The following is a 285,626-nucleotide window of genomic DNA, read 5'->3' as shown; positions in this document are numbered from 1 at the left end:
GAGCGGGGAGGAGGGGGAGGAGGAGGAGGAGGGGGAGGAGGAGGAGGAGGAGAAGCATCTGGAGCCAGCTGTATATGCTCTCTCAATTATAAGCTGAACTATCTTAAACAGCCACCAGCTGCCACTGCCCCCGCCTACAGAGCAGGGTCTCCAACATCTGTGAGTAGCAGCACACCAGGTGTGGTCAGAAGAGATGTCAGAGGCTGTTGGGGGGAAACCCTGGGGAGTAACACATGAGAATGGGCTGCTTGCCATTTCTCTCCTAGAGCAGGAAAGGAGCTTAGGGACCTGCTGCTCTGAGCCCTCTTTTCCAAGGCACTGAAATAGAACTGGAAAGAAACCAACACTTAATATTGGGGATTGAGACGTTAAGGAGAAAATGCTGCGTGTTGGCTACAGTTAGAAATGTTCTCAACATTGCACTGTCTCTAACTCAAAATACTCTCGTTCCTGTTTGACTTTTCTGCAGGCATGTCTGCACAGGTAGCAGCTCCAGCTCACGCTTACGTCACACACGCCTATGAGGAATGGGTCGTCACAGTTCTGCTTGAAAAGAAACACAGGCTTCTTCTGAGCCAAGAATCCCTGACATAAAGCCGTCGGTGCTGCCCCTAAAGATGCGGGAAATTCAACTCAGGAAATAATTGCTGTAGAAGTTCCGTTGAGGTGAACACTAGAGAAAGATTACTCTCTCCTCCTGCAACATGATTCTACATGCATCACTTTCTTGGAGAGAGAGAGAGAGAGAGAGAGAGAGAGAGAGAGAGAGAGAGAGAGAAAGGAAGGAAGGAGGAAGGGGGGGGTGGAAGAGGAGAAGGAAGGAAGGAAGGAAGGAAGGAAGGAAGGAAGGAAGGAAGGAAGGGAGGGAGGGAGGGAGGGAGGGAGGGAGGGAGGGAGGGAGGGAGGGAAGATTTCTTGCATTCTCTATTCCCTGTTTACTTCACTTGATAGAAATTACACTTAGTTCAATCAACTGAGCCCCTTTCTTCCACTTCTTGAAAACGGCTTGAATTCTGATTTACGCCTACAAAGTCAGAAGTGAAATGATATAGGTCAGCATTGCTGGTGCCCCTGGTCTAAGAAGTAAAGCATTGAGTGATAACGGATGAAGTGCAGGGCCATTCTTAAAACAGAGGAGTCTTTCACCGGAACTCGCAATGACCACTGTGCCCACCACTCCAGCTGGCGCCTGCACTCTGCACTCCACCTCAGCAGCACCATCCTGCCTACCTTACGCCGCCGCCACCACCTCCACCCCTCACCACCCCTCACCACCACGCACAACAGCCAACCAGCAACTGTGAACAGGCCGGTGACCATCAGCCAACAGAAAGACGATTATAGAGAGCAGCTACACTACATACTTTCAAAACGGGGATTAGAGAAACAACGTGAGTTCTCAATGCTTTCCACAGGCTCAAAGTCAATTTATACTATTTCCGGTAGTTCGATGAATTAAATGGTGCCTTCAGTTTTCAAAGTCACTGGAAAAACTGATCAGTTTTAGAAGTGGTCGAGGGATGCAACACACCCAGCGTCAGCAATGCAGGACAAGAAATAGGTCAGTACTTTAACGTTTAAGGTGACAATACCAGGTTGCTTGTCCTTCACAATCTCTGGTAGGCTGCAGCAAAACAAGATCAGAAAAATGGAAATATGCTACTCGTTATGCAGAAAGGGCATCTGGTCCATCTCAGAGAGATAAACTGCACTATCAACAGAAATTTTATGCAAAGTCCGCTCTTTTTTTTTGTTTGGTTCACTGAACTAAGTGCGAACCATCTGTTACCTATGATTAGCAGGAAAAATAAAAATGCAAACAGCCTTTTAAAGAAGACAGCACAGCAGCATTCCCAACACAGCCTACTTGTTTCAAGCACCACATCTGAGGTTTAAATCTAATGACTTCATGTGGCTTAGAACCTGTAGGTAGAGTCTTCATTTTTAGGTTAAGATGACAGCTTTCTTTTTGGTTTAGTTTTTCTGGTCAGAGTATGCTTAGACATCATAAGAATGCCACTATCCTAAAATGTCTTATTCAAATGTTAATTTCCAAGAGGGTTTTAAAAATCTAACAACTTTGAAGTTAAAATTTTGCTTTGATGCCCGTTTATAAAACGCCTGCCACAGAAGTAGTGGATTATAGTGACTATGCTATGCTTCCACAAAAGCAGAATGGCCAGGGGTGAACTCAGTGCTCCTGTCAAGTCAAAATGCTTGAAATCAAGTCTTCAACTCTGGCCCCAGCTGTCTGACCTTGTAAGATCTGTTTCCTTATCTATAAAAAGAGAGCTCTGAAATGTCCTTCTCAGAAGCCCACTTCCATTCCAAATCTAAGCACTGTGCTTGGCATATGCATCGTTCCAGGAACTCGGTAACTATCCCGGCCAGAGAAGCTGGAGAGGAACCCTTCAAAGACTTCAGAAATTGCCCACAAGACAGGTTTCCATCCCCTGTCAAGGTCAGAGTACAGGCTACAAAACCAGCGACCTCAACAGTGCCGCGCCATGTCCACGGCGGTGCTGACCTTATTCGTGTATTGCCATCATGAAAATGAAAAGGCAATTTCGTTTTCAAGGTGAAATTCTAAGTTTCAGGGAGAGTTTAAGACAGGGTCAGCCCAGGATATGCTGCCAAAGCTCTAAGAGTACAAAAGTTACCGACACCCACGAGGGTTTCTCAGCGGCATGCAAATGTGTTCTGTGCTGTTTCCTTGATGAACACAGCACACACAAGTCCTACTCCACCTACACAGCCGCAGTGCCACAAATGTAATGCATTTCAAGAGGGCTTTTTTGCAACAAAGCATTACAAATCTTAACCACGTGTAAGGCAAGTTTTGCAAAAGATAAGAATTTCAATGGGGAATTCAACTTTTAAACTGCTCGCTTTGCCTCGCTGTTATTCACTGGGCACATTATTAAGTGAGCATGACCCGTAACAAAGAAAAGCTTGCCGTTAGTTTATACTTTAAAAACTGACCAGGCTCTGCACTGATGCTTACCTTGCTCTTTAAAACATATAACCTCTTCAGTTCTACTACACAGTAAGTTTATAAAAAAACGGACATTTCTACAAGAAGATCCACATCAGACTGATACTGAGCTATAAGGTTGGATTTCAAATGTCATTCTAAAGACGCTCCAATTTTAGGTAAGAAAAGAGGGCATTGGCTAGTCTTATCCATTCTTTTTCTTCCTTCCCTTTTATGTATATACTAGAGGCCCGATGCACAAAATTCGTGCAAGAGTAGGCCTTCCTTCCCCCGGCTGCCAGCACCAGCTTCCCTCTGGCACCAGAGACCAGGGCTTCCCTCCGGAAGGACATCCAGTCTAATTAGCATATTATGCATTTATTATTATAGATTTGCTACTACTCAATTAGAATGATCTCGGCTACACTTAGAATCAAACTTATTTCCTGGCCCGTTGGTAGGCACAGAAATCTGTGAATCTGAGAATTTGGAAGAAAGAAGGGTGGTGATGCCAGAGACAATTAAAGTCCAGAGTGTTCCTCTGAGGCCAGGGAACTACTCCCAACACAGCACAAAGGAGAATGGTCTTCATTGTGTCCTGGTCACAGCTCTTTAACTTGGGCCCCCCAGAGCCACGCCTAATTCTGAGCCAGTTCTCAGCTTCTCCTTGGAGGCCATGAGCGGTCTGACATCAACAAGAGGAAAGGAGAAATGGCCAAGAAGGCCTCATGCTGCCCCAAAGGGTTCTCTCCTCAGATACTTTCCCCAGGAGGTGAAATGGCTTCTGAATTACAGCGTTCTCATCCTGGGTTCCTGAAACACACGTGCCCACCCGTTGGAATTCAGAGAGTTTGACGTCCCAAAAATCTTACCCAAATTATTGGGGCAGGAGCGTCTTACATGCAAATGTACGGGTCTTCTCCCTTCCACTGAAGTATAAATCAGAACGGAGAGGCTATTAGACTAAAAGAGGAAGAGCTCCCTCTATGTATGTCAAAGAACTATAAGTACCATTCGTTCAAATATAGTTGATGAAAACTGTATGAAACACAGCATAAGAAAAGACAGCAAGTCAATGTAATCTCTTCTTTTCAACCTGAATCTGTTAATGTGCTTTACCTTTCCTCTCTAAGGTCTTTCAGAATAGTCTGAATAGGCAGTTAAATGTCACAATTTTCTAGAAGCTCAGGGTAGTAAGCAATGAGCAATTCTGCCAAGTTATTAGTAAGTATTGTTGCTCTCCAAAATGCTCAGCCAGAACTCAAGTCCAAGATACCCAAGCTTTACCACAGAGAGACTATTGGAGGAAAAAGCAGTGATAGAAACCGTATGGTGATGACAGGACCCAAACTGACTGACCATTTGGTTTATGTTGGGAACACATCACATATGTGACAAAGAGAAAACTCTAGGATAGATTGCCCTCTCCTCCTGATCCCTTCAGCTCTTTGCGTCACTCAACGGCAGCTTTATCGCGCTCTCCTCGCTGTGTGTGCACTTGTTAACTCCTTCACTGGGTGGTCACACCCGGAGAAGAGGGGCCAAGTTATACATTCTTTGCTTCTCTACGGGCCATAGCTAGATCTGGGCCATAGCGATACACAGCACTTATTCATCCAAAATGGATCAACTAACTGCTGATCACAGAAGACTCCAAATAGCATGCCTCATAGGATATTCTTAGAATCAAAGTGACAAAGTCCAATTCCCTATTCCAAGGGAATCCCAATGTATCAAACAGTATTTGTTAATCTGGATGCTCACACAATTGCTAAATACTATCAATTTTGCATATTAGTTTCACAAAAGTCAAATCCAGTTACTTCCACCAAATTGATACCTTCTTTCAGACACCAGACAGCATGAATGTGGAAAGGAAGGGTTATGACACAGGCGCTGGGAAAATACACTTTATGTGTGATACAGGGATGATGTCCCACCTCCAGCACTCAAATATATTTCAAGTTCTGGAGAATGTAGTGTGATTTTTAAAAGCACACATTGAATTGCATGTGGAAAATCTGCCCCGAGTTCACAGTAAGACAGTAAAGCAATGAGGCTGAACATGTAAAGGGTCCTCATTTAGTTCGATATGCTCTAACTGTGAATTCCACTAGTGGCCATCACCATGACCTTCACCATCACCATTTACCACGAGGCCAGCTGGATACCCAGAGCCAAGGCAAGAAAAGACCCTAACAGAACAGCCTTTATTTCCTAACCATGATCAACTTACCAACTCACATAACAGCTTTGTGCCCACACAGAAGAATAAATAAAAATTGAGCTTTCAGGTTTATTACTTGCCTTTTTTAAATGAATAAGCATCTTTTTTTAAAAAAAAAAAAATGATGATCACGAAAGACTCCATGATCCATAGATCCAAAGATCTTAAAATCTGACCAAAAAAAAAAAAAAAAGAAAGAAAGAAAAGATGGGCAATAATAAAATGAGAGCATCTTAACTAAATTGCAGTATTGTTCAGGCTTCTGGTGACATCAAGCTCTACCCAGTGGGCTCACTGGGTCTCCACTGGAAGAAAGTGGGCTTTGACCACATGAGCAGCATTCCATGGGTTATGATTGTACGAAGACTTAGGGAGCCCAGAGGAAGCCAGAGTGGGTTAAGGAAAGAGAAGAATTTTCCCCACAACTGTGGGGAAAACTAGCCAGAAACAAAAGGGACATAAGAATTCTTTGTTGTGTATTGTTCACAAAATATGCGAAAAATGACTACAAAACAGTCAGGGCTCTTTTTTTCCCACAGTTCCTGGAAGAAAGGTTATGAAATGTTCTTACATCATCGGCCCACTGCCCCATCCCAGATGAGGCTCAGGTTGTAAAGAGCGGTGTGAGCGTGCAGCACGGGAATGGGTGTGTGGTGGGGGTTCTCGTTTTTAACTTGGTTTCTTTTTGCAGTGGGGCAGGGAGGAGGCATACAATTAAATACATGACACTGGCAGCACTAAAGCATCACGTAGGACACTCCAGCTTGATGATGCAATCTTGGATGCAAGAAACCCCAACATTTTCAACAATATATCCTGACCATGCACACCCAGAAAAACAGAGAACCATGGACTCCCAGAAGGAGACAGATCCAAAGTAAACCTTGAAATAAGAACAGGCAGGGGAGGGTAGGTGGGTGGGAAGAGACCAACCAAAGAACTTATATACATATATGCATAACTCATGGACACAGACAAAAGGGTGGTGAAGGCCTAGGGTGGGGGGTGGGGGCGGGCTAGGAGAGATCAATGGGGGAGAAAGAGGATATATGAAATACTTTCACAATAAAGATTTCAAAAATCCTATATAATAAGAGACTAATATGCAAATTGAAAGAATGGCAGAACAATTGGTTGCTATGATGCACACTGACCACCAGGGGGCAAATGCTCAACGCAGGAGCTTCCCCCTAGTGGTCAGTGTGTGGGAGCACCACTCAGCCAGAAGCCCTGAGCCAGGCTCACCGCTGGCGAGAGCAGTGGCGGTGGCAGGAGCCTCTCCCACCTCTGCAGCAACACTAAGGATGTCCGACTGCTGGCTTAGGCTCACTCTCCATGGGGAGCGGGCCTAAGCTGTCAGTCGGACATCCCCCGAGGGCTCCTGGACTGCGAGAGGGCGCAGGCTGGGCTGAGAGACACCCTGCTTCCCAGTACACAAATTTCGAGCACCAGGCCTCTAGTATATATATAATCATGAGCCCTCCTAAAAGAATAATAAAAAAAGAACAGAATATATGGAACACAGCCTTTTAAATAGAAACCACATTAACTAACATCTTAAAGTCAATACTAATTGTACTTACCAATGAGGAAGTTAACTAGTGGCAGTGGAGGCCATTCTCAGAAATATTTAAAGTCAAAAAGAGTCCCAGAATCACTGACAATCCTTCTGAAATAATGGCCAGAAAGGCAATTAAGGGAAAATGAGAGAAGCATCAGGACAAATCTGTGACTACCATTTAAACAGAAACACCAAGCATGTGAGCTTTTGATGACGGGCTACTAAGTGGCATCATCTTCATCTAGTCACGTGCTGCTTAGCGATGTTTCGGTCAGCGACGGGCCGCATATACCACAGTGGTCCCGTGAGACTGTAATGGAGCTGAAAGATTCCTCTCCCCTGGTGATGGTGCAGCCATCATACAGTCATAGCACAATCCATCTCTCACGTGTTTGTGGTGGGGCTGGTACTGTGCTGAATTATGTGCAGTACATAATACTTGATAGTGGTAATAAACGACTGTGTTACTGGTTTATATATTTACTATATTATACTTTTACCATTGTTTTAGGATGTACTCTTTCTACTTACAAAAAATTGTTTGCTGCCAACAGTAGACCTTGCCACACTGGCAGCAGCCTCACACTTCTTGTGTCTGCCATGCCCCTGATTTGATCTCGTGTTGTTTTGTACAGTAACATGCTGTACAGGCTTGCAGCCTAGGAGTGATACACTATCCCATGTGAGTTAGGTGCGTAGTAGGCTGTGCCATCCAGGACTGGGCAAGTGCACTCTGTGAGGTTCACACAACAGTGAAATCACCTAACATCGCACCTCTCAAAACGTATTTCAATCATTGTCATGTAAGGCTGCATGAGAGAGTGTGTTCTTACTTCTTTTCTGATATAGATGATACGAAGTCATTTGTGTATAGGTGTTGTTACTCTATGTAAAATTACAACAAAATAAAAAACTTCCCTTAAAATCCCTCAAAGGAGGGTTTACAGAATGTAAAAATAGGTGCAGAATCCCTCGAAAGCTGGAGCTACACATTACTTTTGGTGGTTCGGTGTCTGGTACAGAGTAGGGACTCACTAATTTTCAGAGAAGAAATACATATTTGAAGACAGGCACAACACCCTTTCTCGAATTATTGAAATCAGTGGCGTTCACTCAACAACAAAAACATATGGAGCATGTATTATGTGCCACACACTGTGTTAGACAATAGCATGAAAAGTTATTAAAACAGATGACAATGAAAAAAACAATGTCATTAGTTTTTTTTAATCAAGGCTATAAACTATGTGGTCTTGAATATTCAGATTAAAGGTGTAGAAATGAGTTGACCACTTAGATTTTCAAAACCACTAGACAAGTGGCATCACATAATTGAAATCTGAAGGCTAACTGAGATTTTTACTACAGGCATGCCTCATAAATATTGCACATTTGATTTCAGACCACTGCAATAAAAAGACTATTGCAATAAAGTGAGTCTTGATGTTTTTGCTGGTGGAGGGTCTTGCCTTCCATTTGTAGAAAACACAACATCTGTGCAGCCCAATAAAGTGATACGGTGAGATGAGGTATGCCTGTATGCAGTTGGATGACAAAACATTCAAATGAGGCACAGAGCACTAAACATGTGAATAGGCAGAAACATGTTCCCTTCCAAGCGTTGCTCATTTTCTAAATGCCTGACACCCAGCAAGTAGTGTAAAAGAAGCTGGTCCTTAAAAATCAATGTGTGCATATCCTGTTTGGGGAAACAGACCGCAGCCTCAGGGTGTTTTCAGGGTTCTGTTCTGAAAGTTGGCCGCTGAAGGGCACCGGAATAAAACCGGCAGGTGGTTCTAAACACTTCGAACAGTACATACCTTTCTGAATAGGTAGACATGCAGCAGCAGGCGGAGATAAAACAGCAGGGAAGACAGAAACGAGGCTAAATAGAGACGTCCCCAAAGGAAAACTCAAAGGGAAAGCTCCTGTGAAAAAGTGGGCTGAAAAGAGACGCAGTGGCCACGGATGAGGCTCCCGGTCTGGCCAGAAGAGCCGGGAGGCGCAGTGATAACGTCAGCCAGGAAGCACCAGCAGAGGACAAACGCGGGGCCATCCAGCAAGGGGCCCAGGCACGCCTGCCCTGCAAGAGTGAGCAGGTTCGTCGAGGAAAGCGAGAACCATGAGCGTCACACTTCTTCAGGCACGTATGTTAAAGACAGAACTAGAGGAGAATACAAGGTGAAACGCTCCACAGTATTCTGGATGATTTTTTTTTCTAGTCCAACAGCCACCAGGTCTCCCCTCCCAGCCTCCCTTCTCCTTTGCTAAGTCCAGTGATAATGATTAGATACTTTGGAATCAAAAGGGCTGTGCTGACGTGGGAGGAGGCCAAGGAGGCTGCAAGCGGAGTCCTTGCAGATACCACCCAGATTTCACTCTGGTCTCCAAGGGCGTGACAAATCCTAAGAGATTAAAATGACTTAAGAGACACGGCATTCCCTAACCAAGGCACAGTGGAAACCAAGTGAGGGGCGAGGGAGAAAATGTGAAAATCCTAACAAGTGTGGCCTCCCAGAGTAGACCACTAGCAACTTTGTAGTAAAAGGAGAAATTAAAAGCGCCTATGATCTTCTGCAGTGAGAAGTCATTTATTTCATGTTAAGCTTTAGTGCAATTAAAAGGGGGTAAAAAGGATTTAATATTACAAAAGGGAAAAAGCAACCATAAGAGAGTATATGATGGATATTCTTACCCTTTATATTCCCTAGAAAAAGACCACAAACACAAATGTTTGCAATTTGCTGAGGAGATCATTATTATTAATCCTGAGGAGGGGGGGGGGGGGAAGGCCATTGAAGTTGGGGCAAGAATGTTAAAGTACCAACCGAGGCACATTCACTCTAACTTCATATGCCAGGTCCCCAGCCACGATTCAGAGAGCTCTTTTGGAATAACATCTGATCCTATCCCCTCGTTAAAAGGAGTGTTTCTGTACAAATGAGTAGAGAAATCTTAGGATCAGTCCTGAAAGTCTTGTCACCTAAACGCTGGGTAGGCAGTTCTGCATAAATACTTGCAAGTTTGAACATTTTTTTCCTTCTGGGGTCTAGGTACTGTGTCCATTTAGATGACCTGCGAGCTGTTTCTTGTCAATATCTCTAAGACACAATCTCTGCGGACATTACTCTATGGATTGGGCGTCGCGTCCATAGAAGTTGTCAAGTTCCCAGGTGGAAGGCTATTGTGGCTGATGGGCCCCGTCATTCCAGAAGGATCAGGAATGGCATTTGGAGTTCAAGGTTGAAAACTGCATGAAATAGGCTTAAAAAGTAGAGCCCATCTCCAACGGGTCTAAGACGGCACCCTCTTACTTTAAAACACCCCCGAGCACCACCGCGGGCCGCTTTACCTGTGCAGCCAGTCCAGGGCAGGTCTAGGAGGCGAAAACTCCAAGCGATGTTTTATATGTAAATCAAGAACCCCCAGGGAGCGGAAGGCGACTTCAGGGACTCCCCGGCGGGGTGCAGAAAGGAGGGGGCGGTCTGCCCTCTCGGAGAGGGGTTCCCGGGGACCCTCTGGACAAGAGTGGCTAACGGGCTCCCCCGTGCCAGGTCGTCTCCCAGCTCCCACTGCCCACGCCCTTCGCGGACCCCGATGCCTCGGGGCTAGACGGGGAGACGCGCAGCCCTAAGGATGGGGGTTCGCGGCGGCAGCCCCATCCCGCACCCTGGAGCTCCGGTCTCAGCGCGGCTGGAGCGCGCACTCCGGGCAGCTGCGCGCAGCTGGACGCAGCCCTCGGCGCCCCCGCCCCAGCCCTTCCGCTCGGCCGGGGCGCCCCGGGCCCGCCATCGCCTGCGGCCCCTCCGCGAGGCCGGAGGGAGACTTGGCAACTTACTGGGCAGCGCTCGGGCCGCGCCTGCAGCGGGTGGAAGGTGCGCGGCTGGAGCGGGTCGGGTCCGTGGCTCGGGGACTGGAGACCAACCGACGCAGGACGGGTCCACGCACAGAGCAGCGCGGCCGCAGGGCTGCAGAAAGCGGGCTGGGCACGTGGGCGCCCTGCTCAGTAGCCACGCGGGAGGCGGGGCGCGGGGCTGGGCGGCACCGCCCCCTCCACCCACCCCCACTCCCCCCCCCCCCCCGCCTCCGCCCTGCGCTCCCCACCCCCACGCCCGCCAATCCCCGCGGTGGGCGGCCCCTCGGGCGACGGGCCTGGGCAGCTGGGCCTGCGGGGCGGGGAGCGGCGAGTCCCCGAATTCTCGCTTTCCCGGGATGACCCCAATTCAGGGGCATTTCCGAGCAGTGCTCTTCCCAGTGGGGTTTTTGTGCTGCGTTTACTTTTCATTTTCAGAAGGTTTTGTACATACGGATAGAAAGATGATAAAATAGAATCGTGATCATGATAAGTAGATGCCCGATGAGTGTGTTTTGTCGAGTAGTACTACTTTAGCAATAAACACCATGAAGGCTTATAAACATGTGCGGTTGCTATTTTTGAAAACTCCAATAATGGGACTAGGGTAGTCCTGACCATGTGGGGCTGCGCTATAAGAAAATGACGTTTGCTATTTCCAAGAGAGCAAGAGACGTTACACAATGGAGGTTTCTCCTGCTGTTTGCTTTAGGAGTCTCTGATGAGATGAAAGTCACAATGTGCAACTATGTTAATTTTCATCCGAAAGGAGGCAAAACACTGACTTGAACAGTGAATGTGTGTTATTTTTTGTTGGAAAGTTCTACCTTATTTTGTTTAAAAATGCGGTAAACTTCTTTTTATGGATATACTAGTAATATTATTAACGTTGGCAAGGTGCCAAAATCATACTGATGCATCACACACACACACATATATTTAATATTTTTATTGATTTTTAAAGAGAGAGAGGAAGGGAGAGAGAAACATGGATCTGGCTGCCTTCGACACGCCCCCTACCAGGGATTGCTCCTGCAACCCTGGGCATGTGCCCTGATGGGGAATCAAACCGGTAACCTTCAGGTGTACAGGATGATGCCCAACCAAATGAGCCACACCAGCCAGGGCGCATTACAGGTATATTTTTAATGTCATATTCTAAATCATTCTTAACTCCTTTAAGACATGTGTTCCCAACAGAACCTAATGAAAGGTTTGAGGCTTCGCTACTTGCACAAACTTTCAGTGAGTGTTTCTGAAGCTCACGCACATGGAGAAGCCATCATCCACCACGTTAAAGAACTGGAAGTCGAAATAGCACCATGGCTACAAGGGCATTATTATCTATTCCAGCGAGTGTCCTAAGGAATAGAGACTCTGTCAATATGAACTTATTTTTACAGCATAAAACAGATTCCTTGTGCAAATACTCATTAACGACGACAGGCACATTAATACTGTTGAGTCGGACGCCAGATTCACTCACTCCCACAACGGTTAGGAAGCGTTGCACGAGAGTGCGAACGCTCCCCACCTCTCAGCAAACGCTGTCTCATTCCTAAGGGTGAAGGGATCCGATCTCAAATGTTTCACCTGTGTTTTTCAAATAGCAGTTGCTGTTATTAAAGTTAAGAGATTAGATTCCCTCACATGTTTTTACTTAACCACCCTGACGGGACAGTTTATGATTAGGCCGCAACACAATGGTTGGAGATAAACTATTTGACATTTAGAAACTGGCAATGTAGTCAGAATACCAATCTGTGAGTTTATCTAGTAATCTGCCCATCGGAATTGGGTACTTCTGAAACAAAAACACATTGTGTCCCTGTGTGGTGAATCATAAAAGCTACTTCATCGCTAAGCAAAAATGAGTAAGTCCTTCCTCACAAGCTCCATGGTTGATGAGTATCTTGACTTGCTAGTCTTGGACCTACATATTCCTTTTCCTGTTTGAAACTATTGACTAGCGGAACCCCTCACCGGATCCTTAGTTATTTCTCAGCTTTTAAAATGTCTCGATGTAGGAAGAATGGCATGTCCACAGATCTATGTGAGTCTCTAAAACAGATTATGGCAGCTGAGGGAAATTAGAATAGACTATTTAGAGACAAAATACAGTATTTGAAATGCATTAAGCTATTTTGACTTCATCTTCACCCACATTTCCTTTTGCACTACTCTACTCCTGCTGCTTAGAATGGAGTTAGAAACTTCTTCCTATCTGAGTAACGCTCTCAACCCCCTTTTTTCCACCTCCCTTCTCTGGAATACCTCAATCACTTTTTTTTTTTTTTTGAGAGAGAGAGAGAGAAAAGAGAGAGAGAGATTTGTTATTCCACGTATTTACGCATTCATTGGTTGATTCTTGTCTGTGCCCTGACTGGGGATCAAACCTGAAACCTTGGCATATGGCGCCAACGCTTTAACCAGCGGAGCTACCTGCCCAGTGATCCCTTTTCGCTGTCATCTGTCAAGATTCTGGAATCCTCAGGCATGAAACAGAAATTCCAACTTAGTCATTTCAGCAGGAGTAATTTAGGTTGTCCTCCTCCAAAGATTTCAGACGCACTTATGTTTGTCTGAACTCCTAAGGAAATTCCAGGGAATTTCAAACACTTTCGTAGCTGAATCAATGGAATACCCGGCACTCCTACACTTACCAAATACATACAGCCCCAAGTAAACCCCGTGTTCACACATAAGGGGTTCACTTTAACTGGCAAGGCTGAATGAGTTGATTCTTACTAGTTCTAATTTTGACTCCATAATCCCCAAGCTATTTCAGCAAAGACGAAGCTAAAATCCCCCAACTTTCCCCCCCTAGATTGTTGGATACTGGATACTGATGCTTGCGTTATTACTGAGTAGGCTTGAAAGAGAAAAAGGATTGGATTGGAGTTCAGGCCCCTAGAGTTTCAAGGGCTTTTAGGCCACCGCTGTTCTCCACTCCCTTTCAAAAATATGTAAAATTTAAAGGCAACTTTCCACTGGACACATTTCATATTTGCCCATCCTTTAAGGTAAGCGATAAAATATTGAAAAAGTGGTTGGAAAAATACAGAAAGACCTTATAATGACAAATGATCTTTTATATGCCTTCCCCCCAACCCCCACTTGTCTTTTAACTAAGACCAAATAATGGTTTTGCAATGGTTTTCAGTCCTGAACCCTATGAAATTCCCTGCACCCTTCACTTGGCTTGTCTCTAGTTTTCTTTACCTTGGCCATTAATCAAGCATCACCCAGAGCTCCACCCACCCTTGCTAGTCTCTATTGTCTTCTGCCAGGATTCCTGCTGGGCCTGTATCTGCTCCAAATACTTGGCTTCTCAATCCAAACATCTTCCACCAGTCTGTTGCTCTAAGGACTGGAGACTGGGGGGCTTAGAAAGAGAGTGCAGCTCATGGAAGTCCTTCTTTTTTCTCATTCAGCCCGGACAAAAGTTCTAACTGCCCTACAGATGGCTTCCTAAAAGGCCAGTGGACTTTTCTCAGTTCTCATCTGCCTCCAACTTTCTCCTGCTTTCTGTCCATTTCCGTCTTGCAATTGTCTCCCCATCCCTCCAGGGCTCTCCTGATCTCTTTGCTTTCTTCCTACCATCCTAGTAACTTTAAAAATATATATACATTTATTGATTTCAGAGAGGAAGGGAGAGAGAGATTGAAACATCAATGATGAAAGGGAATCACTGATCATCTGCCTTCTGCATGCCCCCTCCTACTGGGAATCGAGCCTGCAACCCAGGCATGTGCCCTTGACCGGAATCGAACCTGGGAGCCTTCAGTCCACAGGCCAATGCTCTATCCACTGAGTCAAACCAGCCAGGGCCTGATAACTTTTTGTCCTGCTTGTCAACTAGGGAACTCATAAATTTAAATTCTTGAATCTTTCTTATCTCCATTCACCTTCACGACCTCAGTTGCTACCCATTTCTAAGGCTCACTCTATTTAGTAGTATCCATTCCCAAAGCTGCTTTGCCAGGCTTCCTTGTTCATCCTTGCTCCACATTGCGTCTGTTGCCAGCACCTGAAATTATATGGTTGAAAACAAATCCACCTCTTTCTTCGACTGGTATCTCTCTCCCACTTCCTTCCTGTTCTCCTGGGACTCCAGGTACCTTGGGGTGCTGTTTGCTCCTTTCTCTCTCTTACTTGTTTACATTCCATCAGTCACAGAGCTCTGCCACTCCTCCTCCTTCTATTCTTTAGCACAGAAACAAGCCTTCCTCCTGATTTCTATGAATTTACCGCCCTAACCTCTAGCCCAGTGGTCGGCAAACCGCGGCTCGCGAGCCACATGCGGCTCTTTGGCCCCTTGAGTGTGGCTCTTCCACAAAATACCACGTGCTGGCGCGCACATACAGTGCGATTGAAGCTTCGTTGCCCATGTGCAGAAGTCGGTTTTCGGCCTGGGCGAGTCTATTTAGAAGAAGTGGGGGCGGGGGGGGGGTGGACATATAGAGAGGATGAATGAAAGGAGATAGACGAAACAAGTATACAAGACGAGTGTGGATGGGAGAGTTGGAAGGGGTCGACCTCAGCGAATGTACCTCAATCAGATTGAGGACGTTTTTAGCAAAGGCCAGCTTAGGAGTACCCTAATTAAGTTAATAACAGTGTACCTACCTATATAGTTTAAGTTTAAAAAATTTGGCTCTCAAAAGAAATTTCAATTGTTGTACTATTGATATTTGGCTCTGTTGACTAATGAGTTTGCCGACCACTGCTCTAGCCTCATCATGTTGACAACTTATTGCAGTCTTCTAAACAACTCATGGTATCTTCTCATTGATTGTAGAAACTAAACCCCTTCTACGGTGTAAATTCTCCATCAACTGCCTTAATACATCTTCTCAACTTATCTTTTAGACCTGAGCTGTCCAATATGGTAGCCACTAGCTACATGAGGCTCCTGAGCACTTGCTTTGGGTCTAGTCCAAATTGTGAAGTGCTGGAGTGAAATACACCCTGAATTCAAAGACTTAGTACAATTGAAGTTAAGTGAAAATGTCTCATTAATAATCTTTTTATAGTGATTCCATGTTGAAATAATGTTTGGGATAGATTGGGCTAATTATTCTCAGCCATTTCTTTTGACTTCTTTTCAGAGAGACTGCTAGAAAATTTTAAATGGCATGGGTGGTTCACCTTATATTTCTATTAGACAGTGCTCCTTTAGACAACTGATATGACCGTTGTGGACTGGGCACACTGCATCAGATCAGAGGCATTTTTTAAAAGAAAAGAGTGGGCCAGCCTCAGCCACCCCTCCACAACCCAGCTGGGGAGATAAGACGTTAAAAGTCAATTATTGATACAACCAGAGGGCAGATACTAAATGGCTGAAGTTTAGCCCCGCGGAAGCTTAAAGGAGAGATGTTCACAGATGCCTTTTCCGAGAAGTGGAATTTTCAAAGACCCTTGAAAAACAGATAGCATTTCCTTTTTGCAGCTGTGGAAGGAGAAGAACAGCATTCTGGGTCAGAGGAGGCGGGAAAGCACCGAGCCGGCTTGGGGTAACATGTGTAGACCAATTGGTCTGGGGTGAGGGCCATGCCCTGGCAGGCTCTAGAACAGTGATGGCGACCCTTTTGAGCTCGGCTTGTCAGCATTCTGAAAAACCCTAATTTAACTCTGGTGCCGTGTCACGTATAGAAATTTTTTGATATTTGCAACCATAGTAAAACAAAGACTTATATTTTTGATATTTATTTTATATATTTAAATGCCATTTAACAAAGAAAAATCAACCAAAAAAAATGAGTTCGCGTGTCACCTCTGACACGCGTGTCATAGGTTCACCATCACTGATCTAGGGTCTACCCATCTCCTGACCTCTCTGCACCCAGTCACCTCCCGGGGACTTCTTCCTGCTTTTCATCAGTCTCTGCCCCCTTGCCTTTTTCCAGACTGTACCATGCTCAGGGCCTGAAGCTAGAAAACAAAGGCACAGGCATGGTGCCAGCCAGATCTCTGCCCTGCCTCTGACCCAGCTTCCAGGGAACGTGCTCCAAATGTACGCTCCCGGACAATGGTACTGCCTGGTGTCTCACCAAGGAAACGTTTGTAAACCTTTGAATGAAGAGTCCAACCCGCCCAAAGAACAGAACGCGGTGTTTATTTAGCTTGCCACCAGCCTAGGTTGACCAACTTTTCTGATTTTCCCAGGACCATCCCTGTTTGAGCACGAAAAGTCCCAGATCCTAGGAAACCATGAGGTCACAGGGAAACGGAACGACTGGCTCACCTCCCTTACTCACATCCTAGGCTCTGACTGTTTTCATTTCTAGTCACTGGCCTCCTGCTAATTTCATTTCTATGACAAAGCAACAGTGACCGTGTAATTATACTGAAAAGGACCGTGGTTGCTTTCTCTGGCCACCACGGTGCTGATTGGACAACTTTTTTTTTCTTAGCCTCAGTTTTGAGATGTCCTAGGGGATCACACTTTTTGACATTAAATCCATTCATCTTCCATCTATAAAAATGTCACTGGATACTGTAAAGAGGAAGCGTACATACCCTCAGTAAAGAAGGAATAGGGGACTACAAAGTGGGACTAGAAGAAGTCCTCCCTAAAAGTAAACTTATCTCTTCATCGGAATCAAAGCTCCCTGTAGCTTCCTTCTGAGACCGCCCCCTGTCCCCGCTGAATACATGCTCCTCTTGTAAGTCCCACTCTTGTTCTCCAGGGCTGTCAGCTAAGAGGCAGCATCAAAATGAAGTGAAGCTCGGCCGGTGTGGCTCAGTGGTTGAGTATCAACCTATGAACCAGGAGGTCGGTTTGATTCTGCCCGGGGTTGTGGTCTTGGGTCAGCAGGAGGCAGCTGATCATTGATTATCTCTCATCACTGATGTTTCTATCTCTCTCTCCCTCTCCTTTCCTTTTAGCACAAGTCTTAAAGAGTATTAAAATGCGCATTCCCACTTAGCAGTAACTTCTTGCACAGTGCTGTGAATTCCAAGTTGCAAAACTTGGGTCTCAAAATACTCACGTGGAAAGTGTTTCTGTCTGGCACCTTCAGACAGGAACAAAAATTAAATTCTTTGAGATGAAACAAGGGAAAGTAAATTCACCGCTGGGGGAGAGGGGAAGGGAGAAGGAAGGAGAGGTGTTTTCTTGCTCATCATGACTTTGATGTCTTTAACTGTCTGGCTTAGGCTCCCAAGATCCAGTCCTTAGAAAGCTCTCTGAGTCATTATGTGTCCTAAGGGCCTCCGGGAGGAGTGCCTCGGAGGGTGTATCTTACACGCTCTCACCTGTGTTAGTTTTATACTTGTTGGCCCGGACTGATGCCTCTCAGCAAGCAGGCAGCCTGTCCTCCTGTTGTGTCCTAGACAGAAAGGTGGAGTCCAAGTTCAGGCTGAGCAGTCTGGTCCAACTCGCTTCTTCCGAGCACGTCAGTGCTGGCGGCCCAGTCCCGGTGAGAACCCCGGGGGCTCCCTCCGTCCACAGGGGAGGTGGAGCTGCTGGCTCTTGTGTGGCTTGTTCTCTGGTCTCAGCCATCAACCCAGACCGCACTGCTCAGGGCAGCGGCGCCTGTTCTCCGGGAGATTTAGCGGCCACTTGCCCTTCGGTGCGCTCAGTGAACTGTAGGGAGTTTTTATAGCCAGGCGAACCCTGAGTCAGGTCCTGGCCTCATCCGGAAGGCACCCCAGTTCTGCTGGCGTTTTCATTTTGATCTCCCCTGAAGTTTAATCCTGAGGCGGGGATCATGAAATAAAAAGATGATGTGCAGTAAAAAGCACAAATTAATCCATTTAGTTATATTGCTAAAGCAAAAAAGTCATCAGTTGCAGGTTTTTCCCGGCGGGATGATAATACTTTGACTTCTCCAAAAGGTCGTGAGGAGCTACACATGCAAGCAAAAATAAGCACAAGCGCCCTGAGCAAGTCAAGCCACTGAGTAAGGCTTTGCAATCGTTCATACCTTCCTCGGTCTAAAATTCTGCTCCATGTACAATTTATAGTTGAAAACCTCCCTCTTCATTCTCAGGTTATAGAGGTACATCATGTAATAGAGCATTGTCGTTCATGTTACACGGAAACAAATCAACTGGGGTTTTAAGAAACAGATTGTTTTAAACCAGCTTGATTCAACAGTGGCTCCACCTTCGATGCTACCTCCATGGATCAACAGCAGTGAGGCCACCGAGTGGCCCGCCCAAAGATACTGCACGCTGGTCCTGCTGCTTCCCCTTCTGCAGGCCCTGTGTCCCCCTCTTTCTGGCATTCGTACAGCTCAGGGATCCTTAGTGCAAACAGTAGAAGAGGAGAGAGAAATCTTGAAATGACAACATTTTGATTTTAAACTCTCACTCTTTTTATGTAGGTATGTGATAATTTTTAAAAGTATATAAAATTGTTTTGCATGTGTCACTAAATGCTTCTAAGAATGGGTCTCAGGAAAATCCACTGGGATGCAATCTCAGCTTCCTGCGAGGCCAGGCAGGTTACACCAAATTTTGAATTTAGTTGGGCATCAGACAGTAGTAAGGTAGGGAGAGGGAGGCTGTGAAGTTGAGAAAGTGTTCAAATACAAAAATTTAAAAACCCTGAGCCAGATAGGCAGTGCAAAAAATACAAGCCGAATTGGGTCGCAGGGCTGCAAATTTTCACCATCTGTTGTAAAGGCCACTCATAGAATTATGCCATCAATTAAAATCATTTATTAAAATTATTTTTAGACCCCCTACGATACAGGCTTAGTAGGCATTTAAATATTCTGTACTATTCTAGCATGGTATTCCCTCTAAGGTACTGTTATGTCTATTGTTTTTTTTTAACAAATACATAATTCAGTATACATGTGTTTCAAAAAGTTACATATTTCCCATGAGAAACCCTACTTGTTTGCGTGGGAACTTGGGCAAAAGAGTTTATTGGCAATAAGATTGTGCATGACCATCAGACTAGCAGAGTAATCTTTTCAACTGAGTGCCTGGTCTAATCCTCCTGTATGAATTATGTGAATAAAATCTTTGAAGCATTGTTGAGGAGGTAATCTTAGTGAAATCAAACTTGACAGTGCCCCTTTATCTAGTTCCAATGTGATTAGACTCTGCAGCGCACGTAGAATCATAAAGAAAACTGGTTGAGACTACGACTCAGTGAGTGCGTGAGATAAGCAACCCGGGACAGTAAAGACTGCATTGAATAAAAGTGGCTTCAACAGCCACGGCGTAACATTTCCTTTTTTATTGGGGGGGGGGGGTTCAGTTTGACTGAATGTTTCATATCATTTTATATTTAAGGTTTGCCAGTAATATTGAAGGGAGTAGACATTCATTTCACAACTGTGTGTCGTAGACCCGTAGGTCTGGCGGATTGTGCCGTGCCTGAGCCCAGAAGGGGCCATTTGTGTGGATGACAAAACTGCTGCCATACGATCCAGCAGTTCTACTTCTGGGTATTTACCCAAAGAAAACAAAAACATTATTTTGAAAGATTATGCACCCTTATGTTCACTGCAGCATTACTAGTGATACCCAAGTCATTGAAGTAACCTAGATGTCCATCAACAGATGAGTGGATAAGGAAGATGGATATAGATACCATTGGATGCATATACATATATTGAGCAATAAAAAAGAGTGAAATCTTGCAATTTATGACAACATGGGTGGTCCTAAAGGATATCATGCTAAGTGAAATAAGTTAGAAATAAAAAAGTCAAATACCGTGTGATCTCACTTATATGTGGAATCTAAAGAAATAAAATAAATGAATAACGAAAACAAAACAGAAATAGACCCAAAGATATAGAGAACAAGCCATTACCAAAGGAGAGGGGTTGGGGGATGGGAATAAAAATAGAGTAAATGAAACACTCCTTAGTTTTTCCTCCTAAGTAAACAAATAAAAAACCAGGATGTGGGCCTGTGGAAATACATATGTAAGTGTAAGTGCTAATTTTATGATTTTTCATAATAAGGTCCTAAAGTTACATGTAGGTATTGAGGAAAAAGTGAAGAGTGGGAACATATGAAATTGAGTCACTTTACAAGCTGCTAAAATTATCAACATTGTGAAGGTTGAGGCATGAGGAAACGATGCTATTTTTGTTCTAACTGGCCTGGGAACTTAAACTTTTTAACTTTCTAGTCTTGCATCAATTCCTGGATATACATCAATTCATTGTGCGGCAATTTCTAGACACACACTAGACTTCCAGATAATCCTCTGATTACCCCTGAAGGACTCACATGTCCAGGCCATCTCATCCTTTATCCCCACTGACGGGCCATCTGACTCATAGCCATCTTGGACCAATCCTGGGACTAAGAATGCAGGACCAATTATTCTCAAGAACATGATTTTTACTATGAAAACTCTTCACTTTCCTTTCTTCTTCAGAACACTCTGGGTTTTTGCTTAGCTGTGTTTCTAGTTTGTACACTTCAAGACCCCTGAATGAGTCTTTATAATTTATTCTAGCCAAAGCTCTTAGATTCTTTTTGAGTTGCTTGACAGTATCGAAAGGTGTTTAAATATAAATAAATAGCAATAAATGAGCAATAAATAAGTTACCTAAAGGTTCTCTGAATATTAATAATATTGTAATGTTAAATATTATTCCAATTTTTAAAATATTTTAATTTTGGAGAGATTATTAAGGGATCTATTTCCCCAATAAGGATATATTATTTTCAAATTTACTGATCCTGTCAGTTTTACTTTGGTAACTCTTTCTTTGGTTGAATTAAAGTTATTCTGAATACATTGCCAGGACCCTGGCAGTACCGGGAACAAAGGGTTGGACTCATGAGAGCAGCTCAATATGAAGTCACCAGCTGGTTGGAAGCTATGACCAGCTCTTGAAAGGGGCTACCAATGACTGAGAAAGGTGCTCCAGAAAGGCCTCTCTTCAACCACATAGACCGAGACATGAGCTAGAACAGCAGTTGTAGTCACCTACGGAAAAGGACTGCAGCCTTGCAGCGTTCAGGAATGAGACACTTGCTCATCCTGCAGATTCTCCGAGGGTAAAGGTGCCAGTCATCTCAAGCCTCTCTCTGCTCCGCAGGCTGTCGGGTCCATGTTGGGGTGAAGACAGGGGACTAGCTTTGTATTAGATATGAGTTTAAGTTTGAAAATGAACTGGACTAGGAATTATAGCCAAGATAGACTCATAGGGTCAAATTTATATTCTCTCCTGAAACTACCAAAAATAAACAAATAAACCAGACAAAATATATGAAACGATGTTTTTCAAGGCCTGCAAACAAGCACATGAAAAGAAGCTCAACATCGTTAGTCATTAGGTTAGTACAAATTAAAAACAAAATGGGATATCATTTCACTCCTATTAGAATGACTAAGATTAAAAAGATCGCCGAAACCGGTTTGGCTCGGTGGATAGAGCGTCGGCCTGCGGACTGGGGGGTCCCGGGTTCGATTCCGGTCAAGGGCATGTGCCTGGGTTGCGGGCACATCCCCAGTGGGGGATGTGCAGGAGGCAGCTGACCGATGTTTCTCTCTCATCGATGTTTCTAACTCTCTATCTCTCTCCCTTCCTCTCTGTGAAAAATCAATAAAATATATTTAAAAAAAAAAGATTGACTATATCGTGTGTTGGCAAGGAGGAACTGCTTGGAGGAACTGCTTTTGATGGGACTGTACGACTACTTTGGGAGTTTCTTAAAACATTAAGCATACCCCTACCATATTTCCCACCATCTCGCTCCTAGGTATGTATCCAAAAGAAACAAAAGCATGCACCCAAACAAAAACTTGTAGGCAACTTTTCATAGCAGTTTTATGTGTCATAACCCAAACTGGAAACAGCTCGAATGTCCATCCACAGGTGGATGTACACCTTGTGCTGTAACCATATAACTGAATGCAATGCAACAAGGAAAAGAAAGTAACTATTGATACATGCAACAACATGGATAAATCTCAAAATATTTATGGTGAGTGAAAGAAGCCAGACACACAAAAATGGCTGCATGTTATATAGGGAAGGAGGAAGTGGGAAGGGGTGGGAGTGAGGGACTCAGGGCAAGAGGAAACTTTGGGGAGTGATGGATGTGCTCATTACCGTGATTACAGTGATAGTTTCATGGATGTTTATGTGTCAGAACTTACCCAATTACACACTGTAAACATGTGCAGTTCAGTGTATGCCGATTATACCTCAATGAAGCTGATAAAGAAATGAAGACCTGGACTATGGCTACAAGGACTGAAATGGGACCAGTCTAATAATCAAAGCTCTTGAAAAATTAGAGAATTGAATTGAGAGAAAACTGCATTACTCAGGCAGAAATGAGGCAGGTTAACAAATACAGCGACTTGAGACTTTGCAATATATTAGTTACAAAACCAGCCATTCACTAGTAGTCATCAAATGCTACACAGCCAACCCAAGAGCCTCATTATCCTATAAAATCTTGATAACCCCATGTTAGTTCTGCTAGTGCATTTCTAAGGTCTCTTGGTCAACACATCATGTGCTCGGGCTTCAGAATTAACCTCATTTCTCTTTCCTCTGCGTTCTAGATAATGCAGATGTAGATACAGAAGTTGGGATCAAACAGCTCTGATTTACTGTAACTGAATTGATGAATACAGCTTGGCCCTAAGGCCCTAATCTTCCCTCGTGATTCGAACTTAGCCTACCAACATCTGGACAGCTGTGTTTCCTCCCTGCCTCTTTTTCCCACCCCTCCCCACCCCCAAGGCAAGGACGATCATAGGAGATTCACATCAAGAAGCAGGTGCAGAGGAAAAGAGAGACTCTATCTGCTCAGGGACTAAACATGTCACCAGGATAAGCTACTTGAGAAAATGAGTTTATTATCATTGCAAGTATCAAGCTGATCAAGATTAGAAGGCATATTTTAAAATCACCCAGTATCCTCTGTAAATAAACCAGTGGATAGCATCCAGGCATTTTTTTTTTAATTTGCTGCACACATTCCTAGTATCAACAGAAATCTCAGTACATTTTTTTTTCCAGTTGATACCTAGTTTATAAAATGGTTTTTAGCTGCAATGTATCGTCTTCTATAGCCAAGTTGTGAAGCACATTTTCCTTAAGTGTATGTCAGGAACTCCACATCAGTTGTTTAAGTAGAAAGTAAATATGATAGATATGAAGAAATGCAGAGTTGCTCTTTCATTTTGAAACGCATCGATGCCAAATTGTTGCATCCTTTGCTCATTTGATTTAGGTGTATTCAACTGTATGCGCAGAAAGAAAGTGAGAGAGACCTGGAGAGACACTGAGAGAGAATAGAAAAGCTCCACCTGCTCTTCTACTTAGTGGGTTTATGCCCCAAGTTCAGCATGAGAATCTGTTCTTCATTCCTCAGTTCTCAGATCCCACACCTCGCTCATCTCACGGCACCAAGTATGACCCTGTGGTTTAAAGGTATACATATAGGGAGGGTGTCCCCAAAAGTCTGCACACACACTTTGAATAATTATAAAGTCAGTGTGTATTAAAATACATTTCATTTTCAGAGTTGAGCTATCAGCTGTTAAAGTGTGTATACATTTGGGGGAGGGCAGACCCTCTATATTTCGTACATCATGGTCCCTAACTCATCTAGTGTCAACCAGAGAAGTACTGATCTGTTCCAACACTGGAAGAAAACCCAATCCTGTTTTAATAAGTAAGAGAGTTTGTCTCTCATGTGGTGGCTGTTGGCCTCCCAACCCCATCATCCTGAGCTTTTCGAGCGGGATGCTTTTCCTGTGCCCTCCCTGCTATCTATTTAACCCAACCCCTGGATAAGACACGGGGCCTTTGTAATATGTGCCCATTCACCGGTGTCATTTAGTAAAATGAGTTTGGGAGGAGCGAATTCTGTTTTCTCTTTGAGCATAATATTTGCCTTTGACTTTGTAGTTGCATTGCCAAGCTTGTTGACATATCTGTGTTATTTTTTTCTCTTTAAGGAGCACAATCTTGAATATCTTTGTATTTTGTTCTCTTCTCCATGTTTAGCAATGATGCTAATTAATTTTATGCCAGAAGGTATCATTTTGTGCTTGTTCTGTAAATAGGTTCACCGGAGGGGGTCATTGCACTTGTTCTGTTCACGATGAGAGCTTCGATGGCTTCCTGCCATTCTTTGACAATGTTTCATAATAAAGAGTGTCCTGGGGACGAGGGTGACAGGATCCTCAGTCTGATGAAAAAGTTGTCAGATATTCTTCACTATCTCTCTTACTTACTTCTGTATTTTAGCTGCTTATATAAAACCATCCTTCAGATTCATTTGTCCTAACACACACTGGTTGATATTCTAGATTCATGCTGGTGTGTGGTGCTCCCTATTTACACTTATAACTTGAAATTAGATCTTTAAATATTATTTTATTATTAAATAAATCGTTCTTGGGCAGTCAATCCATTTTCATGATTGGTGATAAAACGGAAATGTAATCATCAAAGAGAGAGAAAACTCAGCACACTTTTCTGTGGCCCATACTTTCCCACTGAATTTCACTGGTGATAAACAAATGAAATCCTCAACATTTTCAACAGCCTTCCAAGAATGTGCCTCTGTGATCGGATAATTGGCTTGGATTAGATAATTTACTAAGGCTATTTTTATGCTATGGCTCTACTATTACTTCCAAAAACTGAGGCAAGCGGTCGCCTCTGGTGTCACAGGACCGTGCAGAACCTGGGCCTTGTGTTCTTGCTGTGCAGTCATCCTGTCCATCGGTAATCCATGCTGTTGTCGTAGAGAAATTGAAAGCTAGCACTGAAGTGGGTTTCTGGCATGAACTAGTGCAGCTATTTCATTCTGAACAGAAGGAAATTGAGACCTGGGTTATTTGAATGTCTTCCCTCAAGGCCATCAGAATAGTTAGTGGTAGAGCTAAGGACAAACACAGACTGGAGGTCATGATTTTCCACTATTCCTCTCAAAGCAAGTCCCATGACATCGCCTGTATGTGATGGAGGAAAGATCTCTGGAATCTCCCCAGTCAACTGGATGCTGGACTCCGGGGAAGAATGTGAAATCAGGAGAGATCCCTCACCAACGCATCACTGCTTGTGTAATGAAGGTGACAGGTGTCCAGTGGGTCAAGGCTGAAGCAGTTGGCAGGAGCACAGCACCTGCCTCGAACATGCTTCACCGCTGGACAAATATAGGATTTCAGGACTTAGGACAACTTGTTCTATAACCTTGTGATTTCAAACAGAGACGTGAGTGGAAATGTAGGTAGAGAGACAAACCAGACAATGACTAGGCACTTGTCAAAGAGCCTTATCAGGGGAAGAGATCAACCAAAGGACTTATATATAAGCATATAGGCCTAACCAATGGACACAGACAACAGCAGGTGAGGGCATGAGTGGGGGGAATAAGGGGTAACATGGGGATGAGGACACATATGTAATAACTTAATCAATAAAAAAATTTTAAAAAAGCCTTGTCAACAAGATGAAATGTGTCCCAAGTCTGCACAATTAAAAGATCAAGAACGTGGGGTGCGTTACTAGAAATGTCAAGCTTCCTAACGTTGCTTTATCCATCTCTAATTCACTGCTTCGTTGTTTCCTGAGAGATTGAAAAGGCATCTTTTGATGGTTAGGAGAACATAGGTTATGTCTGTACGGTTATGAGGTTAAAAGAGAATGTGATACAAAAGGCCAAGCTCTAAACAAAACTTAGGGGAGGTAAGGCAAGGCTGAACTGTTTGATCCTGCGTCCCCGCTGGCTGCCCTATGATTAGTGACATCAGGGGGGGTGTGTGCGGGGGTGTGGCTGAGAGCTGCAATCATTGCTTTTTTCTGGTGTTGACGCAGGTGTCAAAAAAACAGTTGACAAGCTTCATAGGTTGGGCAATTTTTGTGATAACTTAGTTCAAGTTTCTGCTCTTAGGCAAATGCCTACGTGAAAAGCGGACTGTCAGGGTCCACTAGCTGGAATGCTCAGAGATTCATCAGGTTTGCTCCTTGTACAGTACACCCTGCATCCCCGCGGACGGCCAGGATGGGTGGTGCAGGGTGATACATTCATTATTCAGACATCCTCCATTCAGACACGTTCCCTGCTTTCTACTGTTAACTAGAGCTTGAGGTGACACTGAAAACAAGTGTTGAGCTAATATAAAATAATGTTGTTGGGGAAATATATAAGGGGCTAAACAAATTTCCTTAAATTAAATCTTAATAGTGGTACCCTGACTTTATGAGTGTAAAGGGGACCACTATGACACCCATGTAGGGGTTTGAATATAAAAATTATGTTTGATCTGTTGTGTCCACAGAGTGAGCTGTAAACATAATTTCAAGAACATTGTGTTTTTATGCTGCCCTTGGAAAAAAGTAAATCTTTTGAGAAAAAACAGAGGATACATACATAAGCAATTTTTTTTTCCTTTTGAAAACAAATAACATTTTACTTAATAAAAAGGAAATGCTATCCAACTCTGAAGGACAGATAATTTTATGTCTGTCATTTAATAAAAATTAAACTTTAAAATAAAGGAAATGATGAGTTATTGGGTCTTTGAGCTTTTAAAAAATAAGTGTGAGGCCTTATAATGCTTTAAAAATTATCTCTTTAATTTAATTTTATTATTTTTAAAATATATTTTTATTTATTTCAGAGAGGAAGGGAGGGGAAGAGAGATAGAAACATCAATGATGAGAGAGAATCATTGATGGGCTATCTCTTGCACACCCCCCACTGGGGATTGAGCCCACAATCTGGGTATGTTAGATTCCTGACCGGGATGCAAACCCACAACCCTTCAGTCCACAGGCTGAAGTTCTATCCACTGAACCAAACCAGCTAGTGCTATTTTATTTTTAATTACAGTTCACATTTAATATTATTTTGTATTAGTTTCAGGTGTACAGCATAGTGGCTAGACAATCATGTACTTTATAAAGTGTTCCCCCTGATAGTTCCAGTACTCACCTGGCACCATACTTAGTTATTACAGTGTTATTGACTGTATTCCCTGTGCTGTATTTTACACCGCCATGACTATTGTGTAACTACCAAGCCCTTCACTTTTTTCACCCAGTCCCTCCCCTCTGGCAACCATCAGTCTGTCTCTGTATCTATGAATCTGTCTCTGTTTTGTTTGTTCATTTATTTTGTTCATTAGATTCCACATATAAATGAAATCATATGGTATTTGTCTTTCTCTGACTGACTTATTAATGCTTTAAAAATTTTCTTAATGTAATTGCATTGATCATCATCCAGTTCAGAGAGAAATATGGGGCTTTTTAAGCACCATACAAGCAGATAAAACCTACACAGCCCACTTCCCAAGTGTTTTCAATAGGAAATCATCAAATTAATGTATAGAAAAAATTCGGATATGAAACTCTACAGTTGACCTAGGGATAATATGCAAGATCCACGTTCTTGAACCTCCTTCTTTCAAACACCATTGTTGATTTCACATAAATAAATCTTTATTTTCCTCTTCATTTATACCCCAAAAGGAAACAGATATGGTCAACTTTACCTCCACTTAAATTAGTAAGTGTGAACATAAGATGTTTTGTTTTAGTTTTATGTATTCAATAAAAAATTATAAACAATGCAAAGGTCATCCATAAAGCCTGAGGTTATTAAATAAGGGGTGTCCTCAAAGAGACATTAAAATAGGGAAAAGTAAAATTCATCACTGTGCCAAGTTCTTACTACAATTCACTAGGATACAAATGAAAGGAATGTCATTGGGTTTGGTTGAAAGAAAAACTGTACCAAGTTTTCCCAGAACACATCTGACCACCACTGTTCCACTTGATTGTTAAGCTCACGCGGATTACAGAGCAAATGAAATCCATATGCTTCAGATTCATTTACACTCAACTCATCAAAGTGTAGTTGCAGGAGCCTCTTGAAGTCTGAGCAGTTTCTAAACCACATGTATCCTTAAGAAATAAACTCAAAGAAAGAACTGGATTGTACTTAACTCTATAATTATCTTTAAACTATCCAAGGAATCTCACTGAACGGGTGCGGCTTAATACATATTAGTATGCAATCTCTTTGACATGGGCAAGCAGTACAAAAGGTTGAGCCAAATAAATCTTCACTCTTCCTTCTGCCCATTGCCTTTGGGCTTCCATTGTTTTTTGAGGGAAGCAGAAGGAATTTGGCTGGCAAAGAGGAATCTGTTCTTTCCTCAAGGAACATGATGTATTCAATTACTTTTCTCTCTAATTCTTCATGCAAAGATAACACTTGGTAGCTCTGGAATTAGGTACTTCTCATTCCTGGTTGTTTGACTCTTATTTAGTGAATTTTGGTCTGGGTTGGGTTATTGTTGATAATTACTTCAAGGGTTAGCTGCATGAAGACAGAAACTGTGCTCTTCAGCCTTGCATTCCCACGTCGGCACAACACTTGGCACAAAAGACTCTTAGTTTAAAAAATCAGCATGGCTGGTCTGGCCCAGGTGCCTGGCACCCACCCCTTTGTTTCTATTCCTCAACACAGTACAAGTGGCCCTTCAGTCAATTTACTTTAAGTAGAAATGCTTGGGGATAACGGAGATATTAAACCTAACATTGGGTTTTGCAGGAGATTTAAAATATTTTTTGTGTTCAGATCATTGGAGCATCAAAAATTCTTCCAAATGGGATCCAGGAGAGTTACCAAAAACATCCAATGGACATTTTTACTGTGGCATCAGTAACATTCTATGCCAGCCTGGGAGAAGTTTCTCCCTCAAAGGCATGCTTCTAGGACTAGGGACTTCTCTATCACTTCTTCTTTTTTTAAAAAATAAATGTTTTTATTGATTTTTGGAGAGAGAGAAAGGGAGAGGGAGAGAGAGATAGAAACATGGATAAGGGAGAAACATCAACATCGATCGGCTGCCTCCTGCACGCCCCCTGCTGGGGATGAGCCCACAACCCCAGGCATTCCTGGCCCTGACCAGGAATCAAACCTATGACCTCTAGGTGCACAGGTCAATGCTCAGCTACTGTGCAACGCTGGCTGGGTTCTCTGCCACTTCTTTATCCACCTGATGGTGGCTGGGATTCAGCCCCAACTCAGCCAGCAGTATGTGGACCATTCGGGCAAGGACTTCATCAAATATCTATTTACTGGTTGGTCTGTTTTTCTCCATTAAGCTTATTTCATAGGTGACCCCACAATTACTTTCCAAACCCTTCTAAAGGGGATCTATCATTAAATCCTTTCCTCTCAGCAGGGGTTAAGGTGGTGGTGAGAAGTAGAAAGAAACAAAGTACTGCCCGGCTAGTGTGGCTCAGTGGTTGAGCATTAACCTATGAACCAGGAGGTCACGGTTTGATTCCTGGTCAGTGCACATGCCCAGGTTGCAGGCTCCATCCCCAGTGTGGGGCGTGCAGAATGCAGTCGATCGATCAATGATTCTCTCTCATCATTGATGTTTCTACCTCTCTCTCCCTCTCTCTTCCCCTCTGAAATCAATAAAAATAAAAAATAAAATGATTAAAACAACAACAACAACAACACACACACGAAGTATTTAAGGTCAGATAGACCTGGGTCCCAAAATGAACTGTGTAACCTTGGGTCAACCTCTCTGAAGTTTAATTTGGTTATTTCAAATGCAATTATACAGCTCACTTGAGAAAACACACATAGTTCCTGACACATAATTGATTCTCATAAATATTAACTTTATCCTCCCTACTCAACAGCCTGAAGAATGTCATATCTACCTGTACCACCACATTTGTTATTTATTTCAGAGGTACCAACTCTGAGCTAGGCTGTCCGTTAGGTAACTTGGACACAGGAGTGAAGAAAGGGACATGACCACATTCCCTTGGGATTTCAGGTCTAATAGGAGCGTGACATTAAACAATCACACACATGAACATGTATTTATGAATTACAACATACTGTGAGGGAAGAGTGGAATACTGTAAGTCCCGTTACTAACAGACACCCATCTCCTGGTCGTCTGGCTTATTTCCAGGCAAATACTGGGATTCATTACCCAATGAATTTTCATGGTCTCCGCTGCAGTCACATGTGATACTTCCAAATCATATTTGTCTTTTTAAAAATATGTTTATTGATTTCAGAGAGGAAGGGAGAGGGAGAAAGAGATAGAAACATCAATGATGAGAGATAATCACTGATCAGCTGCCTCCTGCTGGTCCCCTACTGGAGATCAAGCATGCAACCTGGGAATGTACCCTGACCAGGAATCGAACTGTGACCTCCTGGATCATAGGTCAACACTCAACCACTGAGCCACACCGGTTGGCCTCAAAACATATTTGAATTTTATGAAGTGGGGAGATATCAATACTTGTGTTTATCAGACATATAAAAATAGGAATGTCTATTCAGTTTTCCACAGTGGCCATAGCATTTCACATTCTCAACAGTGGGCAAGACTGCTTTTCAATTCTGTTGTCAGTGACTTAGATTTCAGAAACAATGTAATGAGTGATGATCAGGGGCCCAGACCAACTCACATGGCATAGATTAGCCATAGCATGGCTGAGTCATGATTGTTAATAGCGCTAAACTGAGTCTGGGCCTTGTGAAATAGAAAGTAGAAGGCAGAGAACATCTTGCCCCTGGTACAAGCTGGTCTCAGATCACATTTAAAAGCATGACCTGGTACCAGCTCTACCCCTCCCACCAAGCACCCAGAGCCAAGGCATTGTCCAAAAGCTATGCACTTGAACTGGCTCAACATTCTAGAAATTTGGAGGGTGGGAAATTTTGTTTAAGTTAAAAAGTAAAATTATATTTTAAAAGCATGGAAACTAGAGAGAAGCAAAAGTCCCAAATTGTCATCATATTGACATGTTATCTACACTAATAAAAGAGAAACATACAAATTGGTGTCACTCCACTACACCCACCAGCCAATCAGAGCGACGATGCAAATTAACCCAACAAAGATGGCAGTTAAGTTGCATATGCAGGTGCACAGCAAAGACTGAAGGCTCTGGCCGGAGAGAAGACTGAAGACTGAAGAGGCAGAGAAGCCAAGCCTCGCTGTAGCCAGAGGGGAGAAGCCTAGCCTCGAGGCTTGTCTTCTCCACTGCGGCCAGACCAAAGGCCTGGGTCCCAGATGGCGGAGGAAAATGGGTACTGGCAGCCAGGGGAAGGAAGGCCTATTGTGCGAATCTTCATGCAACGGGCTTCTAGTTCTTATATGTTTCCATATCCTCCTTTTTTTGCATAAATAGAATGCATACACTCTGACACCCTGATTTTGTTGTTTTTTATTAAGTTATATGCATTTTTTCCTTTTGCTACTTTGTATTTTTAACCATCACCCTTTGTAGTTGTTGTTGTTAATTCTCACCCGAGGATATTTTTCCACTGCTATTTAGAGAGTGGAAGGGAGGGGAAGAGACACAGAGAGAAACATCAATGTGAGAGAGACACATCAATTGGTTGCCTCCTTTATGCACCCCAACCAGGGCCAGGGATGAAGCCTGCAACCAAGATATGTGCCCTTGATCAGAATCAAACCTGGAACTCTTCAGTCAGCAGGCTGATGCTCTATCTACTGAGCCAAAACAGCTAGGCTAACCATCACATTTAATGACAGCTGGCATTTTGCTGGATAGACACACATCTTGATGTCATTAACCCTTCTACTTGTATTGAAAAATCAGATTGCATCCAAAATGTTTGTTTCTAAAAATAATATCATGAAAAATTTCCTCTTGATATTTATTTTCCTTACTGAAGATGATCCTTAGAGTTCCTAAAAGGGAGACCTTCAGGTAAAAGGTTTGGAAAATATGTGGGCCAAATTGTTTTCCGAAAACACTATTTATATATTCTCAATATAAGTCCTCTGTTGGACATATGATTTGCAAACATTTTCTTCCCATTGGTAATTTTTGTTTTTCATTTTTAACAGGGTCTTTCACAGAGAAGACGTTTTAATTTTGATAAGGTCCAACTTGTCAATTTTCCTCTTATCAATTACACATTTATTATCAAGTCTAGAACTCTTTGTCTAGTCTTTACTCCCAAAGACAGTACCCTACTTTTTTCCTAGTAGTTTTGTAGTTTTATGCCTTACGTTTAATTCTATGATACATATTGGCTTAAATTTTGTATAAGGTGTGAGGTTTAGGTTATAGTTTTTGTTTTGTTGATTTTTGTCTATGGATGTCCAACTGCTCCTATACCATTTACTAGTATTTCCTTCATTGAGTTGCTTTTGCTCTTTTTTCAAAAATAAATTGAATCCATATTTGTGTGGATCTATTTCTGGGTTTCTGTTCTGTTCCACTGATCTATGTGTCTGTGCCTTGGCCAGTACCACAGTCTTGGTTACTGTAACTATGTAGAAAGCCTAAATTTGGGGCACAGTGATTCCTCCCAATGTATTCCTCTGCCTCAAAACTGTTTGGGTTGTTCTAAGGCTTTCCCCTCACTCCTTAAATTTTAGAATAGATTGTCTATGTCTACAAAAGATTTTGCTGAGATTTTGACAGGAATTGTGTTAAATGTATAGGTCAATTTAGAAAGACTTGACATTTTTTATTATGTCGAGGTTTTCATCTATGAACACAGTATGTCTCTCCAAGTATTAAAATATTTTTTCATTTCTTTAATCAACATTTTGTCATTTTCAATACCTCGATCTAGTACCTGTTTTGTTAGATTTATACCTAAGTATTTCATTTTCTTTAGAATTGTAAACAGTATTGAATTTTTTTAGTTTGGTTTCATTTGTTGTCAATATCATATAGAAATTTAATTAATCTGCGTGTTGATTTGTAGCATGTGACCCTACTGAACTCACTTTTAGGTTCTAGGGTCTTTTTGTACATTCCTAGGTATTTTCTATGTAGACAATCCCATTGTGTGCAAATAGAGACATTGATGTGATCACATGACTTTTTCTTTTTAGCCATTATATAGATTGATTTTTTAATATTGAACCAACTTTGTACAACCTAGAATTAATTCTTCTTAGTCATTGTGTATTATTATTTTCATACATTTTGGGTTAGTAACATTTTGTTGAAAATGTTTACATCTAAGTTTGTGGGAACTATGGTCTGCAGTGTGTGTGTGTGTGTGTGTGTGTGTGTGTGTGTGTGTTGTCTTTGTCTGGTTTTGGGATCAGGGTAATAATGACTTTGTAACAGGAATTGAGAACTATTCCCTGACCTATATTTAAAAATTGCATAAAATTGCATTAATTATTTGAAGGTTTGGTAAAATTTACCAATGAAAACATCTGGGCCTGGATACTTCTTTCTCAAGTTGTCTATTTCCTCTTGTCTGAATCTTGGTAGTTTGTGGGCTACAGAGAAGGAGGGAAGGAAAAAGAATTTAGTAAAGGCCGTATTACCATGGTGGTGGGCAAACTAGGCCTGGACGTCTGCCCAAGCTAAACACTCCCTAACAGAGACCACTTGTTACTTTTCTCATTCATAGAACTTCCAAACTCACACTTTTGAAAGGACCCATTTTGGTTTACCTGTTTGCTTATTTTTTCCCCCAATAACCCACCACCACTTTAGCTGCATTATCCACCCAAGTACTCATGCGCAGACACTGGACGGTGACGGAATACCCAAGCATCTGCCACAGGATGAGCTGAGGCGGAGCAAACCAAAGGCCTTAGAAACAAACAAACGCCTTACAAACCAACTCTAAAAACCATGCTATTTATTTTCAGCTTGAGAATATCGACTGCAAAAAGAAAATTTAAAAAAGGCTGAACTTCAATTCTCAGAGAAACTGATCCAAGTGTTAACGAAACTGTTGTTGATTAGTGTTGATTATGGGGAGGAGCAGGTCCATCCCATTTCCTCCTTTCAGCAGCCTCAGAGCAGCGCGGCCAAGAGTTCCTTAGCACCACGCCCTTGGAAGCCAGGCTGGAGGCTTTCCCAGTGTCTCCAGCCTCTATGGCACCCTCCTTCCATAAACAGAGTTTACTCACTCAGCCCTTTGGCTTTTTCATCAGATAGTTGGCGAGGTTGCTAGTTGCTGCTCACAAAGAATTCTGTCTTTTCGAAAAGCAGAATTGTTGACTTAGAATGTGGTCTTTTCATGGTGTGTTTTCATGTTTATCGCTTAACAAATATTCACAGCATGGGTAACCCCCTCCAGAAATGGATCTGAACATTCACGAGGAATCGATTTTGTTAAGTCGGCTGGAAGAACACAAAATCTGAAAATGTCAACCAAATCTCCAGGCCTGGCTACGAGTGGTCATTAGACCATCACATAACCATGGCTTGTCACAAATTCCAGCCAGGAACATCGAAAAGTTGTTCTGAGTCATATTACAACCATCTAACCATGCCCAGCTCTTGGCCAGAATACCTTTAAGAATAGAATCTAACTTTCATAAGTCATCATAATGGAGAGTGTTTTGTTTTTGTTTTTAATATATTTTCATTTATTTTAGAGAAGAAAGGAGAGGGTGAGAAAGATAGGAATATCAAGGATGAGAGAGAATCATTGGTCAGCTGCCTCCTGCATGGCTGCCACTGGAGATCGAATCCCTAACCCAGGCATGTGCCCTGATTGGGAATCGAACTGTGACCTCTTGGTTCATAGGTTGACACTCAACCACTGAGCCATGCTTGTTGGGCTGTTTTGTTTTTTACTTCTTGAAGAATAAGACCCTGATGAGTATTCTAACACCCCAAAGCTGCCTGTTATAGGTATTTGGTCATCATTTAAAAATTACCAGACTTCTTAAAGCACATATTTTATTCACATTTCTGCTGTGTGTTATTTTTAAGTGATATTTAAGAAATAAGAATAATTAAATAAGAGGTCCACTTGTAACATTTTTATTCAGACAATCTCTGTCCTTCCCTGGACAGATTATTTTGGTATTGTTTAAAAAATGAAAGGGAAAATACTGAGGCATATGTTCTTCAATTTTACAAACAAATTTTCTTATCAAATAAACTTATGATGTAAAGTGTTAAAAAATATGTAGGGGTGATGACATGAAAATGCTGACTTCATCTCATCTATAACCTTGCAGAGTATGACAATTTGGAGGAGACATTGTGGGTGAAAACCCCGTAATTACAGCTGCTTAGGCCTAAAACTGCAAGGAAATGCTCCCCATTTCTTCTTCCGTGAAAGCAGGTAGCTTGTTCCAGGTTACCACTCTTCCCTGCATTGGACCTTCCTGAACATTTTTCAAGTCCTCCATCCACATCACTATGCCTTTCTGTTCCACTCTGAGAAGCTGTGAGATCTGGACTGAAAAGATGCCTCCTGTGTCTCCAGGGGAGAGAGCACCCTTAGAACAGAGGTTTTACCTTCCCTCAAATCAGCGCTCCCCTCACTTCTCTGAGGGTCAGCATGACCGAGGCACTTTTAAAAATACTAATTGCAGCCCTGGCTGCTTTGGCTCAGTGGATAAGGCACTGGCCTGCAGACTGAAGGGTCCTGGGTTCAATTCCAGTCAAGTGCACATGGCCAGGTTGCAGGTGGATCCTCAGTGGGGTGCATGCGGGTGGGGGGCATGTGGGAGGCGGCCCATCGATGATTCTCTCTCATCATTGATGTTTCTATCTCTCCCTCTCCCTTCCTCTCTGACGTCGATAAAAATATATTTAAAAAGAAATACCAATCACAGTCAGTCAACAGGCTCTGGTGGGGCCCAAAGATTTCTCATTTTCATAAGTTACCAGGGCATTGTTATCATCAAGGCAGTTCGGGAAATGTTGAATGGAAGTAGGTTTTTGCACACTGTGCGTCAAGGGCCACCTTTAAAGAAGCAGGGCCTCTGAAGGAGGCTGTGGAGATTGTACTCTGCCCAGCCAAGTGGCAGGAGCCAGGGATGAAATGCCGCCAGCCTGGGCGTCTGGGCAGTGCTGGCTGGCCGGACTGTATGGGACCTGCGCAAGGAGAGCTGCTTAAATTGGTCCACTCAGCGGAGGAGGCACCTTCTTCTAACGGGCACCACAGTTTAGTTCTGTGTCTTGGCTACTGTTGCATTTCACAAGGCAAATGAGACACAGGAAAAGGGCAAAATTGAGTCACCACAAAACTTGACCACCTTTACCCAATTCTCCCCCCATTCAGCCTCCCCCACCCCATTTCTTGTAACCACAAATCCAATCTCTTTTTTTTAACAAGTTGCTAAGAGAGTAGCTTCTAAAAGTTTCATAACAAAGAAAAAAGTTTTTTGGTAACTCTATGAGGTGACTGATGTTACTTCAACATATTGCGGTAATCATTTCACAATATATGTATGTCGTTATACCATATACCTTAATCTGATAAGGTGTTGTATGTGGATTATCTATACTAATAATAGAGGAATATGCAAATTAGTCAGGATGCCCTCACACAACAACTGGACAGTGGGGCGACCAGGCCGGCAGGGGGGGCAGTGAGGGGAGACCAGGCTGGCGGGGGCGGGGGGCAGCGAGGGGTGACCAGGTCAGCAGAAGGGAGCTGTAAGGAGCAACAAGGCCAGCAGGTAGAAGCCATTAGGGGCGATCAGGCAGGTAGGCAGGTGGGTGGTTAGAAACCAGTGGTCCTGGATTGTGAGAGGGATGTCCAACTGCCAGGGATCGGGCCTAAACCGGCAGTCAGACATCCCCTGAGGGGTCCCGGATTGGAGAGGGTGCAGGCTGCACTGAGGGCCCCCCCACCCCGCGTGCACGAACTTTGTGCACTGGGCCTCTAGTATCACAATAAAACTGAAAAAAAAAAAAAAAACAAAAACACTTAGGTAACTTCACTTCATCTTTGCCTGTAAACCTTACATAGTGATTTAAACACTGCTTCCCTTTTCTGAGAATATTTTCTAATTGTAGAATTTCCTTTTGAAACAATATCTGAACTTTTCTCCTGAGCCCTGCCCTCCAAAGCCGTAAGTTTACCTACTGCGACAGTGAGGGATGGCTTTCCTACTCTCAGACCCCTCCTCTGTACTATCGTTACCGCTGCTACTTCCGCTGGTGGTAAGCCGCTCCTCCCACCCCAGAGTTCAGGTGATACTATTACACATGTCTGGAGAGGAGGACATTTCACTCATGAAAGGGGATGGTCTTTAACGTGGTTCTTCTCAACCTCACATAACAAGAGTCATAAAGACTACATAACGAGATAAAAAAATAATTGACAGTATTTAAAAATAGATCTCCAAGGGGTAAAAGAACCTTGATTGTTGGGAAATCTTTGATTGGGACACAAAAAATATAGTTGCTGTCAGCAGATTCTTCCTTGAACTATTATCTTGCCGCCAAGATTGGATCAGGCTATGACTTGTTATTAGTCAATGATCATGATTAAAAAATGACACTGTCTGAAAAGAAAAAATTACACATTTTATTGAATAAATATTATTTACACTGGTAAGTTACACCAGTTTTCTTCCATAATAAAGTGAGGTTTCAGTCTTCTAAAGTAATTCTTTTTCCCCTGGAATTTGCCCCCCAGAAAACTGGGTTATGGGTGGAAGGCTGCTGATTTCCCTATAATTTAACTGGGCTTGAGTCACATTGCTGACTCTGCTGAACAGTGCCAAGCACCGTGTGACACTGATGTCCAGAAAGAGTGGCTCACTGATGCACTGTCAGTGGCCCTGGGTACAGAAATCAGTGAGTGGGAACAAATTTAGATTGAAAGTGCATCTCCTCTTGGAACCGAACCACCTGACCGAGGACACGTCCCCACCCGTGGCTAACTTCCCAGAGGAAGAGAAGGCCCCGTCCAGGCACCGTATGTGACCGTCATCAAAGGAAGGGGACAAAGTCATGCAAATTGCCAAGTGCTGTTCCAGTCCGGCATCGTGGTCCTACAGGCCAGCCTTTCCTTGTATGTAAAGCGACCCAGAGAATAGCGCCCATAGGAAAAAAACACTTTCTCTTTTATTTGCAAGACCCATCTATGTCTATGTCTATGTCTATGTCTATGTCTATGTCTATGTCTATGTCTATGTCTATGTCTATGTCTATATCTATATCTATATCTATATCTATATCTATCTATATCTATCTTTCTATGTCTGTATCTCTATCTCTATATCTATATATCTATGTCTATCTCTATATCTATGGGAATATATATTTGGAAAATATTTCATTGCTATTCCACATTGAGGCAATTTTGGTTAGGGGATGGGGAGCAGCAGAAGGCTGGGGATCCATGTGGAATTTACAGAGTCTGGTTCCTGGTGTTCTAACTCGGGAGATAAAGCACATCTAATCATAAAATCAATTCCCCAGAGAGCTGGATTCATAGCAACATAATATTTGAAAACTAGGACTTACATTTTTGGAAACTTTAGAGGGTAATCTGGTGCTTTTGTTGGTTTAAGGAGACAGTGAGGACATAGATGGGAGGGTTTTGGTTAAGAGTGTTACCAGCCCCCGCTTCCCCCTTTAAGGCTAAAGACATATCACCTCAAATCTTTGGGCGGGGGCAGGGGAGGAATGAAATAATGGCAAGTGTCAGGGTTCAGCTAACAATTCAAAGTTTATAATAAGCTCAAAACATCTGGAATCTACCAAGCTGGCCTGGCTGGGTGTCAAGAAAGGCTCTCATGAGATTTTTTGGTTACTTCCTGCTCTGACCAGGAATGCATATAGAAATATCTTTTCCCAGTAAATACCACCCCTTTTGTTTCCAGGTGAAATGGAAAGTATAGGTTAAGATTGAGATGCAAAATGAGAGAACATGCTTCACATGTTATTATTTGATGATTATTTCCATAGCTTCTAGTGTAGGACTTAGTAGTCAATAAGAGCTATTTGGTTAAAATGTAATTTTAATAGATCTGCCTCTTCATAGTTGTACATATATAGAAATGTGTATACATACACACACAAATATATATGTATATATGTATATATATATATACACACACACAATACAGAGATACACACATATATGTTTGTTTATGAAAAATAAGGAAAGGGGGTCCAGAGGTAGGGATATACAAGTGTTATAATCTCTTTGGAGTTGAGGGGGGGGCGATGGGGTAGCACTATATATGGGGAGACATGACTTTACCTTTTGTGAAAATCTATAGGAAATTATCAGGCAAATTTTAAAGACTGTATTTTAAATATCTAAAAAAAAGCAACAACTGGCTTACTGGAGGAAAAATAGATAAGAATAACATTGAGAATGCTTGTGTTTCTCTCTAGGGAACAACCACGTGGTGCCATAATAAACGGCAAATACTAATATTTTCAGTGTTCAGGGAAAGCTGGAAACTTGCACCAGAAGTTTCAAAGCCTAGCTTCTGAGCCCTGAGCCTTTGCCAATACACAACATTTATTTCTGGCTCCATGCGTGTTTACAGAGTTTGCTTAGATCAAGTTTTACATAGCCTTTGATTTTTATCCAAAAGTTTTGTTCAACACTCCTCATGAGCTCCCCTTCCGATAGGGCAGTGGCCTTTCCTTCGGGGCTGAAACGTGTACACCCACGTGGCTCATTTTCAATACACCTACAAACTGGGGATCGATAGCAAGAGAGAGAACACACGGGACCCGCGATGGGGCCTCATGTCACGGCAGCCGTGACTCATCAGTAAAGCAGTCCCAGTTCCCAGAGTAAATAATTTCCACTTTATCACTGGATGGGAAGATGAGAGCTGACTTCAAAAAATCAAATTTAAAATTTTTGACATTTATACTTGCCAATATTTTAGCAATATATATGAATGTTTTCTCTATCCTTCTTTGTTCCTAAAATACTTGGAGAGAGACCCTACAAGTGAAGGAAAAACTCTGCAGGGCCATGTGGGAGGATAAGAGATTCAAAAACCTTGGTTATGAAGCCAAATCATATCTAGCGAATAAAGGACACAGAAAGTTCTTAGGAAACGCAAAAATATATCAAACTTTTATTTTCAATTGGCTCAATCCAGTGACTGATTTTTTTGTAGGGTGAAGTCTTAATGACCCAATAGTAGGTTGTGGTTAACAGTTTATCCAATAAAACTATCAAAGAAACTTTAAAACAAGCAGCCATGCTGATTGAGTTTACTATCCAAAGAGTGTGGGGCTTGGAATCATTATTCACATAATGATATCAGTGTAGGTGAGAAACTGATCGGAGGACATGTCACAATCTACCGGAGGTGAGGAGAGCTGCACCAGCTTCCGGCTGACCATTCAATCATCAGCTCTTATCTTTTCCTGGGGCAAGGACTAGGCTAGGCAGTGGGCATGGAAAAATTAAGAGTTGAAACTGAGTCACTCATGGTTTGGCGAGAGTCTGAACATATAACAGATTATTTTAACGCCCCTTGACAAGTGCCACGACAGAGGTGTCAACAGGGAGCTCTGGGAAAACACAGGGGTCAGAAGACAGCACTTGCCTCAGACTAATGAGGACGGCTCCGTAGATGTGGCGGCCTTTGAACCGGGTCTTGGAGGAAGAGAAGATAATGTTCCTGGTGAGGAAGGAGCTGGTCATTCCGGGCAAGGGGAACTGCTTGTGCCAAGACATGGAGTCCTGTAACCACCTGATCTGTAGACAAGCTTAATGCCACCGAGTGCCAGGAGCTCGCAGGGGAGGACTGTTTCCCTGCATTACCCTCGTCTGTTCATTTATTGAATAAAGTGAGACTGAATGATGTCTAACTTTCAAATTTCTATGGTCTTATGAAAGGGAAAAAAAATCTGTTCTTAGTTGGAAGAAAATAACTCTTTGGGGTGAACAAGGGTGTGGGATTGTTTCCATAAAAGTGAAGATTTGCAGCTGCCTCCTACAAGCTACATTAACAGTAAAAATATAAAAAAATAAGAAGAGACCTTTTTTTCTATTCATTGTATGCTTTGACATGTGGCTATGGTGCTATTTGGGGGGGGGGGGAGATGATCATTTTTCCTCCAATCACAAATTCGCTTCTTTTCATTTTGTTTTATTTGACTCCCTCAGCAAATGAAAAGTGTTCCTTCTGATCTCATTCTTAGACATGAAGTGTATATTTCAAAATCAGGCAATTACTTCCAAGAAACAATTTCATGCCATTTACAGATAGACACATAGGCAGGAAACTTAGCTTCCAAGTTCAGGGTGGGACTGCTTTATAAAAAGATTCTTTGCAAACTTCAGAAACCAAACTGAGCCTCAAGTTACTGAATGAAAGAAATGACCTATACATCTGATATGCTGCTAATGAATGAAAGAGAAATAAAGAGAAAACTATTTCCCACATAGCACATAATCTCAGTTAAAATGTAGAAGTTGAAAAAATTATGTGGTTTATAAAAGACAAAAACAATTGGGATTTTAATAAAACACATCATTGAACTTTAACTATGAGCAATCATATTCACGGGAAAAAATAAAAATTCATTATTTAAATAGTTTAACTTTAACTCAAAAACATCAAGACTGTAGCTAAACTTTAAATTTAAACTCCAAGACAATTACTTTTCCAAATTATATTTCTTTATAGTTTCAAAAGTAGCTAAAGAAAAAATAGAACAGAGCAGTTATCTGTTCTTTTAAAACTTACATTTTAGTTAATTTTTTTATTTTAGTCTCCAAAGTCCTAGAGAGAATTTGAGACACTTTGCTTCTTTGGGATCAATAATTGAAGTCTACCAATTGCTCTGACATGAATATCTTTACTCCAACACCCTTGTACTCTACCTTTTTTTTCTTTGAAGTTTCCCTTGCGCTCCATCTTTAATGGAAAAACAGGCTTTTAGATAAAAAAAATCTTTGATTTTCCCTGTTCTGTCTTTCATAGCAGCCTTTTCAATACCTTTATCCACCAAAAGTGTAGTCACACTTAAAATGGAATTCAAACCATCGCTCATGTAAAACACCCACTTGACCATTTATCCTTGAGTAATTTTTTCTGCTCAGAAAATCTCCACTATCCCTCTATCAGTAAGTGATTGCATGCTCGCTCTTTCCTTATTATTCTGAACTCTTGTGTTGTTGACTCTCAGTATGAGCAGGTGTTTATGCCTCGTTTCCTCAACAAGGTCATTGCTCCTTGAGGACAGAGACCTTTTCTTCTTGGAGCCTCCATGGAGTTTAGTTCAGTAAATATTTGGGGATTTGAATAATTGGCCAATTCAACAAACATTTACCAGGCAGCTACCCTGTGAAATGAACTAAGATAGACCCTGAGTCTTTTCCAGGTTTGTTATGAAGGCTGAGCATAAACCCACAGTCAGTTACATGTAAAATTTTTCAGCCCTTATTGATGAGTTGATTATTTCTATAAATTAATAATTTGAACATTTTTATTTGGCCAAATGAAGAAGAAGGAAGAGGAGACATTGAAATATTTGTTGGGCTTAAAAAAAAAACAACCAAAAACCTAAATGTCTATATTTTCCATCTCTTTAACAGCATGCCCACTTATGTCATTGATTTATGGCTAATGGTGTGATGATAAAAGGGACATGTGTTATTGCTCTGGACTCAGGACTCAGGTACCGCCCACAGCTCTCTTGAACCAGACACGAGCCTCTGTCTGCAAGAGCCCAATGACCTATGTGATGTCACTATGACATTTTTCCTCATTAACGTGATGACCTTATCAATAACCTAGCAGAAAGGACAGAGCATGGGAGTTTGAGTTAGATAACCTAGGTTGAATCTAGCTTAGCGTTGGCCCACAGACTCAGGAGTTCCCGGGTGAAGTTTGAAACTGGCCGCTGTACATGGAGAGGCAGGAAAGAAGGAAGAAAGAGGCGGACCCCTCCAGGTTGGCAGATGGCAGGTTTAATAAACAAGGGAACTTGCATGTTAGGCTGGCCTTGGGTGGCCACGCGATGAGCGGATCACCACACCTATGGTGAGACCTTAAGAGTTGATATGTAGGCCTTAACTGAGTGCAGGCACATAGCCAGTCCAGATGGACTCAACAACACACTGCTCTCCCAAGGTTGCATCCTTGAAATAGTTCCTCGTGGACGGAATGTCCATCTCAAGGACAGGTGAGGGGAAAGGAGCCTGCATTTGCCCAGATCCAGCTTGAGGGTTACTGGAGGTCATATCCCCTCAAGCACCTCCTCCAACACTTACTTAAGTCACTCAGCTGTAGTTCTCCTTGGGAAGCTGGGTATAATGATCATGAGAATTAATGAATGTTTGTCTTCACAGTATTGGTGTAAAATAATAAAGAACATCAGTGTAGGTGAAAAGGTATTTGCAAACTATAGAGTGCTGTTAGTGATGATTACGGATGTCACGGTGGCCCAACAAGCCTCCACTATTCATCCAACAAATATTAGTCAGACCATGGGCCAGTAACCACATATTTTCCCATTGTATATATTACTTGAAACTCAAGTAATCACGACAGTAAATGGGTGACATTACCACATAATTTGGTTCCTTTTTGATGGGTATGGGTTTTTTTTAAAGCTGTATGGAGGCTCTTTTATTTCCTCATTTTTAAGTAAGGTTGCAAGGATTTAATCATGGATTTAGGATCCTTATAATAGATTTCAAACATCAGCACAAAGTGTATTGCAAAAAAAAATGCACAGTATAAAATAGAGAAAATTTACTATATGTTTTTAAGTAAGGGTTTATAATACCTATAAATTATGCTAAAAGAGATTAAGGTATCAGGCCAGCCAATTCAAACCGCATAATAAAAAACAGAAATATATTTAACTGGTAATGAAAGGCTAGAAAAAAATCCTGTGCCTAAACATTATTCCCAAGTTGGTAAATTTATTTCTAATGGGGGTGAAAATCAGCAATTCTGAAACTACTTTACATATGGATTAGGACTGAATGAATAAGTAAATAAATTGTAGGTAGCGGGAACCAGATTTCTCACTGTCAAATAAAAAATTAAAAAGAAGTAATAGGGGAAACCAGAATGAACCCTGTGGTTCTGCATTAGAGTCAGAGCCGTCAGTATGAACTCATGTTTACTTTGGCATATATGTAAATAGATACTAGTAGAACTAGAAATAATTTTAGGTATATGTATATACATTAATTGGTATATATACAGAAGCGGGCAAGAGTAGGCTTACAGTTGCTTGTATGGAAAAATAATATAATAATTAATAAATGATAATACAAAAATAAATTGTGTTTCATGTATTCACAACTGTAAATCGTGTGTGTGTGTGTGTGTGTGTGTGTGTGTGCGCGCGCGCGCGTGTGCTAGGACAGGGATGTGAATGGGGTGGAGGGGTTTGGGTGGTGTTGGTAGTTACTCAAAAACACAAACCAACCATTGTTCTATTACCAGGACAAAAGTGAGTGGATACTGAGTAGCAAAATGACATATGTCTGCTATAACTTTCTTGCTCACTACATAGAAATTGATAGAAACTAACATTTAAATTAATAAAATTAATGGGTTTCCTTAAAAAAAAAAAGAAATGATGCTGTTCTGTTTAAATTTCACTGTTAGTATTTACTAAAAAACACAATAGGAAGAAGAAAAAAGGTGCCAGTTTTGAGATGCTCTCAGAATACAAAAGTACAGGTTCGTTTTCTTTGTATCAGTTTAACTAGTTTCTTAAACTTCCTTCAAACAGGGCAACATTATACACCACCAACTAAAATCCAAAATTTCGGAACAGGTCATAACTGTTCAACATTGTAGCCATTAGCCACATACCACTATTCAAATACAAATTAAAACGAAGTTTAAAATTTCAGAAACTAATGACCATTCATCACATTTCAAGTGCTCAGTGCACATGAGTGGCTAACAGGCTGGACAGTGCATGTTATGTCCATTGGGTAGGACCTTCCATCGGGCTAAAATGGTTTAAACTATAAATTTTTTTCTAAAGTTTTGTCATAGAGATTTCTGAAGACATCTCATATAAGACAACTTAAAAGCAAATTCTGAGGAGGTTACAAAGATAAACTCATGATTCTTTACCTTTCTCTTCTTTTAAAAAAAAATAGAATTTGTTATATATAAAGTTTTATTTCAGGACAATATATACATATATAACAATATATATATATATATACATATATAACTATATATATATATATATAACTATATATATATATACATATATAACTATATATATATATATATAACTATATATATATATATATGTATATATATATATATATATATATATATATATATATATTGTTTTATTTCAGAGAGGAAGGGAAAGGAAGAAAGAGATAGAAACATCAGTGATGGGAGAGAATCATTGATCAGCTGCCTCCTGCACACCCCCTACTGGGGATGGAGCCTGAAACACAGGCATGTGCCCTGACCGGGAATTGAACAGTGGCCTCCTGGTTCATAGGTCGACACTCAACCACTGAACCACACCGGCTGGGATTTACCTTTCTCTTCTTAATATCTGGATGACTCCGAGTTTCATGAGGTTAGCTGGATGCCCTTCAGTGGCAAGTGTCAAATGTCCCATCCCAGTGGGACATTTGAGTCCTTCCTGGCTAGACCCCAGAGTCTCTCTCCAGCAATTGGCCAGTATTCAGTCAGCTCGCTCTCCTGCTGGAGTGGAGTGGTCCCTGGTAACATCATCTTGGTCCCTGGCCTGGCACTGCTTGCTGCAACCGTCCCCCTTGTGCGTGTCTGGTTGGAGCCAAAGTAATTCGCTCCTGGTCACTGCTGCCGGGACCACAGTGGCCCTTCCCACTGCCGCCATGGCCAGTGCAACTGCCACACTGAGTCTCTTGAGGTAGAACTGCCATATGACATTGTGTAAGTTCAAGGTGTGCGACATGTTGATTTGTTCCACTTACATATTGCAATACGATGACCACCATAGCTTTAGCTAACACCTTGATCGTGTGACATAATTATCACGTCTTTTTTGTGGTGAGAACAACTAAGATCTAGTCTCTCAGCAACTCTGAAGTTAGTTTATCACACAGTATTACTGACCACAGTACATGGAATCTTTTTGGAAATTGGCAGAAACACAAAAATTGGGCCTAGAGCAGTGGTCGGCAAACTGCGAATCACGAGCCACCTGCGGCTCTTCGGCCCCTTGAGTGTGGCTCTTCCACAAAATACCGACTTCTGGGCATGGGCCACGAAGTTTCAATTGCACTGAACGTGCGCGCCCGCACGTGGTATTTTGTGGAAGAGCCACACTCAAGGGGCCAAAGAGCCGCAGGTGGCTCGCGAGCCACAGTTTGCCGACCACTGGCCCAGAGCATACATCTTGGTCCCCTTTGCTCGGCTTGTCTTCTCAGGGGATGGCCAGCAGGCGAGATCTCTGAACCATGGCCTTTTCACTCCCCAGAATGGGCTTATGGTTGCCTTCCCAGTTAGAAAGGAGAGCCAAGCAAACGCAGGCTTCGCCGGACAGTCCCCCTCCCTGTGCAGATACCACGGAGGCACATTCCTACTGTCAGCCCTGTGCCTGCATGGCCCCCATCCCCATGGCCCAAGCTACCAGCCCCAGGTGCTCCTGAATCGGCTTTTCCTCAGGGTTCCAGCCTCTCTGGCCCGGACAAAGCTGAGTCCCTGGCGCCAAGGCCTGCAGCACCCTGCATAACACGGTTACCCTCAAAGACATCAGGTCGCGTGCCTTTCCTTCCAGAGAACTCACTGGGTAGTGTTGCTTCTTGGGCAAACGGTTCAAGCATGGAAGTGTTCTTAGAAAACCACTGCTTGAAACACTTATTTTTATTTTAACTTGATTTTTATTTTAAAATATAGGAGATAGAAATCATTCATATTTCCCTTAATGGATTAACTAAAATCACTAAAAAGGTTTTGTATAGGAGCTTTACCGAAGTGTGATTGACACATGTCACTTCCATGTTTCAAGTGGACCATTTGGAGAGGTTTTGGCAGACATGAAACCTTCTCCACAATCAAGATGATGAGTCACCACCAAAAGCTTTCGTGTAATCCTTTACTCTGTTCCTCTCTACTCCTCCCCCAAATAACCCCCACTCCCGCCCAATCCCAGGCGACCCCTGCTCTGCTTCCTATCATTACCAATGAGTTTATATTTTCTAGAATTTTACATAAATAATATTATACAGTATGCACTGTTCTGTGTGAGGAGGGAGGAGGGTCTGACTTCTTTCATTCAACATAAGTATTTCTACATTCACCCACATTGCATAAGTTAATGCATCTTTTACATTGCTGAGTAATAAAACAAAAATTAAAAAAAAATGCTGAGTAATAATCCATTGTATGGATACACCACAATTTGTATATCCCTTTATCTAGTAAGGGGGATTTCGGTGGTTTCCAGTTTGGGGTTATTACAAATAGGTCAGCATTCATGTACGCACATATGTTTTTGTTTCTATTGGATAAATACTTAAGAGTAGAATGGCTGAGTGACACAGAAACTATGCTTAACTATTTAAGAAATTGCCAAGCTATTCTTCCAAAGTGTTTGTCCCATCTTACATTCCCATCAGCAGTAAATGAGAGTTCCAATTGCTCAGCAACTTTGCTAGCACGTGATATGGTTAATTGTTTTAATTTTGTCCATCCCTAATTTTTATTACCCGTTTGATCATATGCTCATGTGCTTATGTGCCATTCATTCATCTTCTTTTGTGAAGCGCCTGTCCAAATTTTTGCCCACTTTTAATTTGTAAATTTTTTTCCAGCTTTATTGAAATAAATAATTTAAGGAGTTCAATGGATGATCTGATACACATATATTTCTAAATGTTTACTGCAGTAAGGCAAGTTACTCATCCTTCACCTCACATGGTTACTATTTTGTTGTTGTTATGTTGAGAATATTAAAGCTCTACTCTCACAGCAACTTTTGCCTGTACAGTACAGTATTGCGAGCCATCATTACCCTGTTCTACATTAGACCCCAGAACTTATTCATTGTACAACCGGAAGTTTGTAGCCTTTAACCACCTTCGCCACATTTCTTCCACCCCTCAGGGGTGGGCAAACTTTTTGACCCGAGGGCCACAATGGGTTCTTAAACTGGACCGGAGGGCCGGAACAAAAGCATGGATGGAGTGTTTGTGTGAACTAATATAAATTCAAAGTAAACATCATTACATAAAAGGGTACGACGATCTTTTTTTTTTTTTAGTTTTATTCATTTCAAATGGGCCGGATCCGGCCCGCGGGCCGTAGTTTGCCCACGGCTGCCTTAGATCCTGAAAACTACTCTCTATTTCTATGAGTACAATGTTTTTGGTCCCAAATATACTAGTAAGTGAGATCATATAGTATTTGTCTTTCTCGCTCTGACTTATTTCACGATTCACAGATGTTCCACCCATGCTGTCGCAAATGGGAGAACGTCCTCTTTTATGGCTGAATATTTTACTCTGTATATACATCTTCTTCATCCATTTACCTATCAATGGACATTTAGATTGTTTCCAAGTCTTGTTTGCCCATTAAAAAAATTGTGTGGTTTGTTTTCATATGACCAAGTTTCAAGAGTACTTAATATTCAAGTCCTGGATACAAGTTTTTTTTGTTGTTTGTTTGTTTGTTTTTTATCAGATATGTGATTTTTAAATATTTTCTTTCTGTCAGCAGCTTGTCTTTTCACTCTCTTAGTATTTCTTTCAAAGAGCAGAAGTTTCTTGATTTTAATAAGCCTAATTTATGCTTTTTTAATGGATTGTGCCTTTGGTGTTATAGATAAGAAAACTGAGCTGAAGGTCACAAAGATTTTCTCCTATGTTTTTTCCTAGAAGCTTTATAGTTTAGGTATTATGTTTAGATCTGGGATCCATTTTGAGTTGAATGGTGTGAAGTATGGATCATAGTTTATGATTTGCACATGGATACCCGATTTTTTTTTTTTGCCCGATTTTTTTCTATTTATTAGAGGCTATCCCTTCTCCACGGAGTTGCTTCTGTACTTCCGTTGAAAATCTATTGACCGTATGTGTGTGTCTATTTCTGGACTCTGTATTTTGTTTAGTTTTACTCTATTTTTCTATTCATAAGCCAATCCAAGATTGTCTTGATTACTGCAGTTTAACAATTTTGAAGTTAGACACTGTGAGCCCTCCGAACTGGTTCTTATTTTTCAAAATTGTTTCAACTATTCTAGGTTCTTTGCATTTCTGGATAGATTATTGTCAATTATACAAAAATCTGCTAGAATTTTTACTGGGATTGTACTAAATATAAAAATAGTAAGTTCTCCAATACATGCAGACAGTATAACTTTCCATTCACATAGGTCTTCTTTAAATTTCTCTTAGTAATATTTGTATTTTGCAGTGTACAGGGGTTGCACATTTTTTGTTAGATTTATGCTTACTTCACATCTTTAGTTGCTAGTATATAGAAATAAAATTGATTTTTTGTACTAATCATTTATCCTGTATTCTTACCAAGATTACTTGCTGGCTCTGATAGCTTTTTTTATTTTTATTTTTTGTAACTTCTATAGGATTTTCTGTATATAGAATCATATTAGTTGCAAATAAAGACAGGTTTACTTCTTCCTTTTCAATCTGGACATCTCCGAATTCTTGTCCTTGCCTTATTGCGCTGCTAGAACCTCTCGTACAATGCTGAGAAACAGTGGTAAGAGTGAACATCCTTGACTTGCTTCATATTAGGGGAAAAGTTTTCAGTTTTTCATCGAGTATGATGTTAGCTATAGTGTGTGTAATGCCCTTTATTAGATGGAGTAAGTCCCTTCTATTCTTAGTTTGCTGAGAGTTATTGTTTTGTTTTGTTTTTAAATCAAGAGTGGATGTTGGATTTTGTCAAATTATTTTTTTTGCAGCAATTGAGATAACAGATTTTTTCAGTCTGATAATATGGTAAATTATATTGATTTATTGATTTTTTCAATTGTTAAAGCAACTTGCACACCTAGGATAGACTTTTCTTTCTTCTTTCCTCCCTCCCTCCCTCCCTCCCTCCCTTCCTTCCTTCCTTCCAGAAAACATAGGCAGTAAACTGTTATTATTATCTATATATATAAAAAGCCAGCTACAATAACAACCATACGACCGGTCGTTATGACACCCACTGTGGCCAGTGAACCAGCCGATAAGGGGAGTGGGGCCAGCCAGCCAACCTCACGGCCCCTCCCCCCTGGCCAGCCCACCCCTAATTGCACCCCCTACCCCAATAGGGGGTGGGGGTGGCCAGCCAACCTCCTGCAGCCCTTCCCCCTGGCTGCCCCACCCCTGATCACACCCTCCACTCCAGTAGAGGGTGGGGCTGACCCACCAATCTCCTGCAGCCTCGCTCGGGCCCACCCCAGTTCAGACCCCTCTACTCGATCAGGGGCAGGGCCAGCTGGCCAACCATCCATGGCCCCCGATCACGCCCCCTACCCCATTCAGTGGTGGGGCCGGCCAGCCCACCACCCACAGCCCCTCCCCATGGCAGGCTCTGCCCCCAATCAGCACCCCAACCTCAATCGGGGGCGGAGCCCACCGGCCAATCACCTGTGGCCCCTTCCCCCAGCCTGCCCGGCCCTGATCGGGGCGGGTTGGCTGGCCAACCTCCCACCATCTCCTTCTCCTGACAGGCCAGCCCAGATCTGCCCCGATTGGGGTCGGGCCAGCCGGACCCCACCCATGCACGAATTCATTCGCTGGGCCTCTAGTCTATATCATAAAAGGCCTGTGGTTGTGACACCCTAACGGCCTCATGACCAAATGAGCAGCGGCTCTCACAGTGGGTAGGGGGGGATGTGAGCTACTAGCAGCGATGCGTGGGACAGCCAACTGAGGCAAGCAGAAGCAAGCTACTTGTGCACCATTTCGTGCGCACTGGGCCTCTAGTTTAATATATTTTTATTGATTTTAGAGAGGAATGGAGAGGGAGAGAGAGATAGAAACATCAATGATGAAAGAGAATCATTGATTGGCTGCCTCCTGCACACCCCCTACTGGGGACCAAGCCCGCAACCTAGGCATGTGCCCTTGACCAGAATTGAACCTGGGACCCTTAAGTCCACAGGCAGACGCTCTATCCATTGAGCCAAACCAGTTAGGGCATGGAATAGATTTTTCAAAATAAAAATTCATCAAGTTAATTTTGAGTTTAATCTAGTTTTCTGCTTAGTTATTTTAGCACAGTCTATCAACTCATGAATGGTTGTTTTTCTAACTATAATTGTTTTCAATAAATCTTAAAGATTGTTAATTTTTATGGGTGAAATAATCTTAAAATAGATAAAATTCATAGTGATAATTGGTTTGCCAAGGTTTAATAAAAACATGTTCTTTTCAGTCTTTATAGAAATAAAAAATATCTGAATTGTCTACTTTTCATGAGCTGCTAAGTATTTCAAAATACACAATTTTCCAGTCTAGGGCAAAGTTTTTTGTCTGGTTTTACCTGTTTACACAACTCTCTTTTCCCCCTTCTATTTGGGTGGGATGTGCATAAAAGTATTCAACAAGAATACTATTAGCTTCCGCTCCCAGAGAAATGTACAGGAAATGCTCATGATCAAATTTCAGTTGAAACTTGGGGCAGGAAGTGACTCTTCTCATCAAAGGGGAATTAAAAGATTCCCTCGGGATTGCACTATTGAGAAAGTTGCCAAAGTGAGAAGACAGATAATGAGTTCTTCAGTTGGAGAGACAGAGCCAATCAGCCATCTGCCGTTTCATTAACCAGTAAGTCAGGCAAAGCCGACTGGAAGAAATCCAAGTCTTTGGAAGAAATGGCATCAAGACTTAATCCTCAAGGGTGTTAAGCAAGTGCATAAGCAAAGACTAGAAGTTTCTGCAATAAAGTGGCTGATCGTGTAGGATCAGGGGATAAGAAGACCAGGGGCTGAGGATGGCCCGTGCAATTTCTGACCCTGTCTCCTCCTATTTTCTCTCGAGACCCTATCAGTTTTCTTTGTGTGTGTGTGATTGTGTAGCGAGTTACATAAAGCAGCTGGCACATTGCTGGTATATGGTTGTGAAAGGAGAGGCCATTCATAACCCTAAGAGACTTCTCAGGACAGATTCTGTTCAATGGAAAGGTGCTCTGGGTTGGCACAAACTTCACTGGTTGATTTGCGATGCAAATCGGAGCTGGGGAGTGTTGACTTGCCCTGCTCATTACAGAAACAGAATCTGGGGTTCCCAAGGCGATTTTGCTGAAAAGGAGCAGAGCAGTGCATGTGAATAGAGTCAGGAACAAGAAGGAAGGCCGGGTGAAAGGCCAGCAGGGATGACAGCTGCTTTGAGTGAAAATTTTATAGACCTTTCCCGGGTATTGCACAAGTACACAGAATTAGAACTTCCTCCATCTCTCGGTAATTGAACTAAAATCTGAGTCCCCCCTTTAAATGGCAGTGACCAACGTAATCTTCCGATTCAAGGTTAACTCAGGTACTCAGAGTTTGAAATGGTAGACTGTGGCTGTCTCCTTAGTCATTTCCTCTTCTCCCTCAAGTCTTTCCTCCTTTCTGCCCAGGAGAGGACATGCATTCCCGAATGAAAAGAATTTATCATCCAGATCAGGGGAAGAGACGGCCTGGTCCTCCATTACTCTGTGTCTGTCCCTGGCAGCCACTGAACTGCCACGCATCCCACTGTCCTCTGCGTGCGCGTCCTGCTGCGTGTGCTGAAATGCCCACTGTCCTCCTGACAACCTCCCTGATCATCTGTTCCGTGCAGGCCACTCCGGGTCCTGCTCCCTGAGGCACCGATCCCAGCGTCCTCCACATCCAATGGCCTGGGTGCCGTCCCCACCCCCTCTCAGAGCCACAGGAACTTTCTGCTGCTGTCCCCATATCACCCTGGGCTGCCCTTAGGCCAGATGTCTGGGAATCTCTCTCAGATTTTGCTGGTGCCAGATGTATACAGAGTTCCTCTAAGAGAATCCAGTCTTCCCAGGCTGCCGTTCTGAGAAGCAAGGCCCAGTCCTTTCCTTGGGTCCCCTAAGCCCACCTGGGATTTCCAGTTGCCTCCCCACGTAGGCCAGGAGAAGAGCCAGGGGCCAGAAACACGAACACCCTCTTGCTTTCTTCTCCCCTTTGAAGCTCTTTGGCTGGGTAACCATGCTAAGTCTTTTATCCTCCTCTTGTGTGGCTGAAAATAGGCTCTTTGTTTTTCTCCTCCCCAGATATTGTTTAAGGGTAAACGTTATGTCTTCTTCCTTGAGGCTTTGGCTCTTGAGAATTAAAGCTAAGTGTGTGGAATTCAGAAAACTTTTTTTTTTCAGGTGTTGTGCCTCTCACACCAATTTTCTGCTACTCAAAGGCTTTTTGTTGTTGTTGTTGTTCTAGCTTATATCTGAGCTCCTCTTAAGACCACATGAAAGATGTTATGGCTACTTCAAGTCGTAGGAGGAAAGAAGATGGTAAAAAGAAATGTAAAGAAAGGGAACTTCAATTACTATTTCAAGTATTATTCACTACACTAATATGTGTTTTTAGATGGGTCATACTGTGTTGGGTTATGTGACATAAACAATCCTAAAAGTTATTTTTAAAACTCTCTGTATTGCCTGGCTGGCATGGCTCAGTGGCTGAGCGTCAACCTATGAACCAATAGGTCACAGTTCAATTCCTGGTGGGGGCACAAGCTCGGGTTGTAGGCCCAGTCCTCAGTGTGGGGCAAGCAGGAGGCAGCCGATCAATGATTCTCTCTCATCATTGATGTTTCTCTCTCTCCATCTCCCTTCCTCTCTGAAATCAATAAAAAAAAATACATAAAAAAGAGAGAGAGAAAATCCTCAATACTGTCTACATAGTCTCAAATACTTAGCATGAGTTATTTTAAATAGAACTAGAAAAAACAGCTGAGTGGTAAGTCTAAGATGACATGGAAGAGAGGCAACAGAGCAGTGGATCCTGTTCTGAGTTTTCTTCTCATCTAAAAATCTGCAGAACTTGGACTTTTGTGGGGCATGGACTGTGGATTCAAGCTAATTTTACCTCAGAGAGGGAGTACACCCCAGCTGACAGACATCTGGGTTAAAGAAGAAATGGCCAATAAATATTAGCTAATTATAGTAGTAGTAGAAATAGAAAGCTTGGTGGTGGTAGGAATGTTCTTGAAGAAGCAGATATCCGAGTGCCAACTGGCTGGGGAAAGAACAACACGAGACAAGTCCAGCCCAGTGTGGGTTTGCAATAGCGCTTGTTTAGAGCCCTAGATGAGAGCAACTGAGACTGATATCCTAAACCACCTTGAATCTCCTATAAATCATTACCTACATCATAAAATGAGGCTCCAGAGGACTTCAAAACAGTAATCGATCAATGTCTGGTTGCTGACCTTGCAAGCAGGTGATGTCTCCGGGCATCTGTTTACTTGAGTTGCTATAACTGAGGACTTTTGGGTTGTCTGAAAGAGAATAGGATAAGATTACTGTCAGGATTCTACAGAGAAACCAAACCAATAATATATATATGAAGAGCCAGGGGCCGTCACATCCAAAACAACTGAATGAACGACCGAACAGACTGAGTGGGCCAACAAGGCCAGCAGTGGGGTTAGTGAGGGACAACCAAACGACTGAGCAGCAGTCTGCGTGGGGCAACCAGGTCGGCGGGGTTGGGGGGGGGGGGCAGTTAGGGGCAACTAGGCCAGCAGAGGGTGGCAATTAGAGGTGACCAGGATGGCAAAGGGGGGCAGTTGGGGGTGACCAGGCCTGCAGGAGGGGCAGTAAGGGGTGACCAGGATGGGGGGGGGCAGTTAGGGGCAACCAGGTTGATGTGCGCACTGACCACCAGGGGGCAGATGCTCCAACTGGTAGGTTAGCTTGCTGCTGGGGTCCTGCCAATCTGGACTGAGTGAGATGGGCCAGACACACCCTGGAGCCCTCCCACGTCCCTCCCCGGCCTGATCATGCACCAGTGGGGTCCTTTAGCCTGGCCTGTGCCCTCTTGCAATTTGGGGACCCCTCGGGAGATGTCGGAGAGCCAGTTTCAGCCTGATCCCACAGGCCACTCCCCTTGGGAGGGCACCAGATGCAGGGCTCATGGCTGGTGAGCACTGTTGCAGCAGCACGAGCCTCTCCCAATCAGGACTGATTGAGCGCGAGCCTGCTGCAGGCACGGTGGGGCCGGGATGAGCGGGAGCGGCGGCGTTGGACTGCGGGTTTCAGCCCGATCCCTGCAGGCCACCCAGAGGGACCTCACCCGTGCACAAATTCATGCACCAGGCCTCTTGTGTGTGTGTGTGTGTGTGTGTGTATGTGTATGTGTGTGTGTGTGTGTGATTATAAGATATATATTTATATTTATATAATATTTTTACCCTATATATTCTATTATCATGTATCCTATTAGGATATCCTATATATCTGTCCTATATATCTACATATCCATCTACTCTTTTTAAAGAAAATATATTTTCATTAATTTTTAGAGAGCGAGGAAGGGAGAGGGAGAGAAAAACATCTATGTGAGAGGGAAACATCAGTTGGCTGCCTCCTGCACGCCCCCTACTGGGGAATCTGGCCCGAAACCCCGGCCTGTGCCCTGATGGGGAATCTGACCAACAACCTCCTGGTGCACAAGGTGATACCCAACCCGCTGAGCCACAATGGCCAGGGCACTGTCTGCTCTTTTGATTAAGATCTAGGCTGAGGATTTTAAGGAGTTGGCTTCTGCAGTTGTAGGGCTGGCAAATCTAAAACCTGCAGGGCAGTTCCAGCAGAAGCTGATGCTGCAGTCTTGGGTCCAAAGATCGTCTGGAGGCAGATTCCTTCCTTCAGGGACCTCAGTCTTTCCTCTTAAGGCCTTCCATTGCTTGGACAGGGCCCACCCACCTCATGGAGGGCAATCTGCTTTACTCAAAGTCTACTGATTTAAATGTCAATCAGATCTAAAAAATAATAATAATACTTCACAGCGACATCTAGACGAGTGCGATACCCAACACCTGGGCAGCTTAGCCTAGTCAAGCTGACACATGAAGTTAACCACCAAAATCAGGGGTTTTGTTTTCTTTAGAGACGAGGAGAGTGGGAAGCATGACTGACAAACGGATTGCTCCGTGTCTGGTTAATCGGACAGGTTTGAGCCCCAGTGGAAAGATGGGTGAGCCCCAAACGCTAGGAGCTTCGTGAGAAGTTCTGTGGGCCCAGGGCTCCTGCAGAGCTGGTCTGTGTGCTCAGAAATATGTGAGCCAGACGTGGGCAGACAGACATCCTGCCGCTGCTGTGGGAAACCCAGCCCGGCTCTGGCCCTTCGAAATGGTCAGCCTGGACGAGCCAGGAAACCACGCTAACATCGAGTCAGGAGAAATGCTGTGTTTTCACTTCTGCCTATTTTGAGCTAGAAAAGAAATGAAATGGAGGAGGAGCTGGGGCCAGGAGAAGGGTATGTGAGGGCTTCCATGGGACAGGCCCTGGACTAATGGCTTTGAATTCACTACTTTTGCATTTAAGTCTATCAAGTGTGTATTCAATTGTGAGGGAAAAGAAAAAAAACAACAACCCAAAATGCTAGAACTAGATTGTTGAAGATCATGACTGGGACTGGGGAATGGAAAAGTCTTTAAGGATTGGGAATTATCACTGAAAACCCTCCAGAGACCTGAAGGCTCGGGGAGGTTCCCAGAGATATGCTCACAGCAGCTTCTCTGCTCAAAGCACAAAGGGGTCAGGTGTTCAATTCTCACTCGATGAATATGTCAATACAGTCACTGAGCACTGCCACAGTCTCCTGCTCAATCCCAAGCAAACTTCCTCTCTTAACGTTAAAACAAGCTGCTTTTGTGTCATGAGAATGCCACTGCAAGTGACCTGAGCAAAACAGAATTGAGATAAAAAAAATTACTTTCAAAAATCTCTGTCTCTACGTATTTGCCCTATTTTTTTGGCGTTTATTGCATGCATTATGTATCTGGCAAAGAGACAAGTAATATCCCTTTGTACCACACTTAGGGATTTTGTAATATTTTTAAATTTTCTCGCAATGGGAGCTCTATTGTCTAGTCTACTGTGAGTCTATTATCCTACTTCGGTTTTCAGGGATCCTGGGCATACAAAGGTGGGTCACAGAATAGAAGGTCTTTGTTTAGTCAGCCTCTACCCTCCCTCCTCTCTTTGTTCTCTACTTCCAAACTTTTAGTTTAGATAATGCTATCAAAAGCTGCACCAGGATACTACCAGTTAAAATAGAATGCAGTTTTTCTCAGTTATCAGAAAAAGTTAACAGAATTATCTCTATTTAGCTTTTTTTTTTTCCCTCCTAGACATTTTCTTAAAATTGTTTGCGTTTGCCATTCCCAATTGAAAACGAATGAACAAATTGCTACAAAAATATTAGCATAAAATTCAGGGGCAGCTTATATAACGGATCTCCCATCAACACATTATTGTGATTGAGATATATTCTATGTATGACTGCAAAAATAGTCACATAAAGAATTATATTTGGTAATTCTATATCTTGGTAGAATATTGTTTCATAGTCTGCAAAGACCATGGAATCTGAAGATCTTTCCGACTACCAGGTGCTCTTTAACCGGGCATCCTAAAGAAGAAAGAGTTGAGATACTGGTCTTCTAGAGAAGCTACCCACCTCTGTTGGCATCCCTATCACTTTAGGCTGCCCTGGCCACACTGCCTTCTGCTTCAAAGGTGGGGGTAGGAGGTCTGTTCCTAAAAAGGCGAAGTCAAGAAAGACCCCATGATTTTGATGTAGACAGAAATAGCAGACACAATTATACTAATGGCATAACTTTGATATAGCATAAGCAATAGCACAATTTTAAAAAAAAATATTTTTATTGCTTTCAGAGAGGAAGAGAGAGGGAGAAAGAGATAGAAACACCAATGATGAGAGAGAATCACTGATTGGCTGCCTCCTGGGGTTGAGGGAGCAACCGGGGCCTGTGTTCTGACTGCGAATCAAATCGTGACTTCCTGGTCTGGTATTTGTATAGCACAAATAGTACTATAGTTTGCAAGGCTTTCTGAGGAATGGCCCAGAAATTTAGTCATCATTTGTGAAACCTGAGCACTAAACAACCTGCTGACAATATAATTTTTAGACTAAAATTCCTTCATAAATGTGTGATTATCCATGGAGATTCCTTGCAAAATGGTAGAATGACCAGAAACATAACACCGAAAATAAACTTGATTTGTTCTGCCTGCAAATAATGGGATTGCTATTATGGACTGTGTACAAGCTCTCTGAGTGTGTCTTTGCAGTGACAAGCCAGTCAAGAGTGACTGCCAAATGCCAACGCAAACACAGGTGGTTCTCGACAAGTTAGATCCAGATCAGATCCTTGTTCGCGCCCCATTTTGAACAAATCTTGTTCACTGCTTTTGTTTACAAAAATAGATTCTCTGCCAAAGAAAAGAAGGAAGAATTTTCTTGCAGAGCCAGCACTCAAAATTACTCATTATCTCCACAAGAAACCCAAATGTAACCCAAATACAACTCTTAACTTCTGTTTACTAGAAATCTCAAATTGTCCTGGCTACGAGATCCATGATCTTGTTCATTTTGCCAATATTTAGCATCTATGTATAAATAAAAAAGAGGAGGGGGATTAAGGTAATGTTTTATCAATTATATGCATTCTATTTTGTCATTCTATTACCCAAGTGCCGAAGATACATTTTACTAGAAGTTAAAGATAAATTAATTTTTGTAGATCGTTGGCTTTAAAGCACCACAGTACATTCCTCCAAACTGACTGAACTTCACAGAAAAGTCTTTGGGATTACAAAAAATTTGTTTTTTTTTTGTAAAAACAGCACTGCCAAGATCCTGACAACTCAAGAGGGAGTGCCCTCCTCTTATCTTTTTCCAGCTATTGTTATACATTTGGAATACTTGTTTTTATGGTTTCCTCCTGGAAAGTAAGCCTGATTTTATCCTTGAAAAAGGATTACTTTTCAGAAATATTATTTTTGAATTAAAATTTTAGAAAGTACACACTTTAAGGTCTCTCAACTAGTCAATATACAATAAATGTTTTGCTTTAAAAAATAAAATTTATCCTCCACAAATGTGCCTGCTTTGTTTGATGCATGACACTATGTCATGATTATAGATTATGGCTTGTTTTTATTAAAAATACCTTTTAAAATACACATTCTTTATAATTGTTAAAATATGCAACACAACTATTTGTAAAAAATTTAAAAATCTTAAAGAAAGTGACAATTTCCCACAAACGCACCACCCAGATGAAGTTGTTATATCAGTATATTTCTTTCTTCTATTTTCTGTCTCTTTACATTCACGTATATACAGAGGTGCACACACTCATTTTGAACACAATTTAGATGGTATTGTATATAGTTATGTATCTGGCTTTTTGGCTTAAAATTTGTGTGAGAACTACTGAACTATCATCTAAAATGATTAAAATGGTAAATTTTATGTTATGTTTATTTTACCGCAATTAAATTTTTTTAAAATATATTTTTATTGATTTCAGAGAAGAAGGGAGAGGGAGAGAGAGCTAGAAACATCAATGATGAGAGAGAATCACTGATGGGTTGCCTCCTGCACGCCCCCTACTGAGGATCAAGCCTGCAACCTGGGCATGTGCATTTGACTGGAATCATACCTGGGACCTTTTAGTCCACAGGCTGACGCTCTACCCACTGAGCCAAATCGGCCAGGGCCACAATTAAATAAAATAAAACAACTTTTAAAGAAATGAGCACATAGGTGGTGTTTGGCTAGTGGTGGGCCATGCCAGTAACCAGTTTTGCTTCTTCAGTGGCAGCTTGCTGGAGGCTCCATACCGCATCCCTGTCTGCTGCAGGAACCTGGGCGTATTTGGATCTGCTGGGGTCAAAAGGTCACTGTAGCTAATCTGTTTCCCTACAACTCAGACCAGATGGAGAGCCTTTTCTTGCTTAAACTCACTCAGAGCTGGTAGCCCTGTGGCTAGCTTAGTAATAGGTTAGAGCACAAAGTGTTGGAGTGCAAAGAAAGAAACTTGCCTTTCAAGTTTGAGACCCCACTTCAACATGTCCCAGACTACCGGCGATCCCTGTCAACGTCACCGCAATGGCAGGACCCTGAATTTTCCCAGAATGCATCTCCCACCCTATGATGTGTGTGCCTTAGTTGGGCATCTCGGGCACCTGCTACGTTCTGCTAATCAGGTCTAATCGGCACGATGTTGTCAGTGTAGTGGCCCAGCCTGGGACTGTGGTCTGATCAAGGCCCCAGTGGACAAGTTGTGACAGCGATGCATAAAATTACACTTCCAGATGAAAATAAACTGCCTGTGATGATCTCTGCTTGTTGGAATGAACAGACATGAGTTATTTTGGAAGAATGCCATCTGGAGGGAATGTCGAAGCAAATTTTGAAATGAGCCTCAAAGGATTTGATAGATGGGAATGGTGTGAGCAAAGACAGAGATGAGCAAATGCAGGCTATAGCAAGTGATTGGTGGACTAATTGATACATTTAACAAGTATTTATTGAGCACCGAGGAAGTGCCAGTCACTTACTTTGCCGAGTTTGTGAAAGAGTGGTAGGATGTGGCCGGTCCATAAAGGACAGAATAAGGAAATGGTACTTCATTCCAAAGGCAACTGGAAAGCACAGAAGGTTTTCAGGTTGGAGAGTGAAATGAATAGAGTTGCTCTTTATGGAGATTACTCTGGCCGCGGAGGCTAACATTCCAGGCGGGAGGAAGCACTGAGGACCTGAGCTCGAGTGATGACCGTGAGGAAGGAAGAGGAAGGGCCAGGTGAACAAATATGGAGGAGTCAGAGACAAATGCCAAGGTTTTGAGACTGAGTGACTAAGATCCACAAAAAATGATGAAGCCAAGAGGAGCATTCAGTATTAGGCAGAAGGTAACAACCATAATAGCGGGTATGATTGGACGGAAGCACTCTGAGGGCAGGGGCTGGGATTGCTTTGGTTCACACATTTATGCCCAGTGCTTGGCACAAGGTGAATACTCAATAACGATTTGTCACAACACATGTCAAACGCTCGATCTGACCGAATTTTCACATCCACCCAAAAACGACGGTGTAATTATCTCCCGTCTGCTATCAATTCTATTTTTTAACTACCTCAGGCATATACAAAAATATAGGGAACAATATAATGAACACTCCTATTAGAAATACCTACTTTTCAGCTCGAGAAGCTAAGCAATCCAGGTGTTGTCATTATCTCCACTTTACAGGTGAGAAACCTGAGGCTGAGAGTGGGTTAGGTCACGTGCTCAAGGTCACACAGCTAACCCATGCAAGAGCTGCGATGTGAATGTAGGCCTGTCTGCCTGCAGAGCCCATGTTCTCAACTAACTGTGTGTGCGCGCGCACACGTGTACATGTGTACGTGTGTGTGTGTGTGTGTGTGTGTGTGTGTGACATCAATGGGACATCCAGGTGGAGGTACTCAGCAGGTAGACAAAAATAAACTATGTGAGACAGAGAGAGAATTCAGGACTAGAAATACCAATGTGGGAATTATGTGCATAAAATGATGGCTGAAGGGATGGCAGCCAAAAGGCAATACACAGAATAAGCAGTCTGAGGACAGAGACTTGGGCTTGAGTGACATGCCTTCTCAGAGGGCGAACAAAATGTAAGAGACTGTTTGAAAACCGTGCGTGTTCCCAGAGTAAGTGCTCTATTTATGCCGGCCTAGAGCTTCCCTCTCTGTTCCTAGAATAAGGGCAGAGCTGCCTCTTGCCCAGGGAGTTCCTGCTCGGCATATCTGGCATAGGGCTAGGCCAAAGACAACATCAATATTTCGCATCATCGAGCTTACAAAAGTCCTGAAGGTGAGGATGCTCTTTTTTCTCCAGGCGGAATCCCAAGAGCAGCTCTCACCGTATCATCCTGGGCATCGACTATGCTGCCAGCTGAGACGGGGCTTGGTCAGAGATCATGCCCTCCACCACACGGAACATGGGCCCGTGAGGTTTATTAGTGCTGACCAGGGTTTTATTGAGTTTGTAATCGTTAGCAATGCTACCCATTGAGGAAGCTTTTCTTGGCCAGGCCAGAAGTTTTAGTTGCCTTGGGAGAGATGTAAGTATTCCGAAAAAGTCTTGCAAGTGTTTTGACAAGTATCCAAATCTCCTCAGGCCACGAAGATCACAGGATTTTGGGAAAGTTCCCAGTAAGTATCAAGTTTTTATTTAAAAATTGCTATAGCGATTTATATACAACTCGAATATGTGTGTGATAAACAATTTCCTAAGAAGATGTTTTCCAAAAGAAGTCTGGCAACATAAATAAAGTAGATTAGGACTTGGCAGGTGACATGTGTACTCAGAGCTTTTTGGTGACATTATGAACCCCTTAAAAAGGTCAGAAACACAGAAGTAGAGACTAGATTATTTTGACTCTCTCGGTTACCCCTTCTCTATAAAGTCAGGATAGGCTAGGTGAGGTACAAAACCTAACCTTGAAATCTCAGTGACTTTCATGCAACAAACACCACAAAGGGTGTTCTTTTCACTCTAAGGATTCTGCTATAACTCTTTAGAGTCGCTCCCTTCCCAGGAACAACTCAGGGAAACAGTTTATTTCTCTCTCATCATTGATTTTGACCTAATGCTGAATCGTTTGGGGCCACAGTCATGTCATGTATTGAGAGTGGATTTATCATCATTATTCCCTTTATAACCTCAGTAGATGTCCTCCACATAGCAAGGCCAGGGAGAAGAAAGCTGAAGGGCCACACACAGATTTTGCAGAACTCTGGCCCCAAAGTAACGCATCAATTGTTCCGAACTGGTCACTTGGCACCACCCAAGAGTAACAGGATGGAAGAGTGTCGTCTCCTGCATGCCTGTGAAGGACAGCATTAAACGCTGGCGTGTAGAGTCATAGCTACTATGTTCACAAAGGCGAAAGGCACTGAAACCTCACGCTGATGGAAGAAGGGGCGCTTATGGTATTCCGTGGCGTGGGGAATCCTTTGATGAATGTGCCGTCATTGGTCTTACCCCTAGTGGGTAATGTTTCGCTTGACGGTGAAATAGTTTTGTTGAAATATACTTATTCTCCACCCAAGATTCACAAATGCTAAAGAAAAATGGCCATTTTCCAACCCACTGGGCCAAGGCTGGTGTCGTGTCAACCTGGGTGTGTATCCATCTGCCAGCTATGTGGTGTTAGAGGCAAAGTTTTCTCTCCTTCTCGCTTCTTGGTTCTGAGAGATTTCTGCTGCGTGAAGGCTCAAGATGCAACATCCATTCGAACGACTTGTGGTTCACACCAGACATACCACATATCAAACTTCAGGAACTAATGATCTCCAGTCCATCGATCATTTTCTGAATGGTTAACACAGAAAATGGAGGCAGGAGATTAATCTCCCCAGGGCTTCTTTTGGGATTTCCACATGCTCTGCTGCCCTCTTAGTTAGTTCACGTCTCCTTTCCTTGGTGTTATCCTTATCACCTGCATTGGACATAATATTCTTCTCCTCTAGGTCTTCCTTCAATCCCCCAGCATCTGCCATTGTATCTTGGGCACGACCATTAGTCACTTAATATCAATGTTTCTTACACAAATGAATGGCTAGTTTCACTTTTTGCCCAGCGTAGGACCAGCATAGTCAGACAAGTCAGTGTATCCTGGGTCCTCTCACTTCCCTGCTCTCCAACTCTTGCTGTTTTGTTCAATCTCTCCTGACGCACTGGGTAGTGGTTTGGAGCAGCAGTGCAACTTGGGGATGTGAGGCAGAAAGTGCAGAATGGCTGCCAGAGGTCCTCACAGTTTGGGATCTAATAACCTGGATGGTGACGGGCTGAGGGACAAGTCCAACAGGGGTCCTGAGAAGACCGTTAGTTCAAAATAAAACGTTTACGTATAGAGACTTCTTTCCCTCTTGTTATTGTTATTTCTAGTTTGCTGTACCTTAATTTATCCTAATCATTTGAATGGAATTCTTTACCCATTTTAAGCTAATATTGATTTTATCACTACGATTTACAAAAGCTGTATTTTGAACTAATCAGGAAATTTTTTTTCTTTGCATTAAGCTATTTAAATTTTCTGGATTTACATCTTGTCACCTACCAATTCATATTTGGGATGCTTAAAAAACACACACACAAATATATGCTAATATGAAACAGGTCAGAAGTATTTGTATGCAAAAATTACTCACCCAGTAAACTCTTGATTAGTCATGAGTAGAGGGATTGAGAGCCCTGAAAGCACATAATTCCAAGATCAGTAAACCACTCAAATGCTCCCCCCACCCCAACAGATAGAGGGTTGCTAGTACTGTTGGAATTTTGAGACAGAAGCTACCTTTGAGCTCATCTTCATTATAAATGCAAAGACTGAAGTCAGTGTTGACTGGGTACCGAAGCCCTGCCCACTCTATTCCAGGTGTTCTTTAGTGAGGGAGAAATTATAGCCCCGGGTCAGTTTTGTCAGATGCAAATAGCAATTGATCGTGCTTCTCCGAATTGCCTCCCAGAGCGGTAGGATGACATGATTAAAAAAATATGTGAAGGAGATTTGTAAATTTAAAAATAAATGATTAAAGAGACATGTATTTGGAAGGCTGCAATGTACCTACCAGGCATGGGACAAGGGTTTAAAAAGTCTCTACAGTCAAAGAATTTACAATCCAGTTGGAAAGAGAGGTGAGAGCGAGGATAAAATTGGGTATTATCCTAAGGACTATGTACAGTTTTATGAAATTTTAGTGATGGTGGAGCAGTGTACAGGCAAGGTTGCAAGGAAGGTGGTGTGTGTGGTGGGGGGGGGGGGCGGGGGGGGAAGGTCATGCATTCTCTTTGGCTTTTCCCAATGGATTAATCCCAACAATGGCAACAACTACTGTTTAACATAAATGAAAAAAAAAATGATAACTTACACCCTAGCTGGTTTGGCTCAGTGGATAGAGTGTCCGCCTGCGGAGTGAAGTGTCCCAGGCTCCATTCCAGTCAAGGGCACATGCCGGGGTTGCAGGCTCCACCCCCAGTGTGGGGCGTGCAGGAGGCAGCCGATCCATGATTCTCTCTCATCATTGATGTTTCTATCTCTCTCTCCTTCTCCTTTCCTCTCTGAAATCAATAAAAATATACCTTAAGAAAAACGACAACTTATCATGGATGGTTTTTCTGTTCAGTGAAGATGGCAGACGAGCAGCCAGCCAACACTGTGCCAGGGAAGAGCGTCTCTCCCAACAGTGTTGTCGCAAGTTGAGGAGAGATGCTCGACCTGCTAGGTCACCTCCTCGGGCTCCCACACTGTTGCCGTTATTTCCGCGCTCACTCCCAATGCGGTGCGGACTGCGGGCTGCTGATCTATACAGAGTCCGCCAGGCCGGCTGGACCCGGAGCGCACGGGCAGCCTTTTGGGGCTCTGCCCTGAGGTCCCACTCTCTTGGGACGCCCTGGAAGGACGCCCGTGGGCCTGTGGAGCAGCTAATCCCCATCTCTCCTCCCAGAGGCCACACCCAAACAAGGTCCCCATTGTGTCTGGGGGAACAGCAGCCCCGCAGCCTGACGCTGGCTGCCCTTCTTCCAAGGGAGCGAGTGGCAACCTTGTAAGCCGGAGGCGGGGCGGGGCGGGGCGGGCGGGCAGGTGGCCGCGGGCAGGTGGCGGGAGCCGCACGCTCTAGGGCCGCGCGGGCGCCTCGTGCTCCGCCGCCCGCCCCGCGCCGCAGCCGCCGCACCTGGAGGCGGAGCCAGCCCCGCAGCCGCCGCTCCCGCGCGCGCCCCCCGCCCCGCGCCCCTCCCTGCGCTGGGCGCGCGCGGCGGGGCGTGAGCCCGCGTCCTCCCAGGACCTCGCCGACGCGGGCCCGCCATGGAGCACATCCGCACGCCCAAGGTTGGTGGCGCGGCGCGGGCGGAGGAGGGCGCGGGCGGAGGATGCTGAGCCGGCGGGAGGCCTGGCTTCCCTGCCGGGCGCGGGCCGAGGCCGCCCCGCATCCCGGGAGGAGGGGCGCCGAGCATCCCCCGGTTCCCTGGGAGCTGCAGCTTTCTCTCGCCGCCTCTCAGGCCTGGCCTGGGCGGGGGCTGCACCCCAACCTCAGGGCGTGGAGGTGCTCCGTGGACACGGGGGTGGGCGGGAGGGAACCCCGCTTGTCTGTTGAGCAGTGAGGCTGCTGATCTGCTGATAAACGCTCCGTTCGGAAATCTCACTGTTTTGCTGCTGTCTTTTTTATTTTTTTATTTCCTGTTGGCTGCTCTGAGCAGTCGAAAGAGACACGAGCCTCCTAATGGCAGGTGCAGGGCATCTGCTTAGTGCAGGTGGACGGAAGGCATTCGGAAGCTTGTGGAATCTCAGGGTTCAGACCCCCCCCCCCAACTCGCCCTCCTCCGCGGCATCATCAGGGCCCCGCAGCAGCGGGCCTTACAACAGGGCGGATGATCAATATTCACTGCAGGTTCGATGTTATCGATCCTTTCCTCTTCTTACCCTTTCCAGCCTGTCTCCTTCCCTGGGGAGAAGAGCGCAGCTTGGGGGTTCGTCCACTGGTGTGTTTTGAACACCAGTTTTTGTACCCTGATCATTCCAGCTAAATAACTGCTGTGCCGAACCTTCCTACTCACAGTGTACTAGTAACATAAGTTAGAGTGGAAGCTGATCCGCTCTCATGAAAACTCTCAACTAGTCAAAGAATTTATTTGAAAAGCCTATTGGCTGTCTCTCGTTACTACCACTGCAGCTGCTTTCATTTCCAGCATGATCTCTTGTTCAAGATCTAGGTTCTGGACAGTTAAGTCGAAGCTGGGTCTGAGTGTTCAGAACTTGGGTAGCCCCAGGGATCCCACACATCTCATGGGGACAAGGGAGCCATTATACTGGACTTTGTTAACCGAGGAAGAAGAGTTCCCTTTTAAATTCTGGAATGGCTCCTAAGTACCCCTTTGTAAAAGCGGCTTTATGATTATCTCGCATCAGTGGAAGGATCAATCTTTTGGTTTGCTAAAGATGTCAGTTGCAACAATAAATTTCAGTTGTATTTATCTTGCACGTTGGAGTGAAATTGTTGCTTCGCAGTCAGGAAGTTGTAAACGTAGAAGAGAGTGCCATCAAACCACAAGGTGGGTGGCTCAGAGCTTTCAGAGTTTAAGTGCTGCTAAATTATTTATCCCAGGATGATGAAATTAACTCATGGATTCTCTCTGCCCTTGCCAAGGGCATCCTTTCTTTGTCGTTTTCCGATAGAATATGAATTTGGGGAGTAAAGGCCTTCTCTTGTCCGTTTTCAACATCACCCAGTACAAAGCCAGTGTGTAAACCTGAGCGGCAAGCAATATTCTTCCTTATTCTTAAAACTGGTTTTCATAAACACCTTCTAAGCAGTGTAGAAATCCCCTTCAATCAGGAAATGCAAAGAAAAGGGAGGAAATGGAAAACTGTCCGAAAGGTCATTGAATTGAAGGTCATTAACTTTTAGGATGATGCAGGTGGAAAAAACCCCCAAAACTATAGGGTGGGTGGATCCGATGCATTTACCCATTCATTTCATTCCACAAGTTATTTTGAGCCTTTCCTGTGCCGGGCTCTGTGTTAGGTCCAAGAGCATGAAGCATCACGGAGTTCCCAGGCTGGAAGAGGAAGCAGTTGTAAATCTGGACAAACCTATGCACAAAGGACAGTGGGCAGGGAGGGGAGAATGGAGGGAAGATGAGCTCTACCATAAAGGGCTGAGGGGTGCTTTGTAGAAGAGCTGAGTCTTAACATGCAAGGAGTCAAGGAGGACCAGGCGCAGTGGAGGCAGCTGTCATTCATTGTGTGAAGATGATGCATTGTCAGCAATCAATTACAACCTCAGAGAAGCTGAGACCCCTGACAGGGATAAAGGCAGAAATGACGACGTGACTCCTCAAGGCTAAACAGCATCTCTTTGCATTTTCCATTTTTAAGTGCAAAATGCATTTCCACGGACTAAATGAAAAAGAGAACAAGACAACTTGCAGAGTGTTTATTGCAAAATATGTAATTATTGATGGTCATATATTCCTCTTTATCACATGCTTCTGTTATACTCTGGGGTGCTGAACAGGTAGCTTGCCTGAAACATCATGATTTCATGTCTTGGGTGGCTTACAAGGAGCGAACACAGAGTTGTTTATCACAACTCTGGGCTTGAAGGGATATTGACCATGTGGGTAGCAGGGGTCTATTTTAAGAGGAAAAGAAATGCATGTACAATGTACAGTTGCTTTCCTGCTATAGTGAAAGTCGTTCGTTTGCTCTTTGTAAATTCTGTGATCTCCATCACAACCTCTGTGTCTGCTTCCGTGTCGCAGTTCAGCTTAAGGAGACAGATGCGAGTGAATAATCTGGAGAGCTTTGTGACAGTTCTTCTTGGGTGTGTGTGTAACTGAAGGCTCTAACAGAGCATATGCTAAGCAGAGTATTTTTCTCCCAGAATGGTTCCTTTATAGCAGTGATTGTCAACCTTTTTTAAAATCTCATGGCACATATAAGCTAATTATAAAATACTACAGGCCCAGTACACCAATTTGTACTGGCTGGCCCGGCCCTGATCTGCTGATCCGGGGCCTTTGGGAGGAGGAGACAATGGGAGGTCCGGCCCACCCCATAGGTACAGATCAGGGCTGGGCCAGTTCGGGGGAGGGGCCATGGGCAATTGGCCAGTGGGCCCTGCCCCCAATTGGGGTGGGGGGGGCCAGTTGGGGGTGGGGTCGGCTGTGGGGAGGGGCTGTCGGTGGTGGGCTGGCTGGCCCCACCCCTGAATGGTGTGGGGAGGCTGATCAGGTGCGGAGCTGGTTGGGGGGATGGGCCGTGGGCAGTTGGCTGCCGGCCCTGCCCCTGATTGGGGTGGTGGGGACCCATCAGGGGTGGGGCCGGCTGGGGGGAGGGGCTGCAAGAAGTTGGGTGGCCGGTCCTGCCCCCTATTGGGGTGAGGGGGGGTGACCATGGATGGGGCTGGCTGGGGGGAGGGGCTGGGGGCTGATCAGGGTGGGGCAGGCCCATTGGGGGTAGAGCCAGCTGGGAGGAGGGGCTACGGGAAGTTGGTCTGCCCTGCCCCTGATTAGGCCGTTTGCTGGCTGCAGTGGGCATCATAGTGACTGGTCGTTCCAGTTGTTCCGGTGTTCCGGTCCCTGGCTTTTATATATATATATATAGGTAGATATTTTGTATTATATATAAAAATATTTTTGCTGATCTGACAAATAATAGATATAATTTTGACCCATTCACACCCGACAGCTATTGTTGCGTTGACTGTTGTCATTATTTTCTTTGACAATCTAAGGGAAAATTGCTGATCTATAGAATAAATGTTCCGGAGACAAACCAGTTGGCAGTTAGGTTGAAGTGAGGACACCAAACATTGCCTAGACTCATCGCCGTGAACTTTTGGGTTTCTACTTCACTGTCTGGCTCTCTTTACCGCTGGGAGAACTTGCTGATAAGAAAATCCTCTGCTGGGACAATTTGGGTTCAAGTATTACTGAGTTGTTGAAAGTTTCGGGGCTCCTGGAAGTAGCCTGCCATGTTTGTAGGTTTGGCTTGGTGCTGGGTACAATGCTAGTGGGTCCTAGCATCCTGTTAAACAATCTCTACTTTTTGTGCTTTGGACTTTCCGGCAGACATTTTTCCCCAAAGGTGTAAATCTAAGTTGTAAAATGGAATGTGATGACCTGTCAAAGCAGATTTTGAAAAGATCTTCCCTTCCTTTCCACTCAAACCCCCTAGTCCGAGCCACTATGCTCATAGCCTCCTAATAGGTGCCCTCATTTCTTCTTTGCTCTTCTCTAACCCCTTATCCATGGAGGGAGCCTGGGTGATGCCTTCTGGACCCGTTACTTTCCTGCTCAAATTCTTGGGTGGCTTCCCCTTGTACCAGGATATATAAAGAGAGAATCCCCAGAGTGGCCCGTGAGGCCTTGCATGGATGGACTTCTTTTTACATCCTCGCCCTCAACCTGTGCGTCTTCTCATTATTCACTACCCACTGATCACCACTGGCCCCGTGGGTTTCCCGAATGTGCCAGGTCTTTCCGGCCTCAGGACTTTTGCACTGCCCGTTCGTCATGGGGATACTCTGGCCTCACTCTTCACCTGGCTAACTCTCTCACCTTTGAGATTAGATATAATTTCCTCTGAGAGGCTCTTGCCCAGTTCCCCATCTATGTCAGATCTGCCTGTTATAGTCCCTCGCAGATCCCAGTATTTCACCTCCTGCCCCTGGTTACACGTTTTCTATTTACTTGAGTGATGATTTGTTTCATGTCAAGTTTCCCCTGCTAATGCAGGAGCCCTGTGAGGGTGAGGATCGTATGTTGTTCACCCCTCAACCCAACCCAGTTTCTGGCAGCAAGTAAGCCCACACCAAGTAAATTAACATTCAAATAATAGAAAGAATGAAAAAGTCTTGATTTCAGCACTTAGGTTTTTAGTGTTTCCTGTAGTAATCCAGGCCTCTTTTACGCATGACTAATGACCGTACTGTGAGTCTTCTAATAAAACTAGTGCTAAGTATTAGAGAATATCAATATATTATGTACAATATATAACACATATATATAGTGATATGTATTTTGTGATGATATATAGTTTGAATGAGGTAGAATTCAAATAACATTCACCATTTCAGTAATTTAAAGTGTACAATTCAGTGCTTTTCCGTCCATTTCCCATGTTGTGCAACTATCACCACTGGCTAATTTAGAGCATTTTCACCACTCCCCAAAGAAACCCAAGACCTATTTGTAGGCCATCCTCATTGCGTCCTCCAGTTCATGACAGGCACTAGTCTACCTTCAGTCTCTGTTAGATTAGCCTAGTCTGGACATTTTATATAAATAAAATAATACAATATGTGGCCTTTTGTGACTTCTTTCATTTTGTATGATCTTGTCTAGGTTTACCCAAGTTGTAGCATGAACTGGTATTTCATTCCTTTATATTGCAGAATCATATTCCATTCTGCGGATATACAACCTTCTGTTCACTCATCACCTGATGGGCACTGAAGTTGTTTGCAGTTTTTTATTGTTATGAACAGTGCTGTTATGAACACTCACATCAATTCCCTTGGGTATATCCATAGAAGTGGAATTACTGGGTCATATAATAGCTCTATGTTTAATTTTTTAGGAAATTGTGACTACATCATGTATATATAGGGTGTCCCCCAATATATATATACACACACTTGGAATAATTATAAAGGCAGAATTTGTTAAAATACATTTCATTTTCAAAATTGAGCTATAAGCTGTTAAAGTGTGTATATATTTTTTGGGACAACCTGTATCATACAACTATATAAATCCTTCCTCTTCATATGCATCCAACAATATAGAATGATTTATATAGAATACAGGACCTAGGTACTTTGGAAACACTTGTTTAAAGGCCACGAATACATAGGTTTACATCAAAAGGGAATATAGATTTCTATTGTTATATAGTTAAACAGTTTTTGAGAAAACGCAAAAAGCATGAAGTTATATCACTCCAAATTCGCTTCTAATTTGTAATAACATGCCTCTTTTACAGTCATAGTGTGTTTTTCCTTTATAGAACTTTTGCCCACCATTGCTTTGCATATATGTATTTTATATTCAGAAGTCATCCACCTATTCACTGTTTTAACACTTACATATTATTCATTTGACTATAGTTTGCTTAACCTGTCTCTACAGTAGGGATTTGGGTTTTGTGCCCTTATGAACGTCCCTGGTACAGTTTTCTTAATGTACAGTATATTGCTCAGAGTAGAATGACTGACAGTAGGAACAGTCTTATAAGGGTTCTTATTACGTGATATTTTTCAGTACTTTAAATCCTCTCATATGGTCCAAGGTTTAGTCCCAGAGAGCAGAGGAGAAGGTCTTGGCTCGATACAGAGAAATTCTTTCCCACAATTATACGTGTTTGTATAAGAGAAATGAGTTTGTCTCTTGAAGGACAGGAGGTGTCTAAGCAGGGTCCAGATAACTCATCAGAGAAAACATGGAGGCATCCAGAGGGAGAATGGATCCGAACTATGTTTGACTTTCTTCTGAGCCAAGTGCCCAGCTGCCCTGAGATTCATACTTCTGGTACAGGGCACGCACTGTGTCCCTTGGCAGTCCATAATGACCATGGACAGCTCTCACGATTAAGACGTTTTCCTTATATTTGGTCAAAATCTGTCTCACTTTACTAATTCTGTTTGATGTCATCTACCATTTAATGAACTTGACCTCCATCACCTCCTCAAAATCGGTAGTTTTTCGTAGTTGGACTTAGCTCGGTCCCTTGGGATATTGCCCAATACATCAACCCTCCTTCCAGAAAGTGGCCCTTCAAGTATTTCATTCGATGCTGCCATCTCCCTAGCCTTTGCATCCTACCTAAATCGTTAGCTCAGTACCACCTGTTCTGGCAACCACCCAGTGCCTTGGTTTTAAGTCCCTTTACCTTTCTGCTTGCTTTACTCAGTGAGTTACAAAAGCATTTGATGACTTTAGGTTTGGTTGCATTGGGGGAGAGTAATGTTTGGTAACTATTTTCCAATTGTATATATCATTGAGTTCCAGCTCAGGAAGAGAGCCCCTAAGTTGTCTCCACACATTGTGTGTGAGGTCAGGTCTGCCCTACTGTTTCCTTGAATGATAGTGTCTTACACTTGTCTTCGTTGAATATTATCTCATTGGATTTTGCTTATTGCTTAATCCCGTACCCTGTTTTTAGATCCTGATACACATCTGCTATTCCTCTCAGTTTGGGACCATTTACTAATGGACTTGCCCTGGATTCCCTCATCTGTGATTTTATCCAGGAAGAAACTAGACAGGCAGATGTGACTTCTTGGTGACTAAAGCCACTTGCCCCCGTCTCCCAGGATCTTGATCCTGATAACAGATATACTAATTCTTTCAGTTTGATGTCATCTACCACTTAGTGAACTGACCTCCATCACCTCTTCAACAAGCTCATTCAAAGAAACAGCGTAGTCTGCGATGATGACTGAGTGGATGTTCCTGCCAATCGGTGGCTTCTTTTTCTAGGTTCTTGCAAAATCCCATTAAAGAACCCATTTTAGAATCTTGCCTAGAATTAATGTCAGACTCACCAACTTATACAAAATTCCATATCATCCATTTGAAAATAGGGATCTCATCTGCAGGTTCTCTCTGTGATGGAGAGATCTCAATGGAGTCATGAGAAGAGGAGCTTTCTCGGTGTCATTCACCACCATGATGCCATCATACTGTTCTCTCCTTTTAACCGTTCATTTTTAGATTATAAAAGTATGTTACTTTTGATTCTATTTGGAATCAACAAAGAAACTAACCACTGTTAATAGTTTACTATATTTTATTCTCTCATTATCTTCATTGTATGAATACTCAAACTTCTTATTTGTTGGTTTAGAAACTTAGGATCACCCCATTCAATTTTGGGGTATGCTACTTTTAACCTACTGTATGTAATCTTTGAAAACATGCTTTTAGAAGGATATGTGATTTTTTTAAAATCCTATGGAAATGTCATTACCAAATTAACCATTTTCACAGAAGGCTATTATAACAATGTTATGATGAACATCTTGTTTATTAATTATTAATCTGCATATGTGATTACTCCCTTAGGATAGATCCTGTAATGGAATAACTGGGTCACAGAGATGAACAATTTTATGATTGATCTTTGTTGCCAAATGATTTTTTTTTTAAGTTTTACCAATTTTCAGAAACATGGTATAGTGTCTTTCTCACTGTGCCATTGCTTTATTATTTAAAAAAACATTTGCTAATATAAGGTGGGAAATAACATCTTGTTATTTCATTGTATTTTTTTTTATTACTAGTGAGGTTGATGTGTTTTCAAAAATAGTTTTTTGACCATCTTGTTGTTTTTCTGAATTATCTCTTTATATCTTTTTCCATTTTAATAAATGGTAATATGTGTGCCTCAATGGATGAAAGTAGCATGGCGGCATTTGTGCCACCATCCAAGCTTTCAAAAGTGATCCAATGAAGGGATTCTACACCTAGAGACATTGGTGAAGAAAGAGAAAGGCATACATCTGTAACCTCCTGTATGTGTCCACTTTATTTACTTACTAGTTAGTGTCAACGTTTCCCATTGAACAACTGATTTGGTTTGGTCATCACTTCTGTCACATCTCCACAGGCAAAACTGTGTCCGGAGTGCTTGTTTGCACAGCACAGATGGGCATATATTTTCTCATCCCGATTTTTTATTCGTTTTTCCATTCTGAACAGGACAAGCTGTGAAGTATGCATGAAATTAATAAACCTCTTGACAAAACACTCAGGATTCCGTGACTGTGTCCCAAGTGGTGGTTTAGTTTTGCATTCTTATATTACGCGCAGCGGGAGTCCAAAAGCTCATTTTGTCCCCTATTTCTTAGGCCAGGAACAGTTAAAACTATTTTTTTCCTAGTGCCCTTTCCCCTGGTGGACAGCTAGTTGAAGCCTTTGGGAGTAGAAGTACTTCCCAGGACATAAGCCCAACCCTTCCTCCCACAGCCATTTAAACTGGTTTAAAAATAACCCCCACTTAAAATTTTGTGGCAGGCTATGACAACTTTATAAGAATTGTATGTTTACTTTTCTCCTCTCTTTCATTTATTAAAAACGTTGTTTATCAGAGATTCCCGGAGAAATAAATTTATTGCCACGCTATTATAGAAAGCTGCATTCCTTAGGGCCCACAGCAAAGCACAAGGTATTGGGAATGCTGCAGGTACAGCTACTTGCACACTGGGGGAAACTGTTCAGTCAGTCTGGTAGTGAAGGTGTAAGAAAGGAATCCTGTCTTCTCGAGCTACGTGCGTAGGTTCAAAGTCACCGTTCATGCGGTTATTCATTCACTTGTACTTTCAACAGATGTTCCTTGAGTGCTTCCGATATGCCAGGCACTGTTGTAGGCTCTGGAGAGCCAATGGTGAACAAGAACGACAGGGTTTCTGGTTTCATGGAACTTACATGGTAGAAAAGAATTAAATAACAAACAAATAATACTACAATTGTTTAGAACACTATATATATTTTTTTCACTGTAAGCCACGACCTTAGAAAAGCCCCCATTTCTAGAAGCTGTCCTTGCCAGATCCTGCTACCCTTCCCCTGTCAACCTTGCCCTTGCCTCCTACCTTATGCAGAGAGAAAGCCGAAGTCCGAACATTGTCCTGGAAGACTCTACAGGTCATTGTGGCTCCCTGTGGCACCTCAGCTTCCGTTCTATGCCCCTCACAGACTCTCATCAGGCATCCCACCTCCTTCTCCAGCCGTGGGCAAACTACGGCCCGCGGGCCGGCCCGTTTGAAATGAATAAAACTATTGAAAAAAAGAGACCGTACCCTTTTATGTAATGATGTTTACTTTGGATTTATATTAGTTCACACAAACACTCCATCCATGCTTTTGTTCCGGCCCTCCGGTCCAGTTTAAGAACCCATTGTGGCCCTCGAGTCAAAAAGTTTGCCCACCCCTGTTCTAGACCCTTGAACTTGTCAAAGCAGACCTGGCCCAGGACCTTCCATGTGTTGCACCCTTTACCGCAAACACTCCACTCCCAGAGTTCCTCGTGGCTGACTCTCTTGTCTATGAAAAGACCCAGTCATTGTGTTAGAGAGGACTTTCCTGGGCATGTTAATGCCCCTCCACCTCCAACTGCTTCTCCTGCTTTCATTTCCTTCCTAGCACCTTCTGGCATGTGTGTGTGTGTTTGTTTGTTTGTAAACTTGTGTATTTGGTGCCTGTTCCCCTGCCCAGCCATCCCCAGGCAGAGCACGTGTGAGCAGTGACATTGTCTTGTCCGCAGCTGTATCTCCAGCATCCAGAGCACTCTGGGCCTGGCCCCAAGTAGAGATGCACAACGAATATTCCTTGAGCCGAATGAACCAAGAACATGGTTTAGTTAAGTGACTGTGTGTCCAAGCTTCAGTATCTTCAACCTTGGTTCTTCTTCTTCTTCTTTTTCCTCTTATGTTTAACATAATTATGCTAATGCCTGCATTTTATTCATTCAAAAGCACTTTACAAGAAACTATAAGTATGGCTTTCAATAGGAATGTTATACGTGGACTTGATCCGAGCTCACAATTTAAGTTTTTGCTTTAAAGTTAAAAACCTTGTCACCAAAGCTTGAATCTGAAGGATTCTCCCAAAACCTCTTACAACTGACAGCATGCAGAGACATTCCTCACAGTCACCGAGTTCCACTCCGCAGTTCGCCCTTCCACTGGCAGGACACTGGTGTCTTGAAGAGTCTTAAATTTCCAAATAAAGAATTTTAGGAAGAGCTCCGTATTCATATGTAGCAACCACACAAGGAACTTCTGACCTACAGCAAAGATAAACTAACTTTCTCCAAACTTCTCAGATTCTGCACCACTTGGGAAACCTCTACCCAGTATGAAGACTAATTAGATTTTTAAAACAAACACACTTTAAAAACCCCTTGAATCTAGTTAATCTGGATTAATGGTGCAGCTTTTATTTTTACCTGCTGGCTGTGTTCACATCAGCTTTTCAAGACTGTTTGTTCAACTGCAGCTGTGTACATTTTTCCCAGCTACAGAAAAAAAGTAAAAGTCTCAGCTCCGTTTTAGTTACATGGCATTTAGATTCCACATTTGCTGATGAAATCCCTTTTTTTTCCATCTCTGTTTCTTGTACTTGCAACATCTTCCACAGTTGAATATTTCTAACCTTCTTGTCTGAAAACTCAAATTCAATAATAAAGTGTTCCCGGTTCATCGTCTCTGACCCACCTAAAAGCCCTCACATGCTTTGTTTTTGCCATGGTCGTCTTCATTTTCATTCACTGGACAGATATCTCAGCACATGCACGTGCTAGGCATTAGGGTACAAAGGTGAAATGTAGTGTCTGTCCTTAAAGATCCTACAGATAAAGGTTGTTCTTTTGCTCTGAAGTCACTGTACAAGTCCATTATTTCAGGAAGCCAACAAGCCAAGGACTCTGTATCCTATCTCCTTCTTTTAATGTAAATTCTAATCTAAGTGAGGGCCTGGCATTCTTCATGGTGCTGCAGGGAATATTAGAAAGAAAAGAACTGCTGCCATCTTTGAGAATATACAGGGTGGGGCAAAAGTAGGTTTACAAGGGTTCCGATGGAAAATAATACAATCATTAATAAATAATAATACAAGAATAAACCCTGTTTTGAGTACTGGAAACTATAGACCTACTTTTGCCCCGCCCTGAATGTCCTTGGAGACAATTAGAGTGGTACAATAAAAGTAGCGTGGAATAGGCAGTGTAGGGTAAACGGGAAATAGATCGTAACGATAGAGGTGTCACAACAATTCAAAGGATAGAGAGTGATCCCTGTGGACTGGGGTGGTGAGGAAAGGTGGGCTTGAGGAGGCGGGTCCTGGGATTAGGCTGGAGGGAACGTGTGGTGCTGGGCGAGTGGAGTCCTCAGTGTTCTTGGTAACTCAGGCCTCATGGCCACAGAGCAGTGGTGCAGCCTTTCTTACTGGGTCTCAGGAGATGCCTTCCATCCTCATGTCTGCTTTATGCTCATTTCCCAGAACAGGAATGATGGGCTCCAGAGGGCTGTCCTGCAAGAGGAGAAGGAGAAAAATGTGGTGCCAATTACAAAGTCTGTCCTTGGGGACTTGGAGCCCGGGGGTGAGGCATGGGAATGTGTAAATGAGCTGGAACCTGGCCTTGCCTTGTGTGGACGGGCTGTACCCCTCCGTCCTCGGGCACCGGCCGAGACTTGCCAGAGGCTGGTGGGACGGATGTGTAGGCGACTTGGCTCTCTGTGCCCAAGGCTGCCTCCTCTCTCTGGACCAGCAGTCAGTTCCATTTGGCACGACCTGGCCTTAGACAAATGTTTTCTTATCGTTCCCAAAGGAGCTGTATCAGTAGACGATGTAGACTTTGTCGTTAGTGCCTTTGTCAAAAATATGTCAACTGCAGAAGCATTTTAGAATTGTAGACATATTTTCACAGGGAAATCATCATCACAGTAAAGTTAGCCTCTGACTTTCTATATTGCTTCATAGTGAGGTCTTAGTCTTCCACACGAGTTTATTATCTTTTTAGATGACTATTGTTTTTTTGCTAGTAAACCGGCTATTCTTTACGAGGTCACTCTATACATCTGTTCTCTAGGTTCTCTAGGTTATGGTGGGCCCAGCATCTGCTCTTCATTTGCTATCCTCTTAGCATCTTTCGTCCTCTTTTTCTTTTATTTGTGCTCGTTGGAGATGGTATTTTTGGTTGAGGTTATTTTAAGGTGGTGTTGAAATAAATCCCGGGACTGTCCGCTTGTTCAAGAGTGCATGTTCTTTGAAGCCTACACATCCAGGGTCAACCTACCAAAATAAATGACATGGGCCCTGTGCAGAACTCTCAAGTGCCCGACTCTTTATTTATGACTGTTGGCTGCTGGCATGATGTTTATAGAGTCTTCCGAGCACCAATGGGCTCCCTTTCTCTTCTCTGCCTTTTCCAAGAATCCTTAGCACTCCCGTTTCTGAAGTAGCTACGGCACTGTGTCACTAGCTATTTTAGCTTTATTATCCTTCTCGGGGAATTTTTTAACTTCGGTTAAATGTCAGTCAGAGCTCCTGTTTTGACAACTGTACAGGTAGATGGAACTCAACAACCTGCCCACTTGTAGGCATTCATGCCTAACTGAGATCATCCAGATATTTTCTTCACCTTGACCTAAGCTGGATAAAAATATCCTTGTCTGTTTAGGAAATGGGACTGATTTTTTTTCTTCTTTCTGAAGCCAGTTTTGCAAAGCTTACTTTTTCACAGAGTATGACCTTCTTTAATGGAATCATTTGGAGATTAGGAGATGGCTCAGAAATTTATAGAAATTTGTGCATCAAATGCCTATTTTCTGTGTGAAGAAAAGACTTAAATTTTCCAGCAAATTGGGAAACATGTAGATTCTTCACTTTAGAAGTGGACACACTAAATACCCTTCTCACATGCATACAATCCCAGAATCTTTATCCATTTTCCACATGTTCTTGTGCAGCCAGCATAAACAAATAGTCTGGTCGAGCCCCTCCTTCCTTTCCACCTTCCCTGTAAAAATTAGACCAAGATTACTAGGATGTACTTTTCTACCAATATCTACTCCTGGTCTGTCCTAACCCCTTGGATTATGAGTCTGTTTCACACTTCAGTTTAGTCTCTCTGAATCTCAGTCCTCCTCCTTCTGTTACCCAGGCTGAAACTGGTGCTGTCCAGAGAAAAGATGGTGCTTGAGATGAGGTTGAAGATGTGGGTTCTCTAGGCTAAGTAGATGCTGATAGAGAAAGAAACAGAATGCAGGATTACCTTCCATGCATGCATTCTGGTAGATTGGGGGCAGGGTGGTGGTGGGGAACATGTGCTGGGGTTGGACGGCCATCATTTGTTCTTCTGAGGGGTTGTACCTGCGCTGCTCTTGGTCCTGCATTTTAACTGTGGCGTGCACCTCAGTCCACCCACTCATCATGTCATTCCCGTGACCACACCAACTGCTTTAAGGATAAGCATGTGACCCAGTGAAATGCATTGGGCTTTTGCTTGGTCGTGGTGGAATCAGCGGGTGCTACATCTATCCCCTGGCCATGGATGTGGTGGGAGAGGAGGCTGGGTTGCTGGAACCATGGTGAGCAGAGAGCTGGGAGCCAGCGAAGAGGGGACCTGAGAGATGAGGGTGAGGAACTGGCTGAGTTGAACCTCTGGCCAGTGTGAAGCCAGCCTTACCACTGATCTTCATGGGTATATATTCCAATAAAACCCCTTTGAGTTAGAGCACAGGAGGTTGAGATTTCTCTCTCTTGCTCCTAGAAGAATCCTAGCAGGTAGCAGTGGAGTCAGGTAATCTGTAGGCACGGTTACTAGTTAGGAGCCTTTTGATAAATAGTGTGGGTGCCTGACACAGAGTAGACAACAAATTAATAATGTTAACGGATAAATTAATTAAAAGGCTTGAACTGATGGATGGTAGCTATTTAATTTTCGTAGGGTTCTGTCATAGGTACCTTGTGTTTTAAAAAATAATTTAGCTGCAAAGCAGGATACATTTGAAAAGAGTGAGTTTTTAAGGCAGCTTGAAAATAGGATACTTTTCCTGCAGTCTCACTGTGTGTAGCCCACGGACATTGGTTTCTGTGTTATATCAAAGATTCTTTATGGATTTTAGGAAGGGCAGAATCTTGTATTTCTTTTGGTTGCATGTCATATATTTTATTGGAGTACACTTTGTGATTTTCACCCTTCCCTCAATATCTGACCTCGGAATAAGCGGTCCTGGGAAAATACTTTCATTGGTTTTATAGTTTTAAACAGATTAAATCTGCCTTTTGGGAGGATTGGTGTTCCTTCCAAATAGCAGGAGTAGAAAATTCCTGAAGCTTCATGACTACATCCTTTTATTTGTTTAAGCAGTTTTATGCAAGCAGGAAAAAAAGTATTTAATTATTTTATTTTTTAGAAAGCAACTTTAATATGTAACATTTTACATTGTGATTTTACTTTTCCAGTTTTATTGAGATATGTAAGTTTAATATCTGTACAACGTAATGATTTGATATGTTGTGAAATAATTACCACAATAAGTTCAGCTAACCTCTATCACTTCACACAGTAAAATTTTCCCTCTTGACATGAGAACTTTTAATGTCTACTCTCTTAGCAACTTTCAGTCCAGAACTGAAAGCACTTCTTTTTAAATTGGAAAATCTAATGGTTCTTTTCTTCTGCTAGTGTAAAAGATTATAACAGTTCTAATATTCTGAAGAATTGTTTATTGTTTCACTGTTCCTTCCATGTCAAGGTATTTTGCTACTATCACTGGGTAGCCCATCATCGTTGAATCCCCTGTCGTTTTCACTACTCTAACAGGAAATGAAGTCACAGACGTGAGGTGTTGGTTTGGTGGCAGCAAGAATTAAATCTCTGAAGTCTTTGCTGTGGATTTCCCAGCGATGACTGTTCATTGGTCACTCCTGAGATGGACGTGTTTTCTCTGACACATGCAGCTCCTCCTGGGTGGAATCAGTCATTGTCCGGGAGCTGTGGATTCAAACTTAAAACATCTTAGCAACACGGGGCACCTGCCATAATAAAACCATTCCAAATCTCTAACAGGATGGCCGTTTCTATAAGCAATACACGGCTGGTGAGAAGTGAAACTCGATTAACGAAGTGGTTCTCCCCGCGCTGTAGGTCATTCATTGCACCCTCTGGCCTGACCCTCACCCGTGTGCATTTCAAGGCAGGCCTGGGCCCAGGCTCTCCAGGCCGACCTCAGTTCCCCCTTCCAGATCAGATGAGTGAACAAGCAGGGGGTTCAGATGCCCCACCGAGTTGCTGTATAACCAATTATCAACGCTTCTCTAGCCAGAGCTTTTCCTTGCCCACCACATTCCTCTGTAATTGAAAGTTTAGGGGAAAAGGAGGGTAGGCTTTTGAGCCATGATGCTTTTTCTTACTCTACCGTATACCACGTGCAGGCGCACATGTACAGTGCGATTGAAACTTCGTGGCCCATGCGCAGAAGTCGTTATTTTGTGGAAGAGCCACACTCAAGGGGCCAAAGAGCCGCATGTGGCTCGCGAGCCGCAGTTTGTCAACCACTGGATAGGAATCTGCCACAATTGTGCTTCCTTCTTCACCATCAGCATTTCTGGAAAGTTAGTCCTGGGTTGGCCTGAGTGATTCTCAGCACTTAGCTGGTGGGGGTGAGGGAGTGGGCACTGCTCACAGCCAGAACAGCCTCCGCCCCCAAGGCCGTGGGGACCCAAGCCCGGCTGTGCTGCCCTCCCCCAGTCTCCTCATCACTGTGCTGACGTCACCCACACTGTGACGGACCCACGTTTATTATCGTGAATTCTAAGCTGCCGCGTTCACGCACATTGTCTGTGTTGTATACACGTTGTGGCTCATGCTGTGTTCTGCTTACAGTGGAACATTTTAGGAAAAATGGCCTCTGCCTGTACTTTTAGCTTCGTATCATTGTAATGGTCTCAGGTTTGGTTTCTGCACAGGTCCTCCTTGTCACATAGCCACTTTCTGGCCAGTGGTGTGGGAATCTGATGAGTGGGCACTGAGAAGCCAGACTGGTCTGTATGCCATGGAGCATGAATAGCATCATTAGACTGTAAAAAAAAAAGGGGGGGGGGTGGCTAGGTAGATAGTTTTTAAAATATGGTTTCAGAAATCAGGTTGGTGTTCTGAGGTATACATACATTTTACATAATTCTTTATCTTAAAGACTTTTAGGAGCATGAAGGTTAAATATGACTTTTAAAAAGATGCAATCGATGTCCTTTGTTAAAAAAAAGGCAACTTTCTTTCGAGCACCGCAGTGAGATAGTTCATTAGCGGTGTGCTAGGGCGGGCTCATCTTTCCCCTTTGGGCCTCGAACCCGGGCTGTCAGTGCGGCCTCGGAGCCACGTCCAGAGACTTTGCCAGCGTCTGTTCTTGCAGAGGCTGGTGCCTCTTTTCCTGGGGAAATCACAAGAGTTTTCTTGGCCAACCCCGTTACTGAGTGGCTGGGTTTGCGGAGGGTTTAGCATTGAGTCATCACTGCATCTTCACAGCGGCTGTTCTGTGTGCTTCTAGCTTCTCTACGTGGTGCCACGGAGTTAGAACTGGGGCCGGCTGGAGGGGAGAAAGCCGGTAAAAGTACCCGTCGGGGCCTCATGGACGTCAAAACCCAGAGACAGTAACTCAGCCGCCAGCGCCCAGCCGTTTGGTTTCCAAATCAGAGCCAGAACCAGAACCAGGAGGCTCGGGCCTCCTGACTCACAGACAAGTTCTTGACTCTTCGTGTTGGTGGAGTCAGGAAATGTCAGGATACCAAATTTAGTATGACACACTATTTATCTAGCTGCTTTTCTTAGATTAGAACATAAATTTCTCTCAGGTTTTGGCCGCTGGAGACATTTTGATTTTCCCCTGTTCAACAACCTCTGGCCCTCTCCCCGCAAAAGGCAATGACCTCCAGCCTCATTTATATGGTGCTGAGCGTCCTCCGCCCCCGGGAAGCCGGTGGCCGGTGCCATCGGTCCTTCTCCAGACAAGGAAACCCTACCCTGCACCTTGGGCTTCCTGTCCTGCAGGAGATGCTGTAACTTTTCCAGGTGGTCCCCGGTGATTCTGGAGCCCACGATGTCCAGCAGTCCAGTGTCCGGCCTGCCGGGGACAGAGGAAAGGCCTATCCCGTGAAGGCTGTGATGAGTCGGTGGCGCGATGGGCATGGCTCAGAGGCTCCATGATTCGCGGGGGCCTCCTGATGCCAGGCGGCGAGCAAGGAGCAGCTGGGCCTGTGTCCCGCAGCAGGTGTCCCGTTTCAGGCCTGGCGCGGCCGTGTGGGGCCTGGTGTGCACACTAAAGCTTTTCAGCCCTGGCCTAGAAAAGCCAACGGAATCTTTCTCCCCACCCCACCCCCGATCTAACCTCAACCGAGCAGGGATGGCAATGAAAAGGCTGTGAAACTGGGGCACAGTGTTTGCCTCGGAGTCTGAACGATTCTTGACGAGAGACAACTTGATCAGCTCACCCTTTTGTTCCCCATGGAACCTAACACGGTGCCGCTCATCGGCGTTTGTTGAATGGAATTGGAGGCTTGGGGTCCTCCCTGGTCTCAGCCCTGAAAATCCTGACCATCTCCCTCGCCAGCATTGGGGCTCCGGTACCCCATTCCCAGGCTTTCTGTCTTTGGGTTTGTCTCAGAGCATATTCTGATAGTGGTTTGTGCATGTAGTTTTGCAGAATAGTTTTGTTCAAAAGCACTCGATTTGCAAATACTCCTTTCGTGTGTAAAATTGCTTAAAATAATTGTTCACTGGTCATCCTAAACATGTTGATTTTGAAGGGCTAACATGACCTCAGAGGCACTCACCAGTGCCCACTGCCTTGGTGAACTTGGGCTGTGGGGTTAGACAGATGTTAGTCCCAGGCTATGCAAGGACCTAACTCCTGGGGTTGCTGGGATTCCCTGAGGTCAGATGTGCAAAGTGGTACCGTAGTGCATGGCGTAGAGGCAGTACTCTACAGCTATTCGTGATTGCTTCTATTATTATTTTGGTAACTTTTACATAAGCCAAATGACAGGATTGGCCCTCTCCAGGAGATAGTGGTAAAGTTATTTCAACACCCCATTCCATTCCCTTTGGAAGTCCAGATCTCGCCCCAGGATTTCTGCCACCTCCTCTGGAGGTTTGCATCTTCACAGTCACCCCAGGCAGATCTTCTGCTTCCAATGAATTTGTTCAGGTTAGGGATTGTCTCAGCACACACGTGTGCAGCTCTGTTATGACACAGCTATGAGAAATCAGAACCCGCCCCTTGCTTACTGCACAGCCGTCTCCAGCTCATCAAGGCATTAGGTGTAAAGCCCAGTCCGCTGAGGATCTGGGGCAAAGGAGAGGCTCATGAAACAAAAAGACTGGGATTAGACTCTTCCTCCCCACCCCTGGGATTCTCACCTCCTCCAACAACCCCTAAAATGAGGTAGAAATAGTTTCTAAAACACACCAAAAGATTAACAGTGCTTGTGTTTGAATTATGGGACTAAGGGTGATTTTCTTTCCTTCCTTCTCTATTTCTGAATCTTACAACATTACGTAAATAAGTATATGTTTCCACATTTTTTAAAAGACCAGTTGTTTAAGCTGGGGAGAGAGAGCTTCTTAGGACTGGGGAGACTTCGGCATCGGCAGGATAAACTCTTGCCCAGTGGTCCTCATCTTCTCTTTCTCATCCTTTAAAACCCATTTTCCACAAATTCCTTCTAATGGGAGTTATTTTTCCCTTGTGTGTATCTCAACTTGAGATCCCCCTCGTTGGCAACATTACTAAGCTCCTTTCTTGAAAACGTCTTGACATGCCAGTTGCTTCTGGAAAGCTCCTTGTATGCTTTGGCCGTTGGCTGCTTTGGGATGGAGTCTGAGTGGCCAGTCTGCCCCCCTCTGGCTTCTGTCCTGTCCCACCCTCACTCGAACAAGGAGACGAGGGCCTCTACTCTCCCAGCTCCCGGAAGCTCACTCCTCCAGCCACTGTGTTATGGCTTCTGATGCCGATGGTCCCGGGTCCACTTCCAAGGTGACCAGCATCTTTCCTGTTACTGAACTCCATGGGCATATCACAGTTCTTGTCTTGTTTGATCTCTCATCGGCGTTTGACATACTAGTAAACACTCCTTCTCACCCTGCTGGCGTGGCTCAGTGGTTGAGCATCGACCCATGAACCAGGAGGTCACGGTTTGATTCCAGGTCAGAGCACATGTCTGGGTTGCAGGCTCAATCCCCAGCGTGGGACAGGAGGCAGCTGGTCAGTGATTCTCTCTCATCATTAATGTTTCTATCTCTTTCTCCCTCTCCCTTCCTCTCTGAAATCCATAAAAAATACATTAAAAAAACCACAAAACAAACAAACAAAAACACTCCTTCTCTCTGAGACCTCTGCCTCTGCACAGCCTCCCTTGGCGTCTGATTGTTCTCCTAACGGGCCATTCCTTCCTACTTTGCTTTTCTCATCCTTTCGCTCTTGTCCATCCTTTAAATGTTGGATTTCTTCGGATCTCCTTTCTCTCCCTCGACATGCTCTCTCTAGGTAACTTCTTTTGGTCTCATGGTTTCAGGTGCCATTTGTATGCCAATGACTACAAACTCCACTGCATTTCAGCAAATCTGGGACATCAGTGATTGTAAGATGCACCAAGATTTATGTTCCATAAAGAACAAAAGCACTGCCAAGGAAATGACACCACGGCTTCTTACCACATTAATCACAAGATGCATTGCATTTTCAGGAATGTCAGAATGTGGAAAATGTCCACCCAGGAATTGGTGACCTATTGTAATGTTTTGCACCGATGAGCTGCCGTTTGCAGAGCAGGAACACCTAGGGGTTCCTAGGAAAATGTAGAGGAATTGCAGTAACTTTTTCTGGAGAAGCTGGTAGCTCCTGAGGGTCATCTCTCTCCCAGGATGCAAGAGGCGTTATTATCACAGAGCTCATTGTAACTGTTGATGAGTTAGCATTAAATTCCCTGAACAACGAGGCAGAGTAATTGAGCCAGTGGGTCTTCAAGATGGTGGCAAAGTTCTCAAGATTTATTTCATTTTATCTCAAGTTGACTGGCTCTAGAATCACAGTCAAGAAGGTTCTGGCTACCTTAGTGAAAGCCACATGGTGGAACTGAGCAGGGTCCTGACCTTCACAGAATTTCTCAGACACCTGAATTTTAGTTCTGTTTTAATTTTATTTTACTTATTTTTTAAAAAAATCTTGATTGTTGAAAATATTACATATGTCCCCTTTTCCCCTCATTGACCCCTTCTAGCCCACCTCACCCCGTCTCCAAACCTTCACCACCCCACCCTATTATCTGTGTCCATGGATTTTGCATATATGCATACAAGTTCTTAGGTTGGTCTCTTCCCACCCACCATGAATTTTAATTCTTATTACCTTTAAACGGCATGACATGCCAGTTGTTCTCTTTCGTTGTGACACAGCACTGGGAAATCAGGCTGTGGGTGTTTTCCTAATGGTGTCTTGTCTCTTTTTCCGTTCTTCTACTTCAAAATACTTTGGACAGCTGTGGGATGGGTAAGAACTTTTGCCAAATTTTGAAATGTAACTCTCCTGCAGCGGCCTCCACAGGTAACAGGAAGACATTAACTATTCTAATCTACCACCATCTGTGATCCTTGTTCAGCTCAACTGAGGTTTTCTACAGATAATCTAAGTGGTGTAGCTTCCTTCACTTCCATAGGGAGAATAATTCATACTAGATCTCCTTGTCTCAAAATATTACCATATGTTCAGTATGATGATCTCAATAAAGTTTTGTTTCGTTTCTATATATTGTTAACTGGCACATCACCCTGGACAGCTGCTTAATTTAGTTAGGCCCATTTTAGCATGCAAATTAGTTTTTTCCCATAGAAATGTTCCAAAAATAATATATCCCCTTGCTCCTCTCTTCCCACAACTCTCTTTCATAATATCTTTGTTGGAGTTAGTTTAAAATAGAATGTTTAATGACAAAAGTTTGAATAAAGTAATCCAATCATGTGGGAATTGAAAAATATTCTCCTTAAAAACTCTTGGGTCAAAGAAGAAATAAAAATTCCAGTTATAGTCTATCTGGGAAGCAAGAATGCTAATACTGCAAGCAAAACTCATAACATGCAGCCAAAAATTTACTTTGGAGGAAAATTATTGGACTTGAAATTTTGTTACTAAACAAGAAGAATAAAACTTAATGAGCTGATTATTAAACCTGAGCTTTTGGAAATGAACAGAGGAACAAAAGCCACATATATACCCGAAGAAAGCAAGTTAAAACATTTACTAAGAAGCACAAGCATAATTAACAATTCGAAAGAGAAAAATTATTAAATTAGTAAGTCCAAGATCTGTTACTTTGAAGAAAAACCTTTGTGCTTGGCTGGCAAGGCCCAGTGGTGGAGCCTGGACCTATGAACAAGGAGGTCATGATTCCATTCCCCGTCAGGGCACATGCCTGGGTTGCGGGCTCAATCTCCAGTGTGGGGCATGCAGGAAGCAACTGATCAATGATTCTCTCTCAGCGTTGATGTTTCTATTTCTCTCTCCCTCTCCCTTCCTCTCTGAAGTCAATAAAAAAATATATATTTTAAAATAAAGAAAACAGAAAAACTTTTGCATATCTAACCATAGGAAAGGAAGAACATAATTTACAATATTAGGAGTGAGAGAAGAATTAAAACGTAAGAATTGAAAATCAGCAATTAGGAGATAATTTGTAAGTAAAATAGATGTCAAATGAGATTTAGTAAGAAATGGAAATATTGAAGGTTTTATAACCACTTAAGACATTGAAATAATTATTTAAGAGTCATTTCTGAATATAAAAGTGTTTCAAGTAATAAATTATTTGTATATTGAAATCTTCCTAATCAATTGATATAATCATGGCCATGATGAATTCACCTAATGAAAGTAGCACAAATAGCCAGTCTCTCTTAAAAGCATAGATGAAAAAAATAAAACCCAAAACAAAACAAACAACAAAAATACTGCAAACAAAACAAAATAATTAGCACAGATAAAATGTAAGCAATATTAAAACATTAATACACCAGTTCCAGGTTGGTCATACACCAACAACCTGACTTCTTTAATAACTAAGAAATTTATTACTATGGATAACACAGGATTAACGCTAGAAAGCAAATAATTCATCCAAGTATTATTAAAATGGCATACTGTTTATTTCTGATTTTCAAAATTAAAACTCAGTAAACTAAGAATGGATCACTTCCACAATGTGATAAAAAATACCAAACTCAATGGTGAGATATTGGGAGTGCTCCTGTTAAAAACAGGACTGCACAGGAAAAGATGCTCAACATCATTAATCATCAATCATCAGAGAAATGCCAATCAAAATTACAGTGAGATACCATCTTACCCCTAGCAGAATGGCTGTAATAAAAAAGAGATTTCAACAAGCATTGTGTGGAAAAGTTGGAACCCTCATACTGGGTAGGAATATAAAATGAAACAGCCCCTCTGGAAAACAGTCTGAGAGTTCCTGTAGAGGTTAAACAAAGAGTTACCGTCTGATCCAGCAATTCCATTCCTAGGTTTGTGTGTATATATATATATCCAAGAGAAATGAAAACATATGCCCTCACCAACACTTGTATAAGAACATGCATAGAAGCAATATTCATGACAGCCAGAAAGTGGAAACAATCCAAAGGACTATCAACTGACAAATGGATATATAAAGTGTGGTATCTATATAGATAAAATCCCAGCAACCCAACGGCAAAACGACCAGAGCGACCAGTCGACCAGTCGCTATGATGCACTGACCACCAAGAGCAGGCGTTCAACGCAGGAGCTGCCCCCTGGTGGTCAGTGCACTCCCACAGTGGGAGCGCCGCTCAGCTGAAAAGGATGGGCGGAGCTCCCACAGCAGGCTGATCCTCGAAGGCCACGCCCCCACCAGTGCACAAATCCATGTACCGGGCCTCTAGTATCCACGTAATGGATTGTTACTTGCCAATAAAACAAAATGAATATGATGCTAAGTTAGAGCAACCAGTCACAAAGTATAACATATTCCATTCATATGAAATGTCCAGAATAAGCAAATGCACAGGGACAGAAAGCAGGTTGATGATCGCCTAGTGCTGAGGTGATTTGGAGGGAATGCTAATGGGTACAGGGTTGTTTTTCTTGGGGTGGGGGTGATGAAGATGTTTTAAAATTGATTGTGGTAATGTTTGCACAATGATGATATGTACAATGCTGTGAATATATTTAACACCATTGAATAGTCTACTTTCAATGGGTGAATTGTATGAAATGTGAGTTATATCTCAATAACGCTGTTATTAAAAAACGGAAAAAAACCCACAAGAGTGGCTGCTGTCACCACTGTCATTGTTATTTTTAATGGTCTAGTAGTTCGTGTCATTACACAAGGGGGAAAAGAGGTATAAATACTGGAAAGAAAGAGACAAATTATTATAGAAAATATTCCTCTCTACTCAAGTAACTTTTTGAAGATCCAAGTGACTTTATTGAAAAAAGCTTTAGAACCAATAAAAGATCTTGGTAAGGAATCAGTTATAAAACATATAATTAGGCCATAGGTTATTGTCCTTACTGTATGAACTGTTCTGATGAATATGTAAGGAGTGATGGCCACCTAGTAGGAAAGTAAACCAATGCTATGAAGACCATTGACGAAAGAGACAGAGGGATGGAGACCCATTGAAAGAATGTGGAGCATATCAGTAACAACAGAAGTACTTTTTCAAATCCGGAAGCTGTTAGGTTCTTAAATGAACATCTTTAGGAAACAACCATTCACCAAGTCTCAAGAAGTATGCAGCCACCCTGGAGTAAATGGTCTGACTAAAGAAAATATTTGAAGTACCTAATGCTTTATTTACCTCATTAGATCCCTGGAAATTGGGAAGAAATGGGATGGGACCTGGAAGACTGGTTTGGTTCTAAGGGCTCAGAGGAGACTGGACGATGGGTGTCTTGAGTGCTGCTTGCCCTTGGAGTTGTCCTTGCAGTGTTCGTTAGGTTGGATACCCACCTAGGTCTTCCCTGGAGCAGTTGGGAAGTCTTGGGCTCTCCAGTCACATCAGGACCACAGCTTCTCCTTTTGGCTAAAGAACGGGGCACATACAACCCACTAGGCCCTAAGCTGCCTCATGGAGGGCAAGTAACCATCCTGACTTGAGGGATGAGGGTTGAGCCATTGTCCGTCTTCAGGTTTTCACTTGCCCTGGAGAGATTGTCTTGTCATTTCCATTACAGTTCGTATTGGAATGATCCCAGTGCACACATCCTTGAAATTGCTCTGCATGTAAGAAATATCTTCTTGATAAAAAATTGTTTCCAAGAAATCTCTCCTAACAGTTCAAATGAGCTCAGTGGTGAGAATTCCATTTGTTAGAGAGATTTTACTATAAGTGAATGTGAGCATCTTAATTTGAGAGGTTTTCCTTGGAAAATGCAGAACACTTCCCTGATACTTTTTGCTCCCAGATATATATTTCTATTTCCTGCTCATTTATGTGGAAGCAAACAGCCTTGAGACAATTTCTACAACCATGAAACACATAGGAAAGTATATTTTCTTTTTAATAGAAAATAATTCATACGTAGTTATTGTGTGAATGCTGAACTTTGATACACACACTACCTGCCTTAAATTAGAATTACATAATTACAGTGAAATGAAAACACTGACCTATTTAAGATATAGAAAGGGTAATCTTAAAGAAGAGGTTTTATAAATCTTTTGTGGTACATTAAAGGTCATATTTAAGTAATTGGGGAAATTTTATCTTTTGGTATACAGATTCATATTCTGAGAGCTAATTAATTTAAGGGGGAAATTTTGGTTTTTTCTTATTGGGGAAATTCTCAAATTGCATTTTGGATTAAGAACAAGATTACCTACTTGTTTTTCACTTTCCTGACTAGCTCCGGTGCTGTAACTATAACTGTGTCAAATGCTTTTCCTAGGTCGAAAATGTCCGCTTGCTAGATCGAATATCTTCCAAAAAAGCAGCCCTAGGAACTTTGTATTTGACGGCTACTCATGTCATATTCGTGGAAAATGCACCTGACACAAGAAAGGAAACATGGGTATGCATTCCTTATTTCCGTTGTTTGAAGTAAAGAGCTGGATCCTCCATTCTTTCGTTTGTCCCCAGGGTGAGGTGGGCGGGCTCTTGGTGTGTGGGTATTCAGGGGACTGTTTGGGGAATGTGACCTTCGCCTTTTCCTGTAGAGTCCACTCTACTTCATCTACATCAGCGGTTCTCAACCTGTGGGTCCCGACCCCTTTGGGGGTCGAACAACCCTTTCACAGGGGTCGCCTAAGACCATCCTGCATATCAGATATTTACATTATGATTCATAACAGTAGCAACATTACAGTTATGAAGTAGCAACGAAAATAATTTTATGGTTGGGTCACATGAGAAACTGTATTTAAAGGGCCAGAAAGAAGGTTGAGAACCACTGATCTACATATTCATTTTAAACACTAATTGTTTGACTAGAAAGCCACAGATACAAGTGGTTCATGACACAGCTTTTGAGTAGAGATTCTGTAATGTCAGTATCTCAGATATAGTCATTTTATTCTGTTGTCTCCACTTTTCTGATAATTAAAAGGAAGGGAGGGAGGGAAGGAGGGAGGGAGGGAGGGATGGAGGGAGGGAGGGAGGGAGGGAGGGAGGAAGGAAGGAAGGAAAGAAGGGAGGGAAAAGCAAAGCTAGGGAAGTGTCCTATCATCAGGCATGTCCGGTATGCAATCATGAGACTGGATATTCCTTATTTTGTATAGCCCGCTCACCATGACATTGTGACAGAACCGCTGAATTGTAGATTGGCCTTTCTCTAGTCCATAGACATTGCTCTGTTTGTAGCTGAAGGTGGCAGGCACTACTTACTGGAGAGGAATTGAAAGGATGAAATGCTTGCCATGGAGGACTGAGCAGAGACCCTCCTGAGACAACGGACATGCCCTTCAGCATGATTTCCCTTAAAAGAAATCTCCTCTGCAGCCAGCCTGACCCCCAACAACTTAGCAAACAAGTGCAAGTTGCTATTGAGCTTGAGCATTCCATGTGGAATTCGGGAGCACGGTGGCCCCTCCCGGCGGAGTCATCTCTGACTTTTGTTGATTGCAAGATTTATTTTACTAACTTCTCATGACCTTCTTTCATTTGAGCTATTAACCGCAATCAGCAGTTGACTACCAAAATGTTCCCTTGCCCGGACTTGTGCAAAAGAGTATGCTGAATCATTGGCTCCAAATCATGAGCCTGGGTATCCGAAAGCTTGACACAGAAAAAACAAAACGGGAAATCTAGTTGGTTCTTTCCCAAAACATCTCAGTTCTTGTTATCTGAGTGCAGGTGTTGAGCTAGCTGAAGGCTGGGGAGTGTTGCCGGTCTGTCTGTGTGGCTCCGAGATCTGTGTCACTCCTTGCCCTGTGTATCCGTTGTTTGCGCTTAGCTTATCCACGTTCACTTTCGGTTGCAGATTCTTCACAGCCAGATTTCCACCATCGAGAAACAGGCAACAACGGCTACTGGGTGCCATCTGCTTATTCGTTGCAAGAACTTCCAGCTCTTACAACTCATCATCCCCCAGGAGAGAGACTGCCACGACGTATACATCTCTCTGATACGCCTCACGAGGCCAGGTAGGCCAGGGGAGCTCGGCATGGCACGGGGCCCCACCCTTCGGAAATTCACAGGTCACACCCGGCCAGTGCACGTGGCGCCCGAGCATGTCCAGTGTTTTAGGCCTCAGATGCTCTCCCAGGCCTCCGAAGAGGCCAAGAAATCGGAATCATAGCTTTCCTCATCTCTGAGGAGCTCTCCCTGAGTTGCCTCCTATAGGGACCTGTCATTATTCTCAGCATTCACTTTATCTCTGGGGGTTATAAGCGTGTTTGTTTTCCCTTCAGGGTAAAATCATCTGAAGATTACGCCCTTCTGATACTGTGAGAATCACGTGACCTGGATGGAGGTCTAAGCCCAAACTGACAAATTGTTTCCTATGGAAAACATTGCTGTCACACAATTCCAATGCAGTCTTGCCCACCTTGGGGCTTTTAAGGCTTGGTGTCTGCTGCTTTTTGATAGCAACGTATGTGTCCCAAGGTTGGTATAACAGACCGTGTTAGCATCATTGAATATTCAAAGTGCGGATCTGTTGCATCTCCTAAACAGAAGCTCTTTAAGTGTCCTTGGAAGGCAGTTTGGTTGATTTGAGAAGTATTGTGATATATCCCTCATCTTGGGTCTTCCGATGTGTAGCCCATTACCCACTTCTGCAGAAGTGTGTCTTGTCTCCCTGTGTGGCCTCTGTGAGCTGTGGGTTCTTATTGCTTAAAAGAAATACATGTCGCCCGGCCGGCGTGGCTCAGTGGTTGAGCATCAACCTATGAACCAGGAGGTCACGGTTCAATTCCCAGTCAGGGCACCTGCCCGGGCTGCAGGCTTGGTTCCCAGTGTGGAGCGTGCAGGAGGCAGCCGACCCATGAATCTCTCTCATCATTGATGTTTCTGTCTCTCTCTCTCTCCCTCGTCCTTCCTCTCTGAAATCAATACATTGAAATACATGCCTGAGTTTCTGAGGAGAACACAGTGAAAAGAGGTCCTTGATGTAAAGGTCATAGTCATGGTAGTGCTACCCAGAAGTCATGAGTAAGGGAATGGGGTATGGGCGTGTAGCTACTTTGCTGAATGCCTTGCGATGCAGGACCAGCAGTTTGATGATGCTCCCCAAGGCAGTGGGTCGGGTCCTCGGTTTCTTGGGCTCTGACCACATCATCGGTAGACAGCTAAGAGCTAAAGTTAGGTCATGAAAACGGTGCCAGGGGCTGTCAGAACCTGACGATTCTGTGTGCTCCTCTTGGAAGGCAGCTGGTTGGAGCGTTCTCCTCTTGCTGTGTTGAAAAGAACTGCAGAGTTAGCCAGGAAAGCGGTTGAACTTTTGGGAGGCGGCACTATAATTGGAACAGAGGTCTGGGAAGAGGGACATGGGGCTGCATGCAGCCGAGAATGCGAGGACAACTGTGGGCCAGCGGTGTCGGTGTCACTGATTAATGGGCGGGCTGGATAACAAATGTGCTCCGACCGGGTTAATGGGGTTAGGAATAGCCTGGAGACCTGGGAAAGGGCTCAGCAGCTGGAAGATCCCAGGCCGGTGAGGGCTCCGGCCCAAGGATGGTGAGCCCCAGGACCCACAGTGGGAGGGTCCCCCACAGGGGCAAAATCACAGTGTTCCCCTGGTTTTAAAAATGCACACTTTTTCTTAAAAGTGAACATTTGAGAGTTAGTTATTAGACAGCCACAGATCAAAAAAGGAAACCTTAGTAATTCATTGAATTAAAGCCGTTATCTTAAAAGGTTTTAAAAAGCCACCAGCATTTTGAAACATTGGAATGAGCAGTGACAGTTTACGTAAACCACAGTACTTTACTAAGTGTGGGAAGATGAAGTAGGGCCCAAGCAGTTTCACAGTTGAATGTTCAAGGCCGTGCTAAAAGTAGGACAGATTCCAGTCTATAGCCGTGGGAGTAGGGTTTTGAATCTGGGTGGAGGTGGGGAATGGGGGTGGAGGGGGTCCCAGCTGGGGCCAGGGGTGGCTTATCAGAACCATCCAAGGATCTTTCACAAAATACCTTCCCCCTCCTCCAGGGACATCAGAAAAGAGGCGTGTGTGTGTGTGTGTGTGTGTGTGGTATGCTTTGAGTTCTAGTGGTACAATATAGCTCTGTGCTTAGTGGCTGACACAAATGACGTACTTTCTTTTTCCTTTATGGACATAGCTAACCACAAGGTCCTATAGAGGACTTTTTTTTTTTTTTTTAACAAAAGAAGAAATGTTGGGGGGTCCATTGAAGTCAAGGCCTGTGAAGGAGGTATTTCCAAAGCTCTTGAGATTTTCTTTTCCCTGAATTAGGATTTCTGGGGAAAGGGTAAGCCAAATGACTAGCACATTTGGTGACATTTTATTGGTTTGCCTTTTTAATGAACTAAGATTGGTCAGAATTTGCCCTGGCTGGTGTTGTTCAGTGGCTAGAGGGTTGGCCTTCAAATGGAAGGGTCATGGGTTCGATTCCAGTCAAGGGTACATACCTGGGCTGCAGGTTCCCCACCACCTGGTTGGGGCTCACGGAGGGGTGGGGGTGGGGCGGAGGGACAGGGCAACCAATTGATGTGAAGTTGAGGATTAACAACAACAGCAAAAAAGATTGGTAAGAATTTGGTCATGGACTATAAAGATCGCAGTAAAAAAAATAATGTAGCCAAATTCAGTGAGTTCCTTAATTCTTAGTAAAGAAATAACTTAGGTTAAAATAGTGGCGTGGCCCTAGTGAGAAAATAAGTTAGATTCAAAGTGCCAATCAGGTTATACAGCTTTCAGATTAAAGGAAGACCCCTATTTCTCAGAGGACCTCCATTTCCCCATGTTCTTTATGTTCTCCTTCCTCTAATTTGCTGCCTACTGTTTATTTTTGTAACAGTTGTCTTTCCCTCTGTAGTGTTGGTGGGCCCTTTAGCATTTAAAACATCTCTTTTATTTCCCCATTTTTACTAAACTATTTTTTCATTTTATCTTAGTCCCCAATTCTTAAAATCTCATAATGCTCAGCTGGTGTGGCTCAGTGGTTGAGCGTCAGCCTATGAACCAGCAGGTCATGGTTCCATTCCCAGTCAGGGCACGTGCCCAGGTGACTCAATCCCTGTAGGGGGCCTGCAGGAGGCAGCCGATCAGTGGTTCTCTCTCATCTTTGATGTTTCTCTCTCTTCCTCTCTGAAATCAAGAAAAATATATATTCAAAACATAAAATATCATAGTTGATGTAGTGTCATTTGCTGAACATAATTTTTTATAGTCTTTGTCTAGTCCTTGCAGCGTCAGTGGATTTTACAGTGGCCATTTCCTCTCTATTGATTATACTGACCTCTGAGTCCACAGCTCTTTTCCCCTAAGTGTGAGCTTCCACAATCCTGATGTTTAATTTGAACACTTGTTTGTTGAAAATACACAGGAAAAGTCTCATTTTCATTTTAAGTGCAAAATCCAGTAATAGCTGTGTTATCTTCTCACCCCTCTTTAAATGGCTTTCAGGTTCATTTATTTTAAGTTGCCCAATTTAAGCAGACCATTTGGAGCAGTTTAGCTTTCAGTTGTTACTTTCGAATCCAAAATGCCCACATTTCTGTGTCTCTCTGGTGACTTTTCCCTTCCCTCGCCCACCCTTCCCATTCAGCTGCTGCTGATTCATGTTTGTTTTTCCTTTCAACTAAAAAAAAAAAATGTGTAAGGGAAACAATCAATATTATTATTATATCGTTCAGTTTTTACATTGGTTGTTACATGTTTCCTTTCGATTTGTAAAGTACTTTTTTTTTAATACTAAAAAAATATATTTTATTGATTTTCTTACAGAGAGGAAGGGAGAGGGATAGAGAGTTAGAAACATCAATGAGAGAGAAACATCGATCAGCCGCCTCCTGCACACCCCCTACTGGGGATATGCCCGCAACCCAGGTACATGCCCTTGACTGGAATCGAACCTGGGACCCTTCAGTCCGCAGGCCGATGCTCTATCCACTGAGCCAAACCAGTCAGGGCTGGAAAGTACTGTTTCTTTTCATATTAAATTACTTCCCCTCGTAGGTAGTCTATAATAAGAGGAGATTGTCCCCATGTTTTTTCCCCTAAATATTCTGTTTGCATAACCTTTATCCTGATTCATGGGAAACAAGCGAGGTTATTTTTTTTTCTTCGCCAAGTGCTTTGTTTTACCCACAGCTCCCTCACTGGGTGGAATGCACACCCGTCCCTTTTTATGGGAGGGAAGCAGCAGAGGTTGGGTGCCCAGGCAGGACCTTCTGCGGGCCTGGTGGTTCCAACTCGGAGGAGTTTCCGCTGATGGCGTGCATCTTCTCTGGGAGGCAGGAAGTGGGATGGTCTGAGAGTGATGGAGCTGCTGAGAGCCACAGGCCCTGAAGCCATGGCGGTGACACATGCTGAGTTAATGATGGGCGACGGGGCTAAAATCGAGCCATGTCCGTGAAACACGCATCCGCCTCTCTGGGCTCCGGTCGAGCGGATGCTGTCCGCTTAGACCCCGAGACACTGATTTGGCTTTTCTGGGAACATAGGCAAAGTGCTGTTCCCTCCGAATTTAATGTGATGTTTTCAGATATTATCCTTTTTCTTTCTGAATAGATAGAAACACCTTCAAGCCTGTCTTTGTTGAGCAATTACATGATTTACGTAGGTCAATAAATACTAGAATAATTTACACTTAACTTCTTCTGAAAGGAAGTTTTAATGAGAGGCGCACATTCCGTTTACCTCCCCAGTCCGAGGCGTGGGGCGTGTTTGCTTCTCGTGGGAGGAGCTCCTGTGTCCCCTCGTGACGGCCCCTAGCGATGGGGCCCTGGGGTGAGGCACCTCCTGTGCAACCTGCCGCCACCGGCAGCTGAAGACGTTCCACGTGGGCCGTGGCGGCCCAGGCTCGGGGATGTGAAAAGCCAGCGGCGTATTGAACACGTCTGTTCCAGGAGGGGTGACCCATCAGGGGTTTGCCCTTCCTCCAGGGGACAGGTACATGTTTTCTCAGTTCAGATTCTGTAGAGACTAGACCAGCCGTGGGCAAACTACGGCCCGCGGGCCAGATCCGGGCCATTTGAAATGAATAAAACTAAAAAAAAAAAAAAAAGACCGTACCCTTTTGTGTAATGATGTTTACTTTGAATTTATATTAGTTCACACAAACACTCCATCCATGCTTTTGTTCCGGCCCTCCGGTCCAGTTTACGAACACACTGTGGCCCTCGAGTCAAAGAGTTTGCCCACCCCTGGACTAGACTCTATAGACTAGACTCAACCTGTGGGTCGTGACCCCTGAAAATATACCCTGCATATCAGATATTTACATTACGATGCATAACAGTAGCAAAATTACAGTTATGAAGTAGCAACGAAAATAATTTTACAGTTGGGGCTCACCACAACATGAGGAACTGTATTAAAGGGTTGCGGCATTAGGAAGGTTGAGAACCACTGCACTAGAGATTTCTCTAGCCCTCCCCTTGTTTTTAACTTACTTCCCTGCCACTCACTGAACAATCTGTGAGGTATTTTGCAGGAGCTGGAGGGGAGGGGAAGAGAATATTGCGAATGGGAACTCTTCAGTGACATTTGTCACTGCGTCAATGACACTCTTTCATTTTTCCAAGCAGACTTCTCCTGGGCTGGCCTCCGGGTGGGTAGTTTGCCCGCATTAGCAAGACTGGGCTCTGACTGACAGAAATGTAGGTTTCTCTGCCCTTATATAGGCCTTGACTTAAAGTGGGATGGACAGGTGGTGGATCACCCTTTTTTCTTGAACTGAAAGCAGAAATCTCGTAACTCCAGTAGAAACCCGTTCTCCTGTCTCCCAGTTGGAGAGCCATCTTCCGAACGCCCGTCACAGGTTATTCTTGCTTTCATTTATGCGCAGTGTCCTCGCCTCTTGCCAGTGAGGACAAGCGTGAGCCCATGCACAGAACACTCAATAATTGTGGATAATAATCCTTCTACCCGTAAACCTATTTGTAAATACTTAACGAGGGGACTTAACGTCCACGATTACTCCTCGCTCCTTAGCTCTTCTTTCGCTCAGGGAACTGGCTTTCTCAAGGGACTTTTTTTGGCATCTTCAGCCGATCGCACTTGCGGTTAGCGGGATGCTGTCAGAGCCTGACTCATGAAAATGGTACTTAGCGATGGGAAGGATGTGTCAGGGTCAAGCCGGCTGTTCCCAGAACAGAATCTCACTTTTCTATGCCGTCGGCTCAGTCAGCTAAGACTGTGAGCAACGCTGCGTACTGACGGCAGCTGCTTCGTGTTGGTGTGTGCAGGAGCCTGGGTGTGTGCATTTTCTTATCTGCTGACATCACCGGAATTCTAAATTCTGACGTTTAGAAACACGACATCAAGAGAGACGGAGGCAGAACGTAGCCTATCTCACTGGTACCCCCCAGTCTTTGAACTTTGCTCTTACAAGACAGGGTGCGTGCCTAATGGGAAAGTATGGTAGTTCAATATGACCCTTATCTTTCTTCCTCCTCGTAAATGAGCTACCTCGGTCGTGATCGCACTGGGAGCTGAGTTTTGATCGCAGGCTGCTTGTGTGTCACGGAGACCGTGTGCAGGGCCTCCGGATGCACATGTTCAGGGGCACTGCCCTGTCCACACCGCGTACTTCAACAGATTAAGGAATCAAGGTGGGACCTAAGCAAACGGTGAGGGGCAAGACATCTATTGGAGAAAAACGGGATGATTAAGGATATGGAACAAGGAAAGACAAGACACACAGGTGGTCGATCAGGGCAGAAGAGAGAAGGATCTGCCTTGGGGAGGGGGGTGGGCGGGAGGGGGGATAGGAACATGTACTGAACGGCCAGATTGCCCAATTCAAGTTCACACTCCCCAGTTGCTAGCTGTGTGACCCTGGGAACATTCTTCAACCTCCCTTTGCTCAGATTTCTCCTCTGTAAGATGAGGCCCACATGGTGCCTGCTAGGTGGGTTCATACATTTGACTAGAACAAATCCGGGATGAAGCAAGGGTTTGGTGAGTTATCAGCCACGAATCACTGTCACCGGAAGTGCTTAGATCTGTACCATCCAGTGTGGTAGCCGCTGGCCGAATGCAGCTGCTAGAGTTTGACACGTGGCTGGAATGAGCTAAGATGTGCTGGTAAGGCCCTAGCCCAGCGGTTCTCAGCCTGTGGGTCACGACCCCTTTGGCGGTCGAACGACCCTTTCACAGGGGTCGCCTAAGACCATCCTGCATATCAGATATTTACATTACAATTCATAACAGTAGCAACATTACAGTTATGAAGTAGCAACGAAAATAATTTTATGGTTGGGCCACAACATGAGGAACTGTATTTAAAGGGCCAGAAGGTTTGAGAACCACTGCCCTAGCCGATTTGGCTTAGTGGATAGAGGTCAGCTTGCGGACTGAAATGTCTCGGGTTCAATTTTGGTCAAGAGCACATGCCCAGGTTGCAGGCTCAATCCCCAATAGGGGGCGTGCCAGAGGCAGCTGATCAGTGTTTCTCTCTGATCATTGATGTTTTTTTCTCTCTCTCCGCCTCTCCCTTCCTCTCTGAAATCAATTTAAAAAAAATAGATGTGCTGGCAAGTGTGAAATATACACAGAATTTCAAAGACAGTACAATCCAAAATATATAAGCTATCAATGAATAAGTTTTACATTATGTACATGTTGAAATGGCAATATTTTAGGTATATTGGGTTAAATACATTATATTAGTAAAATGGATGTCATTGTTTCTTTTCAGCTGTTTAACAGAGCCACAAGGACACTGGCCAGGACGTACACGGCTTGTCTAGATTTCTGTTGGACAGCACTGGCCTCAATACTGCCCGCAGAGAAAAGCAGAGCCCCCCAAAACCAAATCCTAGCTATTACTGAGGGAGAGGAGAATGAGTCTGGCCTCATAGGCATAAAAGGCAGAGATATCCTGGCCGAACTGAAAGAAGAACTTCATTACATATTCCTCAACTTGCCCCTCTTGACCAGGGTGCCATGCACTCTGAACTGATATTTTTTTAGGGATCCTATAAATATTGTCTGAGCAGTACAATCATGACATTTATGTGGTCGTAAAAAGTTCAGATGTTTTCAGTGCAAACATATAAATATATCCTACAGCTTTTCCAACTGTTTTCTTTTTTAATACCATCGAGCATCAAAATGTGGCAGCAGCCTGGGCACTGGCCCATCTCCCAGAGGCCCTCCCAAATCCAAGCTCAGTAGACATAACCTTGACCTCTAATGAATGCAATCGTTCTTAATTAATATTTATGCTTTACATTTTATGTGGTCCAGAAAATATATTTGCTTTCAAAAGCAGCTAAAAAAAAAAAAGAAAGAAAGAAAGAAAGAAAAAATGCAGCCCAGTCAGTGTAGCTCAGCGGTTGAGCATCATACTATGAACCAGGAGGTCATAGTTTCGATTCCCAGTCAGGGCACATGCCTGGGTTGCAGGCTTGATCCCCAGTGCAGGGCATGCAGGAGGCAGCCAATCAATGATTCTCTCTGATCATTGGTGTTTGTATCTCTCCCTTTCCCTTCCTCTCTGAAATCAATAAAAATACATTTTAAAAAAAGAAAGCACAAAATGGAGAAGACCTTGTTTCTAAGATGAAAGCAGCTCTTGCAGAGTTGAGTCCGGTTGTCCCAGGTCTCCCTGTCCCTGCTGGGAGGAGGTGGGTGGCCCTGCCCACAGGACAGGGCGCTGCTGGGTTCCCAGGGGTGAGGGCTGGGCTGGCCTCTCTGTGTGCTCCAGCCGGACAGAGATGCTTTGAAGAGCTTTGGTTCTGCAGTGACTGAGCTTGATTAGGCTTTATTCTCCCTTCCCTTGCAGTTAAATACGAGGAGTTATACTGCTTTTCATTCAACCCCAAGCTGGATAAAGAAGAGAGAGAGCAAGGCTGGCGGCTGCTGGACCTCAGTGAAGAGTACCAGCGCATGGGCCTCCCTGACGACCACTGGCAGCTCAGCGATGTGAACAGAGACTACAGAGTAAGTGGAGGGAGGCATTTAGCGAAAGCCGGTCCTCAGTGCAAATGCCGTGGTGATGACACACAGCGTAGCGTGGCGCCTGCTCGCCCGCCTTTCGTTTTTGTCGCTCTTGATCGATGCGAATGTGTGGCTTTCTATGTCTGTCTTGGTGATTGCTGGGTGTATGTCCTACCGGTTCCTAGAATCAGAAAGTCTGCACGAGGGAACCATGGGGACCATCCCCTCCGCACCCTTCCTCTAACGGTTGAGGGAATGGGAACCCCGACAGGCCCAAGGTGGACCTCCTGGCTGAGCCCGTGGTGGGAGCGCCGGCGGGACCTCATCTCCCACCGAGTCTTTTTATAGCGCAGCAAGTGCTGAGTGGGGCGGCCACAGAGACGCTGATGGCAGTTTGGCACCAGCTCTGCTCTGTACTCACTGAACTCTTGATTGGTACACAAGGTCACCAAGAGGCTTCCCTGGAGAAATGTGGAGAAATGTGTCTCCACTCGCAGAAAGGAGAATGGAGAGGAAGGGAAGCAGGCGTGGCAGGCTAATCCCATGTTCTTCCTAATGGTGGGCTCACAGGTCGGCACTGGTTTCCCCATTCATTTTTGCTTTTTATTATTATTTTATTTTTTCCACCACCATTATTCCCTCCATGCTCTCTTCCACCTCTTCCCCCACCCTTGCAATCACCACACTGTTGTTCCCATTCATTAAAAAGAAATCTATAATAATAAAAGCATAATATGCTAATTAGACCGGACAGCCGGTTAGGAGCCAGTGGTCCCAGATTGCGAGAGGGTGCAGGCCAGGCTAGGGACCCCCACCCCACCCTGCACAAATTTCGTGTACCAGGCCTCTAGTTTTAAATAATAAAAGTAATGTAAGAACATTGCAGAGAATTTACAAAAAAGAGAGAAAAGAGAAAACACACCCACCACCCCTTTGCCCTAACACTCTTCTGTTAAGATTTATCATTTTCCTTCAGATGTTTTTCTCATCTGCATAGTTTAATAACTTTTTTATATCAGTAATGCATTTCATTGTTTAAAATTGGAAAATGCAGCGGAAAGGAACCATTCAAATACGTATAACAAACATGGAATCATACTACGTGTGTTCTGCCTTTCTTCACATGGCATATGTATTTTTTCTGCCAGTAAATATATTTTATATTGTTTAAAACATTATATACTACTAGAGGCCTGGTGCATGAAAAATCATGCACTTGGGGGGGGGGGGCCCGTACCTCAGCCCGGCCTGCACCCTCTCGCAGTCCAGGACCCCTCAGGGGATGTCCACCTGCCAGCTTAGGCCCGCTCCCTGGGGGAATGGGCCTAAACTGGAAGTCAGACATCCCTTTGGCAGCCTGGGAGCCCTCAGGGGGTGTCCGAATGATGTCTTAGGCCCGCTCCCCTTGGGGACATCCTTAGTGCTGCCGAGGAGGCAGGAGAGGCTCCCGCCACCACCACTGCACTCACAGCCATCAGCCCTGCTTGTGGCTGAATGGAACTCCCCCTGTGGGAGTGCACTGACCAGCGGGCAGCTACTGCATTGAGCGTCTGCCCCTTGGTGCTCAGTGCGCATCATAGCGACTGGTCGTTCCACTGTTAGGGTCAATTTGCATATTATCCTTTTATTATATAGGATTACATCATAGGTCTATATCATAGTTGGTCTGCGTAGTTCCTCTTTTTAGACATTTAGATTATTGTTATTTACCATTATTTTAAATAACATAGTGAAAATATTCTGGTAACTATACCTTTGCCACATTGAAAATCCTTTTTTAAAGAAAGCTTCCTATCTGTGGAATTTCTAAGTCCAAAGGTTTACACAAGTTTTTGGACATATTGTCAACAGAACTGCAAAAAAATTGTGCCATTTTCTATAAATTTCCAGGAGTTGTGTATGAGAATGCTTGATTCTTGGCACCCTCCCCAGTAAAGAGTTTATTTCTTTAAAAATCTTTGGACAACTTGATGGTGAGACAGGTAATTTCTCATTTTAATTTCATATGCATGCTTTGTATGTGCTGACTGACCATTTATACCTTATCTCCTGTTAAGTGAGAACATTTCTGGTTACATATTTTGAATCTTGATTATTTTCTTCATCCTGTTATAAGGATTTTCTGTATTGCTACACAGGATGTGTATCAGTCAGTTAAATGATCATATAACATTTTATCAAATGAATTACCATAATATACTTCAGTATTCCCATTATTAGAGACTTAGATTACTCATTTTTAAAACCGTGTGAATTTATTAACTAATCATACTGTTAAATTTGAACAAATGCCCATCTGGCTGGTGTGAAATGGGTCTCAGTGTGATTTTATTTCCATCCCCTTCATCACTAGCAAGTCTGAGCATGTGTTTATTGACAATTCAAGTTGACTCTTCTGTGAATTGCCTATTCATATTTTTGGTCCTTTTTTCCCCCTCTAAGGTTGTCCCTTTTTATTGATTTGTAGAAATTTTTATGTATTCTAGAGAATAATCTGTTATCATGTTGCAATTATCTCCTCTCCAAAGATATTTCTATGCTGTTTCCAGGGTATCCCTTGATCCTCGGAAGTTTTGAGTTGTCAATCTTTACGAATTTGGTTCATGTTTTAGTATATTGTTTTTTCAGTATTTCTGGTCTTTTTACTAACAATACAGTTTGACACTGTACAATTTCAGTAATTACATTTCATTAATTATGGTTGTTATAGCTTTGTAATAAATCTTGATATCCTACAGGCCAGGGCCTTTGACGTTGCTCTTCTGAATATCTCAAGTTCATAGATTAGTTGGAATAGGATGGATGATTTCATGACGCTGAATTTTCTTCATAATGACACATAAATCTAACAACCATAACCCTACACTGTAAGTAGACATTGGGGCCTTCTTGTCTCAACCATTATGAAGTATCTGGCTAATGTAACCAGAGAGCCGGTTCTCACCCTGAAGCCAACCTCTGCAGTGCATGGTTAGCCTGGAAACGAAAGGAAGGAAAACCCAAGGTTAGCAAAGAAAAATTTTTAACAGGACACACCCTTGGGTCAGGAAGACAACTTGGTGGCATAATATTTTCTCGGGAACTCAGGTTCTTCCTATTTTTAATGAGATTTTCATCTGGAATTAGCACCACAAACATGACTCAGATTTAGTCACTTTAAGTCCTACACGGTAGAGGCTGCAAAACATGAGTCCCTTAGCTTGCCTTTCAAACGTAACGCACAGCAAACCAAAACTAACAACACACCGATTGTGTTGAAACAGAAAAGGTGAAAACCCAGGGAATTTTCTGGTTTTACAAATATTGAAATAGGGGAAAAGATGATGTGCCCTTATTTATTACCAATTTAGAAATATAAAAAAAGTTGGTACTTTAAAAAATTTTGGATGAATACTGCACTGAGAAGGTTATGTCTTCATCCATTACTTTGGTTTTTAACCTCTTGGTTGAGAAGATGTTTAATTTTTCTTCCTTCTTTTACATGAGTTATTTCTTCTCACAAATTGTTTGACGTAAGTGGAGCTGGAGGTGCCATCTGATGGGGAGGAAGCTATTGTCCAGGGTAGAATGACACCACCCAGAGAGTGCAAAGACAGTCCTGCCATTTTCTATTCACTGCTCTTGGGCAGGCTAATTATTATTATTATTGCCATCATCATCTCTGTCATCGTTACTATTATCCCTATTTATAAGACACTGTGCATGGTAGTCTAACTCTCTAAAGTAAGATTTTCTTTTGTACCTAACTCCTGAAATTAATTTTTATTATATATATATATATATATATATATATATATATATATATATATATATATATATATATGGCTAATATGCAGAGTGTCCCCTCAGGAGTTCAACTGGGAGACCAGGAGTTCAATCGCTCGCTATGACATGTGCTGACCACCAGGGGACATGTGGAACGAAGGAAGGCCCCGGCCGGCAGCCTGAAGGCCCTGGTCGGGCCTGATCGCTGGCCGGGCCTAGGGACCCTACCCGTGCACAAATTTTGTGCACCAGGCCTCTAATATAACATAATTGACATTCATTAGTAGGCTAACATTTTAATCTATTTCTCTTGGAGTAAAATTTAAAGTATAATCCAAACCAGTAATTTTTTAAAATTTTGTTTATTTTTGTTCTCCACAGCTATGTTTTATGTATTATTTTGATTTATATATAAATCACTTTATGCTACTCATACTCTTTTTTTCCTCCCCATTACACCATAAATTCCTTGAAATAAATTTTAGGTCCTAAAAGTTGAAAAAGAAAGTTATCTATGTAGATATATCTCCGTTCTTGACAACCAGCTCTTATTTCAAAGTGCTCAATTGAGTGATTCGTCCTCAGGAAATACAGAGATCTGAGTAAGATGCCTTGGATGGTACCTCAGATGGATCTTATCTTGCAATTCAAAATACATTCACTGGAAGATTGTAATCAGGCCAACAAAGATCAGTAATAAAGACAAAAAGATCTTTTGTCTTTACTACTGCCCTAGCACCTAACATAATGCCTAGCGCATAGTAAGTATTCAGTAAACCTTGTCTAGTGAGTGAAAGAATTCCCAAAACGATTCCTCTTGGCAAGACCAACCAAGACACGCAAGCACTCCAGGCAGGCTAATTCATTTAGTGGAGGACAAAGAAAATTGTTTCCTTATTAATAAAAAATGATGCAGAAAGCATTTTAACCTAATCTACTTTCATTGGCTGTGACAGTCAGTGTAAAGAAAACTCAGCAGAAAAGCTTGGGGTGGTGAACACAGTACGGTGTATAGATGATGTGGTACAGAATTGTGCACTTGAAATCTGTGTAACTTTGTTAACCAGTGCCAGCCCAATAAAGTCAATAAAAAGGACTTGGGTGGGGGAAGAAAAGCATTTGCTACTTTTCTGAACTTCTCATATTCTCTCTGAACTTTTGTATGTGATTTTCCAAACCAGGCAACAGTTTGGGAACTGCACTGAGTGGTTTGAGAATTTGGTGGCATACACTGTGCTGTGCTGTGCATCAGTCATTGTCAGGATTTTGGCTGTAACTGCGTGAGCCTGTTGCAGAAAAGGCGGCAGCCAGTGCTACCTAGGCTTGTTGTTTTTATTTCCGACTGAAAGTGCTGTCGACTTTCATGAAAGCAGGATGAATTTACTTTTTCCAAATTGGTGAAGTAGTTGTACCTCTAAACCCAAGTTAACTGGCATCGTGAGTCTGACTTTAGAGCTTTTCATGCAAGTGCTTATCAGAATGCCCCCAATTCCAGCTCTGACCCTCAGAGTCTTTCCCTGGAGACCCCACGGGAGAGCAGGAGGCCCTGTGACTGGCATTGCTGTGCTCCTGGTGGGGTGGCCTCGAGGCTGGTACAGGCCTGACCACGATTGCCTGGGCTCGGGTTGGTGAGCTCCCAGTCCTTGCACCTGCCAGCCACCAAGCTCTGCCTTTTCCTCCTCTGTGTAGAGCGAGCCCAGGGACTAGGATAGGGCAGGAGAGTCTTCCTCCCCTTGTGGAGAGAGAGGACCTGGGTGGGGAGACAACACCCGGGTCCCTGAGCAGGGCGGGGCTGAGTACCAAGGAGAGTGGGCTCTGGGTGTCTACCTTCTCTCTGGGTGCCCTCCCAGTTATGGTCCCCATCAGGGCCATGACCTGGGCCAAGCTGGGCATCTTTCGACCCTGGGAGGCCATCAGAGGACCTGGCAGAAGCTCCCGAGTTCCTAGCTCAGCTCTTGCTCCTTAAAAAGGCTGTATGTAGCCCTGGCCGGCATGACTCAGTGGTTAGGGCCTCAGCCTGTGCACCAGAGGGTCATGGGTTCAATTCCCGCTCAACAGCATGTACCTGGGTTGTAGGTTTGCTCCCTGCTCCCAGTCGGGGCACAGGCAGGAGGCAACCAGTCAGTGTATCTCTGTCACATCTATGTTCTCTCTCTCTCTCTCTCTCTCTCTCTCTCTCTCTCTCTCTCTCTCTCTCTCTCCCTTCCACTCTTTCTGAAAAAGCAATGTAAAAAATATCCTTAGGTGATGTTTAACAAAAAGAAAGAAAGAAAGAAAAGCTGTATGTCATAAGCATGCTAAAGCATCTCACCCATTACTTTCTTATTTCATTTAATCATAAATAACTTTGCCATTCCATGGTGCTGTTGTAAGAAGAAAGTGGATAATCCCCAACTTACTGAAAACGTACCAATTTCCCTTCTAAAACTGTTATTTTAAGAAAATTTTACTAGTCGGATGCAATGACTCCGTGTCTCTTGACCCTCAGACAAGCAGGTGTGGCCTGTGTTGCAATGTCCTCGCTCACTGACTAAGGGAGGTGAGACACGGGGAGAAGCCTGGTGTCTGTGGCCGAGATTCCAGGAAAAGCTCTCCCTCCGGTCCTCGTGGGCTGGGCCCTGTGTTGTAGGAACGGATTTTCCTCCAGAGCAGTGATGGCGAACCTTTTGAGCTCGGCGTGTCCGCATTTTGAAAAACCCTAACTTAACTCTGGTGCCATGTCACATATAGAAATTTTTTGATATTTGTGACCATAGTAAAACAAAGACTTATATTTTTGATATTTATTTTATATATTTAAATTCCATTTAACAAAGAAAAATCAACCAAAAAAATGAGTTCGCGTGTCACCTCTGACACGCATGTCATAGGTTCGCCATCACTGCTCTAGAGCGTCAGTACCAGAGCCCACGTTCAGGTCTGGTGATCTTCCCTAAAATGTCTTTGACAAAAATGCTGAACTTACATTTGGGGCCCTTTTTTCTTCTCCTGCTCAATGTTCTCCAAGCTGGTGACAAAGGCAGCGCAGGCAGGCGAGGGAAGGGTCATCAGGGAGCGGGGTGTGAGCTTCGCGGGCTCGGGTCTCACTTCAGCCCCATCTTTCCAGTGTGGAAGGTGGGGTGTTGGGGGGGCAACGGACAGAGGACATGCAGATAGAGCACTTGCACTGCTGCTGTCCTGGCTCGAGGGGTCCTCTCGAAACGCCAGTCAGGTGCTTGGCTTCCAGGAAGTAGCCAAACGGCCTCCGGAGCCGTCTTCACTTTGGCTAGAGATTGACTGGCTGGCGTCGAAGCACAGGGTGTCCAGCAGCAGACACACCGGCCGCTGCTACCGCCGCCGCCTCTGACACTTGGTCAGACCCGGTAGCTTCTGGTCCTTTGTCAGGGTGCTACCTGGTTTCATCCTTATACCAACCCCGTGGGGCACTATTTCTGTCTCAGTCAGTTTTAGAGATCAGAAACCAGAGCGCTCAGTGTAGGGGGGCTTCCAGAGGTCGTGAGGTCGGCAAGTCAGAGCCAGGTCCCAGAGCGCGGATTTCCGACGGCACCGCGGGATCCTTCCAAGGTGCCAGTCTCCACCGTGGGAATCACTGCCGGGCTGCACAGAGCGAGCAAATCGTTTCTTATAAAGTGGGCACATGAGAAACAGAAATAAAGCTGCTATATTGTGCGGGAGCCAGAAGTCCTCATGAGCTGGAAGCTGGGGGGGTGGGGAGTGAAGGATGGGGAGGATTCTTGAAGGAGGTGGCATGAGGTTGGCCCTTGAAGAATGGATGAGATGTGGGAAGGTCGAAGGAAGGAGTATTGAGGGAGGCCTCGGGGGCAAGACTGCACGCAGTGTGTGCTGGGGACAGCGACGGGACAGCACTGTTGGACTTGCATTTCCCACAGTCAGACTGTCTTTCTATTTATTGATTGATTTTAGAGAGAGAGGAAGGGAAAGAGAGAGAGGACGAGAGAAACATCGATTCGTGGTTCCGCTTATTTACGCATTCATTGGTCGATTCTTGTATGTGCCCTGACCAGGGATTGAACTCACAACCTTGTTGCATTGGGCTGCTGCCCTAACCAACTGCACTCCCCGGCCAGGGCCGGGCGAGGCTGTCTTTCAAGCAGGGCAGGCAGCTAAGGTGTTCTCAGCTGCCAGGATGCAGAATTGCCATGCGTCCCTTTCGATGGAAGAACTGCTTGCTTGCCACTGCCTCGCCTCCCACCAAGAGCTCTGGGAAGGGACCGTGCACAAGGCGGGGTGCTTCCCTTCGCTCTGCTGTCGTAGCCGCAGCAGCCCTTCGTCTCTCTGCAGTGGCTTTGGGTTTCCTCACAATAGCCTCCCCTGTGACTTTTCCGTAGACCCCCCACCTGTAAGTCTGGCGAACAGAACTTGAACTTCTCATGGCGGTTTGCAGAGTGTGACTCGGTGGCTTAAAAACCCGCTGTGTTTTCTGTGACAGGTTTGTGACTCCTACCCGACAGAGCTGTACGTTCCCAAATCGGCCACAGCACACATCATCGTGGGGAGTTCCAAGTTCCGGAGCAGACGGCGGTTTCCTGCCCTTTCCTACTACAGTAAAGAGAACCACGTAAGTCCCCGGCCATGCCTTTGTTCTGCGCCCTGCCTTGCCTGTGTTATCAGTGGGCATTCCTCGCGGCCTTCGGCTGTGCCTGTGTTTGAATTCTTCTCAGAGGCATGAGGGTGTGGCTGTGTGTGGTGCGACACAACACAGCTATGCTGGGACCCTGAGCTCATTGCGATTATTTGACAATAAAATAATGGGACAGAGTCAGAAAATGCCTAAACTTAACCGTCCGAGTGAGTGGTGGGGAGGCGCTAGGCTTGCTCTCACAGACCCTTGGCAAGGCCTCTCTTTGAAAAGCCCCCCAAACCCACTGCCCCTTCTTCTTCTTTTTAATGGCGCATTTTTGGAATGTCTCCCACATAAGAAATATTTGTTTATGGAGAGTGGGTTTATTTTTTAATTAATTAATTTTATTTTAATCCTCACCCGGGGATATTTTTCCATTGATTTTTAGAGAGAATGGAAGAGAGAGGGAAAGACGGAGAGAAACATCAATGTGAGAGAAACTCATCAATTGGTTGCCTCCTGCATGCGCCCCAACCAGGGCCTGGGCCGGGAAGGAGCCTGCAACCGAGGTACATGCCCTTGACCAGAATCAAACCCAGGACCCTTTGGTCCTCAGGCCGATGCTTTATGCACTGAGCCAAACCAGCTAGGGCAAGAGTGGGTTTATTTTTTGACGTTATTTGTAAGTGCTGAATTAGGTGTGTCTGCCACCAACAGAACCACATGACAGTGGCTTAAACAGGATAGAATTTTGTTTTTTCTCACCTAAAACTCCGAAGGTGAGCAGTCCAGGCCTGATGGTGTGGCTCTCCACCACTTATCTGTCAGGGACCCAAGCCCCTGGCACCTGTCTGGGCTGCCATGGGGGGCTTGGCCTCACCGTATTGTATGAGATGACTTTAGTACCAGCCGTCACCTTCTCGTGGTGCCTTCACAGCTTTTGGGGGACGGTTTCTGAAATGGTCACGTGACACTTCTGCTCACATCCGTTGGCCAGAACTGCCCAGGACAGGTGAGAAAATACCGTCTATGGGTAACCATATGAACATCCAAAAACTGTGGTTCCATTTCTGCGGAGGACAAGAGAACAAATTTGGGAAGACGAGAATGGCCTTTGCCACCCACTTGAGAAGCTGTTTGACTGTAGCCAGGTGCAAAAGGTGGATTTTCCAGCTAGATAATATGTCTGTGGGTTCAAAGCCAAGTGAGTCTGTAGACCAAGCATGTCAAACTCGCGGCCCGTGGGCCACATGCCTCATTTATTTGGCCCATGTTAGCCTTTGAGTTTGACATGCTTGCTGTAGACAGTTGCAGCAGGTGTGTGTGTGAGAGAGAGAGAAGGAGAGAGAGAGAGAGAGAGAGAGAGAGAGAGAGAGAGAGAGAGAGAGAGAGTGTGTGTGTGTGTGTGTGTGAGAGAGAGAGAGAGAGAGTGTGTGTGTGTGTGTGTATGTGTGTGTGTGTGTGTATGTGAGAGAGAGAGAGAGAGAGAGAGAGAGAGAGAGAGAGAGAGAGAGACATGCGCGTACCTGCAGGCAGGGAGGAGGGTAGAGTCCCAGAGGTTCTGAAGGGAGGCTTTTCCAAAGTTGCCTCGAGCTGTTTCCAGAGCGAGCAGCAGCCTCCTGTGTTGCTGCTTTAAAGGAAAACATTCGCTTAGCGGTGTAAGTCCTCTTAGTTGAAAGGACGTATGTGATCGTATTTTTAGTTACACTCACTGCTCTGAACTGGGGTCTAAAGATGGCAAGTATTTTATTAATGTCCCTCTTATTTCACTCCAAATATAGTTCAGCCTTTACAGAACTGGAGCAATGGTGAGAGGCAAAGGAAAATATGAATCCTTTTTGTAAAACAAAAAAATGGAACGAATAGGGAAGTTTACGATGTTGTACTTGAAATTAGGATGCCAGCAGCATTTACCTGTTTGTTTGTTTGTTTGTTTGTTTGTAGCATCCATTGATAGAGAAACAAGAGGGAGGTCTTCTGTTCTTTCATTGTGAGGGGGTAGGGATGCTCTGGGTACTTAAAAAGTGAGCGTAGTGCTGTCCGACTGCTTTTTTTTCTGTCCTGAGATTCTTGGGAAGGGTGAGCATTATGAAGGGCAAGTGTGGAATGTCTCAGAATAGGATCGAATTGCTCACAGCTAGACTGCAGAGCCCGGCTTCCCCTGCCGCCCAGACCCTCACCGCTCCCCGGACCCTCACCAATCCCCGGACCCTCACCTCTCCCTGGACCCTCACCAATCCCCGGACCCTCACCAATCCCCGGACCCTCACCAATCCCCGGACCCTCACCTCTCCCCGGACCCTCACCAATCCCCGGACCCTCACCAATCCCCGGACCCTCACCTCTCCCCGGACCCTCACCTCTCCCTGGACCCTCACCGCTCCCCAGACCCTCACCAATCCCCAGACCCTCACCAATCCCCGGACCCTCACCGCTCCCCGGAACCTCACCTCTCCCCGGACCCTCACCTCTCCCCGGACCCTCACCACTCCCCAGACCCTCACCAATCCCCAGACCCTCACCAATCCCCGGACCGTCACCAATCCCCGGACCCTCACCGCTCCCCGGTGCCTCCGGGTGCTGCCCTGTAGGTGCGGTGCGTGCATCCTCGGACAGATTCTCGCCATGTAAATGTTCCCCTCACCATCGAACTCCTCTGCGAGAACCTAAGAAACTGCCCGGTGGCAGCTGCCCTAAATGCTTTCGCCCAGAGCAAGTATCGGGTAAAGGCCCCTCAGAGGCGCTCCCTGCAGCCAGCATTCCCTGCGCCCGACCCTCCGAAGGTGGGAGAAACAGCCCCCAGACAGGCTCCGTGAAAGCCAGGTGTGGGGACTGCCTCCCACCCATTGGACGTACCTGCCCGTCCACCCCCTTTGGTTCCTCCCTCAGTTCCCCTTCCCGCTGGCCCTCCCCCAAGCTGGCTATCCTCATCCATGTTCAGACCCTCCCTCCCTTCCTCCTCCTCACGGCCATTGGACTTGTGCTGCCAGTGACTCAAGCTGAGGGGCCATGCAGTTTGCTTAGAGTCACACAGCTAGGAATGTTAGGGCAGAGGCAACAAACACAGACAGCCCGGGACTGTGTGAAGGGGGCTGGTCTAGGGCCCCCGGGTCAGGCCGGCAGGGAAACACGACGGTGGGGTGGAGGCGGGGGACGGGTGGGTGGCACACGGAGAAGTGTGAGTCTTGGAGGACTTTCTAAAGGAGACAGCCACCACCTGCAGGAGGGGCCACACGAAGACTACAGCATGACCTCAGAGCTCGGCCGTCTCTCCTCCCAGCATCCCCAGTCCTCCAGCAGCTGCTAGAAAAATGCACGGTCCAGGTTTGGCACCCCAACCTGGAGGGTGAGATCCTCTGTTTCCACAGCAACCGTATCCTTAACAGCATCCAATAAAGACATCATTTGGCTGCAGTGGAAAAAACAAAAAGATTGAAGCTGGAGCAGCCCGGCCGGCCTTTCGCTCTCCCCGCTCTCCCTCCCTGGCTGCAGGCCGGAGTTCCTGGAGCCACCTCGGCTCCGTGTCTGTTACAGAAGGCGCCCAGCCTGAGACCGCTGCCCCGCTACGTGTCTGGCTGCTCTGCGCTGTGGTCGTGCCACGGTCCGCGCCGGAGGCTGGCAGAGTTAGCGAGAAGCATGCGCCTTCCCGCGGAGGAGTGCCAAGCTCCCGTTTTATGGAGAAACCGAACCCCTGGCTGAGGCGCCCTGGGCTGAGCTTCGGGACAGTTAAGCCGCGTCTGGACTCAGAGCTGGATGCCTTTTCCTGGAGAGCCTGCGGCGTGGCGCTCTGAGCGGGCTCCTCCGGGCTGTTCTGTCACCGTTTCCCACAGACTCCACGCTCTACCCTCCGCACAGGGGTGCACGCCCTCGGCGTAGATTATTTGAGCCATTCCTGTATTGATTGTACCTGGTGATTCCAGCTTTATTTATTTATTTATTTTAAATATATTTTATTGATTTTTTACAGAGAGGAAGGGAGAGAGATAGTTAGAAACATCGATGTGAGAGAAACATTGACCAGCTGCCTCCTGCACATCTCCCACTGGGGATGTGCCCGCAACCCAGGTACATGCCCTTGACCGGAATCGAACCTGGGACCTTTTAGTCCGCAGGCCGATGCTCTATCCACTGAGCCAAACCGGTTTCGGCTCCAGCTTAATTTAAATATTAAAATAGAATCTAAATCCATAAAAGGAACTTTGCCACAAAAACACAAGTTTTTTTTTTTAGCGGTGAGGCTGTACCTATCCTGGCCTATTGATAACATGGGAAATGTTTATGCTGTTACACATTTTATCGAACAATACAATATGCTCTGTTGGAATTGAGGACTAGGAAGGTTGCAGAAGGGAAGGCAGGTTGAGTCCAAAGACACGCCTTGCTTCCATCTCACCTCAGCTGGGTGAGCCTCTGTGTGTGCCCGCTGCCTGCCGGGGCCCACGCCAGCGGCAGCCTGGGCTCGCCTCACACTCAGAGGCCCCTCAACAGGATCAAACGTGGCCTTGAGTATGTGTGAAGTTTCTAAACGGGCTAGGAGAAAATGATGGCACGCATGTAAAAACGTTTGTTACTAGTCTTGCCGTGAGCAGGGTCCTGTGCGTTGTCGGGGCAGAGGTATTTCTTTTCTATTTCTGCTTCAGCAGGAAAAGGAAAGGTTATTTCAGTGGCTTTCCGTGCCCTCATTAGGGTCCCACCCAGGCATCCATACCCACTCTGATTTCCCACAGACACCCTTGCAGGCCTGCCATGTCGGGGGCACAGGGAGCCGGGGGCGCCTTGTCGGGCAGCCCGCCCGGCGGGTCTCTGCTGCGTCCCGTTGCACAGTTGTCTGACGCCGCTGTGTCGCCCGGCCCTCCCCGCAGGCCTCCATCTGCCGGAGCAGCCAGCCCCTGTCCGGCTTCAGCGCCCGGTGCCTGGAAGACGAGCAGATGCTCCAGGCCATCAGGAAAGCCAACCCAGGCAGCGACTTCATTTACGTGGTGGACACGCGGCCTAAAGTAAGTGTCGCCGTTTCGCCATTCGGATGCGCGCCTTTGCAGCTCTCATTCGGGGGACTGGACCGAGGCAGAGCGAGGGGCTGCCTTCCCGCTGAGGTTCCTTCGCTGCCAAGGGGCTCCTCCTCTTTGCACAGGCAGCACCCCGCCGCTCGGAGGGCTGCTGCCCGGGTTCCCAGGCTCCTGTGTGCGTGCCTCAGGTTCCTCTGACATCCCCCGCTTGTGCTGGGTACACAGGGCACGCACCACATGTGTGTTGTTTAGTTTTATAGATCACGCTCCTAAAATTTCTAAAAATGACCTTCCTTTGGTGAAGGGATGAAGCAACCTCCCCGCCCGCCCCCCCCCCCACACCCCCCCAAACCCTCATAGACACAAACAGTATGGCGATTACCAGAGGGGAAGGGGGCGGAGGGCGGTAGAAGAGGGTAAGGAGGATAAAGCCGATGGGAGGAGACTTGACTTGGGGTGGTGAACACGCACTACAATATACAGACGATGTTGTATAGAATTGTGCACCCGAAACCTGTGGACTTTTATTAACCAAAGTATTGCAGACATAGTCTGTACTCATGGGTGATGTGAGAAATCATGAGAACTGGACACTGTCCAGTGCGTAGACACCTAGACCCTGGCAGTTTTCCCTGCCTCCCTGAGTCTCATTTCATCAGGGCTGTGACCCGTGGTCTGGGTCACGCAATTTGATGTTTTCCTAGTGAGAGGCCCGTGTCTCACACATAGCCTTGTGTTTCTGGCGGGAGTGCGACTGCAGGACAGGTGTGGTGGAGCAGAGGGATGCTCGGGTATAAGACGGGTGTCCCAGCCAGACCACGTTCCAGCAGATGACATGGAAGGGTTCCTCCTTTTCAGATACATCCTCAAAGCACTACATGCGGACGAGCTTCAGACGGGAGGGCCGGGGCATGGGGGGCGAAGGCGGGGGGGCACGGGGAGAACAGGTTCTGCCTGAAGGCTTTCACCTACCGATGCCAGAAACGCTCTGACCTGTTCTTGTCCGATTCGTGCTTTTCCTCTGGCTCGTTGCACTCTACCCTCTTCTTTCTCACTGCCTTCCCTCCTCTTCATTGTGCCTTTTGTGAAGGTCAGGTACAACTATTATTGACTTCAGAGAGGAAGGGAGAGAGAGCTAGAACATCAACGGTGAGAGAGAATCATTGATTGGCTGCCTCCTGCGCACCCCCTCCTGGGGATTGAACCCGCAACCCAGGCATGTGCCCTGACCGGGAATTGAACCATAACCTCCTGGTTCATAAGTTGATGCTCAACCACTGAGCCACACCAGCCAGGCAAGGACAGCTGTTCTGCTCTCCCAAACCATCAGGAGAGACCTCATGGATGTCTGCTTCTCAGACACGTACGCTGAAGACAAGATAGAAAAGGCAGGAAAGACAGGGGCTTTAGTGAGTTGGGGTGCTCTTCTCCTACGCTGTTTTCCCAGGTTTAAATAAAGGCAAACAGATTTGCCTGCTCATGTAAGGGCCAGTGAGCCAAGTGTATAGACTGTGTTATGTAAACCTTCCAGGAAATGTGGCAGCTGTTGAGCGAGGCCAGATTTAAAACAAATTAATCCACAGGATCTGATTGGAAGGGTATATTAAGCACCAAGTATGTTTACTCTCCGCAACAAGACATTTCATGCTGATCCATTAAAGAAAATCGGTGTCGCTAAAGGTGTGCCCTCGGCATGTTTCCCCGCGCGCACACACGCTTCACAGGAGGCGTACACTGCTTGCTGAGAGCTTTCAGACTTTTCAAGACCATGTCTGCCAATCTTGGTTTAGAGTGTCACCCTTGGTAGCCCGGAGACTGAGTCCACGTCTGTTACAGGTGGTGGGCAGTGGCAAATGGGATGCTGGAATGGACTCAAGTCAGCGTGGATCTCCCGTGTTAGCGAACTGTGCGCCTCCTACCCCAGGATCCCACATACGTGAACGTGCCCTAGGAGACTCAGCCCTTGGCCTCTTATGCCGGGGAGGGCAGTGATGGGTAGTAAGTGATAACCAGAAAAGCAGTGACTACCAACAGAGAGAGAATTGGTCTTGTCCAGCTTTATAAAGACACTAGAGACCCGGTGCATGAAATTTGTGCACTTGGGGCGGGGGGAGGGGGAGGTCCCTCAGCCCAGATTGCGAGAGGCACAGGCCAGGCCAGGGGACCCCACCAGTGCACGATCCAGGCCAGAGAGGGATGCGGGAGGTTGGCCGGCCGGGGCAGGACTGTGGGAGGGCTCCAGGGTGTGTCCAGCCTGACTCGCTCAGTCCCGATTGGATGGTCCCCTGCAGCAAGTTAAGCTACCAGTCAGAGCATCTGCCCTCTGGTGGTCAGTGCACGTCATAGCGAGCAGTTGAGTGGCCTTAGCATATCATTAGCATATTACACTTTGGTTGGTTGAATGGCTGACTGGACGACCGGACACTTAGCACATTTGACTTTTATTATATAGGATGCTTACCTCTTATCACTCCTCCACAATCCCCCTTTCCCCAGACACAGGCTGAGCTGTAGAAGAAAGAAGAAAAGGCAGGGGGATTGAGGGCACCAGGGCACACACTGTCCCCCGTCCAAATGGCCTGTAATGAGGGGAAGATCATTGTGCATCATGTATGGGATGGGCGTTTTCGGTTGAGTTGGACAGAGGTTTCCTGTCTGAGTGTAATTCAAAAGCTCCTCATTCTGCTGGGCTGTCCTCAGGGGTGAGAAGGGAGGATTTCCACTCACACAGTTGCGGACGGTAGTGGCAAGAGGTAAAATCATCCCATGTTTTCATGTCTGTGGCACAGTGTACGGCTCTTCACCTCCGCGGTTACGGAGGGAGGGGGAGAAAAGGACAATCCCCTGATAGCCTGTGCGGGGACGTGGCCCAGCCTTCTGCCAAGGTCAGCGTCTGTTCTCCATTCCCAGCCGCGGAGGACCAGCTCCTGTTAGGATTCAGGTGTCGCATGTGCTCAGCTGAAACCTGAGACTCCGAGACGAAGACAGTGACCAGGCTGACCTTTAACTCGATAGCAGGACGCTCGTTGACAAAGCGTTTATGGTTTTGGTATGTTTGACAGGCTGGTTGAAGATTAGGGGACGAATCGGGTTCTTTTTCTTTACATGTTTAGACTGTTCACCTGCCAGGGTCATTCCACTGTTGATATTTATTTGGGGGGTGAGCCAGTCCTTAGCTCTTCACTGAGTGCCTGTCCTGTGCCGGGGGGCGGACATGGACAGGCCAACAGCTCCCGGAGCTCGTGCCCCCCACCCCATTCCAGTGGGTCTTGGTGTCATGGACACCCGCTTAGAAGCCCTCCGTTGCTCTCCAGGGCCACAGGTAAAGGCTGAGCATCTTCATCGGGCCTGTTCGGAAGGCTCTCCAAAGATTCTCCAGCTTCTTCCCTTGCTGGTGCCGCCGTACCTGCGCCTCCCACCTCGCTGCCATCGGTTGGCTCACAATACCCACCTGCTCCTCTGGTTTTGATTCCCCAGCTCCTGTCGTCCTCCATGTTTTGTCTGGAATGCCCATCCCTTTCTCTCCATCCTTCCAGATTATTACCGCCCGTCTCAGGACACATTCCCCCTGATCCCACAGGCCACGTGGGGCGGGTCCCGATTCGAGCTCCTGCTGCCGCCACGGCCTCCAGTCACTCAGCCCCTGCCCAGCCCTGCTGTGTGGGGCTCTGAGCTTTCCCTTCCACCCAGCGATGAGCTTATGGCGGTAGAACAGCTTCTTGCTCATCTTCTTACTGTGCTCATTGCCTGGCACACAGCAGGTGTTCATTAAGTGTTTGTTGAGGAATGAGTAGGTTCCTTTTGTTTCATTTAGGAGCTTTTCTGAATGTAAAGATGCTGAGATTATCAAACAGCCGGGTGGTCTTAGGTTAGGAACAGGGTACCTTTCTCCAGTTCCACTTTTCATTTGTCCGCCGTGTTTCTTAAGCATAAATTGAAACTGGAATGTAGTTACCTTCATTGTTTTATCTACTTGGGAATTTTTAGGAGCTGAAATAAGTAGGTTTTCCTTTGAGTTTTTTGTTGTTTTTAAAAAAATCCTCACCGGAGGATATTTTTTTCCATTGATTTTTGGTGCGAGTGAGAGGGGGATAGAGGAGGAGGAGAAGAGGGAAAGAGAGAGAAAGAGAGAGGTGAAGTGAAGTTCTCACCCAAAGGGATGGGAGACCAAATTAGATTTACTCATAGTGTTTTGTTATATAAAGGACATTTTATCTGAATGTATATAATATATAATTACGTAATTATACGTATAATCGGTCCAGGGGTCCAGGATAGCTTCCTGAACTTTTATTAATTTTAAAGCTGTATTTCCTGCTTTGAGGGTTCAGCTGTTGCCACATTATCGTATTAGGTCCCGTGAAATATGTAGAAACCTTGAGAAAGTACACTTTGGATGGGAGGCTAAATAGCGCCACCTTCTGTTCACTGTGAGAAGCACCATTGACTTTCAAGAGGCCATCTGTGTTGCTTCTTTGCTTCTAAAAGAAGGCTACCGATAAATTCTCCCAGGTTATAGGTGATCAACTACGTAAAATGTGAGCAGACTCCTAATCACAGGTTATCATAATAATAACTGTATAATAGTATTGGGGGTGTATTCCTTGCACTGTTTACAGAGTGCCTCTGCGGCGTGAGGTGAGCAGGCTTAACCTGAATTATTCCAGAAGGGGAATAGCCCTGGGGTTCAGGTAGCAGGCGGATGCTCACATGACCCTGGGAGTCGGTTTATTTCATGAGGCTCGCTGTAAAGGCCAAGCCAGTGGCTTTGGAAAATAATTATACGAAGAAACTCCCCCCCCTTAAAATACTTAAACATTTTAAAGCATGAATGTACGTAGTCTTAAAAATAACATTATTTTAATTTTTTTTTCTTGATTAAGGCCAAACCCTGTATTCCTGTAGCATGCCTGGGAGAAAGGGGACAGACAGCCTTTAGTGCATTGGAAGAGGGTGGCTGAGGGGCTGACGTGGTCCAGCTGATGTCACTCACATGAGCTACATCACGGAGCAGGACCTACTGTGGAAAGGGGACGTTCTGCCACCGGCTTACGTTTCACTTCTAAACGCTTGACTTCTGTTATTTAAATTACGAACCTCATGCAGCTTCTTAGTAACAGGAGCCTCTGAGGTATTGATTTTTTTTTCACTGAAACAAGAAATTATTTCCAGGACTGTTATTTCAGTGTAGGTTGAAATTTAATATAATTTAGTCCACATAGAAAGATGATCCTGGAGACGATGTGGGTAGGGACCGGCAGGGGAGGCCCCCATCACTTGCCACCTCTATCTTTCTGCTGTAACTTTTGCCCAGTTGGATACAGTCTTTCATTCACTTTAATTCTGCTGACTCAAACCTGCATAAACATTAACACTTCTCTGTACGTTGGTTTATTTTTCAAAAGATGGGATAATTGTGGAATATTATTTTGTAGTTTACCCTTTTCACTTAACATGTTAACATGTCACGGGCCAATTCCAAGTCTGTCCGTCTGTCTCTGTGGATAGATGATAGATACGTAGGTAGATAGATAGATAACCTATGTTTCTCTTAGTACTCTTAGTAGTCATTGTTCTATTGAGATATTCACAGATTTTCAGCTTTTTGTTATTATATAAAAAGCTGCAATAAATATTCTTGGACGTGCATCTTTATGTGCTGATACTTTTAATTGTGTCAGATTCTCGTAAACAGGAGACCTCGGTCAAAGAATATGTATGTTTTTGACTTGGCTTTTTAAACTTAGCTTTTTGAAAAGTATGTATTGATATCCTCTCAGTATAGCTTTGTGGCCCTGAAAACGGGTATTGTTTCTGGTGGTGAGTCCCTGGTGTGAGTTCCTTGCCGGGAACAGCCCCCTGTCCTCGGGGCAGAGGAAGACAATGGCCAGTGAACATGTTTTCTAGGATGGGATTACTCAGCCAGACAGCAGGTATTCTAGAAATCTGCACATTTCCGAGCTCAGGCAAGACCTGTCCCCTTCTTGACTTTAGTTAGGACGAGGGCAGAGTCTGTACTTAATAAATCTGAGAGACCATGGTCATTACACTGTTTGCACTGGGAAATCCTCACTTCTCAGATACAGAATTATGCTCATAAAAGTGGTCACAGCCCTTTAACAGGCCCCCAGGTTGCAGTAAGGTGGCCGGAGGACATGCCTCTGCAGACAGCGTCTGCACCCCCTCTCTTCGTTGTACTCAGTGGTTCCTGCTCGAGGCTTAACTGGCCGTCTCGGGGATTCTTGTGGGCCAATTAGAACGGTGCAGCCGTTCCTATTTGAGGTGTGCTTGCTGCAGCGTGAGGCTGGAGGATGTAATCATTTAACCCGCAGGGCCTCACACGGACAGCCGTGTCTGCCGGGACCCCCCTGCCGATCACAGGTGATAATGTTCGGGATTAGATCGGGGCAGGGAACTGCCAGAGGCAGTTTATCCGTAGAATGTGTATCCATAGAACGCTTCTTCCCAGCTCAGAAAATGTTCCCCATGTCGACACACGTATGTTGTCAGGCACAAGCTCAGCATGCGTGTCTGAACCGACACAGCTCAGTACAGTGTCCTGTGATCTAAAACCTGTCCCGTCTCCGCGCCTCATTGTGAATGTTGCTTGGGAGAGCCATGACACGCTCTGGCGGTTCCTGTCCTGGGTATTGCGGGTGACTGTTCTGTGTTGCCTACCGCTGCAGCTTAACGCCATGGCAAACCGCGCTGCCGGGAAAGGCTACGAGAATGAAGACAATTATTCCAACATCAAGTTCCAGTTCATCGGGATCGAGAACATCCACGTCATGAGGAACAGTCTGCAGAAGATGCTGGAAGGTAAGCCACCGCCTGCGCACAGCGTTGGGGGAAAAAAAAAATGCAGTTGAATGTTTCTGTGCCAAAACGGAACAAGGTAGTCTTTGCATGTTAAAATTGGGCCTCTACAAGGATGCTGTTTACACCGGTGGGTTACGTTGGGAAGCATATCCTGTTGCAGGGACTTTGTTTTAGCTTTTGTGTCGCGGGGACTTGGTTAGCAGGCAGGTACTCTCCCTCCTGGTAGTGGCTGATTCACATAAAGCAGCCCTGCGGTTAAAGCAGCAGCCCACGGCTCAGGAACAGGGAAGCGGGCCACACGCCGAATCCGACTGGCTGGCTGGCTGACGGGCCCGGAGATGGGAGGGTGCTGGGGGGCCCCCATCCCCGTTCTAAACAGCGGCAGCCCCGGCAGCGTCCCACAGCTAAACGACACCCACTCACCCCACGGTCACGGGCACCAGGAGACACACGCAGACGACCTACAGTAAAGCACATTACGGCGACAGATGATGTAACACCGAGGAACCATTCACGTGGCCAAACAAGCCGTAAGCTGATTAGCAGAAATTCTGCATTTCAAGCAAAACCAGCTGCGTTTACTGCCCGGGCTCCCTGTGAGCGCCAAGGCCCGAGGAGGAATCTGTTGGCACAGTCAGCACTCCTGGTTCTCGTGGGAACCGGAGCCGAGCGCCAAGGGAGGGTGTGTGTCCTGGGGACCCGGCAAGGCCGTGCGGGCCGTGCGGGGAAGCCCGGGACGTGGCGCTGAGCGCTGGGCCGCGGCTGTCTGAGCAGGACATGTGGTGTCCGGGACGAAGAAAGTGCTGAACGGTTTTGTCCAGGATGCATTTGCTCTTGGTGACTTAGGCGGCTCTCTGCTTAATTGGGACAAGCGGGTGTAGTGAGGCCGAAGGGTAGGGCTGGAGAGACGTGGGTGGCGCACAGGCCTGACTTCCATCCTCTCTCCTGGATTCCTCGGGTCATCTCGGTCACGGTGAGACCGTGAGCCATCTCTGGGGCTGTGTTGCCTGCTGGGAAAGGAGAGGGTTGGGCTGATTTCCAGGGGCCCTGCCAGCCGTGACTCCTGTGAATCTCCAGTGGGATGCCCCTGTTTGCAGACATTTTAACACTGAGCGTTTGAATGGTTAGAACTTCCTTCCTGCATCGGGAAACATCCCTGCCCCAGAGCCATCTCATCCGACCCCCAGGGAATTCGGGGAATCCCCATGTCAGGGCACGGTGACCTGGGCACGGCCCTCTGAGCTTCTCAGACCTCTGGGCAGCTTGGCTGTCCCTGTGCTTTTAAGGTTCAAAAATTGGACTTGGTTGGCCCTGCCATCGAAAGGGTGGTCTAACTGTAGTATGAAGAGTGTTCGTCATTATCAGATCATTGCTATTCTTTATATGTTTCTTGTTAAAAATTTTCATTTATTGACTTTTTAGAGAGAGAGTGGTAGGGAGGGAATGAGGGAGGGAAGGAGCGAGAGAGAGAGAGAGAGAGAGAGAGAGAGAGAGAGAGAGACATTGATTTGTTGTCCTGCTCACGTGTGCATTCATTGGTTGGTTCAGGTGTGTGCCCTGACCGGGGATGGAACCTGCAGCCTTGGGTTGTCAGGACGACCCTCTAACCACTGAGCCACCAGGGCCTCCTTTATGTTCTTCCTCTAGTGGTTCCATAAGCTGCCTTTTGAGAACTGACATTCTCTTTACAGAAAGTCGCTCCTAAGCGTGCATGACATACCACGTTGGCTTTCCCTTTGAAACGAGCGTTTTTTGGTTTCTTATTAGGAGCCTTTTCTCTAATGCCCAGGGCCCGGCTCGCTCAAGGACGTGCGCACTGAGCGGGTCCAGAGGGCAGCCTGCCCTCCGTTTCGTCAGGGACCGCGGCCCTGCATCACCTCCGCCCCGTGTCACTGCAGGGAGCAAGGACAGCTCTCTGGATGCCTGTCAGGACTCCACCAGTGTTTGTCCATCTGTTTCCCCGAGTAAATGATAAACCGCCGTGGAGCCTCAGCGCCGACGTGGTGCAATCCGCCACCTCGGGAGGCTCCCGCCTTCAGACAGCGGCCTTGGCCTCCGGGCCCCACAGCTGGTCCCGGTGGGAAGAGAAGTAGCATTTCACTCCTGGTCAGCCCCCTCCCCCCCCCCCCCCACCCACTGTTACTGGTGTTAGGACAGATTCTGAGGAGCCGAGGGCTGTTTGCATCCTGGCTGCAAGCCAGCTGTCTGTGAGCAAGAGCTGCAGGCTGTTTCACCAGAATCTGAAACCTGGACCAAGTGTGTGTCCTGTGTAAGGCCCTCCTAGCGCTGCTTGAACTTTGACGTTTGACCTATGAGTTCTATGCGCACCTCCCAACGCAACAGTAATGATGCCGCCTGTGTGTGCACAGAGTTTGTAACTTACTACGTGCTTTCCACAGGAGCTTCCCTTTCGATCAGATAGATCATGGTTTCTCCCTCAAATAAGAAAAGGATAGAGAACAGCCAGTAGAAGAGCCTGGGACAGGCCCTTCCCAAGGCTGAGGAAATTGTCATCCGACGGGACTGGATTAAAATCTCCTGGGCATCCTTGGCGTTGGGAGGAAATCAGCGGGGAGGCAGGGAGGGCTGCACATAGAACAACTTCACATCGGGGCTCCTGGAGGTCGGGCTACGCTGAACACCTCTGTGTAAACCGTGTTCAAGGCCGGCAGGTGTTTCTGGGGACGACAATGGCATCAACTTCGTTTTTCAGTCAACACGCTCGTGTTTTGGGTGTTGCCTAGAAAATTGCACTTCTCCCCCCAACAGTTTCATGCCTGGACTCTAGAATGTCGGGTAATCTTGGTGGCCATTGTGTTGTTCTGTGTAACTGACCGCTTATTCTTTGATTTACTCATTTAGCTAAAACTTGAGCCACTGGTATGCCCTCAGTTTTTCATGGAAACGCTCGTATTTGGTTTTCACTGCAATCGTGTGCAGTATATGGCGTTGTCTGCTGTTCATACATGAGGAGCCCGAGTCTCAGAAACGTGAGACAACTCAGGTGAAGGTAATTTTAAAGAGAGGCATGAGTAAGTTGAAACAAACAAACGTATAGGAAAACATTTAAACTGGCTCTGGTAATTTAAAAGACGGAACTTAAAACTTCCAGTTACCATTTTTTACTTAGTTTGTAAAAACGAAAATATGTGATAAAACTGGTACTTCACATATTTCTGGTGTCATTCAATTGGCTTAAAGAAACATATACAGAGACATACTGTATTTTTACCAGATTGCCTCCCCTTGGGGACTAATCCAAAATAATGGTTTTAAAAAAAGAAAGCCATCACATGCCTATTTTTATAATAGTGTTTTGTTTATAATAGTAGTTTGGAGGCCACAGGAATGTCTAATAATAGTAAACAGATTAAATAATTTTGCTCCATCTCTTGATAGAAAATTTTACATCCATTACAAATGATAAATGTTAAGAATATATGTGTACCTTGTAACATGGGAGAATGTGGATACTGTAAGTGAAAAATTCAGGCTGTAAAATTGTACGACTACTCTGATTTACTCCATGGTAAATCAGAAAGACTGGGAGAGAATGTCCAACAAAATAACTGTATCAGCATGGAAGGATGACAGGCCAATTTTTAATTTTTCCTTCTTTACTTACAAAACACTCTCTGTGGTTGGCTTATGACATTAAAAAACAAACAAACACAGTACACGTTATCTCCCAGGTTCTGTGAGTGAGGAGTCTGGCTTGTCTCATACAGGTTTTCCACTTCAAATGCACCCTTTGGCAAATCGGATTCACCCTTTTGCAAAGCAGATTTGCCTGCCAGAGGGTGCACTTGAAGAGGAAAACCTGTATGTAAAAGGGAACCGGGTCCCCCGCCCAGGTCCTGACAGGCTGCAGGTAAGGTGTCGGCCAGGCTGCGTCGTCATCTGGACACGTGGATGAGGAAGGGTCTGCTTCCAGGCTCATGCAGGATGTTGGCAGGGTTCCACTGAGGGTCCGGAGCTTGGTGGCTGTCGGGGGTGGGGGTGGGGGGGCACCCTTAGGTCCCAGGCTGCTGTTCCCTGCCTGTGCACTGCCAGAGCTGTCCACAGCACGCAGGCTGTCTTCAAGGCCTGCTTCTCTCGGGTTAGAGTTTGGTATACGACATTTAAAAAGATGTTTATATTCAGTTTTTTAGGAACACATCCTCCCCAGGATGACATCACAAAGCAGAACTCGAGCCTCGTACTTTCCATCACGTTACGGTGATCTTGGCTGATGTGTTGCTTCGATATTGCACAGGCTCACAAATACCCACCCTTCCTGGTCATGTTACGTTTATGGAGTGATTTACTGATTGATCTGTTTGATATTTTAAGGTATATCTACTCAAGTAATCTATATTGCAATCTTCTTAATATTCCCATTTTACGGATGAGGAAATTGAGGCCAAGAGGCTAAGGGACTTGTGAAGCTCACGACAGTAAGTGGTAGAACCAAGGTTTTCACCTGATTGGTGTGAATCCAGACGCCACACTCTTCACCGTTTGGCTTTATGGCCTCCCCAGGTAGTGGGCTGGGTAGGAGGGACCCTGACCCACCTGTTTAAGATCTGCGTTTGGGTTCTGCCCTCGTCTCACGTGGTCACGCCTCATTTCCTGTATTTGGAAAACAATGTAAGGAGTATAGCAAGCTGTCTAACTCACAGACTTATTAAAAAGTTTCCTCGCAAACCAAAAAGTGCTCTCCTATGGAAGGCGCGTTATGCTTTCTCTTGGGAAGCCATACTGCACTTTAAAACAAGCCCTGCACGCAGTGGGTGAGGGAATGGCTGTAGATTAGTTCGGCCAGGCATGCATCTGGTAGGTCTGTGCTTTCCTGCGGGCGACTCTCCTTAATTCCTTCATTCAAGAGACGTGGGGGAAGCAGCACGTTTCCCAGGCATGGAAGTGCTTGCCTTGTGACATGGCCCGTCTCCACTCAGCACAAGTTCATAAAAGAAAATGTAATAAACCACATGTCGGCCGTGTGGGCGGTTCCTCGGCAAGTTGTTCGGCAGAGAGGCCAGCCTCAGCCTGCTGACCATCGGTGGGAGTGGGTCCTGAGCCAGGAACAGAGGCCCAGTGTCCACTCGGCAATGGGGGCCGTCCCACAGGGGAGGCGCCAGGCAGCTCCGACGGAAGGACAAGCAGATCCGATGGAGAGATTGAGCTGCTTTTGTCCTGTGCCCTGGCGTGGTGGGCGCTGACTGTGGAGAGGTTTTGTGGCCCCGCGATCGTATCGGATCTGTGCTTCTGTGGGACGGTTCTGAGGCCTGATTGTTCCGAAAGCCATTGGATGTAGACGCGGTGGGTGAAGGCAGAGAACTTCCAGTTCGTCATGGGAGGCACCCTGCAGTGGGTGCTAGTCATGCCCCACCTCGCTCTGGGCTCCCTGCCAGCCTGTGGGTGCACCAAGGTCTGGAAGGGGGTCCCTGACATACCCAGCTTCAAGGTTTCCATGACACATTTCTCTCTGCGCAGAGAGTCAGGGTTGTGGCTGTCAGTTCGGATGGCCATTGTGTTTGATACTTTCTTCATCTCTTGACTTTGTGTGAGGTGATGCCTCGTTCTACCTGGAAGAAATGGAGGAGTTCAACCCACTGTAGATCATTCATATTTAAGTTTTTCATTTTAAAGTGTTTCTGGTACGTTACTACAAGTTTATACCATGAAACTCTACCAGAGATGAGCTCATGAAAGGTTATAGAAGGGTTCATCTTTTTTTTAAGTTCTCTGTTTTTCGACTTTTGACCATTGTTAATTTCCTCAGATTACTGACCTATTAGATGAGACAGTCAATAGGACCTGGCTGAACCTCTGGTCGTTACCTTACAGACTTAGCAACATGGCGTGGGCTGCCACGCAGAAAACCCACCTTCCCATGAGAGTGGAACTAGAGAGCTTCACATAGCAGTAACAGCTGTAAGACTTTTTAATGAGTGTTCTGCTAGCCAGGGGTGGGGAACCTTTTCTCTGCCAAGGGCCATTTGGATATTTATAACATCATCCACTTAATATAATTCACTTAACACATTGCGAGAATTCCCGCTCCATGTTACATACTGTTTTACAAAGTATCATACTTTACAAAGATATTAGCTTGTAAGAACATGTAATAAGTAACTTCAAAATGCAACGGGTAATTTTAAAGCGTACCTTTAACATTTACGTAAAACGTTTTTTGTACCCGTTCAATAGAAACTTATCTGGCCACTGGGTAAAGTTAGCAATAAAACTACTGGACCGCAATGTGTTAATATAAATGTATGAATTTATGTTGCTATGAAAAAAGCTTCTAGATTTATTGAATTTCCAGTCCCACCTGCGGTTGCCTTGGCAGGGCCAGACCTAATGATTTTGAGGGCCTTATAAGGCCCACAGGCTGGATGTCCCCCGCCCGTGCTAGACCAACAGTTCTGTCCTATCAGGATTCACTTCGGCCTGGAATCGAACCGTGACCTCCTGGTTCATAGGTCGATGCTCACCCACTGAGCCACACAGGCCAGGCCATCAATAATCTCGTAAGCACTGAGGGACAGAGGAGAGAGCGTGCCCGTTTGGATGTATGTGCTGCGGAATGGATTCCAGCGCAGTTATTTACTGGCTGTGTAACCATGGATGACTTAGTGACTCTTTTAAGCCACCCTTTCCAATTGGAAAATTGGGAGTACATAATACCCTGTGGTAGATAATTCATGAGACTACCAGGCACAATGCCTGCTTACAGTGAGCACTTCGTAAGTAGGAGCTGCCATAGTAACGTCAGACATCCGCCTGCTCATCAGACAGTGACTGAGTCTATGTGCTAAGTCTGTCATTAGGTAGTAGAATGCTTCATTCAGTAATACAAAGTGAAGTACTGGTTTTGCTAGAGCAACAGTCAGGCAGGAAGAGAAGGTGGCGTTCGCTAATAGTGAGGCCACCGGGGGCCATCCCTGGTCAGTCGGGTGGTTGAACGTTTTCACTGTGAGTCAGAGCCGCAGACTTCATCTCCCGGTGACACTATCCAAGGAGAGGATGGCAACAAACAGCGCGATCTAATGAGAACAGTGGCTGTTTTTATCCTGATTCTGCTTTATCTTGATGTTCACTGGGGCCATCCAAAGATGCATTTAAAAATGTACCCCCTCGGAATGAATGATTGCTTTGTGTTTTGTTCATTGGGACAGCTAGTTTGGGATACCTGGGACATTGACGAAAGGGGTGCTTAGAAGAAAGTGTCTCCTGTGAGACTAAAGATAGACGCGATTAATCGTGGTGACAAGGTGAGCTGTGCTTCCCTGAGGCAGGGGTTGGGATTTAGCAGTTTCGTACTTGCTTGCCGGTGACAATAGTCTGCGCTTTGAGGAGCGTGTGGGTCTGGCAGCGGTCCAGCTGATGAGCTAGCATGGAGTGATCCCTCCTGCTCCGTCCCTGCGCGTGCTGCTGTTCCACTTGGGTTAGCTGCTGCCAACATCTTAATCCTCCGTTGCCGGGAGCCGGTCCGTCCTTGCTGTTTCAAGGGACCTGGAATATATGGCATACTGTTCTTAATATGTTTGCTCACCTTCTTGGCACTATGTGTTTTAACCAAGGTCACCTCTCTGAGAAAGGTTGTTTCCCCAGGTAGGGATTTTCCCCTGAAGTTAGGGAGGGAATAAAACCCCTTAACTAAGTGCCAGGAGGGTAATTAATCACTTTAACTACGAACAATCATGCTTAAGCTACATAATCTTTACTCCCTGGAATGGAGATAAGAAACGCCCTAACATTTGGAATAGAGATAGATAGGATTGGAATCAACTGGTATAAATACAGATGTAACAAGACAACAGGACAGAGAACCTAGACATGGCAAAAGATCCTGGACAGAAACTAGAGACAGAACCTAGAGACAGAACCTAGACTCAGAACCTAGACACAGAACCTAGAGACAGAAGAACTTCGCTGGAGAGAAAATGGCAAAAGATCCTGGACTGAACCTGACTACAGAAATTGGCAAGAGAACCTGACTAGAACCTGGTGACTGAACCTGGCTGGAGAACCTAGCAAGAGAACATGAACACACAACCTGGCTGGAGATCCTAACCAGAACTTCGCTGGAGATCCTGACCAGAACTTGGCTAGAGATCCTGGCTAGGCTGCTGATCAACTGAATGCTATCTCCGTGTCCTTCCTTCTTCGCTGACTCCGTCTACGCCTTGGGGAACCCCTGGACCTGCTGGGGTTGGACCCCAGCATATGGCACCCAAACAGGGACCCCTAGGTAAGTGCCCCGCACTCGGGACGGATAGGACTCCACCATAGGAAGAGGGTGGATAGTCTTCGCCGACTCCGTCCACACCTTTGGGAATCCCTGGAACAGGATTCCCCTAGGTAAGCCCCCCCCCCCTTGAAAACCGCCACGCTCGGCACGGATAGGACTCCACCAGGGTACTGCAGACCCCCCTATAGAGGATAAGTAGGGTAAGAAGGTGGATAGTACAGAACTTAGATTGAGAAGATGTGCCATACTGAGTCCAAAGAAAGAAGACTCTGTATTGATTCTTAGATTGAGAAGATGTGCCATACTGAGTTCAAAGAAAAAAGACTCTGTATTGATCTTTAGATTAAGAAGATGTGCCATACTGAGTCTAAAGAAAAAAGACTCTGTATTGATCTTTTAACATATATGCTTGCTAGCAGAGGAATTAAGGTTACTCCCAGTCAGACAATGTTTTATACAAGAAGTATGTCCATGCTTTTCTGAGGAAGGAAAGGTAAATGTAGAGGCATGGGAGAAGGTAGGCCCAAGGAGCCTTATGCTTAACCCCACTGCAGCCTTTCCACCCCGGGAAAGTGCAGGATTGGCAAGCTCTCCCTGGGGTGATAGATCAGGACTCAGGTAATAGCAGAAAGCGCCAATCCTACTCTTAAAATGGATACAAGAGAGCATTTGAGGTTTTTCTTTTTAATGCCTGCTTTTAAAAAATAAAAAAGGGGGAATTTGCCGGGAGCCGGTCCATCCTTGCTATTTCAAGGGACCTGGCATATATGGCAGACTGTTCTTAATATGTTTGCTCCCCTTAGCGCTGTGTGTTTTAACCAAGGTCACCTCTCCGAGAAAGGTTGTTTCCCCAGGTAGGGATTTTTCCCTGAAGTCAGGGAGGGGATAAAACCCCTTAACTAAGTGCCAGGCGGGTAATTAATCACTTTAACTATGAACAATCATGCTTAAGCTACATAATCTTTACTCCCTGGAATGGAGATAAGAAACGCCCTAACCTTTGTAATAGAGATTGATAGGATTGAATCAACTGGTATAAATACAGATGTAACAAAACAGCAAGACACAGAACTTAGAACACAGAACTTAGAACACAGAACTTAGAACACAGAACTTAGAAGTCAGAACTCAGAAGACAGAACCTACACAGAACCTAGAGACAGAAGAACTTCGCTGGAGAGAACATGGCAAAAGATCCTGGACTGAACCTGACTACAGAAATTGGCAAGAGAACCTGACTAGAACCTGGTGACTGAACCTGCCTGGAGAACCTGGCTGGAGAACCTAGCGAGGGAACATGGCTACAGAACCTGGCTGGAGCTCCGAAGCAGAACTTCTCTGGAGATCCAGACCAGAACTTGGCTGGAGATCCTGGCTGGAGATCCTGGCTAGGCTGCTGATCAACTGAACGCTGTCTCCGTGCCATTCCTTCTTCGCCGACTCCGTCCACACCTTTGGGGATCCCTGGACCTGTTGGGGCTGGACCCCAGCACTCCGTGATTCCGGGCCTTCCTCCCAGAGGCTACCACTGGTATTTTATATCCACCCAACTCCCTAGCCTCTCAACGTGCTCTCCCAGTCCAGACGTCCCTGTTCCATCTGCTTCAAGTTTCCCATTCAGACTCCATCATTCCTTACGCCCTGCCTGCAACTCAGCTCCTGGTCATCCTCGCTCAGTTTGTGTACTGACTTATTCTGTTTGTGGTGAAAATACTATGGGAATCAGAGTCAGGGGAACTCGATCGCTACCACAGTGCCCCTGCGGGGCCCCGTGTCTGAGCCCTTGCCGCCTCTGTACCCTGCGATAACCATTTGCACTGTAGGTGGGAGGGTGTGGGGGGTCACTCAGAGGAAACCAGCAAGACCCAAGCCTTCCCTATGGCAAATGTAATGTAAATGGACACGTGTATTTTTTTATTTATTTGCCGCAAACCGTGTCTTTAGATTCAGAATTCATGTGCAAAACGAATCCATGCTGATAGAGCATTGTTCTGTGAACCTGCTGCTTTCAGTGGTTCTCAACCTTCCTAACGCCGCGGCCCTTTAATACAGTCCCTCATGTTGTGGTGACCCCCCACCATAAAATTATTTTCGTTGCTACTTCATAACTGTAATGTTGCTGCTGTTATGAATCGTAATGCAAATTATCTGATAGGCAGGATGTATTTTCAGGGGTCGTGACCCACAGGTGGAGAACCGCTTCAGGCCAGTGGTAATTAGCATTAGAACGTGTGTGTGTGTGTGTGTGTGTGTGTGTGTGTGTGTGTGTATGCATGCATTTACACACAGATGTGTTTATTAGTAGCCATTACACTCTGTGCACTTATGTGTGTGTGTATTTTCTATGCTACTGATTCAGGCAGTGCTAGCAAACGAATAAGAATGTAGGCTTGATTGAACCTTACCATTCTATGTTATTGTCAAGTTCTTTAAAAGAAAACAAAGTTATACAAAAATGGCCTCATGGCATTCTTGTATTCAGATTCCAGAAAACAGCAGCATGAACAAAGCTGGTGTTGTTTTAAAGAATAATCACTGAAAGGTCTCTAAACAGGGGGCCCATGTGGGCTGAGAAGGGCAGGGACAAGAACACCACTCACATCAATCACAGTTGCTGCTAACATCTTAATCCTCTGAGATCCCCAGCCAATTCACTGCAGGGCTCAGGCGTTTCTTCTGTCGCCATGTGGGCGAGTAAAATATGGGGCAGGGGGGCTGTGAACCAGGCTAACCACGCATTGCCATTTTTCAAGGCCATAATTAAGTCCTCTTTGCGTGGTTCCACCTGCGGGGATGGTCAGGGAAGGGAGATGGCTATCGTTTTGCTGGTGCTTTGAAGACCATTTCACTTGATTCTAAAATGTGAAGGGGACAAACCTCACTTCAGCAGAAGCCCTGGCAGTGTGCCACGCCTGGGAATGAAGGGAGGGCCAGGTACATGCCAGCTCTGACCTTAGGAGACAAGACAGACATCCCCAGGGTTCGAATAGGGACTGTCCCTCCCCGACCCCCAACACCTGTAGAGGAAGGGACGCGATTGGTGCAGGAAATGCCTAAGGACGATCGTCAGGCTTATTTCCTTCCAAGTAAGTTTCACATTTCCTCGGTTTCCTGAATAACACACGTATATTTTAGTGTTGCCTGTACATGTGTACGGAATAAGTTGCCCTGTTTTGTAAAACAAATATTGGGCCTGGGCACGAAGCACAGCTCTCTAATCGGTGGCATATGCCTGTGATGTCAGCTGAAATGGACTTCGTTCAGCAAAATGGTTTGTAAATATTGGTTTGGGTTTGGCAACAAGAGTGAACAAATCAGTATTTCTGCCTTATCCTGAGTTTATCCAAACAAACCCACCAGCTTTATATTTAAACACTGAAGCACTAATTGTTCCAGTCTCAAGTGTACCCCATCTGTCCCTGCGTATTAGTCACCTGCAGAGCTGTTTGCTGTTAACGCTCACTCAGCGTTTCGGACACACACTCCCCCTCCGTGGTGACCTCGCTTGAAAACCTGGCGAGGTTATTTTACTTCTCGTGCACAGTTTCCGTGTTCCTGAAAGCAGAAATGTTGAACCAGGAGCCGCTCGCGGTGTGGGAAGAGAGGGGGGGCTGTGGGCCCCGCAGCCGGCCTGGGACATTGTCTCCGGCAGGAAGTGTTAGGCCAGTGATGGCGAACCTATGACACCCGTGTCAGAGGTGACACGCGAACTCATTTTTTGGGTTGATTTTTCTTGTTAAATGGTATTTAAATATATAAAATAAATATCAAAAACATAAATCTCTGTTTTACTATGGTTGCAAAGATCAAAAAATGTCTATATGTGACACGGCACCAGAGTTAAGTTAGGGTTTTTCAAAATGCTGACACGCCGAGCTCAAAAGGTTCGCCGTCACGGTGTTAGGGCCTTGTTCTGCGAGCTGACACCCAGACTTACTTTAGGCAGGGCCGGCTCCAGGTTAGGCGGGAAGCCTGGTGTCTTTATGTCTAACTTGCCGTCATTTCCCTGCCTTGTGGGGAAGCAAAGGTGAACAGGATCATTTGTTCTTGGGCTGAGCTAAGAGCTTAGCTGCCAGATATCCCTCAGGCTCCCCGGTTGAGTTTTAAGAGGCGAGAATGCCAACTCACCGCCCTGTCCTAACAACCATAACAACCGGGAAGTTTGTCCTGCTGGGTGTTTGCCAGAGAAGGTTCCTGTGGGCGATGGGCGGGACCAGTGGAGCCCTGAGGCTGCCTGTGGTGGAATGTGTATGCTTAGGATTAAGCACGGGTCATGGCCTGGGGTTAGCCAGGGGTGGGCAAACTTTTTGACTCGAGGGCCACAATGAGTTCTTAAACTGGACCAGAGGGCCGGAACAAAAGCATGGATGGAGTGTTTGTGTGAACTAATATAAAATCAAAGTAAACATCATTACATAAAAGGGTACAGTCTTTTTTTTCCCAATAGTTTTATTCATTTCAAACGGGCCCACGGCTGGAGTTAGGCAGAAAGACCAACAGCAGGCGCCCAGGGAGTGGGGCTCGCAGAGGAGCTGGTTTTGTGCCTCCCGCTGGGTGGCGTGGGCAGGCAGAGGGGGCCCTGGCAGGACTGCTGCGCTGCCCCCAGGCCAGATCGCTGCTCCCAGGCCAGATCTCTGCAGGGCCGGCTGGGAGGGCAGGGTTGTCTGCTTTCACGGGGCAGCAGATCCAGCGGTCTGTCTTCAGACTGGGCACCCCCACCCTGAGCTCAGGGGCAGATCAGAGGCAGGTCTGCCCCATGGCTTTCTGGGAATCTGCTCCCGGAGCATCACCGACGTAGACTCCTCCCGGAACTACGACGCCAGCCTGGCATGCTGCTCCGTCCAGGAGCCTGCTGGCCTTTGCCACCTCTCCTTCCTGATCTCGCCTTTGCCACCTTACACAAGACCAGCGCGCCCTTTCCCACACCTTCCATCCTATTACCGCCCATTACCCGTGTGCATGAGCTGTTACCGCCCCCACGTTACAGCTGAGGAAACAGGTCCAGGGAGACTAACTTGTCCGAGCGCACACACAGGCATGGAAGTAGGGGAGGCACAGAAACCGGCTTGGGAATGTTATCAAACCTGAGGGAAGAGGCAGGATGGCACGGAAACAGGCCATTTAGTTGGAACATTCTTTTCTTTTCTTTTTTCTTTCATCGGAAGCAACTGTGGCCAGTCTGTGTCTGTTACACTGCTTTCTCCTTTTTTGTGTTTATTTCAAAACAACACATGTAAACGACAGACCCCATAACCTTGGAAACGGCCTGCTGAGTGCCTGGGCCACAGGCTGACCCAGAGCAGTAGGTCCTGTGCACGTCTGTCTGTCTGTCAGGGGCTGCAGCCGGGCACCTCTGCCTGCACCGGTATGCTTGCTGTATACGCTGGCCCTCATTACCATGGTTATCCTCAGGTACCTTTATATTGTTTGTGTATGCATTAAAATTTACATACATATTCTAAGTAGCCTTTCACAACATTTTTATTCCACATTTTCTCTTTGCGACATCCATATGATGTAATCTCACTCCTCTGACAGCTGTGTAATATTCCACTCCATGAACGTATCTCATCGTTTACCCCATCCTGCCGGCGATGGTGGGGAGGGGCAGCACCCACACCTCAGACAAAGGGGCCGTGCTCCCAGCCAGAGGGCACTCCGGTAGCCAGCGCGCAGTGGGTCTCTGGAGCGGTGCTTCCGCTCCAGGCGGGCGTTTGGAAGGGAGATGGGAATCTTGCCTAAAGGAGATGTAGGCAGCATGGTTTTCTTAAGTAGGGCCTTCTGCTGGGAATCTCCGTTATTTCCTTCATCACTGCTGGCGTCTGACTCGGAACTTACTGCCTGTCCTTTATTGGTGGCTATTGTGTTGGGGGAAGTACGAGTGAACCTCATATCTGGCATATTTTAGGGAAGGATATCTGATAAACATGGTCATTAATGTTTACTGTGTATTCCAGATGCACACAGTTGACTCTGGGAGTTAAAGTTGGAAGGGTACTTAGACATCATTTCGTACACCTTCCCCGTTTGTAACATGAAGAAATCGGGGCTGGGAGAGCTGAGTGCCGTGTGCAAGATTAAACAGCAAGTCACTGACAGGGTTGCGAGTAGGAACAGGGTCCCTGCTGCCTGCATCACAGAAGACAATACACTCAACCAAATCCGATGGAACATTATTTAATTTTCAGTGGCTGGTTGATAGGGTTTCTCAAAGGGCTTTATAAAACCCATAAATATGTCACTGGAATGTAATATTTGTGGTATGTAGTCAAAACACTAGCTCTACAGCTTTTTCCTGCTTTATGTTAATGAAAAGATTAGCTTGTGCTGATATCTTGAAGTGCTTATACACCTTAGCTATGTAATATAGACATCACTGGGATCCTGGGTTTTCTTCATTTTCAAAGGGAAAAGCCCTAACTGAGGTTCTTGAAGCAGTTCCAAAGTCCACTCACTGTCTCATTTTTAAGTCCACACGCTTTACTCCCACTGGGTAGGGGTTGTTGGCAAAAGTTGTCCGATCACGTCCATGGAAGACTTTCAGGACAGCTGCTGTTTCTACAGTGGTCCCAGCTGCAGTCGTTGGCGGGTGCGTTCTAACTGGAAAGTGCTGGGGCCCGTCATGGGACTGTTTCCTCCATCGCCCTCTTGCCGCATGCTGTGGAGGGACCCGTTTTCAGTGCTAAGAGGGTAAATAGATCCCGGCTGGACCTTCACTATGGTAATATTCCAGGATTTTCATTGTCAGGGTCTAATCTCTACTTATAATACTTTTAAACTTGCACAACATCCCCCAGGGCCAAAAGAAATAGAAGCCTGACTTGAAATGGTTTCATAGAATCAAGGAAGTCTGGGCATTTACCTGGACGTAAGTCTTCTGGAAAATACTACAGTGAAGGAATTGTTAAACTCCCGACAACATGATCACCTGTAAACGGGAGTGCCTTTATTTGGCTTTTATAACATACTTTATCTTGCAGTGTGTGAACTGAAGTCTCCCTCCATGAGCGACTTTCTGTGGGGACTGGAGAACTCTGGCTGGTTAAGGCACATCAAGGCCATCATGGACGCAGGAACTTTCATTGCCAAGGTACGTGAGGGCAGAGAAAGGAAGCGAAGGGGCAGACCAGCCAGCACGCTCCGCTGCCCTGCACGTGGCTATGATGCCGGAGAGGGGGGCTGCTGTGCACGCCTCCAAGTTCACCGGCCGGAGATGGGATTTTGTGAGAGAGGTCAGTGCTCAGGTAGTTTATGTCAGCACGACAGTCAAGTGGTAAAAGATTTGCAGAATATCCTCTGCAGTCAGGCCTTGTCCTGGGTGGAGGAAATAATTCTTTGTACAGGCGAGTGCGTCCACTGCAGGGACGCAGGCCCTTTGTTGGATAATGCATTTATTCGGCAGATGTTCACTTGGCGCCCGCACTGCACTTGCCTAGGTGCCGAGCAGGCAGTGTGCAATAAACCAATCTCCTCACGGAGCTGACCTTCTGGGGTGCGAGACCAAAAATGAGCAAAGGGAGAGTTTCAGGCAGTGATGAGTGCCGTGACAAAACCTCCCTTTCCCAGTCTGCTTCCTGTCAAGATGCTCAGCTAAAATTCTGCGTGTGTATTTGTGATAGCAAATAGAAATTCTTTCCGTAGCAAACTTGCTATTATTTTTACCTTTGTTTCTCCCTTCCCCCAACCCTGGATCCATTACTGGATCCATTGCTTGGCTCTTATCCTCTTATCTCTGATTTCATAGTTTTACCATTTTTTTATTTTTGTCTTTTCCTTTTGAAAAAAGGCAAAGGCCAATAGGAAACCCATAATTTCAATAAGGGAAAGGCTTAAGGTGGAAACCCAGAGAGGAAGGGGGCGGGGTGTCAAAGGTGGGCTGGGCGGTGTCTCAGAGGTGTTTGTCCAGCACGTGGTATGGGCTGTGTAGTGCACATGCTCAGCCGAGGTGGCCTCGTGGTCGCTTCTGGATCGAGTGTCCTGGGAAGGGAAGCTTTGGCCACCAGCCTCATCCGTCCAATGAGGGTGTGAACACTCAATGAATGAAGTCACTGGCACTTCCGTCCGTGTCTGCGAGTACGAAACTGAACCTCGTCCTGATGCGATGTCCCGTGTTTACGGCCATTCCCTGTGGGCTCTGCTGACCCTGTTTTCCAGGCAGTCGCAGAGGAAGGGGCGAGCGTGCTTGTGCACTGCTCCGACGGCTGGGACAGGACCGCGCAGGTGTGCTCCGTGGCCAGCCTCCTGCTGGACCCGCACTACCGGACCCTGAAGGGCTTCATGGTGAGTCGGCCGCCGGGCCCCTTTCCCACGCAGGGTCCTGAATGTAACCATGAGCAATTTTTTTTTTCCTCATCAACATTATTTTTCTCTTAGATCAGCAAGATGAATTAAAGGAGAAATAGGCTTAAAGGGGTAAATGTCCAAGATGTTGGAACAAAAACCACCAATGCTATTCAATGTGAATTTAGGGGCTAATATGAAATACATTCAGTAGTTTGTAAAATAGTATACACAGCATTTGCTCATAGGAATTTCAAGTTTGAAGTAGTGTGAATATAACAAAAATTCAAATTTTTAAAAATTGGAGATAATCTATATAGAGCAGCGGTTCTCAACCTGTGGGTCGCAACCCCTTTGGCGGTCAAACAACCCTTTCACAGGGGTCACCTAAGACCATCCTGCATATCAGATATTTACATTACGATTCATAACAGTAGCAACATTACAAAAATAATTTTATGGTTGAGTCACAACATGAGGAACTGTATTGAAAGGGCCAGAAGGTTGAGAACCACTGATACAGAGCATGCACAAAAGTCCTTGAGAGGAAAAACTGTTTTGTTTTCACTTACTGCTTTTGTTTAAGCATTCCTTTACAGCTCTGGATGACAGTATTGAAAACCTGTTTACGTGGCCTCTGCTGAAACTGCGCACGTCCTCTTAGATTCTGCACGCTTTGGGTATCAGAATGTGACACGCTGCTTTCAACTGCAGAATGTGTGTATAGTTGCCTGCAGTGGAGTCGCTTTGACCACACTGGACCATTCTCTTAAAATGACTGCAGAGACCTGCTAGCGACTGAGTCTGCTTCCTGCCTCCTGCCCGTGGTTTGGTGGGAAGTGCCCTGAATCCGTGGCAGGGACAGATGCTGACAGACGAGCCATGTGGGTGTCTTTATGAGGATATTAGTTGACACTCGGGGACAAAAGAGGCAGGTTTCCTTTCTCGGGCTTTTTCTTTTTCAAAGTGTCAGCGAACACACCTCCCATCTCAGCTCCTCCCTGCGCTGAGCTCAGAGGGCTGGACCCCTTCGTTTACACTTGGACAGTGGAGGGATTCTGAAACACAACCCCCAGAGGGCCTCTCCTTCACACCATCCTTCGTCACCACCGGCCTTTCCGATTGTCCCACTGCATTTGCGCGCTGTCAAGGACAAACTTCAACCACTCCATACTTTTTAAGGGGAACCTCTGGCCAGCTTAGAGCATTGGTGATATTGATGGGATTCTTCTGTATCATTTACAATTTTTAAAAAAATATCAAGAAAATTTGAAACTCCTATTACCCCCTCACTGCAAAGCAGGGCTGAAGCTCCTACCGTGCCCCCATTATTTTAGAATGCTTCTAATCCACAGGCAAGATCTCTGGATTTTACAGTCTTCCTAAGCAGAGTAAAGTCCACTGGAAAACATTCCAGGTTGTTCCTTGTAAGAAGGTTGGTTCTGGTTGAGATGGGCTTTGGTGTAGAGCTAGGTTATGAGGTGGAAGCACCAATTCCTAGTAGTGTGATCTTAGGTGAGGATCTAACCCCCAATCAGTTCCCCTTTCTGCAGAGAGAGGCTGATAATACCTACCCTACAGTGAAATGAGATCATGTAAGCAGCAGTATGAGCTGTGACTCATAGCACTCAGTGGGTGGTGACACTAACATTTTCATATACCGATTCCCATTTGTTTTTCCTATGGATGACCTTCAGCTTTGCCCTTCCGATACGCACCTCTGTACTGGTGGGCAATGAGAGCTCACTCATTTGCAGGTTACCCAAGTAGAGTGACTTCTACTCCAAGAACCTCTGAATCCTGGTGACCTCTTATTTTTCCTGGTTTGCTTCCCTCCATGATATTTATGTTCTTTCTTGTGTAGGTATTAATTGAAAAGGACTGGATCTCCTTTGGCCATAAGTTTAATCACAGGTAAGAAATATTTTAAAATCTGTTTTAAATGCTTAGGATTAAAAAATTATGTTTAAGTTCTCAATTAACTGGGGGAAATAGCCTTATATGTTTAAGTGTCTTTGTGTATCTTCATCAAAAAGTTAAAATTTCATTGTGCACCTTGTATCACAGATAAATGAAGTTCTGAGTCCTGATGAGAACGAATGCTGACTATTCCATTTCTCAAGTGCAGACATGCACTCTAAGTTGCAAGCTGTGAAAGGTGGTGGAAGTCTTCTTTGATCTTTCACTGAGGGAGGCCATTTGGGTTGTCCTGAGGCACTTGTGTCCTGGGTGACGTCTCTGGGGAGGAACTGCACGTACAGTGGCCGAGGCTTTGCAGCCAGATGCAGACTGTGGCATTTACCAGCTGCGTGGCCTTGGGTGTCTGTCCCCTGAGCGCTGGCATCCCATCCGTGAAACGGGGCTACCCTCCCTATTCCACAGCTGATAGCAAGGGTTTTTAGAAAGTTTACATAACTAGCCTAACTCCTTCCTGGCCCGTATATGAGGCTTTCAGATACACAGAAGCTACTGTTTTTGGAGACCCCAGCCGCATTTTGTTAGTGTGGATGATAATGCCTGACTTGTGTTCTCTAACCTCCAAAATGTTCAATGTTATAGCTGGTGCACGCTAGCCCTTTGTGTTAAAGTTTAAATTTAGGCAGCGTGCTAATAATTTAATTAGGTACTTACTTTTCCAGGAAAGCAAAATGATTCCATTTTACAAATGAATTAAAGCCTCCAAACAATTAAGTAACCTTCTTAAGATCATTATCATCATCAGTTTTGGGGTTCTGACTATATGTGCTAAGCAGTTAAAATCTCTGAGATAGAGGACATACGGACAGAAGGAACTGGGAAATGCTGAAGACTAGATGGATCACTGTTTTATGAGGAAAGAGTATATTCGGCAATCCTATTTAAAGCTATCATTTTTTTTTAGGTGAGTAGAACTGAAACTCTTAAGAAGTTTCCAGACAATTTCTAATGTTTCCATTCTCGAAAAAAACTAAACCAATCCTTACTCATTTCTATTCCTCAAGTGGATCACTCATTTTGAGATGAGGTTCTAAGTTATTTTATACCTGATGGCAGTCAAATTACCCTTTTGTATTCTTTCTGAAATTCATACAGCACTGTAAGAGACTAGTCTTTATTTAGATTCTGATCTCTTGAAAGTTTCAAGATTCTCTGATATACTCTTGAAAAACAAAGATATGATAGAAAGGTATATTAGAATCTGTGGTCACGTGGAAATTATATGCTGTTTTAGTACTGTTCTAGAAACAGAAATATCCCTAGAGCAGTGGTTCTCAACCTTCTGGCCCTTTAAATACAGTTCCTCATGTTGTGACCCAAACATAAAATTATTTTCGTGGCTACTTCATAACTGTCATGTTGCTACTGTTATGAATCGTAATGTAAATATCTGATATGCAGGATGGTCTTAGGCGACCCCTGTGAAAGGGTCGTTCGATCGCCAAAGGGGTCGCGACCCACAGGTTGAGAACCGATGCCCTAGAGACTTGGGAAACCACAATTTTTTAAAAAGTTGCCTTTACTTATTCCTTCCCCCCGAAACAACGCAAAAGTGCAAAACTCTAAAGTTGCTTAGATAATTCTTCACTAATTGAAACAAAGTGAAGGTTTATTCAAAAGTTCTAACGTGCCCTTCCCCCCCCCCAATATATTTTTATTGATTTCAGAGAGGAAGGGAGAGAGAGAAACAACGATGAGAGAGAATCACTGATCAGCTGCCTCCTGCACGCCCCTTACTGGGGATTGAGCCCACAACCCAGGCATGTGCCCTGACTGGGATCGAACAGTGGTTCATAAATTGAGGCTCAACCATTGAGCCACACCAGCCAGTCTTTAGTGTATTTTAAAATTTAATGTACTTTTAACGTGTTTCCCTTCTTTACCCAAATCTTCACTACTAAGTTTCTCCTGAAATTGAAATTTTAATTTATTTTTCCCCCACTTCTTTGCATTTTGGATTTATAAGCTAAGATTTACTTAGGAACTAGGGTTGCTTTTGTTGGTTGTTTTTGTATTTATAACTTTCTAATTAAAAAAGCAAACAAAATAACTGGCTATAAAACTTTCCTAATACTTTATTTTATAGATATGGCAACCTAGACGGTGATCCAAAAGAAATCTCTCCAGTTATTGACCAGTTCATCGAGTGTGTCTGGCAGTTAATGGAACAATTTCCCTGTGCGTTTGAGTTCAATGAGCGGTTTCTGATTCACATTCAACATCACATATATTCCTGCCAGTTTGGAAACTTCCTATGTAACAGTCAGAAGGAGAGACGAGAACTCAAGTAAGTGTTTTGGTACTTAGTTTTGTGACTGAGAATTTCAGATGCCCTTTCATAATGTGGAAGACTATTTTAGCGACACACCTACACTGACAGGTTCAAGCTCTTTCCTTTTTCCTGACATAACGCTTCATATGAATCATCCGACACAGGTAGGTCTACAAGTTCATTTCCCCAGCTTCTTCCTGATATCCACACAGGCTGGCGGACCTGGCACACTAACATTGAAAGGAGACTTCCTAGAGTCAGAGAAAGTGATTTTTGCATTTAGAAGGAAACACGCCCCTTTGGTAGATATAATCACATGCAGATTGTAAATAGAACTTGGAAAGCAAATTTGAAACCCTCTTATTTAGGCTAAAACTGTATTGTCCTATCCACAGGGAAAAAGTAGATGAAATTTAAACTTTAAATCAATTGTAAAGCAGAAACTTAAAAACAGCAAAGGGGTTTATGAACTGCAAGTGAGAGAAAATGTTTGAAATTCTCATAAAGTTAAAGTGATTTTAACTGTGGTCTATATAATATCAGGTTTAATTTGGGAAATGGGCTGAACAGAAGGAAAATGACATTTTCTTGCGGATGCTAGTTTGCTTCTGCAAGAAACTTCCAGTGTGCTTCCCGATAGATGGTAATGATTTGGAAGCAGCGGACTGCGCCCTTCAAGCTTGCTGTGTTCCGACGTTTTGTGCTCCGCTCTGATAGACTAGCCACTTTAGTGGTATTTGTTTGAGTTTGAATCCCAGCTGTTCTACTCACTAGCTATGTGACTTTGGGAAACTATTTAATCTCTTTCAGCCCCAGTTTTCTTATCTGTAAAACAGACACATCTTACAGGAATTCAGTGAGGATTAAAGAGAGAAAACATAGAAGCATTTAAATAATACCTGGCAAAGAATAAAAGTTTATGATTATTTAGGGCAGCGGTTCTCAACCTGTGGGTCGCAACCCCTTTGGCGGTCGAACGACCCTTTCACAGGGGTCGCCTAAGACCATCCTGCATATCAGATATTTACATTACGATTCATAACAGTAGCAACATGACAGTTATGAAGTAGCAACGAAAATAATTTTATGGTTGGGTCACAACATGAGGAACTGTATTTAAAGGGCCAGAAGGTTGAGAACCACTGATTTAGGGTGAAAAAAAATTACATAACAGTTTTATTTTACACTCAGTACAGAGAGCAGAGGAGCTGAGATTAGTGCTCTGCTATGCCATGAAAACGAAGTGTAAATTTCCCTGCTACAGAACACGGACACGTGATACTCAGATAATTACTGATTCCTTTCTAGCTTTAATATTACATAGTCTACTATTTATAAGCATCAAGATAGCCCTGGCCAGGTAGCTCAGTTGGTTAGAGCATCGTCTCGATATGCCACGGTTGTAGGTTTGACACCCAGTCTGGGCACATACAAGAAGCAACCACTGAATGCATGAATGGATGGAACAACAAACTGATGTTTCTCTCTCTCAAATAAAAAAGAACCAAGATAGGTCATTTTCAAGCTTATTTCCTTTACAACAGAATTCAAGAAAGAACATACTCTTTATGGGCTCACCTGTGGAAGAATCGGGCCGACTACATGAATCCTCTCTTTAGAGCTGATCACAGTCAGACCCAGGGAATCCTTCGTCTCCCCACAACGCCATGCAACTTCATGTACAAGTAGGTGAACCTCTAGGACCTTACTAGGAAGGGTTATGAGCTCAGAGCTGGCACTGTTTAATATTGCAGGCCAAAGGGTATGAAACACTGAGCTTCAAGGCTTTTTTGGACACAAAATACAACAAAGGAGGATGTTTTAATATCTAACCTGATTTTTTGCCAGTGTCTCCTCTCCCTCGACTTTCCCCTAAATAAGAAATTATCTTAGAAGTTCATGTTCTGTAATAATGATATCTTAAAAATGCAAGTTCCAATTATTTAAAAGTGAAAGGTGGGGTGTGAGGGAGAAAGAAAAGATGGATGGAATAAGCCAAGTGTCTTGTCAGTTAAATGTAGACCAAGCCGTTCCAGGAACCGTGTATAAAACAATGAACGACCCTGTCTCTGCCCTGTAAGTACTTTTCTAAGTAAAGAGTGGACCCACGATATCCCCGATTCTCACTTGCATTCCAGTTTGCATTGTTGTGTAGGATAAAAAGGGGGACCATTCATTGCAAATGCAAATGTAAATTTTTGGTGATTATGATAAAAACAAGCTAAATCCTCAAATTTAAAAGGTTCTACATTTTCCAAATTTACCTCAAAACAAAGAGCCATTTTCTTAACCAAAAAATAGAAAAAAGAAAGAAAATAGTAACATGTGGTACTTCAATCTACTTTAGAAAATTATATACCTTCTAACTCAATACCATATATAAAATTCATGAATTTATTCTGTCAAAAAAAAATTACTAATCCCCCACAAGGAAAACATTAACATGAAATTAATTAAGTGGCTTCTTGAGCCCAGCAGTTGCACTTGGTGATGATGAGGACGGTGGGACTGAGGGATGGGAGATACCCGAGCGCCCTTGCGCCTGTGAATTCACAGTAGGGCATGATTGCATCATGGAGCTCTGCTGTCCCTTCCAGGTTCTGGAGTGGCATGTACAACCGCTTTGAGAAGGGGCTGCAGCCCCGACAGTCGGTCACCGACTACCTCATGGCAGTGAAGGAGGAAACACAGCAGCTGGAGGAAGAGCTGGAGGCCCTAGGAGAGGTAAGACACTTTCCTGACCATTGCTGCTCCATGGACGCCTGTCAGGACTCAGGATAGGTGAAATGCAGCAACACAGACTTTCGTATTTTTAGCCAGTGGATAACCTGAATCACAACCCCTCCCGACCCCCCAGGGGAGCACCCAGAAAACTGGAGCCCAAACCTAAGCAGCACTGAATACATTTCAGACATTCAGACATCTGGTTTGAGGCTCACTTCCACAGTGCGCCGAACTACTCAGCTGTTCCTACAATAGGTCAGGATTTGTTGTTACTGTTATTTGGGAGCACTAAAATGAATTCTTTCTGGAGAATTAATTACTAGTACACAATGACATAAAAAACCCTGATGCCAGGGCTCCGAGCCTAGAGATTCCGATGGAGAATGTTTAGAGTGCCCTGAGACTGTCATAGGGCGGAGAGACCTTGAATCAAAGAACGTGTAGCATTAACAATGAGGCATAAGTTAGGTGTTTAGAATTTCGGAGTTGTGCTAAAAGACTTGCCATTCAAAGTCCACTCATGTCATCATTGGGTCAGTTTTATCTACTCTTCCCAAAGATATCCAAGCTTTATGAAAAGCTGATGACTGTATTAATCTATTCCAGTATTCTTACTAAAATACTAAAAAAAATTACTTAACTCCCTAAAAGCACTGTAATTAAAAACTCTTTTTTCTTTATAACAAACTTCCTTAGCCTTACACGAGATTTTTCCCACACTCGTCTAACCTACCTTTTACACTTCATTCTCCACTACGCCCCTTGATCAAATTTAACCATTCTCTGCTTGTTATGCATAACTGACACCTTCCTTCTTCTACTCACTGTCCCTGCTGCCAGAATGCTCTAACCATCATGTCCAAGTTGAATTCCTTGTCCTATGCATGCTCCCTCCTCTCTGCAGCTTCCTCTGATCTCTTCCCTCTAACCTCAGCACCCCGCCCTCTGAAATAATTCCTGCCTCTTCTAAATTCCTCCATTACAGGAACTCTGCCTCTACACAAAATTCCCTATAGCTGGATCTGTACCGCCTAGCACAGCACTTTTACACATAACTTAATATGAATGCTTTTTGAATGAATAATGTCTTCCTCACTGACATCAAAGGATGAAAACTGGCAAAACGCATTCCGAACAATCCAAATGTCCATCGTCTGATCAACGGGTAAACAAAATGTGGCATATAGGTATAGAAGGAAGGATGACTACTGACTACCAGGTGCTTTCCTGTTACTGTTTTTGCATTTTATAGAAAACAATGCTGAGGCAGGTATTACCATCCTTATATTACAGATGAAGAAACCAAGCCTCACAGGACCTAATTATTTTTTCCAAAGTCATAGTGTACCTTTGAACCCAAGTCCTTCTAAATCCCGTTCTTAACATTATACTCAGCTGGAAGGTAATGGTTACTAAAGGCATGCATATGTAAAAAAGATAAATTATTTATGATTTCCCCTGAGATTATTTCCTTTTTAGAGGCTGGAAAAAATCCAAAAAGTCCGGTTAAATTGCTTCCAAGTGAAGAGCAAGCCAACTGAGCCCAGCAAACACTCGGGGTTCTCCACCTCGGACAACAGCGCAGCCAACACTCCCCAGGACTACAGTGGGCACGTGAAGTCATTCCCATCCAGGAGCCCCTCCCAAGGCGATGAAGACTCCGCTCTGATCCTCACCCAGGACAACTTGAAAAGCTCAGACCCAGACCTGTCAGCCAACAGCGACCAGGAGTCTGGCGTGGAGGATCTAAGCTGCCGCTCTCCAAGCGGAGGGGAGTGTGCGCCCAGCGAGGACAGCGCCAAGGACCGGGACTCTGACGAAGCCGTGTTTCTAATGGCCTGAAGCTTCCCTCGAGTTCCAACATAAAGGACATGCAAGAAACGCCTTCCAAAATAAGGGAACAGTGCAATTTAAGATAAAAAGTAACTCAAGAAATGGTATGTGTAATCGATAATTATAAACTATAGCAATGAAAAGGGGGGGAAAGTCCAACTCTTAGTTTCCTTAGGTGTTGAAGAACAGGAAGTATACATTTTTTTTGTCAAATAAATATTAAGGGTATTATCCCATTTCGAAAATTAGTCTATGAAAGTTTTATTCACTACAGAACAATGAATGACGACCTCTAGCATCACCTAAGGTTATCTACATAAACCTTCCTGGTCACAGCATGTACCTGATCAGCTCAAAAAATGCTCTGACCCTTTGCCTGCACACCTGCTATCTTCATTTCCCCCCACTTATTTCATTTCCTGATGCATATTTTATTTCCTAAAACATCTGACATTATCATCCTTCCTGCCTGTCATTAATACCTCTAACAACAGAGGGCAGTGTTGAGATGTAACCTTTTGATTAATAGGTCTATTTCTGTAACTGAAGAGCTTTGTAATTGCTTCAGCTTATCTTTTAGGTTTCATGATCACTTATTAACTTTTCCTTAGATAATATTTTTTGAATTGTTATAATAATCTTGTTGTCTTATTTTGGAATATCTTATTTCTCCTCACGTTTTAAAAAATGCTAACACTTATAACTCACTTTTTCCTCTAACACGGGTCAAATACCTAATAAAGTAGAAGCAACATTTCCTCTCTGGTTAGTATATATGAATTCAGAACCTATTAGCTTTCTTATTAACAAGCTCTGATTACTAGTCCACAGACAATATTACCAAGAGTGTGGGTCAACCACCACTGAAGTGTAACAGTGTAAAGTTAGTAATTTTTTTTTTTTTTTAATATATAGTGTTATTGACTTCAGAGAGGACGAGAGAGGGAGTGATAGAAACATCAATGATGAGAATCATGGATCGGCTGCCTCCTGCATGCCCCACACTGGGGATCGAGCCTGCAACCCGGGCATGTGCCCTGACCGGGAATCGAACCATGACGTCCTGGTTCATAGGCTGACACTCAACCACTGAGCCATGCCGGCCGGGCAGTAGGCAATATTTCAATGAGGGAAAATCCCAATTAAGAACTAGAGAATTTGGTTGTTTCTACTTAACCAGTGGAATAAGTTCTGCCACTTCGGAAACTGTACGTGGTTAACATGTTTTAAATTACACTGTTCCATCTCTGACTGCTGGAATTAGTTCTGCAAAGCTTGTTTTACTAAAATGCACATTTGAAACAGAATTATTCCCCTGCCCGTTGAAATGGGACTTTACTGGGTGACCTTAACTTCTGAAGAGACATCTAGTGAAACAAAAGTTGCCTTGCTGGAGAGAGATAAATAACATATAAGAAGAAAATAGTATAGCCATAAAGTTACAAAAAGAGTCACTTAATTCCTGTTGCAGTAACAGAACCAAAATTCACACAGGCAGACTCAAATGCAGACTTTTTCTATCCTGGATGACTTATATAACCTATCTCTGAACTAATGTGTCTGTGTTTTAAATGCTGACAGTGACGATTAAACTCCTCTTTTTAGTGACTGGGTTTTAAGGAGATTATCCAATACATTAATTTTGGAAGGAGAAACCAAGCTATGTTAACTGGTATAGAAAAAAACTGGAATAGTTTAACAAACATATACGCCCTAGCTGGTTTGGCTCAGTGGATAGAGTTGGCCTGCGGACCAAAGGGTCCCGAGTTTGATTCCGGTCAAGGGCCTGTACCTTGGTTGCAGGCTTCTCCCTGTCAAGGCCCTGGTCAGGGTACATGAAGGAGGCAACCAATCGATGTTTCTGTCTTTCCCTCTCTCTTCCATTCTCTAAAATATCAATGGAAAATGTCCTAGGGTGAGGAATAACAACAAATAACAAAAAAGAACAAATGTATTATGATGAATTACTTATGTGGCTGAAGAGACTATGTAAAACATTTTTTTTGCTTTAGATAAGCACCTAAAACCAGTGGTTCTCAACCTTCTGGCCCTTTAAATACAGTTCCTCATGTTGTGACCCAAACATAAAATTATTTTCGTTGCTACTTCATAACTGTCATGTTGCTACTGTTATGAATCGTAATGTAAATATCTGATATGCAGGATGGTCTTAGGCGACCCCTGTGAAAGGGTTGTTCGATCGCCAAAGGGGTCGCGACCCACAGGTTGACAACCGCTGACCTAAACCATGTCTTACCTATATTTGTATAGTATTTCCACAATGCCTCATTCTTAGTAGGTGTTAAATGATATTACTGGATCAAATGAACTGACATCCTTGAAGAACGGCTGTGGTCTGCTGGTGTCTTATTCTGGGATCTACCTGGTATATAAGAAAACTACCTGTTGGCAAAAGATTGGGACCACTATGCCCTCCACTGCAGTGACTGCAGGGAAAACTGAAGCTCTACTAACTAGAATAAGGAAAGGTTTCTGAATACCCCGAAGACTCTGCCATAACCTTAGAAGTGACCTCACCTATCTATAAATCCGGAGTAGTTATTATACCTTCCTCCTCTGGTCATTTTGAAGATCAAACGGCACACCCTAGCACAGTGTGAGGAAGACAGGCAATTAATAAAAGATCATTTCTTTATCCAAAGTCCATCTTTAAAGTCCATGTGAACACTAGCCCTAAACACAAACCAAATATTAAAAATATTTCAAGTCTAAGAACATAATTTTGTTTTTCCTAAAACTCTATTGCCAAAAATATTTTCTGGGTGAACAGAAAAATGAAGAAAAGACAAACTGTACTGTATGCTGGTGTTTGAAATGACAAGCACATTGGGATGAATTTTAAACAAAGTATACATCAGGTTGTTTTGTGATTCAGGTACTATCTACCAAGCCTCGGGTATACATTTTCTCATTAGCTTTTACAGCTATCCATTAAATGTGTTCATTCTGTAATAGGGAATAGAGACAAACTGCTGAACATAGTACCAGGTAAATGAAAAATTCAATTAAATTAACTATAAATTCAACCTCCTAAAATTAAATATTAATTTCATTTATTATTATAGTTTTTCTCTTATGAAAAGCTAACTCATAGTAAAGGTCAGAAAATTTCACTGACTTTCTAATTAGGTACAGATTTACTATTTATTAACAAAAGTTTTTAACTTTAACATTAGTAATTTAGACAGCCTATTCTTATCCAACCACATCACATACTTCTATTAAAAATTTGCATGAAAGTTTATGTTGGACCAGTTTAAATAAAAGACAATTTTCTTCTATTAGGTGAAATATTTACCTGTATTGCTTCTTAAATGCATCTTTAGTTTTAAAAATAAAACAACAATATATAAACAGCTGGTTTATTCTTTTGGTTTATTATACGTATTAAAAGTTACTTTCTTGAGATGGCACATTGGCAGGTTTAATGTTTACTGACACCTGGAATATTTAAAAGAAATTGTTTTTGAAAGTTTGATTATCCAGAAAGAAAGAAGAAAAATAAGTCTGTCTACTGTTGAAAATAGTAATTTTTCATAAAAGGCTGAGAGGGGAAAAAATCTAAACCAACCATTTTTGATAAAGAAACGAGGCATTTCAAATTAAAAATACAAATTTAAATGAAGTAATTTTATAAAATATTGAAACTAGCCAAAATTACATGCATAAGTAACCAATAAGAGAGGAGCAGTGGAACTTAAATATGATAGGATTTATCAATAATAAATAAACATTTTTAGTGCAAATAGTGCAGAAAAATTTCTCAAAGTCAAGATCAGAGCTATCATTCTGATGTGTACAAAATCAGTCTTAGTTCTGTATACAATCTATACAGTATACTGTGAAGTCAGCTGCTGTGATGAAGTGCCAATCTGCAAATCATAAATATAAATGTGCTTAGTTATGTGTCCCATTCCTCTTGCAGCAGTTCATGTATTCAGGAAAATCTAGAAAGAAAAGAAATTTTAAAAAACCTAAGAAATTTTCATCCCAGTAAGATCTACCTATAAAGATAACTTGACCACAAGGGAAAGAGGTGGGAAAGGATTCTAGCATGTTCATCTAAGTAAGCAACTGCTCAGTGCCTGTCATTTTCTCAAGCTGTGAGAAAGGCACACTTGATATTAATACTCAACCTTTGCCCTGGCCGGTGTGGCTCAGTTGGTTGGGAGTTGTCTAGTGCAGCGGTCGCCAACCGGTGGTCTGTGAGGTCCAAAAGGTTGGCAACCGCTGGTCTAGTGCACCAAAAGGCTGCTGGTTCAATTCCTGATCAGGGCACATGATGGGGTTGTGGGCTCGGTCCCTGGTAGGGAGCCTGCATGAGGTAGCAGATCAATATTTTATATCTATGTTTTTCTCTCTCTCTCCCTCGTCCTGCCTCTCTCTCTAAAAATCAGCATAATTTGTAAAATAAGGTGTAAAACAATACAATGCTGGCCCTAATCTTAAACACAACCTCGTTGAGAGAAGGGAGTCCTGAAGATCAGAAATGCCTGTGATTTCCCTCCCTGTAGTCTGTTCCCTCTTTTAGGGGCTCTCCTATGCTCCCTTCCTCAAAGTCCACTCCTTCAGCCCAGCTGAGTGGGCAGAGGACCACACGACACCAATCTCCACGCCAGACTGCTGAGGTCAGGATGGACACCACCCATCCCAGCCAATTTCTTTCCCAGGAATTTGTAGTGAGTCCCCTGTCAGTCTCCACTGGCTGCCTGAACTGTTGATGGAAGGGTGTGAGGAAGAGGAGCTGCTTTGGTTATTGTGGCCTTGAGTCATGTTTTCACTCTCTGGTGACTGAGCTGTACTTTCTTGTACTTAGTTCTACAATGTATCCCAGTATTACCCAATAACACAGCCTTTTAATTGTCAGGGTGGGAATTAATTCTTACAACCAAATCATTCCCTGCCAAGACAGATGGAAAAGAAAAGGAAGGGTGTCCTGAGATCAAGTGAGAGCATGAACAAAGACATGGTGTAGACAAAAGAACATGACACATGAGATAGCATAAGGGAAAAATGGAAAATTAGAATGGATAATCTCAAATATGTGGCAGATTATAGAAGGTTTAAACCAGAGAAAAATTTGGCACTGATACTGTCATTGCTAGGGGCCCACTGTAGGTTCTAGCGTAGAGAAATTACATCATGAAGTGGTATTTTAAGAAGATTAGTCTGTCAGTACTGTGCAGGAAGGAGAAACCCTGGCCAGGGGATTGGCCAGAATGTTATTGGGAAAATCCTCCTGAGATGGAAAGGAGACAGAAGTTCATCTTAAAGGAAGCAAAGACAAAGGAAACTAATGAGGATATGGTATACTCACACACCAGCTGAGAGAAAGGAACCAATTATAGTTTACAATACATCAGTATTATCAGATGTTGAAAAAAAACTTTTCATTTAAGCCGACATCATAGTGAGAAAATATCCAAAAGATTTTTATTGGCTATATGCTTATGTATATAACATTATGCTTAACACTAGATTGCCCAAGGAAGTCATTTTGACTGCTTTTTGATTTCAATTAGAAAAACAATTATGTATATAAGGACACAATGTCTTAGAATTTTGTGACTTCTTGTACAACATATAAATGCGTTTATTAATAATTGTAGTTACCTCCCCCTCCTTCATTTCCGGTATATATATATGTGTTATACCTATATTGCCCAAAAGCAGTCATTTTGACTGCTTAGGGAAATTTTAACTCTTACTATTGAATTGAGTAAATTTCTTATATGACCAGTTCGGCTCTGTATTGAAATAACAGTTTTCTGCCAAAACCGGTTTGGCTCAGTGGATAGAGCATCGGCCTGCGGACTGAAGGGTCCCAGGTTCGATTCCGGTCAGGGGCATGTACCTGGGTTGCGGGCACATCCCCAGTAGGAGATGTGCCGGAGGCAGCTGATCGATGTTTCTCTCTCATCGATGTTTCTGGCTCTCTATCTCTCTCCCTTCCTCTCTGTAAAAAGTCAATAAAATATATTTAAAAATAAATAAATAAATAACAGTTTTCACTTTTTTTCGATTACAGTCACATGATAACATATAAGTACTTGATAAATTGTCGATACTTGATAAGTTGCAGTTGCTCAATAAGCTAAGCTAGTACTTGTTATTCGAATCTTTATGCAGTGATACTTGTTCTAAGAAGTTGTTTATTTCTTTTGCGCCCTAAATTCATGAAAGAAATGTCGAATACAAGTGAGTTATTGGAAAAGCTAAGGAACATAAGTTAAGAGTGCTCCGATATTATTCTTTCACAATGCAGTCATTTTGACTGCTTTTGGGCAATATAGGTATATACTAAATTTCAGTCTTTCTAGTGCTAATATGTAATGCAAAATATTCTATATGTTACATAGCATAAGAGCTATAATGATGGTGGCATGCTTAAAGCTGACTCAATAGGCAGTGGTACGCACACTTCAGTCAGGCAATAGGCTTGAGACAAGCCTTCTGGAATGCAACTTACCTATGAAGCATGAAACTGGCTGTGCATTGCTATCACCTGCTGAAGTTTCTCTTCCTTGGCTCTTCTACAGTGGCAAATCTAGAAGATAAATTATTTAAAATACCAGTCACTTCTCCAACTATGTGCCTACTCCTTCCTACATTATGACAGAATTCTATGTAGGATTCTTTTAACCTGTTGACACTTACATTTTGATACTTAAGGCAGTTCAGAATTTAAGAATTAAAAATTAATTTTGTTTGGCAGATAACCTTTACCTATAAACTTCCAGAATGTAAAACAACTGAACCTTTGTCAGTTCTGATTATATATCAATATCTGTGTTTTTAAAATATGAAAATAAATCCTACCATTGTTAACCAGGGAGGTTAACAAACAAATACTTCAAGGTGCAGTTATATAGTACCAACGAACAACAGATGAAAAATCAATGCCTTACTAATGCTACAGCCATAGTTGTTAATGTCCCTGAATTTCAATTTTCTCTCATGGGAAATGGGGTAATAAAACCTGCCCCACCCTCCTTAACAGAATAGGCATAAATATAGAACATGTTTTACAAAGTTTAGTAACAAAGGTTATTTTTAAAATGTGATGTTTCAGAGAAATTAGGTAAATATAAAGGACTTTATCAAAGGGCAAGATACTGCCAAGCAGACTCTGATTTTTCTTTAAATATAATGGAAATACTAGTAACATCAAATAGGAAGTTATTCCACAATGTTCTTAATAACATTTAAAAAATTAATCTCTATAGCTCATTCTCCTACAATAACTGGAAACAAGTTATTACAGGAGAATATTGCAACCATTAAGCACAAACTTAAAGCTAATTTACTAGCTTTATTTCAGAATGACACACTATCAGTTCTAAAAAAGAACCACTGTTTGATTTACCTGCTGAGTACTCACAAGCAGAAGGTTTGAAGTGATAGAAGGATGCTGCTATCTTTCTCAAAGAGGCTCCTTCAGTTTTCTTTCATGGCACTCAAAACCCCAGCTCAGTAATGTGCTAACATTTTTTTACTTATGAATATACTTAATTTGATATTACACTGTCACTTGTCCTAACCAAAGAATATTACATACTGTTCTCTTTTCCATGAAGTTACTGAGAAAATCATCTATTTCAGTTTTTCCCTCCAAGAAATCTTCAGCAACATTATCAGATTCTTCCTCAGCTTCATGTGCAGCTACTTTTAATCTTGCCTGTAGGGCACTTGCACTACAGCTCTGAAAAAGAAAATCATGTATTGTTAGTTCATAATGACCAGAACTCCTTAGAGAGAGAGAAAACAAGGCAGAGGGAGGAAGAAGCAATTTGTTATATGCCTTACATAGGCTCTTTCTGAGGAAATCTGCTACCACCCAGGTCCTCAGTTTGGATATAGGGGTGGATACCTAACACAAGAGAGACCAAGCCATTGTCTGCAAACTCTTAAATGAAAGAACCTGGGCAAATCACTGTCCTCTCTTAGAGAGTCAGCAATCAGATCATTGTGGTAGGCATCCTCTAAGATGATCCCCAATGAACCCCAACTCCTGATTTCCCTGCCCTGTGTAATCCTCTTTCCCATCAATGTGGGCTGGACCTAGTGACTCACTTCTAATGAACAAAACATGAAAAGTGATGGGATTAAATTTAACCAAAGACGTGAAAGACTTGTACACTGAAAACTGCAAAACACTGCTGACAGAAATTGAAGATGACATAAAAAAGTGGAAAGATATTCCGTATTCATGGATGGGAAGATTTGATTATTGTCAAGAAGACAATTATTACCCAAAATGATCTAGTTTTAATGCAATCCTTACCAAAATTTCCACGGTTTTTTTGTAATTTTTTTGCAGAAATAGAGTAAGTTATGCTAAAATTCATTTAAGCTCAGGAGACCTCAAATAGCCAAAACAATCTTGAAAATGAACAAAGTTGGAGGATCCATACTTCCTGATTTCAAAATTTACTACAAAGCTATAGTAATCCAAACGGTGTTATACTGACAAGAAGAGACATATAGACCAATATGCAACAGCAAGCCCAGAAATACACCCTCACATATATGGCCAAGTATTTTCTAAAGGTGCCAAGACCACTCAATAGAGAAAGGACAGTTCTTTAACCACTGATGCTGGGTAAACTGGAGATCCACATGCAGAATCAATGAACCCTTACCGTACTGCATGTAAAATTCACTCAAAATGGAACTAAATGAAGGAACTAAAGCTATTCAGTAATAAAACATCCCTCAGAGGACGGGGGAGTAATGGGCAATACTGCTATATGTCAGTAGCTTAGTGCAATGTAAAACACATAATGATTGCTCAATGGTAGTTGTTTCTTTTATTCTAAAGAATGACCATTTCTGAAATCCATTATAAATTTATATTCTCCTTTACCATCTTTTTTTTTTTTTTTTTGCTGTTGTTTTATTTCTTTTTTATGTTTTATTACATTGGCTTTACCTTCCCAGAACTCGTGATTTTAAAAACACCAGAATATTGTTAATTATGATGTTAGTTACTAATATGAGATATAAAGATTATGAACTCTATTTTCTTTTACTTTTAGAGATTTTTTAAAAATGAGTTTACTTTTATAAAATGCTTTTCATTTTTCATATAACCAGATTTCTAGCATAAAATTTATTTGTGGTGAATTATACTTTATACTTTTATATATTTTTCTATTTGCTCACTTTTCATTTAAGGCATCCTATATAATAAAAGGGTAATATGCAAATTAACCATCACTCTGTCACAAAGATGGTGGTGCCCATAACCACAAGATGGCAGCGCCCAGTCCACTCAGCCCTGCCGGAGTCCCCCAGTCCCGGTGGGGGACGTGGGGGGGGGGGGCACGGCCACTGAGAGTGGGCAGTGTGAGCGGCCTGGCGGAATGCTTGCTTCGTCGCCACAGCGACGAGGCAAGCGTTCCACCCCAGCCACGGAGGGCCTCTGGGCAGCGGGCATGGAACAGCCAGGGGGGGCAAGTGAGGGTGCAGAGGGGAACGAGGCAGCAAGCACTCCGTGCCCAGCTGCAGAATGCCTCTGGCCAGGCTGGGCACAGAACACTTGCGTTGTTGCAGGCCGGGCTGAGGAGACCACCCCCGCCCCCGCGCCCCCCAGAAGCTTACAAGTGAGTCTATAGTTAAAGTTTATTGCAAGAGTTAAACTGGCTTTATAATAACTTTCCCAGAAAAGTTATTTATGGGGATGTTAATATTTTTCTGTTTTGGAGCCAAATATGCTCTTGCATGAGCACAAATGACTTATAATGTTGCATAACTGAGGGCTGTTCATCAGCATCTAAAGGCCTCGTAAAGTCAGACACCTAATAAATGCTTTCTGATAAAAACGAAAGTAACAATGTGGCTGACATACATTAAGATAAAAATTTCTTATGGTAAATAAAAAGAGCTAAACAATCTTACCTCACTAAGTTCATGCTGTCTTTGCATCTTCTTTTCAAAAGTAGATTTCATTTGTGTAAGTAATTCATACTAAAAGAGAAAATAAAAATGCTGTTTTCTTGTATTTATAAATTACATGAATTTCTTCACAATGAGCACCAACTCACCTTCTCTAAAACAGTTTGTCTTTTGGCTTCCAAGCTGGGCTCCAAAAGCAGATTTTTTCCTGTAAGATAAAAATCTGGTTTATTTCTAGGTAAAGGTCACATTTTTCTCAGGAAATTTAACAAGTAAAGGAAGACATACTTGCAAGCTCCTCAATACTTTTTACTAAGTCGTCCTTGTCAGTAATAATTTGTTTTAGTTGAGGCAAAGTAAGAAACTGTTCTAGTAATATCTCCTCTTGTTCATTCATATTTGTAAGTTGTGACACACTAGAAACAGAATAGACAGTGTGTTAATGACTATCAATAATCTAGTTTTTCTCCGTTATGATAAAATTCACTATTTTTCAGTTATCCAGCTGAAGGGTTCTAAATAATTTTGGATGCACACACATGGCAAACTATAACCTTCAAAACAAATAAAACATCAACCACATGGATAATAAAGTAGTCTGAATGTAGTGTCAAATCACTGTAGGACTATATAAAGAGTAGGCTGTATGAACAATCACAACCTCCCAATTTTAGCCTCAGTGCCTTATCTAGCTAACAGATATGTGGCTATCACAATAAAAAAATGCGTCTATTTGTGTGTATGTGAGCAGGCATAGAAGGTTAAGCCAAAATAAAAACTCAATATCCATAGGGTGAAAAAGGCAACTGGATAGGGATGGCACCTAAACCTTTCTGAACATATCTTTTACTTTTGACTACAGATCCATATAAAAGCAAGGCATGATTAAAAATCTAAATTCAATATTAAAGAAAAAAGTTGTCTCTTAAAATTCAAAGCAAACTTTTTCTAAGTTACATAATCATCCAGAAAAAATATTATTTGAAGCCCTAACCAGTTTGGGTCAGTGGATAGAGCGTCGGCCTGCGGACTCAAGGGTCCCAGGTTCGATTCCAGTCAAGGGCATGTACCTTGGTTGCGGGCACATCCCCAGTGGGGAGTGTGCAGGAAGCAGCTGATCGATGTTTCTCTCTCATCGATGTTTCTAACACTCTATCCCTCTCCCTTCCTCTCTGTAAAAAATCAATAAAATATATTAAAAAATATATATTATTTGAAGAGAAAAAAATAGTATTTGGCTGTACATTTCTGGTGTAGTATATCCTGAAGAAAAAAAAAAGTGTAAAACACCCCACAAAATCTTATCCTACATTAAGTATTCATATTAATAATATTGGTATTATTTTTTTTTTACATTCAGTAAATATTTATTGAACATATAAATGAAATAATTTTCACAAGAATGTAAATCACGTAAGAGAAAGGACATTGTTATCCTGGTAACTAATGATCATTCCCAGCATCTAGAAAAATCCCTGGTACATACTAGTCATTCAATAAACACAACCTACAAAACATAAAAACTGATTTATAAAATTTCCCAATTAAGACAACCACAATTTAGAAATAGTGAGGATTAAAAAATATTTTAATTTAATATGGATATGACAGTGATGATCTGTTTTGTATTTACAAATACAACAGACAACAAATACCAATGTTATTCTCCAAGTCATTTACCTTAGTTCGGAGAGTTCGGGAAATTCATCAGGGACATCTGGCATCCTGTAACCAAAACCATTCTGGCTTATCTAAAGAGAGTTTGAAATAGTATTATATTTCAGCCATCTTTCCAACTGCTCCTGTTCTCATTATCACATCTTTATCTTTGCACTTTACACTGTCCTTACTCTCCCTGCTTTCTTTTCTGTATTCTTTTCAGTTACTGTTTTTGATTTTGTTTTTGTTTTTTTGTGGGGGAGGGAGGTGGTCATGTGAGTACCTTCTTAGCTCTCTTTCTTGGGCAAAGTACAGGCTATAAAATAAATCTCCTAAGTATATCTGTGACAAGTGTGGAGAATTATATGTGAATTTCATTGAAATATATGAATAAAGTTACCTCAAATGAAAGGAATTAAGTATAGGAGAACATTAATAAGTTGACAAAAGTCTGAATAGTTACATGACTAAGTTCAGTGAGACAGTAGGGCAGATAAGAAACAGAGTATCCATCATTTGAATATCGATGACTTTAAAATTGAAGACTCATGAAAAGTTATAATTTTGTTTTACTATTAATTGTGGCTTGTTCATAATATTCATTAATACAATGATAAAAGATTTTGGAAAACAAAGTCCACTTGGGTCTATATTCTAATTATTACAAACACTACAACTAGTAAAGCTAGATATAATGTTTTATAACATTTGAGTATTACTATGGGTGACATTCACTAAAGGTTAAAAGTGAAGGTTTTAAATCCCTTTATATGTTGTATGCACAAATATTAGTCTCTTATCTCAGCAAACTCCCAAATGGCAACAGTTACTAGCTTAATTAAGGAACATAATTTTTAAACCAATGGACACTTGAAGCCCTTAGTATGCTATGGCAGACCCTCCACAATCTGCTTCTCCTACATGGTCATTTCTTGTGCCTTTGCCTAAGTCCTATATGACAGCCAGAGAGATCTTTTACAGGCAGCTTCACAAATACACCATCTGGTAATGCCTCCATGCCTCTGCTAATGCTGCTGCCTCTTCAGAGAATGCTTTATATAACCACTTGTCATCCAGACAAATTCATTACCATGTATCAAAATCTAGCCTCAGGCATAAATTCATTCACTCATTTATCTGCCTCATTTTAACTGAGCACCTAATATCTGTATCGGGGTTTAAGTCACTTAAGAATAAAGTTATGAAAAAACAGATTCATATTTTCCTTCTAAGCTCTACCTTGGTCCCTAGCAGCACTGACCATTCCCTCATTTGTGTCTTCAACATAACTTCCGACTTTGTCTTCTACTCTATTGGAAGTTCCTTATTTACAATTATTTGATATGTTGGTGACCTCTCTGAATTTGTTAACTGAGTTGAAAATGTGATCTAATCTTTTTTATCTTTTGTGCCTACCTTAGTGGCTGGCACAAGGAGACATATAAATAATTAATTTAATAAATGTTCATTAAATTAATGTTTCAAGGGTACAAAATATCGGTTACTGAAGATACCAACCTGTACTGAAGTGTCTGCTGTGGGAACAGGTAATGGCAGATTTGAAAGGACGCCAAATGAAGGAGCAGCAGGTTTGGCTGTTGTATAACTTGTTGTTGATGAAGAAACAGTGTCAGTAACAGATAAAGAACTGACAGTCCTGTTAGCTTCTTGTGGGGGAAATGGAGGAAGAAATGGAAAGCCCTGAGAAGCATACGAAGGCATCCCACCTGGGTTACTGTATAGGCTAAAGAGAAAGAGAAATACTAGATTAGAAGTTAGGGTTAATTGTAAAATTATTCCTAAATTTTCAAGTAACAATTGTCATATGTTACAGATGGAATCCGTTTATGGCAGATGACACTTGTTATAACTGAATTAAATATTATATAATTTGATAAAATATAAATATCCCCTGCCCCAAAAAAAGAAAATGTTGGTTTCCATGAAGAAGAAAAATGTTTTAGAAACCATACAAGTTCAACTTCTCAATAGAAGCGAATAGATAAGCCATATTTAAGTTTTAAGCATTCCACTGGCAACAGTCAATATCTTCATAGAGAGAAGGGTAAATAACATTTAAGTCAGAAAATTTATTCAAGTGAAGGTTGCTTAGTAACTTTCACTGTATTAGAACAAATATGATTTAAAGTCAAGACTGATTTTCTAGGGAGGTGAGGAAATGTTCTAAGGGGTGGGAGTGGCTGGGGAGAGGTCAATGGGGGGGGGAGGAGACACATGTAATACTTAAAACAATAAAGAATTAAAAAACAAACTGATTTTCTAGAAAATTTTAAAGAAAAATTAAATGTATAGATGAGTTGCTAAAAATGTTAATATATAGAGATATAATGTGGGTTCTTATTCAAGATGGTGATGTAGGAAGATCCTGAACTCACTTCCTCTCATGAACACACAGAATCTGTAAGCTGCATATGAATAATTTCTTCTGAAAGAAATCCTAAAAACTAACTGACTTCTACACATCAAGCAAATAAGAAGAAAAAAAAGACATCAAAATGGGTATGAGAGGATGAGATACAATCCTGCCATAAATCACACCCGTGGCTAGGCAACCATAATTGGGAGGGAACTCAAAACCCAAAGTTTCTCTCCACGGAGCAGTGTTTGAGCTCCACAACTTTTAAAACCAGCCCCATGAAGATGAGCCCTCTAAACATCTAACTTTGCGAACCAATGGGACTGGCATCCACCAGCTCCCCAAAGCTACAGCAAACTGAGAATCAGTTCTTGAAGCATCTGGTGCACCGGCTTTTTCTGTCTGCTATTCAGGAGATGCCACTGATCACCTGGCTCGGAGGCCAGGGAGCTGGAGTTCCTGGGGCCAATAGGATTGTAATAGTTACAGAGACCACTACCCACAGGGCCCTGCACAGACAGCAGGAACACCCTATTTGCTTGTGCAGGAACTTCGGCATGAGGGGCCGGTTTCAGGTTTGGCATATATCTAGAGGCTAACAAAGGTGCTCTCAGGGAACATGGGTGGTAGACGCCATCTTGCACTTTCCCTTTGCCTCTCTACAGCTTGCTGGTATTTCCCAGAAAGGAGATTATACACTTACCTAGAGCCAGACTTTTGAGACTGTCTCCAACAGGACACTTCTAAATTGCCTGGATGTTGTGGCCAGTGGGACTTAAGCTTGTGTCCCACAGGACAGTATATATCTGCATATTTTAAAAGCTGCTACCACCCACAGCCTGGGAAGCAGCAGGAACTGGCACACCCTGAACTACTGTTAGCTCTTAAAAATATAATAGACTGCTTGAATAATCACAAAGGTTTGAGTCATTCAAGAGATAGGGCAAGGTTCATCTCCTAGTCCAATCCTCAAGACTGGGGGAGGCAACTGTTTTATCTCATGATAGAAACCAACACAAAGAGTCAGGCAAAAATAAAGAAACAAAGTCTATGCTCCAAACAAAAGAAATTATCTCAATAATGGAGATAATTTACCTGATAAACAGTTCAAAGTAATGGTTAAGAAGTTGCTCAAAAGAATGGTGGACCAGAGTGAGAACTTTAACAAAGAACTAAGAAATGTAAGAAAGTACCAAACAGAAGTCATAGAGCAGTGGTTCTCAACCTTCCTAATGCCGCAACCCTTTAATACAGTTCCTCATGTTGTGGTGACCCCCAACCATAAAATTATTTTCGTTGCTACTTCATAACTGTAATTTTGCTACTGTTATGAATCGTAATGTAAATATCTGATATGCAGGATGTATTTTGTTACAAATTGAACATAATTAAAGCATAGTGACTAACTACAAAAACAATTATATATGTGTTTTCCGATGGTCTTAGGCGACCCCTGTGAAAGGGTCGTTCGACCCCCAAAGGGGTCGCGACCCACAGGTTGAGAACCGCTGTCATAGAGCTAAAGAATATGATAACTGAAGGGGAAAGTAAACTGGAGGGGTCCAACAACAGGCTGGGCGAAGCAGAAGAAACAATCAGAACTCAAAGATTGAGCAGTTGAACTAAGCCAATATGAAAAGAAAAAAGAATGAAAGAAAGTTGTAAATGAAAATGGGGCTCTGGAATAAATTTGACAAGTTCAGTGACTAAAAGCAATCTCCAGGGTAAACTGGTCATAAATTCCTAACTGGGCAAGAAGTGTTGGTGGAGAAATGAGAATCCTATGCAGTGTTGGTAATACAAAGTGGTGCAGCCACTTTCTATCACCAAAGCATGGAGGTTCCTCAAAAAATTAAAAATTGAACTACCAAATTCGTAAGTCATAAGAAAAAATAATGACAAATTCTATGATATTAAAAAAACACCACAACAAACAAATCTCTCCACAACAAAGCCCATTATAAGAAAAGACAAATAACAAACTGGGGAAATTTTTTAAACTCATCACAGACACAGGGATAACTGACCTAATATATAAAGAGTTCCTACAAACTGATAAAGGATTAACAACCTAACAGCAGAATGGAGACTAGGAAACAATACACAAGTTGGGGGAGAGGGGGTAGCAAAATGGAGAATAGGACAGAATACACAAGTTGGGGGGGGGATATCTAAATCATAGAAAAAGGTGGTCAACTTTACTGGAATAAGATAAATACAACTAAAATTATACAAACATATTTTCTTCTTATAAATTGGCAAAGATTGATTCTGGTAATATACTACACTGACAAAGGATATATGTATAGGAGTAGAAGTTACTACACTACTCTGTAGGGCAATTTTGCAGTGTTTGTCAAAATTACGAATATGAATACCACTTTGAGAATATATCCAACAAATATACTCACATTTGGGTAAATAATATTTTTAAAGTTATTCCCTGCAACACTGAGGACAAAGAGGGTGGGCCTTTTAAGAAAGACTGGAAACAACAAAAATATCCATCAGTAAGAATCTTATATAGCTCTGGCTGGTTTGCTCAATGGTTAGAGCATTGGTCCGCAGACTGAAGGGTCATGGGTTCAATTCCGGTCAAGGGCATGTACCTTGGTTGCAGGCTTGATCCCCAGCCCGGTCAGGGAGTGTGTGGGAGGCAACCAATTGATGTGTCTCTCTCACACTGATATTTCTCTCTCTGTCTCTCCCCCTCCCTTCTACTCTCTCTAAAAAAAATCAATAGAAAAAATATCATTGGGTGAGAATTAACAACAACAACAAAAGGAATCTTGTATAAATAAATTATAGTACATCCATAAGCCAAACACTTTGCAGCCATAAGGAAGAATGAGTAAATGCTTTATATACCAACATGGGACGCTCTCTCCAAATCATATTATTTGAAGGAAAAAAAAGAGTAAGCTAATAGCATGCTACCATTTGTATAAAAAGAAGGAAATAAAATACTACATGCACATACTTCCTTGTATATGCATAAAATCTTACTGTATTTTGAATTCTATACATGTTTGTATGAATTCTATACATACACAGCCAAATGAACAGCTCTGAGAAGAAAAACTAAGTTTCCAGGGAAACAGAAATGGCAGGGTGACTTTTTAAAAATATGTTTTTATTGATTTTAAAGAGAGGAAAGAGAGGGAGAGATAGAAACATCTATAAGAGAAAAACATCAACATCGATGGGCTGCCTCCTGCACACCACCCATGCTGGGGATCAAGCCAGCAACCCAGGAATCGAACCAGCAACCTCCTCGTGCATTGGGTAAACACTCAACTACTGAGTGAGCCATACCAGCCAGGCGGCAGGGTGACTTTTCACTTCTTATTCTTTTATACTTTCTGAATTTTAAGCCAAGTGACTATATTATTGATTGAAAAAAATGAAGTTAAAAACATTTTGAAATAAACTTATTTACTTCAAAGGATCTCTCATCTTAATCTTAAAACTTACTTTTATCTGTAGGTATATTAGTGAGTTATATATAGATACGTTCTTTAGAACCAATATGATCAACATGACATAATATTTGTACTATTCTTGAATGAATCTTAATAATTCTGAACCATTTTGCTTTATTTTGACCCCTTTGATAGACACAACCTATAAAATAATCTAGGAGATGCATCAAACTTCCTTTTTAATAATGTGCACTTTAGCATATGGCAGGGGGCAGGGCGGGTTGGAGGGGGAAAATGAGGGATAAGGGGGAACAACTATAATGTAATACTTTCAACAATAAAGAATTAATTTTTAAAAATCTGAAATAGAGTATGCCAGCTCAAATTAAAAAATAATAATAATGTGCACTTTATCATAGAACTTATGTAACAGGAGAGCAAGTAAACTTGTTGGCTTCTATTTTCAGATAAGATGAATGATGAGTTAACATCTAGCCCTATCCTAACAGAAGACAGGAAATACTGTTTTTAGATAAAGAATATCAGTGAGGCTCATGACTCCAGGACATAGACCAGAGGCAAAGATGAGAGCTAGGGCTGATGGACATAATGAACCTGATAATCTAGCTACGCAGATGTCCGAGCACAAGATGTCACTGCTACTTGACTTATGAACAAAATGACGTTCTTTAAAATTAAACAGAAGGACTGGGCGATAAATACAATAACTATTCTGAAAAGTAAAAAAAAAAAAAAAAAAAGCAACAGGAAGTTGTACCATCATGCAGTTTCAGAATATCAAAGATATAAAAAAAGTTATGTAAATCAGAAATCAAAATGGCATTGGACATCTTAGCACCAATAGCCTATATTTAGACAATAGAGAAATGCTTTCAAAGTGGAAAAAACACTTCAACTTAGAATTTGAACTGCACCAATTATTATTATTATTTTTAAATATATTTTATTGATTTTTTACAGAGAGGAAGGGAGAGAGATAGAGAGTTAGAACATCGATGAGAGAGAAACATCGATCAGCTGCCTCCTGCACATCTCCTACTGGGGATGTGCCCGCAACCAAGGTACATGCCCTTGACCGGAATCAAACCTGGGACCTTTCAGTCCGCAGGCCGACGCTCTATCCACTGAGCCAAACCGGTTCCGGCAACTGCACCAATTATTAAGTGTAAGTGTATATTAAAGACATTTGTAGGTTTAAAAAAAAAGTCTCAAAATTTATCTTCCAAGCATCCACGTTGTAATTTACAAAAATGTTCACAGCATTATTTCTGGTCCTATATGGCCTTGCAGAACCAGGCCACTCCATTGTCTAGAAGAAAAGGCGATTTTTCTCCTCTTGTATTTTCCTCCCCTGGTCAAGATTTTTGCAACTGCCTCAACAAATCAAATGTAGCAAAAGTGAAGGACTTCAGCAACCAAGTCATTATGGCTTTCTCATAGCTCGCTCTCAGGGTGTTCACGCTAGAACACCACCATTATGTTGTGAGGGAGCCCAGCACACATAAAGGTAACATCTAGGTATACCAGCTGACACCTCCAGGTAAGGCCTCTGAGGAGAGCCTCCTTATGATCAACAAAGCAGATAAGAGCTCACTCTGATGAACTCTTTCTGAGCTGAATACAATAAATGTGCTCGTTGTTTTAAACCACAATTTTGTGGCTACTATGTTATGAAGCCTTAATAACCAGAAAAGATTTTTAGCACGTGGAAGTGGAATGCTGCTATGACAAAAAAAATCTAAACCATGAGAGAGGCTTTGGGATCAACCAGAGTTTGTGAAAGCTAGACGTACCCTCAGGAGAGTGTAAAAGACTGCAGGGCCTCAAAAAAGACTGTTAGCAGGAAAACTAAAAAGATCTAAGAAAACAAAACCAATGAAAAACTGGAAGTAATTAACTCCAGAAAAAAGCAAAAAAGTTATAACAAGAAAATGTAATTAGGGTAAAGCACTTAGTTAAGTGACAGGATATGTGTAGTCAAAGTAATAAAAATTTATTTAAATAAAAATTATGATATAATTTCACTGAATGAGAGTAGGTTTGTGAAAGATAACTAAAATCCTTATTAACCATAATAGGGACCCAATAGGTAATATTTAAATGATAGGATAAAAATATAGCAGTATATACATATTATTGATTAAGATGAAGGTAGCCCTGGCTGGGCAGCTTTGTTGGTTAGAGCAGTACACCAAGGTTGCAGGTTCTATCGCCAGACAGGGCACATACAAGAAACAACCAATGAATGCATAAGCACATGAACAACAAATCAATGTTTCTCTCTCTTTACACTCCCTTTTCCACCCCCCTTCCTCTCTCTCTCTCTCTCTCTCTCTCTCTCTCTCTCTCTCTCTCAAATCAATCAATAATTTTTTTAAAAAAAGATGAAAGTAAATATTAGAGAAGCAGCTAAAAGAACAGTTGTCTCCGAAAAGTATGAATGTATTTTTGTGAAGATGGGGATGCAAAAACAAAGGAGTGCTTTTTAGCATCATCTGAATTTTTAAACTATATTTTGATTACATTGATTAAAATAAATATATACAAACATTTGTTATAAATATACTTACTATGGAAATGCTGTTGAAGTAGGAGCTAAAACTGGAGGATTCTTCCAAAACTCATCCAACAGACTCTGAATAATTTTTCCAAGATCTGAGTGCATTGTAAACTGAAAATAACAGTAATACAGAATGATTAAAATCACTTTCAGAAAAAGAATGTAAGTTCTCATTAGGATAACTTCACTCTAAAACTTAAATATTAAAACCAATTTTTGCAAGTCAAGAATTAAATGGAAAGCAAAGGACATTGTGTCAAACATATCAGCAATCCACAACTTACAGTATTTTCTAGTAGAATCAATACCATAAATCAAATTAAAAGCCTATTTAATCAATGATGCATCTAAAATATTTCCACATTTCACTATTTATAAAGATTGGAAGGTTCAAAGGTAAATACTGAGAGTACATTATTCACGTTAATCAATGTTATACATAGCTTGAGAACTTTAAGGCATATGTGAATTTTATTTCTACTAAAAACTACGGAATATCTACTGTGAACCTCAGCAGGTCCTTGCCACTAAAAAGCAGCCTTTGAATCGGTACTATCATAGACAGTGGAAAAGATTTTTGAAACTTACTGATTCCAAAATGAGATTTTAAGTGCATTTTTAGATTTCTAAAGTATTTAGTAAAAAAGTAATACACCTGTTTTATTACTCTGAAATAAATATACCATAAACATACATTGTTTACTAATGGAGAGGTAACATATACTCCTTGTTTATCCATTAAATGATGTCGTATTGGTGGATAAACACTGATCACTGGTTTTTCCTGAGGAAATTGTGGAGGAAGCAATCTGGTAAAGGTAGAACAGATGAAAAACAAAGACAACAAATGTTACATTACATAGTAATAATCCTAAAACAAAGTTAGTTTAAAACACGTTAAATTTTCATACTTTCATTTGGATTCATTATTCAGTAATAAGTGCTCCTTTATAGCTGCTGAGATGAGTGAAAATATACAAAAGGATACACTTTGGAAATAAGATTATTAAGTAATTCCATACAGCAAGCATGTCAAACTCGGCTGCATGCGGCCCACAATGAACATTTTTGCAGCCCAGCCAACATAACAGTATGTAAGAAATGTTTTAATAAAAATTTCATAACGTAATTTTTACAACATCCTGTTATGCATAATTATTAATAACTACAACGTTCGCTAATGACTGATTATTATAATCGTGTTGCATTCATTTCCCTTACGCATCTTACACACAGGCACACCATTTCTCTCCACTGATACTAGCAGTGAATATTTTAGCAGCCGACTGCCACATCATTAGTCTTGGACTGACTTGTTTGGTGTGCGTAACAGGAAATATTTCGCTTTCGGAGAAGAAGAAAAATAGGTTTATTTGTGTTACGCTTATTAATTTGTGCAGTTATTCAGTGTCTGCTAAGTTAATGTTCAAGAAAAAATGTTAATTTTTATTAAAATGTCTTATTTTATGTTAACGATGGCTCATTTATTTCAGCCCTTTATATTCAGCACATCACTATCAAAATAAACCTACGTTTCTATGAAAATTGGAGCTTTTGTTTTTTTTGTGGCCCACATACACTTAAACCTTATTTATTTGGCCTGTGTTAGCCTTTGAGTTTGACATGCTTGCCTTACAGTAAAACCTACTTAATGTGGAACATGGATACCATGGATTTAGAATAGTCTTCACACTGTATCAATTAATTGCTTTCTAATACAATATACCAATACAAATCTCAGCTAAAAATTAGATCAAGCATTTGTAGCATGTGAGTCACACTAACCCAGCCTGGTTACTTACTGGACCACAGGTCTGGTCATGTCATTTTTTTACACGTGGTTTTCTTACTTTTAAAATGCTGCCAAGAATTATTTCACTATCTACTGAATTTTTAAAGAGAAAATGGAAAGTGATAGAAATGAAACATTAAAGCTGCCTTAATGCCTCAGTTCATATGGCTCTTTTCTAAATGTCCCAATTAACACATCTCTCCCAATTCTGAGGTGAATCACATGGTTTCAAATAAAAAAACAGTACATTCTCAATATAAGAGAGTGAAAACTTCAACCTTTTTTTTGACCTATTACAAATTTAAGATTAGGGAGTGAATCTTAAAAAATGGGATTTTACTGGATATGAGACTATTTTCCAAATTTCCTCTAAAACTCAAAAGAATATGTCCTTTTAAATTGCTTCTCTGTTCCCGTTGGCTCAGAAAACTCTTTGTTGGCAGCAATGTCAAGAAGAAAACTGGGTCCTTGTTGGCTTCTCCTACTTAGCTGTACATAGGACACTTGGAGAGAAATAAAGCTACTTAATTTATATAGTTGAAGATGTTAAACTCGTTTGGTAAAAAGGCAACACGTGGCCTTTGGAGCCGTCCTAATCTGGGTTTGTATCCCGACTATGCTGTCACTACTTATGTGTCTGTAATTTGCCCCAATTTGCTACTGTGAGGAATCAAAAAACGGCTGTACACCAAGATAACACAGCATAATACTTGAATTCACTCCTTCCACTAGGATGTAGTAACGCCTCCTCTGTGCAGGCACTACGCTGGGCAATGAGGATTTGAAGGTGAATCAGCCCTGGTTCCTGTCTTCCAGTTAGGTACCTTTTTACCTCACCCACACACTGCCTCTAGAAGCCAGCCACCTAACATAACCTGAGGTAAGAACTTAATTTGTCCAACTTTCCTCTTTATAAGTTAATAACCTCATGTTTACATTTCTTCCTTTAAAAATAATCAGTAGATCAAATCAGTCTTGAACTTTCAACTTCTTTCGGATGTAAAGGTGACTATATCTCTAATGGTTTTCCATACATGATCTCTTTGATTGTTTGTTATTATCATTCTCCTCTTTCAATCTACTTCCAGCTAAGACTTTAGCACAAATCAATGAAACTGAATACAGTATTCATGATTTTTATATCTTTTTATTGCATTTCCTCTTTTATGGTTTTCTTATGGCAATATACATTGATTTCTTTACAAAATATTTATTCACAAAATTGTGCAACTTTGATAAATTATAGTTACTGGAAAGGGAATATTTAAAATAAGTTCACTTTAAACAATTTACTTCTAATAATAAATAGTCATATTATATAGAAAAATAGGATACAATTTCTACTCACATATTAATGTTAATTGTCAGGTTGTTTACGCTGAATGGCAACCTGTATTCCACATCTTTCTGTATTTCAGCTATACTGTAGGAGAAAATTTGAGAAAAAAATTGTTCCTAAAGTTATAAAACCATTAATATTAAAGACAAATGTTAAATGTTTTTAGAGCCTACTAAAATTATTTTAAGTATTAATCACAGAATCTAGATGGCCAATATAAGTTGTATCTTGAAGGAAAAGTGATCACAGAAAGGTTTATCAAAAAAGAGGCAATAATATTCTGAAATACTTAAGTGTGTGAGAGTATGTGTGTGTGTGGGGGGGAAGGGGGTAGATGTTGAGGTAAAGAGGCAAAGAATTACACTTGTAATAATGTTAGATTGACTTACTATCACTTTATCTAATTCACTGTTAGTAAAAGCGATTGTGAACATGCTTAGTTAATACAGATTGGCAAGACATCGGGGTTCTAACTACAACTATGCCACTAACCACCTGTATTTAAACTTAAAAAGTCTGGATGAGATGTCTCCTACAGTCTTATGCTGGAGACTGCTGGCTGTTTTCCAAAAAAACAAATACTCCCCTTCTTCCTAAGAGAAGCCTAATTTTATTCTGAATTAGCAACGTTCTAGTCTTTTTTGCAGCTGGTTGTTGCTATAGACTTGCGTGCTAGCCAATAAGATATACAAAAACTGAAATTGGGGAGAATTTCCAGGAAAGCATTTTAAAGGGGAACAAAAAACCTGGTATGAGTGTATGTGCCCTTTCTGCCTGGACCTGAGAGCTGGACTTCAATCAGCTGTACTGGACCATGAGTGGCCCTGAGAGTGGAAGGTTAGGCAGAACTAAGCAGATCGAAAAAAGTGGAGCGGGTTCTTGATGACTACGGAAATGCCGAACAACTTCTTTTTATGTGAGAGAAAAACAAACTTTTATTTTGTGTAAGTGACTATTTTGGGAGTCTTTATTACTAGCAGCTGAACATAATTTCCAAGTACTCTAAGTCCCTTATATTTTAACATTCTATATTCAGAATTCTATTTTATTGTTAGTTTTCAGGCATATGTTATTACAATTATAATTTACCAACCAGATTCTGGGGACTCATGTGGAATTCTAACTAACATTCACATTTTCAAAAGGAAAAAATATTAAGTTGTATTAAGAAGTTATGGTTGAGAAAAAACTTAACATTTAAACATACAAACTTTTTCAAGCATGAATACCTTTGAAAGAGGTCTAGCCTTTGCATAATAATTTATTTTGTTTTGGTTACTTTCAACTTCTTTCAGATGTAAAGGTGAATATATCTTTTTTAGAAAACCTCTTATTTTCCTCATTTTTTTGTGCTACATTTTTTGGCCTTTTGATAAAAACCTAGTCTTTAGAATATGTACATTTTAGGTAGTTTGAAAGGTTCAAAAGTGTTGGGAGTTATGAAGAAATCACATATATTGATAAACTTACTCCTCTGACATCCATGGAGTGGGGCTATGACTGAGGAGAAGAAACAGATAAGGAGACTCAAAATGACGAAATTCAAGATTAGGACTTAAAAATTTTATGAATGTTTTTCTCTGGGAAGCAGGTTTGAAGTAGGATACCGACAGCCTCCTCAGTTGTATGAACACCATGTAATCAATAAAGTTTTATTAAGTTTTTTATTCCTCTACATTATCTTGGGACCCATGTCACTGCTTCAAGGGAATACTGGTCACAAACGCATCCACCAGTTCAAAGCCAAGTAGAGCATTTTAGTGACTGAGAGAATGACCTCTTAAGTTAGGCTTCCTGGACACAAATAGAGACCACTAACTTGTGTGGTCCTGGGCAAGTTATTGAACCTGTCAAAGCGTTATTTCTCACATGGGAAATGAGAATATTACAAGCATCTATCTACCTAAAAGAGTTGTTAGATTGAGATAATGGATGGAAAGCCCTCCACATAATACATAAAAATTAGCTATTATTAGATAAGCATTTAGAATTTGCATCTAAGTTGGAGTCTGCCTAAATTTGTAGTATTAAAATTTTAACTGTTTTTAGGCATTGTATTTGGTTAGAAATGTTCAATTCACTGTCACCACAATTAATGACAGCATAATATTCTAGCATATTGTTTAACCTATTCTCTACTTTTAGATATTTAGGTTGTTTCCAATTTTTACTACTGTGAACCATGCTCTGATAAACATTCTTACAACCACATCTTTATGCTGACAGGCAGTACTACTTCAGGTGTAAATAAACACACAATATTTTAAAGCAATACTGTAATCACACCACAAGAGAAAATTTAAACGATGCCCCATTAATAATTTTCTTTTCTAGGTTTTCTGAGACAAGTGTAGTAGTATGGTTTTACCTCAGTGGCTCTAAATCTGGGACTAAAGAAAGCTGAAACAACAGATAACTTTGTTAGTCAGAATGTATGACTAACTGGAATCTTCATTTCTTTAATAGTCCCTAAAACTGTAAACAAATGTACCCTGAAATGCAAGAGGCACTAATTATGGTTAAAAGATTCCTTTTGTAGAACAACCATTCATCTCCTACTTTATATTTTCTGTAAACTTGGATTTAATAGGTAAAACTTGGTTCAACTGAAACAGCTACCATTTTACAGCATCTTGCAAGGAAATACAAATAGAGATGAATATTGTATGGTGTTGGCTCTGAAGGGACACACATGACATGAAGAAATAGTCAAGTAACTAAAGAGCTCAAGGTACTGATACCATGCATTTCCCATGGGTAACTAAAGGACTGTTTATAGGTGAATAAATGAAGGATTCACATGTAAATAAAGATTATAGGAGAATAGACAACTTCCCCTTTTTATCTAAATGTCCAGGAGATATCAAAACAGACTTTAAAAGCAAATCTATAACATTGCTACAAGGCAAGTAGTGCCATAAGCAGAAAAGCAGTTTGGAAGAATCCCTGCAAGGTTAAAAAAATGTGATTAGAGTTAAGGAAAAAGGAAAGGAAAAGATAGTAGTAAATACAGAGCCTAATGACAATCCAAAACATAAAACCAATGCAAAGTGGAGCCGTTTGAAGGTCCTCCAAGCTCAAGTCAATGCAAACCAGGAGTGTGGCGGGCAGAGCAGGAGCAGCTTTTAGGGTAATGGAAAGGGAGACCTGTAACAGCACTGCATGCTAGAGCACTCTTTTCCCAGGACTGTGCCAGCCAGCACAGAGCACCCGGAATAGCACAGTGAAGTAGCCTGAGGTGCTTGTCCCATATTGGAGCAAGTCATTTTTCATTCACCACCAGAGGCAGGCTATGATAAACAGTTAAGTATCCTCAAACAAGTCAACAAGGAACCCCAAATACAGAAACAAACACATCTGAAAGATTTGAACAAAACCAAACCATGCAAGGCATGCTCCAAACTCAGCAAGCCAAAACACAGAAACTCAAGGAAACAGAGTTAATTGAGCAAAGACTATATATTCATGAAATTAAAATCCTCACAGGAACAACAGAAAGTGGCACTCACACTTACACTTACTTACACACACACACACACACACACACACACACACACACACACACACACACACGATATAAAACTGATCCTTCTCCTGGAGAACACTAATGCACTTAGGCCTATTTAAGGCTTTGAGAAATTCTAAAGTGCTTGATTTTGTTTTCTAATATGTTTAACATGGACTTATTTCACAATACCTTTGAACAGTGCTCTGTAGAACACACAGGCTACTAATGACAGATGTGCGAAGAGCTACAGGAACACAGAAAAAACCACCTCATCAAACAGGTGGGGGTTGTGGTGAGACAGCATAGGGACTTGGCCACAGGACTGGAAAATAATTAGCTGACTGCAAACCCCTCCACTTCCTACTCAAAAGCACAGAAGTACCTAATTTTATGTCCCTTCTCAACTGCCTGTTTAAACTACTAACCCCAAGGTGCGACCACTAAACAACCTTTCTTAGGGTGGCATAATGAGCCGTTAGCCAGCTTGCCCTCACAGCCCAGGAGCCAACATAGTTACTAAGCAAAGCAGCTGGAAAAGGAAGTCACCAGAACTATAATGGGAAATTCTTCAAGCCTGCCTTTGTAAAAAAAAACCCACCTTTCGGTGCAAGCTTATGTCCCCAGCTTATGAAAGCAGCCAAGCAGGGCCAGCCCCTGAGCCAGTTCAGAATTCCTCTGGGGTTTCCTCTCAATTTCTATCTCAGGGAACCTAAGAACTGCAACATTGGTAGCAGCAAGGTCTTCTAGGAAAAAAAATCATATCTGAACTACACATAGAAGTCAAATTAGAGCTAACACTCAGGAAAGTGAAATCCGGGAAATGAAGTGGACATTCTAGGCAGAGTAAACACCATAAGGAAAGCTTCAGAAAGGAGTAACACCGGTCTCTAATAGTCTCCGTATCTTTGGCCATTAAAGAAACTTTACAACTCCTTTGTCTGTTGACACCTTTCCATCAGTTACATAACCATCTTCTATGAAAACCAGACACCGAGCTAAGGGGGCTGTACTTTAGGGATCTCCTGAAAGGAATAACACAGCCATGCTTGAATTTTAGAAAGATGCACTGGCAGCCACGTGGAAGAAACAAAGGAAGGGAAGGAGACTGGAGGCAGAGAGGAGACTTAGAACCCAGCAGTAGCAGGGAAGACCCAGTGTAACCAGGGTGACCAGGATTTGGCTCAGGTGAGCAGAGAGTAGAGACAGCTTAGCAGTTCCTGAGTAGGAGGGGAGAGGAAGATGTGGCTGGGTTTAATTAACAATGGAGAGAGAAATGACTGCCTGGTAATTTTTTTTTTTAAGGTAAGTATTGACTGATACCACTAAGGGGAAATTAACTAGAGATAGCATCTGAGCTGTAATGATTCTACCAGAGGCCCGGGTACAGTCCCTAGGCCTAGCCTGTGATCAGGGCCATCTCAACACCACCCACCCTGGCCACCCACCCTAGTTCCCATTCGCCATCAGCTATCAGAGCCTGCGGGCTGGGAGGAGGGACCAAGAGGTCGGATGCTCCACCCACTCACCAGTCCCGTCCCCCACCACCACCCACCCCATTTCTCCTTCACCATCAGCAATAGGAGCCTGCAGGCCGGGGAACCAAAAGGTGGTCAGTGTACCTCATAGTGACTGGTCGAGTGGTCGTTCTGCTGTTATGATCACTGGGCTTTTATTATATAGGATTTAGGAAACTTTTTCTTAAATGGCAACCTACTATATTGTATCATATACTTCACAATTATAACTTTCAATCACTGGTTATAAACAGACTATAAGATCTAATGTATCAAATTAAAATTCACTTAATTATGGGTCTTTGATATACATAATTTTTGAAGTGTACTATGAGCTCAACATCCATTTAGAGTCAAAATGTTGACATTTTATAGATTCTGTAGCTTCAATAGGCTAAGGCATAGCAGATTTTTGGATTTTTTATTGCAACACTAGAGGCCCCGTGCACAAAATTTAGCACGGATAGAGTCCCTAGGCCTGGCCACCAATCAGGGCCAATCGAGGCGTTTCAGCTGCCAGCCGGGGCCTGCCTTCATTCCACGCTGCCCCCTGGTGATCAGCACACATCATAGCGAGTGATCGAACTTCTGGTAAACTCCCGCAGGGACAATTTGCATATTAGCCATATATATATATATATATGATTATTTCCTTCCATAAGGAAGTTTTAATCTCAAATACCTATAATTGTTAAATAATGTAATGAGTGAAGACAGCTTCCTGTAGTACAATAGGGAGTGACTGCAAACTGGTAAAATGGACAAGAGGCAGACTAGTAAGGGAACAGCTACTCTTCAACTCAAAGCTAATACATATTGCTATGTGGGAACAGTTGCCAAATCTTTCCAGAGCTTCCTATGTTAAAAGACAAGTTGGAAGGGGCAAGGACCATATAGGAAATCTCTGTACCTGCTGCTCAGTTTTGCTGTGAACATAAAATTGCTTAAATTAATAAAGTCTATTTTTTTAATTGGAAATTTGAAAAATTTAATGAAAAAAATCTCAAATTATAAATGTTGGAAATGTACTCAGGGGCTGGCAACAATAGGAAATTTCAAATAATTTAAGAATATGAAGATTGGTACTAATATCCTATCTAATAAAAGAGAAACATGGTAATTGGCATACGACCGCTACCCTTCCCATTGGCTAATCAGGGCAATATGCAAATTAACTGCCAGCCAAGATGGCGGCCGGCAGCCAGGCAGCTGGAAGTGAACATGAGGCTTGCTTGCTTCAGTGACGGAGGACTGCAATGTTCCCCACCTGTCTTGCCGGCCTCTGAGCTTGCAGTTTAAAAAACATTGTAACAAATATAGAAGCTAAACAAAACCCCAGAAACCTGCTTTCAGCTGGCCAGGATCTCAGAGCTGGAGTTATAAATTGTTTCGATTATAGAACCCAAACAAACCAGATACCTGCTTTCAGCAGCAGAGGCCTAAGAGCTGGAGCCAGAGCTAAAGCTGGCCCAGAATAAAAAAAAAAAAGAAAGAAAAAAAGGAGCAGTTGTGAGCTTCAGTCACCCGCCAGCCTGAAAACAGCCCTCAGCCCCTCACCCAGACTGGCCAGGCACCCCAGTGGGGACCCCCACCCTGAAGGGTGTGTGACCAGCTGCAAACAGCCATCATGCCCTCACCCAGGCTGGCCAGGCACCCCAGTGGGGACCCCCACCCTGATCCAGGACACCCTTCAGGGCAAACCAGCCGGCACCCACCCGTGCACCAGGCCTCTATCCTATATAGTAAAAGGGTAATATGCCTCCCAGCACCGGGATCAGCGGAGCCGAGAGGCCTCCCGGCACCGGGATCAGTGTGACAGGGGGCAGCGCCCAAACCCCGATTGCCCTGCGGCTGTGTGTGTGACAGGGGCGGGGCCACAACCTCCCTATCCGCTCTGCTCTGTTCGTGACAGGGGAAGGCGCCCCAACCCCCTGATCAGCCCTGCTCTGTGCCTGATAGGGGGGAGCTCCCCAACCCCGATTGCCCTGCGGCTGTGTGTGTGACAGGGTGCGGCGCCCCAACCCCCTGATCGGCCCTGCTCTGTGTGTGATAGGGTAGAGCCATAACCTCCCCATCGGCCCTGCCCTGAGTGTGACAGTGGCGGTGTGCCAACCCCCTGATCTGTCCTGCTCTGTGACAGGGGGCGGTGCCCCAACTCCTCCTATCGGCCCTACTCTGTGAGTGACAGGGCAGAGCTCCTCAACCACTTGATCGGCCCTGCTGTGTGTGTGACAGGGGGGAGCTCCCCAACCCCCTGATGGGCCCTGCTCTGTGCGTGACAGGGGGTGGCGCTGCAACCTCCCCATTGACCCTGCCTTGAGTGTGACAGGGGGCAGTGCCCCAACCCCCCAATCGGCCCTACCCTGAGCGTGACTGAGGGTGCCATCGCAACCTCCCAATCCACCCTGCTCTGTGCATGACAGGAGGCGGCGCCCCAACTCCCCAATCAGCCCTGCTCTGAGCCCGACCAGGGGCTGCACCTAGGGATTGGGACTGCCCTCTGCCACCGGGGAGCAGGCCTAAGCCAGCAGGTCGTTATCTCCCGAGGGGTCCCAGACTGCGAGAGGGCACAAGCCGGGCTGAGGGAACCCCCCCCCCCTCCCTTCCCGTGCACAAATTTTTGTGTACCGGGCCTCTAGTTTTTAAAATAAATATAATTGCCATTTACAGAGTACCTACTGTGTGCCAGAGAATATTCTAGTTTCTTTACATGTACTATATCTAAAATCCTTCAAAATGCATGCATTGCTTTTGTGTAGAAACTCTGGAATGGATCTGCTTTCTGAATGGGAAGTCAGACGTAGTCCTGCCAGAGGTAGATGAGCTTTAGGTAGGCTGGTGAGGGATTCATAAACAATAAGCTAGGGCTAAGAGGCAATAAGCATGTTGGTTAAGAGGTAATGGCTCCAGGCACACTAATTCTATGCAGTAGAAAAAGGGAAGTAATTTGTCATATGCTTACTATGTGCCAGAGACAACAATAAATGATTATATACTAGTATAATACTTAAATATCAACAATCCTGCACAAGAGGAATCACAATTCCTAATTTTACAGATGGAAGCTCAGAGAAATTAAGTAACTTGCCAATAGGTCACATTGTTAGTATATAGTATATATACTATATACTATATACTAACAATATTTTGGAGCCAGAATTGGAATCCATGATAGTTTGATTACAAAGCTTTCATTCACCTAGTCAAGCTGCTTTTCCTAAGGTCAATAACTTTTGCTTACTTCCATTTATGTTGCTCAAATTCATTTTGTCTTTTATCTCTAACATAATGTTTACATCAAGTAACCTGAGGAAACTATAGACTTTCCAGTAGGCAGTAAGAATTCAGGTAGTCAATCGGTCCTCTCACTCCAGTAGCTCTAGGACTATTAAGGTTATGTGAACACCCAAGTTTGCACTGCCAGGTAATGACACATCAGGATCTCCTGACTTCTGGTACAAGGCTTCTTTCATTAAGATTATTAGTCATCCCAGAGTAAAAAAGATAGCAATTCTGATAAACATAATTCCCAAATTAGATTTTCTTACTGAATATAAAATAAAAATAGGACCAGAATTATCATCCACTTTATTAAAATGATGCAGAAATCCTTTGCTTGAGATAGCTGATATCCCTAAGCAAAAAGTAATGAAGGATTACTATTTTATAACTTAGAATTTACATAGTTAATTGCAGATAATAGTTACCATTTACTTTTAGACCTAAGGAAATACAAATAAAGTAAGCTGCCTTTAGATATTGAGAGAGAGAGAAACCAGGACAATTAGGATGGTAACTGTTAAGACCATCAGTTTTCAATATTGTCTGATTGCAGGGACAATGCAGGGAAATACTTACCAGCTTCACTTCTGAGGAATCTTTAAATTTTGGGATTAGTGGGTATTACCTGGGACATTTTCAACTACAACTAATTGAAAATCCAGGTTGAAAGTGGCTTAAACAGTACGGGGTTATTAATGTTATACAGTAAGAGGTCCAGAGGCAGGAAGTGCCCCTGAACTGGTTACTTCAGCATCACAATCTCATCACGGACATTCCAGCTTTCTACTCTGTAGTCAGCCTGTCTTCCTTCCCTGATCCAAGCAGTTCCACATGTCCATGTGGCACAATATCCAAAACATTTCCTTTCAGACATCTTTATAATTGAGAAAATGTTTGAACAGCTCCCCAGTGCCGGGAGCTGGTCCATCCTTGCTGTTTCAAGGGACCTGGCATATATGGCATATGGTTCTTAATATGTTTGCTCACCTTCTTGGCGCTGTGTTTTAACCAAGGTCACCTCTCCGAGAAAGGTTGAATCTGCAGGTAGGGATTTTCCCCTGAAGTTAGGGAGGGAATAAAACCCCTCAACTAAGTGCCAGGCGGGTAATTAATCCCTTTAACTACGAACAATCATGCTTAAACTACATAATCTTTTCTCCCTGGAATGGAGATAAGAAACACCCTAACCTTTGTAATAGAGATTGATAGGATTGAATCAACTGGTATAAATACAGTTGTAACAAGACAGAAAGACTCAGAACTCAGGAGACAGAATTCAGAAGACAGAACCTACACGGAGCCTAGAGGCAGAAGAACTTCACTGGCGAGAGCATGCCAGAGGATCCTGGACCGGGACTGGCCTCGGAGCCTAGAGACAGAGCCTAGCGGGAGAACATGGCAAGGGATCCTGGACTGAACCTGACTACAGAGATTGGCAGGAGAACCTGACTGGAACCTGGACACTGAACCTGACTGGAGAGCCTGGACAGAACCTGGCTGGAGAACCTAGCGAGGGAACATGGCTACAGAACCTCGCTGGAGATCCGAAGCAGAACCTCTCTGGAGATCCGGGCTGGAGATCCTGGCTAGGCTGCTGATCAACTGAACGCTGTCTCCGTGACATTCCTTCTTCGCCGACTCCGTCCACACCTTTGGGGATCCCTGGACCCGCTGGGGCTGGACCCCGGCACCCCAGCAACTTCTCTCCTCCAACTCCCACTGACCAAGAGTAAGTTCACAGGCCTGCTTTCACAATAACTAGCAGCAGGACCTGAACCATCATCATTATTTACTCGCTGGGGTTGAAAGAGCACAGCCTCCAATCAGTAGGTGGCTTTGCAGATAACCAGATAACAACAGGTGTTCTCCCAAGAAGTCAGGGGAAGAGGATTTGGGTGGGAAACAGAACAGTGTGCTTTGGCAGTGGTTCTCAACCTTCCCAATGCCGCGACCCTTTAATACAGTTCCTCATGTTGTGGTGACCCCAACCATAAAATTATTTTTGTTGCTACTTCATAACTGTAATTTTGCTACTGTTGTGAATCGTAATGTAAATATCTGATATGCTATATGTGTTTTCCGATGGTCACGACCCACAGGTTGAGAACCGCTGCTTTCGAGCAAGCTTCTTTAGGAAGTAGAACTACAGAATGAGTCCCATTCCTACCCAGAAAGTCTGGAATTATGGTGATACCTGTTATTCAGAAGGTGGAATATGTCACTTAGAGCCTAGTCAACATGACTCTCAATTTCCATTTTCATGGCAGACAAACATATTATTATGCTCTGGTTAAACACTCTTTGTTGTCACCTATGAGTTTCCAATTTACCTTGCCTTGTCAGTAAGACTTAGATGAGGAAATAGACATAAAACTCATCTAGCCTTTAGGAGGAGAGGCATGAGGAAGATAAGGAAGAATTTCTTAAGGTTAACAAAAAAAAAGGCGTTTACATTCATAGAGAAAGGGAATAAACAACATGCTCTTTCCTAAAATGAAATGTTTAAGAGTTGGAAGGTAAATGAGAGAATTGGGGGGGTAGGGGTGGAGGGTGGAGGGACAGAAATCTGAAGAAGGGAAGAAAAAATAAATCGGATACTTTCACTGTCAGGAAGAGCTGTTGACCTTACATTTGGAGAAGGGACAGATATGAAAAATGAGGGAGGTAGGCAGCACAAACATTCACAATTTAGGAAGTTTTATATTATTCATTAAAATACCATTCAAAACATTTCAACTTTTGCACAGTGCACCTTCAGAATAACCAATCAGTGTCCTTCTGCCCAAAAATCTTTTAAGTATAAATTGTAGTATACTGCACAGATCATTTTTTACTAGCTAGCTTTAACATGTATGTCATGAGTTAAAAAGGCAGATTTAACAAAAATAGGTGGAGATCATTTTTTCTGGAAGCATACCATTCCTGGAATGTACCTGTCTCCTAATTATCCAAGTTTAGTTTATAAATGTGTAATATTTCAACAACAACAACAAACTTCAAGTATTTTATAAAAGAACTTACAGGAATAAAGAGTACTTAAAGTTAAATTTTTATAACATTACAAAATTTGTAGATAATGTCACATGACCAATTATAAGTCCATTACTTCTGGCTCAAAAAAATAAATAAAATGGATCCTTTCTGCATTTGTTCAAAGCATTTACAGATCCTCTTAAACCAACTTCAGAACTCCTTAGATTAATAATTACTGCTTTAGAATCTCACCTTATTTGGGAGGCCAAAAAGATAAATACATTTCAGATCATCGCTTCCCATATTTACCAGCCTTAGCAGCAAAGGACTTTGGAATATTTGAAAAATTCAACTCCAACCCCAAAGAATAAGATTTTGTCAGCAATGAGAATACTTAACAGAATATACTAAAGGCTTAAAGCAATTAATTCCAAAGGTGTGGCTCTAAAAAAGTATTTTGGCAATAGTAGTACTAGTTTAGTACATCAATAGTCATACAAGTGACACTTTCTGAGGGGACAAACTTTTGTTATGTTTGTTTCAATTAAAAAAAAATGAGCCATTTTCATAAGAATATCTTGTAAGAGTAGCTCTTACAGGTTAGTACACAACTCTATTTAGAAAAAGACTTCTAAGAACTCTGTGAACTTAATTTTCCAAAAAGAAAGCCCCCTTTAGATAAAAGAGCATGCTACTCTTTCTGGTTAAATGCCACAAATTTTTACCTTTTGAAAGTTCTGAACAAGTAGAACAATTGAGACAAAAGAACCAAGAAACAGCTGAAGTTCAATCAGCAATAGGCCTCATTTTAGCCAAATTGATTTTGTAGTGAATTTTTACGAATCTATCTAATTTAAAATTATTCTACACCTTAAGTTACTTGCTTGGGAAAAATTAGTAGAGTAACAGATAAAAATTGCCTCTAATCGTTTGTCAACAGGACTTAATTTTATTCTCTTAAAACACATATCTTTACAATGGATGAACAGTTTATTTTAAAAAGGTTAGGGTTGAGCGATGTTAACATCTTTACATCAAAATACATGCTGTGACACTACTAAGTAAATACACTTGCATTAATTCATAGGGTAACATAAAGAGGCGGTGCTAATTTTTGAAAACCATTAGAGGCCACAGGTATCTGCAAAATATAAAAGGAGAAGCAAACCAGGTGACAGTAGAAACGGCTGAAATCACTGGAACTGCAAAATACTTCTGACCTGAGCCGGCTGAAAAGGAAAACCTCCTAGGAAGACAACAGAACCATCATGATGACTATGACCGCTCCCGAGGGTGGGAGCAAGAACAACAGTGAGCAATGCACCGAGACTGGTGGCTGTCCGAGAGGTGGATCTTAAATTAGAGACCTAAGAGGATTGAGGATGCCACTCCCAGGGGACAACTCGCTGAGAAAAACTCGGGCTTCCTTTTCCTCGGATGTTGCGACCGTTCCTTTACCCCCCCCCCCACACACACCCCCATTTCCCACGCTTTGTGAATCTTGGACACTGCGCTTCACAATGCGTTTTGGCCACGTAAAATATCTTCACACTTTGGCCAAAGCGGCCATCAGGTGGCCAGAGGAAAAGGGTAGTGAAGAAGGAAGCAGGGCAGAGCGAGGGATCTTGGAAATAGCCCATGAGCCAGATTATAGTCAGCGGCCATGTGTCAGGAGGGCTGAGCCCGTCAGAATTAGAGGAGCTGAGCGGTGGCGGGGTGGGGAGGGGGAGCAACGGGGGAGGGTCCGGAGGAAAACGCTGAACTGGGGTCCGAGAAGCCAGAGCCCGCGTGCACACCACCCAGGACCCAGGGAGGTCTATCAACCAGAGGCAGCTGGCGCGGAGCCGGCCCGGGAGCCGCGAGTGCGATTCGTCCCAGCCCGCCCGCCCGCCCGCCTCGGGGCCGAGAGGGAGCGACCAGTCACCTGGAGTGGGAGCTCCGCAGGGACTCGATCAGGCGCTGCTTCTGCTGCTGGAGGCTGGTGAGGCCGCCGGGGGACCCCGCTGCGGAGGAGGAGGCGCTCTTGGTCAGGGGGAAGAGCCAGCTCATCCTCCCCGGCTCCCCGGGCCCGAGGCCCTAGCCGGCCCGGCCGGCCTCTCCCAGCGGCTCAGGCCGGGGGTGCTTCCACCGCGGAGGAGCAGACGGACGCCCGGGACCCGAGCGCGGGGCGGCCACGTCTCCTCTACGCGGGCCGGCCTGGCGGTCCCCGGGCCCTCGGGGGCATGCTACGACTGCGGGTACTGGACGCCGGGAACTCGCGGGCCGGGACCGGGCCCCTACCTCCAAGGCCCGGCGCCAAACCGGCCCGACAGCCTCCCCGCCCAGCCTTCACCGCCCCCAGCTTCCGCCCTGCGTGCCCCGCCCCCTGTGCGTACCGCGTCATCAGCCGGAGCCGCCGCCGCCGCCAGGACGTACGCGACGCGACGCGACGCGACGCGACCCGACGCGACGGCGCAGCTCCGTGCGGCGCAGCGCCGGCTCCCCTTCCCCCCTCGCTGGGCGAGAGGTGCCTATGGGGCATCCGCTGCCGCCGCCGCTCCCGCCACCGCCGCCGCCGCCGAGTGCTGTCTCTATGGCGAGGAGGAGGAGGAGAAGCGCGAGCTCGGTGACACAAGTAGATCTGGCGCCTGCAGCCGGCGGCGGGGGCGGGCGGGATGGGGAAGTGGGAAGAGGGTGGGACGGTGGACCCGGGAGGGTGCGCGATGGCGCCAGCTGGAACGGGGCCGGCGGGGCACGGAGCAGGGTGGCGGGCGGAGGAGAGGGAAGGTAGCTGAGGCTGGGGGTTTGTCCGGGGGCTGGCGCGGAGTGATGACGCAGAGGCTTTGTACCTGGGGCTCGGCGGCGGTGGGAAGGAAATGGGGGGCGGAGGGCGGTGGCCCAGGTCCCCAGCTCCTCGGATGCTGGCGCGCGGCAGTGCCCGGGGTCAATCTGGCTGCAGTCAGTGGTTATCTGCACCTTCGCCCTGGCGCTCCGCCAGGGAGGAGATTATCTGTGGCTGGAATGCTTCTGCACCGCCCTCTCCTTTCTCGGGGAGCCCGCAGGGCGGAGATGCTTCCTCCAGCAGGGAGGTCTGTGGCCCCCTTCGCTTCGGCAGCTGCAGTCAGGGCCGTGCAGAAAAGCACTGGGAACTGCAGGGGCGGCCCGCCCTGTGTGGCAGAGTGGGCAGGCTTAGAAAGCTGGGGCCCCCTAGATCTTTGGGTTTCTGTTCTCAAAGCCGTCGGTTACACCTGTGACTGCAGAGTTTGGGTGGGGGCATAATTCCTTTGAAAAATCTTTGTTATGCTATTTTTTTCAAACTGTGAAAAACGAAGGAGCCTTTTCCTGTTCAAGAACCAAAATGTGGTCTGTCCTGTTATCATATACCGTGAAACCAGTGTATATGGCCCAGCAACATGAAGTGTGTGTGTTTGGTAACCAGGGGGAAATGCTATGATTTTTAGGAAATTAGAAAGAAACAATTTGAAATGCCTTGCTTTTTCCCTCCTGCAGTTAATGGACATTCAGACAAGCGCTGTGTGTCTGTTACTTATTGCTCAGAAATAACTTTTTTTTTATTATTATTAAAGTAGGTTTAATTTTGCCACCTCCAGTCTGGCTGGAATAAATGCCAGTCAAGGAGATTCTGTAATCAAATCAGATTTTGAATGTTCTGTTCATTAGGAATAAAAGCAAACATTACTTCTGTCCTAGTAACATGTGATCTTCTCACATGTGTATCAGTATTTCAAGTTTCATTTTTGTCTGAAAATGGTTATCAATTTTATTCAGTGAGTTGAATTCAGAGCAGTCTTTAATTAGTGGGAAATTATTAATATGTGCACATAAAACACTATATAACTGATGTTAGAACCAGGAAACCTGTGTTTTTTTTGACAGGTACACAAATAAAGGATAAAGTATTTTATGAAACAGATCTTCAATCAAGTATAACATTTTGATGCTTGGCAGCTAGACTCCTTGTGCCCTCACTATGCCAGCAGCAACGGTAGATCATAGCCAAAGAATCTGTGAAGTTTGGGCTTGCAACCTGGATGAAGAGATGAAGAAAATTCGTCAAGTTATTAGAAAATATAATTATGTTGCTATGGTATGCCTATGATCAAATATCCTTAAATGCTTCTTATAAAAGGGGAAGAGGAATTTTAAAAGTCTTGAATTCAACCCTTCTGAGTGATTTTTTTTTAAGGGATTAATTTAATTATGCAAAGGAAATTTTGTCTGTGTCCTCCAACCAAAGACCACAGGAAACATACCTGTGATGTGACATGTTGGGTTTATTACTTATTGGAATGAGGGAAAACGCATACCATTGGAGGAAACTTGGGTGAGGCAGTTTTAGATAGGGATTAAGGAAGCAGGGCTTTGTGGGAAGCTGGGGTATCTTAATAAAGTTTTTCTTTTAATTGATTTTTAGAGAGAGGAACGGAGAGAGGGAATGAGTGTGAGAAACATGGGTTTGTTGTTCCACTTATTGATGTATTCATTTGTTGCTTGTTTGGCGTCTGACTGGAGATCAGACCTGCAACCTTGGCATGTAGGGTCGACACTAACCAACTGAGCTCCCCAGCCAGGGCAATGTGTTTTAACTAGACTGAAAGAAGACCCAAGTAAGTCGAAAGCTATAAAGAAGCAACAGTCAGTCACTAACCAAGATGGGTAATTGGTCATTTTCATGGTTCTCTGTGTTTAGTCATGATTACAGAGTGGCCTTGTCTGATGTTGAAGTGTGAAATTGTTTATATTCGACGGAAGAACATTAGCTACAAGTGCCAGGTCAGCCCCTAGCAATGCTAAGGCCTAACTGATAATACCAGATCAGCTCCCATAAGCTAGGAAACTCATGATGTCTTTCTCAAACAAACAAAAAAGGTCTCCCAGTGAAACGTTGTTGATCTGCAGTCTTGTTGTTTGGTTTTTAATTTTAAAAAAGTTATCAGTGGAGTTCCATGAACATATTGCTGTTAAGCATCTCATCTTGTACTTCCGTTATAGCTACTCTACTCTTTTCTAGAAAATTAGCTTTGTGAAGCAAGGGGTTAGTATCTTAATATTTTGTTCTTCCAACACCTAGCATATCACAGTACTTCCAATAGAGTGGTTTTTGAGTAGGGAAAATTTAGAGAAGTTTTAATTTCTTTACTGTTTATAGTGACTTGGTGTTTAGATTTTGCTCTTAGCTTCCTAATTTGAATTTTAATACTAAACTAATGTATCATTTTCTCAGTATTTTTAATACAAATAAATATACTTCTATGGGGAGGGAAAAGTTGATTGTTTAAAATATGAATATTTGAATGTACATAATTTTCTATTTAATAAAGGTGTACATCCTCACAGAATTAAATTTTCTTATTTAGTAGAAATTGCTAGCGCTCACTTATTTCTCAGATGATAAGGAGTGACAACATTAGAGACGTGATAACATTCTACAGGAGTGTGAGTGGCATGCAATTTTTGATGACATGCTTTCTCTGGAGTATAAAGAGAAGACTGTTTTGGCTCAAGAAATTAGAAGGGTTTGATGTTTATATAATCCTTGCCTGAGAAAAGTGATTGGAAAGTATGATGCATTTTCCATTCTTTATGACCAGTTCCATATTGGTTTTAACAGATTAGCATAGTTTCACATACCTCTTGAGAAACATCAACTTACAATTTTTTGTCTCTTCCTTGGGAATAGAGTACTTGGTTGCATTTATCATGCTATATATAAGTAATTTTTTTACTGATACGATATTTAAAGTAAGGAAAATTCATTGAGGTTGTAGAGTTTCATTTTATGGTTCCAAAAAATAATGCTCTTTTCTGTTAAAAGGTACTTTGTAATGGAATATGAGTGTATAGAATATCATCAATAACAGGATTCTTTAATTTGTACCAAAAATTGCTTATTTATTCTAGGAATTTGTGGACTGTGGTTTTTAGTAAATAATGAATTTTAAAACTGTTTTACAGGACACCGAGTTTCCAGGTGTGGTTGCAAGACCTATTGGAGAATTCAGGAGCAATGCTGACTATCAGTACCAACTATTACGGTGTAATGTAGACTTGTTAAAGATAATTCAGCTAGGACTGACATTTATGAATGAGCAAGGAGAATACCCTCCAGGAACTTCAACTTGGCAGTTTAATTTTAAATTTAATTTGACGTAAGTGGGAAATAAATATAACCTGATAATTTTTTTTAGTTTAATTTTTGGAGTTGATTTCCCTCAAGTATAGTGAATGAAATTCTAAGTGAATATGGCATAGTTATCCTGGAAATACTTAAAACCTAAAATCTCAAAGGTTAGAGTGCTTCTAGATATTATAGGTCCAAATAATTGAATAAAGAAGAGTCTCCAATTCATGTAATTTGAATTCTAGAAATGTTATATGAAAAGAATTCCTGCCACATTTTTTGAAATTTGGAAAATTTTGAGTATTGGAAATAGTTCTTAACAGAAAAAAATAACGGATATTAGTTTCACTTTCAAACTTGTGTACAGTTTGAAATACATACATCTTTGTTGTAATAGTTTTGCTTCTTAAGAGGTTTTTATTACAGTCATACTCCAGTTTATGAGTAGCTTATATATCAAACGTGGTAAGATATTTCTTGGAAACTTGGGTGCATTTTCCTGACAAGTCAATGTTATATAAATGATTATATTCCCAGGTCAGGCAACGAAATCTTTTATACTTACACTAAAGACCCAGTGCATGAAATTCGTGCAAGAGTAGGCCTTCCTTTCCCCAGCTGCCGGCACCGGCTTCCCTCTGACACCCGGGACCCAGGCTTCCCTCGCAGCCCCTGCTTGGTCCAGAAGGATGTCTGGTCTAATTAGCATATTACGCTTTTATTATTATAGATATGGGAGAAGTAATACTGTCCTTTAACCTGGTGCTTCTTTCGGGAACCCTTCAGAATCTGGCAGATTGTCTTCCAGAATCTGAATTCTAACAAGCCCAGGGTAGAAACCCAGTTTCCTTACTTGTAATTCTTGTCTATCATTGGTAGGAGTAATCTTGATAGCTTAGAGAAATGTAGATTGTTTGGGCCAAAGGTAGATTGTTTATAAACTGACTGTAAGTTGGAGAAATGTTTTAATACATTCAAAGTGTGTTACAATACAGGATTGCAATGTCCTGTTTGACAGCCTGTACTTGTGTAATGTACTGTAACATCTGATTTGAAAAATAGTAAAAGAAGGTGGTAATGCCAATGTATGAACCTTCCATTCTCTGTAGAATAATGTGAAATTTAGTATAGGAGATTTCAGGAAAAGCAGAGTTGATGATTTTAAAGGGTAGTGTTAGTGTTGCAGTAATATGGCTTATACTTTCATTGTGTTTAGCCTGACTCCTTGTTTTTGGATTTTAAAATGTACTCTTCAGGACCTTGTAAAGGGTAAAAAAATACTTGTCTCTATTCAAACTGATAATAACCTTTCATAAGTACAGTAGTTCTGAAACACAGAAAATGGCTTTTTAGCCTTTTCCCAAAAGACCACTTTTTAAAATTATTTGTTTACCATTTCATTTGTTCTATGTTACTCTTTTTCTAAACTTGTCATTATTAGAACATTGTTTTAACTAAGATACCATTGTGATCTTAGTACCTGAGTAGGAGGAGACCCATCCGTGTCACAGTTTTGGTAAAATTGAAATTTTCCTTATCTATAAACATCATTGTTCTAATAACAACTGCTTTGTTAGTATAGTCTCTGAAAGACATTTTTCTCATACAGAGAGGGCTACTGTAGATTTGCTATACCAAGTTTTGCATCCATTTCCACTGATGTTCATGTCTTGGGAGGTGTTTAAGGAGAAGGATATAGTGAAAAAATATTAAGTAGAAAAAGTCAGTTGGAAGATAAAACAAGTGCCATCTAATGTGGAGACAGAGCCCCATGAACAGAAGCTTGGATATTTTGAAGAAAGGTGAAAATTCCCTTTGTATTATGGCCTCAAGTGAATGTATCAGCGGCTGTGCTAGGCACCAGGGATACAGAATTGAGGGATGTTGGTCGTGGTCATCATAACTCTTTTGTCTGCTTCATGTTATTAAAATCCAAGAATTAGAATTGTTAGGTACTGATCAATATATTATAATCCTCTCCAAACTGAATTTCAGAGTTGATATGTACATGAAACTTGAAGTGGGGTATTGAGCTGTGAAGAAAGCCATGGGCAGAATTCCTCTAAAACTCAAAAGAGATGAGAATGAAATTTTTATAGGGTCATCAATTTGATGATTATAGTAATTGATATTTGAGAGAATCATTTGCACAGTGTGGAAGAGATTACAGGGGATCATGGCTTCAGTAATAACGGAAAGGAAGACTTCCTTTAAGGAAAATGGCAGTGCAAAGGAGATGTGCCGTAAGAAGCGGGGACAGCAGAAACAAAGGATAGCTGTTTCACTGATGATGCACAGGCATTTGAAGGTAAAGGACAGCTGTCAGTTACGGAGTTGTAGGCTGAATATGTTGTCCTTCATAGCCTTTGCAGATTTGGGGGCATCTTTGTGTTCTTCCCAGTTTGGGTTCATTAGATGCTATGTTTAGTAACCATCTGTGTATTTGTGACCATCTGTATGCCAGTTTATTTACCTCTTATGATTTTCAGCATCAATTTAAATAAATAGGAGTTAACATTTTTAAAAATGTAAAATGTGTGGTGAGCCAGGATTTCATTGAGTTTGGAAAGTGTTTCTATATTGTAAAATCTCTAACCTGCATGTTTAAAAATGTGAATTTGTGTAGTAGGCTAAGTTTGTATTTGTAGCTAGAGGTAATTTCAATACATGTACTGCATTTATCAGACCTAGATGAGTTAGTTCCTGACTTTAGGATATACTTGAGATAGACAGCCTTGTATCTCTGTTTTTTGGAAAACTTTTTTTAGAGATTTATGCATGGCTTTCCTTTCTGTTCAATTGTCAGAACAGGGTATTCTGTGATCATCAACTTCAGTACTTAATTCATGTTAGGAGTGGTCACATTATTGTCTATTGCCATTCTGAGCAGATTGATCCAATCAGTAAGCCAGCACTTGCACCTATAGCAATTCTAATATCCTATATAATAAAGAGCTAATATGCTAATTAGACCGAACAGCAGAACAACCTTCTGGACGAAGCCGGGGCTGCGAGGGCCGAGTCCCTTGCACAAATTTTGTGCATCGGGCCTCTAGTATAAGCAATATTTAAAGTAATTTGCTGAGATTGAATTAACTAACATTTTAATATTTTCCTACATCTGCTAGCAAGGTGGAATGATTTCAGAACTTGAAATGGACATCAGGGAAAAGGGACATTCTATTGATTTAGAGCAGTGTTTCTCAGCCTTCTGGCCCTTTAAATACAGTTCCTCATGTTGTGACCCAACCATAAAATTATTTTCGTTGCTACTTCATAACTGTAATGTTGCTACTGTTATGAATCATAATGTAAATATCTGATATGCAGGATGGTCTTCGGCGACCCCTGTGAAAGGGTCATTCGACCACCAAAGGGGTTGTGACCCACAGGTTGAGAACCGCTGATTTAGAGAATTGAGTCATAACAGTTACGGAGTTTCCCTTACCACACCAAGTATTTTCTGTCCTATTTGGAGATTTAGTTAGCTTATCTGGATGGGGTTCCCAGCTTTCTCTTTCTAATCACATGGGTATTATAAAGTATGGAATTTGTTCCAAATGATAAAATATTTAGTCCAATGAAATTCAGATGACAGTACATTAACTTATCTGGATTGAGCTATGTTAACTATGCAGGAACAAAAAAAATAATTTGCATACGTGTTTTTGTTTACTACTTACTTGATCATAATTTGTCAGAAGTAGTCATCTAGGTCTCTCCTGGGGATTGGGGTTCAATGGGCCTGGGTATGGGACCTGGGAGTCCATATTTATGGTAAGCTCTCTGGGTGATTCTTATCATTTGGCAAGTTTGGGCAACACTCACTATTCCACTTCTTGTTTTTTTTTGTTTTTATCTGATGATATAACATTGAACAAAATAGATAAAAATGACTGTCCTCCTAAAGCTTGCATTCTGGTTGAGAGAGACAGTTAATAAAAGCAAGCATGTGGCCCAGAATAATGTGAGTCTGGAGAAAGAATATGTTATGCCTTGGTTGGCTATAATTGCTAAAACATGCCTCCCCTTGTGAGCATCGCGACCTGATGAGTGAGGGTCTAGCTGTTTAAGATAGATATTCTTAGTATAATAAGGCCAAATGATACTGTTGTTGAATGAAAAAAACTTGTATTGGGTTTATTCAGATATCCTTTCTGAGGAGTTTTCCAGGGGAAAATTGACAGTGATTGTTCTGGTTTTCCCATTTTTAAATATTTCAGTGGCTAGTTTTATTTTTTAGAGACATTTGGAAGTAGATTGATTTCCAGAGACCAGACCATAAGAATACATTTCGGCTCAAGTGTGATTTTTCTTTTGGTATAATTAGTTTTGTTAAATGGTTTAATAGGATTGTCTTTGCTAAATGATGGAAAGTGATATTTTTACAGTTTAAAATGTAAACAGAAAAGTCTAGTGGGGCAATGCACAAAATACTTGTCTTTCATTCTCAGAAACATACCTTCATTTTTTCACTTATTTAATATTTTAGATACCCGTGTATACTTACAAAGTAGAGATGGCTTTCTTTTTGGCATAAGTAGTCTTGAGTGATTGGTTTATATTTAGATTTCCTGGCTTGATTTTTGGTAGGCAATCTTGGAGGATTAAGATTGTTAGAAGAAGAAATGGTTGCTGTTATCCCGAGTCCTTCATTTTAATCAGGTTACTGCTCAGTGGGGCCATTTGCAAGGCTAATTATTTATGAGAGGAGGCCTCTCCTTTGACTTGAATACGGAATGTTGGAATGTCGTTTAACGCAGCCACGTCAGATGTTTGCACGTATTCTCTCTGGTGCTGCCCAGAGCAGGTAGATGAGCCCTCACCCTGTAGCGACAGCAGCATCTGGCAGTGTTAAAGCGGCTGCTGAGACTAAAAGAACATGCCTGTCAGTTTGTGGTGCTAGTCCCCAGTGAATAGAAGACTCTTTTTTTCAAACCCAAATTTATTTAACTTTTGAAAGGCTAGTTCAGAGTAAAGATTAAAATCTCGCCATTGGACTGTTCTGCATGATTATTTAATGTGTGCAGTTTCCTGAAATCATGACTGTTAATGATTAAACTCTAATTTCTTTCCATGTGTGTGAAACATTGGAACACCTGGACCCAAGCCAGCCCCCTTTCTTGTTTGTGGCATTGTAGTTGTGGGTCTAAGTTGAGAAAAAGAGTTTGTTTGAAGTATGGCACTTTTGAATGTTGTGTTTCTTCTTCTCCTGCCAGGGAGGACATGTATGCCCAAGACTCTATAGAGCTACTAACAACATCTGGTATCCAGTTTAAAAAGCATGAGGAGGAAGGAATTGAGACCCAGTACTTTGCAGAACTTCTTATGACATCGGGAGTGGTCCTCTGTGAAGGGGTCAAATGGTTGTCATTTCATAGGTAAAGAGATTGCATTACAAATGGCATGCGTGTTTTTGCCACACAGAACTCACACTGCAACAGTTTTGAGTGAAGTGCTTAAATTAAACAAGGAGAAGTGATAAACAGAAAAAGAAAATGGCATGTGTGTTACCGTTTCCTCGCTGCTTCACGTTTGGCTTGGTCACTGTTTCAGCACTTTCAGGCTCAGTTCGATAAAGAATTGGTTGCCACATTGCAGTCTCCTAACTCTGAAGAGACTAATGTTGGTCTACTTAAAGGTTTTACAACATGGGATACATTTTGGCCCATGAGAGTCAGCACTGCATAGTGAAAAGGGTACAGGCTAGGAAAATAGACCTTGGTTTAGTCCAACAATGCCATTTGGAATCTGTTACCTAAGGTTATTTAACATTACCTAGCCTAAGTGCAAGAATTCATTCATTAAAAATACTTATTATCTACCATAAGCCTTGCCCTATGATAAAATTCTAGGAATTAAGATATAAACAAAACAGGCTAAACTTTTTGTCCTCATAGAGTTTACATTCTGGTGGGAATAGGCACACAATTTTTCTAAATGATGGAATTTACATGTGGTTTTTTTTTAGCACTTTAGATTAAGTGCTATGGAGGCAAAAAAGCAAAATGCTAGGGGTTGGTGTGTGGTAGAGTTTAATTTTATTTAAATAAAGTGATCAGGATGGCATCATTTAGAAGAACTATCTTGCAGAATTGTTTTAAAGTATTGTGTTATGCAGGTGTTAATGTTCTTATACTCACTCCACTTCATACATTTTTTTAAAAAAATAAGACTATCCCACATGCTTTACCAGTTCCAGCTCTGGCCTGTGGAATGATTACAGTAAAAGACTGTTCATGTTGTAAACTTGGCGCAAGACTAAGCAGTAATTTTTGAGTTGGAGATACTGAACATACTAATTCTTACCTGTTATCTTTCCTTTCTACTCTCCTCTACTTGTTACCTCGGGAAATAAGACTTCAGTCTCTGTTAATTTGGGAAATGTTTTTGAATTCTTTTTTTTACAAAATTTCCTGGTCAGAAGGAAACAAAAGAATGGGAAAGGATTTGCCTGCGCTTTTACTACATACATTATGGTCTTTCGTTCAAAAGATACTCTGAGCAAGTACTTTGACTTGGCACTGGGTATTGAGATGAACAAAGAGGGTTCGTGTCACTTTAGAGGTTAGTCTAGATTAGACTCTTAGTATTTGAATACTTGTCAAGATATGTTAAGATTTTTATTCTACAAAATGCTATTATATGTTTTCTTCATATTATCTATTTCTAGAAGATAAAGACTAATTTATAAATCCTAAACTCTAATATAATCTTACCTTTCCTAGTAGTAAGCAAAGGCTGTGTTGATTTATATTTTAGGTAGACACCAGAGTACTACGTCTTTGCCAACTACCAGAAATTTAAAGGTTTCTGCTGTTTATTATTTATACCTTGATATTTCTAAGTGGTCTTCAATGGTAAAGCTTTCTTTGCCTTTTTTTTTTTAATAGCAAAGGTGGAAATTTATTGAAGAATAAGCACAGACTCCCACGTGGGGAGGGAGAAAGAGTTCCCTCTTGCCTTTTTTAGATTAGAAGTAAAACTCTGAATAGTTAATATAAATTTTGTTTTGTACCCTCCCCAAAAGATATGTAAATAACATCTCAACAGATGTCAAGCTTCATACTGAAAAGACGTTTTTTAAATGCGATTCCTGCCCTTTAAACTAATGGAGAAAACAATACATGCATTTTGAAGGATAGTACAAGAAAACAACTTGTGTAACAAACCTGTGGGAGCTGGGCTCTACAGGGAAGGCACCTGTGAGAGGTCCCTGAAGGAAAGGTAGACGGAAAAGAGGGTGTGTGATGGCCTGGGATTGTAGGGAGTTGTAAAACTGGGGGAAAGCCAAACAGTAGGTGCAGGAGGTGTTGATTGGAGAGTATGGGTTTGTATTTTGTTCTGTAGATAGTCTCAGCCTTTGCTGCCTTCATTTGCATGTGCAGCATTCCCACTAGTATCTCTTGGGGAGCCATCAGGAGATGGTAACAGAAATAATTTTGAGGGAAGAGAGCACTTAATAAAGTCAGTTAAAGGAAGTGAATATACTTTGGTAGGGAATTAACCCTTTGGATTTTGGAAGTATGTGCCCTCTTTATAAAAAAGATGGGGAGATTTGCATTAGTTTTGCCTTGTGAATGCCAGTTCTCTTGCTACCTGTTTGGCCAACTTTCCATTCATCTTTATTTCTTCATTTCCATAGTTAATTAAATTTTTTAGACATACACTGTGGGCAGTTTGACATTATCCGTGAAGAGTTCTCTATTCAAGGATCAGCAAAATAGTTCAGTGACTATAGGCTTGGGATGGTAGTAGAGGTCTGCATATTGGTGTCTGGAGGATGAAGTACCAAGGTCTGTGTAAGAAGACATTTTCCCATTACAGTTGTGAACTTATTTTCTGGTTTTGTGCACTATTTTTGTTGATTCCTTTTTTGTCTAGAGTGTGACTCACTTAAAATTTATTATCAGAAAAGGTTTTTCATCTCCATGGTATTAAGGTCCCTCTTCTGTATTCTTTTAACCCTTTTGTAGTGGTTATGACTTTGGCTACTTAATCAAAATCCTGACCAATTCTAACTTGCCTGAAGAAGAGCTTGACTTCTTCGAGATCCTTCGATTGTTTTTTCCCGTCATTTATGATGTGAAGTACCTCATGAAGAGCTGCAAAAACCTCAAAGTAAGGCTTCGAGTGGCTTCACCTGTAATTGCACAGTCCCGACCAGCGATGACATGATAGGGTCCTGGTGGGATGGTGATTCAGAACATGTGTCATGGTTTTATATTAAGTGCAGTTGTATTATCTGGTCATTTTTTTTCCCTTGCATAAATAATGCTTTATGGGAAATCCTTTTGCAAAGCTTTAATATATATTAGCAGAACAAGTTTTCAGTAAAATTAAAACCAAGGATCAGATGTTTGTCATTGCTTGCCAGATTGAAAATAAAAAACCAGCAGACACTGTGAGGCTCTATTGCATAGAAGTGCAGGTTCTCACTCTCCCAACATGCACATAATCTATCCACGCAAGATGGAGTGCAAGGGGCCAGCAGTGTGCAGATGTAGTCAGTAGGGTACAAAAGTTTCTCCTTCAGTTGGGCTTGGCTAGAGATTATTTTGTTGGGTCTAGTCATTGGATCGTGTTTCAGGGATTAAATTACAAAACTGAAAGGGTTTTGTTTGCTTTTCCTGCCCCAAAGATTGTCGACTTGTTAGTAGTAAGTGCTATAGTGAGTAAATGTCCTGTCCGGACAGTATCTTACATCCTGACACTGCTTAATGTATAATTGTTACTTTTGAACATTAATTTTTTCAAGAGGAAGATTGCTTTAAGGAAAAGTGTTCCTTTCGTTTGAGGATGCATCTGTGATGGCGCAGCCTCCTAAGGAGCACAGTAATTTCTGTTACCGTGAATAAGCCATAATCAACAGAAACAAACATTTAGGTAAAGTGGTTGCTTCAGAGAGCCTATCTCAAGTTTGATCAAATTTTCTCCTCATCAAGCTTTTAGAAGTGCAATTATGTTATACTTTTAGAAGATGCTAAAAACTTTAAGAGCATTACTTTTACGCAGAAAGAAATATTTTAGGAATTAAATAGGAAACTTTGCTTTGACAGATGAACCAAAATCATAAGAGAAACAGTCTTTTGGCCAAAGTCAGCTTGCCTCCTCATAGAATTTGCCATATAACCAGGGAAATTTTTAAGGAAGATTATTTCATGTTTGTAACACCTAAGAGCAGCAGATTTCTGTGCAATTTAAAGAGAATTCTAGCTATGCGACTTAAGTGAACTTGCAGTAGTATATCCTTACTACTCTAGAAACTCAGTCCATACCCTGAAAGTATTACGTGCTGAGACTCCAAGGCCGGAATGTTTTAATGTGGCCTTGGAAATGCATTTTAAAATGGATATCTGTACAATGACAGTTTCTGGAAACAGAACCAAATTATTGCTCATTATGTGTACGTTATTTGAAAATTTCTAAGTATATCAGATATCCTGAGTATAAGTGACCCAGAATGTTAAAATTCAGGTTCATGACAACAGTGCTTTTTGACCGCCTGAATGACCTACCCTGTTGCTCTCTAAGCAGCTGCTAATGTTACCTAATCCTCGTGCTATTTTTAGCTCAGAAGCAACTGCTGTCCAAAGCTCTGTTTAGGCTGTGATAAACAGAAGGGTTGGTTTGCTAGTAGGAGCCTTAACAATTTAGAGAGGAATTTCTTTGTGTTTGTCTTGTTTTTCCTGATTACGCTTTCCTTCCTTTACTTTCCTCCAAGTGTCCTCCATTATTATTCTTTCCTCCTTTGCTATAGTCCCTTCCTCACTTCCTTCCTCTTTCTCTCTTTTATTCATTCTTTCTCTTCCTTTCTTTCACTCTCATCATCTTTCTTTTTTTAATCTTAGCATTATTAACATAGGCAGATTTTTAGCAGACCCTTCTAAGGAGTTGTATTATAAAAACATTTTCTTTTTAACCAGCAAAACCATAGTTAAGCACTTAAGATTTTATTAGTCATAATAGCTTTGTTTTGTACAAATTATTTGGATGAAACTATTTAGAAATAGCATTAGAAAGTAACTACCTACAGTCAGGTTTATAATTGCTCAGTGGGTGGACTGACTGTGCATGTACTCGATAATGTTACCCTTGATACCTGTTACCATATGATCTGCTTCCGCCATATCTTTAGGAAAGCTATTTATCTATTTCATGCCTTAAAGCATATGATAAAGATAAATTTGCCCAATTAAGATCTAATTTTCTATTAAATTATAAACTTTACCCACATTCAACAAATATTTAGTATTTCACATTCTCTTGTGTTTTCCAGTGTTCATAAGGTCATCTCTACATTCGGAAGTTTATTTATATTTTGGTCATTGTCTAAGTTATATAATTTGTAAATTCAGGCATTGCAATGTTTCTCTTGACAGGCTTTTTTTTTTTTCCCCCTGTCTTCTAGGGCGGTTTACAGGAAGTTGCGGAACAGTTAGAGCTGGAACGGATAGGACCACAACATCAGGCAGGGTCTGATTCATTGCTCACAGGAATGGCCTTTTTCAAAATGAGAGAAGTATGAAGACATCAGTGCCTTTTTCTCAATTGGTTGTTAGGTTGAGAACATTAAAAATCACATGGCAAAGTTTGGGGGCAATAAGTACTTATTAAATGAAAATATAATTAGAGGTACCATGTAAGTCATTTCTACCACACTTGAATGAAAGTATTTTAAAATAAGTCATCTTGAAATGTAGTTTAAGTGGAAATGAAAAAATAATTTCTTTGGAGACTAAAAAATTTACCTTAGAAAGTGCATAGGTCCAACTATTATTATTTTTTAGATGAGAAAACGGAGGCCAGGTGTATACATTTCTAGTGGAGAACTCTAGAGTTCTCGCTATAGACCACATCAGTGCTACTCTTGCCAAGTCTGGGGACTCTTTCATCTGTTTCCTCTGGCATTGTCTTAATCTTAGGCATTAAATTGCTGGTAAAAACATTATTTGCTTATTCCATTCTTCAGTACTTTGAGGATTAATAGAGTAGGACTTGTGCTTTTAGAAGATTGCGTCTTACCAGAAGTTTTTAATTCCAAAGGGTTAAATAAAATCTGAAGAAGTAGTTGAGTCAAAAGTCATATTGAGCAGACCCTCCTTTAGTAAAAGGCAGAGATAAAGAACATAAAGAAGTTGGGTGTGGAAGAATAAAATTGAATTAACCTGAGTCTATCCTTAGGTTAAGTGATAGGTACAGGTATGCCTCGCTGTAGGTAAAATGCAAAGAAAAAAGGTTATTTGTGCAAAAACAAGATAGAATGGACTTTTTGCTTATAAAAGCTTTAGTTTTTACAAAAATTATTATAAAATTCTTTTTTAGTGTATCCTCTAAGACATTGAAAAATTGACTAAGTAGTCTTTTGGGAATTTAAAACTTTTTATAGAAATATATTAACAATAGGAAACATAATATCTGTTTTGCCAAGTAGTACTGGATTTTTTTTACCAAGTGATTTGGACTATCGATTCATTAAAGTAAATACTTTGTTTTGTATGTCATTCCAGTGCTGCATTAGAGAATTAAAGCAGTCATTTGGATTTTCAGCTTTGCATTTTAAAAATAGTTTAATGGTTGAATTAATGGTGGGTTCCTACTACTAATTTGTTACCTTTATATTTTTCTTGGCTTCTTCAAGGATAGTAACCAAATGTGAATGTTCAGATTTTACTGTCCAGGATGTGTTTAAGCTTTGATTGTTTTTAGTCAACTTAGCCTTGAGGTAGGCTCAAGGCTACTTATCTAAACTCCCCCCACCCACCATTTGCTATTTTCATTCATTCTTATCATTGAGTGCTGTTCAGTTAATGGGGTAAAAAGGTCTGCCATTTTTCCATGATTACAGATTCTTATAAAAATGGTCTAAATGTTAAAAGGAAAGACATGCATTTTATACTTTTTTTTTGTAGTCTTTTTCTTTGGTTTCTTTTGAGCTCTGAACTTGAGGACCTCAGTTTTATTCATTGATTTATATGTGTGGCCTCAAAGGAGACGATAGAAAAGAGCTGCCGTTGTAGTTAGGAACAGCCAGTACTGATTTTGCTGAAATATACATTACCAGTGGTACCTTTTGGTTAAAATTATCTCTTTTTTCCCCCCGAAATTCCTTTTTAGATGTTCTTTGAAGATCATATTGATGATGCCAAATATTGTGGTCATTTGTATGGCCTTGGTTCTGGTTCATCCTATGTACAGAATGGCACAGGGAATGCATATGAAGAGGAAGCCAACAAGCAGTCATGACATGAAATAGTCCTTTTATTTTTATTTTATTTGAACTACACACATGCTTGTATATAGGTTTTATCTCTGGTTGAATCCCTTGAACAATAGACTTTTTTTTTTCATCGCCCATTTTATTTTTGTCTTTCAGTATTTAATATGACCATTCCTATCTCAGAGCTTAAATAGAAAAGCATTCAGGTTAAATTTGGCCTTAATATACTTGTTAGCAGGCGTGTGTGACAGAGAGTGGAAAAGCTGCATCATATAAACTTGACCGATTTGAGCTTGGTTTGTTTCCCTTTCTTAAATTAACTAGCACTGACTGTAATTTATTTCCGTATTTCATGTCTCCCTTCCATTCTGCAGGAGTTTTAGCTATTTGAGATTGTGGACCATCAATTTTGCACTTTAGAGAGTGATTCTGACTCAGATCCTCTGTTTTATCAGAAAATTTGGTTTTCCTTGCTCTTAGCTGGAAAAATGACCATCTGCCAACTTTATAAAGTATTTACTTTTCACCCATGGAATATCGCACATGCATTATGCAAATGTTGGTTCAGCAAGACTACAAAAGAAAAGATGAAAACTACTGAGGAGCTTAATAACTGCTGTTTCAGTACTAGTGTTTAATCTTCCAAGCACAGCTAGTGTCTGTCAGTGTCTGGTTGGCATGTGTGTAGGCCGCTCTGACTGAAGAACCTTTCAAACCAGCTTTACACCCTCCAGGGAAAGTCCCTTGTTTGTGATTGGGCATTTATTGTCTGCTAGGAAACTGGTCTCCAAGATGGTGATGCTGCAATTGTTTTATGATGGCACAATTCCCTTGATCTCCTTTTTATTCCATCACTGTTCATCTTATTTTAATTTTTTTTTAATTTTATAGCCATACTTAAGAGCTCTTGATTTGTTAATTCCAAAAATCAAATTCATTAAAGTCCAAAGATAATAAATCTTTAGGTATATTTTGTACCAGATTAAATTAGACAAAAAATTATGCTTTCATAGTTGTTACAAAGATAAAGAATGGAGAGATTTGGTGCACAACAAAATACAAAAATATATATATGTTAGCTATGTGTGTATATATACACACATAGCTAATATATAGCTAATAAAATTACCTGAGGAGTGTAAAGTTTGTTTATTTTTTGTGTGTATATCTTTGCAATCTATTTTATATATATTGACAAAAGAGACTGTGAAATATTTAGCCATGCAGAATATGTGACTAGACCAGAGCATGTGTAGGAAGACATTTTGGTAATCATTAACTCTACTCAGAATGATGGACTACAAGTAATGATGTGTGTTATCTACACTTCAATCAGTAATAATAGCAAATCTCCAAATGTTAGCCACATTGGTTTGTTTTCCTTGTACATTTATTCATGATACTACAGAGCTGTAACTGGGTGGTCCTTTTTAAACAAGACATTTGCAAAACAGAGGGTATTATTTGTTTTTAAAGCTTTTGTAAATAAAGGCTTCAGAAATGTTTTCTTATATATGTTGGTGAATGGTCTTTTTGTTTTGAAAATATTTATTTGGGGGATTACTTTTTTTAATTTGAGTAACTGAACAGAACTCAGTAACGTCATTAACTGTAGCTAATTATTGAAAAATCAATCTGGGCCTTCTGCATTTCAACAGTGGTGGCTTATTCTTTATTAATGCTTCAACTGGATTTTAAGAATTGATTCCTATCTCTAAGAATGCATTTATTCTGAAAGATTTATAAAGTAAATGCATTTGGCATAACTTACGGTGGCTTCTTTTTAAAGCTGATCCAATATAGCAGGTATCTAATTGGTTTCTTTTTATTTTTATCTTCACCTCCTCAAAAAAACCCCAAAAAAACGAATTAAGATTGCCTTTTGAATAGCCGCATAGTTGCTGAACTTCATAGTTTTTATCACTATTGGTTTCTGTCTCTAAGAAGTAATATAACTTTTATAAGAGGAACATTATGACTTACTAAATGTAGCTTTGCATAAAAGATACTTAGCTGATAACATTTTTAGTGTTCTTGAGCCATTAATTCTGGGCTTACTATCTTGTTAAATCTACTAGATGAAGGGTTAGCAAAGTATGGCCTGCAGGCCCAAACCAGCCTGCTGCCTGTTTTTGTACGCCAGTGAGATGAGAATGGTTTTTACAATTTTAAAATGGTTGGGAAGAAACTATTTCCTGATGTGAAAATTATATGAAAATTAAATTTTAGTGCCCATAAATAAAGTTTTGTTGGGATGCAGCCACAATCCTTTATGCACTACATTGGGGAAGTTGAGTACAGAAAGCCCATACCATTCTTTTCAGTTCACATTTCTGCTTGGTATGTATGCTACAACATTGTTTGGAGTGTACCACAGTATTTTTTTATTCTGTTACCAATTAATACTGTGTCAAAACAAGAAAAGCGCACTTTGAACGGTATGCTTTTAAGGCACCTTAAAGTATGGATTATTTTATTAAATGATACGGTAAAATACTGTTTATCATGCAACTATAACTGCTAAGAAATACAACATGTTGCCATAAGCAGTCTAAAGCTCATCATAATATTCCCAATTCATGGGAAAGCAACAGTTAGGAGAATTGAAACTTTAAAATATAACTCATCACAGCATAATTTCTTCACAAAAATGAAAAATGAGAAGGTGCTACAACCAAAGTCGGTTTACAAGTGGCTCATGTGTAAGCCAAGCCAAGCCATTTACTGATGGTGAGTTGTATCACATTCTCTGAATGCAGTAGCCCAAGGAATATGGAAATAAATTAGCCTTTTGATGAGATTAGCTACTTGAAGAGTGAGGACATTGCATATAAAATAACAATTAGCCCAGCCTGTGTGGTTCAATAGTTGAGCACCAACCTAAGAACCTGGAGGTCATGGTTCGATTCCTGATCAGGGCACATGCCTGGGTTGTGGGCTTGACTCCCCAGTAGGGGTTATGCAGGAGGCAGCGATCAATGATTCTCCCTCTCCACTGCTCTCTGAAATCAATAAAATAATTATAAAACAAGACAAATGATTTTGAGTGTTCTTTGGCTGTTAAAGAGTCAGTACTGCCCAGCAGTTGGGAAATGCAGAGTTTGAAGTGACTGAAGAATTAGTTTCTACTAATAGATCCGTGGAACAACTACAGGCGTGAATATGTTCAAAGAAGTTGAGAAGCTAGTCAGTCAGTACAACCTGAGTGGAATCTAAGATGTGATGTAACTGATGGTGCTAAAAATATGCATGAACCAGGATAAAGTTCAGTTGGTCACATTTAAAAACTTGTGAAAAGGAACTAAGCTGTTTTCGTTTGGCAGGAGCCCATTCCACTTGTGTCTTACGCCTTAGTTTTATTTTCTTCTAAACAAGAATTAGCACTGTTCATTAGCTGGTGTCTTTTATTACTGCAAAGATCATGTAGAAAGTAAATAGTCAAGCTTTAGCCACATGGATGTATACAGACTTCCCTTTGTCGGTTCTTTATAACTGTTCTGGGCTCAGCCACATCTACTTCCTGCCTAAATGTGGTTTAAAGAACTTTAAAATATGTTCCATGTTACACTAAGAATAGTTACTGTAATTAAGGTGGCTTTTTTAAAAAAAATCCTCACCCATAGAAATGTTTATTAATTTAAGAGAGAGAGAAACATCAATGTGAGAGAAAAACATAGATCAGTTGCCTCTCAAATACTCCCAACGAGGGACTGAAACCACAACCTGGGGATATGCCCTGACCAGGAATTGAACCCACGACCTTTCAGTGTACAAGACAATACTCCAACCAACTGAGCTACAGCTACACCAGCCAGGGTAAGATTCCCTTTTTAAATATTCAATGTTCATTAAATGTTTGACTCATTTAAGATACTTTTAATACTAGGTGTTAGAGGGCTCTACATAATGATAGAAAGGGACGTGAAGCCTAAACTTTGACAACAGCCTTACTTTCATAGCCCAATAAAAAACTGAACTGAAGCTCTCTATGGGATCAGCAATTCAGCATCAACAGAATTCTACTTTAGCGCATTATGTTTTTTCTCATTTTAATTCAGCACCTTTATCTGTCAGACAGCTATTAAATATTAATGAATTTACTTGAGCTCCTTACACTGTGAAACCTTCCCTGCAAGATGCAACCTAAACCATAAAATAGTCCTGTTCTTCATGAGCAATGAGCTCCTTTATGTTGCATAAACCAGAGTTTAACGTCACTCGTCAGACGGCCATCTTTGGTTTGAGTAGTACTCAGAAATAATTCAATTCAGCAGATGAATAATCTTAGCCATCTCTCCCCACTTCCCAACTGTAAACTAACAATACAGAACTACTTACTGAATACTGGCTATGAATAAGAACAACGATCTATCACTGGCCATTGTCACCAGTTATTTTTTGTTTTTGCTGTCACTTCCCTGCAGTGAGAAAGGGCTGCAAGTGGCATCAAGTCTATTGGTATTGCCCAGATTATCATATTTGAACTTTTCGTTGGTATAACAACAAAGGGTGTCAGAGATTGGGCTCTTAGTTGGCTTAGACAAGTGGTTCTCAACCTGTGGGTCGCGACCCCTTTGGGGGGTCGAACGACCCTTTCACAGGGGTCACCTAAGACCATCGGAAAACACATACATAATTACATACTGTTTTTGTGATTAATCACTGTGCTTTAATTATGTTCAATTTGTAACAATGAAATTGGGGGTCACCACAACATGAGGAACTGTATTAAAGGGTCGCCACATTAGGAAAGTTGAGAACCACTGGCTTAGATTCTAGCATTATGGTAGAGCATCCTCTTTATTTACATCCTCTTGTTTGAGGATTAAAAAAACATCTATGTCAGAGCCTCTTCATGTTCATAATTTTGATCCACAAATTTCATTTGAAACAAGCCTGCTGGATTTCATCCCCAGTGATGCCCACTGGCTACATTTCTATACAATAACAAACCCATCCAGGCAGAGGGAAGGGAAGTGCACAGTTTGGACCATTATAAAGTATAACACAACTTCCTGTGTCCTGTAACCAAATAAGATCCTTGAGTAAAAAAAATAAATTCTAATGGAATCCTAGTGGAACCAGATTGCTTAGTTTTAAAATAAAAATTGTTCGCATGTGTGTAATGCTTTTAATAAGTAACATGATCAAGTTGCTAAAATGTCGATGAAAGTTAGAATCTGAATTTTTACCACGTTTAAAATAATTCTAGTGGTATGTTTGTAAAAGAGTAACAAGCAGTTAGCGTGTGTATGTGGTCTGCTTCCACACGGAAGAGAAAATACGTTCTAAATTGTCCAAGGGGGTGGGAAAGCAGTGTCGGTGTTTTCTGCAGGAGGATCTTACCTGGAGACATGTTCTTTGTGCAAATCCATTGTCCAAATGTGTTTCTGTGGACAAAAACGTTAGCAGATTAAAATCTGTTGTCCAGGGGTAGCTGGTATGGTCACACTGAATACCTTCTTTATGGTTTTCCAGGCAAGTGGATTTGCTACATTGACCATTTATGTGGTTCATGTATTGGGTTTAAAAAATCATAACGGTATTAGAACTTTCACTTTTATAAATTTGATAATAAGATGTGTATATTAAAGACACTCTATAACTTCAGAATCAGCTCAGCAAGTTTACATGTATTTCAAAATTTGCTAGCTTATAGTGGAGTAACAGTTTTTCATGGGTTCTTTTGAGCATGACTCACATGATTACTCGCTTAAATTTTTATGAACATTGTTTATAAATCCTTTGATTTTCTTAGTGACGATAGTTTTGCCAAACATATGCCGTATTTCCAATACTTGTCTGTTGATTACAGTGTACTTGAGTTTTACAGTCTGTTCCAATTGTCCTTGGAATCATTTAACTACTACTGAGTAATTATCTCATCTTGTCACCCATTTCTCCTCAGAAAACCTGTGTTACGACCAGGTTATAGACCTGAATTTTGCCTGTAGTAAGTAGCTAACTCTGGTACACACTGGAAACCGTGTATCTGTGAAGCAGTTGAGAGGGTCGTGCAGAGCAACTTCATACAGACAGCTAGTACAGGCGATCAACCAGACTTTATTACGGCGTAACAGCAGGGAATTCGTGGGTAAGCGCTGCCTTGAATGTCTCACCATTGTATTTAGATGCAATTTTTCTTTAACTTATCTTTGAAAAACCAAACCCCCTTTCACTGAACAATGGCAAATAGTTAACGAATAGGTACATTTTATAAGTATGCTTTATTCACTCAAGTAAAATTTATACTGCATATCTAATAAGATATGCCATCTTTAAAAATTATAACCCCCTAGAACTGTAAACCCCACCCTCACTAAACAAAAAAAAAAAACCCATTAAAGATTATTTACTGTATGAAACAAAAAGGGAACCATTGAAACAATGAAAATTTTTTATTTTTAAAAATGTTTACAAATCCGAATCTAATGTGTATTGGCTTTATGTATTTCAATAATTACATGAATGACCTAAATGGGGAAATGATGAACAGTACTCTAGCAAGGTAAAGAATAGAAATCTCCCTTTCTCCCCCCTAGCTTCTAGTTTGACAATAGGGAACATCTAACCAATCCTACTCCAATAAAAACAGCAATAGTACTGTGCTTTGAAAAATATCTGGTTGCATATCATTCTTAATATGTCACATAATGCTGTTGCCCTTAAGACTTCAAACAGTAGCTATAGGTTCCAACCTGGCACTTCAGGTAATGAAAAATGATGACCAAAAAGGTTAAGTTAAAAGTAAAAATATATCTTATGAAATTTCTCGAAGCAGATTGTCAGATTAAAATATTTAGCTTTAAAAAATCTGAAAAAAACAACAACAAAAACACAAAAAAACTGCCATCCTATTGTTCAAATAATTGCACTCAAATGACCTAGAAAATGGACTGGACCGATTCTTCCATTAACTCATTTTAAACTCTTTGTATTTTTAGCAAGGATGAGTAATCACAAGGATCTATTATTACTCCATTATCCTCTGGCCTTCTAACCTATTTTGTCTGACTCAGAATTTGAAAAGTTTAATACCATTTTCCCTTTGATTAAATACCAGTTCCTTAGCTGTGGTAGTTTTTAAAAGGTAATCTGCTTTAAATTCTGAAAATCGGTACCAAAAAAATGTACACAGCTTATTCTAATCACTAACATTTATAAAACTTACACTCCAACAAATTAAAAAAGAGTAAATAAAACTTTTTTTTTTTTAATAGTGCATACAAGGCACAAGAGCTTCTTAGTATATTTACTGAAGCCTAAGATTTTGGCATCAACAAACACACCACTTCAGTTTACCTGAAACTCAATTTCCAAACAGCACACCATTTATGTTTAAATTTCCAAAAGTGTATAATTTTTGATGATTTGCATCATTTAATCTTAATAGATGACGAACTATATATTTAAACTATCATACCTTTGATGAGAGAACACAGAAATAATATCAATATAAATGGAGGATTAATTGATTGACACATCAGGAATTCTTAACAGAAATTAGACATTTTTGCTATGTTCAATAAAAATAAAATAAAATAACTTTAAAAAATGTTAAGCCCTGGCCAGTGTGGCTCAGTTGGTTCAGTGTTGTCCCACACACCAAAAGGTTGCTGGTTCCATTCCAGGTCAGGGCACATGCCTGGGTTGCGGGCTTGATTCCCAGTAAGAGGCGTGCAGGAGGCAGCCAATGGATGGTTCTTGCATCAGTGTTTCTCTCCCTCTTACTCTCTCTCTAAAATCAATAAAAACATTTAAAAAAAATTTTAAGCCAAACTGGCTAAGGAGTATCATAAAAAATAAACCGATTTTCATAATTGTTATAGATTTCCCCCAATTTAAGATAAGAAGAGATGAAAAATATATTTCAGATGTAATAGAAATGTATTCTTTCTGACAAAACTTTTCTAGCGAGTTGCTTATCAGTGAGCTCGAGCATCAGTGATCATACTTATTTTCTAGCAGGGAACAAAAGCTAGAATTAGATTAAAGTCTAGCAAAAATGGATGGTGATCTTCAACTATAGGTCATTTGGAACTTGTAATAAATTCACTCCATCTGAAGCTGGATTGACATCAGAAGGAATAAACAAAGAAGTCTGTTTGGCTACCACTCCATGTTTTCATAGGTAACAGGTTTTACGAATAAACTTATCATTATAATGTGACTAGAAATCTTTTCAACCTCAGTTTCTTCATCTTAATTTTCTGGATGAAAATTGTGATAAATTGTGCTACCGAATTATTTGGGTGAAAACTGGCCCATGAATTTACTCAAAGTTTTTTATGATAGAAGGTATTTTTGCCCTTGATCCATAAGACACAATTATTTTTAATATTTCACAGAAATTTGTGTTAGTTGAGACAATCTGTATCCTGATTTTAAAAAGGTGATGTTTTAAGCAACCGCTCGGAAAGAAGTAATCAATTCATATTCTGCGTATCCAGCCAAAGGGAAATGGGACAACTGGTCAACGGTGCCCTCCTGTGGGAAGCCTCTTCCTCCATCTACAGCACTGATACCTAGAAATGAAACAGAAAACATGAAACTATTGTGTTAACTATTTTGAAAACAACAACTCATCCATTCAAACAAACTCATTGTTGCAATAACATCCCTTGTTCAAAATTGTTTTCGATACTAGAAGACTCAGTAGATGTGTTCTTGAATATAGCCCTCGATATCAATGCCTTCAAACTATATTGTGTAAATGCAAGACCAGAGGACCTTGTTAGAATGCAGAAGATGCAGATTCTGATTCAGTAGGACTAGACGCAGTGATGGCGAACCTATGACATGCGTGTCAGCGGTGACATGCAAACTCATTTTTTTGGTTGATTTTTCTTTGTTAAATGGCATTTAAATATATAAAATAAATATCAAAAATATAAGTCTTTGTTTTACTATGGTGGCAAATATCAAAAAATTTCTATATGTGCCGGGGTCCAGCCCCAGAAGGTCCAGGGGTCCCCAAAGGCATAGACGGAGTCGGCAAAGAAGGAAGGACACGGAGACAGTGTTCAGTTGATCAGCAGCCTAGCCAGGATCTCCAGACAGGATCTCCAGCCAAGTTCTGGTCTGGATCTCCAGAGAGGTTCTGCTTCGGATCTCCAGCCAGGTTCTGTGGCCATGTTCCCTCGCTAGGTTCTCCAGCCAGGTTCTGTCACCAGGTTCTAGTCAGGCTCTCCTGCCAATCTCCGCAGTCAGGTTCAGTCCAGGATCCCCTGCCATGTTCTCTCGCCAGGCTTTGCCTCCAAGCTCCGAGGCCAGTCCCTGTCCAGGATCCTCCGGCGTGCTCTCTCCAGCGAAGTTCTTCTGTCTCTAGAGAACGTTCTGTGTAGGTTCTGTGCCTAGGCTCTGTCTCTCTTGGTCCTGTCTTCCAAGCCCTGTGTTCTCAGTTCTGTCTCTTTCTGTCTTCTGAATTCTGTCTCATGAGTTCTGTGTTCTGAGTTCTGTCTCTTTCTGTCTTCTGAATTCTGTCTCATGAGTTCTGTGTTCTAAATTCTGTCTCTTGCTGTCTTCTGAATTCTGTCTCCTGAGTTCTGAGTCTTTCTGTCTTGTTACAACTGTATTTATACCAGTTGATTCAATCCTATCAATCTCTATTACAAAGGTTAGGGCGTTTCTTATCTCCATTCCAGGGAGAAAAGATTATGTAGTTTAAGCATGATTGTTCGTAGTTAAAGGGATTAATTACCCGCCTGGCACTTAGTTGAGGGGTTTTATTCCCTCCCTAACTTCAGGGGAAAATCCCTACCTGGGGATTCAACCTTTCTCGGAGAGGTGACTTTGGTTAAAACACAGCGCCAAGAAGGTGAGCAAACATATTAAGAAAAGTATGCCATATATGCCAGGTCCCTTGAAACAGCAAGGATGGACCGGCTCCCGGCAAATGTGATACGGCACCAGAGTTAAGTTAGGGTTTTCAAAATGCTGACACGCCGAGCTAAAAGGTTCGCCATCACTGGACTAGAGTGAGGTTCAGCATCCTGCATTTCTATTAAGCTCTCAGGTAAGGGCAATGATACTGGTTTGGGACCCCAATTTGAGAGGCAGGGTTCTTCTGCATTTGTCTGAGGGCCACTACACATTTAGGAGTGACAGATGAGTTAGAAGAGGGACTTAAGGAAATATGTCTGAAATTTCATGTGCATAGAAACACAGCAATTTTTGTTTATAATTGATAAGAGGGAAGGTTGGATAGCCTAAATTGAGTCTCTACTTTAGCACTACTATAGGTCTAGGTACATTATAATTATCTGGGACATATGCTGACTAAGAAATAATATATAAAAGGCCACAGGTTATTTACTAATGTAGTTCAAAAAGAGAACAGAAAATGAAGATAACATTTAGTAAGGTAGTTAAATTAAGCATATGTTCAATATAAATCTGCACTGAGTGAATTTCAAGTCAAAGATGTAAAGCAGAAAAGCTATTATAAAAACTATTTGGAAAAACTATACCTTAGGAAAATGCAATTTTTAAAAAAAGAAACATTTTACTGTCACTGGTTATATCAATAGAATGAAAAGTATGACATCAGAAAGTCACTTTTTAATGTCAATGCAGCTGACTTGTGCCGTCCTATGGTTAAGACCATTATGTCTTATATTCAAATGTAATAAAATCAAGTTTTTGTGAGACTGTTAATTTTAACAACATTATTTTACCACGTATTTACAAAATCCTTATTTAGAACCTACTATGTGTCTGGTACTTGGCAAAGTGTGGAGGATAATGATGAACAAATGCAACAGCGGTCTTGTGTCAATACACTGGGACATCTACATGACATGATATTACGATGTAAACTTGTAAAATATTTAACACTTGACCTCCCAAACAACGGTGATTATTACTAATAATTCAAAATACTAAGGAAATTCCTATAAAAATTTGCATGCTTTACAGACCTATGTTCTGTAAAACATTTATTTGTGGTATTGGTTGGTGATTCATATTTGTTTATTCATAGTTACATTTTAAGAATCATTTCCAGAAATTTAATTGTGTGTCTTTGCCATTTAACCTTATAAGAAGATTACATTTTCACTCCCCTAACCATAGTTGTGATGAACCTGATCCACTCTACCATAATGTATAGTCATCCAAGACCAAAACAAGTCAATGGGCAAATGGCCAGATCTGTGTTTTGCTGTTACTTAGAGAGCTACTCATTAAAACCAAACAAAACAAATTTAAAAAGATTTAAAAAAACAAACACAGAAACTAAAAACACCCTCAGATAGCCATGAAATACTTTGACATGAATGGTTTTGTTTTAGATGCAACTGTCTCACTTCTCATAGACTCTGGGATTCTAGATTGAAGTTTTATAAATAGAGAGTTGTTTTGATAACCTTGATGTATTTGTAGTTGTTATAACGGTAGCTATAGCTGTTTGTTTTGTCGACATGTTTATGGCTTTGCTCCAAAGGTCGCTTTACCGTATCTTTCTATTGACTGCAGGCTTATAAGTAGGTTATGTATTAAAGAAACCGATTTTGAAGTACAGGTTTTTAAAAATTATGGTATAATGGAAGTGATTTGGAATGCCTATATTTTAAGAATGTCACATGCTGTGGGGTGGGTCCTAGTGTGACCAAAAAGAGGGTAAAAGGTCTCCACTAACAGTACGTGATTCTCTTGTGCTTAGACCCAGTGAGATTCTGCTGATGAGGGATCAAGGACATGACTACTCTGTATCCCGAAGGACAGAAACATTTTTTTAAAATTGTACAATCCTATGAAATGTTAAGAGAATTGACATGTAAACATCAGCATTCCAGGATCAATCCTTTGCCACAGAATGTATTACTATAAAAATGAATTTGTTCATCAACTTATTTTGGGTCAGCTAAGACATCTTTTAATTTGAATCACTCAAAAATAAGTAATGCTTATGGAAACAATTTGCCCTATGAGAATTAGAAAAGTGTGAAAAATATAAAACATAAAGGAAAAGCTTAACTTACTTTCATACAACAGGAATTTGTTTTGTTTGAAGAGTTAAGTCTCATTCTCCATGGTCAATGCAGGATTGCTCATCCCTTCAAGAAAGAACTTGAATTAGCCCTTTTTTGGTTGCTTTTGAACAAATAGGCAGAGATTTGTTTATTCATCCGTGAGTTTTCCTAGTACATGGTATGGGTGTTTATAAATAAGATGGTAATATAAACACACACACGAGAAACAGTGTAGGCCACAACCACTGTCACAAAAAAAAAACACACACAAAAAAACAGAGATGTATACCTGAGGGAAAAGGCACACTGAACCTGGCACTTCCCACTATCATAAATCATTGTTTCCTAATTCTTCCTTGACTGACCTCATTCTAGTCAAACTAATCTTTGAGCCCTTTCTCACCTCATCTTTCTCATGTTTCTCTTCTTTTACATCATCTTTTTAACTTTAGTTTCTCATTCACCTATCAAAGTTAACAGAAATATTAATCCAAGAAGCCAACTACTAACAGCATGAATCCTTCTTCATCCCCCCCAAAAACTGACCTGCAACTATACATCACTTCTTTGCCTCTAAGGAAATTGATGAATTTGAAAGGCAAATAGGTGTCATCAATTTTTTGTCCTTCCCATAGATCAGAAAATGGAATGGCAGGTTTGAAGGTGAAGAGAGACCAAATTATGAATGCTCAAATGATGGGATCTTCTGAGGGAATATACCGGATGGGGCAAAAGTAGGTTTATAGTTATAAATACACAGAACACAGAACTTATAATTGTATTATTATTTTTAATTATTGTATTATTTCCCACTTGAATAACTAAACCTACTTTTGCCCGACCCTTTAAAAAAAACATGGTCAGGGCACATACAAGAATCAACCAATAAGTAAGTGGGACAAAAAAACAAACAAAAAAAGCAAGACTTCTTAAAGAAATCCAATATTTTAGGAGAATATGACTGATTATCCTATATAACAAAAGGCAATATGCAAACAGCCCAAACGGCGGAACAACCGAACAACCGGTCACTATGAGGACCGCTGACCACCAAAGGGCGCGCACAGAACATGGTAGGCATCGGCAGCGGCAAGATGGTGGAGCAGGTGAGCGGGGGCACCAGACCAAGGCAGGGCGCCGGTCGCTGTCATTGGGGCGAGCCTCTGGTGGTTACTGAAAATTCTTTTCTCCTGCGTGCCGCGGTCCCGCCCAGTACTCGCACCCACTGACAGTGTCGGCCCCACTCATACCCGCTGCTGGCGCCAGCCCCAGTTGCTCCGCACTGTCAGCGGGTGCGAGTGGGGCTGGCACCGTTAGCGCATGGGAGCAGCAGGAGTGGGGCTGCCAGCAGACAGGGGACTACGGCAGGAAGGGCAGGGCAGGAGTACAGAGGATGGGCCGAGACCTGCCCCTGTGCCCACTGCAGCCTCGCAGCCCACAGTTCCTTTTAAGGTGCATGAATTCATGCACTGGGCCCCTAGTCTATATAATAAAAGCCTAAGTGACCATTAAGGCGGAATGACCAGAACGACTGGTCACTATGATGCACACTGACCACCAGGGGGCAGACACTCAGTGCAGGAGCTGTCCTCTGGTGGTCAGTGTGCTCCCACAGGGGGAGTGCAGCTCAGCCAGAAGCTGGGCTCATGGCTGGCGAGCACAGCGGCAGAAGCCTCTCCCGCCTCCGCCGCAGCGCTAAGGATGTCTGACTGATGGCTTAGGACCGCTCCCAAGCTGTCAGTTAGACATCCCCTGAGGGCCCCCAGACTGCAAGAGGGCACAGGCCGGGCTGAGGGAGCCCCCTGACCCTCGAGTGCACAAATTTCATGCATCGGGCCCGTAGTATATTTAATAAAGACTTTACAATTTTTAATCAGGACAATCCTTTTTTTTTTTTTTCACCATTACTAAATCCCAAAGAGACATCAAGGAAACCAGTAAATAAAGTGCAGTCAGCTAAAACTAAGCAGTGCTAAGAGAGAGTTTGAAAAAGAACAGGAATGAAGGAGAAAGGATTAAGGAATTCCATTAGTCAACCTAGTGACTTTCTGGCTAACATTGTCTCAATGGTGAATGAGTGGTTTAATACTCATTTATAGAGACACCATACACATTTACTCACACCTGCATGTTTGACCACATTGTTTTTGCTTAAGCCTTCCCAAACCTGGGAAATAAGTAGTGTTTTCAAGATAAGGAAGCTAAATCTAAAAGTTTAAGTAACTTCACAAATACCACCTACTAATTAGGTGCCCAAATTGGGATTTGAAATCAAGTCTGTCTGGCTTCAAATCTTGCCGTTCTTTGCCAATAAAGAAGTAATCAAAAGATTAAAATCTACAGCAATAACAAGAGAACTATGAAGAAAATACATGTAGCTAAAGTTATGGTAATTATGCAGTCACTTTGACATTTTGAAATTGGATAGAAACCTTAGGGTAAAAGAACTGCATAATTTGAAATCCTTTACAGCAGATATTTTTCAATCTTTTGTCTGAGCTGATTACATTTTTCCACTTTAAAAATTATACTTTGAATTTATTCCGATCATTTATTATACAGGAATAAAGACTTGGTTCTTTAAGCTGGAAAAAAACACAGTGTAGATCTATCTTTCACAAAACGATTTTCTAGAGCTAACAGACATTCAAGTACTTCCCAAAGAGAAGTTCCTGGAAATAACTCTAAATTTACACTGAAAGTCAGACTGTAAAGCAAGAAAAATCCTATAGGAAATATAATGGAATGTTTTTCACTACTTTAACCTTTTAAAAATAAAATATATCTGAAAAGCTGAACAGGCACACCCTTACCAGCTTTATCCTTCCCCGGGTTTGTGCTGCTCTCTGTCCAAGACTGAGAATCAGTAAGGAGGTGGCTCTGGGACTCTCTCAATGGCTTCGCAGGAAATTGATGGTTTTCAGGACTGAAGAAGAATAATCATCATCACAATCATCACATTAACTCTAGACAATACTAACGTGTTTCTCAGAGTGTGGAACTCAAACCACTATGGTGCAAGATCATTGCAGGAGTTACCCAAGAGAACTGGGGGAAGACAGGAACAATTAAATCACCCTGGCTCGCAATGAGAAAAAGTGTTCTCTCTTTAGTTCTCTCTTCATTCTGATTACAATATGGTGACAACCTGCAACTCTGGCAAATCTCCATTTTTAATACAAAAACTTGGCCTCAGCTTCAGACTTTAGCAGGTAAGGGAATCTAATCAGACCTAACAGTATTTCATTTCCAATTTTCCATTGTTATACTCTATTTATGACAAATTATACTGGTTTGTCATTTATGACAGTGGTATGAAGTTTGGTTTAAAAATAAATGTCAGTGCAAGTTTAAACAAACATATTAAAGAAAAATGTTATTTTTAAGTGGTATGTGGATATGGAAAATATCTATGAAGGTGATGATAGAAAGATTAAGTTTGAGGAAAAATTAGTCTAGTGTTTCGAAAGTGGCCTGACTGGTCTTGAACAAAGAATTCTCTATCCCCTGTAAGACTGAAACAACAAACTTGAGCATCATCTTGCAGGAGGTGTTGAAAACATCTGACCTTATCAGGTCTTTCAAACCTGGTGTTTAATTTGGGAAAATGAAAGAGTCTTAAAAGAAGAACTTGAGTTTTAAAATTTAAGTATACATGCCACATATTGACATATTGGATGGTATGAAAAAATAAATATATAAATTAAAATAACATGAGTTAGAAAAAAAAATATTGGCATAGAAACTATTATTTTAGAACACCCTGAAATACTAATTATAATACTGTTCAAAAGAAAAAACTATTTAAAATTCCTCCCAGAATAATTTCACATATTTCAGTTGTCTGTAACTATTATTTTTTTAAAGGATATGCTTTTGCATCTCAGATCTAAAATTTGAGAATATTTTAATTTTGTGCAGCTTTAACCTACCCTTATTAAAAATTTGAAGGTAAATCTTTTTTAAAAACTATGTCTTCCATTCCTATGAATGTCTCCCATCCTTTTTACTCTAATTCCTTTGATTCCTCAGGAAAGAGGCCATCCAGCAGGTATAGGAGACTAAGTCCTGTTTAGGGACTCCATGGAGACTGATTGCTGGCATGGATCCATTCATTTAATGATATTCATTATCTGTTACATCAATAAATAAAGTCTTTGATCTCATGGAAATTTCACTGTAACCGAGGAAGAAGAATAATAAAGAAATAAATATATAATAAGTCAGGTGACAATACGAGCTACGACAACTAGTGTCCAGGGAAGTGTCGGAGCAGGTTACTCTTTTACAAAGGCTTTTCAAGGATGGCCTCTATTGTGAAGTTACACCTGAGTAGAAAGTGAATGAAGAGAAGACACAGACCATTCAGGATTCCGGAGGAAGAACATTTAGAAAGAGGAACGAACAAGTACAAAGGCACTAAATAAGGGACATGCCTGGTGTATGAGGAACAGCCAAGATCTGTGTGTCCGAGGACTGTTACTGAGTAACAGTAGGGCTGACATCAGAGAGGTGCCGGGAGCCAGATGAGATAGAATGAGGTAAGGATACTCATTAGTCTTTATTCTGAGTAAGATGGGAAACCAATGGAGGCTTTTGAGCAGAAGAGCGACAAAATCTGATTTATGTTTCAAAAGGATCACGCCGACTTAATGAATAGACAGGAGTAGGGAAAAAATGGAATCAGGAAGGTCAGGAAGAAATTGAAACAATTCATGTGAGAAATGATACAGATATATTTGAGGGGGAATCTGATAGGGTTTGCAAATGGAGTAAATAAAGGAAAACTTTAAGAAAGGAATTGGAATGAGTCCAGTGTTTCTGGCCAGAGTACCTGGGAGGACAGAGGTCACAAATACTGATTCATGTATGGAAGAATGAGGAGAATCAGGTTTTGGTGGGCGTGAGGGAGTGGATGGCTGGAATCAGGAGTGCTGCTTTGCACCTGTTCATGACTTTTAGACACTGAAGTTGGAATGTTGAGTAGATAGCCAGATATAAAACTCTGGAGCACAGTGATCCCAACAATAACCATAGAAATTTTATATGGGCTAATCAGAGGTAATTATAAAATTCTGTAGCTGCCAAAATCCAATCTCAACATTTGAAGGAAACAGGAGAAGCCTGGCCTCTTCAAGATCACCTGGCGAGGTAACAGTGCCAGAACGGGCTTCCTCTCCATACCCTGGGGACACGTCGTGGGAGAGGTATGATCTCTAGAACCCAAAGAGTCTTAAACTACAAAACCACTTAATAAAGATAAGAAGCATTATTGAAAACTACTGTTAAATTTTATGAAGGCTATGACAGCATAACAAATAACTTATTAAAACTAGATTTTGGAGAAACCAAGATGGCGGCATAGGTAAACAACGGAGTTTGCTGCCTGGAACAACAACTTCAAAAATACAACTAAAAAATGGAACGGACATCATCCAGAACCACAGGAAGGCTGGCTGAGTGGAAATTCTACAACTAGAAGGAAAGAGAAAAACATACCGAGACTCAGAGGAGGCGCAGTGCGGAAGTAAAATACTAAGGTACAGAGGCACACACGGAGCGGGCTGGCGGCTGAGGGTGCAGTTGTCGTTTCAATCAGGAGGGAGTCTCAGGCTCTGAGCTCCAGTTCTGGGTGAGTCTCTGGGGACCCAGACTCATACGGGAGAAGCGGGACTGTCTGGCATCGGTCGGAACTCGAGGGCAGCTTTCTCTCCGAGGGGCTTACAGCGATTGCTGGGGCCTCTGAGAGCAGCCAGAACTGCTAGCCCCGCCCTGTTGATCCCGTGGGACCCGCCCCGCCCAAGCCCTGCAGGGAGGCTTTTGCTGGATAGCCTAAGGCAGAGGCTAGATTAGCACCTCCCTAGAGATCCAGGAGCCAGTGTACCCAGAGGTCAGAGTGGGACTATCCAGTTTGCAGCTCCATGGAACCATAAGGGACACACTCAGGGGGCAGACTCAGTGAGCACCTAAGCCCCACTGAAGCAAGTCTTGCCCCAGAGGGGTGTCTCCAGCACAGAAGTTCTCCCACTGCAGACACAGCTGATTCTCACAGCCATTTGGCCTGGAGGTCAATTCCTCCCAGTGATACCTACAACAATCAAGGCTTAACTACAACAAGACTGTGCACAAAGAACACAAAGGGGTACACCAAGAGTGTCCTCCTCAGGTAATTGGGGAGGCTGAACCACTGGGCCCTAGAGGACACTTAGCACAGAAAACCACTTTATCAACACAGGGAAGCATAAAAAATGTGGAGACAAAGAAAAAGGACATAAATTCCAGAAATGGAGGAAAGCAAAATGCTGGATATAGAGTTCAAAACCACACTTTTAAGGTTTTTCAATAATTTTCTAGAATCTGCCGATAAACTTAATGAGACCTACAAGAAATCTATTGAGACCCTCGAGGTTCTGATAAAGGACCAACTAGAAATTAAGCATACACTGACTGAAATAAAGAATATTATACAGAGTTCCAACAGCAGACTAGACGATCGCAAGAATCAAGTCAAAGATTTGAAATACGAAGAAGCAAAAAACACCCAACCGGAAAAGCAAAATGAAAAAAGAATCCAGAAATACAAAGATAGTCTAAGAAGCCTCTGGGACAGCTTCAAGCGTACCAACATCTGAATTATGGGGGTGCCAGAAGAAGAGAGAGAGCAAGATATTGAAAACCTATTTGAAGAAATAATGACAGAAAACTTCCCCTACCTGGTGAAAGAAATAGACTTACAAGTCCAGGAAACGCAGAGAACCCCAAACAAAAGGAATCCAAAGAGGACCACACCAAGACACATCATAATTAAAATGCCAAGGGCAAAAGACAAAGAGAGAATCTTAAAAGCAGCAAGAGAAAAACAGTTAATTACCTACAAGGGAGTACCCATATGACTGTCAGCTGATTTCTCAACAGAAACTTTGCAGGCCAGAAGGAAGTGGCAAGAAATATTCAAAGTGATGAATGCCAAGAACCTACAACCAAGATTACTTTATCCAGCAAAGCTATCATTCAGAATAGAAAGTCAGATAAAGAGCTTCACAGATAAGGAAAAGCTAAATGAGTTCATCACCACCAAACCAGTATTATATGAAATGCTGAAAGGTATCCTTTAAGAAGAGGAAGAAGAAGAAAAAGGTAAAGATACAAATTATGAACAACAAATACACATCTATCAACAAGTGAATCTAAAAATCAAGTGAATAATCTGATGAACAGAATGAACTGGTGATTATAATAGAATCAGGGGCATAGAAAGGGAGTGGACTGACTATTCTTGGGGGGGAAAGGGGTAAGGGGGATGCGGGAAGAGACTGGACAAAACTCGTGCACCTATGGATGAGGACAGTGGGTGGGGAGTGAGGGCGGAGGGTGGGGTGGGAACTGGGAGGAGGGGAGTTATGGGGGGAAAAAAGAGGAACAAATGTAATAATCTGAACAATAAAGATTTAATTAATAAAAAAATAAATAAAATAAAACTAGATTTTGCTGCACTAAAGAAAGAAAACCATTAACATTTAGCTCCTGAGGAGTTTTCAAGCCAAAACTCTCAGAGCACGACCCAAAACACTCCGGTGCCTTTGAATGTCCCTGTGAAGCACACTGAAATCCCTCACTGACAGGGAGTATGGTCTATTCCTAGCTCCCTCTAGGGATGGGGTGGTAAATAGGTTTCATCTCCAGACAATTGAAAATAATTTGGAATGGCCGCCAGGATCGCTGCTTTGAGACGCATTCTGGGGTCAGGCCAGGCTGCAGAGGAGAACTGTTGGCAATAAGAAATCCACACTAGCCCTAGCCGGCTTGGCTCAGTGGATAGAGCGTCAGCCTGTGGACTGAAGGGTCCCAGGTTCAAGTCCGTCCAGGGGCACATGCCTGGGTTGCGGGCTTGATCCCCCAGTAGGGGGCATGCAGGAATCGGTGATTCTCTCTCATCATTGGTGTTCCTATCTCTCTTTCCTTATCCCTTCCTCTCTGAAATCAATAAAGAAATATATTTTAAAAAAAAGAAAGAAAGAAATCCACCCTAGACAGGGGGAGCACAGGTATAGGTGCATGCACACTGCATTCTGGCACCTAAGAAACTTTCTAAAATTTAATTAAGAATGCTATTATGGTTATGCTTTTGCTATTGGATTTCATTAAAAATCAGAAGTATGTCATATTCAAATAACTCCATCTTAACGATATAAAAATTAGTTTTAAAAACTTGTTCATATATGTATAGCATTTTAAACGTTTAAGTAGTTTTGCCTTTTGCCAGTTAGCAGCCAAGTCAGAATCAAATTTCAGGTTTTCCTTAGATTCTTAACAGTCTAGAACTAAAATAGACTTAAAACACTGTCAAAAGTCTCCCGACTTTAATACATTCCCAAGAGCCCTTCCCTTCTCTCCGAAGAAATGGCTCAGATAATGCCCAGAGGTCTGTAAAGAGCAGCAGGAATAGGGTGCACATTGCTAACAAAACTGCTAACAAAAGAGCAGGTGTCTGGGATCCCATTCGTCCTCCTGAGGCCTGACCCAGGGAAGTTTCCTGATCTTTTTACAAGTTACCTGGGGAGTCAGAGGAAAGTCCACCTGGATCGGCTCACCTGATCGCCAGGCAAGCTGATCTGGGCTTACTTTTTTTTTTCTTTTAAGTACAATTTTTTTAAAATAGTTTTTTTTTTTATTAATTTCAGAGAGGAAGGAAGAGGGAGAAAGAGATAGAAACATCAACAATGAGAGAGATTCATTGATTAGCTGCCTCCTGCACACGCCCCACTGGGGATCGAGCCCACAGCCTGGGCATGTGCCCTTGACCGGAATCGAACCTGGGACCCTTTAGTCCACAGGTCGATGCTCAATCCACTGAGCCAAACCGGCTAGGGCTTAAGTACAATATATTTTTTTGAAAAATCACAATATGCTTCAGTCAACTAAAATGTTTAGAGAATTAACAACCTATTTACACACCACCCAGATTAATAACAGAATTTTTCAAGTATAACTAAAGCTCCTGATTTTTTTCCTCCCTTCTTCATTCCAAATAGAAACCACTGTAGTGAATTCTCTTATATTCTTAAAACTTTTCAAAGAAACACGTAACCCAAGGGCAGATGAGGATAACATATGTTATTGGAAAGTGAAGTAGAAAAAAACAATATGAGATTACTTTTTCGATGCTGGATTCAGTCCTGCAGGCGTGGACGGCTGTTCAGGATCTTGGTTCACAAGGCAAGTTGGGAAGGAGCAGCCATCGCCGAGACTATAATGGAAACACACACTTACAACGGAGCCACGAAAACGCCAACAGAGTGAGACTCTGTTACAGCGCTCACGTCTGCGAGCAGAACACAGTTCCGTGATGGGCCAAACGTGTGCCGGACACTGATTTCAATCCAGTCTATATAGGGAGGTGAGGAGTTAATTTATTTCCACATTGGTACAACAGTGAATCAAAAAACAGTACGTTAAAAAACAGGAGTCCTGTGCAGCATCACAGAGTCCCTTTGCTGGATTACTTTCATTGGTTTAATACCGGAAACATTTCACAACGAAATACCTTGAAAACACGGGTAGCAACCAGTACTTCTTCTCATCACCAAAAACTTGTCGCATATTTTTACTGAAACCCAAGCTGAATCCATTCTTATCTGTTCCATGTCGAAATACAGGACTTCTAAAAGCCTCTAAAAAAGACAGCAGAGCAATCACGTGAGTAATGAACATTAACTAGTAACCTGTACCTTTAGAAGTGATTGAGTTACATGAGGGCACTCGGAAATCAATGGCTAACCCCCTGAGGACTTATGTGCCGACCAGCAACTCAGCAATGAAGATTGCCTGTACTGCTTTAAAAGAATCTAATGATTACATTTACTTTAATTTCTAAGTAACCTTTTAACTATTATAGCAGCAGATGGGCAGTGCAGAAAACTAGAAAATACAAAAAGCAAGTAATTTACATCTTCTAATTCTTTTTTAGATACATGGGTGGATGGATATAGATATATACAAATCTACATAGGTTTTAACTAAAATGAGACCATACATACATTCTATAGCCTGAATTTTATAGTATGTTCCATTTTACAATCTCATTGAATCGTACCTTTTTTCCCAGCTAACCCAAAATATACTTTAAAGCTGGTTTGTCCAAACCAAGATCCAATGCAGAATCATACCCTGTGTGTGGTTATGCCCACACTGCATATGGAAGCTGAGGCGCAGAGAGGCTGTGGGACTTGCCCAAGATCACACAGGAAATAAATGATCACACAGGAAGTAAATATCAGCATGCAACCTGAACAAGGCCAGCAATGTTCTTCCCATGCTTCATTTTTTTCTGAGATGTAAAAATATAAAATTTTATTTTTTGACTATGAATAAACGAATGAGTATAATGAGTTCTGTCCATCATGTAAAAAAGAAAACTCTAATTAGCAAAGTGAAGGTACTAAAAATATGTGGCAATTTCCAAGTTCCTTAGCATTTATCCCCCTAAGTCAGTGATGGCGAACCTATGACACGCGTGTCGGAGGTGACACGCGAACTCATTTTTTTTGGTTGATTTTTCTTTGTTAAATGGCATTTAAATATATAAATTAAATATCAAAAATATAAGTCTTTGTTTTACTATGGTTGCAAATATCAAAAAATTTCTATATGTGACACGGCACCAGAGTTAAGTTAGGGTTTTTTATTTTTATTTATTTATTTATTTATTTATTTTAAATATATTTTATTGATTTTTTACAGAGAGGAAGGGAGAGAGATAGAGAGCCAGAAACATCAATGAGAGAGAAACATCGATCAGCTGCCTCCTGCACATCCCCCACTGGGGAAATGCCCGCAACCCAGGTACATGCCCTTGACTGGAATCGAACCTGGGACCTTTCAGTCCGCAGGCCGGCGCTCTATCCACTGAGCCAAACCGGTTTCGGCAAGTTAGGGTTTTTTAAAAATGCTGACACGCCGAGCTCAAAAGGTTCGCCATCACTGCCCTAAGTTATATAGCTTTATGTCTAACACAGGTTTATAACTGGAGGACCACATTGTAGGAAGTCCTTTCGGTGTTACAAGTTCAATCTACAAGCTTGAGGAGTTAAAAGCTTCTAGAAGCAATTCATTTACTTTTGATAAATTAAAATTTAATTGTCCAACATCTATTTTGAAAGTAAGATACTTTGTTTAGAAATTACTTTATTATACCAATTGTCACCCTAATAGTATCTGCTATAAGAAGATTTCACCTGAATATTAAAAATTGTCGTTCATTGGCCACAATTAATCTTCACTGACAATTATAATCATGGAATCTCACTGTTTGAAGTGTCCTTTGAGATCATAAGTCCTGGCTGTATTCCCAAACTCCCAACCTTAGTCTAGAAAACTCCAGTTAGCTTAGTCCCTTACTCAGCAAACCTCATAGTATATATTCTTTTTGTTTTTTAGCTTCCTATGTATCAACCATGTGGGTAGTGTCTCAAACATTGCTAGGTGTCTTCCTACAGACGTCTGTAAAAATTGAGGTGAAATTCATAGAACATCGTGCACTGCTGGTGGGAATGCAGACTGGTGCAGCCACTATGGAAAACAGTATGGCGTTTCCTCAAAAAACTAAAAATGGAACTCCCATTTGACCCAGTGATCCCACTTCTAGGAATATATCCCAAGAAACTAGAAACACCAATCAGAAAGTATATATACACCCCTGTGTTCACAGCAGCACAATTGACCATAGCTAAGATCTGAAAACAGCCTAAGTGCCCATCAGTAGATGAGTGGATTAAAAAACTGTGGTACATCTACACAATGGAATACTACGCTGCTGTAAAGAAGAAGGAATTCTTACCATTTGCAACAGCGTGGATGGAACTGGAGAGCATTATGCTAAGCAAAATAAGCCAGTCAGAGAAAGATAAATATCACATGGTCTCACTCATTTGTGGCATATAATGAACAATGTAAACTGATGAACAAAAACAGATCCAGAGACAGAGAAGCATCGATCAAACCACCAAACCTCAGAGAGAAGGTAGGGGAGGGTGGGGGGGAGGGGGAGAGATCAACCAAAGGATTTGTATGCATGCATATAAGCCTAACCAATGGACACAGACACCAGGGGGGTGAGGGCATGAGTGGGAGGAAGAGGGGGTAATGGGGGGATAAGTACACATATGTAATACCTTAACCAATAAAGAAAAAAATTTTTAATAACTTTAAAGCGCATAATTCAGTGACATTTAGTACATTCATGATTTTCTGCAGCTTCCACCTTTATCAAGTTCCAACATATTTTCTTCACCCCAGAGGAAACCATTAGGCAGTCACATGTGGTAGCATGTTTCAGTACTTCATTCCTTTCTATGGCTGAATACTATTCCACTGGAATATATGTCACCATATTTTTCCTATCCATTCATCCTTTGATGGGAATGTGGGTTGTTTCCACCTTCTGGCTAGTGCAAATAGTACTGCTATGAACATTGATGTACAAATTATCTGCTGATTGCTGTTTTCCATTATTTTGGGTATATACCTAAGACTGGAATTGCTGGGTCATATGGTAATTCTATATTTAACATTTTGAAGAATTGCCAAACTGTTCTCACAGTGACCGCACACTTTTATATTCCCACCAGCAATATGTGAAGGTTCCAAATTCGCCACATCCTCACCAAAGCTTGTGGGTTATTTTTAATATCCATCCAAGTGGCTATGAAGTGGTACTCTCTGTGGTTTTTATTTTGATTTCCCTGATACATAATAATATGGAGCATGTTTTTAGGTGTTTGTTGGCCATTTGTATATTTTCTTTAGAGAAATGTCTTTTTAAATGTCCATTGAAATCCTTTGCAAATTTTTAAACTGGGCTTGTTTCTCTTGTTGTTGAGTTGTAATATTTACATATTCTGGATACTCGGCCCTTGGACATACGACTTACAAATATTACTCTGAAAGACACTATTCATTCCTCATTGGACGGTCTTGGTATCCCTGTTAAAAATCAATTGGCCAAAGATGTATAAGTTTAGCTCTGGACTCTCAGTTCAATTTCATTAGTCAACATCTCTATCCTTATACCAACCAGCACCACAAAGTTTTGATCACTGTAGATTTGCAGCAAGTTCTGAAAATAGTAAGAACTTTGTTTTATTTTTTGGTGGATGTTGTTTTCGCTATGTGGGGCCCTTAAAGTTTTCTATATATATGATCATGTCATCTGTGAAAAAGAACAGTTTTAACTTCCTTTCCAATTTGGACATTTTTCTGGGTTAATTTCTCTAACTAGAATTTCCAGTGGTGTTAAAAGCAGCAGAAAGAGGGCATCCTTGTTTTGTTCCTGATCTTAAAGGTTTTTCTTTCTCACCACTGAGTGCAGTTATCAGTTGTGGGGCTCTCATAAAGCCCTTTATCAGATCAAAGAAGTTCCCTCCTATTCTTAGTGTGTTAAGTGCTTTTATCATGAAAGGTATTATATTTTGTCAAACAAGTTTTTTGTATCAGTTGAGATAATCATTTGGTTTTTCCCCTTCTATTAATGTGATATATGATGTTTGTTCTAGTGAACACCTTTGTATTCCTGGGATAAATCTTGATAACGGCATATGGTCCTTTTAATATGCTGCTGGATTTGGTTTGCTTGTATTTTATTGAGGATTTTTGCATTTGTGTTCCTAAGGGATATTGTAGTTTTCATGTGATGTCTTTATCTGACTTTGCAATTAGTGCAATGCTAACCTTAAAGCCTAAGTAGAAAGTGTTTCCTTCTAATTTTTTTGGCAGAGTTTGAGAAGAATTGGTGTTAATTCTTCTTGAATGTCTGCTAGAATTTACCAGTGAGGCCCTCAAGTCCTGGGCTTTTCTTTGTTAGGAGGTACTTGATTACTGATTCAACTTCCTAACTTGCTCCTGGTCTATTCAGATTTTTTATTTCTTCTTGAGTCAGACTGGTAGTTTATGTGTTTCTAGAAATTGTACATTTCATCTAGGTTACCTAATTTTTTGATGTACAAATGTTCATGGTTTCTCTTATAACCTTTTTGATTTCTATAAAGTTGGTAGTCCCCACTTTCATTTCTGATTTTCATAATTTGAATCTTCTCTTTTTTTTATTTCTAGCGATAGGCCTGTCAAATTTATTATTTTCAAAGAACCAACTATTGATTTCATTGATCTTCTATCTTTAAATTCTCTATTTTCATTATCTCCTCTCTAATCTTTACCATTTCCTAACTTTGGCTGGCTTTGGGTTAACTGCTCTTATTTTTATAGTTCTTAAAGTGTGAAGTTATTGATTTGAGATTTCTCTTTTCTTAATGTAAGCATTTATTAGTTACATATTTATTTTCCTCTATTTTCACAGCATCCCCCTCTGTCAGGCTTTTGAACATACTGTTTTCTCTGCCTGAGATGTTCTAGCTCTTTCCATGACTGACTTCTTAGGTTAAATACGTATTATTTTGGTGAGTTCTTCCCTGATCACTCATCTAAACAGGCACCCTTTTATCACCCTCAGCCCTTGATATATACCACGGGATCCTATTTGTTTCCTTTAAAGTACTTTGCCTGTTGTAATTACTTTTATGTTTAGTTATTGGTTTTTCTATGCCCTTCACCAGGCTGTTCGGCCCTTACTCACCACTGCATATACACAAGGCTTTTACATGTGATAAACAGCACAACAATTATATGGTATGAGTGAATCTGTTTGTGTCTGAGTCACATCCCACAAAACAATGTGGGGAATAGGAATAATTTTTACCACTTCAGGACAGGTAGGCATTTATTCATATGGCAACTTCTGATGAGTATCTATTTATGTACTTAAGTTCTTTTAACTACAAAATTGCATACTCACCTAATGTAGACTTATTTTTGCTGACTAGCCAACAATGATAGCCAAACAGAGAAGACAAGCTGACAGAAAACATAGCTGCAGCAAAGAATAAAAACATAATATGGAACTTGGCTTGAGTATCTGGTAGACCATTCTATAAAGAAAGGAAGAAAATGAAATGTTTTGTCAAAGGAATAAGCATTCCCCTACTTTTATAAGTAAGATTTTTTTTTTCTTAAAATATTTCTTAAATTTAGATATGGAGAAAGATACATGGCTTTATGTTAAAACTTTGAGAAAAAACATATAGCATCAGATTAAAATAAATGTTTACTGGAATATGAATATATATGGAAAATATATTCAAACTTGGGGTATTTATTTTGTTTGGCATAACTGAATCATAGAAAAACTGTGGTAATATGAGTGTAAATTATAACAGAAGAAAGCAAGGTATAAGGAACTATAAAATTTACTTTTGAATTCACTACTTGAATACGTTTTGTAACATACTACATATTTATAAACGATTAAATAAATTTATTAAAGTGCCAAAAATGAAGGTTGATTGGCACAATTTAGCTACTATACTCACCAATGTTTTACTTTACTACAAACAACAGCGTCTACTACAAGAACACATACAACAACACATCCACAGTAATGCTTCAGGCTATTGTAAACAAGAGCATCACAGAAAAGATAAACAGGAGAGCATAACGCCGGTGTAAAATAAACCTTACGTCACTCTGTGACAAAAGAGGCCATCTCAAAGCAAAACCAGCGTGACTCTCGTTGTTATTGCCCAAGGACACCCGGCTCTATCTAGAACGGTAGGTTTGGGGCTACGGACGCTCAGTGACGCACCAGAGCTGCCAGGCGGTGTCTCCTTCTGATAGGAGGGAATACTGTACCCATACCCACCCTGCGGATCTGTCAGACTGACAGGTCACAAGACCTCACCGGGAGCTTTTGACAGCAGTCCTCACAGTGAAAACCCTGGCTACTCCTTTACAAATATATTTGTGGTTGGGACTAAAACTATTCATAGGAACGAGGAGCGTGGGGTGACATTCTCTCAGACATTCATTAGGGATCATTCCTGTAGCTGCACAGTGAAGGTCTACTTGAATGCTGAGAGCCTGTCCACACACCTATGTATCCCTAGTGCTTAGCCATAGAAGTGGCACATAGTAGGTGCTCAATAAAATCTTTGGTATTGAATGTGATTTAAATCCCATCCCACATAAATGATCTAGCAATTAGGAAAGTCTTACCAAATAAAGAATAATTTCATGAAAATAATAAAGCAATTCTGGCAGGGGATGACTTTTTTTGTTGTTGTTTGGTATTCACGAGGAGTATCTTTGAATATTTAAAATACTCAATTTTAATTTTGTTTTGCTTGCATTTAAGGTAAATAGTGCAGAAAACAAATGAATTAACTAAAGCCTAATCAAGCAATACCTAGTAAAAATTTGGGCATTTTAGATATAATACTTTAAAAGAATAATCTTTTTACATATAAAGAAAACACTTCTATTTTTAAAGACTAAAAAAAAAATCTTCTTAGTCAATTCTTGTTATTTCAGTGGTTGTGCTCTATAAAGCTGCCATGAGCACTGGCTTCCTCCGAGGGAAAACACAGGGAAGGTTCCTGCAAGCCTCCGGTCATACTTTTGTCAGCAGAACTCTTTATTCATAACCTGGTTTTCTGTGCTTCTGTGCCTGAAGACACAGTATCGACAGCTTATTCAACATTCATTGTTGATTCACTGACACAGAACTCACCCAACGTCACTATGACTCACGCCTGAAGGACGCTTACCCAACACACAGATTTTCTCCATAAAGCACCTCACACGAGTGCTCAGAAACACCGACAGTACTTCAGCACTGTTCTTGAAGAGCATTTTAAACAGAAATGACCAACATAAAGCACAACAATGCAAAAAACAAAAAACAAAACAAAAACGTGGCATTAAGTAGAGTGAAAAGCACAGCGTGTCACAATATGGGAGCTGAGACAAGAAGGCAGCGTCTCCTTGTTTTATCTCCTTGCTTGACATGCACACGGGGCACGCACATTCTCGGCCACCCTGTGCATGTCTGCAAATGGCCACAAAAGCTCTGTGAGTTCTGGTTTTGGGTAACAGAGAAACGTTAGCAAGATGTGAATTCACAAACACAGAATCTGCAAATAATGAGGACTAACTATAAATGAGCTCAAGTCTATAAAATCAGTGTCTGAAATAATTCACTAACGAAAAACTGTACTATATACTTTTATATACCCAAAAAAAAAAAAATCAACAAGGTAATGACTTACTGTCCAAAATTTGATAAAATACTGTAAATCCGTAGCAGCAATAAAAAGGCAGTACAGCAGGGAATAAGCCAAGAAAAGGAGGAAAAATTTATAATTTGAAAATCCAACACAATTGTTCACCCTGTTGATAAAACAGAAAACATTTTCGATGAGTTTTACATTTTTTAGCACAGGTATACATATGCCCAACCTTAACACAGCGTTTAGTTTTTATCATTTAAAGTGTATTGGCAAATCTTACGTGTCCTTCGTAAGATTTCTTTCCACATACACACATTCAAAATATCCGTTCCACTGAAAAGGAACTCTGTGTTTCGATTTCTCAAATTTGACGTGTAATATCGCTTTAATCGATCAAGAACCATATAACTATACAGTTAACCCTTGAACCAACGGGTTGGAACTGCACGGGTCCACTTAGGCACAGGCTGCTTTTCAATAAATATACAGTCGGCACTCTGTAACCCCAGTTTATTTGAAACAAGAAGGGAGAAAATTCAAAAAAGCATGTGCTCTTAACTAGCCTCTCACGGGTTGAGTGGCCTCATGAAGCAGGAATGCCCTGGCACTTCGGGACGCCAGGCTAGCGAGGTGAGCAAACGCCCAGGTGGAAGAGGGCCCTCAGGCAGAACAGCAAAGACTGAGGTGGCGGGGGGGGGCGGGTGGGGGGTGGGGGGGTGTGGGTGGCAGGGGGGGAGCTGTCAGCGGGCGTGGGGACTGCCCCGCAGGTGCAGTGGACTCAGGTGGGTTGTGGGGAGACGGTGGGCACTGACAGCATGCGCCATGGGAGGGTCAGCAGGGGGATACGCAGGGGATCAGGCTGCTTATCACTGAAGGTACGGGGGGGGGGGGGGGCACTGCTTGCCGAGAATGAGAGCAGAATGAATGCAACGGGGGGGGGAAAGAGTGAGGACAGCTAAAGAATGATGCCCTAACCGATTTGGCTCAGTGGATAGAGCGTTGGCCTGCAGACTCAAGGGTCCCAGGTTCAATTCCGGTCAAGGGCATGTACCTTGGTTGCGGGCACATCCCCAGTGGGGTGTGTGCAGGAAGCAGCTGATCGATGTTTCTCTCTCATCCATGTTTCTAACTCTCTATCCCTCTCCCTTCCTCTCTGTGAAAAAATCAATAAAAATATATTTTAAAAAAATGAACATAATGAAAACTAATACACAACGGAGGTTATTTAGTGAAGTCGTTTTTGGGAAGAACATCGTTGTTATAGGCGTTAAGGAGCTTTATAACCTGTTCAAGGAGAACATCTGCACAGACAGTAGCAAAAGGCAGCCCGGGGAGGGCTACAGAAGACAGTAAACCGGACGTCCCCCTGCTGTTCCTGCAACTGAGATCATCACTCTCTGTAGGTCTATGCTTCAACCTACCACTGGCACAGCCTCCTCAAGCGCCACCCCTGAAGAAGATGAGGCTCATGGAATATCATGCTCAGTGTGCAAGCCAACCTGGCTGGCAACCTCAGCGTGACTGGCAAAGGAGCGTGCACACGGGGTGGTAACTTACAGGGAAAGGTAGAGAACACCTTCAGTAGATAATGAGGCCTTTCGAATACTCTATTAAGACACCCAATTTCCTGACTTAGGAATATTTTTTAAAATATTAACGAATTCTAAGTGGAAACCCTTATTTCAACAGTATGTGTGTATTTTTGCATACTTGTTATTCTACTCCGTAATGCCAAGTTTTATGTAAAATAAACTGTTAAAGCTTTAGATTAATTATTAGAAATTTTTCAGCGAGGTATTGTGTTTATATGTACATTTTGGTGTAATTTCTGGGGAGTATTTTAGAATTTCTATGTTTATGCATGTGCATACAAAGAAAACCATTTGTTCTCAGAAAATATGAGAAGCTAACTTTTAAATTGGCAAGCTACTGGTTTTAAAATTATTCATGGAAACTCTCCTGAATAAAGACTCTTGAACTAATTAAGCAAATATCAGAAATTAAATCTGCAAGTACCTCCTAGATCAGCTAAGGCAAAATTTCATTTATAAAAAGATTTAAATAGATAAATGATTTTATTTATTAAGTTAGAAGGGACAGAAACCGGTTTAAGCATACAGCCAGACTTACCATGGGCAATGATGGTCCATCTTCAAAATACATCTAAAAAAAAAAACATATACACAAAACTCAACACCCCATGGAAACTTAGTCCCACTGAATTATTAAAAAATATATATGTTATTTCAAAAGAGTTGTAGCAAGTAAAATATTGCAAAATTATTTACTTATTTAAAAACTGAATAATAGGAGGGGGCAGGGGCTGGGTGTAGGTGGGTAAGGAGCGGGGAAGAGGGGGACATCTGTAATAAGTGTCAATAATAAACAAAATAAAAATAGGACAATAGCGAAAGTCCTCATCTAAAATAGAGACAATAGCTACTTCCAGTTATGATGCAATAATAGAACTTTCAACTGAAAATATTACATGCTTTAACGCCTAAAAACAACGCAATGAGTTCAGATACAACTATCTGATGCTGAAGAAGGTGCACCATGTCAACGGATATAAAGGAAGTCTGGGTGAAACCTGTCCTTTCATTTCCATCCTTAGGCTGAGCTATTCTACGGCTCTTGTGGTGGCACAAAGTATGTAATAACACCCGACCGTCACAGTCAACTGGGAGAGGCTCACAGAAGAAATACTTACCACATCGAGCCAGCCAAGTCTGAGCTGCTAAACATCATGCAGGACATTCATGTCAGTGTGAATCGGGGGAAGGGGACAACTGATTTTGGCCCTAAACCACACTCGTTACTAACGCAAGTGATCATGCCAATTCCTTTTCCTCAAGAAAGGTGTGAGAACATGAGCAAGGAGAGAAGGAAACAGTCTGGAAAACAGTGAGAAAAGAAACACACTCAATAGGAGAAAGAAAGGTTTTCTTACTTGTCACAGACGGAGCAGTGGTGGCAGCGGTCTGGTTTTATCAGCTGGCATCGGTCACAGTATCGGATTGCTGTGAACAAAGAGCTCCACTTAGCCTTCGACGGAACAGCGCATTGAACATGCGATTACCTGGCGCCCGTCATCTACTCCAGTTTAAATTCTAAACAACATTCCAAATTTACATTCGGTAAAATTGAGATAGTCGACTCTGTTTAAATACAAAAACGGAAAAGACTTGCCCACAGTCTCAGTTCTCTGGAGAGGTCTCCCAAGGACGGGATCTTTAGGGGAAATGTTTCTAGGGCAGCGGTCGCCAACCGATGATCGGTGAGGCCCTAAAGGTTGGCGACCGCTGTTCTAGGGCATCCTCAAGTGTCAGTGGTTATCTATCTATCTACCTACCTACCTACCTACCTACCTACCTACCTACCTACCTTTCTACCTACCTACCTACCTAGGCTCAAAAGGTTCATGGAAATATGTCCGTTTCCATCTGAGTAAACAGAATGTCTCTCTCCATGAAACCAATGATTTTCTGTACCCGCCAGGATAACCAAGAGAGGAGACAACCACATTTTAGAAATGTTATGCAAACCTAATTTTAGAAATTTGTGAATAAACTCTCTTGATCGCTTACATTGAGAAAGGTCTCACACCTCCTGTGTTGAGCGTGGTACAAGCTTAAAAGTGAGAATTAGAAGAAGTACTCCCAATAAGAATTTCAATCCTTGTAACGGGAGACCTGATCCTCCCTTCTCCAATACAGGCAGCAAAGGCAGCTATGAATGACTGAGTTGGAGAGGCTATTTCAGTCCGCAGGCGTCTCACAGGATGCAGGCAGCTACCAAAGTTACAGGAAAGCAGCTATTATGGGGGCAGTCCAGTAGGATCAGTAAAACCACACTTACAAATGTAAAATTTGGAAAAAATACTCGCCATAAGTAATTACCAAGGTTATGTCAAGCTAATGCTATAATCTCTGAAAAAGGAAACAGTTGCTATGAACTAAGAATAAGACGTGCTTTTCTTAGACCACAAGGTCTAAATGGAGTTGTTTTCAGTGTTGAAATGAGTCCCTCGTTACCCCTCACACCTTTCCTTTTTCAGGAATTGCAGGGATCAACAGCGTGGCCTTGCTGCTCAGCCTGGGAGTGAAGGTGCCCACGGGTGCCCTCCCCGTGACCCTCCAAGGTCTCCCTGGCTCCTGCCCAGTATGAAGGTGAAAGGCGGTGCTGTCCAGAGAAATATAACGGGAGCTACTTGTGCGCTTTTAAGCTCTCTAGGAGCTACCTTAAAAAAACTAAAGAGAAAGTCGTATCTTCTAGGTTTTTCCATACCAGCTCTTTGAAACCTGTAATGTATTTTACACTCACAGTTACACTGTCAGTGCTCTGTAGCCACAAGGGACTAGCAGACCGTCAATGGGCAGCACGGTCTAAAGTCACAAAATCTCCAGGTGACGTCTGGTGGACAACGCTAGATCCTCCCTGGCTGGTGATTATCTGTACTTTAGAGCACACAAGGAAAACCTTTCAAATCAAAGTGGGCGGTAACTCACTGGAAATCAAAACAACGTAAAAATAAGTTTTTTGTTTCGAGTCTTTTAATTAGATAGCTGTTAAATTATCTTAAAAATCTCACCCAAGTAAAAGAGATTTGTTATTTAAGTTGCATTTGTTAAAAAATTACCATAAATTTTAAAGATGAAAAACTGTACCAATATTTTACGTATGTTCTTATATATTGTGTATAGTTTCTGTTTTAAAGGTATGTAAGATTATATGTTATAGATCTTGCTCCCTTAAATTAAATTAAATTAAATGACAACAGGACAATCTTAAATTCAACCTTTAACAACGACTACTACTACAAATCAAGATTTCAGCACGTCATGGAGTCACAGCACGTAGGCAGGATAGATGGACAATCCATTTTGACCTGGTTGTGATCTCTGTGCCACAGTGGTACGCGTGTTCCCATTGTGGTTCATGGAACTGTGCAGTAAAGACTTCACAGCCATCCAAGACCTAGCACAATGTTTCTCAGTGAGTGTCTGCCAGTTTCAAGGACATACATATGCTCTCCCACAGTCACCACGAGCTCCTGTGCGGAGCACTGATTATCGACCTCTACCTCCAGACATGGTCCTGGTGTAGACGGGAAGGTCCTTGGCCGCTCGCCGGAGAACTTCCTGATGGGCTTCTCCCCTCGGCTCCCTCTCCAACAACTCTTTCTCTGCGTAAGAGAGGTGGAACTGGGGAACAGATTTAAATGTTAATCAGTATTTTCAAAGAAATGATAACATACATTGATCTACTAACCCAGAAGAAGACATTTATAAAATGTTAATGGCATACAGTCTATAAATTCAGAAAGGTAATAGAGTTTGAGATCTGGGCTAGTCTGTTATCCTTGCAGGTGATTAGTTTATGCATCTAGAAAGTAGAATAATAATCCTATCTAATAAAAGAGAAACATGGTAATTGGCATACGACCGCTACCCTTCCCATTGGCTAATCAGGGCAATATGCAAATTAACTGCCAGCCAAGATGGCGGCCGGCAGCCAGGCAGCTTGAAACTAACATGAGGCTTGGTTGCCTCAGTGACGGAGGAAACCAACGTTCCCCGCCTGCCGCTGCAGGCCTCTGACCTGCAACTCTAAGCAACTATGTAACAAATATAGAAGCTAAACAAAACACCAGAAACCTGCTTTAGTCCGCCGGGCTTCAGCCAGCAGGATCGCAACATTGTAAGCAAAGGCCAGAAACCCACTTTCAGCAGCGGAGGCCTAAGAGCTGGAGCCAAGCCTCAGAGCTAAAGCTAGCCCAGAATTTAAAAAAAAGAAAAAGAAAAAAAGGAGCGGTTGGGAGCTTCAGTCACCCGCCAGCCTGAAAACAGCCCTCAGCCCCTCACCCAGACTGGCCAGGCACCCCAGTGGGGACCCCCACCCTGAAGGGTGTGTGACCAGCTGCAAACAGCCATCATCCCCTCACCCAGGCTGGCCAGGCACCCCAGTGGGGACCCCCACCCTGATCCAGGACACCCTTCAGGGCAAACCAGTGGCACCCACCCGTGCACCAGGCCTCTATTCTATATAGTAAAAGGGTAATATGCCTCCCGGCACCGGGATCAGCGTGACAGGGGGCAGCGCCCAAACCCCTGATCGCCCTGCAGCTCTGTGTGAGGGGGGGGGGGGGGCGGGTTGGCACAACCTCCCTATCCACCCTGCTCTGTTCGTGACAGGGGAAGGCGCCCCAACCCCCCGATCAGCCCTGTTCTGTGCCTGATAGGGGGGAGCTCCCCAACCCCCTGATCGCCCTGCAGCTGTGTGTGTGACAGGGGGCGGGGCCACAACCTCCTGATCGGCCCTGCTCTGTGTGTGACAGGTTGTGGCGCCCCAACCACCCCCCCCCCCCCACGGGCCCTGCTCTGTGTGTGACGGGGTAGAGCCATAACCTCCCCATCAGCCCTGCCCTGAGTGTGAGAGTGGCGGCGCCCCAAACCCCTGATCGGCCCTGCTCTGTGCATGACATGGGGCAGCGCCGCAACCCCGACTGGTCCTGCTCTGTGCGTGACAGGGTACAGAGCCCCAACCCCCCTGATGGGTCCTGCTCTGTGAGTGACAGGGGGCAGTGCTCCAAACCTGATTGGCCCTGCTCTGTGCGTGACAGGGGGTGGCTCCGCAACCTCCCCATCGACCCTGCCTTGAGTGTGACAGGGGGAAGTGCCCCAACCCCCCAATTGGCCCTACCCTGAGCGTGACTGAGGGTGGCATCACAACCTCCCGATCGCCCTGCTCTGTGCATGACAGGGGGCGGCGCCCCAACTCCCCAATTGGCCCTGCTCTGAGCCCGACCAGGGGCTGCACCTAGGGATTGGGCCTGCCCTCTGCCACCCAGGAGCAGGCCTAAGCCAGCAGGTCGTTATCTCCCAAGGGGTCCCAGACTGCGAGAGGGCACAGGCCGGGCTGAGGGACCCCCCCGAGTGCACAAATTTTTGTGCACCGGGCCTCTAGTCTATATATATAAAAGGCTAATATGCAAAGTGTCCCCTTGGGAGTTTGACTGGGAGACCAGGAGTTCGATCACTCGCTATGACATGTGCTGACCACCAGGGGGCAGAACAAAGAAGGCCCGATTGGCCCTGATTGCTGGCCAGGCCTAGGAACCCTACCCATGCACGAATTTCACACACCAGGCCTCTCGTAATAATAATAATACCCATTTCCTCAGAGATTTGTGAAACTCAAGAGGAACAGAATATGTAAAAGTGCTTTATAAACTGTGGAGTTCTATCCAAATATTAGTTATATTAATAGATAAATAGCACAAGAAACAAATTTGGTTCAACAGATGAATTTTTCAATTGGATATCATTAGGGACAAAAATAGAAACAAATCTATCATGCATGTTTTCTAACCTAAGTTTTAAATTAGGAATAATTATTACACAAATTCTAATACTCAAGACAGACTAATTGTTAATTTTACTTCTTGTACTGCCAATTTGGCCCAACCAATTAAAAAATAATTATCTGAGAAAAATAAGTATTTCTTTGGGCTCCAATAAGATAATTAAAACAAAACAAAACATGGTTTTAAAAGTCTGCTTGAACATCCTCACTTTCTGGTACCATAAGATGCTCCTGGCTCACCTTGAATATTTCCTGTTCTAGTTCTAGGACCAGCTATTTCTCCAGGGAGCCCTCCTTCCTTCCACTGAAGAATGGTATTAGAAACCAAGATCAGGGCTCAAATGCAGTTTCACATCAAAGGAAAGTATAATTTTAAAAGGACATACCAATTAAAGAAAAAACTAGACTCTAAAAACAAATAAACAGCCCAGCCAGCGTGGCTCAGTGGTTGAGCCTCAACCTATGAACCAGGAGGTCACGGTTCGATTCCCAGTCAGGGCACATGCCCAGGTTGTGGGCTCGATCTCCAGTGTGGGGTGCGCAGAAGGCAGCTGATCAATCATTGATGCTTCTGTCTCTCTCTCCCTCTCTCTCCCTCTCTGAAATCAATAAAAATATATATTTATAAATAAATTAATTAAATAGAAACAAATAAACAAAACTCACAAGTGTATTTTCTTTTTGCTAGTTGTTTTTCACTTAGAACAAAAACAAACATATAATCTCACAAGTACCTAAAATGTGCAAATTACAACAGTGAAGGTGGCAACAGTTTTCTTAATAACAACATGCAACACCAAGGGGCTCATAAAACTAGAAGCACTTTATGTAAATGTCTACAATCCTTTTAGGAAACAATCTGGCAAGTGACTTAAATTTCCTCCGTCTAGTGATTCTACCTGAGAATTTATATTAAGGAAATGATTCAAAAATGGTTAATGGTCTATGTGCGGACATGTTACCAACATTATTTACAATATGATCAGTTGGGGTCAACCTGAAAATCTAAGTTAGGATGTGACTGAGTACATTTCAATGTTTCAGTGAGAATATTAGGCTGTAGTTAAAAATGAGCCAATGATGGACTATGGTGTGAAAAAAAATTAACTAGAAAGAAATTAAGAATGTAAACTGAGTTAGTGGAATGGAATTTTTTTCCTTTTATTTTCTAAATGTAATTTAGTATGGTTATATTACTTGTATATTGGGAAAACATATTACAATGTTCAGAGCCTGTTGCTAAATCTTTACAATGGTAATAAATACTATCTATCTCACACAGTTAAATGAAACAAATAAGGTAAATATGTGTTTTGTGGAAAAATCATCTGACAAAGCCTGGTACAGCTGTAACTTCACTGTGTCGATCCCATTGAAACTGTTATTTCTTCTGCATTTTGTATCACTCCATTTCCCCACTGTATTCATTCACTATTTCAAACCTTCTCTGTTCTTACAAACCTCAGTCAACCCAACTCTCTCATCATTCTTAGCCGATAACCTTCCACATAATTCGAGGGAGAAATCAGAAGTCATTTCAACTTCCTGCCAAAGCTAGAAGCAGAGACTTACATCTGCACACACTCCTTCTCTACTTCCAATGACTTGATAAATATTTATCGAGTCCCTTTTATGGCTGAGACACTGCTTCCCTACTGGCGATGGATTAGTGAACAAAACAGATAAAGTGGATGCCTCTCAGAGCTTGTGTCCTAGGGGTGTTAGAAAAATGAATGTGGGATGTGTTACAGAATGTTACGCTACGGAGAAGAACAGAGTAAGGTCCAGGTTATAGGGAACACCGGGGTAGGAGGGTTTTGCTATTTCATACAGAGTGGTCTTGGAAAACCTCACAGATGAGGTGCCACTTGGACAGAGACACAGAGAGAAGAAAGGGAGGGTCACACAGGAGAAGAGTGCTCAGGTCAAGGAGAAGCAGCAGGTGTCGCGGCTCCTGAAGGGGGAACGCGCTCAGCACGTGGATGGGTCAGCAGGAGGCCAGGAGGCTGAGGGGCACTCAGGAAGAGTGCGTCACTGTGTGCACACATGCATGACCCATGGACGCACTCGGGGGGGGGGGAGGGCGAGGGCCTGGGGGGGAGGAAAGGGGGGCTGGAGGGGACTGATGGGGGGAAAAGGGGACATATGTAATACTTTCAACAGTAAAGATTTAAAAATTAAAAACAATAATTAAAAAAACAACACAGAAGAGTGGGTCAGATATGCAGTGTGGGCCCGGCCATGGGCAGCCTCCCGGGCTCCAGCAGGAAACTAGGTTTTCACTCTGAGGGGCTCAGATGTCATAGGAAAGTCCTGAGAAGAAGAAGATGACAGGATCTGCCTTGTTTTTGAAAGAATGACTGGTTACTGCGCTGAAAACATACAGAAGCGGACAAGTACGAAAGCAAGGAAACCTGCTGACCGGGTACCGCAACACACGAGTGGGAGAGGCAGTGGCCTGGGCCGGAGGGAGGAAGTGAGGGGACACAGCTCACGCCGAGAGCTCTGAGGGCCCGGCTTACTGCACGTGCTGAGCGACTGCGTGTGGGTCTGAACAACTGGACGAAGGGAGCGGCCGCTGCAGAGACAGGGAGACGTCAGCAATCGGCGGGTTGGGGAGGGGGGCGGGACCCGAAGTCTGTCTTCACAACTAGATGCCAAATAGGCAGCTGTAAACGAGCCTGGGGTTAGAAGAGAGGACCGGACTGATGATATTAACCTGAAAGCGATAGCAATGCATGAGGCGATAAAGCCATAATGTAGATAAATAAGAGAGACCCAGAGGCTGAGCTCTGAGATAATACAATGCTTCAGAGCAGCGGTTCTCAACCTGTGGGTCGTGACCATCGGAAAACACATATAGCATATCAGATATTTACATTATGATTCATAACAGTAGCAAAATTACAGTGATGAAGTAGCAACGAAAATAGTTTTATGGTTGGGGGTCACCACAACATGAGGAACTGTATTAAAGGGCCGTGGCATTAGGAAGGTTGAGAACCACTGCTAGAGGCTCAGGAGATGATGAGGAACCACCGAAGGCGGCCAAGAAGGAGGTGCCAGTACAAATAAAAACAGAATGATCTGGATGAGAAAGGAGATAAGAATAAACCAGAAAGAAAATAATGGCCCGGTGTACACAGGAAACTACGCGTAATGAAGAACTACTGGTGTATAAAGTGTGAAGTCAGAAATTTAGACAAGAGTCCCTGTTGTCCGACTCGGGCGGCGGGCCTTCACCGTAAGGGGAGGCATGAGAAGATACAAGCAGGGGAGGGAAGTACTCCATTTGCTTTTTGGATGGGTCGCTCCAGCTTCAGGATGGAGCATGAATGTTTGCAGGGTTCTGGGAAGGGAACGTCGGCAAAGCTGAAAACAGTGACATCATATAGAAGACTGCAGTGTCTCTGACAAAAGAGAGGATGGAGACTCTGAATTAAGTCAATGATTCAAAAAGAAAGAAGGGGTTGTAACTAAAAAAAATATATGGGGAGGTGAAAACATCAGCAGACTTTGGATGCTGGCAGAGGGGCGAGGAAGCCAGAGGACGGAGCACGGCTGCCAAGCGTCTGGCCTGAATGACGAGGTGGAGGTCAGGGGCATTAAGCAGCCTAAGAAATGGATGAGTCACAGTTTGGGGAAGGAGAGGGTAGTGAATTCAGTTTTTGATGTGTTAGGTTTAAGGTGTCAGTGGAATGATCAAGAAGCTACGTTTGGCAGGGAGGTTGTGTCTGAAATTCACAGGAGAGGTCAGAAGTAAAAATACATTTGGAAATTTTCAACAGAGGTCATGGGTAAGGTTATAATCATCAGTACAGTGGATGAGATCACCTACAATGGACATCACAATTTCCCTTCAAACCTACAAGTAAGGCCAGGATGGGGGTAGGAGGAAAAAAGTAGGTAGTAGAAGGAAAAGGGGCTATATCTAATACATTCTAGGCCAGGGGTGGGCAAACTTTTTGACTCGAGGGCCACAATGGGTTCTTAAACTGGACCGGAGGGCCGGAACAAAAGCATGGATGGAGTGTTTGTGTGAATTAATATAAATTCAAAGTAAACATCATTACATAAAAGGGTACGGTCTTTTTTTTTTTTTAGTTTTATTCATTTCAAACGGGCCGGCAGGCCGTAGTTTGCCCACGGCTGTTCTAGGCCAAGCATACCATTACTTCTTTGCAAGTACTGTGTTTTGTTTTTAATATCCTTTCCTAGGACATATAGCATATTTACTGGGCTTTTTTTTGGGTTTTGTTTTGTTTACCATAGCTGCTTTTCAAACAGGTCACTTTAGGAAACAATCTGTAGTGATGCCCAGACTTTAACTTTTTAAAACTTTTTTTGTTAATCCTCACCCAAGGATATTTTTCCATAGATTTTTAGGGAGAGTGGAAGAGAGAGAGAAAGACAAAGAGAAACATTGATGTGAGAGAAACACATCGATTGGTTGCCTCCTGCATGAGTCCCGACCAGGGCCTGGCCCAGGAGGAGCCTGCAACTGAGGTACGTGCCCTTGGCCAGAACTGAACCCAGGACCCTTTGGTCTGCAGGCCGACGCTCTATCCACTGACCCAAACTGGCCAGGGCCTTTTCCATTTTTTTTTTTTTAAGTTAGCCTACTAAAACACTATTATTACTGGGGAAAAAGTTTATTTCTATTCAACGAACATGTACTGGACTAAGTGCCAAATATATAAAAATGAGTAAGACACAGCCCTTTATTCCAAGAATATCTAACTAACCAAGATTAAAGACCCAGAAACAAACAGCCAGATGATCTTTGCGAAATGCATATCAGATCATATCACTTTACTTAAAAGCTTCTGTGGATGAAACTGACCCCTAATATCCATCCTTCTTCTAACATGGCTAACACGGCCATCAAGAATAAAGACTACGCCCCAGTCTTCTGTGCAAACAGATTATGGCCATAGAACTAAGTTCTAAATGTAAGTGGAAACAGCATCAGCAACTTCCAAAAAGAGTCCTTAAAGGGAAGGACATTCCTTCTGCTTCTCTTTCCTACTTTTTCTGGCCTGTTGACTGGAATGCAGACATGACGGCTGGAACCAAGCAGCCATATTAGGCTAAGAGGTGACCTTGGGAATGGAGGCTACACATGTCAGAGCAACAACACAGAAGCAGCCTGGAGACCTGGCGGGTGTAGCCCAGCTATAGACTTTGAATATAGAGAATAGGTAAATAATTACTTTGCTGTTTGGTGGCTCACAGCCAACTAACACACCACTAATAGGATAATTTTAATTGAAGCATGTCTACTTTCCTTTCTATCTATCTATCTATCTATCTATCTATCTATCTATCTAATGTATTTTATCTATCCATCCATCCCGATATCTAACCCTAAAAGTAGAACACACGACAGATTTAACATTGGAAATATAATACTCATCCAGTGCAAAACTAATATTTACCAAGTGAAAATTCAAGTATTTACTAATAGATACATTAATATTAAAAAACTATCACACTCAATAAGTTTGCAATATTAATAAAAAGACATAAAATTAACTCTTCAGACATCAGAATTATTGATTTCCAACTTTAGGATGACTTTACTAATATTTTTACTTACTTCTTTTGAAGGGTTCATTGGCAATGTAAAGATGGTTTTCCAATACGACCAGACAAACATTGCAAAAAGGAGATGATAAGCAATCAGGCACACAACTAAAGTGAGAGAAACATAATTATTACTGTAATATGTGAGTTGGTATTCAAAACAATCTGCTTATTCTAAAACGCCAAAATTGCCAAATATAATAAGTTCATTTTATTTTGAATTTTTATTATTAATTTTTATAATTGTAAATAAGTTCATTTATAGCATACTGGAATAGGCACAACTCAATGAATGAATTTTTATACCTAAAGCCAAGGGTTTTTAAAAAATCCCTAATAATGCATAATTAGATGTGACCATGATTAGTGCCCTCCCACCTGTAGGTAGGCCCGTCTATTGTCAAAAATGGCTCACAGCCACGTTTCCTAAACTGGTAAAGTGAGCACTTATGCCTGCAACTCTAAATCAGAAGCACAGCATTAAACAACTGTCAGAACGTTCAGGCTCTAAGATCTCTGCTTCATGGACAAAGAATCGCAAAAGCCGCTCCCATGTGAAAAGCTGTTTAATCGCTTGCTCAGCTCCAGTCAAATCCGGCGGCCCTCGCTGTGTTAATGACAACACATCTAAGCAGAGAACCACCTGGATAAAGAGTGGTGTCTTCCAGTGGAAGGTCAAGTGTCTTGTTTACCACACCGGACGACCGTTAGGAAAAGCATTCTGACACTTGTTTCAGGTAAAATATGTGAACACACTCTGTGTTGTGTTTTATTCTTGACGTGCTATGCAAATAGAAAATATTGGTTTTTGTATACAGGGATAATGATTAATTCTGGAATATACATACAGGGTGTCCCCCAGAATGTATACACACTTTAACAGCTGAGAGCTCAATTTTGACAATGAAATGTATTTTCATAAACACTGCCTTTATATTGATTCAAAGTGTGTGTATACATTTTTGGGACACCCTATAGATAACAATTCTGTAGATACAGATGAATAAAATATGCTGATTTAAAAGATAGCCTATCTGGTATTTTAAAACAGTAGCAATTTTAACTTTTTAAAAGAATGATGATACTCATAGAATCATTAAAAAGTTAAATCATCCATTAAGGCATAAATCAGTGAGACATAACTACAGCCAAAGATATTTTCCATGAATTATGCAGGAGATGGGTACGGGGTAGAACAGGAAGTTGCTGGTGTTCCCGTATGTGGAAGCCATGAGCAGCTGGCACAGTTACAGGCATCGCCGGCAGAGTTCCCTGCCGTGTGGGGCAGGATTCAGTCTAGGGACTACGAGAATGGATATCTTTGACCCCATCTTATCTCCACGTCCTTAAAGAACAGTTTATTTATCCCAACCAAAGCTAAGTGAATTCAATTTGCTTCTTTCAAATGATTTTTAAAATTTTACATCTGAAACAACAGCATATTTTACCTTGTTCTCCAATGTTTTCCATGGACACTGTAGACAAATTAAAAAGAAAGAGAGTTATATGAAGCACCTGGCAAACACAGGGCCTGACAGAGACACAGGCTAGTATTTGGACTCCCCTGCAAACCCACATTCTTCAAATATTTGTCCCACTTTATTCAGAGGAGAGGTGAGCACTGCGGGCGAGAGGGTGGGGAAGGGAGACAGGGTCGCCTCTCCCCGCATTTCAGGCCCGGGGTTCCCACACAGAACACAAAACCTGTCAGGCTTGCCCCTGGGGGTCTTGCTCCCATAGTACTGATTGGTTTCTCGTCTCTCTCCCAACTACAGAGTTCAGACAGAAGTATTGTTCTCCAGGTCATTCCATTTCCAGAGACAGTTAATGTTGTTGATAGATAAACGGTAACCACCTAGTTAGCGCTCCAAAATGAAAAAAAAATAAAAATAAAAATAAAAATAAAAAAAAGCTGTGTCCACCCCACACACTCCTTTTCCAGTTTCTGAAAGTACAGATTCCTGTGCCCAAGGACTCACTGCTCCCTACATGTAATGAGAGGCCCGGGCAACTGCCAGAGAGACTGCCATCCCTTCGGAGCCGCGGTAAATATCCCGGCGCGGCAGGGAGATGAGCACGGGGACGAGAGCCGGAACTGAGTGACCCAGTTTCCTCAGCGTCTGGATTGCCTGCTTGCAGTTTCTCATCTGCTCTTCCTCCATTTGTGCTAAAGTGTTTGGACGTTCTCGTCTATCTCAGCTATAGCAGAAGAAGATGTGACTTGTCTGTGTATTTCCGCCCCTATTTGGCTTTTGAAAGGGGTGCACTGTTCCAGGGCTTAGTCCTAGAACATATAATTTCATTGTCTTAAGAAGCACTAGAATCAGAGGGTAATGTTGTAAAAGATTTTTAAGATTACCTGACCCAACAATAAAGATAAAGTTAAAAAGAAAACGTGTTTCATAAGCAAAAAAATAAAGGGATTTTCTGATCAAACCAACCTCCTTTCGGAGAGGGCTACCGACTGTTGTCTAGGCATTTCCGCAGCAGCCGGAGCCACAGTTTGGGAGAGCAGCTCATTCCAGGGTTGGATTGTTCTAAGAATGATTACGGGACTATTGTGTGCTGAAATTAGCCTCTTGGTGGCTTCTGGCTATGGCTTCGATGTTTCCCACCTGTATCCATAAGCAGAAAATCTAAATGACAGACCTTCCCATACTCAAAGCTGTGTCCGTTCCCCTTGAAAGTGTTCTCATTAAAGTTCATAATGTTTTTATGAACAGCAAACACATATCTATCCACAAGTGAATCTAAAAATTAAATGAATAAAAAAACTGATGAACAGAATAAACTGGTGACTATAATAGAATCAGGGGCATAGAAAGGGAGTGGACTGACAATTCTCTGGGGGAAAGGAGTGTAAGGGGTGCAGGGAAAGACTGGACAAAAATCGTACACCTATGGATGAGGACAGTTGTGGGGGGGTAAGGGCAGAGGGTGGGGTGGGAACCGGGTGGAGGGTATCTATGGGGGGGAAAAAGAGGAACATCTGTAATAATCTGAACAATAAAGATTTAATTAAAAAAAAATGTTCTCGTTTAGCCCAAATACGGCATGACTTGCAGACTCACCAACGCTAATGTGGCTCCTTCCTAGGCTCTCAATTTCCTGTAACATTTCTGATCCCCAGAATGGGACTGGCCCACACAGATGAACTCTGCCTTACTAATGGCTGGAGGGTGACGGAGTGCACTTCCTCAGAGAACTGCTACAGCGGCTGGGCTGAGGGTCCTGGGAGGGGCCTGGGAGGGCCCTCAGCAAGCTGTCCACTCTCTCAGACCCTGCCCCTCCCTCCCTTTAAGCATTTCTCTCTAGGCACTGACTTCCCGGCTTCCAAAGTGCTCCAAAGCTGACTGCAGCTCCTCCTCGGATCAAAATTTCAAAATTTCCAATCCATTAGTGGAGCTAATATAAGGAATTGGAAAAGCAATTTGACTCCATTTGCACAACTGTGTATGAATGGCCCTTAATGACCATTCCAGAGGAGGGGGTGTTTCAAAGAAAATGTATTTGCTAACCCATGACTCTAGCTGTCAAAACTGAAAGAAGGAAAACAAAATGAAATTTAAAACGAAAAAGTACAGTTAGTAGGAACGGATTATCTTTTTGACCGGGACCACTACTTTATTGGCTGATACGCATTCAAAGACATCGTTTTAAAGGCTATTTCTTCATTTCACAGCTTATTTTTCTCTAAATGTACTTCAAAATCCACAGATCCTCTATTTTTTTTTTCCGTTAAATAAGTTATATGCATGGACATGGAGGCCTGCTGATGGTAAATAATTCCGTAAAATGTAGAAGTTCAAAAAGGCTGTGTCAATTACACGCCACAAAGATTCTGCACCTGCCGGATGTCCTATAAACATTAAATAAATCTTAACTTTTGTCAGTATCTTAGGTAGAAATAAAAATCACTGCTTTAGTACTAATTTCCCTGGTCACTGGTGAAGGTTGGCATTATTTAAAAAAATATGATGATTGGGGGTTTTTTTCCATCTCTTCTGAGTGAATTACCACTTTCCCATTAGTTTATGTCTCTTACTTATTGAATTCTTTGATATATTCTGGACAGTAATGCCATGTCTGTTATATATGTTGCAAGTAACATTGTATATAACTACTTTCAAAGGATTTAATATATACTAGCAAAATCTATGGCTTATCATTGATTAAAAACAGTATCAACATTTTCAAATTGACCTGTTTCAGTATTTGATACAGGGTCTCTCCCATGGTGAGCCTGAGGACACGAATGCTCTCTCAAACATGTGCATCTAAGTAGTAAGTCAATGATTCAACTTGTAATTTTCAGTATAGCACCACTGTCAATTTCAACATTTTCTTTCTCATTGGAAAAACACATCGAATGTACAATGTCATCGTCAAATGCATATAGTTTTGTTCTTAAATGCCTATTTTAAGAAAAGGTTGCATTTACTCTTGGGATAAAAGCATCACAGTATTACCTGAAATATTTACTATTCGTACATCTGATGATCATCTAAATACATTTAGTAGTAACACTGGGGTCACTGTTTTAAATTTTCATTTCAAAAATTTATTTGTCTAATTTTATCTTGGACTGGCCTAATTTCTTTCTGGTCCATGGCCTACAATGCCTGCATTGTTTTCCATTAAATTGATTGGGGTGACGTTGGTCAATATGAACATACAGGTTTCAGGTGTGGGTTTCTATGTTACAGGATCTGTATATTGCACCACGTGCTCACCACCCAAAGTCAAATCTCCTGTCACCAAATAATAGGACCCCATGATCCCATTTTAAGATTTCTAACTTTCCAATATGCTTCCAGAACTTTAAACTCTTCCCTGATTAGCTACAGTGCAGCTAGAAAGCAAGGACCCTGACTTGTTAAGATCCTAAGGCAGTGGTCCGCAAACTGCGGCTCTCGAGCCACATGCGGCTCTTTGGTCCCTTGAGTGTGGCTCTTCCACAAAATACCACGTGTGGGCGATTGAAACTTCGTGGCCCATGCGCAGAAGTCGGTTTTCGGCTTGGGTGAGTCTATTTTGAAGAAGTGGCGTTAGAAGAAGTGGGGGGTGTCGGTCGGTCGGGTGACGGGAGACGCGGTGCAGGCGGGCCATAGGATATGCAGCGCGGGGGAGGCGCGCGCGATTCATGCACGAGTTGAGTGAGCCGGTCAGTCAGCAGTCTCATGTGCAGTGGTTAGTGCTAGTCGTGTCCGCAAATTGCGCGCGGGTGACAAAAGTACCTACTCGAAGCATAAAGTTACCTGTATGTTTCTCAGCTGCAAATCCTACAGGTATTTTTGTCATCAATTTAAGAATTGTAATTCTTTTGTGTTGGTGGCTTTATTATTATAAAACTAGAGGCCCGGTGCACAAAAATTTGTGCACTCAGGGGGTCCCTCAGCCCGGCCTGTGCCCTCTCGCAATCTGGGACCCCTCGGGGGATGTCCACTTGCCAGCGGGGAGCAGGCCTAAGCTGCAGTCAGACATCCTTAGCGCTGCTGAGGAGGCAGGAGAGGCTCCCGCCACCACCGCTGTGCTGGCAGCCATCAGCCTGGCTTGTGGCTGGGCAGAGCTCCCCCCGTGGGAGCGCACTGATGACCAGGCAGCTCCCGCATTGAGCGTCTGCCCCCTGGTGGTCAGTGTGTGTCATAGTGACCAGTCATTCCCAGTCGTTCTGCTGTTAGGGTCAATTTGCATATTACCCTTTTATTATATAGGATGAAACATTTTTTTAGGTGCCCTGTTTGAGATGGCTACAAAGAAGAAGCAAAGAAAAACGGAAGACGAAAACCGTGAATTTAAAGTTGAATGTACTTACCTATATAGTTTAAGTTTAAAAAATTTGGCTCTCTAAAGAAATTTCAATCGTTGTACTGTTGATATTTGGCTCTGTTGACTAATGACTTTGCCGACCACTGTCCTAAGGAACTGCAGCAACTTCTCGGCACTGATTGTGTATACACAGAGAGAAGTGGGAATGGAAAATTATTACCAGTTACCAAGGGCGATGCTCCTGTTTGCCAAGAGCACATGAAGGTCGTGAAAGATTACTTCTGAGGATCTGGAGCCATCAAGGACACAGCAAGGCTGGGAGTTCCAGCTGCCAGTTGTTTACTGTGTCTCTTTCTGCCTAACCCCCTCCTCCCTCCTTAAGCATTTCTCTAAGAAACAGAGCCGGCATTACAGCAAAGGCCGAACTGGTTTAGAATGTTTAAGAGTGATACTCTGCGTTGCGTATTGATCCCTAAGAAATCCGTTTGTAAAAATATAACAGGTTAAACCAAAGCTGAAGAGCGAGGCTGTCGGCCCAAGGAATAACCGTTTAAGATACAAAGGACAAACTACTTCTTCATCCAACTTGGCTTGAACAAAAAAACATCCAAAACTTCAGATACTAAAACACGCCTTCATAGTAGTTTTAAAAAAAGTACTTCCCCCCTTAAATTAGCCAAGAACAGTTACATAATTGTTGCTAGAACAATTTGGTAGTCTCCCTGCAAATGTATATTGCTGTGATCTTTTTATTTCTGTTCTTAATCACAATTTCCTTTAACTTGCCTTCAAACTGAAACTCCCTCTTTTGGAGGAGGGAATACTGCACCCATGCCGCATACACAGGGCAACGCCTCCATATAAAACCACTAGGCTATCCCCAAACTCAGTCTGACACGGACACATCTCAGCCCCATGCGTGTAGATAACGAAGAACACCAACAACAAGGATGTGGTTCTAGTGAAGGAATCTTAAGGATACTTTATAGCCAAGGTTTATTTTTTTTTTCCTGCTTATGTTTCACTCATTTTTTGAAAAACATTCCCTGACCAAACTATACTTACACTGCTGACGGTAAAATGATAATGAGACTCTGTCCCTGTGCTCCAAAGCTTATGAGAAATCATTGTAGTTAGAAGTTAAAACTGGAAAACACACACACAAAAACCCCAAACCAGGACATCGTTATTAAACACTTTCAATTAAGGGATTAAGCAGTACAAATTGGTAGCTGCAACACAGTCATGGGAGTATAAACTACAGCCTTGGGAATATAGCCAATAATATTACAATAACTCTGTATGGTGCCAGGTGGGCACTGGAAATATCGGAGGGAACACTTTGTAAAGCATAGGATTACCTAACCTCTGTGCTGAAACCAATACAAAATGACATTGGATATAAACTGTATGTATAATTGAGAAATAAAACACATTTTTTAAAATTTCCAATTAATCACAGAAGCAGCTCAGATTCACAAGATTAAGGTAAAATAATAGTAGCAGTACAAGTATGCTTGACCTCCTCATGTCTAACAAAATCGCTCCTTTGACCTTCACAGGAAAACTCCCTTGAGCAGTCATTCCAATGCACTGTCTCTACCCCTCCCTCCCTACTGCTTTCTCCGCCAGCTCCAACAGTCCTCATCCCAAACATCGCATGACTACCTCGCCTGCACCCGCACCCTCACCGCCCACTTCTCCTCACTCAGGCTCCTCTGACAGAATGAGCTAAGCTCTGGTAGAGATGCTATGTCACTGAGCCAGGGAATCCTTTGACTGAATTTGCGTGGGAACCCCTTGCAGCACATTCCTTTGTCCTTCCAGCTACTTTCCTAGAAGCTCTAGTTCATTTTCAATGGATGACGATCACAACTTGGGCAGTGGGAGGGCATCCTAGAAACCATCCCCATGAATACTGGTGACGTTACTGCCAGACCATCTTAATGGCAGGCCTAAGGAATATAGATTATTCAAACTGATGTTTCCAGTGGAATTCTAACCATACCCTTCTATTGCTAACACAGCTTTTTGAATTTATTTCCTTTACAACAGATGTACTTACATTTAAAAAAATCTATTTTTTTTTATTGATTTCAGAGAGGAAGGGAGAGGGAGAGATAGAAACATCAATGATGAGAGAGAATCATTGATCAGTTACCTCCTGCATGCCCCCCAATGGGGATCGAGCCTGCAACCTGGGCACGTGCCCCAACCAGGAATCCAACCTTGACCTCCTGGTTTATAGGTCTACGCTCAACCACTGAGCCATGCTGGCTGGGGCCTACTTATATTTTTAAATATTGCTCACACTGAGTTTTCCTTTGTAATCCTCACACGCCATTGTAATTTTATTGACAAATGCAGTCCTGCCTTACTATCCACATCTCTCACCTGCTCCTCCTCCTGTTCCCAATGCTGCAGCATTCCTGGGCCTGCTTGCTTCGTAAGCATGCTAACACCGTCTCCTCTCTCCCCTCTGCATCCAGCTGGCTGGTAGGAGACCTGGACTCCAGTCCAATCTTCCCACCCAGCACATGTGACCTTGATCATGACATTCAGCTGACCTGTCCTTCAATTTTATTCCTTAAACAAAAATTTGCACTTTATCTGAAAGGTTCCTCTGGCTCTAAAAGTATCGTCAGTTCTACTGTGATGTATTAATAAAAAAAGAAAAAATACTGACTTTTAGAAACCTAGGGCAAAAGCCATTCTGCAAATACAGTCATCAGTGGGTTTGTAGAAACTGTTCTGTCCAGGACAGATAAATAGCTTCAGCACAGAAAACAAAGAGTAGAGCAGTGGTTCTCAACCTTCCTAATGCTGCGACCCTTTCATACAGTTCCTCACGTTGTGGTGACCCCCAATTTCATTGTTACAAGTTGAACATAATTAAAGCATAGTGATTAATCACAAAAACAATATGTAATTATATATGTGTTTTCCGATGGTCTTAGGCGACCCCTGTGAAAGGGTCGTTCGACCCCCAAAGGGGTCGCGACCCACAGGTTGAGAACCGCTGACCTAGACTAAGCTTATTCTCTTTGTCTTTTCTTTAATCCTTTGCCGCCCTCACGCAGGCTCACCGAACCCTGGGCTGTGCTGGCTCGGCACAAACCTACCTTCATTGTCTTTCTGCGTCTACAATGGCGCACCTTTGAGGATGTCAGACCCCGTAGGGCACAATCTCCCACCAAAGCACTAACCCACAGACCTCCTCGTTGTTATCTTGTTCCCCTCACACCGCGGCTATGTGCTGTACATGTTCCTTATTAACTACCCTGTACCCACCTGAAATGGGACAGACAATGGGTCCGGGCTGCCTGTCACTACTTGAGCCAATTAAGCAGAGACAGGGTCGCATCACATGTGAGTGTTTATTCCAATACTGCCGGCGGCATGGGAGAGCGGCAGGCCCTCCATGAAAACCGGCTCTACCCCTCCCCGTAAGCCAGGTACACTCGCTAGTACTAGTATATTGGGAAGAAGGACGAAGGTCACATGGGAAAGTAGGAATTGCAGGCCCGGGGAAGTAGGCCAGGTGTAATGGCTACAGGCTACACGCAATGCGGGCTGGGGCGGCAACGGGCGGGCGCCTCCGGATTGTTTTAGCAACAAGGTTGCCAATCTGCATTCCAGTGCTAACTCCCATGTCCCCGGCCACTGTTCTATTTCTGCTCCTAACACACAATGTAAAAGGAGTGTCTGTCTGTCTGTTTTACTTTTGATCCAATCTCAGAGATTTCCCCACTTTGCTTTCTCTTGCCCCCTAATCTATCACCAATGGATTTCAGGTAACCCCCTGAACGCCTTCCCCTTTGATGCCGATGTATAAAACAGGTGGTAAAACTGCCCTTTTCCAGAGTATTTTCTCAACCCACAGAGACTTCGCTTCCTGGCAATTGTCGTCAGTTTGGCTCAAATAAACTCATGAACATTCTCTGTAGGTTTGGATGTTTCTTATGTTGACAGCTTTTATAGTGCAGAGCTTGGACCCTAAAGACGTAATTTCCAATTGAGGGTCCCTCAGTTACCATAAAAGCCAGATCTCTTTCCTAAGGGTCCTGACCACACTCACCATGCCAGGCAATCTACATTTCTCACGGGATTCCCACACGTGCCTTAAAAACTCATTCTGCAATAAGAAAGCTCTATGTCTTTTAAAATGTAACGTCATGGTCTCTGACTGAACACCCTCCCACGGCTTTGCATGGAATAGACAAGTGCAATCTCCTTACTGAAGCCTGGGGGTTGAAGGTGATCTGGCTCCTCTGAACATCTCCCAGATCACTTCTGACAGCTCATCCTTTGCCCAGAGCTGCAAACAGGCTGACCTGGTTTCTGGAACACTCCAGCCCTTAGTGCATTCACCCTGGCTGGAGGAGGAAGCACACCATGCATTTTTAGCTTTCAGCTGCGCTACAGTTTCCTAGAGTTTCCGGAGAGTGAAATGTCAAGTTGATGGGAATAAATTGCTGGGAGACCTTTGGAGTGTGAGTAAGCAGAAAAATGCAGGTGAATTACAATGTGGGCAAATTAACATAACGAAAACACTAACCCAGGGAATTTTTAAACTGCCTTTTCTTTTCCTACTCCTCCCAAAGCTCCCACCTCCCCCCACCCCTCACCCCCGCCAACATGCGTGCAACCACCAGGACTCGGCCAGGCTCTGATAGGGCCTGATATGCATCCGAACCTCAATATGAGGAGGAGAGGCTGTGTAATTCGGGGAGAAGCAGGGCTTCCCAGGTGGTCTGATGCATTCCCCCCGCCTCCACTCCAGAACATGTATCTAACAAACTACTATACTGATCTGAACTACGTGCTAGAAACGACCAAACAACCATGAAAAATGGTGGACGGATGAGTGCAGACCTTTCCCTGAAGAATGCCGCAATGTAACATCAAAGACAGAAGTGAACTGCAATAAGTCAGGCCACATAAGCCAAGGTACAGGAAGTCTCTTACCGGAGGGGGGAGGGTCTAAAAGGTTACACATGCCATGTTATCAGGTGACCAGGGAGGCCTCAGTGTTATCTGGCCATCAGAAGTTTTTCTAATACATAATTATAAATTAACAGCATTACGAAGCTTTGCTACTTTGTGTTAAGGAAAGCCTTTGGAGCTTGCAACAACACAGCTCATTTCCTTCCCACCACAGTGGTCAGGGGCTGCCCTCATTCTCTCCGCCTCCCTGCTGGGCTAAGGGAACTGTCACTCCTCCCACCTCACGTATTCAGGGATGACATGATTGTCATGTTATTTATTTTTTTAATATCTATTTTTATTGATTTCAGAGAGCAACAGGGAGAGAGAGATAGAAACATCAATGATGAGAATCATTGATTGGCTGCCTCCTATACACCCCCTACTGGGGATTGAGACCCAAACCTGGGCATATACCTTTGACAGGAATCAAACCGGGGACCCTTCAGTCCAATGAGCCACACCGGCTAGGGCAAGAAAAAACATTCTTCAAGTTGGTCCTGCCCAGACACACTCCTAAGGTATATGCCCCGCTTGCCTAAATGGGCAATAAAGAGAGATGGGACGTCCATCTGTCCTGGAATGGTCATTCGTCATTCTTACCATTATCAAAATCTTCCAAGTCAGAAGTATTTTTTCTCTCTCTCAACATTTCTTTAGCAGGTCGGCCAAAGCATTGTCCTAAATCTCTAAGAAGCTCTTCGCTAAAGAATCAGACAGCGTCAAATCGAACTTACCCGACTGAAGGCCGAGAACACACCTACTGAGTGTTCGTACTTAATCAACTGGGATGTGTAGGTCTTTCAACCCATCTGTGAAGGAAAACCCCTATTCTGTAAAACTACTGTTTGGAATTCTCTGCTATTCTTTGGACGGCCTCTTATTCTGAAAAAGTAACTTTGCTTTCTAGCCTGCTTGAATAATGGGGGAGATAAACTTAGCTGTCTGACCTTGTAGGCCAGAGACTAGAAACACCCAATGCCATGCCAGGTGCATTTTTTAATTGGATAGAACTGTATAGTTTCAAGGCCGCCGCCAGCAAGTGCACAAAGGGCTGGCTCTTCTATAAAAAGGGAAGTTCTGCTTGTAGCTTTGTTTAGAATGTGGATTCATTTCCCTAAGCCCGCCGCGGTGAATAAAGTGTAACTCCAAACTCTCAGAGAGCTGTTAGGTTCTTGTCCGGTTTTCCTGTAACACATCAGCTTCGAAAGGGCAATGAAGACTCTGTCTCTCGATGTGGCTCTGAAACTCCCCCTGCCGCTTCCCCTGGCAAAGAGAAAGGCCCCTCCGGAGCCGGAGCCGCTGACTGTGCTGAGCAGGGCAGTTAAGTCAGGCAATCTGACCTCGGGGCTGGGGCCTTGCTCTTAGTGTCCTCATTTCAGGGCTTGCCCAACGGGATCCCATGATCCCTCTGTCGCCAGTCAAAACAGCAGCGACCGCCGGTGCCAGCAGGGCGTGCACATGTCCGTGCAGGTGCGCTTACCTGCCCTGTGAGGCAGGGTTGTGTGGGCCTCCGTCTTCCCCACAGGGGGGGTGGGCTCCACCAAGATCCTGGAATGCCGGGATCTTTTCAACTCCAAGCCCCCTCATTCCCAAGTCCAGATGCCCTTGGGCCTGAGAGGCAAAGACTTTGCAAGTCTGTGGTGGACACCACTCCCTCAGCGAACCTCTCTACCTGGCTCCCACTGGGCGCTTGTCTGCTATGGAAAGGGGCAAGTGGGGACTTTAGATCCTGAACACATTTCCCTCCCTTATCAGAACCAAGCTGTCAGAACTGGAGGGGTCTTCGCGACGATCTTGCCCAGTGTAACTCCCCATCTTTCTTATATGTGTACGTCCGTATTTATGTATTGCTAGCAAACAAAAATCCCACTGCGTTTTGGTTATTTCAGCATTTAAAAATAGATCAGAGGGAGACAATTTTTGTTGTGTATTTTTTACTCGGCCTTAGAGCAATCTCTTATTATCGGCTATTCTCAGAATTATCACAGAGGGCAACGCCCAGAGTACTTGCTGTTCGCTACTGAACATTAGCTGTCTGATTTATTACTTAAAAAAACACACACAAATGCTTCTCATTTACTGCTCCAAGGAAACAGACTTCTTTCTAACACCACCTCCCAAGGTTAGCAGCTACGTGCTGAGTACTCTAAGGCCAGGGTGGTATAACAGAGCACACATAACACATTAAAAAAAATTAGCCGAAACCGGTTTGGCTCAGTGGATAGAGCATCGGCCTGCGGACTGAAGGGTCCCAGGTTCGATTCTAGTCAGGGGCATGTACCTGGGTTGCGGGCACATCCCCGGTGGGAGATGTGCAGGAGGCGGCTGATCGATGTTTCTCTCTCATCGATGTTTCTAACTCTCTATCTCTCTCCCTTCCTCTCTGTAAAAAATCAATAAAATATATTTAAAAAAAAATTAAAGCAGTATTTCTAGGGTCATGTAAATTATCTGACAATTACATCGCACTCCAGGGACTGAATAAAACTGTAACTCCAACCTTGGTGTTTATGATGCTCATCAGAATGGGCGTTACAGTGGCGCTCTTGAAGGGAATGAACGAAAAGATGATTTAAAACAACATCGGCACCATAGTTCCTGCAGTAATAGCACTGGGTCGCCACAGCTATTAACACGAAGGGAATGCTAGAGCTATTCCTGGCTCACCCTTCCGGGTCACTAGGAAGCACTCCTTCCTTTTACAACCTCACTGTCGGATATTCACGGGGTAAACTTCTCAGGCACACAATCTCGCTTTGATCTCAGCCTGAATGACAGTATGCCTTTTCCTTCTAACTTGCAGCCAAATCCTTCCCTTGCCCTGTGCTGCATTTACCTCCACCAGCTAGCAGACTAGCTGACAGTAATTGTCTGTATATTCAGTGGCAGCTAAAGCAAATCTGATAACATCCTAAACTGGTGGCCGGCAGATGAAAGATTTGCACCACCCCTGCTGTAAGACAGTCTGTTGTAAGAGTGCAACACTATGCAAACATCACCTAATTATGTGCTAGATGTATCCATTCATGTCCCCGGGAAGCATAAAGACACTGTGTACGGAACTGAACTGAACAAGACAGTCATCAGAAGCGTTCGGCTGAGTCGCTCCCTCGGCTCCCTGTGTGGGCCGCATCTCCTGTTTCCTGTCTGGGTCTCTCCCCCAATTAAATGATCGTTGCTTTCTTTTCCTAAAACCATTTCACTTACCCTGGGTCTGCCAGCGATGCAAATACCTTGGGATTCATTCCCGAACTGTGTCGGGTCCCTGCGCTGTGGGGAAGGGCCTGGCTCGGGGTTAATACCACAGACCAGGATGTCTGCCCCATGTGTGTGCACCAGGGACACCTGCTCACATGTTGCTCTTTAAAAGGACAAGGTTTCCACCTGTCAGCATGAGTGCTCTGGTGACTCCAAAGCTATTGTTGAGCTTTAGACTACGTACAGTAGGCTAGCAGCTTTTTTTTTGAATTGGTTACTTTTTGTTGTTGTTGTTTTCACCCGAGGATATTTTTCCATTGGTTTTTAAAGAGAGTGGAAGGGAGAGGGAGAGACAGAGAAAAACACTGATGTGAGAGACACATCCACCGGTTGCCTCCTGCATGCACCCCAACCAGGGCCAGGGAACCTGCAACCAAGGTACGTGCCCTTGATGGGACTCGAACCTGGGACCCTTCGGTCTGTGGGGCAGCACTCCATCCGCTGGGCCAAACCGGCTAGGGCTTTGCTTCGTTATTTTGTAAGTATATTAGGGCAAAGTTTTTACATATTCTAAATTCAAATGGCTTCTCTAACTAATTTTGTCACCTAAATCCTTACTTCAGATGCTTGCATATCAATGTCCAGAAAGAAGAAAAGGCCCTTGCTTGTTTCATGTGTGTGTTACACGTGGGTGGGGCTGCCAGCACAACGCACCCTCGGTGGGTGGCTTACACAACAGAAGTGTCTTTGCTCGCAGCCCTGGAGGCTAGAAACCTAGGTCAGGGCGCTGGCAGGGTCGCTTTCTTTTAAGACCTCTCTTCCTGGCCGGTAGGTGACAGCGTCCCCCTTGTCTTCCCGCTGTCCTCGATCTCTACGATCTCTACGTGTCTGCATCAGATTGTACGAGATTAGGCTTCATCCTAATGACCTATTGTAACGAAATCACCTTTTTAAAGGCTCCATCCCCAGTACAGCCACATTCTGAGGTGCTGAGGATTAGGGCTTCTGCATATGAATGGGGTATGTGTGTGTGTGTGTGTGGGGGGGGCACAATTCAGCCTGCACTAATATGAAACTATACAGTATTACAAACTTGTTGATCACATCTGAGTGATCAAAAAAATAGAAAGCTAAAATAGATAATTCTCTCCAAAGATTCATGTGCTTTGATGACTGAAGTGTCTACTTATGTTTCCTATTTGTTCTCCCGGCCCCTAACGAGAATGTAAACTCCCAGAGTAGTTAATAAATATTTCTCAACGAATGAGTAAGTGAAAAGAGTATTCAATATATTACAGGTGGTCGAAATGCATTCGATTCTTGGATTTTGTAGTAACTTATAACATGCAAGTTTGGGGGGCTGATAATGAACCACTACTCTCTACCTCCCCCCCCCCCCCCAACAGACACACCGTTCTCAGTTCTGCGTATCTTAATTTTCAGTGTGGCCTAGTCCTGGAATCAGCTGCATTTCAAGCAAAATGTGCTATAAATAAACCCTCAATTAAGTTAAGCTGGTGTCTGGCCTCCATCCTTCCCCACGGACTGGCCTCCTGGACCTGCCCCGGATAATCACTAGTCACAGGGAAGCAGGTAAACCTTCCGGCCGCCCTTCCTAAAACACAGCCCATGTACGCAGTTCCCTCCTAGTCATAAGCTGGGTGACGAGTCAGCCCCTGCAATTTCTGTTAGACTTTCAGTTTGAGGCTCCTAATCGAAATCCTTTACTTTCTCATAAATGGCATCAGGTCCCTTGGCGACTTGGAAGCGGGGGTGTGGGGGGTGTGGGAGGGGGAGTCCCCACTGTGAGTTACACGCGCATTACAGAGCCTGCATTTCAAGTTACGCTCTCTCACATCCCTACAAATCTGCTGGAATGTCACACTTCAGATTCACCTACCTCTTTAAGCTGACTCTTGGGCCCCAAAAGGATTAGGGACACAATCCTGTCTGTTTTAAGTCGCCTCATTCTAAACATATCCTTCAAAGATGGTGAAAAACCCTTTTTTAAAAAACATTATGCAATCAACACAGAAACCAAAAACAGGCATTTAATTTTATCTATATATAAGAAAATAGATTAGCATGACAAAGCATTCCAACTTGCCAAATTTTACTGAATTATAATCAAATAAAATCTATGAAAATTACTCTTGAAAATTACTGAGTTGCTTTTTATAAGGATTTATATATATATGTATATATATGTGTGTGTATGTATGTATGCCTAAGTGACCGACCGGTAGACCAGTCGCTATGACGCGCACTGACCACCAGGGGGCATGCACTCAACACAGGAGCTGCCCCCTGGTGGTCAGTGCGCTCCCACAGCAGGAGTGCCGCTCAGCTGACCAACGGGTGCCAGAGGCAGGGCTCACGGCTGGCGAGCGTCACTGCGGTGGTTCGTGCACCGGGCCTCTAGTTGTATTATAAGATGATCATGAAGATAAACTACACTGAAACTATTGTACTCTTTGTTCTTGTTTTTTAAATATATTTATTGATTTTGGAGAGGAAGGAAGAGGAAGAGAGAGCTAGAAACATCAATGATGAGACTCTTTGATCAGCTGCTTCCTGCACGCCCTCCACTGGGGATAGAACCTGCAAGCCTGGTATGTGCCCTGACTGGGAATCAAACCGTGACCTCCTGATTCATAGGTTGGTGCTCAACCACTGAGCCACACCAGCCATGCTACTGTACTCTTTGGGTATTTGCTTTTAAAGGACTTAAAGAAAAAGGTGTTTGATTATTGCTTGATACTTGTTTTGTGATGCACTCCCCTGGACTTCTGCAATGCTAGTGAAATAACAAAACAAGGTCAAATTAGTTTACATAGAGCAGGGATGCTTAATTTACACTCCGCATGAGAGAAATTTCAGAAGACCACGGAGAAACACTGCCAAAGAACTAAAACCCATCTTTATAAAAGCACTTGTCCCTCATCTGCGGTTTCACAATGTAATCAGCAACATATCTAAAATGATCTACCGACACGTATGCATTTGAGAGTGGTGAGAAGTTCTAAGGTAAGAAATGCAGCATATTTTTTGCTCAAGAGTGCCTCTCATATAAAAGTGGATTTTCACCACTTCTTGGCCTTTTGGCTGAGATCAAGTGTAAAATGGATTTAGTAACATTTCAGGAACTAATATTTATGATGGAGTTTAAAAGGCATGGTCAGATGAAAAGTCAAGTTGGGAAAACTGCTACACAAATGTTTCACAAGGAGACATCATCGTGAAAGGAAACATTGCTGGCGATCCCAGCTTGTTACTTTACTGCTGCCATATGCTTCTTAAGAAACCAGGTCACCCACCTCCTCCCTGCTGCCCTCCCTCAGTGCCCCGCCTGCTGACGCCACCCCTTTCCACTCTCAGCATGTGACTGAGCTGACAACTAAGATATTACAATAAAGTCACCCTTAAAGGAATTAGCAAAAAACATTTCAATAATCTTCTAATGGACTATTAAGAAAATTAATTCAACTATGTTATACTTTTGGTGTCAATTCTCTGTGACATACCTAAATGCTTCCATTAAACCACAGGATTCCACACAATATTAAAACTGTCTTTCCAGCCCTGGCCGGTTTGGCTCAGCGGATAGACCTTCGGACTACGGACAGAAGGGTCCCGGGTTCGATTCCGCTCAAGAGCATGTACCTCGGTTGCAGGCGCCTCCCTGGCCAGGCCCTGAATCGGGGCACATGAAGGAGGCAATCAATCGATGTGTGTCTCTCTCACATTGATGTTTCTCTCTGTCTTTCCTTCTCTCTTCCACTCTCCCTAAAAATCAATGGAAAAATATCCTCGGGTGAGGATTAACAAAAAACAGAACAACAAAAAAACTGTCTTTCCAAATGATCTTTGGAAAACTGGTTGCCCACGGGTCAGCATCAAGGCTCTATGCCGTGTGCTAATCTCTCACTTCGCATGCCAGGCAAGACAGTTTTTCTCCAGCCGTCAAACACAGCGTGGATCCCAGGAGCCCCTTGGACTCACCACTTCCTGGAGAAGAGAGGCTAAGAGGTGTGATGTCACCCCAAAGCACAGGAACGCATCAGTATAAATTATGAAATATTAAGTCCTGGTTTCATTTTTCTGAGAAGAAAAACCACAAGTTTCCTCACAAGATGAAAAACAAATGACACAAGCAAGACAATATCAGTGAGGATCTTCTCATTGAGAACTCCCCCATCCTAATCTCTGGAACATATTGGTCTTTTTTTTTTTTTTTTTTTTTTGTCCTTCCTGGCACTTCTTTCTACCACGGAAGCCAAAGAGATCAAACACCTGCTCTTGCAGAACCCTGTTGACTGGGCCATGGGCACAGCCTGGCTTAGTCGGCCGGGGCCACTGGAACCATCTCGACCAGCCACAGGGAGCAGGGGTGGCCTCAGGCTCCCTGACGGCAGGTCATCAGGGCCTTGGCCCCGTCCAGTGGCCACTCCTCCAGAATAACGTCAGCTCCACTTCACCCACCTTCTCTTGGCGTCTGCCCATTTTCTTTAAAAATATATATATATTTTTTTATTGATTTCAGAGAGGAAGGGAGAGAGTGAGAGACATAGAAACATCAATGATGAGAGAGAATCACTGATCGGCTGCCTCCTGCACGCCCCACTCTGGGGATGGAGCCCAACCCGGGCATGTGCCCTGACCGGGTATCAAACCGTGACCTCCTGGTTCATAGGTCGACGCTCAACCACTGAGCCACGCCGGCCGGGCTATTTCCTAAGCCAGTCAGTCCTCCAGTCTTCTCGGGGGATCCACCGAGTTCTTTCAGGAGGGTCTCTGCACCCAGCTCAGTTTCACCCCCCAAGTCCCTGGCCCTGAGCAGGGAGCAGAGTGAAAGCTGCCCGAGCGCCAGGTAAGAAATGAGGAGCCAAAACAGCCACCTGGTTGGCAGTAGGGGCAAAAACTGCGGGTCACAGCCTTCCTCTGAGAGATTTATCCGTGGTAAGATTAAGAACACAATTAGAAAGTCATTTACAGGAGGCTCGCCATCAGCTCCTCTGACCTGATTCATTGATTTCTGCTTGTTTACGCTGGTCCAGCAGCCGACTCCCAGGCCTGGGGGGGTGGGGGGGTGGGTGTGTATGTGTGTGTTTTCTCTTTCTGCTTTCCTGCTGCTCCGTTATGGGCGTGGCACTGTGAAAGGTACCACCTCTCTCCTCCTGCTCAAGCCAGACAGGTTTCAGGGTTTTTGTTTTTGATTTGTTGGTGTGTTTGTGTGTGTGTTTTCTCTCCCCGGAGGCAATTTGTTGTCTTAGCTATTAGGAAACGATCTCAATTCAGTTCCCTCTAAACTCCTCTGTGGGTGAAAGTGCCTGGCACAAGGGTTCAGTAAAAGCTTCTGAACGGACCCTACTACAACCCTCTGAAGCTAACCTTTCTCTAACCTTCCCTGGAGACCACTGATTGCCTTGATTTAAGAAGCCATCCCTTCAGCTTCTGTGTAACTACCAGAAACACCCGTGCGAGTATTCCATTTAGTGGCACGGATGCCAATCTTAGCAAGCACGGGAAAGCACACACTTTTATAGCAAACCGGAGTTTAAATTGGGTTTTGACTGCTAGAACCTATTCACTCACCTATTAACCTTATACAACTGCCTGCTTTCGTATTAAAAATGGATTGAATAATCATTTAAAATCAAATGACGGGAAAAAAAATCAAAGAGATTAATTCACCCAACATGTATTAAGCACCTCTACATGCTGAGCACGATAATTGTTTGACATGTTATCTCTAACAGGATTTAATAGCAAATAATAATGCTGCATTCTCCAATATATCAAAGGACAAAATTTTTCTGACAGTAAATGGAACCGAGATAGCATTAACCAGTCTTCTCCTCCTTTCCCGGGACCAATTATATGAAAGTGAAATGGCAGCACCTATATGACATTAACCAATGTCACCCCCGTAAATTTAATAAAAACACAAAGTTAAAAAAGAATATGAAGCATATATTTTATACATTTGAACTTTAGAGGCTTCAAGATATACTCACAGAACTTAAAATCTCCAAAATATTTGATATCCAGAAAAGTCACAGAAGTAATATTCTTTGCATCATGATAGTCAACAAGAAAAAATGTCTTAGTGTTTTACACACATCGTTTCCTATGGATGTGCCCTCCATCCACCTCATTTAAGACTATTTTAATAATTATAGATGGTAATTTGTGTTCCCACGATCACCTGTCTGTATTTTTCTTTAAAAAGGTTTAATACTCTGCATAATTTTGTAAAGGATAGTTTACCAATACCAAGAACACACTGCTTTCTCTGCGTGGCTCAAATTGATCCATAATAAGAAAAGCGTAATATGCTAATTACACTGGGCGTCCTTCAGGAACAAGCACAGCCGGGGCTGCTAGGGAAGCCTGGTCCCGGGTGCCAGGGGGAATCCAGTGCCGGCAGCCGGGGGAAGGAAGGCCTACTCTTGCATGAATTTCGTGCACTGGGCCTCTAGTTTCATGAAAAAAGGCAACTTAGAGCCCCCTTCAGTCTCCATCCTTGAGCTTGCTATGACCCTGTAGATCAGGGGTCCTCAAACTACGGCCCGCGGGCCACATGCAAATACAAATATTGTATTTGTTCCCGTTTTTGTCTTTTTACTTCAAAATAAGATATGTGCAGTGTGCATAGGAATTTGTTCATAGTTTGTTTTTTTTTAAACTATAGTCCGGCCCTCCAACGGCCTGAGGGACAGTGAACTGGCCCCCTGTTTAAAAAGTTTGAGGACCCCTGTTGTAGATCATAGCTTAATAGTATCCAAGAATGAGGTTTTATATATTTTATCCTTAAGGATATTTTTTTGTTTAAAAGAAGGAAAACATGCTTGTGTATCTCCTAAACTGATCCCCAAGTATGTAGACTAGTTCTCAAACATCTTCCATAATCACTGCGGAATACAGGATGCTGCAATCATGGGAGCGATGTTTATTTATTTATTTATTTTTAAAATATATTTTATTGACTTTTTACAGAGAGGAAGGGAGAGAGATAGAGTCTCAGAAACACCGATGAGAGAGAAACATCGACCAGCCGCCTCCCGCACATCCCCCACTGGGGGTGTGCCCGCAACCCAGGTACATGCCCCTGACCGGAACCGAACCTGGGACCCCTCAGTCCGCAAGCCGACGCTCCATCCACTGAGCCAAACCGGTTTTGGCGGTAGAGATGTTTATTAGTAAGACTGCAAACTGTGAGTACAAGCCCAATATTCTAATGAGCTAACTTCTAACCTACTCCAGGGTCAGCAATCTATTGCCCAAGGGCCAAGTCTGGCCTGCCAAGTATTTGTGTAATTAAAACTTTACTGGAACACACCCACACCTATTTGCTCACGCGCTGTCTCAGGCTGCTTTTCTGCTACAACAGCAGAGCTGAGAAGTCTGTGCCGCTCAAGGAGGCGATACCTTCTGAGAAATGCAATGCCAGGCCACTCTGTCATTGTGCAAACGTCAGAAAGCATACCCACCCGAACCTACTCGTAGTAGATGGTCTAGCCTCCGAAACACCGAGGCTGGACAGTCTAGCCTACTGCTCCTCGGCCACAAGCCTGTACAGCGTGTGACTGCACAAAACAACACGAGGTTAAATCAAGCACAAGAGAAAATGACACATGGTTAAACAAGGGTGTCTGTGTGCAGGTTTCTGGTGCTATTCTTGAAACTTTTCCATAAATTTGAAAGTACAACAAAATAAAAAGATTAAAAATAAGAGTTCAAACAAGTTTCACTGTTAGTTAGCCTTTAAAAGGGAAAACTTCCGGTGCCTTCTTCAACAAGCCAAGTCAATGCAATGTCTCCCATAATGGATCTGTAAAACCTTTAAACCCTGTCTAGGATGTCCACTGACCCTGCCTGCCTGAGGCTGCAGACAACCTTGACTGCCTCTAATTCTGTAGCCTAAAGTACCAGCTTACAAATTTCACCCTTTCAATTTACCTTACTTTATGGGAAACGAGCTAACTAATAATTAAAGGGATCAAAGGACTTTAAGACAAAAGAAGCTGGGGTTGAGAGAGGAGGAGGAGGGAGAGGAAAGGAAGGAGGGGAAGAAATAAGAGGAATAAAGGAGCCTAGTTAACCAACAAACCAGACAAACGTGTTCAGAACGACCACCAGCATTAACAGTCCTACCTTAGCGGTTCTCTGGGAGGACAGGAAGGAAACTTACCCGGAGCACTTGATCCTCATGCAGTATACGTTTCTATATACACACATTCCAAGAGATGTGAGCTTATTTTTATAACATGCAAACACTACGCTAACTGAAAAGGTGCCCGGAGGGCCACATACATCGACGTTGTTAAATATAGAAACGAACTGTAATGAGAGTCATTATCTCCCGTTTCCAAGGATACCAGGATAAGCACTACTCCTAACTGCAGTTCCCTCAGCAAAGGGCACACAGTAATTTGGATTCAGGGTCATCCCCAGCTGAGAGCAGATGCAGGAGGAGGAGCAGGCACATCGCCCTGATTGTTCTATTCTGTTTGTTGCCTAGTCTAGTTCCCAGCCCCCGACATCCCCCACCCCCACCCCCCGCACCCGCTCTCTGGTCCCAACCCTGGCTGATGTTTAATAGGTGAAATATGGAAGATCTGATGATGAATAGCAACTTCCAAGAGCAAAAGAATCCACAAAGGGCCGGGTAAATGGAGATGTGATTAAAGCTGGGATGGGGGGTGGGGGTGGGTGGGCAGGGAAGGCTGGCATTCCCATTTGCTTTGTTTGTGAAAAGGAGAGGAGGCTGGTTTTGCGTGTCTGTCACACGGACTGCCATCTTCCCTGTGCTGACAGAGGCACAGCGCAGCCAAGGTCAACTTCCCTCTCAACCATCGCTACCCAAGCCTTTAGAACGGACCACTCCCACGCTGCCGAGGGCTCTGGAATCAAATTCATTTCCCACTTGTTCTGTCTTCCGGACTCTGGGATCCAGGCCTCTCATACAATTACTTACTATTTGTTTCTATAGCAATGGAAATATAAAAACTACTTCCTGACAACCTCAGAGATTTTGCCTCTGAATCATTTATTGGTTCAGTCAAAACCATTTATTGATTGCTTTCAACGTGACTGGCACTGTCCCAGGCGAGGCAGGAAGAGGGGAAGTGGTCCAAGACTTCACTTGCGATCACCGGGTATCAATAACCAGCCGTGTCCCTTAGGCAGCTTAGAAAGACGCATGCTCCCTCTTGGTCAAATGTTCGCCTACTACAACAGTGATGTGGCCGTCAGGGATGCTTTAGATTTATCTTAAACACGAAGTATTCAGAGTAGGTTTACAGCTGTTTGTATGTAAAAAGGCATGCAGGTGATGAAAACAGGAACACAAGAATAAATCTGTTCCGCATACTCACCACTTAAACCTACTTTTGCCCACCCCGTATATAAAAAATATCAGCCAGCTGGGCTGGCCCATGAGCGTGGACCTATGAACCAGGAGGTGATGGTATGATTCCTGGTCAGGGCACATGCCTGGGTTTCAGGCTCAATCCCCAGTAGGGGGCGTGCAGGAGGTAGCCCATCGGTGATTCTCTCTCATCATGGATGTTTCTACCGCTCTCCCTCTCCCTTCCTCTCTGAAATCTGTAACAATATAAATATTTTTAAGTATCATCCAGATATAATAGCAGTTTTCCACTTAGTTCCGCCCCATCACCTGCCTACTCATTGCGTTAAGATTTCCACGTCGCACCTCAGGCAAGGGCAGGGCGAGCTGCAGGAGAAGGGAAGCCCTCCCAAGCCATCACACACCATCACACACGGGGGACAGGTCTCAGGCTAAGCCTCCCGGCTTCCCATGCTAATACAGGAGAGTAAGCTGCCTGTTCTGATCATCAGCGCCTCCTGGTACTTCCCTCTTTTGCAGTTACATTAATGGGAACAGCTGCTTTTACGAGGGTGAAGAAATGAAATACCACAAAGGTTCCCAACTGTTATGTAACACATACAGTTATGTCTCAATAGGGCAAGCCGTCTTAATATTAACAGTTCATACAGAGCTCGGACATGTTTCTGAAAACTTTCTCCCGACACATTCTAGATGACTGTAATACACTGTTAGACGCACTGTCTTCCTGATTTCCGCACAACCTGACCCTCTGTAAAGAACAGACTCCCTTTCTGGTACTGAAGTAGCATTTCTAAATTCAACACACAGAGGAACAAGGTCACCTTTTAAAGCTACTTGGAATTGGAAGTTGGTCCCAATTCTCTTAAAAGTTATGCCGGTCATTGTTTTTTTGTGTATTACTCTGACACCTCCGATTTCTCACGAGGGGCAACATTTTGAGATGAGATGCTTCCTTAGGCAAGTTTGAATCTGACACTGGGAAAATGCTTATGTTGAGAAGGTTCAACTCCACAGGCCACCATGTAACCTTTCCCCTGCCCCTCCTAGGGCCAGTCAGTGCTCCCCAGGGCAAAAACATCCACATTTTCTTAGGTGTGACACCCAACACAAGCAGCATTCACAAGTCCCTGGCTGGCAACAGCCCCAATCGGCTTTCACAAAGCCTCTGACCGCAGCAGCCTGCTTGCCACAGCAAGGGCCGTGACGATTCCCTAACTGCAAAATCCACTTCTTTACTTTGAGATCTTCAGCACTGAAAGTACCCACCCAACCATTCAGGAGCCTACAACTCCGACTGCAGCCCCTTGGCTTTCTGGATGATGACGCTCGCATGTCCACCTCTTTTCTCCTGTTTTTGGAACATCCCAATTGTGCATCTGGCTCAGAAAATACTTTCTAGTAGCTCCCCCCCCCCCCCCCACCTCCTGGCAACTCGAGTGTCCAACTGCTAATGCTCAAACTACAAAGGCAGCAAAACCTGAGTGCTGTTGGAACATTTAAAAAAGTGGATTACGGGCAACCAGCAAGGGACCGCGGTGACACCCAGGCCGAGGCCGAGCCGCCACCCCCCGCTCCGGCCAGGTGCGGCTCCGGTCCCGGGCCCGGCGTGGAGCCCGCAGCCTCCAGCGCTACCTCCCCCGGTGCCGGCGGCGGGGCCCAGGGTCCCCGGCACCGTCCCGCCCAGGTGGGTCGGAGGTGTGGCCGCGGCCGCAGCGGGGAGCGGAAGGCGAAGGGGTTTCCGGGCTGCGTGCGCGTGGGGGTGCAGGTGTAACGGTCACCCGAGAGTTGCGGGGGGGAGGCGGCCCCGGGCTGGCGGTGGCCGCGGGGCCGGCGGACAGGCTCCCGGGGGTCCCGGGGCGGGCGGGGGGCTGCGGGCGAGCGGCCGGGGCGCACTCACCGACGCACAGCTGGACGGCGTAGGCGTAGTAGGACCAGCCGAGCAGGAGGCTGATGAACACCACGGGGATCCAGTACAGCACCCGCCGGCACCGCCGCCGGACGCGGCCCGGGCCCGAGGGCGCCATCTTCCCGCCGCATCCACCTGCCCGGCGCTGCCGCCCGCGGGCCTGGCTCCCCGGCGGGCTGGCCGCGCCCGGCGTCCCCGGCGCCACGGGCCCGGGGGCGGCGGGAGGCTGCGCTGCGGCCACTGCCGCCGCCGTGGCGCTAGCTCCCCATCCCGCAGCCCCGCGCCGGCGCCGCGGACTCCCGGCTGCTCAGCCCGGCCGAGCGGTGGCTGCGAGGAGGGCGAGCCGGCGCGGAGGGCGGCGAGGAGGCGGCGATGGAGCCCGCGCCCCGCCCCTGCCCCCGCCCCGCGCACCTCCCCCGCCCCGCCCCGCGCGCTGCGCCCCGGGCGGCTGTGCGCTTCGGGCGCCCCCCGTGGGCCTGCGGGGCTCCGATCCGCGAACCGGGAGGCAGACCCCGCGGGGCAGGAGGCGCCGCTCGGGGGTCGGCTGGGAGGCGGGGCGGCGTCCGCAGCTCGGGCAGCCGGGAGCCCAGCGGCCACCCGGGGAGGAGAGCCGCCCGCGGGGAGGGGAGGCGGCAGCGCAGCCCCGAGGCCGGTGGGGCGCGAGTCGCCCGCCCGGTCCATGCGCCCCAGGAAAGTCTGTGGGCGCCGCGGCCAGGCCCTCCGGCGGGGAAACTGTCTCCCACTCGGGGCTCCCCGCGTGCGGGCGGGGCTCCCTCCAGGAAGACCGCGGGCTCGGATCGGGGCGCCCCTCCACGCCCCGAAGTGGGGCTGCGGGCTAAGGACGAGGCACTTTGGGTGGAGAATCCGCCGGAGTGAGAAACTAATGATTCGCCCTGAGGATTTGAACTCCTACCGAATAGAAGAGTGACCGCGCCCAGGGCCCCGCGGGGAGCCGGGTCCGCGTCATCCTCCCCGGCCCGTTCCGGTGCCCCGCCCACTGCACAGCTGGTTCCGAAGCGCTTGTTGGAAGTCCTGGGAGGGACCCCAGCTTAGTCAGACCAAAGCCATGGACTTACGATGGTGAAACGGGGAAAATGCACATGCTTCTGAGAGTTTCTTTTTCCCCTTCATCTTATTATGAACAAGTCAGTCAATGTAGTGGATCTGAATTATATACATAATTGCTCTGTATAAACAATTTAAATGAACACTGGTGGGTGTATGTATACTGACACCGCAGAGCCGCCATAGTGAATGAACTGCATCTGCATCTGCAGGATGAAAAGATAAAGTAGGAGTAATAAAAAGCACTGATTTGCATAAATTTAGCCAAAGAAATCTAAGCTCTTATGAGTTTGTGGTTATCTTTCTGTGACTGGATTAAACAACAAGCTAATCTTCTCTCCTATATTAGACCCAAATAGCTACTATATTAGACTCAAGTCCCAAATCCCTGCGCACATCTATTCAAAAATGCATAGAAAATGTCAGTCACGTTTCTGTGGGACTTGAAATAATTGAAATGAAAAGAATGTCAGTCCCCGGGAATCGCTTTATTTTGTTGTAGCACCATTTACCCTCTACTGGTTACACCCTGCAGGGTAGATGAGTATAAACACGTAACGTCCCCGAAAATCTTAACTTCTCCCATGGATGTTAACCTTATGTTCCCAGTCAGGAAATACTGAAAACAAGAAATAAAAGTCCCTCGCAGGCCTGGAACACCCGCAGAGAGATGAGCAAATCCGTGATTGAAGGTCCCTCCAGACTCATCCGGAATGAAAAGGAAGGGATCTGATTCCCAGAGGGGGAGGCAGGGCAAACTGTGCCTCTTTCTATGTCCGAGGCTACAGTTTCCTGTCCTGCCAAGGTCTTGAGGTCAGAAATGCAATAACATTCTACACACTTTTCACATTTTTAATTTTTTTGGAAGAATATGCCAGTGTAACATCTTTGGAGGAGGCTTCATTTTTATTCGTTATCTAAAATGTGACTTCATTGTTCATACTTATCCTATATAATAAAAGGCTAATATGCAAATCAACCAATCGGCAGAACAACCAGTCTCTATGAAGCGCACTGACCACCAGGGGGCAGATGCTCAATGCAGGAGCTGCCCCCTGGTGGTCAGTGCGCTCCCACAGGGGGAGCGCCGCTCAGCCAGAAGCCAGGCTCATGGCTGGCGAGCACAGCTGTGTTGGTGGGAGCCTCTCCCACCACCACAGCAGTGCTAAGGATGTCAGACATCCCCTGAGAGCTCCCGAACTGTGAGAGGGCACCTGGCTGAGGGAGGCCCCCCTCCCCCCACCCCCAGTGCACAAATCTCATGCACCAGGCCTCTAGTTCTAAATATTTGTGGAATAATTGCAACCTATCCTTAACCATTTTAAGAGTACTTCCATTACTGAGTTCTCCAAGGGTACCACTCTTATCCTTTAAAAAAGGTTGAGCTCAGGCAGAATTGTCTCAAAAGCCACATGAGGACAGGATTCATCTCTGCATAATCACTTATTAGGCATGAGCATGCATGCACATGTCATCTCTCTAAATAGCGGGCTTTGGTGAGAGTGGAACAATGACTTTAGTTTTTAGGAATTGGGGATCATGGTCAATTAAGAAGAAATGTCACCAGAGACCGCCTCTTTAGAGAGAAGTATAGAAGGTTAACTCACTAATTTTAGATATTCAATAGTTACAATAAATTGTGACTTTCATGTAATCATTTTGATAAAACTGCTACAGCCATTTTTGAAAAAGAGAGTCAGCCAACACAAAGGAGAGAGAGGGCAACACTAAGAGGAGGAAGAGGATGGCCAGGCAGGGGGAGGGGGAGGGGAGTATCGGAGAAGAGGAGACTGGCCCCCTCACCTGGCCCACCCAGTCCCGAAGGACCGAAATTCCATCCTTAGGCCTCTGCCTGGATGCTCCATCCACTCAGGAATTTGTGAAAGTCATTAACCTCTGAAAATGAAAAGACCCTTATTGTCAGTCCCTGCTCCCAAGAAGGAAACTTGATTTTGTTCTCCCTCTAGCCACGGTGGACTTTGAACCAGCTCCCCACACACTTCTGTCCCCAAACCTCAAACCTATCTCACTGTCACGGTTAATACTCCAAATGTCCCTCCTGCTCCCAGATCCAGGTTAAATTTTTTCCACTTATTCCCTTTCATAGTCTGAATCAAGAATAGCAGTCAGCCAGGCCCACGGATCCACCCTCTTTAGGGAGTATAGACTTCCATTCATGACGCCTATACCAACCTCCCAGAAACGTTACCAGGTCCCTTGTTTGATAGTTACACTTCCTTTTGAAAGTGTTCTTAGAGGGATGCATTGCATCTTTGAAGTATAAGGTCACTTTTATTTCTCTCAGATACGTGATAAATTGTTTTGATTTTACTCTCAGGGTATGGTGTGTGGCAAATGCTGCCTTCTGAATTTCACCAGGCCTGGTAGGAATGAAGTTGAGGTCTGGACCTGCTCTTTTGCTTATAGCTCTCCCATTCATACTGGAGTGGTCGGTGAGAATATGGATAGATCCTCTTTCATTGTTTTCTTAAAGGAAACCTATCACTCTTTTTTGGGGGTGTGGGGTGAGGGGGCGGGGAATCCCGTTGGAAGTCAGCAGTCCGCATCAATGATTCCAGAGATAATTGCACATTTATAATTCTGGCCAACATAGTCTCTGTGGGAGAATGATAATATGCCCAAACCACATGTTTTCGGGCACATGTGAAATAAAAGCAGTCTTAGAAAGGGAACTGGGTTAGGGAGTGTGGGGATGGCGCAGTGCCATGATACGCTGTGCCTCGCAGAGATTTATAGTTTGCAATTAGCCAAGGATGGACTGGAATACAATGCAAGATCATTTCAAAACTCTAAGGATTGTATGGTTAATTGGCTCAAAACATTGGAAAAATTGCTAAAATGGGAAAAACTAGTTCTGACAAACCTTGCTTTTCAAGCACTGTGGAGTCTCTCTGTGACATATTAACGCTTGCCGCCCCTAGATGGCAGGCGCACACCAAGCAGCCCAGCTCCCCTGCGGTTTTCAGAGACTTCAATAGCATCAACCATTAGCTTAACCAAGCCCATTATAAATTATGAATTATAACTTCATGACAAATGATATGTAATTATACCTAATTATAATTGCATTATAATTGTACAATTCTATGTTATAGTTCAGGAGCTAATGATTAATTACTAAAAACCATATTCAGAAAATTGAAAAGAATTAAGAGAACATTTTTTTCTGTATGGAAAATCACTCTGACTCTGCTTCCACTTCTTTACAGGTTGCACTACAGCTGATCTCTTTGGAGAAAGAATTGGAACTTTGCACTTAAGTGAATGCTACGCTGAGTCCTTCCTCTGTGCTCAAAGGGGGAGAAGGCAGTGTCTATAGAACCCCAAAGGGGGGCAGATGTTTTCTTCCCGCCACTGGCAGGGTTTTAAGGGGTGACACAATCGCACGAGTTCGGTCCAATTATTGGAGGTGGCCGCTGTGGACCTGAGAGGTCAGTGGCCATCGGAGAGTGGCCAAGGGCCGTAGAATCCTGCAGCGTGGTGGCGAGTGTCCAGTGTTGTCAAGGCCAGCACTGGTGTCCTAGGCAGACTGTTCTTGATGCAAGGTCTTGGCCGAGCATCAGATTTATCCTGTCAGCTCAGGCTTGACTCTCCAGGCTCCCTGTTGAATTTGTGGGGGTTTATATACCTGGAAAAACATTTTTGTCTGGTTGTGTAAGTCAACTAGATTGGTTATGTTTGCAGACAAGCGCATGGACTGGAACATAGCTTTAATTTCACTTGGTATTATAAGAATTTTTTTTATAAACAATATGTTTTTATTGATTTTCGGAGAGAGAGGAAGGGAGAGGGATAGAGAGACAGAAACATCGATGAGAGAGCGAGACATCGATTGGCTGCCTCCTGCATGCCTCCTACCGAGGATCGAGCCCATCACCTGAGCATGTGCCCTGGCCAGGAATCGAACCAGGGACCTCTTGGTTCACGGGTTTTGATGCTCAACCACTGAGCCACACCAGCTGGGCTGTATCCCATTTCTTAAAGATTCAGTGTCAGCTCCTAGGAGAAACAGGATGCGGGAAGTGGCGACAGAGGAGCCATGTTGTCTAGACCTGCGCTACGCAATAAGTAGCTGCTAGCCACAGGAGGCTATCACATTTAATCAAAATGAATGAAAAGGATATAAAATAAAAAAAATAACTTCCTTAATCACAGTAACTACATTTCAAGTGCTCACAGCTATGTGTGGCTAGTGGCAACCGTGTCGGACAGTGAGGATCTAAAACATTCCCATCATCACAGAACGTTCTATGGCATAGAAGTGGCTGGACATTTTATCTTGTCTGAACATTCGTGAGCAGGCTTTATATTTACAAATGGCAGAAACAAAAAAGTCCCCTCTCTAATTATATGTCTACTGTTTTGCAGAGACAAAAAGTGAGAGGTCCTAGGGAGTTGAAGGTACGTTTGGATTTATAGTGTTCGGAGTTCTCTTCCTTTGAAGACATGAGTCTAAAGAGGAAGGAGCCAGTTGGTGAAAATGGAGGGATAAGAGGTAACATTACAGATTCTTCAGCCTGAGGTTTGTGTACAAATGATTAATTTCAAAGGCTATGCAGGGATAAACTTAGCGCCTACTGTATCCAAATTTCTACACATAAAGGCACCTCTTGGATTTGGCTGTTCAGCCAACAGTGCTTGAAGGTATAGCCTTATTCCTGGAAAACTCTAGCCTTGAAACACGGAATCGTCTGCCTACATCCAGTGGCCACAGAACACTTCCTGTTCTGTTGTTTGATCAGATAATCACTGGGGCAGCCAAACCATAATTGGTTATATCCAGCTCTGTCTCTCTCAAGCTGCAGGCTAGACTGGTCACGCAGGGTTTTCTGTATCCCGTGTGCTTGTGTGTGTGTGTGTGTGTGTGTGTGTGTGTAGGAGGGGGTGGAATTAATGTGTCTTGCCCAGTGGTCTCTGTACATCCACATTGGCTCTGGTTCAAAACACACTCTTCTGGAGGGAAAAACACACATTTAATGCTTAATATTGATAAGTATTTCCAGGTGTTGTCAGAGACTTCAAATGTAACTTAAAGCTCAAGGTCACATTGCAGTTTAGATTGTAAACGGGAAAAAGCCTACCCAAGGTTTTCCCGGGTCTTTAAAAAGAGCAGGCGAGATGAAAAATAAATATTTAATGCTGACATTTAACAAAACAGGCACGCTGGCTTCGGATTTGCAGTAGAAAACATTTTGGTCATCAAGACCAGCACTGGCGTCCTAGGCAGACTGTTCTAGAATTAATCCAGTGTAAATTATATCTTATTCCTCAGAGTCCGAGTCTATAATTGTTTTCAAGTGATACGTGCACACTCCAGATTGCGAGTCTCTTTTTGATTTGCTGCTACTGCTCGATAACACCTTTCTCTACTTGCTCATATTCCTATTCCGGTCCCTTTGATAATGAGCGTGCTGTGAGAAATGGGGGCTGGTGGGAATATTGATAACCTTTACATCTGGACTATGAGGCAACAGGAGATTTTGTTTTGCAAACATTCAATAGAGTCGTGGAGGGTTCAGAATCCATATGATTAGAAGCACCACCACCTTCGAGACAACCACTGTTAGACTAAGGAATGGTACAGAAGCCTCCATCTTAAACAGTGGATGTAGGATTATTTTCCCATAATGTTCACTCATGCAGAAAAAGGAGTACATTTACCTCAAACTGTATAGTAAAACATTCTCATTTGGAAGAACATTGCATTTATTTCCAGAGACACTGAAGAGAAGGTGAAGTTTTCTCACGTTTGCATTGCGAGCCCACGGCCATGTTTCAGGACAGAGGTTGAGAAATATAACTGAACTACCAGCTTGGTTTCCTCTGGGGGTTGCAACTGGAAAAACCTGGGTGTGAATTCCAGTTCTTTCACTTACTAGTTCTCTGATCTGCAGCAAGTTACTCAAAGTCTCTGGCATTTCTTGGGATAGTTCTTGTTTCCTCGACAGATAATGGGGAAAGCAACATATGAAAGTCTTTTAATAAATCCATGCATTCATCTATTTAACAAATTTTGATGACTTCCTGTGTTTGAGGTATTAGGATAGGTGATGGTTAGTCACATGGTGAGAAAAACACACACACAAAAAACAAGGAGCCGGCCTTAGTGAAGTTCACCACACAGCTGGGGGGAAAGGTCCACTTTTACTGGAATGGGGGTCACTCTATGAGGCTCATTGATGTGTCATCAAAACGCCCAGCTGGTTTGCACGCTGTTTTTCCTTGCATAAAACAAGGTGTGAGATATGTACATCCAGATGCAAGAATCAGTTTGAAACGCCACGATCTGAAATGCAGGCTGAAGTATTTTAGCTGTTGAGGCATGTATTTTACTAGAAAGCTCTCGAGTATGGGATTAATTGTATGTATTAGTTTTTGTATTAGATGGCAGAGTCCTACTTAAGGAAATGTGTTAAGGATAAAGTAAAAGTCAGGCAAAGACTGTGCCTGCTCTTCAGGCTTGATATGCCTTGATTGATTGATTGATTCATTCATTCCTGTTCATTCACTAGATCCTAGGCACTATATTAGTCACAGGATTGAGCCACACTTTTCAACAAGGTTAAGGCTTTATTCCCACTTCTTAAAGGAAAGTATTACACTTAAAAAATAAAAAAAGGTGCTGTGTGTGAATATGAGTGACTAGGGATCTGAGGCTAAATTAAGATATATATGTGTTTTTCAGGATGACTGGATTTTATTTTAAATTAGCTTTGAGCAATAGAGCAGTTTCCTCTATAAAATGAATGTATTTTAGTTTTTGACTTAATGTGTGTTTTTTAAAACTAAGAGTGGGAAAATGCAAATTATGTGAATATATAATTTGGAGTCCTTGAAATATCAGCAGAAGCTGACAGAAAGGCAGAATTTTTTATTTTTATTTTTTGCTGTGGGCATTCCTCTTTTCTGTTTTTAAGAACAAGGAAAACTAGTAGACAGAAATAGTTCTAGGTCCATAAACTATATGTACATTTCACATGCACAGCATAAAATATTCAATAAAGTAGATGCCTGAGAATTCAGTAGACGAAGTTGGTGGCAACAATTAAAATGGGAAGTATGTACAGGATAGGGTTAAAGTATTTGGCAATATTTACCAAAAAAATGTTTTAAAAAATATTTTTATTCCACTTTAATAATAAGTACCACTTTATATTTTTTAATAGCCCATGAATTTAACTTTGTATTAATCTTTAAGGTCAAGTTGATGAACATGATTGCAAATAAACTGATTCTAGATAGGGATATTATGTTAGGGATAATAATAAATAACATTTATTGTTTGCTCAATTCAGTGCTTTACAGGCAATTTCCCATTTAATTCTCATAACAACCCTCAGACTCAGCTGCTATCATTGCCTCATCTTCATGTGAAAAAAGCTGAGGCATGGAAAATGTAAGGGGGGGATGTCTGGGTGGGAAGAGATTAAGCGAAGAACTGTTATGCATACATGCATAGCCCATGGACACCAACAATAGTGCGGTGAAGGCCTGGGGTGGTGGATGGAGGGTGGGGGCAGGCTAGAAGGGGTCAATGGAGGAAAAGGGGGTGCATCTGTGTAACTTTGAATAATAAAGATAAATATATATAGAAAATGTAAGAACTGTGCTTAACTGCCATGGTCAGTAAGGAGCGACAGAGCCAGGGTTGGAACGCGGGAAGTCTGACTTGAGGGCCCATGCTGTTCTGAATGGATGGACGCAATATATCTCCCTTGTTTTTGCATATTTTCCCATTGGTCCTTTTTGAAATCGTACGTCTCTTGGAGACTTTTTGTCCTTGCCCATTTTCTCGGTTCTATCCAAGGGTCATTTAACATTGTAACTATGCAAGTCCACACCGCTCTGAATGACACACTGACTCGTTCATTTAGTGGAAAGGGAGAAGCCAAATTGATTTTTAAAATACCACAGGAATCTAATTGAAAAAAAATTCATGAATCACCTTAATGAGAAATGGTATCAGGATCTCAAGTGCAGAGAACCGGAGACAATTGCTTTTTCCCAAGTGCTCATCAACCGCAGAGTCATCTTGAATGAAAATGCCGTTTGCAATCCATCGTCTGGCAGCAGCAGCCCTTCAAGTCCACGGGGTGAGAAGCGGCTCTGAAAGAACTGGTCCTCCCTCTCCTGTTTGAAGGTGATGGTGTGTCTATTACTGCAATGGGAGGTAACCAGTGCTCTCTCCAGCACTGGGTAAATTAAAGACAAAGCCGACACGCTATTTGCTGGTTCTTGCGTTTCTTTTCTTTGCAATTGTCATTTATCATTTCCTTCCCCAATTTGTCCCCCAAGTAGGCTCTCTGTTATTACAGTCACTTGCCTGTAGCCCTCGGCTGTGCCCTAACAGTTGAGGGTGTTTTCTGTCCTCTTTGTTCTGCATGTTCTTTAAATCTCCATTTTATCGAAATAGCTTCTGCCTGATGTGAAATTTTTAAAAAATGGTATAACATCATGCTATTATTCCTTATAAATTTATATTCTGCCAGAGTTATAAAGTTAACTTTATACCTTTTCTTAAGTGAACCCATTTGGAATTGGGTTGATGACATCATATTGATGAAACTTAAAAAATCAATTCAGACAGTTCATCACAATTGCTCCCTAGACACCAAATGTCCTAGAGCTGACGCCGTGCTGTTTGTTGCAAGCAGTATACTTGTCATCTTACTATCATTTTCTCTTAGTTTTCTAATACAAGAACCATTTTCTCCATGTAATTCTGAGAAAATCCATGTCCACTTCCGAATAGCATAAATTATTTCCCTTTCCTTCACCTGTCTTTTTACCATCTTAAATCCCACCAAACCCACGGACGCCTTTGCACACTTGGCCCAAACTTCCATTTCCCAGGGAAGGACTGGCTAATATTCGGAACTTAGGGCAAAAGGAAAATGCAGGACTCTTTGTTAAAAACCCAAACAAAACGAAACAGGAAAAAGTGTTAAGATGTTAAAATACAAAGCTTTTCCCTTTCTTCCGTGGTCTCTCTCATTCTCAACTTATGATGTAAGTAAATATTTTAATGATCAGCATGACTTTCCCATGCAGCATTATATAGTGCGGTGCCAGTTTTAAATGCAAATGTCAGCATGTCACTGCTGGGGGGCCCAGGACAACTACTTACTGTGGAAGTCAGGCCGCAGCTTCTGAGAGCACTCCCAACCGCTCGCGTCAGAATCCCGATGGCTGAGGGAGGAAGAGCTGTCCCCAGCACACAGCAAGCCAGGTGTGCTGCTCTGCGCGCGGGGTCCTTTCAGGGCGAGTGTGGACCCTCTCAGGGGCCCTGGGACCCCATCCCATGCCTCAGTGCACATGCCTTTGCTCAGGCCTGGCAGGGGCTAGGTTCCCTCTGGTGCCCCCTGCTGGACGGCTGAGCCATGCTCCAGCTAGGGGAACGAACAGGCTGGGGATGTTCAGTCTCACTCTCTGCTTCCCACAGGCCTGATACCCCCAGCCCACAGTGGCTGGGCAACTCCCAAGGGTGTTGCACCCTCGGTGTTAGGAAGTCCTAGTACTTGGCTTAGGAGTGGTGGCTGCGGGCTGGCTGCTAATTGACGCAGGGTGCACTGCCAGCCTGGGGCAGGACGGCCTCCGTGTTCTGCCTCAAGATGCTGTGGGTCACCGGTACCCTTCCCCTTCCCCATACTCATCCATATTTGCACCCAGGCCCCTGCAAGGAGGTTGGAGGGTAGAGGTGGAGAGGGTGGCCGAGAACCCCTCCAGGGAGTGAACTGTGTGAGCAAAGGCTCCATGCACAAGCTCCACTGTCCCGCCGACCTCACTCACAAACTTCAAAGCTAGTGTAATTAAGAATTACTAGTGACCCGGTGCACCGATTCATGCACATTGAAAGGAAATTAATTAGAAGGTGGCCAGTGGGGCGGGACTAGGCGAGATGGGCCAGATACACCCTGAAGCCAACTTCCCATGGCTCCTCCCTGGCAGGCCGCACCTGGGGCGGTGCTGTGGCTCAAAGAGCGAGTGACCAGGGGTCCTTCCAGCCTGGCCTGAGGGGATTGGGCCAAAACCGGCTCTCTGACTTCCCCTGAGGGGTCCCAGATTGCAAGAGGGCGGTTCTCGGGTGATGCACCTCAGAATCGGGCTCCCTCCTCTCTGGTCCGGGGTGCATCACCCGAGAACTGCTGCTGCCAAGTCACTGCAGCTTGGCAGCTCCTGTGTTGAGCCTCTGTCCACGGGTGGTCAGTGTGCGTCATACTTATCAGTTGGACAGTCACTTAGCCTTTTATATAGATAGATAAGCTGGTGGTTGCTGAACATTAAACCACAAGCACAGGGCCACTGTGGTTTGGGGCTTTGTGCACTTGCACTGGTCACATGACCCTGAAGCCGGTCCTGCCCAGGAACATTATGAGGGAGTCAGTATTTGACCTTCAAGGAGGTAGATGTAAAAAAACAACAGTTTTTAAAAAAAGATCATGAAAAATGACTTTTTATTGTTCCTTCTCATGACTCATATATAAAAATTTAAAAATACCTATTTTATTTTTCTTTAAGAAAATATGAGGAACATCTCTCTCATAAATATTAAAAAACCCTACAGGAAATATAATTTTCCCCACTCAAACTGTATTCAAGCCTTTGGGATGATGATGACGATGGTACTACTAGGTGAACTTACTCTATGTACCAGATATTGTGGTGGCACTGATTTTATACAAATTCACTTTATGGAATTACCTTATCTAATCCCTGTAACATGGGAAAAATACAATTTTTAGCCCCAATTTAGAGATGAGGAACCTGAGAGAGGAAAGTCAACCAGCCTAAGACCAGGAAATGAAAAAAAATGTGCCATCATGATCAGCATTTGTTATAATAATGCAGAACACTTTAAGGTCAGGAAGCCTATAAAGAAGATATATATCACGTCTGGAGGTCAGATTGGGACAATGTATAATCATGTCAGTAGAAGCTGAAAGGGCATTTGAGCTGATTCAACACTCATTCATTTTTCCAGACTCCTCTAAATCCAGAAAATAAAGAATGCTTTCTTAACAAGATAAAGTATTGTCTCACAGCAACAGCAAAATATTGTACTTAATTTGAAACAGAGATAATCCTAGTAAAACAGGAAATAAAAAATTTTCTGCCATCACTATTATTTTACATTGTTCCGGAAGCTATGACCAATGCAATAATACAGGAAACAGAAGTAAGAGCAATAATATAGGAATGACAAGGACATATCTACCTTTATTTACATGACTGTCCACCAAAAACTCAAGAGAATCAATGGAAAAAATATCAGAACTACTTAGAGTTAAGTGGCTGAATAAATCAACTACTTTTCTATGTATCCATAATAATCAGATAAAAAAAACCTAAGAGGAAAATTTCCATTCCTAAAAGCAACAATAAGTATATAGGATCTAGAAAAGACCTTATGAGCAGTAGTAGGACCTGTGTAATAAAAGCCATAGATCTTGAGAATAAATAACTGTAATAATTGTTCCTGGAGGGGTTGAAAATATTACAAAGGTACTGTGATGATTAATTTTTTGTGACATCTTGACTGGGCCATGGAGTATCCAGATTATTTGGTCTAACATTCTGAGTGATTCCGTGAGGGAGTTTTTCATGAGATTAACATTTAATCAGTCCACCAAGTAAAGCAGATTGCCCTCTCTAACGTGGGTGGGCCTCATCCAATCAGTTGAAGGCCTGAATAGAAGAGTAAGGCTGACTTCCCCGCAAAGGAGAACAAATTCCTCCTGCCTGCCTTTGAACTGACACATCAGCTCTCCTGGTGTTGAGTCTGCCAGCCTCAGGACTAAAAGTAAACCATTGGCTCTCTGCTCTCAGGACTTCGACTCAGACTGGATGGGACCATCAGCTCTCTGGGTCTCCAGCTCTCTGATTCCCCCTGCAGACCTTGGGACTAGTCAGCTTCCATAATCTTGTGAGCCAATTTTTATCATAAATCTCTCTCTTCATATACATGTAGATATACATATATTCATACATATATTCATCCTATTGATTCTGATTCTGTGGAGAGCCCTGACTGATATAGGTGTGATGGCTTTCCAAATTCATTCATAACTTTAAAGTGAAGGGGATATGATAAAACAATTCTAAAGTTTATCTGAAAGAACAAACAAGAACAGTTAAGAAAAATTTTAAAACAAGAGGAATCTAAGTGTGGCCTATTGATGGGAAGAAAAACTAGTCTTATGAAATATGAAGACATTATAAAGCTAAAATAACTAAAACAATGTAGTTATAAAGATAGCCAGACAGTCCAAGGGAAGAGAACGGTATCTTAAAACAGATTCAAGTATGTAAAATATTTAAAATATAATTTACATTATATTAGGTGGCAAAAAGGAAGAATTATTCTGTAAGTAGTGCTGGATAACTTGGTTAGTTATTTATTACTACAGGTCCGGTGCATGAAATTCATGCACGGAGGTGGGGGAGGTCCCTCAGCCTGACCTGTACCCTCTCATAGTCCGGAAGCGCTCAGGGATGTCCGACTGATGGCTTAGGCCTGCTCCCCAAGTGGGCCTAAGCCGGCAGTTGGACATCCTTAGCGCTGTGGAGCCTGGCTTCTGGCTGAGTGGTGCTCCCCCTGTGGGAGTACACTGACCACCAGGGGGCAGCTCCTGTGTTAAGCATCTGCCCCCTGGTGGTCAGTGCACATCATAGTGACCAGTCGTTCCACCACTCAGGTGATTTGCATATTAGCCTTTTATTATATAGGATTATTTTTAATCCTTACCCTAGGATATTTTTCCTTTGATTTTTTTTTTTTTTTTTTTTTTTTGAGGGGAGAGAGTGGAAAAGAGACGAAAAGACAGAGAGAAAAATCAATGTGACCAGGGCCTGGCCCAGGGAGGAGCCTGCAACCACAGTACATGCCCTTGGCCAGAATTGAACCCTGCAACTGCGGTACATGTCCTTGGTCGTCCACAGGCCAATGCTCTATCCACTGAGTCAAACCAGCTAAGGCTGCAGGGAAATTTAGACTTAGGTCCTCATTACTTTTGCCATGTAACAAAATTAATACTAGGTGACTTTTTTTTTTAGTTAAGTGCAAAGAGGACATAAACCATAAAAATATATGACAATATTTATCAAATTGGGAGAGGAATGTCTAAGCTTAAAAGCAATGGAGGAAATGCAAATAAAAAGAGCATTCAAATATATAAAAACAAAAACATTTGACATATATAAATAAAACTCAATACATTGGGAGCATACTTGCAATTTATATGACAGTCAAATGACCTATATATTTAATATACAAAGAGATCAGATTTAAAAAGTTAAAGACCTCTATATTTGACAAAGGACAGGCACACACAATTTATAAATGACTAGAGGCCCGGTACATGAAATTCATGCAAAAGCCCAGCCTGCACAATCTCTAATTCGGGACATCCCTCTCACAATCTGGGACTGCTGGCTCCCAACTGCTTGCCTGCCTGCCTGCCTGATCACCCCTAACTGCCCCCACTGCTGGCCTAGTCATCCCCAACTGCCCCCCCTAGCCTGGTCACCCCTAACTGCCCCCCACCATCCTGGTCACCCCTTACTGACCCCCCTGCAGCCTGGTTACCTCCATCTGCCCCCCCCTACAGGCCTGGTCAACCCACGCAGCCTGCTGCTTGGTCATTTGGTTACCCCTCACTAACCCCCCTGTGGGCCTGGTCGCCCCACGCAGCCTGTCCGGTCATCCGTTCGGTTGTGATGGTCGCTTAAGCTTTTATATATATAGATAACACAGGGTCACCCTTACTCTGGCGTAGCCGTACTCCTGAGGCCTGTTCTGCTCAGTGAGGCCTCACACTGGCTAATTTGCATTCCCAAGGCCCGCACTGTGAGACCCACAGCAGCTGCTTTCTGCTGTGCCTCACTCAGCCTCACCTGCTCACAGGCAGCTCAGTGTCCACCCAGGCACGTTCCCAAGCAGATCTCTGGTGCCCCTTCTCTGCACAGCTCCCTCTCCTCTGGTTCTGTCCCACACTTCCCAGCTCCCTGAGCTAGGCTTGCCTCTGCGCTCATTTCTTCCAGCCCATGAAACTCCTTGTCTCTCTGTTTGGCCTCACTTCCCTCTGCTGCATTTGGAACGCGCTCCCAGGCAGAAAGCCAGACTGAATGTAGAGGTCACCACGTGACTCTTTTTCTCAAGGATCAAAGCCCCACAGTGTTTGTTGTACTAAGCTGTCGTTGTTTATGATGAAAGGGTAAGTCAGTCAGTCATGGCTGGACCTAAACCTCTCCACTGAGGTTTTGATTTTAGCAATTAACTTTTTTCCCCTAGAAATTCTATTTGGTAAGTGTATCTGTCCCCTAGAAATTCTATTTGGTAAGTGTATCTGTTTAGTCCCAATAATTTTTTTTAGAAACTCATTTTTATAATTTCATACATAGTATTCCATATTCAGTTCCAACACCTACATTCTCTGGGACTACATTTATTGTCCCTATTTGCCGGGAGCCGGTCCATCCTTGCTGTTTCAAGGGAACTGGCATATATGGCATACGGTTCTTAATATGTTTGCTCACCTTCTTGGCGCTGTGTTTTAACCAAGGTCACCTCTCCGAGAAAGGTTGAATCCCCAAGTAGGGATTTTCCCCTGAAGTTAGGGAGGGAATAAAACCCCTCAACTAAGTGCCAGGCGGGTAATTAATCACTTTAACTACGAACAATCATGCTTAAGCTACATAATCTTTACTCCCTGGAATGGAGATAAGAAACGCCCTAACCTTTGTAATAGAGATTGATAGGATTGAATCAACTGGTATAAATACAGTTGTAACAAGACAGAAACACTCAGAACTCAGAACTCAGAACTCAGAACACAGAACTCATGAGACAGGATTCAGAACACAGAACTTAGAACAGAATCAAGAAGACAGAACCTACACGGAGCCTAGAGACAGAAGAACTTTGCTGGAGAGAGCATGCCGGAGGATCCTGGAGAGGGACTGGCCTCGGAGCCTAGAGACAGAGCCTAGCGGGAGAACATGGCAAGGGATCCTGGACTGAGCCTGACTACAGAGATTGGCAGGAGAACCTGACTGGAACCTGGACACTGAACCTGACTGGAGAGCCTGGACAGAACCTGGCTGGAGAACCTAGCGAGGGAACATGGCTACAGAACCTCGCTGGAAATCCGAAGCAGAACCTCTCTGGAGATCCGGGCTAGAGATCCTGGCTAGGCTGCTGATCAACTGAACGCTGTCTCCGTGTCATTCCTTCTTCGCCGACTCCGTCCACACCTTTGGGGACCCCTGGACCTGCTGGGGTTGGACCCCGGCACCTATTGATTCTCACTTATGCTAGACACTAGTAGTGGTTGGTCTTCTCCGGGTTTGATAGTCTTTGTTTGGAGGTTTATGCTTGAGTATAATCTATGGGAGTCTTGTGGGATGGTTTCTTCTGCTTCAACCAGTCACGTGTGTGTGTGTGCACGCACGCGCACACACACACACACACACACACACACACACACACGTCTTATAACCCTTCCGGACCTCCTTGAAGATTTTAGCTCAGAGGAGGGGGGGCTCCAAAAGTAGGTTTACAGTTGTTCTTATAGAAAATAATAACCTGTTTTGTTTACTCACAACTGTAAACCTGCTTGTGCCGCACCCTGTACTCACATACCATCAGTCTAGTACTCTGGCCCAGGCGATCCTGCCCCCCCATGGAGCCTGCAGGCTCTCCATCCTTCCTGGGACCCCGTTGCTCTGGTCTGAGAGCCTCCCCGATGTTCCTGGGTATTTGCTGCAAGTCCAATTCCGGTTCCAAGCCACTTAGTCTTCATTCCTGGCTATTAGGGTATTGGAAAATTTAAAATTTATTTTTACCGTTTTTCTGAAGGGAGAGATGCTTGGAAACTGGAAATACTTCAGTGTTTGTTGTATTTGGGGGAGGGGAGTGTCTAGCTCTTTTGGAGAAGTTAAATTAACCTCTGAGCTTATAACACCTTAGGTATCAGGGAGCAAAAACACGTATTAATCTTATAATCAGAAAAATGAAAAAAGGTATAAAAAACTGTATCTGAATTACTAATGTACATATCTATGTGGTAATCAATCACGATGAGAAACTGAACTATTAGTATAATCTAGTCAGCATTTTCATGTTGCTTATTTTATTTCTCAAGTACAAACACTATCCTAGCTAAAGGATACTTTCCATGGGCTGAACCTCTGTAAATTTTAGAAAAACATAGTTAAGTTGACAAACAAAGGCTAACATTTGGTCATGCTTTAATAGGCTGAACATCAAGCAAATCCTATTTCTTAATTTGTTCATTTTGCAATAAGTCTTGACATCACCTTCTCCTCTTTCTTAAATTTGCTTACTTAGCTGGGCACAATGCAGTTTTGATGTGCAATCTGATTTCAAAAGAATCTTTGAGAGAGCTAATCTGTACACTCGCTGTAATTAAATATTACAGCACAAATGGTATATAAGATACTCACCTTATTGAGAACTTCTTAGCACCAAAGAGCAATGACATTAAATAGTATAGATTTTCAGAGTGGTTTGTGTAGGTTTTTCAGCTTGAACTTTTAACTCTTATAGCACCTTAGAGCTTGCAATGAGTAAAGCATTATATACCACAGCCTGAAAATATCATTATTAATTGCCTTTCATTTTGTCCTAAACTCTCATTTTACCTCAGTTTAAAATCTGCTAGTAGACTAATCTGCTAACCTTCAAGTGCCTGCTTCATCCCTGAAAATATGCAATAGGAAATGCCATACTGAACTAGACTGATGAATCGAGTTCAGTTCTTTGTCTCTTATGGTAAATGTCAGAGTATGGCCATTGTCTTTAACTTTTTAAATCCAGGAACTTATTTCCACTGACACTCCTCCATCAGTTCATCCCTTTCCCATCCTTACATCCAGCTCACACCATGTGATAGTTCCCATCCCTATATCCAGCTCACACCATGTGATAGTTCCCATCCCTACATCCAGCTCACACCATGTGATAGTTCCCATCCCTACATCCAGCTCACACCATGTGATAGTTCCCATCCCTATATCCAGCTCACACCATGTGGTAGTTCCATCCCTACATCCAGCTCACACCATGTGTAGTTCCCATCCCTACACCCAACTCACACCATGTGGTAGTGCCATAAATTCACAATCACCATTATACTTT

General features: G+C 42.9%; 5 protein-coding genes and 1 long non-coding RNA gene across 10 annotated transcripts in view; 2 read left to right on the top strand and 4 right to left on the bottom strand.

The window, feature by feature from the left end:
* SLC7A2 (solute carrier family 7 member 2) overlaps nucleotides 1–10,619 on the bottom strand; it is a 65,513-nt gene extending 54,894 nt beyond the window's left edge. The window contains exon 1 of the mRNA XM_059685571.1: nucleotides 10,601–10,619. The gene's annotated coding sequence lies outside the window, so the exon portion shown is untranslated. The remainder of the gene's footprint in view (nucleotides 1–10,600) is intronic.
* Nucleotides 10,620–65,930: 55,311 nt separating this feature from the next.
* MTMR7 (myotubularin related protein 7) lies at nucleotides 65,931–147,649 on the top strand. Its single transcript, XM_059685559.1, has 14 exons — nucleotides 65,931–66,125; nucleotides 91,285–91,407; nucleotides 92,815–92,977; nucleotides 101,750–101,907; nucleotides 110,120–110,248; nucleotides 115,114–115,248; nucleotides 121,944–122,076; nucleotides 137,296–137,405; nucleotides 138,470–138,595; nucleotides 140,460–140,509; nucleotides 142,659–142,859; nucleotides 144,389–144,529; nucleotides 145,442–145,568; nucleotides 147,048–147,649. The coding sequence occupies exons 1-14, from the start codon at nucleotides 66,102–66,104 to the stop codon at nucleotides 147,408–147,410; spliced, it is 1,983 nt and encodes a 660-aa protein (XP_059541542.1). The 5' UTR covers nucleotides 65,931–66,101; the 3' UTR covers nucleotides 147,411–147,649.
* LOC132226468 (uncharacterized) lies at nucleotides 131,257–131,589 on the bottom strand. The gene is made up of 2 exons (XR_009451062.1): nucleotides 131,469–131,589; nucleotides 131,257–131,414 (listed from the first exon to the last, which is right to left on the bottom strand). It is a non-coding gene; the product is annotated as an uncharacterized LOC132226468 (long non-coding RNA).
* A 3,131-nt stretch (nucleotides 147,650–150,780) lies between the features above and the next one.
* On the bottom strand, nucleotides 150,781–184,100 carry VPS37A (VPS37A subunit of ESCRT-I). 2 transcript variants are annotated; one of them, XM_059685560.1, is made up of 12 exons: nucleotides 183,691–184,100; nucleotides 170,499–170,573; nucleotides 168,053–168,167; nucleotides 167,369–167,469; nucleotides 160,497–160,722; nucleotides 159,000–159,070; nucleotides 157,608–157,735; nucleotides 157,469–157,542; nucleotides 157,323–157,391; nucleotides 154,981–155,124; nucleotides 153,892–153,969; nucleotides 150,781–151,369 (listed from the first exon to the last, which is right to left on the bottom strand). In XM_059685560.1, exons 1-11 carry the CDS (start codon nucleotides 183,813–183,815, stop codon nucleotides 153,892–153,894), a joined length of 1,206 nt encoding a protein of 401 aa, XP_059541543.1. In that variant the 5' UTR covers nucleotides 183,816–184,100; the 3' UTR covers nucleotides 150,781–151,369. The 2 variants fall into 2 exon arrangements, with proteins under 2 accessions (XP_059541543.1, XP_059541544.1); XM_059685561.1 differs by having other exon boundaries at nucleotides 157,469–157,527; nucleotides 183,691–184,098.
* Nucleotides 184,101–184,233: 133 nt separating this feature from the next.
* On the top strand, nucleotides 184,234–201,620 carry CNOT7 (CCR4-NOT transcription complex subunit 7). 4 transcript variants are annotated; one of them, XM_059685565.1, is made up of 7 exons: nucleotides 184,234–184,371; nucleotides 185,643–185,853; nucleotides 187,722–187,915; nucleotides 193,107–193,268; nucleotides 195,864–196,008; nucleotides 198,299–198,409; nucleotides 200,005–201,620. In XM_059685565.1, exons 2-7 carry the CDS (start codon nucleotides 185,737–185,739, stop codon nucleotides 200,131–200,133), a joined length of 858 nt encoding a protein of 285 aa, XP_059541548.1. In that variant the 5' UTR covers nucleotides 184,234–184,371; nucleotides 185,643–185,736; the 3' UTR covers nucleotides 200,134–201,620. The 4 variants fall into 4 exon arrangements, with proteins under 4 accessions (XP_059541548.1, XP_059541546.1, XP_059541549.1 ...); XM_059685563.1 differs by having other exon boundaries at nucleotides 184,244–184,380; XM_059685566.1 differs by lacking the exon at nucleotides 193,107–193,268 and having other exon boundaries at nucleotides 184,244–184,380.
* A 4,530-nt stretch (nucleotides 201,621–206,150) lies between these two features.
* ZDHHC2 (zinc finger DHHC-type palmitoyltransferase 2) lies at nucleotides 206,151–267,742 on the bottom strand. The gene is made up of 13 exons (XM_059685562.1): nucleotides 267,374–267,742; nucleotides 243,593–243,619; nucleotides 242,158–242,252; nucleotides 234,277–234,397; nucleotides 232,144–232,213; nucleotides 231,324–231,356; nucleotides 229,233–229,353; nucleotides 226,925–227,057; nucleotides 221,624–221,750; nucleotides 221,234–221,326; nucleotides 214,893–215,005; nucleotides 212,089–212,163; nucleotides 206,151–208,632 (listed from the first exon to the last, which is right to left on the bottom strand). Exons 1-12 carry the CDS (start codon nucleotides 267,498–267,500, stop codon nucleotides 212,123–212,125), a joined length of 1,101 nt encoding a protein of 366 aa, XP_059541545.1. The 5' UTR covers nucleotides 267,501–267,742; the 3' UTR covers nucleotides 206,151–208,632; nucleotides 212,089–212,122.
* Between the last annotated feature and the right edge of the window lie 17,884 nt (nucleotides 267,743–285,626).

The sequence above is a fragment of the Myotis daubentonii genome, chromosome 2 (assembly GCF_963259705.1).
Source record: "Myotis daubentonii chromosome 2, mMyoDau2.1, whole genome shotgun sequence".
Classification (NCBI taxonomy): domain Eukaryota; kingdom Metazoa; phylum Chordata; class Mammalia; order Chiroptera; family Vespertilionidae; genus Myotis; species Myotis daubentonii.
Note: the sequence above shows the minus strand (reverse complement) of the source record. Positions and strands in the feature narration are given on the sequence as shown.

Coding starts and splice junctions, on each gene's coding strand:
- MTMR7 (XM_059685559.1), top strand. CDS start 66,102: ATGGAGCACATCCGCACGCCCAAG. Junction 91,408..92,814: donor ACACAAGAAAGGAAACATGG/GTATGCATTCCT, acceptor TTTCGGTTGCAG/ATTCTTCACAGCCAGATTTC. Junction 92,978..101,749: donor GATACGCCTCACGAGGCCAG/GTAGGCCAGGGG, acceptor CTTCCCTTGCAG/TTAAATACGAGGAGTTATAC.
- VPS37A (XM_059685560.1), bottom strand. CDS start 183,815: ATGAGCTGGCTCTTCCCCCTGACCAAGAGCGCCTCCTCCTCCGCAGCG. Junction 160,723..167,368: donor ACTTCAACAGCATTTCCATA/GTAAGTATATTT, acceptor CTTTCTCTTTAG/CCTATACAGTAACCCAGGTG. Junction 159,071..160,496: donor CAGCAGACACTTCAGTACAG/GTTGGTATCTTC, acceptor AACTCTCTTTAG/ATAAGCCAGAATGGTTTTGG.
- CNOT7 (XM_059685565.1), top strand. CDS start 185,737: ATGCCAGCAGCAACGGTAGATCATAGCCAAAGAATCTGTGAAGTTTGG. Junction 185,854..187,721: donor AATATAATTATGTTGCTATG/GTATGCCTATGA, acceptor ACTGTTTTACAG/GACACCGAGTTTCCAGGTGT. Junction 187,916..193,106: donor AATTTTAAATTTAATTTGAC/GTAAGTGGGAAA, acceptor TTCTCCTGCCAG/GGAGGACATGTATGCCCAAG.
- ZDHHC2 (XM_059685562.1), bottom strand. CDS start 267,500: ATGGCGCCCTCGGGCCCGGGCCGCGTCCGGCGGCGGTGCCGGCGGGTG. Junction 231,357..232,143: donor CACTGCTCCGTCTGTGACAA/GTAAGAAAACCT, acceptor TTTTTTTTTTAG/ATGTATTTTGAAGATGGACC. Junction 227,058..229,232: donor ATTTTATCAAATTTTGGACA/GTAAGTCATTAC, acceptor CTTTCTTTATAG/AATGGTCTACCAGATACTCA.